At 39.9% G+C, this 288,358-nt stretch overlaps 14 protein-coding genes, 2 long non-coding RNA genes and 1 other non-coding gene across 36 annotated transcripts; 9 read left to right on the top strand and 8 right to left on the bottom strand.

The window, feature by feature from the left end:
• Nucleotides 1–7,862: 7,862 nt before the first annotated feature.
• Nucleotides 7,863–59,807, top strand: pde8a (phosphodiesterase 8A). Of its 3 annotated transcripts, XM_074619897.1 has the most exons (23): nt 19,936–19,954; nt 20,211–20,243; nt 33,901–33,957; nt 38,349–38,539; nt 39,875–39,931; nt 40,143–40,197; nt 40,484–40,572; nt 41,432–41,510; nt 41,959–42,099; nt 42,741–42,829; nt 42,981–43,032; nt 43,127–43,169; nt 45,822–45,899; nt 46,083–46,153; nt 47,886–48,050; nt 51,479–51,527; nt 51,639–51,774; nt 51,857–52,055; nt 53,816–54,033; nt 54,894–55,026; nt 55,948–56,112; nt 56,255–56,384; nt 57,632–59,807. In XM_074619897.1, the coding sequence occupies exons 2-23, from the start codon at nt 20,229–20,231 to the stop codon at nt 57,736–57,738; spliced, it is 2,319 nt and encodes a 772-aa protein (XP_074475998.1). In that variant the 5' UTR covers nt 19,936–19,954; nt 20,211–20,228; the 3' UTR covers nt 57,739–59,807. The 3 variants fall into 3 exon arrangements, with proteins under 3 accessions (XP_074475979.1, XP_074475987.1, XP_074475998.1); XM_074619878.1 differs by lacking the exons at nt 19,936–19,954; nt 20,211–20,243 and adding an exon at nt 7,863–9,430; XM_074619886.1 differs by having other exon boundaries at nt 19,829–20,243.
• Nucleotides 59,808–63,900: 4,093 nt separating this feature from the next.
• LOC141758476 (KH homology domain-containing protein 4-like) lies at nt 63,901–71,485 on the top strand. Of its 2 annotated transcripts, XM_074619957.1 has the most exons (14): nt 63,901–64,076; nt 64,886–65,153; nt 65,252–65,371; nt 65,510–65,583; nt 66,093–66,145; nt 66,294–66,490; nt 66,949–67,157; nt 67,577–67,637; nt 67,918–67,975; nt 68,188–68,423; nt 68,819–68,923; nt 69,540–69,622; nt 69,707–69,825; nt 70,233–71,485. In XM_074619957.1, the coding sequence occupies exons 1-14, from the start codon at nt 64,048–64,050 to the stop codon at nt 70,361–70,363; spliced, it is 1,743 nt and encodes a 580-aa protein (XP_074476058.1). In that variant the 5' UTR covers nt 63,901–64,047; the 3' UTR covers nt 70,364–71,485. The 2 variants fall into 2 exon arrangements, with proteins under 2 accessions (XP_074476058.1, XP_074476050.1); XM_074619949.1 differs by lacking the exon at nt 70,233–71,485 and having other exon boundaries at nt 69,707–70,226.
• Nucleotides 66,729–66,860, top strand: LOC141762284 (small nucleolar RNA SNORA47). Its single transcript, XR_012592778.1, has one exon. It is a non-coding gene; the product is annotated as a small nucleolar RNA SNORA47 (small nucleolar RNA).
• Nucleotides 71,486–71,640: 155 nt separating the features above from the next.
• fsd2 (fibronectin type III and SPRY domain containing 2) lies at nt 71,641–79,366 on the bottom strand. The gene is made up of 13 exons (XM_074619927.1): nt 79,109–79,366; nt 78,562–78,824; nt 78,045–78,140; nt 77,467–77,700; nt 77,273–77,295; nt 76,675–76,796; nt 75,514–75,678; nt 75,239–75,373; nt 74,879–75,032; nt 74,064–74,197; nt 73,432–73,567; nt 73,166–73,342; nt 71,641–71,938 (listed from the first exon to the last, which is right to left on the bottom strand). The coding sequence occupies exons 2-13, from the start codon at nt 78,811–78,813 to the stop codon at nt 71,689–71,691; spliced, it is 1,878 nt and encodes a 625-aa protein (XP_074476028.1). The 5' UTR covers nt 78,814–78,824; nt 79,109–79,366; the 3' UTR covers nt 71,641–71,688.
• A 1,278-nt stretch (nt 79,367–80,644) lies between these two features.
• whamm (WASP homolog associated with actin, golgi membranes and microtubules) lies at nt 80,645–97,558 on the top strand. The gene is made up of 11 exons (XM_074619914.1): nt 80,645–81,365; nt 84,434–84,607; nt 84,993–85,143; nt 86,244–86,413; nt 88,194–88,401; nt 91,264–91,448; nt 91,982–92,068; nt 92,193–92,288; nt 94,119–94,515; nt 95,102–95,244; nt 96,193–97,558. Exons 1-11 carry the CDS (start codon nt 80,733–80,735, stop codon nt 96,346–96,348), a joined length of 2,400 nt encoding a protein of 799 aa, XP_074476015.1. The 5' UTR covers nt 80,645–80,732; the 3' UTR covers nt 96,349–97,558.
• A 3,327-nt stretch (nt 97,559–100,885) lies between these two features.
• homer2 (homer scaffold protein 2) lies at nt 100,886–134,921 on the bottom strand. 2 transcript variants are annotated; one of them, XM_074619845.1, is made up of 9 exons: nt 134,782–134,921; nt 122,858–123,014; nt 111,988–112,119; nt 111,616–111,708; nt 110,070–110,209; nt 107,881–108,037; nt 107,201–107,311; nt 104,291–104,371; nt 100,886–102,647 (listed from the first exon to the last, which is right to left on the bottom strand). In XM_074619845.1, coding segments are annotated over exons 1-9 (1,062 nt in total). In that variant the 5' UTR covers nt 134,784–134,921; the 3' UTR covers nt 100,886–102,458. The 2 variants fall into 2 exon arrangements, with proteins under 2 accessions (XP_074475946.1, XP_074475937.1); XM_074619836.1 differs by lacking the exon at nt 134,782–134,921 and adding an exon at nt 133,506–133,957.
• Nucleotides 134,922–147,175: 12,254 nt separating this feature from the next.
• Nucleotides 147,176–156,691, bottom strand: LOC141758416 (BTB/POZ domain-containing protein 1-like). 2 transcript variants are annotated; one of them, XM_074619822.1, is made up of 8 exons: nt 156,025–156,691; nt 152,210–152,366; nt 151,017–151,122; nt 150,731–150,928; nt 150,376–150,505; nt 150,184–150,271; nt 148,153–148,299; nt 147,176–148,041 (listed from the first exon to the last, which is right to left on the bottom strand). In XM_074619822.1, the coding sequence occupies exons 1-8, from the start codon at nt 156,480–156,482 to the stop codon at nt 147,883–147,885; spliced, it is 1,443 nt and encodes a 480-aa protein (XP_074475923.1). In that variant the 5' UTR covers nt 156,483–156,691; the 3' UTR covers nt 147,176–147,882. The 2 variants fall into 2 exon arrangements, with proteins under 2 accessions (XP_074475923.1, XP_074475914.1); XM_074619813.1 differs by having other exon boundaries at nt 150,376–150,568; nt 156,025–156,682.
• Nucleotides 156,692–160,536: 3,845 nt separating this feature from the next.
• Nucleotides 160,537–165,713, top strand: LOC141758415 (transmembrane 6 superfamily member 1-like). Its single transcript, XM_074619797.1, has 10 exons — nt 160,537–160,941; nt 161,083–161,183; nt 161,822–161,923; nt 162,012–162,111; nt 162,284–162,366; nt 162,565–162,683; nt 162,796–162,900; nt 163,018–163,110; nt 163,203–163,322; nt 165,445–165,713. The coding sequence occupies exons 1-10, from the start codon at nt 160,850–160,852 to the stop codon at nt 165,634–165,636; spliced, it is 1,107 nt and encodes a 368-aa protein (XP_074475898.1). The 5' UTR covers nt 160,537–160,849; the 3' UTR covers nt 165,637–165,713.
• Nucleotides 165,714–171,688: 5,975 nt separating this feature from the next.
• zrsr2 (zinc finger (CCCH type), RNA-binding motif and serine/arginine rich 2) lies at nt 171,689–177,390 on the top strand. The gene is made up of 11 exons (XM_074619761.1): nt 171,689–171,940; nt 173,160–173,239; nt 173,325–173,415; nt 173,552–173,660; nt 173,820–173,906; nt 174,342–174,380; nt 174,539–174,669; nt 174,810–175,023; nt 175,857–175,912; nt 176,010–176,119; nt 176,217–177,390. The coding sequence occupies exons 1-11, from the start codon at nt 171,900–171,902 to the stop codon at nt 177,134–177,136; spliced, it is 1,878 nt and encodes a 625-aa protein (XP_074475862.1). The 5' UTR covers nt 171,689–171,899; the 3' UTR covers nt 177,137–177,390.
• A 775-nt stretch (nt 177,391–178,165) lies between these two features.
• Nucleotides 178,166–184,017, bottom strand: LOC141758406 (AP-1 complex subunit sigma-2-like). Of its 2 annotated transcripts, none has more exons than XM_074619773.1 (5): nt 183,837–184,017; nt 183,383–183,561; nt 180,564–180,672; nt 180,319–180,456; nt 178,166–179,284 (listed from the first exon to the last, which is right to left on the bottom strand). In XM_074619773.1, the coding sequence occupies exons 2-5, from the start codon at nt 183,559–183,561 to the stop codon at nt 179,237–179,239; spliced, it is 474 nt and encodes a 157-aa protein (XP_074475874.1). In that variant the 5' UTR covers nt 183,837–184,017; the 3' UTR covers nt 178,166–179,236. The 2 variants fall into 2 exon arrangements, with proteins under 2 accessions (XP_074475874.1, XP_074475883.1); XM_074619782.1 differs by having other exon boundaries at nt 179,143–179,284; nt 180,265–180,456; nt 183,837–183,995.
• Nucleotides 184,018–186,733: 2,716 nt separating this feature from the next.
• On the top strand, nt 186,734–204,894 carry phka2 (phosphorylase kinase, alpha 2 (liver)). Of its 5 annotated transcripts, none has more exons than XM_074619667.1 (33): nt 186,734–187,081; nt 187,200–187,303; nt 188,980–189,138; nt 189,957–190,004; nt 190,864–191,032; nt 191,272–191,354; nt 191,978–192,058; nt 192,158–192,256; nt 192,344–192,490; nt 192,592–192,645; nt 192,897–193,019; nt 193,130–193,225; nt 194,449–194,556; nt 194,763–194,841; nt 195,156–195,290; nt 195,383–195,492; nt 195,573–195,717; nt 195,991–196,069; nt 196,151–196,305; nt 196,396–196,566; nt 197,795–197,907; nt 197,991–198,127; nt 198,243–198,405; nt 198,822–198,901; nt 198,986–199,064; nt 199,141–199,270; nt 199,362–199,463; nt 200,407–200,525; nt 200,753–200,776; nt 201,316–201,369; nt 202,726–202,959; nt 203,036–203,236; nt 203,317–204,894. In XM_074619667.1, the coding sequence occupies exons 2-33, from the start codon at nt 187,226–187,228 to the stop codon at nt 203,488–203,490; spliced, it is 3,729 nt and encodes a 1,242-aa protein (XP_074475768.1). In that variant the 5' UTR covers nt 186,734–187,081; nt 187,200–187,225; the 3' UTR covers nt 203,491–204,894. The 5 variants fall into 5 exon arrangements, with proteins under 5 accessions (XP_074475768.1, XP_074475759.1, XP_074475777.1 ...); XM_074619658.1 differs by having other exon boundaries at nt 186,747–187,081; nt 187,207–187,303; XM_074619676.1 differs by lacking the exon at nt 200,753–200,776 and having other exon boundaries at nt 186,747–187,081; nt 187,207–187,303.
• Nucleotides 204,895–205,186: 292 nt separating this feature from the next.
• On the bottom strand, nt 205,187–212,618 carry LOC141758366 (uncharacterized). 2 transcript variants are annotated; one of them, XM_074619712.1, is made up of 10 exons: nt 212,022–212,539; nt 211,776–211,949; nt 211,381–211,545; nt 209,320–210,495; nt 208,853–208,993; nt 207,223–207,345; nt 206,999–207,127; nt 206,587–206,802; nt 206,374–206,490; nt 205,187–206,285 (listed from the first exon to the last, which is right to left on the bottom strand). In XM_074619712.1, the coding sequence occupies exons 1-10, from the start codon at nt 212,068–212,070 to the stop codon at nt 206,131–206,133; spliced, it is 2,445 nt and encodes an 814-aa protein (XP_074475813.1). In that variant the 5' UTR covers nt 212,071–212,539; the 3' UTR covers nt 205,187–206,130. The 2 variants fall into 2 exon arrangements, with proteins under 2 accessions (XP_074475813.1, XP_074475820.1); XM_074619719.1 differs by lacking the exons at nt 206,999–207,127; nt 207,223–207,345 and having other exon boundaries at nt 212,022–212,618.
• A 97-nt stretch (nt 212,619–212,715) lies between these two features.
• On the bottom strand, nt 212,716–225,889 carry ppef1 (protein phosphatase, EF-hand calcium binding domain 1). Of its 2 annotated transcripts, none has more exons than XM_074619730.1 (19): nt 225,410–225,889; nt 224,210–224,361; nt 222,476–222,508; nt 222,107–222,234; nt 221,963–222,023; nt 220,338–220,501; nt 220,149–220,263; nt 219,249–219,295; nt 218,429–218,595; nt 218,296–218,332; nt 218,024–218,173; nt 216,625–216,776; nt 216,302–216,536; nt 216,044–216,229; nt 215,831–215,973; nt 215,395–215,501; nt 215,135–215,307; nt 214,106–214,190; nt 212,716–213,983 (listed from the first exon to the last, which is right to left on the bottom strand). In XM_074619730.1, the coding sequence occupies exons 2-19, from the start codon at nt 224,340–224,342 to the stop codon at nt 213,781–213,783; spliced, it is 2,319 nt and encodes a 772-aa protein (XP_074475831.1). In that variant the 5' UTR covers nt 224,343–224,361; nt 225,410–225,889; the 3' UTR covers nt 212,716–213,780. The 2 variants fall into 2 exon arrangements, with proteins under 2 accessions (XP_074475831.1, XP_074475840.1); XM_074619739.1 differs by having other exon boundaries at nt 215,144–215,307; nt 225,410–225,887.
• Nucleotides 215,820–218,112, top strand: LOC141758389 (uncharacterized). Of its 2 annotated transcripts, none has more exons than XR_012591868.1 (3): nt 215,820–215,913; nt 216,718–216,821; nt 217,974–218,112. It is a non-coding gene; the product is annotated as an uncharacterized LOC141758389 (long non-coding RNA). The 2 variants fall into 2 exon arrangements; XR_012591870.1 differs by having other exon boundaries at nt 216,718–216,827; nt 217,979–218,089.
• A 990-nt stretch (nt 225,890–226,879) lies between the features above and the next one.
• LOC141758348 (uncharacterized) lies at nt 226,880–227,945 on the bottom strand. The gene is made up of 2 exons (XR_012591862.1): nt 227,264–227,945; nt 226,880–227,133 (listed from the first exon to the last, which is right to left on the bottom strand). It is a non-coding gene; the product is annotated as an uncharacterized LOC141758348 (long non-coding RNA).
• rs1a (retinoschisin 1a) lies at nt 227,018–240,458 on the top strand. 3 transcript variants are annotated; one of them, XM_074619620.1, is made up of 8 exons: nt 227,018–227,155; nt 229,346–229,444; nt 229,545–229,610; nt 229,961–229,986; nt 230,370–230,496; nt 232,676–232,817; nt 233,945–234,140; nt 235,322–240,458. In XM_074619620.1, exons 2-8 carry the CDS (start codon nt 229,435–229,437, stop codon nt 235,472–235,474), a joined length of 720 nt encoding a protein of 239 aa, XP_074475721.1. In that variant the 5' UTR covers nt 227,018–227,155; nt 229,346–229,434; the 3' UTR covers nt 235,475–240,458. The 3 variants fall into 3 exon arrangements, with proteins under 3 accessions (XP_074475721.1, XP_074475730.1, XP_074475738.1); XM_074619629.1 differs by lacking the exon at nt 229,346–229,444 and having other exon boundaries at nt 227,023–227,155; nt 229,521–229,610; XM_074619637.1 differs by lacking the exon at nt 229,346–229,444 and having other exon boundaries at nt 227,025–227,155.
• cdkl5 (cyclin dependent kinase like 5) lies at nt 240,000–284,682 on the bottom strand. Of its 5 annotated transcripts, none has more exons than XM_074619556.1 (21): nt 284,138–284,682; nt 280,516–280,873; nt 277,625–277,659; nt 266,054–266,099; nt 265,839–265,975; nt 264,178–264,298; nt 263,962–264,021; nt 262,966–263,056; nt 258,948–259,050; nt 257,117–257,203; nt 256,358–256,438; nt 256,064–256,239; nt 253,440–254,302; nt 251,433–251,773; nt 249,554–249,655; nt 249,164–249,269; nt 247,933–248,068; nt 247,316–247,421; nt 244,645–244,767; nt 242,760–243,026; nt 240,000–241,258 (listed from the first exon to the last, which is right to left on the bottom strand). In XM_074619556.1, exons 2-21 carry the CDS (start codon nt 280,550–280,552, stop codon nt 240,854–240,856), a joined length of 3,423 nt encoding a protein of 1,140 aa, XP_074475657.1. In that variant the 5' UTR covers nt 280,553–280,873; nt 284,138–284,682; the 3' UTR covers nt 240,000–240,853. The 5 variants fall into 5 exon arrangements, with proteins under 5 accessions (XP_074475657.1, XP_074475641.1, XP_074475649.1 ...); XM_074619540.1 differs by having other exon boundaries at nt 244,606–244,767; nt 284,138–284,679; XM_074619548.1 differs by having other exon boundaries at nt 244,606–244,767; nt 284,326–284,679.
• Between the last annotated feature and the right edge of the window lie 3,676 nt (nt 284,683–288,358).

The following is a 288,358-nucleotide window of genomic DNA, read 5'->3' as shown; positions in this document are numbered from 1 at the left end:
AGCCACTATTTGTAGAATAGGGACATTAGGTCCTTTGGCGCCCCCTAGTGGAAGTATCAGATAATACACTGTAGTACACTTAAATGCACACTACTTGGACAGATGTAAGGCACTTTCAATAAGTGATGAAGAGTACAATTTTGATTAAAATCTGTTGCACAACAAATATGACCAAACATATTTTTATTTCTGTTGTGGAGTTGAAGGCTAAAGACTACACTCCCGCTCTCACTCAACAACATTGTAACATCTGAAGTAGGGGCGTTGCGATAAACTGGTATTGATGATAACCGTGAAATTTAAAAAATAAATATTGATATAATGTTAATAATACACATGTGATAATATTTTGTAAAAAATAGCGCCTCTTAAATCATTTAATATGATGCAGACTCTCTCTCCACATTTGCCAAAAAAGTGACGAAACACAATAAACAAAGTTAAAGATGAATTTGACTGATAGCAGTATTATTATTATTTTTCTCAAGTTTTCTCTATTTTTATATTTCTATAGCCTATTTTATCGGGATAATATCGTTATCGTGAATTCTTTTGGCAACGATAATCGTGTAATGAATCTCTGATATCGTGACAGCTCTAATCTGAATCATTTGATATAATGTTTTGAAGCATCCAGTTTTGGAGTATGTGTAAAAATAGTTTGTCCATGACCTTCTTTCTGCATGGCCATGTAGCCTCCTATGAACATTTTGGACAGGAAGAAGATATGATCCCATCATCGCCATGTTCCTAAGTAATGAAATATGTTAAGTTTTGATCATTTTATTAAATAAGCTTTGGGCTCAGTAACATGTGGAGCATCCAACAGGAATAGTAAGGTGCCCTTACATAAATCCTCATTTGGACAAACAGCTTTTTTCTGTTCAAGCATCATCAAATGTGGAATTTTTTAATACAGAACTCAAACTGGATCCTGACCGGTGATCATTTAAAACTCAAACTGTTTTTGAAGAGGGATCAGTCATGAATGATCTGGTACTTCTTCTTTTATGGTGCGTTATTGTGTTAGTTAGTGTCTTCTTGTCTGTATTTTCTTGTTGAGTTCTGAGTTCTGTGTTTTCAATGTACGTACCTATTGCTGAGTTTGTGTTTTGTTCTGTCTCTTGTGTATTTATTGTTGAGTTTTATGTATTTTAAAGGCCCATCTAGGAACGGGCATTGCACATTAGCTTAGGTTAGGGCTGGGCGATATGGAGAAAATCTAATATTTTTGACCAAATACCTATGTTATATTGCAACAGTATTGTAGGGTTGACTAGTTGTGCTTTCACAAAATATTTACAAATGAGTTTTTTGATATATGATCATCATTAATGTGGATATAATGACTAACCCAGCTACAGTCTGATGAGATATTGAAAATGATGAAAATTATATCACCTCACTGTAATGTAGCCTATAAAAACAGGAAAAGTTACTATACGACACCTTAAAATCTAAGACAATATCTAGTCTCATATCACAATATGGATATATAATATTGATAGGCCTATATTGCCCAGCCCTAGCTTAGGCTATACATGCTGTGCTGTGTGGAATTGGTTTATTCTACATATTTGTCCCTATTTAAACAAACATTGAATAAATAAATAAATGTTTTCTCTGACTATGATGGTGAATCTTTTGCCATAAAAACCGTTAGGACTTCAGGAATGTCTGTAGAGCAGTTTTCTTACTGTATTTAACCAGATCTACTGTAAGCCCACCGGGTGCTCCCTAACTAAAGAAGACAACCTTGAACGCTAGAAGAAACACAGTGGTGCACACCAACCGTTTTATTGTGCTGCTCCATTCAAGATTTTACTTTGAGAGCTTCTTGATTTCCTGTTAGAGTGACAGACAGAAAGGTTGGGGTCTCAAACGGTGAATTAGGACGAGAGATTAACTAGGGCTGAACTCCTTTCAGTGAATGGTAATGGAGCACTTAAGCTTTATGATCACAGGCTCCTTCAGCTGCCTAAACATACAGTATATGCCCAGGATACATCAGTTATCTTTTTTACTACAAATCAAATCCATTCACCACTATTGTATTACGGAGTGAGAGGAGTCTCAAAATCCCTCAAAATAATACCTGAAAATAACGCGAAAACTATCTGCAATATCTGGAAAAATGTGTCTTTTTTTTCTCCATAATTTGGGTGAACTGACTCTTAAAAGAAAACTGTGTTCTGTCTGCTAATGTGAAAATGTTGCAAGGAAATGCTGATGTATACAGCTTCTGTATATTGTTGCATCCACCTTTTGCTTTACTCCATGCAGAAATGATGATGAAACTAAATTAATTTCACCCAACAAATCAGCTAATTCTGATGAAAGTGGATAATCACAGTTTATGGGTAGTTCAACTTCAACTTTTATTATTATTATTATTATTATTATTATTATTATTATTATTATTAGTTAGAGGGAAATGAAATGAAATAACTTGTGTTATTGGAGGCTGATTAATAATGATATTGAAAGTCTAATATCAGAAATGTAGGCGTTTTTGTTCTGCTCCGAAAAGCTATTTTTATAACGGAAGACATTTCAAATATACTGTACAAGCTTCAGTTAATATCAGGCTAATTTTCACATCACTGCTGTGATCTTTATTTGGGAAAGTATGCACATTTGTGTATTTTAAACTACAGAGCATAAACCCTCAAACTTGACATATTTACTTTAAACCAATTATAATTTGTGCAAAAGCAATTTTATAGGAGTAGTTGGAAATTACACAACTGACACAACAAAAATGAACGTATAGTGAACACAAAACCTGCTATTTGACAGCAAACCAACTACATTATAAGTTGATTTTCCTACAGCGGCCCAACTAAAGAAACAAGCACAAAGTACAATGATGATAACTGATAACCAAACACACATAAATGACAGAAGTGCAAATAAAGCAACAGTAAACATGTCATCCCCTCATAAATAATGCAGCAGAAAGCTTATAAAGAATTGAACATGATCTGTCAGTGGATTTATTTATGTGCTGTCATCTATCATATCTCTAACAGAGATGTATTTAACACTTACATTCTCTGCATTAAACTGGTGTGTTTTTGTTTTATAAAAGCAATACATCATTTGAGGTTATGATTTGTTGTTGGTTGGTTGGTTTGGTTTATTTTTTTCATGCCCTGTCTAAAGCAATTTAACAACACCCTCATATGATTTGTTGCTTAAAGCTCCAAAAAACAATTATTATTGATAGTATCATTGAATTAATAAAGATCGGTAAAGTGGATGGGTTGCTCGTATTTTTCCATATGCAGGTTTTAGCCTGTTGAAGCTCATTGTTCTTAAAGGCAACACACACTGGAGCCATTTGACATGTGTTAAAGGGGAATTCCATTTTACCAGGCTGTTCTTATACACCGTTTGTAGCTATACCTATGAAAAATGTACTATAATTCATATATTCCACAAAATCGATTTGTATGTAATCCACGTAATCGTGAACCAGGAAGTATAAAGAGGCTGTTCATATCCCGCGTGAAACCAGAAGTCAGGTCGTGTCTAGAAGGTAACACGCAAATTGCGAAACTCTTGCGAAATGGTAGAGATTAGGCATTGACCTCGAATGTTAGGATTGGTAGTCGGGCAGCGAGTCTCGTGAGAATTTTTGCAAGTTTTTGCTAGATTTAGAAATATGAGCGTTACCTTCTAGACACAACCCAGAAGTCAACGTTGATGTATTTGTCATGCAACTTCCGTACGGCACTTCTGGAGTTATTTGTCTCATAAGGTCTGGCGGTTAGGATTCCTGGTTTGCACCCCGACGGCCCGGGTTCGACTCCCAGTATGGCAACTGACTTTGGGGCAGCTGTAGCTCAGAGTGGATCATCTTTTAACTACAACGTTGGTGGTTCGATCCTCGGTTCCTTCAGTCTGCATGTCCAAGTGTCCCTGAGCGACACATTGAACCCCAAGTTGCTCCCTGAACAGCCCACCCCACTAATGATATAGCCCATCATTTGAGGTCATGCAGAGGTCAAATTTCATGTACCTGTATGTATATGACAAATCAAATAAAGTTTAAGGTTTTTATCCCGAACCACAATCTTTTCCTAAACCTAACTAAGTAGTTTTAAACCTAACCAAGCCCCAATCTTGTTTTCTGTGAAGACGGAAGTTTATTTTGAAAAGATTGGAGTGGAAATTGACACATGCGAGCGACACATGTTGCTGGATATTTGTATGAAAATGATGATTTTACACATAAAGGTCAGTTTACTTGTCAATGGTACAGTAGCACTACTTTAAGTCTAAGAAACACTAATGATCAGGTTATCAGGGGTATCTTAACTTGCCCTTGAAGACTACATATTTATATTAGAAAGTCTGTGTTACAATAAAGACATAGAGAGAGAGGGTCTAATGAAAGCATGCTATTGGTTGCATTGTGGGAAATACAGTCAAGATATCAAAATTAAATTGTTGGAGTACTCCTTTAAAAGCATCCTTTTATTTTACCTTGACTACTATGTATATTGCACACCTTCTTTCTGTATTGCCCACACAGTGTCTATGTGCTCTGGGCCAAAGGACGCACATCATGTTGCTATGTTGGTGTGTTTCGCACTCCTGCCACACAGACTGTAAGGTAAATCAGCCAGGCCCGCGTCATAGGCCGATAATAGCTTCAAAGAAATGCTGTTGGTGGTATTTTCAAAACAGTGTTGCCATTACATAGTTTGTCCACCAGAGGGCAATGACAAGTTTATTTTGTAACTATAAAATGTTCTGCTCAGTATATATCTTAGTCACAATAACCAAAATAACAGATCTTATCAAAAAAGTTATGTTATCCATTCCTGTTAACAAAAAGGGATGTTGGCCTGTATGTTGTTATCTAATGTTTATACTCTTACATATCAACACATCACCCTTTAAAATCAAGTGTCGGTCAGGCTCTGATCATCACTGTTTGTTACTACAGGACCGCAAAACGCCTGATGTTTGTAGGGAGCGGAATAGATGACTTCTGAGGCAAGTTATTTGTTGTTTTGTTTGATTGAGAAACTGTGAACAAATGAAAATTGGAGTGGAGGAAACTCAAAGTGAATTTTAAAACAGGAAATCTCATTATTCGACAGAGTTCATGTGAATCCCCACAAGCGACAAATGTCTGTGACAGACTCAGGACTCTTTCTAGTCAAAACAAAACTGATAAGGGACACAAATAAATACTGTGAAAGGGGGTGGGGATGAGTTCATAGTGGTTTTTAGTATCCACTTGAATTATTTTACTTGACAGTATTTTTTGGTAAACAGTGTGTTAAATTCAGTTAATTAAAATATCTATAAAAGCATAGTGTTTGCACTGAAGATCATGGCGTCTAAAGTGAATATGGCGTAGCCTAAATGAGGACAACGTGGTGGAAGTTTATAGCTTTTTTATTTGTCTTTATGACACAAGACAAGGTGAGCCACAAGCTGGAAAATTGAGGTTGTGTTTTATTGTACTGGATTATACTCATATACAGTGATATTATGCTTCTTTTTTATTTAATTTGTTTCCTGGGGGAAAGTACACTTGACAATATAACACACTCCAATAAAGTAAAACTATACACTACTGCCTCATAATTACTACAGATTTCAGACAATATCTCTCTCGCACAAACTAAATAGATATTGAGTATTATGAGATCAATAAAGGAATATTTTTGGGGATTTTATATTGTGTTGTATTAAGGAGTTGTGTGTCACTCTTCTTGTATTATTAGAGTAGTTTGCTATAAGATATATAAAGTGACAGAAGCTGCACTAACCTGCTAAGAGGCTGTGGGTGAACATGAACACTGACAGGCATTTTAAAATACAATTGCTATAAAGAAGTAAAAATATAGAGATGAAACAAGCAGTCAATAATCAGAATTCATCAGAAACTATTGTGACATTCGACGAATCATTTCAGTAATGTTTCAAGCATCACCTAACATTTTTTTTGCCCAGTTGGTATTCCACAGATTTGAGATTCGACCAAAAATGTTTTACTGGGTTTTCAAAAATGTTTAACTGTAAAACTGACTCCGACTCTTTATCACATTAATGTAAAACCTCCACCTCTGACTCAATGCGTTACATTAACGCACATCTTTTGAATTACTATCTCTGTACATTGCACATATTCTCTATACAGTGAACTTTTGCATATTTGATCGTTTGTTTCAAACACTGTACAGCTCTGTTCATTTAAAATTATATATTTAGTATTTTTTTCTATTTTATAATTTATGTTTCTTGTCTTTTGTAGTAGGCCTACTTGTTTTTTTTCCTTTTCTCTGTCTATAGGCTATTATTATGTACCAAGATATCAAGGCAAATTCCTTATATGTGAAAAGTAAACCTACTTGGCAATAAACCTGATTCTGAATTAACTAACTAACATTTCATGATAAATATTTTAATAATTTCTCATCACACATTTTACTAGGCTTAATTCATTTCTGTATGTTTTATTATTTTTTAAATAATGTGCCATCAAATGTAATTATTTTGGCCCAGCTGAGGTTCCACAGCTTTTGGGATTCGACCAAAAAATGTTTTACTGGGTGTTGAAAAACATTAAACTCCTGCTGTAAAACTGTATTCTTTTGCAGTAGTCTATATATAACAGGGAAATCCCCACCAAGAACAGCTTTCACCCGGTTTGCATGTGTGCAATCTACAGAAAATATATATATAGTATTTTTTTTCTATTTTATAATTTATGTTTCTTGTCTTTTGTAGTAGGGCTACTTGTTTTAGTTTTTTTCCTTTTCTCTGTCTATAGGCTATTATTATGCACCAAGATATCAAGGCAAATGCCTTATATGTGAAAAGTAAACCTACTTGGCAATAAACCTGATTCTGAATTAACTCCAGTAATTTGGTCCCTGATGAACTAAAATTTCATAATAAACATTTTAATAAGTTCTCATTACACAGTTTATTAGTTAATTTATATATGTTCTCTGTATGTTTTAAAACAAATTTAAATAATGTGCTATTAAATCTGATTCATTTTGGCCTAGTTGGTATTCCATAGCTTTAGGGATTCGACCAAAAATGAAAAACATTAAACTCCTGCTGTAAAACTGTATTCTTCTGCAGCAGTCTAGATGTAACCGTGAAAAACCCCACCAACAAACAGCTTTCACCCGGTTTGCATGTGTGCAATCTGCAGAATATATATATATATATATATATATATATATATATATATATATAGTATTTTTTTCTATTTTATAATTTATGTTTCTTGTCTTTTGTAGTAGACCTACTTGTTTTAGTTTTTTTCCTTTTCTCTATCTATAGGCTATTATTATGCACCTAGATATCAACGCAAATTCCTTATATACTGTATAGCAATAAACCTGATTCTGAATTAACTCCAATAATTTGGTCACTGACGAACTAACATTTCATAATAAATATTGTAATAATTTCTCATTACACATTGTACTAGGCATACTTCATTTCAATATTTTTCTGTATGTTTTACATATTGCCATTAAATGTAATTCATATTGGCCCAGCTGAGCTTCCATAGCTTTGGGATTCGACCAAAAAATGTTTTACGGTGTATTCAAAAACATTAAACTCCTGCTGTAAACTGTATTCTTCTGCAGTAGTCTAGATATAACCGTGAAAACCCTCACCACGAACAGCTTTCTCCCGGTTTGCATGTGTGCAATGTGCAGAAACCGTGGAGCCAGCCTACCTGCAGCCAGCAGCTCCGTGTGTTAGTCTGTATGCGAGCTGAGCTCTTTTTGCTGCGTTCAAAGTTCCCTCGGAAAGCGGAGGACCACCCAGCGGCGCCGAGCACGACGCCGATTAGCTGCGCGGAGCTCATTTGCATTAACGTCAGTAAAGGCTGTAGGTCAATCCTTGCGGGTGCTTTTATTGGATGTGCCGCTGTCAAGCAGTGCTGAAGAATTGGAAGGGCAAACGCCAGAAAAAAGGCAGAGAAAAAGACAAACATAAAATCAGCATTATGTAGCTCGGTGCTGCCTTAAATAAACCTCCGCTCGTTCACCGACAACAATCCGGCCGGTCCACCGGTTTCACATCCGAAACTTGTGGACACGGAGCGGTCCTTTTTTTCTGTTGTTTTTTTTTTTTTTTTTTTTAAGATTTTTTTTTCTCTCAAGCGATTGCATTCTCCAGAGGTGGCACCTCCACGTTATTAACTACAATATGACATGTCTACATCTTTTTTCTCCTCCACAATGAGAGCAAACCGTGGAGCCTGCTGGTGACACACGAGCCAAACTGCGCCCGGGTTTGGACCTCTATCAGGCGGATCATCCTCAGCCAGCAGCCGGCCAGCAGCGGATGTCTGAATGGGGATTTGCGAGCACATCCAGAGAGATTTCAACGCTCTTCCTCTAAATTGGTGAATTTTCTGGGCTGATAAATGGAGAGGAGTTGTGTCGGACTACATCATGGCATTATGTTGTACGGAGGGTGTTTGACATCGGAGGAGCGCCTGGCCAGAATAATAACAACACCCTGCAGTGTGAATATTTCAGCCTGTTGATGATGAACCGCTCAGGACTAAAGGAGCAAAGTGTCGTGAGAACCGCTTTATGGCCCGTGTCTTGAGCTGAAGTGGCCAAGCAGATTGTTTAAGAGAGAGACAGTAGAGAGAAAGAGAGAGAGAAAGCATCATCTTTGATGGCTCCAGGGTGGGGGAGGACGACTACACATGAAACCTTGGACACTAAAAATGGATAAAACTATTGCATGAAGCTGGCTGCATGGTGTGCTTTCTTTAAGGCCCAGACTATACTTGATGAACAGTGAAGTTGAGGCAAAAAATGAGAAAATGGTGATGTGGTACGAAGAATAGGAGCCAGAGTGAGGGATAAAACAAAAATCCATCCATGGGGATCTGAGCAGCCCAGCTGAAGAATAACGGAATCCAAGTTTTCTGGAGGATAAGACAGCTGCTTTGATTAAAGACCTCCAATTAAGTTCATGTGAAAAAAAAGAGCGAGAGAGAGGGAGGAAATCAGCTTCCTGGTCAGGGGGGGTGGGGGATACATAGATATATTATTCATGCCTTGTGTTAGAGCAATTGGAGAACTGGCTTTGCTGTGGCCTAGATGATACATAGCCTATATATGTATTTATATATATATATATATTAAACCTTAGGATAAAGTGTGGACCTTAAAAACACAAAAAAAAGAAGGCGAATGACACTCTGGGTTGCCTCAAAGTAAAGCACTTGCAGCAAAAAGAAAAAAAGGCTGAAGTGGGCTGAAGCATGGGCTGTGCTTCAAGTATTCATATCTCTGATAGGGTGGTCTACCACAGTGGAAAAGAGTCCGAGGATTCCCACTCACCCCAGCAGACTAATACCACTCAGCATCAAGGAAATCCTGCCTCGGGACTACCCCTAAAACCCCCGAGCTGCAAGGTGAGGGCACCTACATTCATTACATTCACACAGAACAACATGTGTGTGAGTTACATGCTGTTTTAAAGTTGTCTTCTCTTCCATTATAGAAAAGAAATAACATTATAATGATGTTTAGGACACCAAACAACCAGATTTCCAAAACTTATATAATTTCAATATTATATAAAAAGCATACAGTAGATATCCCAGGTGACTAAAAAAAAGCTGGAAAAACCATAAAGCCACTATACATTAGACTATTCAGTTCAACAGGCACAGCCTACCTGCATTACTTTCATGTTAAATCACTTCAGACTTGACATTAAAACTTTGCTTAATTTAGATGCACACTCAGTTAAAGGTCATGGGGTCACAGGCCTTCATACTAACTTATTGTTCTCTTTGTAGTTTTTATGTAAGAGTCACGATAAAGCAACATATCGCTTCAGATGTACATGATCTGCATGATTTTACTGATGAAGTAATGCACTTTTATGGAACCAAAATCTCAGCATGAAGCACTGACATCATGGACGTGGTTCAGTTGACACAGTTTGGCCTCTGCTTCACCTTTCTACCAGTTATGCTTTTCAAGAGGATGTCCCCTCATATCGAGGCCTAAACTTTGTGTTTCACGCACAAAATCAAACAAGTTGTTTACAGAAATATTGAACTGGAAGTGTTTGTAAAGTGGACAGGCTTTTCTGAATGGAAAGTAGGAGCAGGTATTGAAAAGGATCGAGTGACATAATAGCAAAAAAGTTTGATATCGGTGAGTTTCATCATCGCAAGAAATAGCAGAGCCATTTGTGTAATGGGCCACAAATAATTACACTAACAGAGGATAACCAAATGTGCTACGCCTGCTTTTATGCAGGGACCAAATAGGTGTTTCTAATCAAGATGATGATGATTTTTTGTGATTATTTGGCATTTGTGTATTGTGTAAGAGGTCACATAAGAATAGCCTATCACTATTATTCAGATTAACAGGCAGATTTGAGTTTGGAGGTGAGAAAGATGTCCTTTTTTTGCAGTAAACTAAGAAGTGAAGATCCTGGTTTTCAAAAGGCCTCATCCTGTTTGTAGAAAACGGAGTAATTAAGCAATATTGAGTTGAGAACAGTTATTCTATCTCTAAATGAAAAATAAAAGCACTGGCACATTGATAATAAAATCAAAGGAAGCAGGTACTGTATTGTTTACATGTACATCTGCAGGCGCCTGCAAACACAAAACGTCCGTAAGAAAAAGTGTGATCTTGTGAATTTAGTAGTGCGTCTGTGTGTTGGTTGTTGTCATGTGCGCGCTTGTCTGACAGACTGCAGGCTATTTGAGGGCCTCTGTCAAACTGAATTTTGTGGCCAAATGTCACTGCAGGATGCAGTGAGAAGTCAGTGTGACAGATGCCCTCATGTCAAGACGCCCACTGTGCCTTTGATTGAATTAGTCCCCTGATTGAGTTAGACTAATGGTATACAAATCTCCTTCAGCTGGAAATGGTTAATTCCTGTTCTTTAAGGTGTCATCTTTAACGTCCTCTGTGGTCGCCCCCCCAGTTGAGGGGCTGGGTTCATTTTTTTCCATAATTTATAGAAAAAGTAAGCTGCTTTCATCAAAAATCATACCCACGTCAGCTTGCCGGGATGCGTTCAAGGCCCAGTGAAACATGCTGTTGCTGCTTGTTGTAGCTCTTTTGATTTCTTCTCCCTATAAGAGATCAATAACGGCCATTGATTGTTCTTGAGTTGTGTGCGTGCATGCACCACCTAGATTTATAAAAACCATTTGCAACACATTGTCATAAAAAAACACAAATTTCTTGCATTTAATTTTGAATATATTCGGAATAGAATCTTCGAGAGATGTCACCTTTTTATTTGAAATAGTGGAGCTGCACCAGGTCCCCAACCTGAAACGATTAGTTGGTTAATCCATTAGTTAATCGACAAACTATTTTGATTCAAGTCATTTTTCAAGCAATAAGGCCGACCGTTCTCTGGTTCAAGTGTCTGTGATCGTAAGCTGAATATTTTTTGATTGTTGGTCGGACGAAACACACAGTTTGAAGACTTGATATTTCACTATTTATAGACCAAGCAACAGGGAAATGATCGGCAGACTAATCAATAATGAAAATAATCATTAGTTGCAGCCTTAGCTGAAAGTATATTAGATCCACATCATCTCATATAGTTTGTGTGTCTAACTATTGTGTGTCTGTGTTGTTTTTAGTCTCTGTGTACATGTTTGTGCCCTGGCCTGTGTCACTGTGATTCTGACTGGAGCACACACATTCATCCCCAATAATCATCCATATCTACACACGCACACAGTAGCTACAGTAAAGTGCACACGTTTAACATATTGCAAAACTCAATTAAGTAAATGTTAAAACTGTCCTGTATCTTTGCTTACATTAATACATGAGAGAGAGAGAGAACATGTGCAGGCGTCTGCAGTGTGAGAAAGATTCAATAGAAGTTTGGGAGTGTGATGTGAGTCTTTGTCAAGGGTACGTTACCATCTGGGCTGCTCTGGCAATGATAAGGCTCAAGTACAAGGTCCTGTGATAGTGGGCATTTTTTTGGTGTGTGTTTGTGTGTGTGTGTATGGCCAAACAGACAGAGAAAGACCTCAGCCAAACACAACACCATTTATCTGGCCTTGACTTTTCCCGTCTGATTGCCCCCACTCAAGGAAATCAAGTAGCCCCCCCTCCCCGAACAGCTAATGTAGAATCAGTTTTACCGTTACCTCTTACTATAAATGGAAAAGGGCAATAAAAGGTGCTAAGCTTATAAGTATCTGGAGAGTAATACCATCTCGCTTGCTGCCTGATTCCAGCCTCTGCATGCATTAACATAAGTGGTGGAATCACTCAGCCATACCTCAGACTTCCCCCATTAAACCCTCCCATCCCCAGAAGTGACAAGGCACACAAGGTTGCTTTTCTAAACTAAAGCCTCGGTTGGGGAAACACTTAACTGTTGCTAACTCGCAGCGCAGAACTTTAAAAAAGAAGCAAACGCCTCATGCGATACGTCTTAACTTTTAAAGGGTGTGTAGTAGAGATATGATACACCGCTGACCTGGGCAGCCTCTCTGCATTTGTCAGTTTTCTCTCCCGCTGTTTTTGTATGTGCTCTCTGGTCAGTAGTGTGTGTGTGTGTGTGTGTGTGTGTGTGTGTGTGTGTGCGTGTGTGTTTGTGTGTGTTTAGTCTAAGTTGAGAGTCATTGGGTAATTTATTCCAGAGGAGGGCAAAGGCTCAGCATGGTGATGAATTAATCCACTGTGCTTTTTCTGCTGGCTGAGAGGAGGGAGACTGATATTGGCTCTTTTTCTTTCTCTCTCTCTATTTCACTTTCTTTCATTTGGCTATCAAACTTTCTGAGCGTCTTCCCCCTGTCTGTTGCTCCCGCTCTATAAAAACATTTGCTCTTAGATATTACTCTTTAAATGTCCAAAGTTAATGCGTTTATCTCCATCTAATGGACAGCTGTTTTTTTTATTATCACAATCACATATATATGATTTAATACACAATAGGAGCAGTCTCTCTGTGCACTCATAGAATTGCAAACGTTCAATGGCCCTGCTGTTGTCTTTGTCTGTACAGCTGCTGATTGGATCAAGTGATGGACTATGCTTATCTATGTCTATCAAGGATGTCATGCGTATATGTACAATGGTCTTTTATAGCTCAGAGCATGGCACAAACCCCTGGCACACTGCCATAGTTAGTGGTTTGATTTCCACTGGGACACAGTTTTGGTGCTGTAAGGCACTGTGAACAAAAACATCCACCCAAACGGCACATGTGTATGTTAAAGGAATAGTTTGACATTTCTGCTTATATGCTTATCTTTCCTGCTGAGATAAGAAGATTGATACCACTCCTCTCGCGTCTGTACAGATCCAGCAGCCAATTAGCTTAGCTTAGCGTAAAGACTGGAAATAGGTCCAAAGTAGCGGCGAAGTGCGGCCTGCGGCGAGCTGCCGTGCAATGTTTATGGAAAGCTGCGGCGACCCCTTCCGAGCTCAGTGAGCTGCGGCCGCCTGATTCCGCGGCGAAGTGTGGCCAAACTACAAGTTGGGGAAAAGGCTAGAAAGTGCTCGCAGCCAATCAGTAAACAGATCCTGTGACTACTGTGACATGTTGACCTATTTTACAAATCATTTCTTCCCGTCCGAAACACATGAATACGCCCACTGACCACAGAACAATTTAATTATTGCGGCAAACCGCACTGTGCCGATGCCTATTGTGAATTTGGCGTTAGAGTTGCTGGTAGGCTGATTTTGTTACCATTTGGACAGAGTCCAGCTAGCCGTCTCCAAGGCCTATGGAAAGGAGGCTGAGTCACGGGCAGACATGGGTCTTGGGGTATGGGGTATGACACATACTCAATTTCGGCGAGTGCAGACCAGATTTTACTGCGCATGTTTTGTACCCCCCAAGATATATGACGCGTGACCCAGCCTCCTTTCCATAGGCTGTAGCCTCATATTTATGGACGGACATGAGAGTGGTGTCTATCTTCTAATCGGACTCTTGGCAAGAAAGTGCATTATGCATATTTCCCAAAACATCCCCAAACTATTCTTTTAAGACTGAAACATTTTTCTTTTTCTGCAGTAATTGTAGGATTTTCCCTACTTTTAAATTCACTGACATCAAAAGAAACATCACAAAATACTTGAATACAGCCTTTTAAATATGACTTTAACTGTTCATTATGTTTTATTTGAACAATTCGTCAGCTGCAGTGTGACCCTGTGTTTCCCTTCCTGTCTGGAGTGTCTGCAGGGGGAGTAAGGGGGGGATTTTTTTTGTTGCCATGTCATTTATCTCCACTGGGCCATGAGCAGAAGGAGTTGAGAGGAAGCGAGATGGGGCCCATGGAGCACCCACAGTCCTCTGATTGATGTATTGGCAGCTCTAGAGCTTATGTTTGTATATGGAGATGTCCAAGAGTTCAGGGTGAAACATGACGTTAGTACAGTATTTATATTTTATTTCCTAGAACCAGTCTATTCTTGAGCATTAAGCAGCTCCAGCACTTGATGTAATGACACCAACGTTTCCCACTGCTGACTGCGTGAACGTTGATCCTCTGTAGAAATCAAATTAGGATAATATAATAAATCCCTTTGTCACCTTATAGTGGGTCTCTTCATCTCTGAGCGCTTGCTCTCTTATGAGGTGTCAGTTGGGTGCATGTGCTTATGAAACAGAACCTCCCATTGTTTTTGAAATAGTCTTAACAAATAAGGCCCCATTCAAAGCTAGTACTGCTCCCCCTCCAGGTTAAGACTTTAGTATCATAAGGTCAGCATGTGATAGTTTCATGAGATTATGGAAATGGTATTCTTCCAAAACGAGGCGCTACAAGTGTTTACTCCGTAGCAGCGCTCTCTGTTCTCTTTCAGAAGCTCACAGGAATGTAGATGTGAGTGGGCCCAGGTCCACTGGTGGCCTTTTAAGCTCCTCCTGGACTGGCCTTTGTAAACTGTGAACATCTGTGAGGGTCGCGGTGTCATGCTACCGATGTGTATTTCAAATGTGTCAGTTGAGAGTTGGCGGAGGGAATTAAAGAGTCTTTGTATCTGTTAGTTTTGGCTGTAAATTTCTCACTTGTAACTTTTTATATAACTTTTTCATGTGATACAGCGCCCATCAAAAATCTTCTATAGCTACAAGAAATGGGGAGAGCTCCAATCCCGGCCGAAAACAAATGAATATCTTGAAGTAAAGACCATCTGAATCAGAAATGATCCACACAACATACCAGCATTTTTGACGTTGGCTTTCAAATTTGGCCAAAAATTGAATTTCCCGGCATACTGTATAGCCTTCTTTATTTGGACACTCTCCAGAAGTAGACTAAATAATCATAGACTGTATATAAGAAGTAGACGTAGTCACCGTTACGTCAGCAATTGGTTTGTGGATTGCTGATCTGAAGCCTCGAGTTCAGTATTTTGGCTGTTTTTTTTCATGTGAAGGCACCCTTCAGATACCACAGAGATGTCATGTGCATCCCCTCTATACTAAGATCTTTCGAGGTCTTAATCCCACCCTTAGAAGTGGTTTTGAAAAGTGCACCATGTACAGAACACACCATCATTGTTCCTCCAAATGAAGAGTTCATCTGAGAGTCATCTCTCTTGCGTAGTGTCACAGTGTCAGTGTCCATAGGCAAGTTTTTAATCTCTCCTGGAGGAGAGCCTTATGTGGCGATTGTGGACTGCTGCGACCGTGCAGAACACACCGTGTTAACAATGCTAACAGTCATGTTAACAGCATCTGGTTACTGGAGTACTTTGGCCATTTTCACGCTCCGTCACACCACTGTACTTGCAGCCAGAATAAACTGAAGCAAGGTTGTGTACAGTACAGTATGTCGAGCCTTCCTGGGGCAAGATTTACAAAGCACTAAAAATTGGTAGATTTAGTATGAAATTATAAACCTGATGGGTATTTCACTGCAACGTTTGGCAGCTGATCTGAAACTATTTTAGAATCAAAATGCTCCTGAGGCTTTGACTTAATTTTCACTAAAGAAGCGCTGAGCAGACAAGAGCCTCACTGGATTTAAGTGAACAGGCCTGCAGCTTATTGGCTGTAGTAAACACGCAAGACACTCATTCACCTGCTGAACACCGCATTAAGCCAGCAGTGCTTGTCTCCTTCCTTGTTTTAATGGACACAGCTATGACGCAAAACTCTCTGGAGTGTGCGTCCGGCCTTTTGCTCTGAAGATATACTGTACCCTCAGTTGATATATCCCTTACAATGTTTTACGGGGCAGAGCACAGATGGTGGGCATTGTTCTTGTAGTGTGAGGTGTGTGTTTGCAAGAACACATTTTGGGGTCATTATAACAAAGCCCAACTCACGTTTTAACAATATAGTCTGGTCAGTCCCACCCTCTTGGTCACTTTTTGATTTTTGCTCCTGTAAAGATTAGGCTTTATATGCAAAAGAAAATATTGTCGAGATAACTGTACCAGAATTGTGGTACTCAAAACCATTAGGCTGTGACATGCAAATGCATTTTGCAGCTAAGATGCAGACACAGGAAGTGAGCCTGTCTGCATTGCTTAGCTCAATCATCATCAGAAAATTCTCTGCAGAAATTCAAGGAAAACTGTATACATGTATGTATGCATGTATGAATGTACTGTATGTATTAGGGCTGTCAATCGATTCAAATATTTAATCGTGACTAATCGCATGATTGTCCATCGTTAATCGCGAATTATCCCAATTAATCACAGTTTTTTTTATGTGTTCAAAATGTACTTTAAAGGGAGATTTGTCAAGTATTTAATACTCTTATCAACATGGGAGTGGGCTAATATGCCTGATTTATGCAAACGTATGTATATATTTATTATTGGAAACCAATTAACACAAAACAATGACAAATATTGTCCAGAAACCCTCACAGGGAATACATTTAGCATTAAAGGTCCCATATCTTGCTCATTTTCAGGTTCATACTTGTATTATGTGTTTCTACTAGAACATGTTAACATGCTGTAATGTTCAAAAAACACATTGTTTTCCCTCGTACTGTCTGCCTGAATATACCTGTATTCACCCTCTGTCTTTGGGTCCATGTTTACTTCCTGTCAGCTGATGTCATTTACATACACAGATACAGGAAATAAACTGGGACACATTTAGAATGTTTATGTTTAAAACCGTGTAATGGTCTAAATATTGTATATTTGTGACATCACAAATGGACAGAAATCCTAACGGCTTGTTTCAAACGCACAATTTCTGAATACGGGCTGTGTGTATTTCTCCGTATATTGAGCGTTTTGATAGTTTAAGAGTATTTATATAGCACTTAAACCTGCTTTATAATATAAAAGACCTGAAAATCTCACTTTTTACAATATGGGACCTTTAAAATATGCTCAAATCATAACACAGCATCAACAGCTGTCAGTGTGTCAGTGTGCTGTCTTGACTATGACTTGCCCCAAACTGCATGTGATTATCATAAAGCGGGCGTGTCTGTAAAGGGGAGACTCGTGGGTACCCATAGAAACCATTTTCATTCACATGACTTGAGGTCAGAGGTCAAGGGACCCATTTGAAAATGGCCATGACAGTTTTTCCTCGCTAAAATGTTCTGTAAATTTGGAGCATTATTTAGCCTCCTTCACGACAAGCTAGTGTGACATGGTTGGTATTTTCAATCTAGCTTTAAAAGGAGCCCGTTAAAGAAATTAGTGGCGTTAACATGAATTTGCGTTAACTTAACAGCACTAGGATGTATATACGTATATGTAACATTTGGGCCTTCAACATATCAAAACCACCTTTACCTTACTGAGATCTATAGGTCAAGATTATTATAAAGAACCATCTTTGACATACCTTTTATTATCATTATTCAGGAGGATTTTACCACTCTATACATGGCTTTGACTTTATGAAGTTGACTTGAAGATAGATGATACTACTCTACTCAAAGTCCAGCCTTTTGTTTTGAAAAGGGTAACACCTATTCCCACTCCTACAGTATTCCACTGTACAAAGTTTCACAACAGTTTATGTTGGATATCTCTTTCTCTTTTTGGACCAGTGGCAGTCATTGCATGGGGTGTGATATGTGAAGTAGCAGCTCTATAATCTAGTTGGCATTTAATAAGCCATAGGACAATGGGAAATGTCTCAATGGAAACTAGAGTAAATGCCACATTAAAAAATAATTGACATGCCCAAGAGAAACAACAAAAGACAATTGGACACACTTGACTTCCTAGTAGTGAGTGAATCAATAGTTTAAACATTCCTGCACGCCTGTCAAACGTACATGCGTCATTTATTGTACTTGCACCTGCCCGATTACATTCCTCACAGGTCGTCTGTTTTGACTGTGTGTAACCAGAATAACTGCTTGTAGCTATATGACATGATATTCTGTATTATACATAATACAAATAATGTATTTATGTATTTGTTTTGCTGATTTGCTCCTTCACATTATTCCTGCTAATGTCAGCATAGTTAAAAATATCAGCTCCCCTTTTCCTATCTTCATTAGGTAGATTTTGCACCACAATAATTTCTGTACAAAAATAGCTTCCAAACAATCTCTCTGGGCCAAATAATCCATGAACGTGAAGCCTTCAATTAGTTTTTGTTTTTGTTGTATCCACATTGAGTGTTTTCATATCAGTGCTACATCACATCACTCTCTACTTACTGTCAATCACAGGAAAACTGGAAGCCTCTGCCAGAAAATAATCCCTCGAAGACATGAGTCCTCACATCAACTGTCTTTATGCATTCATGTCCTCTTATTCAGTATTTAATTAAAAGTTAAGTTTTAAAAAAAAAAAAAAAAAGTTACGTTTGAGATCATACAGTTTGTATTTTAAAATTTACAAAAAAATACTGGGAAAGGCAAGATCCTGTAGGTGCAATACAGATAATTAGGATGAGGTACATTTAAAATACATAAAACCAAGAAGCTTTGCTGTTGAGTTGTCAGTTGATTCGTAAACATCAAAGAAGTTAAATATGGAATTACAATTGTTCTACTTCCGTATTTTCTAATGCTCAGTTTACATCAGCATTGCGTCTGTGTGATTGTACTGTATTTTATAGCAATAAAGGTGCACATTTTAAAATAGGAAAGAAAGAAGAAGAAGTCAGGGTTAGAAGCAGAAAGACGTTGGGAAAGATTTTAATCTTACAAGCAGCTGAATACCTAATTGCGAAATGTAGTAAGTACTGAATACTTCATGTTGAAATTCAAATAGCACTGAATTTACAGCATAGCAAATAAAAATATTTTACTTTGAAAACCATCTGTCTGAATCCATGTGGTTTGAATTCTTGATTTTGAGTTTTTGATTTTAACAAAAAATGTTTAGGGTTCACTAATTCAGAAAATTTGAAATCACTTATTCAAAATGTAAAAGAGGGATGTTCAGTGGCATTTAAATAGTATTCAGTACAGATGTTCAGTTGCTTGTAAAATGTAAACTATTCCGACCTCTCTTTGCTTGCATAGTAAGTGCTAGCTATTTTAATAGGAGTAGATTGGGTGCAGTAACAAAGAGAAAGTTAATTTATAATATTTAATGGCATTATTAGACTTATTCTATCCATGGTTGAACCTTTTTGTTTTTTCAATACTATTTTTTTTGTTTAAGCATTTAATTTCCACCCATAATCTGTTTATTTTGATAATGCAGCAGGATATATTTTGCAAAGAATATCTGGGCTTTATTTGTATGTGTGCTTACAAACTTCCATGAATGTGTGTGTTGGCATGCAGTCATTCCTCGTTCAGTGTGTGTGTCTGTGTGTGTGTTTAAATCAAGTGTAGTTTGTGTGCCAAACCCCGGCGCTCCAGCTCGTGTCACTCACTGATCCCTCATGCAACGGTGACATCAGTGCTCCTGTTTTAGCAGGTGAAGAGGAGGGGGAGTCCGGTGATTATCTAATGCTCTCGCAGCCATCTGAAGAGCTCCGGAGAACCGCTTCTGATATTTTCAAAAAACATGTAAGCTGTTGTGTAGAGGTGGAGTCACACAGAGTTGCGGATAGAGCTGGGGTTGCCGCCGTGGGCGTATTGCTAATTCTAATCCTCTCTTTAGGCCACAGGGTTGGAGAGGTAATTAAGATTGTACAGTTGGGTATGGCTCTGGCAACAAAGTTATTGTAAGCTAATGTTCTCTTTTTCAGGCCCGACAGATGTCTTATTCAGTTTGTTGCTTGTCTTGTTGTCTTGTTGTCATGTATTTGGCTGGACTGAGAAGGAGGAGTGGCTGACTGCAATGGAAAGGTTCCCGGTAAGATTACAGCACACTGTAGTGTCACTGGACCAGGCAGTGTCCCAGTTAGACTTTCCGAGCTCCTTTAGCTTGTCCTTCTCGCTTTATTGGCCTTTGACCTTACCTGGAAAGAGCTAAGAGAGGAAAGACAATCAGACTACACACCACCTGATCAACAGTTGGTTCACAGTGCAGGAGAAAAAGCTTTAGGTTTTATAGTTGATAAAGCCAGGGACACGGTGAAAGAAAAATATAAAGATTAGTATTGTTTGGTGTGTTTATGTACAGTAAAATTGGGGTATTATTTGGGAGAGAATAAAAGGGAAAGTGAAACAGCCCGGTACGTAGTCCTACAGTGGTGTTGAAGGAGGCTGCTGGGGCCAGAGGAGGAGGTTTTAGTGAGGGGCTGCCCCAGAGCCCTGGATGGCTTAGGATTGTCCAGGTCTTATGAGGATTTCAGGGTAATCTGGATAAGGACAGAAATACCTTGAAGGTGAACATTGGAGAGAAAGTACTCAGCTTCTTGTGGATCTGTCTTTAATTAATTTACTCACACTGGTTGTGTAGGGCAGAGGACATCATGGATATTTTTCCTTTCATTGATTGTTTTCAACTTGGTCTTGAGACTTTGAATTTAACCAAAGGGGTTAAATTTGATATCCGGAACATTATTATAGCAGCAAACAACTATTTGCTAAAAATATAGAGAAGTAATGTCTACCTGAGCAGAGAATGAAGTCGCTCTCCCTCTGTGTGTGTTTTAATTCGAGCTTCTCCGCGCTTTGTTGACATAGCCGGGTCGGCCGCAAGTGCTTGTTAGTGCATGTTCATGCATGTGAGCATGCCCCACTGGCTAGCTCATGGCTGTCGCTCCGCATTGCGCTCATATGGCAGTTACAGCTGATAACGCCATCCCGACCGACGGCGTCGTCACGGAAGCGTAGCACCCACCCTTTGGTTCCCCCTCAGGTAAACACTGTTATCTCTGTTAGCACCGTTAGCTGTGAGCCACGGCTTGTCGTCACCGCGATGTTGAGAACCGTTGAGCGGCAATAGAAATGCTTCCAATCCAATGCAAGCACCTTTAATTGAATAATAATTAAATAACAGAAAGCCTGCGTTACAAATTAGAGGTGTGCGAGTTGAAAGAAGTTGCATTTAGGAGACAGGGAAAGTCTAATGAAAGATGCAATTGCATCATGGGAAATGTAGGATGCCGTGTTTTTGGCGCTTGAACAATACTAGGGACCAAAACTAAGATATCTTGGCCTCTGCTGCTTTGATTTTGACCATTCATTTTTTTTTTTTTTTCTGTCTCTTAAAAGTCCCCGAACTTTATGGAAGTGCAATAATAAATGGTTGCATTGCCCCTTTAACCACGTATGCTTACTGCTGCATAGTTTCCAGAGGCTGCCTTTCATCACCACACAGGCTCAGGAGATCTCGTGATAAGATTCAGAAGTTGGATTTTGCTCATATTGCTTGTTGGATCCTCAAAATCAGATGATAAAAGTGGTCGGGGTCAGATTGGACACACTCCGCCTACAACGTTCATGCAAGTAATTTGAAAAGATGAAGAGGGAATTTGGGAAAAGTAAGACATATTTAGATAAATACAGCCACGAGAGACGCATAAAAGTTCGAGGACATCTCATTAAAATCTCATCTGTCTTTTGAATTGAAACCACAGAAATCCCAGCCTCAGATTCATCATCATAGTTTGGCATCTAGCTTATATGCAGCGATGCAGCGAACAGTATGTGTTTCTCTCCGTGTTTAATGAGTGCGTCTCTCCCCTGCTCCTGCTCCTCTTCACATATCCCTGTAGGCCAGCGTGTGAGGGCTCCGAGCACAGTCTCTTACCCTCGTCACTTGGCCTGTCGGCAGGAGCTGCTCCACTGCCAGGCCTCAGTTACTCTCCTTGGCACAGTGACGCACAGATCACATACACACTCGCGCCACTATGGACACAGGGTATGCACGCAGGCCCAGGCAGGGAATGCAGCATGTACTCTGATGTCACACACATATACATAATATAAATACACATTTTATTTTAGTGGAAACTATAAGCACACCATACAGACTTTCTCTGTAGGAGCGGAATAACATGTCGTATGCTGTACTCGGGTTTATCTGTGTGTTCATGTGTAGGCTTAAATATCTTAATTTTTCCTTTGTTGAGCTGTATAGACAGAGATTGACAAGGTTTGATGTCGACAGAGTGACTGTACCACAGCAGCAGTTCACATCTGATGGGTTTTTGTGTGATATCTGAGGCGATGCTTGCAAGGTGTGGAACACCAGTGAGAAACAGGGACAGGTCACCAAGGATGAAGTAACCTATCCATTTTCTGCAAACTCTGTATTTTTAAACCACGGACGTCATTCAAGGGCGTTTGGGACTGAATTCCAGGACAAGTTCAGTCTCCTGTGAGTTACACGGTGTCTTCCCTCTGTGTGTGTGTGTGTGTGTGTGTGTGTGTGCATTCCCGTATGCTTGAATTTCCGCACTATCTGGTGAGGTAGGAGCGATGTCACTGCAGACAGAATAAAGGTCAGGGCGTACTCTGGAAGCACTGCACGAAAAACAATGTGTATGTGTGTGCACTTTTATGCGTGACTGATTAGAGATGGCTGTATTTGGGACAGCGTGTGATCGGTAGCTTATAATACTTACTTCGGCTCGCTGTGTTTCTCTCATCATTGTGTATTCTTTCTATGGGTGTGTTCTACAGTAGCTACAAAAAGTGACAGCAGCATGTATATAGCCAGCATATAGCATTGCAAACTAATATTACTCAAATCATTACCTTACCTTGACTTGCCGCTAGTTAACATACCAGAGCTTCTTGAGGTAACACACCAGGAACAAAATTCACTTTCCTCAGTGCAATATTAATTTGGAGAGATGTAAATAATTCTGGAAATCGTATCGCAGCCGTAATGATTGTCTCGTGCACCTCAAAGGAAAAGTGGAACATAAATGTGAAGATTGGGGACATAAAGCCGTTCAGTTTTTTACATTGCAGGCCATATTGTCACCTGATAGGTGCATTCGAGATGTGATGTCATGACAGATTGTATGTTTGGGTTTACATAGCGTGACAGGGTGTCAGTCTTGTGATATGATATGAAGCCGCAGGCTGCAGATTGTTGGTCTGTGTCTCTGTTTAGGCTTGGTGGAGATTTCCTTATGGGCTTTAGATAGCTATAGGTATATAAATTAACAATAGCCTTACTATCTACATAGTGGACTCATGTACCCACTGAGGTCCACATACTGGGACCCCAGTGGGTTCATGTACCTCAGTGTTAAGTTACCTTTAGGGATTTGGGGTCATGGCTTGATGATATTATGTATTATTATTGCACATTTTTCTATCTGCTCTTTGTCATGGTGCCCAGGATGTTTTTCCCTGTGAAAGATTCTATTTTTTTGTTAAATTGCTCCGCAGGGTTGTCCTCCTCATCAGCAGCGGTTTATGTGATCTGATCTTTTTATATAAAGCACTTTGCAAACTTCGATTAAAAAAAAAAAAAAAAAAGTGTTAAAGAGGACCTATTTTTAAAGAGGACCTATTATGGTAATTTTAGGTGCATACCTGTATTTTGGGTTTCTACTCTACCCAGTCTGCTCTGATTGGTCTTCTGGCCCACTCTCTTGGGATTGGTCAAAAACCGACCCAAACTCTTCAGACTCCGCTCCAGCAACGCGCCAACTATCTTTGTTTGAGAGCATGCCAGACTAGCCGTTATATGCAAACGTGTTACTTGGTGACATCACTGCGTTACGGAAGAAAAGGCAGGACTTAAAGCGAGGTGTTTCAGGCAGTTCAGAAGCGGTGTTTCTGTGGGGGAGAATAACTCCCTTTACCGTGGACTTGGGATTTTATAACTTTGCAGAACTTTTACGTGCACAAAAAACTGTATAACGCACTAAAGGAAAGACAAAAAGCACGAAAACATAATAGGTCCTCTTTAACATACATATGTGCCTATAGTTAAATAGGTTAAAAATGAATCAGTAATTTCAAATGAAAAATGAAATGCAGCTCAAAGTGGGGGTGAAAGGAACTACTTGAACAATTGATTGACTGGAAATAAGTCAACAGTTTTGGCAATCGATTAATTGTTAAACTCGTTCTTTCAAGGAAAATAGATAAACGTTATGTTCCCTGCCTCTCAAAATATGAGCATTTCGCTGCCACACTTTGGTTTATATAATTGTAAACAAGTTAAACTGTTTGGTCTCTAAACTATAGAGTACGGTCTAAGACCTGCTCTATATATAAAGCGTCTTGAGATAACGTCTGTTATGATTTGATGCTGTATAAAAATAAATTGAAATTGAATTGAATTGAATATACTCTGGTAAATTATGATGGCCATTTTCCACTATTTTCTGATATTATATAGACGAAATTATGAATATTAATCATAAAGAAAACAGACAAATTGACAACAGCCCTAGCTTAAATCCCATTCCATTCAAAAGTAAGCAGACCACTAAAAACAATTACAGATGTTATTTGTTTTTTTACAGTAAGAAAGATTACAAACATTAAAGGAGAATAAATGAAGATGAATCTATAAAAAATGTATACTCCTTTACTGTAGCCAGTTATTCTGTCCCGTCATGTGCACACAGTCGCAGAATTGTCATAGAAAGTGAAAGGAGGCACGTTGTTCATCTCATGACTTTACATCTGACACACATTGAATAACAAGAAAAAACGCTGGGAGGTATTAGATGAATAAAATAAGATCATTTAGTTGAATGTAATGTTTCACATTAAAAACATAGTATGTTCTTTACAGGATATTGTAGTTTCTGTTCCAGGAGGTTGGTCTTTCCTCTGTAGTGCGTTCCACCAGACAGACAGAGAGAGAGGAAGAGAGAGAGAGAGAGAGAGAAATACAGAGAAAGCGAGGATGTTCTGGGACAAACCGATCCACAGTGGCCTAGTTTCCCTCAGCCATGCCAGTGACTCAACTAAAGTCTTCTGCCTGGCTGCCTGTGGGCTTGGTCACCATGGATAAGACATGTGGACAGAGCCAGAATACACACGGTTGCAGATATTTCTCTAAACGGATGAACTGCAATTACATTAACACGTTAGATTAATTTATATTTGGATAGGGGGAGGATGTTTTTACCCCTCTTTGTCTACAGTATCAAAGCAATGCAGAATAATGAGTCCAGGTAGAAATAATGGATGATCGGATATTCATATTACATGTTCTATTCAACATTTTGTAATGTCATCTGTGCATTCCTACGCTGTTAAATCATTACAGGAAGACACAGGTGCATGTGCTGTATGTTGGGAAACAAAAGAATATGATGAGGAAGCGATAAAACATGTACATAAACTTGTTAGTGTTTTTGTGTGTGAGCTTCTGCATATAGATGGATGTGTGGTTCTGAGAGCAATGGAAAGCAGTGAGCAGGAAAATAAAGGGAAGATATTGAAGGAAAGGAAGTGCTGCTAACGTGGGAAGTTGTATTAGTGTCTTGACTTCTGCAGTCTGGGCTTAATCACTGACCATGTGTGTGATTCCTACAGCAGCTGTGAACTGATCTAATGGTTTTACTATACGGTGTATATTCATTTATACAAGGGGGTAAATAAATTCCATCGCTGGCTCTGAATGAGAAATACTTTTGATTATTTCAAAAAATAAGTGGTAATATGAAATCCCTTCTGGGAGATTACTAAAAAAATACCGACACATTCAGCTCTGAATTCTAGCACATAATCATCACTTTGCCACTTTATCATCATTTGCTTCACACTGGGCCCAGAACCAAAGGGGGTTTGCAGATTACAAAATAATGTTGCATCTGATTTAGTTCAGCCTAAAAAAAAAAACCCAAAAACTAAATGTTGTAGTTTTTTTTAAGGTTTGTATTGCAGAGGCAGGTATCACCATCCGATATTGCTCACTATTCACTATATGGGCCACTATATTGTGTGTTTGTTATTTTGTTGTGTTGTCCAGACGTCTGGTGAGAAATATTGTACCCTATGTACTGAACTAAAAATATACCACAATGTAATGTAGCCTATACACCGACTGACAGCTACTGTAACTAGCACCATGCTGGATAAAAGGCATGACTTGAATAGTGGCCAAAAGTCTTCATTGATTTTGCTATATAGTCCTCTACATAAGTAGTGAATGATTTCACTGCTTGATAGAGGTCTAGGCTAACCCAGCATGCATTGCAGGCCTTATAGAAGTCACATTTTGTAAAATATACATGTGATATACACATTTACATAAAATCCATGTGGCAGACACTTTTGTCCACAAGGACTTACAATAAGTGAGTCAACAGTTTATAGTTTATTTTACTTTAGCTATCTTTTTCATCTTCAAGGTGTGTCCCGTGCAGTTGGCCTATTGGTTATTGTGACAATAGATATATTAAACTTCAACCTTACATACATTTATAATCTTATATGTGTGTTTGTTTTGGTCCTAAACACAAATATGTGCATATCTATTTTGTCATATCAAAATTTCTATAATATAATCGTCACTGTGAAAACCATGTGTCTCCAAAATGTCAACTTTTCAAGAGCCAAGAAAAGCAGCCTCGTTTTCAGCTTTGATGAGGATTTCTTTTCCAATAATCCAGTGTTTTTCTGCCTCCGCGCCGGCGAAAACCCGTGTTTTCGGGTTGTCCGTCCGTCCGTCCGTCTGCGTGCGTCCCATTCTTTTGAACACATCTGAACACATCTTTGCACATATCTCAGGAACGCCAGGATTGAATTTCTTCAAATTTGGCACAAACGTCCACTTGGACAAAAGGATGACCTGATTAGATTTTGGTTTTCAAAGGTCACTGTCACCTCACAAAACACGTTTTTGGGCATAACTCAAAAATTCATATGCTAATTATGACAATTTCACAAAAATGTCTTACAGGATAAAATGATAAAATGATGACATTTTGGACAGACATAGATGTAAACTACAACTTAACTCGTTGGTGGAGGCATACAACTGCGAGGCGGTGATTCTAGTCTCCATTAATCCAGTGGTTGTTTTTTTTTGAGTTGTTTTTTTCAACCAATAACAAAACACTTCAGTTTATCTAAAAAATTCAGAATCACCAAATTTGGAGATACATGGGTTTAATTGTACAGTATAAAGTATAGTATATAAGATTCTTGCATATTTGTTTTTGCCATTTTTGCTTTCAAAAAGTAATCCAAAACGTGGTGATAATTTAAAGTTAGCTGAAATGGATGTAACTGAATTTGGTGAGGTGTTTGCCCGGCTGGTCATTGATCGGTCACAGTTTTGAAACCCCATTGTTATCGATGGCTTCAGCGCAGATCTATGGGCAGCAAATGTAAGTGGCCACACATGAAAGTGAATTATTCTCTTTGATGTAACACACACAGCATGGGCAGCTTGCACCACTATCTGAGTGGCTCGGCATGTGGTGAGGCTGATGTGTCACTCAGTGCCATTTAGTCCATCACTTAGCTCAGTGTGTGTGAGAGTCTGTCTGTCTGTCTGTCTGTCTGTCTGGTACATAGTGTGCGTGGTCCACACCTGTGGCTGGGGCTGCTCCCCTCTAATCAGACCTAATGAAGAACATTGATTCATCTCCATTTGATTCACACTTTTAGACAGGAACACATAGACACGTCCACAAACACACAACTTCTTCTGATGTTGCTGTAGTGTCATCAGCTCTGCATATAATACTCTACTTAACCACATGTGGAGAAGTTTTTAAGGGACAAACTGAAGAAGAATCAGAGAGTGGGAGGTGGAGAGAGAACATGTTAGCCGGAGAGAGCCGTTTCAAAGCGAGGGAGGGATCTGGAGATTGTTAGTGAACAGCCATGCGCGTTTTCCTAAGACGGGGCGGGCATCCCAAGATTCCCTGCATCCTGGTCCCAGCTCTGGGGTGGAGGAAGCTGTTTACTCTTTCTATCTCTCACTGCTGACGTCGGCGCACCGAACAATGTCATCCAATTTCCTGTTTTTCACTTTAGTGGAAAGCCACTCTCCCAGTGTGTATGGTTTAGTGTGTGCGTGTGCGTGTATGTGTGTGTGTGAGACAGAAAAGCTGGTGGGCTGGAGGGCTGGAGGAGAGGAGGAGGAGGAGGAGGAGGAGGAGGAGATCTATAGGGCCGGATACACTGGGAGCAGGATATAGGGTCAGAGGCAACTTGGCTATGTAAATACATTAGGTGTATTGAATGAGAGTTGCAGGAGACTGCAGACTGTCCTAAGAGACACCTAGCAGCTCTGATGTGGTCACGCTGGGCCTGAACGGTGTGATATCACATGACATCAGACTGTTTGAAGCTGTCAGCTTGGAAACTGTCACCTCACAGCGAGAGAGTGACTTTTTAGAGCGGACCCTCAGAGGGCCCAAACATCTCCAGGTTCACTGCATGGAAAGTGGTTTGTTGTAATTAGGTTTAGGGATTTAGTCGTTCGCCGGATCGGTATCAGCACAAATCCTGACCTTATTAGACGAATCACATTTTGGCAATGATGTGACCGATCCAGCTTATAGGTGCAGTTTTTTTCTGTCAATATCATTATGAAATTCAAGATGTCTGCTATCAGCTACATATATTTAATCACTGTGGGCCATTGACTCAGTGTTTAGTAGCACAGCATCCCTATATATGACCTCCTCACAGATTGGCAAACATGTTTCAGGGAAAATGAGAGTACTGACATCGGCTCAGTACTCTGTATTGTTGACGTATTGGATTTAGGAGAGAAAAGGTTTGATTGTTTCACCCTAAACTAGATTAGCTGTACATTTGTTTGGTAATACTGTATACTCCACACCAAGAAAAATAAAGTATAAATTGTATTTATGGACATAAATGTCAAGCTACCCTTTAAGATGACACCTGCAGTATTATCTAATAGAGAATCTAGTTGAGAGATTTCATTATGTGGTTTGGCTCAGTCAAGTTACCACAAACTAATTACTAGGTACAAACTACATATAAACTCAGTTGCCAGTTTATCAGGTACATCTAGGTAAAACTAATGCACAACAGTGCTGCAATAAATCCTCCCTTCATGACGGGTATAATGTTCAGTGTTTGTTGAAACAGTTTAAGAGAGCCGTTAATTTTGTGGTGCTGTTGAATTGTATTTCATTATACTGACAGGTGTTTCTATTATTTTACTCTCTCGATATGGGTTGGACATAATATTAAAAACATATCTGAGTATGATGCAACATAATTTAACAGCACCTCCAAAATGACCAGGAAGTTGAATCAACATCGCTCTAAAAACGGGTCTATACAAAAACTGAACATTATAAACTGTTGAATTAGACTGCGTTACTTTCAGCTAGATGTACCTAATAAACTGGCAACTGAATGTATGCACACAATGCACAGAGGGTGAGAGCTCATTTTTGTCCGTAGGGGTCTGTGAGGGGGAATTTGACCCAGGAAACTAGGATTTTTAGATACTACAGATGCTGTAGGTTCGGACAATATGGTTGAAATAATTTCAATTAATAAGGACGTTTTCTGATTTCTATATATATATATCACGATATGGCAAAAAAATATGTTCTAAGCAATAAACTATTAGCTCCACTGTTATGAATTACTGTAGACAAAACTTCAATAATTCACTATGTTGTTTTTTTAATTACATCTTGCTCTGAATCATTAACTGGACAAACGATAACATGATAAAAAAACAAATGAACCAAATCACGATGCTGTATGATTGTATGAAAGTTAACAGTGATGTCGATTTATCGCACGGCTTAACTAGAAATCTATGCGTCAAGACACACTACAAGGACCAGAATGCATTGCATTCAACTCAGACCTGCACAACTACATCTGCACAGTGCCCCTGCTGCTCAGCAATTAACAAGTGGCTCTGTGCACACAGAGAGAGAGAGAGAGAGAGAGAGAAAGAGAGAGATCCCAGTGTGACTGGTACAACACGGCGGCATATAGCAAGAGGGCGGGACTAGGATGACGTAGGCATACACACCACGTCGGTACTCCTCGCCCGCCTGGCCTACATGCTCACTCACTTCCCCTGCTTTGTTTGCCTCTGGTTGAGTGCCAGCATGATGTTTGCGGGATGCAAATGCTTGGCTGAGTGATTCATTGCAGTGTGTGTGTGTGTGTGTGTGTGTGTGTGTCTGTGTGTGTGTACTGTACAAGAGGAGCATGTTGCCTGAAGAGGCTGGCAGACTGGTTCAGCTCTGTGTGTGTGTGTGTGTGTGTGGCAAGCAGGCTATTCTAGTTACACAACCTCAGCTGCAGTTGCATTGGTTGTGTCAGTGTCAGTTAGAGAGGGAAGTCTCCCTGGATGGAGACAGACCGCTGCTATAGCGAGGCCTCAGCTAGCTGGAGGCTCTGTGGCCAAACTCCATACGTCAAGACCCCGACCTCAACTAGCTCACCGACAAACGGCATCGCAGTGGAAACATCATCTCTATGTGTGGCATGTTTTTTTGCGCGGCCACTATCTGTGACATTTACCCAGCAGTAGTCCATAGAGGAGTTTTGTTTTCGTCTCCACGGGGAAATGAATGGGAGGTTTGAATCTCTAATCAAAATTAATAAAGCTGAGGACTGAGTTATTTGTTCTGACACACGTGGTAAGAGTCATTGAAATCACATCTGACAACAGGAATACTGGGTCTTGTTTGGTCAAAGCCTCTTGGAAAAGCATGTGGCATTTCCATATGTTAGTCCCTATTATATAGCCACACACATGCACACTGTGTCTCCAGTGCACATGAGCGTATCATGCGACCACGTCCTCGTGTCTGTAAAAGATCAGATGATCACAGAGCATCAGCTTGTAGCCATCCTGATGCCATGCTCCTTGTTTGCGGACAGCTACAACAAGCGGCCCAGTGTCATGATGACGTCAATTTGGCTACAACCGAGGGCTAATCAGCTTTTTTTCTTTGTTGTTTCAATGGAGCTTTCAAAAAGGCTTACAATTTAGCAAGAAGTGATTTACTGCTGGCCGGCACGCTCTAAAATTCCTCTCTGTATTCCTCCTCACATGTGTAGATTGTTTACGGAGAAGAGGAATTCTAGAGGGATGGCGGTCCGCGAGGGGCTTGGTTGCTATGGTTACTAACCCCTGAGCTGGGTTCCATTTAGCAGGAAGGAAGCTAAATTATTTGCAGACAGAAAAGAGTAAGCTCATGTAAGGAAAGTGTAATGAGTTGAAAAGCTGTCTGTGTGGAATTTAAAATTATATATATATTTTTTTATTATTTTCTGCTGTATAGATGAATTAGAAATCAGGAGATTTAATTACAAGCATTGATTTTTGCTGATTCAGTCAGTGGTGGCAGAAGCATACGGATCGTTTTAAAGTACCCATCAAATCAATTAAAGTTGTTTTACCACATATGTATTGCGCTGGTCGTCACCTATACATGAGTATCTGGCCCAACAATGACACTAGGTAGTAGTTGTTTTCTTAATGGTATTTTAGAGTTTGTCATTTCCTAGAAAATTATGAAAAATGTTGATGACTCATCCTGCCCTCGGGGGCGTATACTAATTTTGTATCCAATTAAATGCTTTTAATATAGACATGTCTACCATTGGGATGCATCAACTCCATCACGGGGATGAGCCTGCATCTCTCCTTCCAACCCGTCCTCACTACCAACTCGTCAAATACTGCCGATTGGGCAGCGCCCCTCTTTATCGGAAACCGATGCATGGAGATATCCTTTACCGACAGTATGTGAGGAACCGGGCTTTGAACTAACTCCAATGTAAACCCACCCGCGGCGTTACTCGGCGGTCGGAGCAAGTGACGGGGAAGGAAGAAGGGGTGGTGGATGGGTAAAACAAACACAGGACTTTCAACCAGGAGACCGGTGTTTGTGTCCCATATGTGAAACTAAAAGTAACGTTGACTTATTTTGTCATGTCAGTCTTTAGTCACGTGACTCGTCGGTATCGTCAGTCGTTAATATTGTCAGTCCCATGAGTTAGTCAGTAAAGTTAACGTCAACCACGACCGTTTCCTAACCCTAATAAAGTGGTCGTGTTGCCTAAAGTTTAAAAGTTGTTTATTTTGAAAGGACACTATGCATGTAATGATCGTATGTTGACACGCCGTCCCCGGTCCGTCCAAAAGTATTGTAAGAGGGGTACCTCTGTCTGTTCTCTGTCTCCGATGCCGAGGGGCACAGACCAAGTGGTGGTATTTAATGAGTTGGGAGTGAGAATGTGTTGCTCCTTCGGATCTCAGCTCGTACGTGTAGGTCCTCACTCCAAAAATGAGTTCTTTATGGTCGTCCTCGATTTCATCCCTGTCCCATTCGTCGGTAAATCCGTCGGAGTAGGCGATGGTGGTGGCGAAAAGTCCTCAACAACAGAGAGCAGGCTGTCCTCCATCTTGAGCTAGTAGCTACTGTCAATCTGAAATTTGTATGCGTAACTCACATTCAGTGCTATTGGCTACTTTAAACACCAATCAATATTCACAACAGGTCCCTCCCTAGTTTACTGATTTTACAAGAAACATGTAAACATGCAGAATCAAATAGCACTCTGCTAGCCGTTTCTTGGGAACTTTGAGCAAAAGTAATAATACAACATTGTAAAAATACTCCGTTACAGTCCTGCATTGAAAATCTTACTGAAAATGTACTGAAAGTATCAAAAGCAAAAGCACCGTAGAATGTGGTGTTATGTATAGATTATATTATTGTATTATTGTAACAGGTTAAGGAGGTGCTAATTTCAACGACTTTATGTACTGTGCAAAAGCCCCAATCTGATAAATACATTTGTGGTTATAATTGAGTATTCAGATCCTGTACTAAAAGTAGAAGTAGCAATAATGTAATATAGAAATACTCTGTTACAAGTAAAAGTCCTGCATTGAAAATGTCACTGAAGTGAAAGTGCAAAAGTACTTAAAGTATAAAAGTAAAAGTACTTCTGATGCAGAAACGTGATCCTTTTGAGTGTTACACTATAATCATCTTTTTTTTATGTAATAATTTTACTGTTGTAGTTGGCTGAGGTATAGTTCATTTCAACTATTTTATTTTGGGTAATTTAATCTATAACAACATTTTATAAAATGATCATGTTTTGTAGGAAAAATCTTAATTTGTAAAGTAACTAAAGCTGTCAGATAAAATAAGCAGTGGAGTAAAAAGTCTGAAATGAAGTGGCGTAGAAGTATAAAATAGAATGAAATGGAAATACTCAACTGCCTGAAAACTGAAAAATAAGTAATTTACACATAAGTTAGCACCATGTAGGATAACATACTGAACATTTATTTTGTCTGTGAATTAATAGATATGTGTTCATGATAAACCATATAACATATGAAACAAGATATTTCCTTATTAGGTGATTTACCATTGCTTTATGATTATTTCTGTGTATTGTTACCTTCATCAAAGCTCATTTAGTTGCAAAGAGCAGAGTTATTTCAATGCTTTGCTACATATTGGGTTTTATTAAGGTCAGAAACTAGTTGATTTTGCTATTATTATTACTATTACACATACAGCAGTGGGGTCTGTGGGACAAAACAATAATGAGAAAAGCCAATGTCAACAAAACACAAATATGAAATACTGAAACATTTCTGAAATGATTGTTTTCCTAATGCTTGTGTTTTTCTTGTTATCTTTCAGACCACATTAACAGAGGTGCAATTTGGACCAATGAAGTTATTTAAAGACCCACTTCAGGTATCGTAAAACAATGGCAAACATCTGAATGATTGATGCTTAATGTGCTTGAATGCATTAAGGCTTTCCACGGAACAACAGAAGTGCTCCGGTGAAATGTTTATGTCCATATCATTTAAGGGCTTTTAGCTGAGCCGGGAGCTAAACTTGGTGTGACTGTCAATATTTGGTGGCATTTTTCTTGGATTAGCATTTCAAAACGTCACCTACTTTTGTTTGCATGTCGAACTAATCTTGAATTTCTCAAAGATACCACACTACGCTAAGAGATTAAAGAAAAAAAAAAAGTCCCCATGCAAACATTCAAAGAAGAGGAAGAAAAAAACTGTTAATGGACGTATTGTGTGCCATGCAGCCTTGGGTTGTCAAGGCAACAAGGCCAAACATTTATGACCAAGAACATACCATAATGAACAATGCACGTTATGGAAGAACTGCACAGAGGATCCATGGACCAGTTTCGTCACAGCAAACAGGGCATTCTCTGACGTTCAATGGTTCATTATACAGTTTGGTTCTGTGCTTGTTCCTCTGGCATGTGTTGCTGCTTGTTGTGTGAGCCTTCGAAACAGTTTCTAGGAATTTTAAATGTGTTTTGAGAGCGTACAAAATTTTGTTTCAAGGGCGCATTGCAGAGCTGAAAATGAATCGTCAGCTATTTTGATAATTGATTAATCGCTTTAATTAATTGCAGCTGCCCAGATGTGAGGATTTGCTGCTTTTCTTTGTCCGATATTGTAGTTAACTGAACTCTTGGACTGTTGGTGAGACTAAACAAGACATTTGAAGATGTCACATTGGGCTCTGAGAAATACTGTTGGCGTTTTATCACATTAATTTGAGACAATCAATCATGAAAATTGATATTAGTTGCAGTCCTAGTGCATTGCTCCTTCAAGTAAATTGCAAATATTTATTCAAAGGAGACATATCATGAAAAACGTTAAACTTTTTCAGTGCTTGTGCTCATACATTTGGGTATCTGGAGTGTCTACCAACCCACGAACTGCGAAATAAGACAACCCAGATTTGGTTCCCCCACTCTGCGGATTATTATTTCTTTTTTTTTAAGTAAATCAACTCCCCAGTACGAACACTTGAATAGCCGTTATTTAAATCATTAGGTCCAAAAGTTGTAAAATGCACTAATAGCCGAATCCAGAGTTCCTCCGTTCACGTGAATGAGGCCCAGACCGAGGCTAGATCGAGGGATGGGAGGCGGAGTTGAAGGAAAACGCTACTGCGCCTGCTCTATGGGCCAAATGGATGCGGAAGATCGCCGGATGATCCGGGCAGTCGAGCTATTTTGGCTTCATGCGCCACTGAGCAACTTTCATACGAATGAATGGGAGCTCCTCCAACGCTGTATCCAGTTCTCTTTATACAGCCATGAATATATCGCCCACAGCTCGAGAACTACCTTTGCAAAGTTGAACCATATTTTTCTTGCAAGCCAATCAGAGCAGACTGGGCTTTTTCTTCATAACGAGACAGGCGCTAAAACGGAGTGTTTCAGACAGAGGGTGAATATTCAGACAGACAATATGAGAAAAATGATGTGTTTTTTGAAGATTAAAACACGTAAACATGTTCTAGTAGAAACCCAAAATACAAGTATGAACCTGAAATTGAGCATGTCCTCTTTAAATAAACGGCTAAACTTAGTATAACAATGATGATATGAAGTCAGTGAGAGCCAAAGAAAAGCAATACATCAGACGTCCTGTAATTTAATGCTCTGCTTTATTGTCTGATGCGCTCCAATGTGACCACGGTAGGAAAACGAGGTAGAGAGATATCCCCTTCCTGTTTTTGTCACTCACAGCTGATCCTGTCATGCCCTCCTCCTCTCTACTCCTCCTCTTTTCTCGCGGCTCACAGGATCTGGCCTGGCCCTCTCTGTTCTCAACAATGATGTTTTCTAGACAGAGCGATCAGACCTGCCAAAATGCTCACAACCCCCTTCGAACTAGTTTTTTTTTTTTTTTTCCCTCTTTCTGTCTTTGTCTCTCTGCTACTTTCTCTGCCTTTTCCATCTGTTTCTTTGGAGCATAAACAGTGTGTCCTCACTTAAAAGAACATTTGTGCTTGAAGGTACTTTTTTTTTTGGTCTGTTGCGACTGGGTGTGTTAATACAGCGCGAGGCCTATCTGTCTAGTCGGAGCACAGGCATCTGAAGAGACCTTATCTCAGCCTGTGTTACCCCGGTCCTCCACCTCTGCGGGAATGTTGACTTTTCTACCAACATCCCAATGTGGAATTCTGATCTAATTCCCTGTGCGTACCGAACATAGCTGCAGGACTCAGTGGTGATGTATTTATGACCCGGACACTTATTGCAGCTCGTAGGGGAAAATGTTCTTATGTGGAATATGGTTTGCATTAGCAACACCCCCGACAGGCGTAAGGGCTCTCTCTGCTTCAGGCCTGAAGCTGCATGCGTACTTAAATAAAGCTCCATCAGAATGAAGCAAAAAGGACAAACTGCCAAAACAACCAATCCTCTGTCCCCTCATTGTGTGGAGGACAGTAGCTCTAGTTGTCCCAACAAAGTCAGGTCTTTGTGCCTTAACTCAATTTTGCAGGTGTGATGCAAACTTCAAAACTGCAGAACAAACTTTCCCTTCTTTACGTCCATCCTGCTCCCTGCCAACAGTTGGAGATGACGTCTGTTTGAGAGAGTGACTCATGAATCTACTCTTAGTGCAGCACTGCTCTTGGAGGCGGGCCTAAATCTCTGGTCCAGTATTTACGCAAGTAAGGGGTTATATGAAAGTATGCTGGCAGAGGGAGAGCGTGCTCTCAATGGCTGGTTTGACGGTAGCAGCAGCACTTTCTGCCACAGCCTTGGCAGGCGGGTGGGAGGGGCCGCGGCCAGTCAAGGCTACCTCGACTAATTGTGTCATAGATCATGGCAGCGGACAATAAAATCTGTGACGCACCCGAGTACGAGCTGAGCCTGATCAATCAGGACCTGTCGGCCGGAGGCCTGAGGTCACAGTCAAGCCCACACTGCAGGCTGATTAGGACGACAGGCGCAAATGAGCATGAATGCACCGATGATGACTTGACAACTCGGAGCTGTTGATACACTGAGGCATCAAAAGCACATTTGACTGTAGCTCTCTCTTCTCTTGTTTCTAATCCTATAGCGCAGGGCGGAGGCAGATCTTCTGTGATTAGTTAATGTCAGTTTTTCTAATTAGATCACCGCCACATCTCAATTAGCCCTGCAGCTCTCTAATGAATTATAATAAATAATATTTCCATCTCATTTTAAATACTGTAGCATCTTTGTAATTGTGACAAACCAAACAAGGTTTGTGTGCATAAATTTAGATGTTAGATGTACGTAGGGCGATATGACCGAAATATTCTGTCATGATATAGGTCATTTTATATCTCGATAACGATATATATCACAATATGGCAAGTTTCCTGGTAAGAAGAAGATTCATTTTACACACATCACGGAGGTGCGCAGCTATCAGAACTGACTTGACGAAGATCCAAGTAGGAGCGAAACGTGGTCATTAAAAATATTGTGGCATGGAATAATGTGCAGGCGTTATGTTTTCTGGTAAGTCAATAAATATATAGCCTATATGAAATAACCACATGGTAAAGACAATTTTTTTTATAATCCTGTGTGAATTAAATACTTGACAAATGAAAAGTACTTAGTATTTTCTAATTTTATTGAGAACTTGAGTGCAAAATGAACGTAACATTTTCAAGTGAATTTATAGAGAAAAAAATTATTAATTAATTACTAGCCTATATCGCGATAGAAACGATATAGAAAAATATATATAATAGACATTTTTATATTGTTTTGACGATATATATCATCATATCGCCCAGCTCTAGATGTACACAATATTTAAAAATATTTTTGATAATGATCTTATTGTTTAAGTTGTTTACTAAACAAAAATATGAAAAAGTGGGTACTATTTTCTCAAATGTGGTGATTTGCCGGTTTTCTCTGTTTTGTATCGGTGTAAATTGAATATCTATAAAAATTGGACTGTTGGACAAAACAAGCAAAAGGAAATGTTGATGGGTGTTTTTTTTTTACATTTTATTAACTAAATGATTGATCCTTGAATCATGAATGAACACAGTGAATTGATCAAAATGAAAATAATCGTTAGTTGCAGCACTCTCTTCACACGGTTCAAGCCATCCTTGTCCATTTTTTATTACACCTTATTCTCTTTGAATATTTACTCTCACTATGTATTCTAACTCTTTGCAAAGCCCTCCTTGACAGGACTTTTATATAAGTTTCATATTTTTTGCAGAAGTAGGATGACCTTGCAAGAGGTCACTTAAAAATACAAATCCCTCAGTTGGATACCTGTGCTTAGTCATCTCTCTTTTTGCAGGTACTTTTAGTTTTTGCCAAAGAGGACAGTCAGAGTAATGGCTTCTGCTGGGCATGTGAGAAGGCCAACTTCAGGTGCAGCATGGCACGAACACCCGAGTCGGCTCTTGAATGCTTCTTGGAGAAGCATCATGACCTCGTCATCATTGACCACAGACATTCCAGACACTTTGATGCTGAAGCACTATGCCGGTAGGCCACTTCACTACTCTTCATCCATGTATCTGTAACCACTTCATGTTGTATTTCTATAATGAGAGTTTTCTGTCTCGTGTCCCCCCACAGCCCTCTTTACCAACACGTTCTGTTCCACATGTGTGCATTCAAACTGATTTTAAGTCGTTTTTTTGCTTAAGACTATTTATTATATACAAGTGAATATTTTTTAAATTATTTTTAGTTCGGTATGGTCAGGTTTGCAGAACATTTTCAACCATTTATTCACTACTTTTAGCTAACTATTTTATCCATTTAGCTCATGATTTCAAACAATTTCGCCTGTTTAGACTTGTCCGCTCGCTTGGTATCTAGTTTTCACACACTCTAAATCACATCAACTTGTGTTCAGGATTTACCGCTGACTAGTGCTTTAATAGTTAATTGATTAGTTGTCAGCTATCAAATTACTATTTTGATAATTGATTAATTGGTTTGAGTAATTTTTTAAGAAATAAAAAGTCAAAATTCTCTGATTCCAGCTTCTTAAATGTGAATATTTTCTGGTTTCTTTACTCCTCTATTACAGTAAACTGAATATCTTTGAGTTGTGGACAAAACAAGACGTTTGAGGACGTCATCTTGGGCTTGGGGAAACACCGATCACATTTTCTGACATTTTATAGACCAAACAACTAATTGATTAATCAAGAAAATAATCAACAGATTAATGAAAATAATTGTTAGTCACTGTTTTGCACCCTTGGTAACTGAAGAAGTGTTGTAGTGGACACAGAATTCGAATTTAAATACAACTGTTAGTGACAGTCATCCATGACATAATCCAGACCAGGTGGTCCTGATAGGACCAATTACAGCTCTCATGTGTTACAGTACATGTGTGGTTATGACTGTCTGTGCGAGGGTAAATGGCCAGCTCACCAGCTTCCATCGCATGCTACCTCATGGAGTCATGTCGATGAGAAATGAGCGGTGCCTGCCCATACCACCCTCTATCTTTAGCCTCTGCCCAAACCAAAAACACATTTACAAACATTCATTTGCCCTGCCCAGCGTGTATGTTAACCCCATTCATTTTGGCCAATCCATATGTTCAGTGTACACGCACAGGCTCCGATGGGGAACTAAAGGGCCTTTATGACCGCTGGCTGGGGGAAACCACAGGCGGATGAGTGGCCCTGTACACTGCATTCTTTCAGAGGCCTAGGCCTGCTCACAGAGCTCCACCACTGGGCTCAGCCTGCCTGGGAGAATCGGAGCGTGAAAAAGTGAAAAATACATTGATTTGATGCCATGGGCTTTTCCACCAGCCTGCTCACTGGCTAAAAGGCTCCCTCTGTTTACATGCAGGTCAATTAGAGCGGTCAACTCCTCAGAAAACACTGTGATAGTCGCCGTTGTGAAAAGGTACGTACAACTCGCTGACTTCACCCCCCCTCTCCCTTTCTGCCCTTTCTTGTCCTTTTCCCTCACTCTTTTTAAGTAGGAGTATTGTCAGAATGAAAACGCCTCACTCAGCGGATGTCTGTAGGCCATATGGAGCAAACCTCAGATGTTCTCTAAAACAAGCATTTGTCATAGTGATGTGTTGGCTGCTAACACGTGTTCTCTTTTAAAGGCCAGACAGAGAGGAAGCCTCTGTGATGCCCCTGATCAACGCCGGCTTTAATAGGGTGAGCGACATTGTGTGTGTGAACGTCTGTGCGTCTGTATTTGTATTATTCTTTCGATATGCTTTTTTTATATCCCTACTGTCAACATTCACTGTAAGGCAGGAATACAGATTGTAAATCCTCTTTGTTTGCTCAGGAGACATGTGCATCGAGTTCTCTGCACCTGAATTATTGTTACTCAGGGCATCAGCAGCACTATAACATATCCTGTAATGGATACGTTGACATGAAGATGGTTTCATTTGAGTTGTCTTTGATTGATCCGTGTTGCCCTCTGACCCTATAGAGATATGTGGAGAATGCCAATATGATGGCTTGCTATAATGAGCTGCTACAGTTGGAGCATGGAGAGGTGCGGGCGCAGTTCAAACTGAGGTAAGTCGTGTACTTTGTCCTGTACAGTGTTGTAGTTACCAGAGGTGGGACCAAGTCATTGTTTTGCAAATCACAAGTACAAGTCTTTGCACTCAAGTCCCAAGTCAAGTCCAAGTCCTAAACAAGTCCCAATGCACCCTTAACCAAATGTACATGTAATTGGCACCAGCTGCTGCTCAGTAACGTAACGTTAGTTCATCATGGTTTTCTCCTGCAACTTGATTGGATGCTGTCAGATTGGTTCAAACAAAGTGGATCTTTGGGAGTTAAGTGTAAGATAATGAAATGCAAGTCCCAATAATATTCACTAAAAATAAAGAGTCCAGAGTTCAACAAAAACACAACTTTTCGTGGATTCAGCAATAAATGACAAAAGATAAAAAACTCAGTTAATTTTTTCCCCGCACGAGTAAATCATCAAACAAATCATCATTAAAGGATCTCTCAAAACGTAACCCAACATCCCCCGACGCTGTCGGAGTTACCTCCGGTACTGCGCAAGTGATCGTCTTCGTGCACACAATTGGTAAAGGTATGAAGTATTTTCAAGTCAAACGTTTTTGTTTTTTTATTTTGTCAAGTCAAGTCTAAATTCATCAAATTTGTCTCTGGAGTCCAAGTCATGTGACTCGAGTCCACACCTCTGGTAGTTACATTTTAGATTAGTTGCATACAGTACTACTCTTATTCAAAGATGTAACGCTGAGAGCAAGACATCAGAGAGATTATCTGCTTTTAACAATTCTCCTTTTTTATGCCAATTTAATGCTTTCATTAAAAAGTATAAATGTATATAAATAGATGCTTGTTGCGTATGTTAACAACGACTCTTCTCCTGTTGTCTCTCTGCCTGTACTAGGGCTGGGAATGCTATTTTCACAGCTCTAGAACAAAGCCAAGAGGCCATAGAGATCACTTCTGAAGATCAAGTAATTCAGGTGGGTTTCGAATAAACTTTAATACTTTTAGTTGCTTCAATGTGATGAACAGTTTATCTCTCTCTCTCTCTCTCTCTCTCTCTCTCTCTTTCTCTCTCTCTCTCTCTCTCTCTCTCTCTCTCTCTCTCTCTCTCTCTCTCTCTCTCTGTCCTCCTTCTCTGCTATTTTAGTGCCTGTTCATGTCTTATGATCCCAGATCTCAGCAGTGATAGTCGCGGTCTCTGTCTTTCTGAATGACTCCTTTTGTTAACGTCAAAGCTCTGTAGCCTGTTGTCACATTCACAGAAAATATATGTTTTTGAGCTCAATGAAATAAGCAACGAATGTGTCAGCTTCTCTGAATTGTTTTGGTCGACAAGGTTCATAATATGTCATCATCTTAACCGTGTCTGAACTCAATGTGGATCTCAGATGAACACTGAACACTCTTGTTGCTTCTCCTTCGCAGTACGTGAACCCTGCCTATGAGTCCATTATGGGCTACCAACAAGGCGAGCTAATAGGGAAGGAAATAATAGAAGTGCCTAAAAGTGAGAAGAATAAGCCTGATCTCCTTGAAACAATAAATTCCTGCATACGGAAAGGAAAGGTAAGATGCATTCATTAAATCATCTACACTATACACACAATTTTCAGAGTGGTTTACTTGATCTGGAACTTGATTTTATCGGGAAATCACCTTCTTGTTATTGCTGATACTCTCACATACAGTACATGTCGCTTCACAATCAGATCACTGTTGTGAGTGCTGCAGATATCTGCTGCTGCCTTTGTGTCTGTGCATGCATGCGTGCCCGTGCATCCATGTGTGCTGTACGTCTGCACCACTGGCCATCCAGCAGCTCTGTTTCATGTGCATAAGAACAGCGGTTGATGGCTGTGCTGTAATCTTACTACACAGAGAGCGAAGGTCAGTCTCAGACAGGCGAACAGCAGGAAGGGTCTTTTTAAGCTGCCACAGCAGTCTGTAGGTGGGGTGACATGAAAGAAGCGCGCCGAACTCCAGGAGCGCTCCCCCTGCCCATTAAAGCAACTTGCTGCTCTCTGATATACTCTGACCCACCTCACCTCTGCACCACAAACACCGCCATGCTACACCCAGTCCACACCGACCTTTAGGACATTTATTATACTTATTATATGTTGTCATTTGTTATGATGAATGATTCCTTTGTCTGTACATTTTGTGTCTGTCTGTATGTTTAATTCCCTCTGTCCGTTATGTTCCAGGAGTGGCAGGGGATTTATTATGCCAAAAAGAAGAATGGAGACAGCATTCAGCAAAATGTGAAGATCACACCTGTAATTGGACAGGGAGGGTGAGTGACAGGATGTTGAGGCCTGGCTCATTCAGTCTTGCTAAATGTAAATTACCTTTCCAGTACCTGAATAATTATACTGGATGATGAATGATTGTGTTGTATCCCTTTGTTTTTTCCTGGTGTACTAATTAGCTTTTGTCATTCACAGAAAAATCAGACACTATGTGTCTATCAACTGGCCTTTAAATGATAATAATAAGGTGAGATGTGTTCCCAGTTTTGCTAATTAATAATGAATGAAAGGAGCTTTCTGGCCGGCGTGCATTAATGTGCTTTTCTATTCTGTCCATGCAGAGTGATAAATCCACTGAACGTGTGCAGGCAGAGTCTCAAACAGGTAAGATCCATCCTGAAAATGCCCACTGTAGGCACTCGGTCTTAAAGGGATAGTTCGGGTGTTTTGAAGTGGGGTTGTATGAGGTACTTATCCATAGTAGGTGTATTACTTACAGTAGATAACGGTCGGCGTGTCCCCAGCTTGGAGAAACAGACAGGAGTACTGACACAGAAGCAAAGCAATACAGTGCTGTGGACGGGGACAGAAGAAACATTTTAAAATTGAAGTTTAAGTGTACACTATATTTAGAATATTTTCACCACTTTATGTTGCCGTCAGACAGCCCTTTCCTTCCCCTTTCCAAGGGGAACTGAACTGAAAGTGAAACTTATCTATGCTCTCTCCAACGCCAGCAGGCTCAGATGACAAACACAGTATAGATACGTTTCACCTTCAGTTCAGTTCGCCGTCAGAAAATATTCTCATTTTACCCATCTTCTTATTAGGTGGCTAAAATAAATTTTTCTGTCGTCCCCGTCCACTGCACTGTATTGCTTTGCTTCGGTGCCGGTGCTCCTGTCTGTTTCTCCAAGCTGGGGACACGCTGAACGTCATCTACCTCATCATGCCCACTTCAAAACACCCAAACTATCCCTTCAACTCTGTATTTGAATGACATTAAAGGTGATTTATTATGCTGAATCCTTTGAGTAGTTCAGGTTCTCTCTGCGGTGCAGTTATCAGCATTAGTGATGGAAGTTCTTTCCATGACGGTGTCGCTTGTGATCTGTCACAAGCTTCGAGGATCTGAGGGGCAACTGTGTGTTTGTCATTAGGAAGCACAACATTAGTTCCAGTTTTACACCGATGATACACTCATTTTGACTGACTCACCAAATATCTGTTAGATGTTCATGATAAATTGGAGACACATTTGGGAACCTGAGCTTTGTAAACTCTTTGGAAATATGTCAGCAAATGTATTGCACCATGCCAGAAACCCATTGTTCACGACCCAAATTTCCAACTGTAGACTAACAGAGTGTCCAGTCCTGTTTTATCTAGCTGAGAAATACCTCCAAAGAAATGAATTCTGTCTTTTGTTGACCTTGAAAAAGTTATCCACGCTTTTATTTACCTCTAAACTGGACTATTGTTCCTTGCTGTATTGTGGTATCAACTGTAGAGCCAATTCACAGCTGCAACTGATTTCAAAATGCAGCAGCTACGCTCCTGACAGGCCAACAAAACAGGGATATCTCATATCTCTCCTGTGTTGGCGTCCTTTCACCAGCTCACTGAAAAGAAGGGACTTTAAAATCTTGCTGTTTGTTTATGAATCTTTGCATGGTCTTACAGCACAGTATATTTCACAGTAACTCTTATGCAACACCCCTACGTCCCCGAGGTCTTCTGATTAGGGGCTCTGAAGGTTAACTATGCCTCTAATGTTATGCTGCAACTATACCAAAAGTGCTTAGTCAGCATGGTCATTTGCCATTTTAAAAAAAAAGAATTATCTTTTTCTTCTCTTTGGCCTTTAAAAGTGACTGGTGTTTTTCATTTCTTTTGTTTCTTAATTTACTTTTACTTTTGTTTGTGTTTTAAGTGTGTTTTATTACATTTATAAAGTGCATTTAGAAATTGCAAAAATTTCCATTTTTCTGTAATTTTTAATTGAAATACACAGAATGTGTCCAAGGTAGAACCGTCTGCCAACTCAGACAAAGAAACAAAGAAAAGTTTCCCGCCCACTTCTGTGGCTTTCTAGCGCTTTTTTTACTTTGTCCCCGCAAAACCTTGATAACAGTAAAAATCCCTTTGAATGGAATCAAAGCCAAAAGATTATTTAAAACACATTATTGAACCACATTGTTACACTGGACATGTTCATTCATTACAATGAACACACACAATGTAGTTTATTTTAAGTCAATCCCACATACACTCTCCTGCTACCAAATAAACTCACTATAGCAGAAAATGTGTATTAATCCACACCATGAGAATCCTTTGCTAAAAACTACAGTACCCAGCTGTTTGAGAACATTTCTGAGCCCCTTTTAAAAATGAAACTATTTATTTTTTACCTTTTTTTTTTTTTTTTTTTTTTAGATCTACATCCTCAGTAGGAACTAATAGACTTGAAGCTGAGTGCCATGTGGAAGTCAGAAAGTATTGAGAGATGGACTAACACATTGTTAGTTTTCATCTTTTTATGGGATTTGTTGACAATAAAAAAAATATAGAATAATACCAACCTTATCCTTTAAATGCCTAGGACAGATCTGACAATATAAATATAATAGATTATAATATATACTATTTTATACCTATGGATTTGACCTGTGGGGATGGCTTGATAATCCCAATTTTCTGGAGTATTTCCAGTAGCTTCTTTGATACGGAGAATGTTTAATATGTAAAATTATTACATTTCACTTTGTTGGGTAAGTTTAGACTCACTTTTGCACCTTTTGTTCCCAACTTTGACCAATTATTACAATTTTACTGGATTAAAACTTTAAAACTAAACTTGTGAGTGACCACAGAATCAGTAAGTAGAGTTAAAGTAATCAAAAACAGACTGGTTGCACTGATTCAGACATTGCCTCCTCTTGCCAAGGATATTGTGATGGAGGCCAAAGTCGGCCTTGTCACGAAACTTGAACTGTGTGTGTGTGTTAATGTAAGGTGTTTTCTTCTCCCCAGACATCCAATCCAGTAAGCACAAAGACCGGAGGAAAGGCTCTCTGGACGTGAGATCCACAACATCTCGGGGGAGCGATGGTGAGAGTGAAGGGAGCTAGATGATGGAAACTCTGGGTGTTACTTGTCAGCCTATGAAACCTTCCCAGTTGTCTGTTTGCATCAAGTGTTGATTGGACATGCACACAAACACACTCATTAGATGGAAAACTTGCAGCTTAACTTGTTGTTGAATGTGTTTGTCTTTTTTTTTCATCCTGCCAGGGAGCTCACAGCGAAGGCACTCCTCAATGGCTCGAATCCACTCCATGACTATAGAAGCTCCCATCACCAAGGTGGGTTCATCTCCCTCCCCATCATCCCTTCCAGCCTCCATCATATAATTAGCGCTTTGTACTGATGTTTTGTGTCTCATGACTGAACTCTTGGGTTATAAAACTGCCACTACCGCCATGAGCACTTCTTGTACAGCTACTAGCATCGAGGCCAGAGGCCTCGAAGCCATGTCAAGAGCAGATAGGGTGATAAATTGTCTAATTTCATGCATAAGACAGGGAAGCATGTTAGACCAGAATGACCTGCTGTTTCAGTGGTTTATGTATTCTGCAGCCTGGATAGTCGGAAACAGAGAAAGTCCCCAGGGATGGGTCATATGACACACTGCAGTTCCACTGCTGTATCATTTGACTGTGTAGTCAGTCCCTTTAGGCGTCATCCTCTCCAGAATAAAGCACTGATAGAGCTGCTGATACACTGTGTATGTGTGTGTGTGTGTGTGTGTGTGTGAGTTAGTTAGTAACTTGTGTTCTTGCACCTGCTTGCTGACCTCGCCATAGGTGCCCTTTGTTAGAACCTCCTTCAGATTTTTGAAGAAAACATTCATACATCATACTACTGGGCTTGTTTTATTAATCATTTTTTTATATTCTAGAAATAAGATCTTTTTATTAATGCTAGAGGCAAAGAGATCTCATGCTTAGATTATTGCAACTGCCTCTTTATTTAAAAAAAAGTTTGATATTGTGGGATGTAGGCTACTGTTATTTCTTGTTGAGAGTTCAATAAGAAGATTGATACCGCTCTCACATCTGTCCATTAAATCAAAGGCTACAACCAGCAGCTGTTTGGCTTAGCTTAGCACAAAGACGGGAACTGTCTAAAGTTAAAATCATAGACTGTATATAAGAAGTGGACGTAGTCACTGTGACGTGACCCATTGGTTTGTGGACTGCAATTTTAAAGCCTTGAGTTCGGCATTTTGGCCATCGCCATCTTGGGTTTTGCAACCAGAAGTGACACGAGAGGGTGGAGCTAAGTACAACCAAACGCTGAAGAAGACATTTTTAGGCAACCAAAAATGTTACAATTAACTTTCATAAACTGAAAACACACTGTGAAAGGGTTAAAGTTGTAAAACATAAACACGGACAACTCCCAGACCGGACAACGCCGTGGTAGCGACCTGTCAATCACAAGGTAGCCACGCCCTAAAGCATACCCTGCTTTATGGTCTGTTTGACTCTAAATGGGACCATAATTTACTAAATGAACATCATGCTGTATTGAAGAAAACTTGAAACTAGCGACTGAGACCATAAACTCAAGCTACTCAACCTTTTATGCTAAGCTACGCTAACCGTCTCCCCACTGTAGCTTCATATTTAATGGACAGATGTGAGTGGTGTTGATCTTCTCATATAACCCCCGGCAAGAAAGTGAATGAGCAGAATTAAATAGTTATTTAAATCTCTTTATACTGGCTCCCAGTATGTTTCAGGATTGGTTTTAACATCTTACTGGTTCATTTTAGGGCCGTTCATGGTGTATTTGTGACCTTTTAGTTCTTATAAGTGTGTACACTCACAGGGGATGGAGGCTTTTTACTCAGGGCCCAGAGGCTTTGGTATGACCTGAATAAAGAGGCTGAATCCATATCTATTTGAAACACACCCTGATTTTACTCACTGAATACAGAATTGTCTTTATTTCTTTCATTGTCTTTTATTAAATATTGTATGTTTGCTTTTATCATTGTTGTACGAATAAATATAACCTTCCGTGATCCAGGTAATCAACATCATCAACGCAGCGCAGGAAAGCAGTCCTATGCCCGTGGCCGAGGCCTTGGATCGGGTACTGGAGATCCTGAGAACGACTGAGCTCTATTCCCCACAGTTTGGCACCAAGGATGAAGACCCCCATACGAATGACCTCGTGGGGGGGCTGATGACGGTAAGCAGCCGTCCCCGTAGAGCACGAGGGTCCTTCGAGAAGTCTGAAACACCCAAACAGCTTCCTTCCGCTACGAATGGATTGACTCCCATATGATAACACACGTCAGAGCGTTTGCTGAATTCCAGAGCGATAACACGCATGAATGTCCATTCACCATGAAAGCCCGTGATAATGACACACAGAGAGTCAGGAGTGTCTGTGGACTTTTGTTTTTTTGTGAGGATTTCTGTTCATATTTGGGGGAGGGAGAGAGACACAGACAGAGAGATTAACAGACAGCAACGGTGAAGTACAGAAGTAGAAAGAGTGCCAAGTTGGCAGTCTTGGCAACAACCCCAGAGGAAGTGTTAGATTGTCCTTTGTGCTCCTGTAGGCTGGAGAGGAAAGCCCACCCCACCCTCTCCACCCCCCTGCCTCTCTCTCTCTCTCTCTCTCTCTGCACACATGCACACAGTCACACTCACATGAACCTCTTCCTCTCGACTCCGCAGGCCTGGAAACATCCTGTTCTTTGGATCAGATGAATAAGCATGGCTTTACTTATACATGTACACTCTGGATACGCAGAGGCAGAGAGGCATTACACATAGTCCTTCCCTAGAAAGATTTGTTCTGCATAAGTGATAAAGGCTGATGAAACCAGAAAAGCATGAGGCGTGAGTTCAGGTTTAGTTATTTATGTATGGTCATATTGGTTTATGAGGTGTCTGCCTGGTTGCATATGTATTTGTGTGTGTTTGTTACGGCGAGGTCTGAACTCAGAAGACGCGGCGAACATTAAGAGAAGAGCTGTCATCTTTCTGGGGAGAAAGTCTTAAAATAACCAGTGTGTACAGAGGCAGCGCCACCATGAGACAATGCTCAGGTCAAAGATGAGCCAGTGTCCTCTTCCTTTTTCACTTGTGAAGTAAACATTTCACTCTGCGACACACACCCATGTACTTACTAACGCCCATTATACTGTATATATATCTTACACCAGAATGACTGGGTGATATAGGCCTGTCATCTTCATAGCTGACATGTGGCAACACATTTTATGTGAGAGAAGTGAAAGCCTTAATGTCCCCAATGTTTTATTTGAATGTTTTTTTAATCTTTTAACATTTTCATGACATGCAATAGCCTGAGGGTATAGTTTTATACTACATAACATTACATTTTAGTTCATGATTTCATTGTAGCATCTTGTCACAGTTATTCTTTGAGAGACACATTTAAACAATATCTATTTATTTGATAAACTGTAATGCAGTGGTTGTTGCTAACATTAAACAAGAAGAGTCTACAGCACGGGTAGGCAACGTTAGGCACGGTCGCCACAATTGGCACGTGGTAGATTAACCAATGGCACACTAGCAATAAGTGTGATAAGAGTGTTTTTTGGAAATGTTGATGTGCCCTCTCATTGGCATGTCAAATTACCTCTTTCATAGCCATTGGCAGCTGCGCGGCCTGTTATTTCCGATAGTTTGATTCTTTTTTTTCCCCCACCCGCATTCTGCGAAAGTCCCCCCCTACTCTCTCTCTCACTCTTCACAAAATTTGTTAAGTTTATTGCTGATGAACAAGATTGGTGGAAGGTCGTTGAGTGAATGATTTAAACTCAGATGTGGATGTTATCATAAGGATGGCAGCTTTCGTGTATAGAGCTGTCATATAGAATTACAATGTCCTGATTATGGGAGCATGCTAACATGTGCCAATTGGCACTAAACACAAAGGCCAATGCCAATCTTGTTAGCTTTGCTGGTATTTGGTCATTAGCCAAAGTATTGGACAATTAATTAGACCTGATATGATGGCACTAGAGGAAGGAGTTAAGGGGTCAACAAAGGTATTTCTATTCACCCTGCGAGGAACATGAATGAACCGGATTTCATTCCATGTTGAGATATTTCACTCAAAACCACAAATGTCAACTTCTTGGTGGCGCTAGAGGAAAAATCAGGTGATCTTTATTGCAAAAACTTGCACAAATTCTCGCGAGACTAGCTGCCCGACGACCTATCCTAACCTTAACTATTCAAGGTCAATGCTTAGCCTTAACCATTTAAGGTCAATGCCTAACCTTAACCATCTCGCAAGAGTTTCACAATTTGCGGGTTACCTTCTAGACACGACCGGTTTCATCCTCTGAGGACGAGGAATGCCTGCAAGAACTTTCATCCATTTGATAGTTCTTTTATCTGGGAAGTCGATTGGTCAACCGACTGACTGTTTTTAGCCGCACCGCTAGTCTGGCTAAAAATAGCTTGATCAATCTTTCCTTTCCCAATTCTTAACACGTAGTGTATTATCCACAGCCGATAGTCCCAGAAGAGCCGGATCATTATACTTGTAACCACTGAGAAGCAGCGTTTGATTATTCGGGTGATGAAGTGTTACCCCACTGATGAGCCCCATTTGCTGTCCCAGCATGCAGCGCTGCCCAGAGGAAGACAAATGTCATAATGGAATAATTTACTGTAGATTATCTGACATGTGTACATAAATTATCACGGTGTCATTTCTGACACAACTATTACAGTTCATAAATATGGTAATGATTTCCTAAACTGCATATTGGTTTCATTAATAAGCTCGGCTTGGCTACCTCATCCCTCCGCTCCCTCTGTGTGTGCTCGTGGGAGGGGACGCTATGAGGTGTCAACATAACATAGCCTCCAAAACATTGTGTCATAGAACAGATGAAAAGCTCATAGTTAGTATACTTAAAGTGTTAATATGGAAAATCTGTGTCTTTGTTTCCTCTTATTTGTGTTACTGTTGTAATCTGTTATGCTCTCGCTTCAGTGAAAACATTGTAAAAATGTAGCAACAAGACATTCAGTCACTTTGACATATGATAAATACAGATATTAATTGTTCCATTTGCTGGGAAAATCATTTGAAAAGAGATTCTAGTCATGGTTCAAGGATTTTTGGCTACTTAGAAATGTTAAAAACAAACAAAAATGACAACTTAGTTGTATGTAAATCTTAATCTGTCCAGATACTCCTGGTGCTCTTGAGGTTTTCAAAAAGGGATAATGTTTCCTTATCTAGTTTTATAGATAGGAATTCCCCTGACTTGTGGCTTAATCTGGGCATCATTCATCTTGTTTTGTGGGTCAATGAAACATCTTTGATGGTTGATACCCATGTGCAAGTCACAGTAACGTGACTGGTCTCACCCAGCTTGCTTTCGGTGCTCCTAGCAGCTTAATTTAGCACAGATGACTTTTATATCAGATCTGATGTCAGAGTAAATGTCTCATAGCATCCAAACAATTTCACTGTCCAAATTTATTTTGAAGGCCCATGCAGTTCTTTTGATGCTGGTGCTCCAAACACTGAGCTGCTGTTCAAATAGGATGATTGATGCAGTCGTTTTTTTTTACACTTACAACCTCCCTGACACTTTCTTACTTTCTTCTTCTCAGGATGGTTTACGCAGATTGTCAGGAAATGAATACATCTTGGCCACAAACAGTAAGTTTACATAAAGCATACAGGAGGGACGATGCTGCGTTTTAGATCTTTATTTTTTCCAGCTCTCTTTATCTGAATACTTCCTTTCTTGTGCCTTCCTTTTTATCACAGAGCCCCACCATATGCCCAGCCACCTGGCAACTCCTCTGTCTTTAAATGACATCCCCCCTCGTATCGCCCAGACCATGGAGAACGAGGACTCCTGGGAATTTGACATCGTCAACTTGGAGGCTGCAACCATGAAACGGTGAGGCAACAACAGAGTTAAGGGCTATCAAAGGAACCTGAGATGAGTTTATGTTAAACTACCATGCCGAATCCTCCCGCAGGCCTTTGACCTACTTGGGCATGAAGATCTTTTCCCGATTTGGGGTCTGCGAGTACCTGAACTGCCCCGAGGCCACTTTGCGCTCCTGGCTACAAGTGATTGAAGCTAACTACCACTCCAGTAACTCCTACCACAACTCTTCTCATGCAGCTGATGTCCTGCACGCAACGGCCTATTTTCTCGGCAAGGAGAGGGTCAAGGTAAATTAAGAAATAATAATAAAGAACAATGTTTTAAAACTACATGCCAAACTTGCAAAACATACCACAAGCTTTGCTTTCAGAATGTTGCAGCTGGTACATAGTTTAGGTTTAATATGTGGTTTGTCTATTTGTCTTTTTAGTTTTATGTGATATTGAACTAAATATCTTTGGTTTTGGAACTTTTTTTTGGACTAAACAAGCAATTTAAAGAGGTCACCTTGGTTTCTAGGATGTTGTGATTGCCATTCCCCAATATGTATTACTATTAATAGATACTTTGTGAATCAAACGGTTTAAGCAATTAATTGAAATTATTGACAAATGAATTGATAATGAAAATAATCATTAGTTGCAGCTTTATTACCCATTATTAGCTTTTCTCAGGGAAGCTCTTGAAATAAGTCTCAGATCACTTAGCTGTTATTTAATGAAATATATGAATTAAGTTGCAGTGTTAACTCTGTTGTTACAGTTTCTATAGTGGGATCGGTGTGATACCAATCCCATTAATTCCCAATTAATGCATTTTTCCTGCTTTTTCCTCTGTGTTTGGTCAGTATGCTGCACAAATGCTCACTTCTTTACATGCCTTTTTATTTTATCCTTGCAATATGTTGAAGCCACTCTGCCCATGGAGCACTGTTAACAACTGCTATTTCAAAGTAAACGCTGCAAACAAAAGACGCCTCCTAAATACTTGAATTTTCTGGATAAGTTTGATTTTGAGAGAAAACAAGATGACAGAACTGGTAGTTCATGAGAAGATCTGAAACTACATGGCAGTTACTGATTTTAGCATTAGCGTGTGTTCGAGGCTGCCATTCTTTTGTTTACAAGTGTTCACTACTGCTTTGGTTGTGGGCCCAAAGACCTACGGTATGTAGATGTTGGGATGTTTTACTATCAGGCGCAGCTCTCGACTCAGTCTTGAGCGTCGGGTGTCCCGTCTGTGCCGACGTTATTCAAGAGAGTCGTGGTTTCGGCCCAAGTGTGTCAGTGGCTCAGTAACCGGTTGAGGCCGTGCACCGGCTAAGCTGATTACCAAACTGTCTATTTCTGATCTCACCGGAGTGATCTTTCATTGGCTTAGCCAGTGAGCTGTGAAGTTACATCACCCAAATGAATCCCTGGAAATCTACAGACAGGTTAGCAGGTCTGTTCTGTTGCAAATTAATTTAGAAATGAGGAATTATTTTGAAGATCTCTTTTTCTATACTTATACTTTTTAATCAATTTTATTATCAACTATTTCTGTTAAATTAATATTTTAAAAGGATTGCTTCAAAATTAGGTTGAAAATTTGATTAGAAAAACTACAATGTTCTATACACATTCAACAGAATGAGGGATTCTCTGTATTTGCTTGATCTAGTGCTTCATTATAGCTGTATAATGCTGTATATAAATATAGTATATTGACATTTTACGATCAGCCAGATGTGTTTGGTATCTTGGGAAAGCTTGGGATCCCCTGTAGATGCAGCAAAATGAAGTGAACATTAAATATTTTTGTCCTAATAATAAATCACGACTGCTTTTCACAATGTAGAGCTACTTCTTGGTTCAACCTGCAGGCTAAACTGGATGCACGTCACAGTTGTGTTGATAGCGGGATGTGACATGTCTAGTGAATGTAGTAGAAGGTTATAGTGTGCCAACTTCTGGCCTATAGTTTATCATTCAGAACTATTGACCAAGGTGGTAATATGATAAAGTTAATTTTAATGCCCCAGAATCTGTTCAATCTGCCCCAACAGCAAAGTTTGGATCCCATCGACGAGGTGGCTGCCCTGATTGCTGCTACTGTGCACGACGTGGACCACCCCGGCCGCACCAACAGCTTCCTGTGCAACGCAGGAAGCGAGCTGGCCATCCTCTACAATGACACCGCTGTGCTAGAGAGCCACCATGCAGCACTGGCCTTCCAGATCACTACAAGAGATGATAAGTGCAACATCTTTAAAAACATCGAAAGGTAGGAGATTCATCACACGAGAAATAGGTCACCCCAAAAAATGGAAGTTTTCATTATCTGTTGATGTCTTGACTGCTCACAGGATCACCAAACACAAAACTAAACTTAGTCATTCTCCTAAACTATTGAAGTTAAGTGGATGTAGAAGTCTGTAGCTACAAGTCTTAAAATACCTGTCAATACAAAGACCTCAAGTAGTCTAATTCAACCGTGAATCAAATAAGTGCATTAACCTCAGTGTCTCCAAAAGAGCTAAACTAACTTAAGATTTTACTCACACAGGCTAGATAATTACTATATTTTTTATTTTGGGCTGAACTATTCCTTTAATTTACCCCAAATGAGATGAATTTGCTGACTTTTGTGCCTAAATTTGATTTAAGCGATTGCACTTGAAACCCAGTTGTATGAACATGTTTTGCAAACTCTGCTTTACTAGATAAACAATATACAGAATATTTGTATATGTCAATTACGAAAAATTACGAAAATTCAAATTGTATGTATTGTAAAAAAAATGGCTTGTGATGCAGACATCACCTGAAGCATCATAAGGGGATAAGCTAAGTCTGCATCATGTGCCAATGAAAGCAATACTGTGTGTGTGTTGACAGCGGCGGGGTAGTAATGTGATTTGAGTCCCAAAGCAGAATAGCTCACATGTGCTGGTCCCCTCAGAGGGGGAAGGTGAACAAAGCATCCATTCATCGCCACTGTCACTGCAGTCAGAAGGGGAAAACTGTTCACACGGGTTTCCATGCTATTTACCACACTGTCATCTCACTCGCTCTGTTTTCTCTTCTTCTTCTTCTCTCTCTCTCTCTCTCTCTCTCTCTCTCTCTCTCTCTCTCTCTCTCTAGGAACGAATATCGAACATTACGACAGGCCATCATTGATATGGTGCTCGCAACTGAGATGACCAAACACTTTGAACATGTCAACAAATTTGTCAACAGCATCAACAAGCCACTGGCTGCTCTGGAGGAGAATGGGGTGAGATTAAAAACACTTTTAAGTGTTTTTTTTCTATTTCGTACCTGTATAGAAATAGTGGTTCTAATTTTAGCTTCTTTTTTTTTTTAATAGATCAGCGTTGTGTGTCAGAGCAGGAGATACACACAGGAGCATTCACACACTAGATAAACACAACTATTGTAATCTCATTCTGTTGCAGGATCACACTCAGTCCAACAGCAACAATAGTTTTAAGAGCTTGAGAGATGATGATACTGGTTCAGGGGACGTGTGGCCTGTTGTTGCCTGTATGGGCACAGATATCTTTGTGGGGAGAGAATTTTACAACTTGGTACCATCTTTCTCGTCTGTGTGTGGAATGCTCAACACAGACATTTAAAAGTCGTCTTGCCCTTTAAAGGCAGAAAAGAGTTGATTCGTCCCTGAATTCTGATACTGAATATAGCCACTTTCAGAACATTTAAGTGTTTGATGTAAATTGTAATGGAGTTGAAGTTTAGTTGATTAAAAAAAAGAATAAGCTATTTGTGTCACATATGCTTTCATTCAGTTGACCTCGAGACTTAAATAAAACAGAGACCTCATTCATCTCCTCTTAACAAAATAGACCTTCTGTACTTTGCTTAACATAATTGTCATTGAATTGAATCTTGAAACGTACAGTGGGCTGCAAATCATGTGACTGCACGAACCATGCTGCGCTCTTTTACATGCAAGTGTTGCAGGAGCCCGTAATGAACACGCGCTGAATACAGGCTCTCCTTCTCCATAAAGAAAACCTTTATCTTGTGCACAGACACAGTCAGTTATTTTTGAAGTTGTTGAGCTGCTGTGTGTGTGTGTGTGTGCGCTGTAATGGGCTTTCTTTTTTTCCACTAATAAGTAGAAATTGAGTTGTCTCCGTGCTAATGGTCTGCTTCTGCTTTTTTTGTTTTTTAGGGAAACAATGATGAGGAATCTGCCAAAAGCATTCTGACATCCCCTGAGAATCGCATCCTCGTCAAGCGGATGCTGATTAAGTGTGCAGACATCTCCAATCCATGCCGGCCTCTGGAGCTCTGTATAGAATGGGCCGGGCGCATCTCAGAGGAGTATTTTGCACAGGTAATTAGAAAAAATATAACGTGGTGTTGATGGTATGGGGAGATGGATCCAGCAGGCAGCAGCTGCACTGTGTTTTTTTTTTTTTTATAATTCATGTATTTATTGTATGTGATGATCACGTGTGCTGTCGTCTCTGGTGCAGACGGACGAGGAGAAGAGGCAAGGTCTACCGGTGGTCATGCCTGTGTTTGACAGAAACACGTGTAGCATCCCAAAGTCCCAGATTTCCTTCATAGACTACTTCATTACGGACATGTTTGATGCATGGGATGGTAAGACTGCACAGCATGATGCAAACACTAGAGACACATACCACTGTAAATCTGCATAATTAGATGTATTTGTTGTCAACAGGGAGTCTTATTGAGATCAACTCTTTTTAAGAGAGACTTGTGTACAATAGTGGCATAGACAAACACAATTCAAGCTGTCAAATTAGCAACTGAATTTAAGTATCATTATCCTTTCACAAAAATACTTTTATACCTACATGTGTGCTAAATCTGAGGGATGCACTGATTTCATACACCGGACCAGTATCAATACAGATACTGACAGGGGCACACTTCATTTCCTGCATTCTGGGGAATTTTATGCACCTATTTCTGCCAAGTTATGGTGGAAAAGTCTTTAGTTATGGGGGACAATTCAAAAATATTAACAAAAATATATGGTGCTGTAAGGCTCTGTCATTCTGTATTGCTTCAAATATTTATTCTCCTGGAGATAAACTTTTCTCATTTATTGTTATCCCGTCTTATATTATACTGCATGCAAATAACTGCATGATTTTTGCCCAAAACTGCATGTGATTATCATAAAGTGGGCATGTCTGTAAAGGGGAGACTCGTGGGTACCCATAGAACCCATTTTCACTCACATATCTTGAGGTCAGAGGTCAAGGGACCCCTTTGAAAATCGCCATGCATTATTTAGCCTCCTTTCGACAAGCTAGCATGACATAATTGTTACCAATAGATTTCTTAGGTTTTCTAGTTTCATATGATGCCAATATCTTCACCAGCATTGAGATTGTGCCCGCTAAAGCCTCGTAAGGACAGTAATGTTGGCCTCAGAGGGTTAGATAATTATTTTTTTGTGGTGCTAAGATGATATTTAGGTGTGCTTGAGCACCCCTAAAAAGAGTCTAAAATCGCCCCTTGGATACTGACCTTTTCAAGCATACTGGGAAATTGAAACTCAAAATTATCAAGTCACTGTGGGCCACCAACTCTGTTGCAGCCATAGCAATGTGTGTTACCTTAAGATGAATCCAACACACAGGATACATACAGGTTATACATGTTTTAATTTGGGAAAAGAGACCCGCTGGTATCAGATCGGTACTCGGTATCGGCAGATATCCTGAGTTTAGGTAAAAGAGAGAAAAAGTTGGATTTGTGCATTCCTACTAAGTCTTTCACAAAAAATATATAAGTGAAACAGTGGTGTTGATTTGAAAAACACACCACACCGTCTTTAAAAACAAAAGGTTCAACTTCTTTTGTTGTCTCTCCAGCTTTTGCAGACCTCCCCAATCTTATGCAGCACTTGGACAACAACTTCAAGTACTGGAAAGGCCTGGATGAGAGGAAGCTGCACAGCCTGCGACCGCCTCCGGAGTAGGCGCTGCCGTGTTCAGCCCTGGGACTCTGCGGTCCGGGGCAGCCCTCCTCTCTCCTGCTGGGGCGTCTTTCTCCCTGCCAGCCCAGCCAGCCAAAGGGCCTCCTCGCCTTCACTCTCCTGCTTCTGTAGCACGCCGAGCGTCCACATGTCCGTCCATACAGAAACCACAGAAGGACTTCCTGACGGGCAGTTGCAGCAGTAACATTGCTGGCTTTAGAGAACTGTGACAAACAGACACGGACACACAGCATCCTTATGAACTTCTCGTGCCTCAGGCATTCGCAGTGTAGCTGGTCAAGTGACATGACTGAGAGAGGGTCCTTACAGGCCTCCTGGCAAAGCATCCGTCCCCTAATTACCACGTGGGCCCTCCTGTCTGCCTGTGAAGTTGCTGTTTGAGTAAAAACTGCCTGTTTACTGAAGGAGCGAGCAACACTTGAGGAGTGGCCTGGATATGAAGGTGCCCAATCCACGACAGGCCATATAATCACCTTTGACCTCCATCCCTGTGCTCGCAGCAAGGCAGGACTGCTCCTTCTGCCCCTGGAGGCCACACCATGAAAGAACACTCCACTGCTTTTTTTTTTTTTTTTGTTGGTAATATTTTCATGTGTCCTTCAGAAACACATCCGAGTTGACACGTAGCTGTCATATCAGACATGCGGGAGGGGATGCTTTCGTTTTGGGTCAGGGAGTGGATCTTTAGGCCACTGCTGAGAGACAAAAACCTCAACATCATGATCATAGGTAACTAATTACAGATGATTTGGTATGTTCATTTTTCCTAGCTGTTCCATATTTTCTATATTCAAATTCATAAATGAATTAGTTGATGAATAAGAACAAAATGAATTTCAAAAAGAGAGAGAAAAGCCAAAGCTGATGAAGACAAATACTACTATAACTCTCAAAAATTCACAATTATTATTCATATGAAGCATTACCATATTAAACATTTTTATTTTCTTATCAAAAGTACAGTACCAGTTTGAATGAACACTTTTGTATTGCACTGTAAACAATATTAGAAATGTCTACGTCTCAGTGATTTGTCCAGGGATGGGATGTTGCATTGTAGAATAAGCTGTTATTGTTGATCATCAGGAGTGTGCGTGCGTGCGTGTGTATGTGTGTGTGTGTGTGTGTGTGTGTGTGTGTGTGTGTGTGTGTGTGTGTGTGTGTGTGTGTGTGTGTGTACGTATGGGTGCGTGTGTGTGTGTGTACGTGTGGGTGCGTTTGGGTTGTAGGTGTGGGTGCGTGGGTGTATTCATTGTTGCAACAATCCCTTACTCTTGGTTTAATGCTGTAAACCGCTTGACATTTGACAACAGCAGAAATATGTGAAAACATTTTGGACTTGAAAATTTTTTCTCCCAGAAATTTTTGTATCTGGTTTATCCTACTGAAAAGACTGCCTTATTTTATACAATATTTATACAGTACATCCCACTGTGCAACTGCAACGGACATCTGGAGTTTTTATTATAACATGGTCAGAAGGTTATGTTCAAGTAAATCTCAATATTTTTATAGACAATGAATTTTACACTGGATTTGCAGCATATGAGATCAACCATTATAGCTATCTGAATACCTGTGAATTGGATGGTCACACTTGGCGTGTATACAGAGAACTAAATGGTTAAGAAGGATGTGGATCGCAGAGTTGTCTATCACTGTCTTTAAGCAGCAGTCTCCTAGAGGCCAGCTTGCATTGATTTTTGATCAAACATCATTCTATTTTGGCCACTTGTCCAACATCCTTATGCACAGACCCAGGGAACGGCTTTGTGTTCAAGGCTAGTTTCAGATTAGGATACTAATATATGTTAAAGATTGTTGCTTATTAAGAATATTTCCTCTTTAAACAGTATATAAATGCCATAACAGCTAAGCAAATGATGGTTAATAAGATGTATTGACCACAGTTATCTTTGTTTCTCTCTTATGACAGAATTGTACACTCAATCAGGGGATTTGTTTGTTCCTTCTGATTCACATCTTGGTCTGAAGGCACGGAAAAAAATTTAGAAACTATTCAATGAAAAATAAAATAATGTCAATTATAAGTTTGCAGTCTATTTCCTGCAATGATTCAACATCTGTCCTCTTACTTGTGTCATCTTTCTCTGTCTTCTCATTCTTTATTAGACAACAATATGCCTTATAAATGTATCTAATATTTGAGTCTGTCCGTCTAGCTATCTAACTACCTATTTTAATAGAAAGTTTGCAGTTTAAAGGAGGCAGAAGCTGCATCTCAAACTACATGGTAGCTGGCTCAGACATCTACTGTACCTAACATAAAAAGGACAATATAAAACAAAATTAAACTCATTTCCTTTTGCTGAGCTGGTACATCGAACGAATCCGCTTTTCTTCTTTCAGAATACCAGATTTCTACCGGAACAGGAACAAGCAGTAAGAACAGTCTTCTTCATCTCTTCGGGATCACTCCTCATTTATCATTTAAAAAAAGTTATTTTTAAAGAACACAGTAAAGCATAACAGACTGCTTAGTGTAATGAATTGATCAACGGTTGCCTATGAATTCAACTTTTCATTTATAAGAAGAAAAATATGTTATTTCTTCTTTCAAAAGATAGATATTCTCACTTTAAGGTTAAGTTAAGGGAAAGATCAGGGTTTGGTTTAAATGACAAATTCTTCATTAAGGTCAGGAAATGATTGTTAAATGAAGACAATGTTGGCTGTTAGTAGGAAATGGGAAATAAACAATGGTCTCCCATGTCTAAATCACTTTGTTGCTTTCGATCTACCATAACCTCCTCCCTTCAAGGTTTTGCGTTACTAAAGATGTCATTCAACTTCCAAATTCATTCCTGGCAAACGAGTCAATTGACACTGCTGCAACATAGGTTGTTTTAAGCATTTGAACGAACAAATACTTTAATTTTTCATTAATTTATAGTCCGGTTTGATGGGTGTTGTTGTGTATTTTCTGCTCCACGTAACATTATTTGCCAAAGCGGAAAATCAAGAAATTAATGAGTGGGCTGCATTTTTTTCATGCAGCACTAAATATGTTTGAACGTAGTCATACTGGCTTTCCATTCAACGAAATTGCCCCACATTCAGCTCTGAAAAAAAGGACGTGATGTAACGGTTCTGATGTAGGTAATGAATAGCCTAAATATTGAGCTGAGCGATCAATCACAATCTGTGAGAGTGATGCTACGGTTTATAGTCTGGTAGTGTAATGTACTAATAATACTAAAGATTTTTCTATTTCTAAAGACAGTACATTGGTAGTTTTGGCTGCGGGTCCTATTTTCTAATATTTCGCAATGCCATCGAATGCCTGTCTTGATAAAGCTTGATGGACTGAAAAAAAACAGGGACAAGATTGGATCGTGGCTAGAAGGTAAGACGTAAATTGCAAAACTTTCATGAGATAGTTAAGGTTAGGGATTGACCTTGAATAGTTAAGGTTAGGCATTGACCTTGAATAGTTAAAGGGACTGTTTGTAAGAATCAGACATGCTTGTTAACAGCGACACCTGTGGCCGTTAAGTCAACGAAAGTCAGCGTCGGGCTCGCGCTTGCTCGCTCTAAATAGACATGAACGAGCATCTCTCAAACCAGTGAGGCGACACACGTCAGCTAAAACCACAATATCACTCTATATTTCACCTGCTTGGCAGTAATGTTAGCTGACCAGACGGAGGTCTCTCCATGAATCAATGCTGATCCTAGTGTTGGCTTTTCCTGCTTCAGCCTCCCAACCGCGGCCGGATGGAACAGGGGAAACGCCGGCACCCGGTCGGAGACAATAAAGTAACTCGCGGCGGAGCCCCGTCACTTCACAAGACACGGAAAACCTCTGTTGGTCTGGAGGAGCTGCAGCAGTTATTTCTGCACAAACGTCCACTGTACATTCACTAGATATTCTCAGAGCTACGAAGTCTTCTGCAGTGTGTAGTGTGCGCGCATGCACGTGAGGTGGAGCGAGCTGAGACAAGTAGGCAGAGGAGCAGAGTACAGCAGAGACTCCGGCCCTGGAGACCAAAGCTATGGTCTCCTCCGCGTCCTCCGACAGCGGCCAACACTGTTTTGCAAGACAGGCTTCACTAGATATAACTTTGTGGTTTTGGTGTTCCGTGTAGTTTGTGTTGAAGTCTGAGTCTGAACAGCGTAGCCACACGTGAGTGCGCATATGCGAGTGCGCATGGGACACCGACCCGGATGATTTATACGTGTAAGAAGTTACAAACAGTCCCTTTAAGGCTAGGCATTGACTTTGAATAGTTAAAGGGACTATTTGTAACTTTGTACGCGCATAACTGTAGCGGGTCGTCACACATGCGCGCCCACATATGCGCGTTCGCGTGTGGCCGCTGCCTCTCCAACTCTGCCTGCCTGCCTTCGCTCAGAGAGCGCGCGCGTTCTCAGCTCACTCCACCTCTAGACGTGAACGCGCGCTCACTCCACACTGCAGAAGAGTTAGTTTAGCTCTGAGAATATCTAGTGAATGCACAGTGGACGTTTGTGCAGAAAAAAAATGCTGCAGCTCCTCCAGACCAACAGAGGTTTCCCGTGTCTTGTGAAGTGACGGAGCTCCTTAGCTAGTAACGTTACCCTCTCGTTACCGACCGGGTGCCGGTGTCTCCTCTGCTCTCTCCGGCTGCGGGCAGAGAGAGCAGGGAGACACGCTGCAGAGCGCCGCTGCTTCAGCCTGCACTTAGGCAGGAAAAGCCAACACTAGGATCAGATCTAAATCATGTTCATGGAGAGACCTTCGTCTGGTCAGCTAACATTACTGCCAAGCAGCTGAAATATAGAGTGATATTGTGGTTTTAGCTGACGTGTGTCGCCTCACTGTTTTGAGCGACGCTCGTTCAGGTATATTGATTTCACGGCCACATGTGTCGCTGTTAAGAAGCATTTCTGAAAGTTACAAATAGTCCCTTTAAGGTTAGGCATTGACTTTGAATAGTTAAGGTTAGGCATTGACCTTGAAAGGTTAAGGTTAGGCATTGACCTTGAAATGTTAAGGTTAGGCATTGACTTTGAATAGTTAAGGTTAGGCATTGACCTTGAAAGGTTAAGGTTAGGCATTGACCTTGAAATGTTCAGGTTAGGCATTGACTTTGAATGGTTAAGGTTAGGCATTGACTTTGAATGGTTAAGGTTAGGCATTGACCTTGAAAGGTTAAGGTTAGGCATTGACCTTGAAAGGTTAAGGTTAGGCATTGACCTTGAAATGTTCAGGTTAGGCATTGACTTTGAATGGTTAAGGTTAGTATAGGTTGTCGGGCAGCGGGTTTCGTGAGAGATTTTGCACCTTTTTGCAATTTACGTGTTACCTTCTAAACATGACCACAAGATTAAAACAAGTCCCCGAAGTTGTCGTACTATCCAGGACAAAGTTTAATATAATGTAGGCTATTATATAAATATATAAGAATGTTGTCAATAAACCAATCAAACCAAATAGTTGAATAAAGGTGAACTCTGAACTGCGAGTCGGCTGGAGTCGGCACAAAAACAGGAAACTGTAATCCTGTATACTGGTGAGTGGAAGTGTTATGTCACTGTACCTTTAATGGGGGGCCCAGCTGCTCTTTATTGCCCCAGGTAGCTTCATCCGACCATGACCAGGAACGCATGAACATGGGGGCCTAATCATTTTTGGATTTTCAAGTTTAAATTTACCAAAAAAAGCCTAATTTCTTTGTATTTATGAAAGAAATGGAATTATATCTGTCAACAATTTCTTCCTCATAAAACAAAGAAGCAATGAAAACAATGAATGTATGCAATATCTTTAAAGTCTTTAAGTGAAATTATTGTCATACTTTTTTTTTTAATTTTATGTTGGTTTTGTTTCATTTCTGTTGTCCTTTTATGTTTGTCACAGCTCTTTGTTTATGTTTTCGCTATGCTTCTTTTGTATTTAAATGGATTCATGTTTTCTGATGTTACTGTGGATACTGTCATTTTGAAACAAAAAAACAAAAACATTTTGGATTTTTTTTTTTACACTTTATCATACATTTTAAAGCAATTTTATAATAATCCTGAGCCAAATTATTTTCTAATTATGTACAATTATAATGTGGATAAATTACCTGACTCTGCTATCATACTTCGCCATGGTTACATAACATGACAACAGCTCAACTTCCGGCAAGTCAGATTTTGCGACACGTCGTCGGACTTTGCGACAGCTCGTCAGCAGAAGTGGCCGGCGTCAGAGCAGAGCAGCAGACTGATGGCTCCCGTCGACCAGCAACAACTACACGACACACTGTTCTAATCTTACTGCAGCGTTAGTGGAGTGGTGCTATGTCTTCAGGAATGACTGGACACACACCGTAAGTGTACCTGTAGTTAGTTTAGTGTTAGTTAGTTAGCTAACAGCGCACTGCATACCTGCACCTAGCATGCTAAGCTAACGCTAGCTAGCAGACGTTGTTGCGGCCTGCTAACAGGTGTTAGCTCGCGGGGTATCACCTGTGCTGACTACTCGAACACTTTATTCCTTCAAGTCGTAAATAGATGTATTGGTAATGTAATCGTCCATAAACAGGATCCTAGCTTGTGAAGGTAGCTAGCTCAGCCTGAACTACAACTAGTATCTAGTAGCTAACTGGCTGTTTGTTAGCTTAGCTCACAAACAGTTCACGCATGTTTATTTGGCGCAAAATGCACACAGTGTTGTTAGCTTCATTAAAACAGACACATAGTTTATCAATGAAAGACATTTTAAACTCCATTTAACTTTGAATGTGTTACACTGTTATTGAATGTCTGTATCCTGATGTTCTGGAGGGTTTCACGTGTGTAAGTAGGTTTAAACAAAACAGTTTAAGAACAGAGAAATCAGTGTGCAGGGTGTTAAAACATGCCACCCAGACACCTTCATTTAGTCCTCATCACAGTGACCAACCATCCCTGTTTTTGCTTTGATGAGTCAATCATCTAACTCATTACTACTAAGTTGCCATTTTAATCTTGAAGATGTTTCGCCACTCATCTATTCAACAGATCTTCAAAAATGAAATGGCCATTATAGTAATTGTACTTTTATGGAGTTTTTCTTGTTGTTAAAAGGGTGTAGTAAACATGATTTTAAGTACACCTATTTATTTGTCTGTTTGTTGTTTTTCTCTTTTGTTTTCAGGTGCCTAACCAGCCGATGGGACAAGACAACCCTACCTAAACAGAGTGTAGATGTGAGGCAACAGAGGAGTAGTGAAAATGCAGCCCACTCACTATCAGGAGTCGTCAGTACTGCTGGTTCAGACGGCACAGTTTCCCAGCCGGCACAGACAGGAGAGAAGCCAGCGCCTCAGGGAGGAGTTGAAATGGCTGCGGCCATGGCTGCTAAAATAAATGCCATGTTAATGGCAAAAGGAAAGCTGTTGACTCCTCCACCATTACTTGCAAAGGTGAATAATACTTGAACAGCTGTAGCAAATAACTGTATAATACATCTGGTTTATGGCTTCATTAGAGGGCTTACAGTTTTCCTTGTCATGTCTTTTAGACCCCTCCAAGTGTGCCTGTGTCAAACACTACAGAAGAAATGGTGATCACAGAGGTTGACATAAACGATGTACCGATAAATTGCAGGGACCTTCTTACTAAAGGCAAAACACAGGAGGAGGTAAGTGGAAAGAGGCTATGGTAGTGTTGCATTTGACACGTGACATTAGGTTAAGAAAGGTCTTAAACAGCTTTAAATAAACACATTCTCCGTGAATCCCTCTTATGTCTTAATCAAATTTTCTATTACCTTTTTCAGATCCGACAGTTTAGTGGAGCAGTCGTCTCAACGAAAGGTCATTACATGGCTGAAGCCGAAAAGGGAAAAGCAGGGTATGTACTCCAATGTACCGATCCCAATCTGAGTACTTTAATACTGGGTATCTACTGATACAGTGTCCAACCCAATGCTTATGTTTACCTCAATGTTGATTAAATATGTATCTGCTGTAGCTTACTATTTAGCTCTGTACATTTCAATTTAAGACATGATCTTGTTCCTGCCAAAGCAATATTCCATATATTAAAGTTTCACATCACTCTTAGAAGAATGGCTAACTTGATACCAGATGATAGACTAGATAATGTTATATATTTGTTTCAATGAAAAAGAAAAAGAATCGCTGTACTACAAATCTTTGCAGTTATAGTGATAAACTGTCTTGTTTACTTGCTCATTGTTCGCCAAGAACATCTCAACAGATTTACCAGGAGTGCAATGTCCATCTTATAAAAATAAATCAATCACTTGCCATATAAAATTAATTATTGATTAAATAAATGTTTGTAGGAGTGCAGAAGTTATGCGTTGTCCATGACATTTCTGATTTGCTTTCTTTTAGACAAAGACCTTTGTATTTGCATGTCCAGGGAAAGAACCAAGAGCAGGTCAATAGTAAGTAGCACCTTTTAAAAATCTGCTCAATCTGCAGTCAGGTATTATCTTCATCGAGTCTAATTCACAAATGTTGTCATCAGTCTGAAATCTGTTCTTTATGGCTGATGTGGCTAGTGGCTGATTGTTGACTTTTCTGCAACATCAGAGGCTGTGCTGAGAATAAAGGAGATCATCTCTGAGGACCTGTTGAGGGCCTCAGCAGCATCAGGAGGAAAGCTGCCTGTAATGCCTCCACTCACAATCTACCCTCAGCCTCCTCGCCCCGTCAATACTACACCCCAGCCACGGATGTCCAACACCAACTCAGTGCCAGGACATCGGCCTGCAGCTCCTCATTCAGGGGTAGGCAAGACATGACGTCTATATTGAAGTTCACCCCTCTGCAAGTTGTGGTGAAACCTCTTTAGTTCCTTGGGGATTCATTACTAAAATGTTACCATGTCAAATATTTCTGCAATGCGCCTGGTAGGAGGGATTTACACCTCTATCAGCAGATCTTTGTATACAATTCATTATGCAGCTCAGTCTTTTGTGTTGAATATTGTGACTTCTAATTGTGTCAGAGTTAGGATTTTACAAATGGAGGTTAAGAAAGTGAGGCAAATGAAGACCATGTTGCCTTCACTGATACCCACCTCCCAAATTAAGTAGCAGAGAGAACGTCCCTGGTCTAAAGGGAAAAGCCTTGGATTTCTGCACCTGCTTACAAAGCCGTTTTACTTCTAGTCAAACTTAATACAGATAAACAACCTAAATATGCAGGGTATAATAATGAATCACATTTTTCCCCATATCCTCAGAGTTTTGTGCACACAAAGATTTTTGTGGGTCTGGATCAGTCGTTGCCCTCGTTCAACGTGAATGAAAAGGTCGAGGGTCCGGGAGGTTCGTACCTGAGTCACATCCAGACAGAGACGGGGGCTCGAGTCTTTCTCAGGGGAAAAGGGTCTGGCTACATCGAACAAGCATCAAAACGAGAGTCTTTTGAGCCTCTTTATGTCTACATCAGGTATGTTCATTCCAAATGCTCACCTTTTGGCAAACTTTTCAAGTTTTCTTTTGGGATTAGTTCACCAGAGAAGGAGATCCACAGGCACACAGCGGGGGTTAAAGCCCATTATATACAAATATGAGCTCAGGGTCGAACAAGACCCATGTTTATTTTAAAAGGAAACCACAAGAAAGGGATTTGATTTTAGTTATTAACAGAACATCACTTGACCTGCTTGGTGTAAATAGGTTATTAGTCTGAATTAATGAAGTCAACTCAAATTTAAATACATGTTGCCAGGTTTCAGTTTTGGTTCATTTGCGACTTAAATAGCTATCTAAGAACCTGCTTGCATATAAATCCTAAAATCTCTTTCTGTTAGTCATGTCTTGAGTCTGTTTCAGCATATTTAACATATGGACCTTTGTGTGTTACAGCCACCCAAATTCAACTGGATTGGAGTCAGCAAAGAAACTCACAGAGAGTCTGCTGGAAACTGTAAGTTCATGATAATAAATAAAGTTGTGAGTTTAACTGAATTACACGAGAGCCTAATGGGAGGTTAAAGAAGGTGAAACTATTAAAGCATATGGTTTTCACTGATACCCACCTCCTAAAGTGAAAGTGGTAGTGTGAACCACCTGATCTCCAGAGATAGGTTTGAGTGCTCTGCACCTACCCACAATGCAACTCAGCTGTCAAAAAAATAAATCAACACAGCCTTTGTGGATTTGTTATCTAGCTCCTTACAAAGTTTTTGTTTTCGTTCGTTCTCCAGGTGAGAGAGGAAAGTGCCCGTATGGTGACGATGTACACAGCCACCGGCTCAACACAACGTGAGTATTCTTTTATGCCTTGTAACTAATTCCAACAAGGTGACCAATTATCAGGTACTAGCTGACTGCATTCTTCTTGTGGTGATTAATCATCCCATGACGTCTTTAGTGGCTCAACAATAGGTTGAAATAGTACGTCACAGTTGTCAAAACACCGTTATTGATTCATGTAATATATGCTATTAACTCCACGTTCTATACTTTCATTTCAGCATACGCAGCACATGGATTTCCACCTAATAGCAATTACTCTAGCCAGGGGTCCTGGTATAACTACCCAGCAAATGGGTATGCTGGCGGCTATTCAGCGTACTCAGGAGCCAGTGGTTATTGGAGTAATGCAAATGGTCCCTCAAGTCATTCTAACATGTCGACAAACCCTCCATCTTCTCAGGCAATGGTTCAGTATCCGGTGTGTCCTAGGAAACCGCATCCCTATCTCGTCGAGGTAATTTCCAAAGATTGAGGCTGCCACCAATTATTGTTTTCAGCATTCACGTATTAGTTATTTTGTTGATTGATTTAACCTGTAAAATGCTAAAATATATATTTATTTTATGATATGAAGCAAGACATGCTGGTAAAATATTTTAGACAATACCATATTTAATTGGCATTATTTAGTCAATTACCAATAGGTTCACCAGTTAGTAATTTCAGCACAAGTTTATATCTACACACACAATTCATAAAACTTCATGTTAAATGAGCTCATCATCTATGTAATAATCTATATCATAATGTTATCAGGACACTTGACACCTTTTGAGAAATTGAGGAGTTTTAGCTTTTTAAATCCTGCTGCTGCATCAGTGTGTCTGTGTTGGTTTTGCTCTACTGAAGGATCCTGGCAGCAGTGAGACAGTGGAGCCCGAAGGATCTTTAAACAGCCCCCCTGACTCAGGAAGTCCCAGACGTCATTTCCAGGAAGGGGTTAAGGAAGAACAGGTTAGCTACTCAATGATTTACCTTCAATGAGTTACTGCTGGCAGTTTAACTGAATCGTCACTGCTAAACTACAAAAATCATAGAATGACACACAATTATATTCCATGAAATGATGGTTTGAAAAGTATCAAAGTCAGTTTGTTTATCCTGCATGCACGCTATCTCTGTAGCTCTCTTGCCCATTTTTTACACTAGTTGAGTAGTGAGTCACACAAATGTTGTTTAAACATTAAATTACCATCCCTAATACAAATGGCCGTCATACAAAGCTCAGCAGTGTTTTTTGACCACAGGCATGGGTTTTAACTGCGTCACTGTGTTGGTCTGAAAACGGATACAACACTGGCCATATGGAAATCCCCGACATTAACTATCGACCCGAAAAGCACTTCAGGCTCCGTCAAATTCATATCCGTGTCTGTTATGAGACATTTATATGTGACTTCTCACCCATTCAAATAATTATTAAAAAGGTTTATTTTGAAAATAAAACCTAAAGCCCTAAGCATTTGGAAAGGTTTTCACATGATAAAGAATGTTTCCTATGTATCAAACCATTTTTCTTTACATGTTACATTTTTAAATTGTATTAAATGTTTTGTACTTTTCTGTTTAGCCTCCCAGCAGATCTCCAGAGGCTGCTCACCAAGAGCCTGCACTTCCTGCCCCCAGTGCTGGAGAGGAGAAAGGAGTAGAAAGGTCTGTTAATGGATCTAATTTCCCTTGTATATTATTCTCCATGAACCTTGTGTGGTGTAGATATTGATGTTTTTCTCGCTTCAGGATTCTGATGCCTCCACCGCCACCCTTCTTTGTGGCTCCTGCCCCTGTTGCACGTAAAAGGCCGAGAGACGCAGTGACAGAAGAGCCCGTATGTCTGCCCGGCAACGCCGCGTCAATGGGTATGCATTTCTTTATCTCCAAATATTCTGAGAGCCTGAGTACTCAGGCATGTCTGTTGCATGAAATGGCATCTCCCCCATGGGGGAAACGGGGGAGAAGTGGAGACCTATGTGACTCTCCACTGGTAGAACCCACTAACATGCTCTTCTTGTATATGTTTTTTGTCTTTCCCCTGTTTTCTCTCTCAACATGTGTTCCTGGACCTGCCTGTAATGGATGTGTGCTCTGCTGCCGTTTCATTTGATATCTTCCCTCCCCTGGCTGCGGATCAAACAAACTCCAAACCCACCGCTAACATGGGGCTCCTCAATGGGTTTCCTTTTTTGGTTTCTCTCCCCCTCTCTCTCATGTCTCCCTCCTTCTCTCTACTTCTCTCTCTCTCTCCATTTTTATTGTGCCCTTACAGGTGTTCAAGAGGAGGTGTACGAGAAGAAGTCTAAAGTGGATGAAGATGCATCAGGCCTGGTGCCCTACGGAGGAGACTCCTCCGATGAAGAGGAGGAGAGGACACGCAGCAGTAAGACAGATTACTCATAACCCCTGCCCCATCCCCACAGTCCAGGATACCCACAGACCCAAAGTCTACTTTCAGTATATCAACACAGTTCTCAAACCCCATAAAAGGAAAAATCCACCCTCACATTCTCATAGACTGTTTTAGAACTATACCAGTGTTTTACCCCATTTACTACAGAGAAAGAAGACATTATCGCTGCCCACTTTCCAAGCAAAATTTGAAATGTTTCCTTTATGTACTGACATCCATTTTAGGACAAAGCTTCATACACTGTCAGATTGACAATCGTTATATAGCATTAATGTAAAGTACAGATGATTAGTAGAAGTAAGCAGGCTGAAGATGCAAAAAACACTGGTATGGTCTTTGAATTATCACCCATTTCTGATGTTTGGTGCTTTCCTGGACTCTTGAGGAAGAAAGGTTTTTAATTTCTTGTCCTTTGCATTGTGTTCTTCTGTTTTAGTTATTTTTTGTTTAAAGTTTTCTCCCAGAATGCCTTTCTGTGACCCCTCACACAGTGGGTGTGAACCTGATGATTGGTAGTCAAAGGTGCCCACCTATATAGCAACTGTAAATATTGATAGCCCGGCTAGTTCTTTGTCATTATGTTTGTTGCCACATGACTTAAAATGCAGCACATCTTGTGGCTTCATGCTCATTAGGGAATTTCGAGGTTATAGTTTTAGAAAATACAAATCTTTTTTCCCTTTTTATTGCTGTTTTGATGGAAGCCTTTCTTTTTTACTATTAAGGGTCTGACTCTAAAAACATGCACTTACGAATCTCTTAAATACAGAGATATTTTTCTGTTGACAAATATGATATTAAACAAAATATTTACTTTTAACAGTGGAAGTATTCAGGGTGGATTCTTCCTTTTTTTTAAGATGTGAATGCAATTGTATAATAACTACAAATGGATTTTTATTTCTTAAAACAATTTTGTTTAATTTTTTTCAAAGCATCTTTTTGTTAATCGAATACAAGCCCCTTATTTCCTTTTTTGAATTTAAATACTTGGTCGGCTGCAGTTACTGATGCTATAAATACATATTGTAAAATTCAGTGAAACTTTTTTCTTATATTGGAAAATGGTGTATGCCTGTTCCCATGGAATACTATAATAAAAACCTGAAAAACATTATCGTCTTCCCACACTTTTTATACTGCCCAAGAAGATCGGCAGATGTCTTTTTAATGTGTATGAATTTGGGTGATCACAATTTTTAGCGTTTTTCTTTATTGGGTCTGTAACAAAGAACTTTGGTAAGTAATAAAAACAAAGTTATCTCACTTACTTCCAGCCCTGGCTTTTATTCCATGTTAATACGGACTGTTGGTGTCAGATGAACGCGTACTCAGGAGCTTCTATACCGTTGTGTACAATAAGAAATCCTGGGTTGTCCAGGCCAAAGCAGGGGTGGACATCATTTCGGAGGTGACAGTGGAAGGTGTGTAGGTGTTGTTCCAGATCCACATTAAAAAAGGACAGAGTGCCCCTCTCGTAGTCCAAAGCCACTCCTATCCGCACTGGGTTCACTGTAATCCTCAGGTCAGGACTCAAACCGCTGTGCAGAAACTCATATTTATGTCTAAAAGGGGGGAAAAGGACAACATTATGATTGTGTAAAGCAAAGAAGTTCTAAAGCTGTTGTGATCAATATCCCACTCTGTCAGCCATTAGTAAAGCAGATGCTGTATCATGAGCCAACAGCAGGATTTCAAATAGCTGCGGATTAAAGAAAATGAGAAATGTGATTGTTAAATTGCGTGTAGGCAGAATCACCAGGAAGATGCCCACAATGGGGACCACATCCAGGGCTTGTGTGATATGTCGCTCTGAATGACTTGCTAAAATGTGACAGTTCAACTGTCTTGCTTTGTTCCAAAAATAGTTGCCATAGCAACACTTATAAAGTAACAGATATTCGACTGTGGGCTTTTCTACCTTCAATGGGCTTAGCTTTGCACGGAGCGGATGCACAATTTTTTTTGCTTAGGAAAGGAAAATTTCTGGTGGCTAAAAATAAAGTCTTGGCCCAGTTTCCGTGTACTACAATAGTAGTCCCTCGGAGGATCAGCTTGCTAATTCTGGTATAAAAAATCTGCATCTACTTGGTCTGTGTAGTCCAGTGAACATTGTCCCCAGCTTGTACAACAAATAGGAATAACAAGTAGGCTGTAGTTCATCAAGAGACTGAGCAGAAAACCACGGCTGCTTTGAACCTTGGGTTTGTTTACAAGTCATTATTTGGTTTCCCACAGACCCCACTGCTGTCTGTCTAAAATTAATAATATAATTCAAAATCGAGGTCTTTCCTTGAAGTACTTTTTCTTTTCTTCTGACCCTATTAAAAACCCAACATGTAGAAAAGTATTAAAGTGGTAACCCTTCCCTCTGCCACAAACTGACGCTGATGAAGACGAAAAAATATATGGAAATGACCATAAAGCATTATTACTACAGCAAACAAGGAATATTTCACGATTTAGAAGTTAAGGGCTATGCAAAAACAAATATTTATTACTTTTGTTTGCTGAAAAGTCACTTACAAACAAAGAGATGTACAGTATCTTATCCTGTGGGATGATGTTACTTACGTTTGGGGTCAGTTAGACTGTTATAAAACTTCAGTAACTGAGATCCTAAAAGATTTATTTGGATTTTGGGAGTAGTTCCGTAAAAAGTAGTGTCGACACCAATCAGATAGAGAGCATATGAAAATCTATTGTTTTACAGCTGGGGTATCCAGGACCCCAAACGGAAAGTTAATAGTGTCCACAGTTATGCTATTTGAGCAGAGATGGTGCAATGTTACCTGGTTGGAGTGAGAATGTGTCTCATACACCAGGAGGTGTTGTTGGCTCCGAGGTACGTGTTCCTCTCCGTGTCCTCGGATGCAACTCCGATCCTAAATTCTGTCCCATCGTCCACCTCAACTTCCCAGTAGTGCCGGCCTCGCACTGGGATCAGATCCCCCAGGACAGCTACACATCTGTACACACACACACAGTCTTATTTTACACTATTTTTAAAAGTTCTCATTATCTTTTGTCGCACAAGCAGCCATTGTATATACTTTACCTGGTAAAGGTGTTGTTATTATCTAAGCCCATAGCGCTGATTGGCAGCTCCTCGTCTCCATAAAAGATGGTGAAGCCGTCTTCAGAGATGGACAGGCAAGGATGGGCAGTGTCCTCCAGGAGGTGGAATAATGTTCCTGCACAGGTAAACAAGCGTTAGTCATCATATGAATGTGGAAAAAGCAGTGATGCAAAGTAAGTACATTTACTGAAGTACAATTTTGAGGCACTTGTACTTGAGGATTTCCATTTGATGCTACTTTACACTTCCACTCCACTATAATTATTTAACAGTTTAGTTATTAGCTACTTTAAAGATTTAGATTTTTTTTTTAATAAAAAAAAAAAGACATCAGTACTTAAAATATGATGCTTTTTTTTTTTAATTGAACTACCCAACACTATATGAAGAACTAACACATCACTTTGTTAATGCAGTGGTTCCCAACCTGGGAATCAGGATCCACAAAGAGGTTGTTAGATGAATCTAAGCGGTCGCCTAAGGCTATTTTGAGTACTTTTACTTTGGTGCTTTAAGTACATTTTGTTGCTAATACTTGTGTACTTCTACTTAAGTAAAACTTTGAATGCAGGACTTTTACAAAAAGTCCCATGAACCCATGTGTTTCTCACCTGTTGTGGAGACAGTAATCACTTCACTCCGGTCGCTGGGCCCGCCGATGTTGACTGCTCTCACAGAGATGAGGTAACGGCGTCCTGTCTGCAGCTGGATCAGACACTGACAGGTGGGCACGGCTACTACAGACCTGGAGGATTAACCAATAGGACAGAAGGCTGATATCACTTCCTGTTTAAATATACTAAATGATGACAACTGTTTTTTGGATTGGTTTTATTTCCATGCTTCTACCAGAGTTGAAAGCCTTGAAATAACATACTTCTGAAATACTAAGTGGATTAATGGGGTGTTTAACTAAGAACTTTGTCATATTTGGACCACAGTCCTGTTTCAGTTAATACAATTTAGGCTCCTCTGTGCAAAAAAAAAAGACAGACTGTTCAAATAAAAGGTTTGACTAGATGAAAAATGAAAATGACCCCAAATGCGAGGACTGTATTCTAGCTGAGTCTAACAGTGCTGCAGGAGCTGAAGCTAAGAATAGATTTTCTAGGACAGTGTGTCTTGATTCAGCAGCTCTATAACCATGGGACCTCAAAAATCCCAGGCAAGCACTAACACAGGCTTGTTTATGGATGTATTGAAGCAAAAGCCTTATTAAAAGGGCCGGCCGGTGCAGATAAACATCATGGGGCTGCTGCATCTTTGAAGCTCTGCAAATCCAGTGGAGCATTTTTTTTTTTTTTAAACAGAGCTATTTTTAGTTTACCTTTGTGTGCAAACTCTATAAAAAAAAACATTAAATCTTGAGCTTGTTTCTATGTTGAATGCGTCAACTGCTGGTGTAAGTTAATAAGACAGTTCTTACTCAGTAATGCCGCTCTCTGTGCCATTAGTACCCATCTCACTGAGCTCCACAGTGTAGGAGTCTACAGGGTTGGTGTTCCCGGACTCCCAGCGGATCAGAGCAGCCTCTGGGCAGCTAGTACACTCCCTCTGCTTGATCACTGGAGGCGACGGCACTAGAGAGAGAGAGAGAGAGAGAGAGAGAGAGAGAAATCAACCTTTTAGACTTTGTTCTCTCTAACATCAATCATGTAAGGTTGTAGTGATTACAAAATAGAGAACAAAAGTGATTTTAGGAGACATCCTCAGACAACAGCAGTTATTTCAACTGTCACAAGTTTAATGACTCCTCATGTCGTTGGAGGAGTGCGACATTTATTACCTGTCATGTATAAGGCCTTCTCGCTCGCCGGGCTGATGCCTGTGGTGTTGGTAGCAGTCACCCAGAGTTCATACTGAGCGTTGGGCAGCAGGTCTGTCACAGTGCAGTGGGTCTCCTTCACTTTCACATTGCTCACTGAAAAAAGCCAGCACAGATTTAAAAATGTGTACCACCACCACCAGTATCCTTCAGAGAAATCAGAGACATCAACAGATACTATTTCAACAGTAGATGGTGTTATCATGCAATGTGAATGTGCAGTCTCTGTGTTATACCATGTGGTGCACAGGTGCTGTCTGCCGGCGTGTCCTCCAGCACTGGTCTGTAGTAAAGCTCGTAGTACTCCACCGTGTCGTCGGAGAACAAGCTCCAGCACACACGCAGGGACGTCTGGGTGCCAGAGTTGGGCATCTGGGGGTTGATTACCGGGGCAGATGGAGCTGTTTATACATCGGAGAGACATAATCGACACAGTTTTGTTATCAAGTTATACCATCAAAAGCATTAAGACAACGGCACTAGGGCAGTTTTGAATAAAAAGTGATACGAAAGCTTGTTCTAGTTTAAGCTCAACACTGACACCTTTGGGCTTTTATTTATTATTATTCTTACCCGCAAAACAGTGACTTTAAATATTCCTACCTTGCTAAACACAAACAGGACAGTTAACCAGAGATTCAGACATGAACGTGTAGTGTATAATACACTGATATAAGCTTTGGTATAAGCTCAAAAAGGAGTTTTTCTCCCTCACGTTTTGCCTTTATGCCTCTACGGGTGAATTTCTGCTATTTCTTCTTGCTCAAATCTTCACTTCCCATGCAAGTCCCTACATTCACAATTCTGATTTCACCACATCCGACAAATGCTCTTTATGCTCATGTCCCTCAGGTCAAATCAGCCCTTAGATGCTGTTATTTAAATATCATTGTAATCCTATCGTTTTGTGTTTCAGGCCTACTAACCTCCCCATCACCACAATTACCTCCACAATGTTCAGAGAGATTCAACTGAGAGTTCCCATCATCCACCTGATGGCTTTACACCACCAGCAGCATCTAGACTCCCATCTTCTATCTTCACGTGGGCCTTTGCTTAATGAATCAATGGGGTCTAATCACCACAGTCTCTTGTAATAAATATTGTTATAGACTTACAAATGTTCTCTCCTTCTTGAACAGTCTTTAAAACACTAAATGGGTGGTAACAGTGCTGTGTGTCTGTTCTCTCACTGAGAATATCACTTGATTATTGACACAGTGGCGGTCACTCTGTGTAAAACAACACAAAGCTAGCTGGTCTAAGGTGTCCAAGAGCACAATGTGTCGAAGACAACTTTTCAGATATTGACAAGAACCTTCACCTCTGTGCTGTAATGACACAGTCATTGATCGATGGGTAGTAGGTAACCTGGGAGAACTATGTGTAAATCAAACCTGGAACAACATTGATGGAGTCCATCATGGTTTTGACATCCGACATGTCAGCGAGTGGTGTGTTGAACTCCAGACGTGTAGTCAACGTGAGGTCAACATCCTCTTTTGCAAACTCCTCGATTCTAGTGTAGAACAAAAAGTAAAAACAAGCTCTAAATAATAAGATTCAACATTTAGGGTAAAGCAGCTTGGGTCATGCTGTTCCTTTTCGATCAATCAAAATGTAGTCAGTTTGACAAAAAGATCTTCAAAAGCTTAAGGTCCACTTACTAGCTTTTACTGGAGCATTTTTGTGGTCTTCTGCAGAGACTGAGCAAACTAAAAGTGCTGCAAAAAGCTAGTAGGTGGACCTGTAGTACAGACTTTTATGTCAAAGTATTTTTTTCAAGGCCAAGAATTTACTTTCATGCTCAAAATGTGAGCTTAATATTACCTAATAATAATAATAATAATATTAGTCTGAAACTAAAGGCAAAACATCTGGAAACACAGTATTAGCCCAGTGCCATTCATTGTTAGTCTTTTGAAATCACACTGCAGTCACGGCCAGTGCAGGGTCACACTATGTGGCATACTCACTGAGCAGCTTCATAATTACCTTTTAATGGTGGGCATAACTGCCTGTCAATAATGGTAAATTGAACAAAGTAAATACATGTAGAAATACTAATCAATCCTTCATATCCATAATCACATTGATCAGGGCTATGACAGTTACTGGAACCATTTATTATCATGTGTACAGCTGTAACCTGCATCTAAAAACACACAAGAACACAAGCTATAGGACACCTTGAGGAACAGCCTCTTGTCTTGGCTGCGGTAGACCTCCTGGGCCGACTCAATGAGCTCCTTGGAGGCGTCCATCGCCTGACCACACACCAGCAGCTGCTTGTACAGGCCCTCCAGCTTGCCCTTCTTCTCCTCCTCCAGTCCAGCCGCCCTCTCGTCGTATCGCTGAGACAACGTCTGTAGCACATCGTTGTAGTGCTGCTCCAGGTGCTGCTCCTGACGGCCAAAATTCTCCTGTAGAGTACATACATTTATACGATCATAGTTAGAGGTTTACACATGTGTTATGCATTAAACTAAATATGGAAAGAAAAGAAAAACGAGGAGAGGATGACAGATCAAGGGAGGCAATGAATGAAATGGATGTGTTTGACTCGAGTTCAGGCCTTCCAGGAGACACACATGGACTTACAAAACTGGAATCTGACATCTTGAACTTTATTTCTGTCTTTGAGTTTAATAAAACAAAAATAGTAATAAAAGAAGTATTCCCAAAACGCCCACAGAGACATAAAAATAATAAATCAAATGTCAAAACACATTCACTAAACTGAAAGTCTTTTGAGAACGACATTTACCTCCACAGTGAGAAAGATTTCCTCCAGATGACTTGCAAAGTTTTCCATCTCAGCAACCTTCCCTTGCAACTTATCCCTTATGGTGACCATCTCACCCTGAAAACAATTGAAAGTCATACGTCTTTCTCTTTGTAATTCAAACCAGTAACAAACTTTTTTTCAGCCTGTGCTTTCAAGACTTTTCTGCTTATGTGGCTTAGTAGAAAACTTCCATGTGGACAGCTCCATCTTCTGGGAGTAAAGCTACAAAGAAATCTGAAATTATATATGTTACACAGTCCTTAAGTGACATGAAATGGCCATTTTGGGGGGAAATAATAGGATTTACAGTTGTCAAGAATAATGGCGTGTGTTTTTCCACTAATTTCTAGGGGTGCTGGTTCTGTATTTATGCTGCCATTTTCACCAAGTCCCTCTAGAAAAGTGATTAAATCCCAAGAAACCATTGTGGTCAAATAAAATAAGAATTTTTTTTTCATTTATACATCACGGGCCAAATCTGTGTTAGTGTCCTCACCTCAGTTTCTCCTTCTTTGAACACATTGTCATCATCAAGTCCATCTTCTGCCCCAGTGAGAGATGGGAGGCTGTCCTCACAGGGCTCAAAATGAAGGGACTCGTTGGTGTCAACAGAAAACCTCTGGAAGGTGGAAACTCCTTGGGTCGCCCTCCCTCCTCTGTCTGCCATGGTGGCTCTGCTTAACTCCTGGTGCTCAGCTTCCTCTGCAATCACATCCAGTCTGCCTCCTCTGATCTCACACAAGTCCATGAGGACAGGGACTGTGGGAGGACAGAAGGTTTACGATCCATTTATGATTCAAGCTTCTGACAAAAGATCAATTTACTTCAGCCCTTTTCTGTTCTTAACTATATCAATCTGTATATCAACAACATTTCAGAATAGTATTCTAAAAAGTCTGCATCCAATAATAAGTGAACAGAATGAACACAAGAGAATATGAGCTCTCAAAACTACACTCTTCATACAAACAACTTGCCTGTGCAGAACTATCTGTTTGTAATTAGATAATCAATAGTGAATGAGCAGCTAACTGCATATTTACCTGGATAATTCAGCAAACCAGTCTGTTCTAAACAGACATTTCAGGCCAAGAGTGGTGTCCGACAAGCCAGCTCTGTAAGCAACCCAACCCCTCACCCTGAAACAGGGACAGAAATAGATGGGACTGGGATTGCTCAAATGTCATAGGCATGCCAAACAAACACCCATACAGGAACTTAGCTATTTATTGAATAAAATATACAATTTAGACTGATTATAGGCCTCAGTTTGGTTAACACTGTAAACTTGTAAAACTTAAAACCAATTTTATGCTATGATTAGGAGATGGAATTCCCCTACCATGTGACTCAAATGTTAAAGTTAAACGCAATACAAGGGACATCATGGTGCCTTCAGGACTCCTCGTAAAATCCAATAGAAACTCTTTTGATCATGCAGAAATATCTAAATTATGACCTCGCCTGCTCTTTCATTGAAATAAGAAGCTGCATGGCATTTGTTTCTCTAACTGTTGCTTTGACGTTAGAAATCAAGCAAGACTTGTTGTGCACGAAAAGGAAGATAACTGGGGAGAAATTGCTGTGCGATCAATAAAAGAATTAGATTTTTTTTGGCTAAATAAAACTACAAGGTTTGCATTGTGTCCTCTATCTCAACATTTATTATCAGCTTATGTGATAAAAAACGGTAGATTTTTAGTGCAACTACCTTTGTTTACATTTTATTTATTACATCTACCCTACCTATTTTTACAAGTGCAATTACCTCTGTTTACTTTTCATCTATTTTTATATTTTATACTTCTAGTGTAACACTTCTGTTTATATTTATTTATTACATCTACTTTACCTGTTTTATTTGCTTTATAACTGTGTGTGTTTTACCTGTTATATGTTTTATCTGCCTCTTTTAGTCTTGTCAAGTATTTGTTTTAAAGCACTGACCAGAAGTGGCAAACTGTGAATATCGTTGTATTTAATACAAAAACAATAACGGTTTCTATTCTCTATTCTATTTATCACTTAGTGAAACCTCTTCCTTTCGGTATATGGATGAGGAAGAGTTGTGATAAGGGTTGTGTTGGTTTATATCTACTTTTTAACTCCAGATGGATATGTGGGTTGTAAATAAACTTGGGATGCTGTTCATATATTTCATTTGGGATGTAAATAAATCTGGGATAGTTTATATATTATATTATAATATATTATATTATATTATATTATCATTCTATGATATATGAGTTATTAGAGGAGAAGTGAGAAAGGGTTAGGGAAATATAAGTTTTACTTCTACCTACTCCTTTTTGGACACTATTACTCTTGTTTTGTTTGTTATTATTTTGTATGTTTTTATTTATTTTTATGTTCTATAACTGTGTGTTTTACCTGTTATATGTTTTATCTGCCTCGTTTAGTCTTGTCAAGTATTTGTTTTAAAGCACTGACCAGAAGAAATGGCAAACTGTGAATCTCGTTGTATTTAATACAACAACAATAAAGCTTTCTATTCATCACTTAGTGAAACCGAAAACGTTCAGGGTTCTCTGTAGTTCCCGATATTGTCTGAGGTCCTTGAAGGAGGCTTACGTCACGGCAAATGGCGGACGTTGTAAACAGAGCCAGCAGCTTGTCGCAGGCCGAAGTGAAACAGCTCTTTTTAACATGAATAACATCGAGACGGAGCGAATGGACAGTCTGGAGGGCTGGGTGGCCGTGAAGAGCAACATCTTTGAGGAGGCGGAGGCCTTTAAGCTGGGCTTCATCGTCCAGTGGAACGTCATCGAGTGTAAGTTCGCCGTCACCTGTCACAACCGGACGTTACAGCGGCAGCGACGCAAAGCCGAGGTGACCGTCTCCGAGGTTACGGTCTCCGGGGTTACCGGGGTTACCGGGGAAACTCAGGTGAGCTGGGCTGGACTCTTCTCCGTCAGCGACCTGAAACACGTCCACCAGCAGTTCACCTGCGTGGCGGACATCCTGCTGACGTGCTTCCCGGACCTGTCAGAGTTCGAGGAGGGCAACATCTGGGACCTGCTCTTCCTGACTCGGAGGTCAGGTCACCATGGTGATGATGGTGATGATGATGATGATGATGAGAGGGACTTTGACGCGTCGTGTAGGAGACTGGAGAAATACTTAAGCACAGCCATCGACGTCTGCGGGAGAAAGATAGTGCTGGATACGTTGTTCACGCAGGACGAGAGGGATGTGGAGGAGTACTTTGAGAACCTGCAGGAGTTCAAGAGGAAGACCATGCAGGAGGAGATGTCCAGGGCCAAGGGTCAAGTGCGACAGGTGAGGAGGGGTTGTGACAGCTCAGCCGATTAGACTGTTATCAGGCTATTAAATAGGCGTTATCAGTCGCTATAAGCCCCATAGATGTGGGTCAGTAGGGGCCTACTACGTCTACTAGTAGGTTTTATCATCCATTCACATGGTAGATCACTGAAAGAAGGTGATCACGACAACCGTAGTAATTATGACAGGAGCAGAAGTGGAAGTCAGGTGCTGTAGTATAGACGATGTGAAACTCCTTAAGGGGTGGAGGTTGGGGGTGATGGATAGGAAACAAAACACAGGGTTTTTCACCCAGGAGACCGGAGTTTGCATCCCGTGTGAAACCAACCAGAAGGAAGGAGATGGAAGAGACAACTAGCAGGGTGGGAGGGGTCAGCAATCACCTTCTGCGCCCTGTGGCTGATCCGTGTGGCGTAGATGGAGGCCACAGATGGGACGTCACATCCTATGATTTTAGAGGCAGTTCGCACCACTCTCTCTAACTGTCTCCTCTCCAAGGCGGTTGTGCTGCCGTACCAGACTGGGACAGAGAAGACCAGGACACTTGTTACTGTGGCTCTATAAAATTGTAGCATTGCCTCTCTAGCCACACCAAACTTTCTAAGCTGACGCAGGAAGTGAAGCCTCCGGTGGGCAGGAAGTGAAGCAGGAAGTAACGCCTCTAGTGGGCGTTGCTTTTATAGTCATGTTGGAGTGGTGATGATGCTGAGAGGAGTTTCTAATGTTTTGTCAATCCGATATTTCAGACTAAATATTAGAGACACATCTCAGTATAACACAACACAATGTTGACATTTAGTGTACTTTTACATTCATATCAGTGAGGATAGACTTCAACAGTTTAGACTGGCGACTGTTGTATTAGACTCCAATAGTTTTATATGAGTATTTATGACAGATACTGTACTGTCATTTTCAAAGTGGGGTCCTTGAAGGGGTTTCAAGGGGTCCCCAGGAAAAAGAGGAATATCATTTATTTTCAGTATAATTCCATCCATAAGTAACACAATGACAGAATCTATGACTATTTTGGTCATGTGTTTAACACACTTTCTGTAATAAAACATCAAAAAGCAAAAAGCAAAACAGATGAGGGGGGCAAAATCTTATCAAGCGGGGGTCTGTTGTCTACTTTGTGTTAGTTTAGGGGTCTTTGCAGTGAAACAGTTCAGGGATCCAGTGCTGTAGAGCACTGAAAATGCCGTGAAACCAAAGATAATGCTAATGTTTTGTTTTGCTCATAGAATATAAATAGACTTATGCTCTGTTTTGGATAGTCCATGTTATCGTGTACGCTTCTGTGTGCAAAACTCATAGAAGAAGTCTTAGAAGCTAACTTTGATGCACTCAAAATACATGTGGGCAAACCAGACTTGTATTTTCAGGAGGAATGTTTGACTTAAATACAACAAAGGGGATTGGGGATTTAGTAAAGCTCGGGGAACCTCTGTCAGCTCTATATTTCCCCTTAATATCTTTTTGAATGTTACCCTGCAGGAGTAGCACCACACAGTGGTGTTACAAGTCTACTATGACACAGCAAACCTTTTGGTGTTTGTGTAATTACAATCAAAGCTGTAGATGTTGCAACACCAGCAGCACTCGTGTTTGTTTTCCAGCCTGTGATTTTTACCCTTTGACACAGATTTGTCCAAAGAAATGTAACTTGACCTACTTTTTGCTTGTTAATCAAGTAAATATCATGGTGAGGGTTGTATGACAGTATAATGACAACCAACAACTCTACGTTTAAAGCCCAGAGATATGAGATACTGGAGAAAAGGCAGTCAGTGTAAACAGCATCAGTACATCTCTACAATCTGATGCAATCTGATATAATAGTAATGCAGTAAATGACACCTTTTAGATCACATGATGCTCTGTTGACTCTGTGTCAGAGAGCAGATCTGAGGCTGTAGTTTGTGGCGTTATTGTGTTTGATTTGCATTATATCTGTAGCACCGCAGACTGAATGATGGTGATGGTTCACAAAAGCTTTATTATTTGTCATAATGTAACGTTAGTTCCAAAGAGTATGCTGTGACTTCACCGTAAGAGCTACGGAGAAAACCAAACCAAACCAAAATATCACAATTTTTAACTTTACAAAATGACAAGCTCTGACAAGGTGCTACAGATAAGCATATTTAACTTAAAATTAAAGTATTGATCCCCCTTTAAACAGTTGAAGCATGCCTTGCACATACTGCAGCTAAGTTACTGCATTAACGCTACAGCATCTAGCTTACACACACATACGCACACACACACACTCACACTCTCTAACTAAGCAAAACTACAAAAATACATTATAAAGTCACTTATTATCAACTCTAGTAGGAAACGAAAATTTTACAAACCTTATGCCCTTATCAGTCTGGTGCTAAACAAACCAAAAAATACGACACACTCCTTTTGGAAGACACACCTGTTGCTCGTCTTTTTCCTTATTACAGGTATTACCCTTTCAAAATAAAAGCACCCACTTTCATAATATAACAGGATAAATTAAGCACAACTTTAAGAAAAACCTAGAAAATGAACAAACAGAAAAAGAAGACATTATACAAAGCTAATTTACAATGTCTCATGGCTAAACCTTATATTGTTCCCAAGAGACCAAGGATTCATATTGTACAGGCTTGTGTGTCTTCGATTTAGATATGATGAAATTTAATGACATAAAAAGTAACTTTTCTTAACCAATCCCTTATGTCGCTTTCTCTGTGTCCATTCACACCTACATCAATTTACCTCATTCTCCCCAATACCTATATACAGCATTTCATTGCATTCCCTTGATAGGAAATGTTGATATCAGATTTGACTTGACTTCAATGGTGAGTGTCGGAGAAACAACTCCAGGAATCCAGTGGTATTGAACCACTAACCTCTGGCTTCACCGGTCAACCTTCAGCCCACCTGGTTTATGAAAGTTGTATTCTTAAAGGACTAATATCAGCTGTTATATTAGTGCGTATGAAAAGTTCTGCAGAGCAAAGACTACCAGGCTGTGGGCTCAAAATAAACCTAACTAATGGTGTTTATATCTTCTATGTTTACAGCACCTGCAGAGGCATGGCAGCGCAGACCGAATGGTCGCGCTGCTCGACATCTACGAGGAAGAGGACGAGGCCTACCAGGACCTGGTCACCGTGGCTACCACCTTCTTCCAGTATCTGCTCCAGCCCTTCAGGGACATGAGAGAGCTGGCCTGCCTCTACAAGATGGAGATCCTGGTAAATACAGACATTTAGCAGCTGTGGGCTTTTATTTAGGATGTGGTGAATTATTATATAGAGAGAGGATGCTGTTTACAATTTGTTCTGGTATCTAATTGAAAATATTTAAAATGAAGAATTTAAATGTTTCACAAAAAGTAAAAGCCGCTCAAAGCAAAGATCTGCGTACAGATTTTTTCAAATTTAATGCAAATGGTGGAGTGATTGACACAATTTGATATTTTTATGTCTCATTTGACAAAAATGTCAGGTCAGATTTGATATCCTCACTAAACAAACTTTGACTGAAAGCTGAATTTATAATATATGTGGGTTAAGAGGTCTGCATTAAATCACAGAGTGTGAAGTTGTCCACTGTTTTTCTTACCGCGGTTCTCTGCAGAAGTCTTTGGAGTTTGAGGAGTTGGGTCCCAAGAGAATTGCAGCTCTGGAGAAGGAGGCGGAAGAGTGGAGAACGAAAGCAGACGACGCCGTCGCCTCAATTCAGGACATCACTGTCACCTACTTTGCACAGACTTCAAAGGCTCTGGCTGGTATAAGTCACTGTGTTTATTTCTCTTATTTGTGTACGGATGAATTAATTAATGATGCTTTATGTGTCGTTCCTCAGCACACAGGAAATGAAGAGCAGCAGAGTCGCAGGTTGCACTGCAACTGCAGACAAACAGCACATTTATGATATATGTTATCAAATCATTGAAAGGCCACACAAAATACACATTGTCATATTAATCTAAAAGAAAATAGCACTTCAAATAATGACGTAAAAAAATAAATAATAAACCAGATAATTTTGCTGTGTGATAAACATGCTCAAATTAAAGGTGCTAGATGTCGCATTCTCCCTCCCCCGTTCCATTGCATTTACTTCACAACAAGTCGTTGCCAGTGACTTACTCTCAATTTCAGTCATTTATCCGTTTTTTCCACACTAACTGACGAGACAGAGATACCACGTGATACCAGCATCGTTTTACTATTTGCTCAAAAGCCTTTTTAGAAGTGGGAAGTAAACGTCAGATATTTTCCAGAGGGATAAACAAAACATTCATTTTGGACGTGCCAGCATTTCTATTATGAGTAATTCACAATCATAATCATTTTCCTCAGAAAAAGCCATACTTGTCTTTTTTTAATATTTGTCTACATAAAATGTTATCAGTAAGATCTTTCAGTGTTTTAAAGTTTTGAGTATTAGAAAGGATATTGCTTCCGTTACTTGATTTGAATTGGATAAGAATTTCACTTTGTGTGGCAGCCGTCTTTTATATTGGCGTCCCCACCTTGATCTGAGGGGAAGACGACATCCAGAAACGAAACATTTGATTCGGATAAACTTGTTCGTTTAAGTTTGTTTAAGTTTAAATTCCACAATCTGTATGGCTGGCATATCCAGCTATGTTTATGTGCCTGTAAATCCACCATTTATTTAAAGTAACACATGTATGGCTGTCTGCATGCGATGTAGATCACAAAACTCACAACAGTATTTTATGATCAAAGAATGTCTTTGAACACCTCAAACTGATTACCTCCAACTTTGTAAAAAAGTATCCATGGGTCATTTTTCCCTGTTAATATATAATGAGCTTTGTGTGATGCGGACATAACGGACCCTTGTGTGCCTGTTCAGGTATGTCGAAGCAGATGGAGGAGGATAAGTCTCGTTTTGGAGCTGCTGCCTGGGCGTCTGCAGCCCCCCGACTGGAGAAACTGCGCTTCCTTTTGGCCAAAGAAACACTGCAGCATATGAGAGCTACGGAGATGTGCCTTAACCGCAAGAAAGACGGCATCAGAGAAAGGGTGTGTGTCTTTTTGATTAGCATAAACCACAGCTTTTCTAGCGGTTCTGTCATTAGTCAGCACATTTTATACTGGTGTATTTGACTCTGACACAGTTGTGAAACTTTAGTTTAGTGACTCTTTATCTCCAGTGCCAAGGCCGACGCTGCCTCTGTAGTGGTTGTAAGTCTGTAGAGATATGACACAGTGAATCTTTCACTTGGTATTCCAGTCTGATGTGAATATCTGGCTGCTATGGTCCTTTGATCTATTTATAAAGCCTGTGTAAAAACAGAGAATCCCCTCGATGCACCCCCAAAACCTGCATGCATGTATAAGTGAGTGTGTCTATTAAACATACTCTAAACGTGCCAGCTACTGTATCTACATATCTGTGAGTACAGGATGGGGGGTGGTGTGCTTCTGATGTCAGGATTACAGTATTTTGGGTAAACTGCAGCGAATAACTTGCTTCTGTAGGATGTCGTGCTGCGCGTTTGAGCTTTTTGGGAAAGAACAGAGAGCACCTTCAGCACCTTCCCCTTCATCTGGCTGCATTATTCATCCCATTAGGCTTTTTGAAAATCAGGATGCTGGCGGTATCTGCCACTGTGAAATCAACATGAGCCCGTACAGAGACAGCTGTGTGTGAGCATTTAAAATGAGATCAGTAAGCTACACCGACGCAAAATCTTGCCCTGGCGGCAACGAAACTCTGTGGCTCTTTTGAGTGCGCCGACGCGCCTGCAGATGTCACAGCGTGACGCCTTTACATATAGTGTGTGTGTGTGTGTTTGGGGTGAGCTGTGTATTATCTAAAATCAGTTCACTCTGTACAGCTCTGGTGTCATATCCAGACAGTGTGTGTGTGTGTGTTTATATTTGACATAATTCAAAGCGTTTAAGGACATACATATGCTTTGAATGTGTCGACTCATTAACTACACATCAGGCATACCTAATGTTACTGTTCTACCTCGCAGGTAGCTGTTAGTTTCAGCGCATTTCATCACAGTCTGAAAACAAACTTGCAGAGATCAAACCTGGCTTGAGATAGGTTATCCAGCACAAAAAATCAAACCCAGAAGGCAGGCAATAAGAAACGTAGATGTCATGAAAAGGATAATGTGAAGGATATTCTTTCACTAAACAGATTCAGTTTGACAGCTGACTTTAAGTGTAGCTCATTCAAGGTGTCTTTGAACACAGTTTCTTTGAACATATTTTTTTTTTTTAAATAGTCCCTGCTTGCAACTCTCTCACCGTCTCTCTGTGAGAGGTTAGTGTACCAAGTTTCAAGACTCTGCTACTGAAATGAATGGAAACCAGCAGCTGAATCAATGAAAATGTATGATATGTTTTAGGGCTGGGCAATATATCGATATTATATCGATATCGTGATATGAGACTAGATAACGTCTTAGATTTTGGATATCGTACTAAGGCCTAGTGTTGTCTTTTCCTGGTTTATGTAATTTTCTGAACTTTCCAGTGTGTTCTAACTGTTCTATTATTTGCCTTTTACACTTAGTCATTATGTCCTCATTACTGATGATTATTTATCAAAAATATCATTGTATAAATATTTTACTAAATCACCAATAGTCAACCCTACAATGTTGTTGCAATATCGATATCGCGGTATTTGGTCAAAAATATTGTGATATTTGATTTTCTCCATATCGTCCTGCCCTAGTATGCTTTAGAAGATGGTCAGCAGTAAGTATGCACAGCATATTAGGCTGTAATATGCAAAGCCACAAGTGTGATCCTTTGACTTGTTTCTGTTGTTGTGATGCAGTTTGGCTGCCTGTCTGGCAGAGTCAAGAGCCACAGAACTGATCCCAGGTCAGCGTCTGAGGACGACCAGCAGCAAGACACAGTGGACCAGCTGGAGATGAAATTCTACGAAACCCAACTGGAGCTGTACGACACCAAGTTTGATATCCTGAAGAACGAGGAGCAGCTGCTGGTGGCTCAGATAGACACGCTGCGACGGCAGATTAGAGGTAGACTACACACGACAAGACTACAAGACAACAGTTGATCTGTAGGCTACTTCGTTTTGAGAAATAACGAATCGCTGTGAAAGACAGTGATGTCCTTGTGCAGTCCACTTTAAAACACTCTAGCAACATTTATTTATTTAAGCACTCTGTATTTAATAACACTTCCCTTTTTAAATAAAGCATAATACCAGAAGCTTTAAATACAAGTAGCGAAGCAGAGAGAAAAGGCTCAAGGTTGCCTCACACCGTGAAACTGTAATTGGAATGTAAAGGTCCTCACACAAATTGCCGTCTGTGCCTGAACACTGTGTTTAAATGAATGCAGTAACACAGTGAATGGCTGCAAAGTATTAACACTTGAACAAGGTAATGCTCTGCAGTATAAAAGCCCTGCAATAAATACTAGATTACCTAAAGGGTCAGGTCACCTAAGACACAACAGCTCCTGTTTTCACTGTAAGACAACTATCACTGGAGTACTTTAACACTAAAGAAAACTACTCTCAGGCAAGGTCTGGAGTTATAAGTGTTTTTTTTCTGATTTCTCAGTGGATTTATGGATGTTTATTCACCTTGGACATTATGATAGTGTAAAAATATATGTGTATGATGTGTGTGTGTTCATATTTGACTAAGAAGGAGTACAGTTTTGATGCAAATTGTGTTATCCCTTCCAGTTTTGATTTGGTGAACTGGCCCTTTTAAAATGGTTGCGTGTGTTTTGATGTCGACTCAGTGAAATGGCACATTTTAGGCTATGTGTTTGTGGTAGTGTTTTTTTGGACTGCATTACGTTGTGTGCTGTCTCTTATATTTAGTCCACACACTTTATGATATAATATTACACTACACTACACTCTCCATACAGCTGAATCAACACCCTGCTGACACAGTGTCAATTTTAGAGGACCTATTATGTTTATTTTCAGATGCATACTTGTATTTTGGGTTTCTACTAGAACATGTTTACATGCTTCAAAGGGACTATTTGTAATTTTCAGAATTGCTTGTTAACAGCGACACCTGTGGCCGTTAAGTCAACGAAAGTCAGCGTCGGGCTTGTGCTTGCTCGCTCTAAATAGACATGAACGAGCATCGCTCAACACAGTGAGGCGACACACGTCAGCTAAAACCACAATATCACTCTATATTTCACCTGCTTGGCAGTAATGTTAGCTGACCAGACGAAGGTGTCTCCATGAATCAATACTGATCCTAGTGTCGGCTTTTCCTGCCCCAGCGCAGGCTTCAGCAGCGGGGCTCCGCAGCGATTAACGTTGTCGTCTCCACCCGCGGCACAACGTTTCACTCTGCGGAGCCCCGTCACTTCACAAGACACGGAAAACCTCTGTTGGTCTGGAGGAGCTGCAGCATTTATTTGAACTTTATTAGAGGTGGAGCGAGTAAGCGAGTAAGCGAGTAAGCGAGAACGCGAGAACGCGAGAACGCGAGAACGCGCGCGCTGTCTGAGTGAAGGCGAGCAGCAGAGGAGGAGAGGCTCCAGCCACACGCGAGCGCGCATATGCGAGCGCATGTGTCCCGACCCGGTACATTTATACGCTTAAAAAGTTACAAACAGTCCCTTTAATGTTAAAAAGAAAAAAAAACGCTTTATTTTTCTCATACCGGCTGTGCTGCAGCACCTCTTTTCACCCTCTGTCTGACGGAGTCACACTGTTGTGATTGGTCACCCGAACCAAACTCTTTGGACTCCGCTCCAGCTCTTCTAGCCATTATGCAAATGTCTTACGAGGTGACATCACCACACTACGTAAGAAAAGGCGGGACTTCAAGCAAGGCATTTCAGACATTTCAGCAGTGTTTCTGTGGGAGAGAGTAACTCCCTTTGGTGTGGACTTTAGGCTTTGTAACTTTTACATTCACAAAAAACTATATAACACACTAAAGGAAAGGGAAAAAAGCACAAAAGCATAATAGGTCCCCTTTAAAAATTACACAGTTGCAGGGTTGATGTATTGAATTACATTATGATGTGCAGGGGTTTCTGTTTTTCTGGTCACTCGGTGTCGTGTGCTCAGGGTTTACTTTGGGGAAATATTTTGTGCATGTAAATATTTCCCTAATTGCGCCTCCTGGGACGTGTGATGTTTGCTTCCATATGGTGTCTATGTACAGGCTGCCTGTCTGTGTCTGTGTCTGTTACCTTGGCTGGTTTCAGGTTTATTTTTCCCAACTCAAAAGCATGAAGGTGTCCTCTACCAGTTGCTGTGCAGTAAAGAAAGCAAGAGGACAGAGAAAAATATGAGCAAATCAAAGGAGGCTGCTGAGTTTATGAGGCTTTTCAAAAGAGTTCAAATACTCATCAGTGAGCAAGGACTTTCCCAATGCCCTTGTTGGAATACATGAATTATTTTTTCAGAAATCTTTTTCCTTTCTCACTGACAACTGACACAGCATAATATGCATCACCTGGTTTCTTGTATGCATGTAAACATATTCACAAAAATGATCTGCACTAGACAGATTGCTCCAAAGAATACAATTTAGATGCAGCTGGTCAGTAATGAAATTTCTCCCTTAATACCTACCATACTGCGGCATCAATACTTTCTCTAAAATGTGTCTTTGTCATGCAAAAAGCCTTTATAATCTGTATGAATCATCCTTCTCTAACCCCTTAGCCTGATAAAGGAAACTAGGTGTACAAGGGAATACATACATAGTACATGTTTACATCCTCGAGACGAGTTTATTTCCAATTTTCTTCATGCCGTCTGTGTTGAATACAGAATGGGAAAGCAACTGTGATGATGTAAGAATTACACTTTTATGAGTTCAAAGAGCACCTTCTGATCAGGTAACCGGGGAGTTTTGAGTGATTGGACTGCGTTTGTGTTGCAGAGCTGAAGGAGGAGGTGGTGTACTACGATGTGTGTGAGGATCAAGAGGAGCTGCAGAGCATGGTCCACACAGGTATCCAACACACCGACCCTCCGGCTGTCACTCAGCTCAAAAGACGCCTACAGACCTTGGAGACCAAGAGAGGCAACATCTGTGCCCGGCGAGCTTATCTCCGGAACAAAAAGGTGTGGGCGAGTGTCATTGACGCTCATTCATTTTCAGAGGACATTCTCTGTCCCATCAAAAAGGATTTTTAGTGTCGCTTTGGTCCTTTTCGAGGGTGTTGATCTGTGAATAATAGATTGGATTCCTCACTCTCTATCCCCTTCATGCCCCAAATTGCTGAGTTTCTAAAAAATGTTTTTACTATACTGTTTTATTTTTAGCTGACAGAGGAATTGAAGCACAGTTGGTGCAGTTGGCATTTTCTCCTGTTACTGGCTGCATCCTCATTCGTCTGATTAAAAAGCATTTTATTGCTCAGAACAAAGTGGAAACAATCCCCTGGTTAGAGGCTCCCACCAATCACCTGCTACAGTAATCTACAGACATGAATATTTAACAATGCGGTAGAAAAGAGGAAGATAGTGAAATTTAAAAAATGCTCTACTAATCAACTGAGGTGTCATTTGCCCCTCGTTATTATGGCATTTTCTGACATGACATATTTGCCCAAGTACTATAGTGTTTGTATGTATTAATGTGTGTGTGTGTTTAGGATCAGTGCATGGAGGCCAACGAGCAGAAGCAGCTGCCCGCCAAGCAGAGCTCCATACTCTTCAATCAGCATCATCAGGTCCACCTGGTACGTCACCACGGCAACGAGACAACCCACAGACACGCTCCCAACACTGACAGAAGCCGCAAATGAAACCGGATCCAATTCTTTGTCTCTAATACCTCTCGCTGTCTCCCTCTGTTGTCTGCAGAAACGAGAGAAGAGGAAAGAGGAGGAGCAGACGAGGAAGCTGTGGGTGGACCAGGAGCGAGAGAAGACTCTGAGCAGATTACGATCCTTCAGAGAGGTCAGGCGCTCTCATTGTCTCCGCTCCGCCTCCCCCTGCTGCTGCAGCTTCTTCTTCTTCTGTTAATAAAACCCCAGAGGCTCCTGTTTCACACACACTTAATTCAATAGTTCACCTCAAAATCTAAATTCAGTTAATAACTACTCGACCCAGCAGTGATTTGGTAGGTGAGTGGTTACAGCACATGCCACGTAACCACCAGTGGTGGAAAGTAACTAAGTACATTTAAGGACTGTACTTAAGTACAATTTTTAAGTGCTTGTACTTTACTTGAATATTTCCATTTCATGCTACTTTATACTTCTACTCCTACATTTTGTAGGAAAATATTGTACTTTTTACTGCACTACATTTGATTGACAGCTGTAGTTACTTTGCAGATTCAGGTTATCAATACAAAATATAAATCATAACGGACAAATAAATGATGATATAATATATGGATTAAGGTACCCAGAAGTATATAAAGTAGTTAAAATCAGCCCCACCTTTACCAGTTAAGGTGATGTACACATTTAATGCAACACTAGTTAAAATCCAGTAATATGATTCTGAACTGAATCTGTATAATGAGTTTTACTTGTAACAGAGTATTTGTTACACTGTGGTATTACTACTTCTACTCAAGTAAAAGATCTGAATACTTCTTCCACCACTGATAACCGCAACATCACTGGTATGACATTTGTTGCACGTCACACTCCTCTCTCTCCTCCCCTGTTTCCTGTCTATCTTTTAACTATCAAACTGTCTATCAAGGGGAAAATGCCAAAAATGCTGACTAACGGCTGTGGTCGTAGTAGTGAGCTATCTTACACGTTGCATGGAGGACTAGAGAGAACGTAAGAAATGAGGGAGTACATTTTGTACCTTTGCTTGGCAACAGGACTGTTGTGGTTCGGTGTACAAGCTCTTTGGAGCAGAGACCATTATATTAAAGGACCAGTGATCTTTTAGCAGAAATGTAATATAATAATAATAACTATGTCTTCTTTAGTGTATAATCACCTGAAAATAAGAATTGTGTTTTCGTTACCTTAGAATGAGGCGTTTATATCTATATAGGGAGCTGGTCCTCTCCACGGAATACGCCATGTTGCACCACCATGTTTCTACAGTAGCCCAGAACAGCTTGGGCCGGAGTCGATAACGTTACTCGCTCCCGTCGCCGCCGCTCTCTCTCTCTTTCTTGCTTCACCACTCACTTCCCATGTACACACACTCTCTACGCACTGGCTCTCTGCTCCAAATGACCTATGCTACTCTTCAAACAATTGGCTCTAGAGAGGGCCATTTATGTTTTTGCGTCGGCCACCGTAGTTGTCATACACGCTTGGTACACAGGAGAGGCTTCGGTTGGTTTCAATCTCCTCACCTCACCTCTAGATACCACCACATCCTACATACCTTTCCTTTAAACACAACATTTCTAGCAATGATCCCTCAAATTGTCAAAGTCTGTCATTCCAGTCGACTGGTCAGTCCACCACTTTGGTCCTGACCGAAATATCCCAAAACTATTTGGTGGACATTCACGGCCCCCTCAGCATGAATTGTAATGACTTTGATGACTTTTCATCTAGCGTCATCATTGCTTAAAATTTTCAATTTTAGAGTTTTAAAAGATCGTCCAACTTGAGCAGATTGGGAAGATTTATTTATTATCCGCAGCATAGTTTGAAATCAAGTCACTGTGAGACCTATTTAAAACATCGGATCATTAGACTGTGTGGCTGTCGTCTTGTGTCTTAGCCGTCTTTGTGAACATTAGACAAGATGATGCCCTTATTTCTAACACCATTTCCTCCCTCTTCTACCATCTTTTTCTAGAGGCGACCGGGCCAGTACATCCTGAAGACTCCTCATTCCAGGATGTCTCCTCCAGAAGGGTCGTGTCCCTCCCAGCCGCTGTCTATCATCAGCCTCGGCCCCTCTGAGGGACCCCCCTCCATCCGTCCTGCACCCAGACGCAATAAAACACCCAAGAAACAGCAGCCTAAAGACATCCCTGTCCAGATCTACTCTGCACCGCCACCTCCAACGAGAACCTGCCCTACTGAACCTCCTCCCCCACCACCACCACCACCTCCACCTCCTCCACCACTGCCCCCTGCCTTACCTCCTCCACCTTTCCAAGCTTCACCTTCCTCTGAAGACACACCGATGCCTCTCAGTGAGAAAGAGGCCCCTCCTTTTCCAGCCAAGAACATGCTCAAACAAAACCTAGGTGAATTCATACAGTATAATTCAGCTTTTTATGTATCTGTAATGAATAGACATCTACATGTTTTTACCAAATCCTCCTGCTGGATGTAGAAAAAAACATTTTGATGTCCATTTATTTGAAAAAATCTGTTGAATGTGTGAATCTGTCAGACTGCAGGGAAGGTTGTGTGTTTGTTCCAGTGTGCATGGAGTGTGTGTGTGTGTGTGTGTGCGTGTGCGTGTGCATGTGCGTGTGCGTGCGCGCGTGCGTGCCTGTACATGGTGTTCTGTCCTAAATTCCCAGCATCCCCCATGAGGCCAGAGGAGGCATTTTACCTCAGTTGTGGTCCTGCTGATGCACACTCTGAGCTCCAGGGAGACTGGAACGTCCAACTTCATATTTTCTGAGCTTCTATGAAATGCAGGTCATTCAAGAGGAAGCTGTTTTTTAAAAAATGTTTTGAGGAAGCTTTGTATCGTGAAAATGTTTAGATGCTTCATCCGCAGTGAAACTGCAAAATTACCGATAATGCTTTCTTTATTTTCTAGTGCAGCTTCTCTCATCATTGTAAAAGTGTCTGTTTTCCTGTATTGTTGTATTACTGTAGGAACAATGGACGAAGTGTTGGCCTCATTGCAACGCGGACTGATTCAGCTTCGAAAGGTCCCCGTCCCCAAGACAGCGTCCACTGCTGGGGACCCGAGGACCGGTCTGATGTCTGCCATCCGACACGGAGTTACGCTGAAGAAGGTGAGATGTTCTACAAGAACAGAGAACATGCCAAAGCCTAGAGCTAGACTCATATATCGGCCAGACCAATATATTGACTAGCTTATGGCAGATACAGTATATTGTATCTGTATGTCAGCCGATAAGTAAATTTCAGTACCATAGACTGTATATAAGAAGTGGACGTAGTCACTGTGACGTCAGTCAATGCTATGTGGACTGCCACTTTGAAGCCTTGAGATCGTCATTTTAGCCGTCGCCATCTTGGTTTTTTGCAACCCGAAGTGACCCCAGAGGATGGAGCTCAGTACAACCGAACACTAAATAAGACATTTTTTAGGCGACCAAAATGTTAGTATGAACTTTCATGAACTGAAAACACACTGTGAAAGGATTAAAGTTTTAGACGAAAACACGGACAACTCCCAGACCGGACAACGCCGTTTTAGCGACCTGTCAATCACAAGGTAGACTCGCCCTAAAGCATCCCCTGCTTTATGGTCTATTTGACTCTAAATGGGACCATAATTTACTAAATGAACATCATGCTGAAGAAGACTTGAAACTAGTGACTGAGACCATAAACTCATGTTTACAATGTTTACTGAGGTAATAAATCAAGTGAGAAGTAGGCTCATTTTCTCATAGACTTCTATACAAACAGACTTCTTTTTGCAACCAGAGGAGTCGCCCCCTGCTGGCTATTAGAAAGAATGCAAGTTTAAGGCATTTCTGCATTGGCTTCACTTTTCAGACCACGGAGTTGCCCACTGGTCTGTACAGAAATGCCAACTTAGTTGCTTCAGTTTCAGGGTCCTTGTATTGTGAATGCTGCTCAGACTGGAACACCTACATGAACCAGAGCCATTGTTAATGTCATTAGTCAAAATATCTGCTGTGTAAAAAGGCAGGAGGTAATATTGAACATGAATGAAAAGTGGTATTAAAGTGACTCTTGTCGTGCTGTAGGTGGTTGCTTCTCGTGCAGAAGTCCAGGGCGGCAGCGACAACGACCTGGAGCGCAGCATCAAAGCCGCCATGATGAGGATGAAGAAGGTGGCATCCGACTCTGATGAGGACGACAGAGGAGACGACGAGACACACAGTGCAGACTGGGACAGCTGAGAACACACACACACACACATATATACAGACGAAGCTGTTCTCTTACATTTACCCCGCTCTGTTCTCTTCACGGTTGTGAGCTACAGCTTACTTTGCTGCCAAAAAGTCACGGATGGGATTACGCCTCGTCTGACTTAAACATTGCCGTTTTCAAAATAGCCCTGAGATGTTGTAATACATCCAGAACCGCTCAAATCCAACCGACCAGCTAGTGGCAGAATCAGGATTTAGTCTCCTTTAAAGCAGCTGTTTCTTGCAGAAATCCCAAACTGAGCGATTGACGCTTCAGCGCTCATTAAGGAGAAAAGCCAAGCAGTAGTGCTGTAGTACAATGTGTACATGATTGAATTTCTCCCAACTCGCCGTCTGAAGGCCTTTTGTGAGGCTGTCACACAGCAGGGGAAGCCTGTGCTGCAGGCAGAGACCACTACACAACTCCACTGTCACAAATTCACATTTTCCCACATTACTGAGTCTAAACTTTCTTATTTTGAATGTAATTAAATCTGAACAATTGTTTATTTTTTACTTGATTTTACCCCAATAAGGGCTACAGAGCAAACTGTGTTCAGTAGTTTTTGCATTTTATTACTAAACAAAGGAAGAATTATGTCCTAAAGTGCAGCAGTGTTAATTATTTACAGCTTACATGTCTAAAGTCTATGGCACTGTTTGTATTACAGGCTGTTTGATGCACTGTCCCCCTGTCGCTGTTTTTCTTTTTGTGTCGGAAATGTGTGAATGTGTTTTAATTTAGGTGCAATTTTTACATGATCTGTTATTTCTTCCTCCACGATGCCATAACAAATGAAGTGACAAGTAAAGAACACTAGATACATTTTTTTTTAAATAACCAAAACTTCCGTTTAATCATGGAATTGCTCTTTAGTATACACAGCTCTGTCTCTCGTTGTGGTTGAATGCTCTGAAAAGTTTGCAGATTGTTGTTGATGTTTAGGGGCGAACTTTGTACTCATGACCTTTGAACCTGTGACACTTACCTGAAAAGACACGGCTATAATGTATTATGCACAAAAATACAATACTGTATGGCAAGCATTATTAGATGGTTTTGCAGACGAAATGATTCGTTGATGCAAAGATATGAAACTTGTCCCGGTGTGTTGCAGACGAGCTGATGGTGGCTGCGGCTGAAACACACTTGTACTGCTGTGGTTTAATAATAAATGAAGACATGTTAGATCATAAACACAGATTGTTGGCGATTTCTTTCTGTTGGTATGAGATCTTTTCTTGCAGATTGCTCACGGTGTTCCCTGATCTCCACAGGTTAGCTGTAACCCCCCGTTCTTTAAATCACTCATAATCTACAGAGGTGTCTTATCAAACCTGTGCCGGCGAACCTCGCGGTGAGAGTGCTTTGACAGATTTGTCGCCCACCTGATGATGATGATGATGATGATGATGACATATATTGTTATACTCTCTCACATATCTCTCCTGCAGTGACGGCTCAGACATCCCCAGCCAGTTGTGATTGGGTTTATTCAGCTCTGTGTACTTTAGAGAGCGGCTTTAGTTATGGCTGCTCTACAACATCATCTTGTTTGCAGGGCTGCTGCTGCTGTACCTTGCATGTGTGTGTGTGGGTGTAATTTATCAGTATCATCCAGGTGATTCAGGTGGAAGACAGGTCATGCACTTTGGGGAAGACACACAAATGGCGGGTGTTTAGACGAAACCCGCCTATCTAGCGTCACCATGAAATTCCGCAGCCTGTTACTATGGCAACAGGAAGTCTCAGTGGTAGTGGCCTGCAGTGCCATCTCTCTCTCTCTCTTTCTCTCTCTCTCTCTCTGACACATGCACAGAGAAGCATAGTCTCTTAATGATGTTTCACCCACTCGCCCACTCATCACCAGTCACACAATGAGCCTCGCAGCCGTGAACAGCAGAGACGCTGCTTTTGCTGCATCACTGCTTCTGTATCGATTTGAGTGTGTTTTGTAACTGATAGAAGGCAACAAGTAAAGGTTCTTTTAGTTACTTATTCATGTTTCACTTCTTTTTCATTTAATGAATTCATAATTTAGTCTATGAAAAGTCAGAAAAGTGACAAGACCCAGAGCCCACAGTAAGATTTTTCTTTTGTTTTGTCCAAACAAGAGTCTAACGAGACACACCATCTAGTAAAGGCAAACAAATGCCCAGAAATACAGCCACATCCAATTTACCTGCTCAGAGAATTCACCACTGTTTTTGTTGCTGTTTACATTCCTCCTGATGCAACTTGAAAAAATGTACCACAGGGATGCACCAGTTTTTTTTTTGTGTATCATAAAGACACTAGAACTGCATTTTGATGTGCAACCGTGTTGTACAATGACAATAAATGAACCTTGAAAGCGGGGCTTTAAGCTAAATGCTAAAGTCAGCTTGCTATCATGTTTAGCAGGTATGTTTACCATATTAACTATCTTAGTTTAGCATGTGCTTATCACCTTTATATACTTTACATACTGTTTTACTGTTACATCCGTGTATATATATTACTTCTCTAGAAATACTACATTCCTGTCTACACCTCTGTATATATATTTTTAGTACTTCTCATTATTACATACTACACTCCTGTTTACATTTAGTTTTCCCATCTGAAATACTGTCAACTAAATTACAAATTTACATTACTATTTTATATTTACTTATGTTTATATTCAAGCTCTATATTTTAACTGCACTTTTTTTATGCCAGATTATCATTTTGCTTCTACATGTACTTGTGTGATTACCCTTTTTATATAGACATATTTTATGAGCGCTGTTGAAGGAACCTGAGACCAAAGCTTTTCATTCTCAACGACTGCTTTGCTGGAACTAGCAAATGATAAATAACCTTGAAACTAATTAGCACTAAACACAAAGTACAGCTGATACTAATAGGAGTGTTGCAGATATTTGGTCATATTTGATTTACTAAAAGGATAGGACAGATTTGAAAAGTTTGACCTGCTGCTGGCTCTAGAGGAAAAGTCAGGGGATCATCAAGGACATTAGGATTCATCTTCTGGGGGGGATTTAATGGCAATCCATCAAGATATTGAAGTCAACCGACATACCATCCTTGGAGCTAAAAGTGACAAGATCCAGAGTCTAGAGTAACATATTTGTTTTGTTTTGTCCAAACAATTAAAAAATTCCCAAAAGGTATTCACAGATATATTACTGGTAGTAGGTTAGTGAAAAATGCTGACCGCAATTTCCCAGAGCCCAAAGTGATGTCTTCACATTGCTTTTTATGTTGTTCAACCAACACCCTAAAACCCAAAGATATTCAGTTTACTATCATTTGAGACATCTCCACATTGGAGAAGCTGGAAACAGAAAATGTTTGGCATTTTTGGCTTGAAAAGTGACTCAAAATGATTAATTCAATCATCAGAATAGTTGATTCATGGATTAGTTAATTAATCTACATTAAGTGTTTCAGCTCTAGTATTCAGTTTAGAGTATGAAATGGTGAGAAGCTTCTCAGATTGACGCTGGAACCAGAAAATGTTCTCAAAATGAATCGTCAGTTGTGAAAATCTGTTGTTTTATATCATTGTAAATTAAAGATCTTTGGATTCTGCTCTGTTGGTCGGACAAAAGAAGTAATTTCAATACTCCACATTATGTTCAGGGGCATTTTTTTATACATTTGTTTTAAATTTAATAGACAAAAAAATCAAGATGAATTAGTGAAAATATTTAGCTGTAGTCCTACGACACTAAATTTCCCATCAACTAACTTAATTGGTTAATTAACTAATCGTTTCAGCCCTAAATTGGTGCTTATTCTGCATATTGATGAATCTTCCACTCTGATGCACCGGTGCCAACCAGCTGATCTCCGAAAGACTCTCAGAGAGATCAACATCCCTGCTGAGAGAGATGACTGACTCTTGTGTAATTAAACCATTAATTGTTGGAAGGTTGCACTGGTTCTATACTTCTCATTGTCAATCATTCACACTGTTATTCACAAAAAAACAGGATAGAGTGGGATTAAGTTGCCAAGGCAACATGTCCCCTGATCCACCCCTGCAGTTATTTCCTCAGTGCTGCGGTGACGTTGGGAGTTTGAGGGTTTTTCCATCCCTCAAACAAGCTCATGTCTGTCTGTGTTTGCTTTATTTATCCTGATCTAAAAAAAAAATGATACATGTCACTGACTGATTAAATCCCACTTTTTGGTTTTGGTTACGTGTGTCTATGTTAGGATTACAGCTATATTTAGTGCTATGTAAATCAACATCAGACAAAAAGACGTGCGGTGGCGGAGCTTCTGTACTCGAGCTTCGACGTGATGCAGCTCTGGCGCTGTAGGTTCATTCCACCTCCTTCTCTGAGCTTCTCATCCAGGAAGAAATGCCTCAAGACTTTAATAATGCCAGCAGATTTGTAAGCTTTAACAGTATCTCCGTTTCCTACACAATAGTGATCTGTGGCTAAGTGGGGATTAGGGAAACCTCCCCTCTCCTCTCCAAAATGTGGCCCACTACTTGGACTTAAAAAGAAGACACTGAACTCAGCGTTGTAATTAAACTAAATTTTAACAATTGTCAGTTCTATTGTACAATATTGAACAGGAGTCACAAAAGTGCACAAGAGGCATTGGTTCAAAAGGAAGGATCATACTTTGTGTTCCAGGTTGACTTATGAACAGTAGAGTTAAACAGAGAGAAGCAAAATGTCCCTTCATAGATCAAAACAGTGATGAAAAAATATAGACTTATAACATCATAGTATTACCCAGTAAATATGCCACTACAACATATGCCTTTGATTTCAAATGTACCATGTTTCAAGATGAACTTCCCCAAAAAGCAAACAAATCCTCAAGAATTATAAAACCTGTGAATCCTGACAGTTTGGTATATTTTATATATTATCGCACATCTATAGAGACATTAGGTTAAGGTTGATTTACTTGGTATGTTCTAGAAACACTAGTTGCAGAGAGGCACCAAAATAAATAAATATGTAAAACAAAAACCAAGAAGTTTGTAGTGAAAAGGCCTATGCTATCTAAATGTCATCAGTGAAGTACACTTTCACATTATTCACCCATCGAGCAGCACCAAGTCCCCTCACCCGAAAATAACCACCACCATAACAAAAACTAATGTGTAGAAAGCACATCAACAGCCTCGGAGACGCCATTGCTCTGCATACGGACAACAATACGATTGCACACACAAAGTCCTCTGAACACTGCACTACACTCATGGGAAAACGGGGTTCCTATTATTATTTTTGGATGATTGTGAAGGAAAGCTCCTGAGACAAGAGAGCGTTCCTTCTTTATGCAAATAGAATCAAAAGGAGCGTTTACTCAAAAAGAGAGCTGATGACTTCCTGCTGTGATCCCTCCTCAGACTAGTTTTTGTGCAAACACCTGTTTGTCCTTTGAGTTTATCACCACTTTAACATCCTCAGGATTGGCGCTTTCCATCAGTTATTATTATGGTGATGGTCATCACTTGGCCAGTTCTCCTTGCCAGGTAGATTTAGACTCACCTGGAGGCACTTTGTGTCACGGCCGTTTGTCATGTATGTGCATATAATCTAATGAGTACTTCTAACACACCTGAGATAGACGAGAGGCAACAGCAAGGACAGTCTGTAGAAAGATCTCTAATTCTCCGAGGGGGCCACAAGGATTCACACCAATTATTACTTGAGTGATGCTGAACAGCATTGTGTTATTCATTTTAGCCCTTTTAAGTCCCCTCTTCTACTCTGAGCTCAGACTGCCTTCGAACAAGTGCCTTCAGAAAAAAAAGACAGATGGACAGAATCCAAAAACCCACCACCAGCTTTTAAAAGCCATTTCCCCCCACAGAAACGGATAAGTAAGCTCAAAGTGTGATTTAGTTTCAGAAAATGGAGCCATTTGGTGGAGCGTGCTGGCCTTCCTCCTGCCAGTCTCTCTCTCTCTCTCCCTCTCTTTCCACATGGTAGTGTTTATTAGAAGCCAAAGCTGATAGTGTCTGAGTGGACTTCACCTTGGGGGAGTAGGTGCCACATAGTTTCTGCCCTGAAGACATACTGTAGTGAATCCTTCGTACCTGACCTCTGACCCTTTCAGCTCAGTGCCACTCTCCTCAGTTATCAACACCTAGCTTGGAGAGGCCCTGCCTGAACTCGTGCAGCTCGTCTATCTTTCCATCCAGCAGATCCATGAACTTCTTCAGCTCGTCCTTCATGTTGCCCTGCTTTTGCTGACTGTCGTCTATGTCCAGCTGAAGACCCTCTAATCTCCCCTCCAGCTCCTTGTTCTTCACCTCGGCAGTCTGAGGACAGATATTAGGAAAAATATATAAATAGTTACATTACAGCAGATGGTGAATACAGGATAATCAAATGAAATTCTCAAGAGGGATGTCAGAGCATTTGATGTAGCAGTGCAGGTATGTTCTTTTTTGTCTTTATCTTAACAGACGCCAAATCAAAGCTTCTTACATCTACTATCAGAAATGAGATAAAAGCAGTTCAACTCAGCATTTCACTCCTTTGCACTGATCTCTGGGAAACGTTTGACAAACTGCAGTAAGAAAAAAAATCCCTATTTACATCATCAAGACTGAACACCAAGCTTTACATTTAGGAAAGGTAAATTTTTGCGTGAGGATGGGAGGGTAAAGCGATCCTTTCAGACTAGCAGGCGACACAAATTGACACATTAATGCCGAAGATACCATTGAAGGGAGGGGTTTAAAATAGGAGTGCTAAATGGGTGTTGCGCCTGCATGACTGTATCCTCCAGTTGCCTCCTGAAACCTGATCCCCACGTGGGGTGTCGTCTTTAAATAGAGAGGAGCTATGACCACAAACATAGAGGTGGAGTAAGTGGATTCATTTTGTTTCGAGCCACAGAAAATAAACACACACATTATCAACAGTTTTACTTCACCCATTAACTTTTATCTGAGTGGACTGCGGCTGTGAGTTTTCATTTTGGGCCTCGTGGATAAACGCAGGAATTTGAGAAATCCCATTGTCTATGCTTTTCCTCAGTTTGGGCGGCTGGTTAGATAAAACTCCTGCTTCAGCCGGTTCTGTTGTCACTGTCATTCATCCAGCTGGCTGTTGCAGAAACAAACCGGGCGGTTGAGCTTTGTGAGGCACAAGAACTTCAGGCATGCCACTGTTGGTTTTATCCTCCTCCCTGCCCCGGCCTGAAAGGCAGCACATGCATGACAGCTTGGATGAAATCCTGAGTCAGTCAGAGCAGGGCGAGATGAGCGTCACTATCAATGCAGCTCATGTCAGACTTGGTGCTAACACGGCGTACAGTCACTCACTAAGCCTGGCACTTCTGGTTTTACAGAAAGTCTGATACTGCTCAATGAGAGATCAGACTGGACAAACAGGTGCGCTTTGTTACAAGGAAGACGGGAGGTGATGGGCGTGAATCTGTGTTGTTTCTGGCAACAGCAGCTTCTCACACCCAACAACCCACACACACATACAAAGATGTTCATTCGTCATTAAAGCTCTCAAACACCTTCAGCTGTTTTTGTAGTCAGTAGAATAGATCAAATCTGCGCCGCTAGGAAACTAATAAGCCGTGACAGAGATGTAGTATCTCGGTTTCACAGACGAGGAAGAGGAAACCTTTTCAAAAGAGGCAATAATCCACTCTCACTGTGCTGGGATGGACCTTTATTAATAGATACAGTAACCACAATGTGCGTTAGTGAGACACGTGATAGGAATGTTGTGTCACCAGCCCTCAGGCAGAGTGATGAAGAGGAACTGTCATTCTCAACCTCCGTCTGAAAGCGCTGCTTACGCCTCAGAGCCTGTGTGTTACCTCGCTGTGACACACATCACGTACTCACGTGTGCTGTAAACTCAAGCTTATACACTCTGCTGTAAATCACACCTGAGAGAAATGTGGGGTTTGTGGGATTCCTGGGTGCTTTGAACGTACCTGCAGTTTTGCGGTGATGCTCTCGCACTCCGCCATGAGCTGAGGGATTATCTCTGCCTGCTTCCTCAGGTTCTCCAGCTCCTGGGACAAATAGACACAGAAACCAGTTCATCAAAAGCCAACAAAACACATCAGGTTGATTTCTTTCTATAGTTTTCTTAAGAACATTATAGCTCATTTAAAAGAAGCCACATTTTTCAAATATTAAAGGAACAGTGTGTAGGATTTGGCGGTACCTAGCGGTGAGGTTGCACATTACAACTTCTCCCATGTGTCAAGCGTGTAGGATTGGTACGGTAGCCGACGCGAATGGCCCTCTCTAGAGCCAGTTGTTGTAAGAGTAGAGTGCTTAGAGTGTGTGTTTGTGTACGTGAGAAGTGAATGATGAAGCAAAAGAGAGAGAGCGGCGGCGACAGGAGTGAGCAACGTTATCGACTCTGGCCCAAGCAGGAAAAGTTAACAGTGTTTGGTTTGTCCGTTCTGGGTTACTGTAGAAACATGGCAGAGCAACACGGTGGACTCCGTGGAATAGCTTGATGAGGCCAGCTTTTCAATACTTGGTGCTACAGACACATTTCAGGCAGTACCAAACAAAGTTGGCAGCAATACAAAGCAGGTAAGGAACAATGAACAGCAAGGTAAAAGGGTAAAAAAAAGAAAAACAGACTAGAATGAATACTGAAGCCTCGATTCTGTTTTTGTGCTTACATGTTTGTTTTCTTCTCAATCAAACATCTATTATCTGAAAGTTTCAACCCTTTGCTGCTTTCAGCCACACACTCCACATACAGTGTTTGTAATCACCTGCTGCAGCTTTGTTCTATTAGTTCACGTCTGGCCATCGCTGGGGTCAACACCACGGTGAATGCTTAATAATTCATAGGCACGTTTTTAATTGAAGGAGTTGAGCGTGTGCGTTTCTAGACGGCGGTGAGTCACTCGGCAGACGAGCCTCTGTGGGCCGTCTGCCGTATCAGTGCTCTGCAAACAATGAGCCCCTCGGTCACTGTTGGAGCATTATGGCAGGACTGTGGAAACACTGGAGCCCCCGAAGGACACGATGCTTTGCTTATAATCTTTTCAAATTCAGCTCCAGCTCTTTGAACTACCTCCTTCCTGTTGTTGTGTAACATATACCGCCCTCCAAGGAAAGATTTATATGTTCTATTAATACTCAGGCTGCCAGGTGCTAAACTAGAATATCCCAGACACACCTTGGGGAGTTCAAAAGGGTCTTTACGCAGCAGAGCCATAAACGTCATCATTTTGCAACACTATTAAATTCAAACCAAACAATCAACAGATAATGAATCAACAACATATCTGAGGACTGATTAATCATTTAAGTCATTTATTAATCAAGAGGATCAAACATTTGCTAGTTCCTGCTTCTGAAATGTGTGGATGTACAGCTCGTCTCTGTTTCAACGTGACTGTAAATGTCTGATTTGTTGATCAGACTTAACAAGCAATATGAAGACTAGAGCTTCAATGATTAGTCAATCAACAGAAAATTTATCTGCAACTGTTATTGATTCATCAATTAACCCTTTAAGTCATTTTTTCGCACAAAAATGCTTCAAGGGAATGTGATAATTTGCTGCTTTTCTTTGTCTTGCAATATAGTAAAGTTGTAGCAACTGGAATAAAACAGGATATTTGATGACATCACATTGAGCTCTAGGAAATTGTAAATTATTTTTTTTCTCTTGTTTTATATCCAAAACGTATAATCAAGAAAATATTCTGCAGATGAACTGATAATGACAATAATCGATGAAGATGTCAGCTTGGACTTTGGGAAATTGTGACACTCTTTTTCCATCTATTTTTTTTTTCTTTTTTAAATTTGATTGACTCAACCATCATATACATTTTAGAGACAGTGTCCAGGTTTATAACCTGCTGGTCTCTGTGTCACTTTTTAGGGATCAAACTAGAAACTATCTAAAAGAACTTGGCCAGATATCCACTATATACTTCAAAAGCTACTGTGAACAGAGAAAAAATAATTAAATACTGTCTTTTGCTGTGAAGCAGAAACATATACTGACTTATCAACTCTTTCCTCTTATGGTAACTCAATTTGCTTTGTTCATCAGCTTCACACGTGGCTGATTGTGTTTCACTTTCATGACGTTGATGGGGAGACACAGTCACTATAGAAAAAAGGCGTTGACACTGTCAGTGATTGCCTCAAGTCGGTCCTAATCATTTGTCTGCAGACAGAAACAGTATTTAACCAGCAACGAGCAAAGGTCAAAAGAGTGTGTGGCCGCACGGGGCTCATCCTCATTAGAAATAACAGCACCATTAGGCTCCGCTGAGCTGACAGTCAGCTAGTTTGGATTATAAATGACTGATGCAGTAGACATAAGGCGATGCCGCTGATGGTATTTGTGCCAAAATTCCCTGCTGCTCTGACTACAGACAAAGTCTGTGGATGAATTTACATCCCCCCAGTTCGACTATTTTCACAGTGGAGTTTAATCGTACCAAAACAGGACAGATATCAAGTAAATTGCTGAAAAAAGTGAGCAGCACAGAAAGTAAGATAAAAGGAAATAGTAGCAGTAGAAGGGTCTGGGTTTAGCAACAAGACCGATCCATACAAAACCCAAGATCCCACTACAAAACCTGATTATAGGAGGTATAATCACCTCCTGAGGGAGAGGAGTGGTACTGAGTCAGAACAAGAGGCAAAGAGCTGGTGTACAGTGAAGAGACACACTGAAAAGTGTAACTTCGGGAGATGAAGGGGGGTGTGTTAACATGAAAACTGTGATTTCTTCTGTGAATCATAAACTACCTAGGAAAAATACCACTTCTGTTACAAAAAAACATTGTTTTACAAACTCTTACAGACAACCTTGCTCTCAACAGTGGCCCTGTTGTTTCAAGACGTCTCACCTGCTCTTTGTCGTGCAGCTCAGTCTCCAGCTCCTGCACTCGTACAGACAGTTGGGCGTTTTTCTGCTTCTCCTGATTGGCTTCGTTACACTGAGCTTCTAGTTCTGCAATCTGCACACAGAACGAAAAACAAAAGAAGTCAAGTTTGTTTTGTGAAAAGTGGTGGATGTGGACAACAGGTCTTCAGAACATATTCCCATTTTGTTTACCCATCATATTTGTTCATTTGTATTTGTGGAATCCTAAATATGCCATGTACTAATATAGGTAATGCCATCTTTAAAACTGACACTAGCAATTAGACAAAAATAATAGCAGCATGTTACAAAATGTATCATTGCAACACCAGCCCAGCTGCAGTAACAGCCCACATTGATTATGAAACTAAAATGATTCTATTTATAGTGGACTCTGGTGCAGGGAACACAGAAACTAATAAAATCTACAGTACTTTGCTCGCTCAGAGAGAAGAAACTGGAGATTTATCAAAATTGGGTGAGGGATTCTCTCATCTCACTATACAGATTTTACAAGTGCTAGATCAACATAACTAGGACAGATAATCTACTCATTTTGTGAGACTTTGTAGTGCAGTTTTGTTCCTTTTATAAAAGAGGCAACAGCGTTACTGCGTCACTTTTCCTGCCAGCAGTATTATTTAACTTCCCTGACTGTGTTACCTTTTCCCTGAGTGTGTCACTCTCTTCCTTGCAGGCACCAAGTTGTTTCTTCCAGCTCTCTACATTAGCGGAGGACTCCTGCAGTGCGTCCACCAGCCTGGCATTATTTTCTCTCAAAGTCTGCAGCTCCGTTTCCCACTTCTTGGCATTGGTGTTGCTGTCAGACAGGAGAGACAGATCCAGGAGGAGAGTTATTAATGGAGGAAAAATGTAGACAGGTTAGTGCTGAAATGCCTGAAATGCCTGGAGCTTGTGCCCACTGACATGCCACATAATGCTACAAAATCCTTCCAGTCATGACTATTTAATTAGATGTGATGTACATCGCACTGTCAAGAGACATTTAGATCATCAAAAAAGAGAGAAGTGGGAAAAGTGTCAAAGGTCTAATGAGCTGCGGCCCTGATTTGTACCAAGTTAGTTATCTTTTCATACCAGAGAGTGCGTGTTTAAGTCTTATCAATAAGGTCGGAGAGGTTGTGATGTATATTTAGTATGCATCGCTGTTCCCTTCCTCATGCATGGCTGGTTTGAAGTGTGCTGCTCTCCATCAAATGTGGACAGACTTGCACTGCAGCATTCTGCAGTCCTCGGCTGGTTCACGGCTGTGACACACTTCCACTAAACAAAATCTCAAGGCCATGTGAAGGCACAACAAAGACTGGGAGCAATGGTGGACCAAACTGTGTTTTACAACCGCAAGCTGGAGAAGTTTAACGATACATGTGAGCTGAGTTGAAACAGGTGTTTCTCCTTTAACAACGTTTTGTTTAGAAATTGTGTTTTAAACACAATGATCTAAAATTTCCAAGTTATTTCCTACAATGTTTCCTGGAAAGAACTTTGCAATTTGGTACAAATTATAAGAGACAGTTGCTTGAGTTGAGTTTATTTGTGGGGAACTGAAGTAAATACTTGTTAGGTAAAAAATAAAGAAGGGAGGAGAGCTTTAGATTTATATAACTGACTTTTCTGCAACAATGTGCCTTCCTCTGAGCTTAGAGGGAAAAGTTTCACATCTTGTGTATATCACCCGGGGCAACCGGATGTGAAGTGAAGAGGCCTCTGATTTAAAATAATTCATACTATCAAGTTAGCAGGCATCATTTTTATAAGGTAAACTTCAACCAATAAAGTAAGAAAGGCCACATAATAATAGAGCCATTAGTGACCATTAGACACTAGACAGATAAAAAAAAGGTAATTGAATCAGACTAGAAATAGAACATGGAAGTTAAATCAGGAGAAAAGTAACTAGATCAAATAGTAAGTAATTCAGTACCGTATTATGAAAATACAAAACAAGAATAAAGATAAAAAGCATATCAGAAATCAACCAAGTAAATATTCTTTCACAAGTTATTTAACATTCAAAACTTAAGTCTCCATATTAGCTGAATTGTGTACTTCCCTGTAGACAAATGCACATTTTACATGCCGTGTACTGACTAAAAGCCTCTACAGGTTGCAGTAATTACTACCAAATGACATTGTCCTATCCAGGAACCTTCTTATATGATTATGTATAATTCCTTTCTAGGAAAATGATTGAGAGCTACTGGAAAATAACATGTTTTCCACACCACTCCTGCAGATGTTCATTTAATTCTTATATCCTTGTGTATGTGTGAAGTCTGAAGTATTGCCAGGGAAGGTCTGCTAATTGGTCTTTTTTTCCTTTTACCTCAGAGCCTTTTATCCCATCTGGATCAAATATGTCAGCGATTTCTGTTGTTGCTACCCAGTACTAATTCTGTCTGAATTTACTCTATGTAGTTTTAGTTGACTCTGACGCCCTTGGGTCATTTTAATCCCATCTGGAACCACATCTGGTGTTTCATGCAATTACCGATTTATACACTCAGCAGCATCTGGATTATAAAGGCCATATAACCAAATGGTGGAGTAGAGCAGCGTCACTCTTTAGATTGGATCAGATGATTTCTGAGCCCTTAGGGGACATGATATCATCCCAGCAGCAATAAAATGAAGAGGGAGCGCAGTTTGGTGCAGAGACAATTAGACGACAAGAAAAAAAAATCAGGAGCTGCTGTGAGTTAATATGATGTGATGCCTCTTGAAGTGAGTTTTGCTGTATTGTGAGATTATGTAGCATGCGATTGTGACACATTTAGATGCATTTCGCATTAAAGTGGTTCTCCTGAGGTTTCCATGAAAGGAAGCCTTACCTCTGTTCTACTGCACTCTTGAGACGGTCATTCTCGGTCTTCAGCACAGCAGCCTCCGGACCGACATGAGAGATTTTCTCATCATCTGTCCCATTAAGGCTGGACGCCTGGTTAATTGAGGGCGTCTCATGTCCAGACTCCTGGTAGGGGAGACAGAGGGAGATGTGTTATGGTTCAGGGCAGATTTTGACTCAGTTTACCTGCAGCTTTCTAAAGATCTGATGAGTTAAAATCCATAAACGTATCTCATAAATCTTGCTCTTTCGGTGAAACACTGTAAACACCCTCGACACGTCAGCTATGACAGCAGAGAGGTGGAGAAAAACTGATGCCAGTATTTATCATGTCATATGGCCCAGCAGCTTTGTGTGCCTCAGAGCTGAGTCTGATTCCTGCCATCTGGAGTCAGAGAGCAGGCCAGACTGCTGGATCGACCTCAATCGATGCCGTTTACTTACCGACAGAATATCAATTTGAGATAATTTGTGTTGAACTGAGAAACTTTTATCATTTTATTACTCTCACTGGCTTCTTTGTTCTCTTCATTGCTGTGGTGCCTGCCAGGTAGTAAGTAGCTTAAGTTGACCTTTGACCTCTCATGACAATTCACACTGTTATATGAATGATGTCTGTTGTGTCAACACAAGCTTCATAGGCCTCTGTTCAAAGAAATAGTGGAAACTAACTATTTGAATACTTGCCAGAAGCTATTTCTAAACAGAATCTGTACCCATTGGTGTTTGTGAAGGAAAGTGAGCTAAACTGAAATGTTTAAATCACTTATTTTCTCCACAGTGTTATAATAATAATAATAATGATAATAATAATAATAATAAGTATTATTATTATAAGTTTATTTGGTATAGCACCTTTCATAGAACACAATTCACAAATTGATTTACGAGAATAAAAATTAATTAAAACAATAAAAACAATTAAAACAGCTGTTAAATACACACATTTACAACACTAGACAGCGCAAGATTACACAAAGGCCAATTTAAATAAGCTGTTTAAAATAGCTGGGTTTTTTTTGTTTGTTTTTTTAAAAGGTGCCAACAGAGACCACAGATCTAATTCCTACAGGAAGAGCATTCGACAGTGTCGGAGCCACCACTTCAAAAGGTCATCTTTAGTTTTCAGTCGAGTTCGACTTGGACAACCAGTAAGTCCTGGTCAGAAGACCTAAGTGACCTACTGGTGATGCAAGGATGGAGCAGGTCAGAGATGTACTCCAGTGCCTGACCATGGAGGGCTCTATATGTGAAAATTAAAACCTTAAAGTGATATAAAAGCGGGAATGTTCATCTCTAGCTAAGGACGTTATAAAACAGACCTAAATTTAGCAATGTTTCTTAGATGGAAGAAACATATATGGGTCAAAGATTTGATATGCTGATCAAAGTACATAGACAGGTCAAATATAAAACCTAGATTTCAAATTTCTGTTGCTAATTTTCTCTCTGTAGAGGCCAACAGTGACTGTAGATGAGACAGTAGAGGTGTACCGAACCAGAATTTCAGACATCAGAGAATTATAATTTACCTGGGAGTGATTACTCAGTGTCTCCGCCTTGTCTTGAGATTTGTCCCTTGCTAGCTTGGCTGCTTCTTTTACCTCCTGGAACTTCTCAGAAAACTGAAAATATGAGAGAGACATGAAAGAGCTCTGATGATTAGTGGCAATACAAGCTGAAATGTCAAACGTTTGGGGAGATCATGGAGCCAATTATCTGGTCACAGTGAGGATTTAAGAATCAGATATACCCTTAAATCCTTTTCTGATTGCTTCATTTCCCCATCTGGTGTTCAGTTAATAACAAATTGTGCACCATCACTCTCCAGTTTTAGGACAAATACATAAATCAATTGTCTCTAAGCTTTACGGATGCTTTTGTGATTTCATGTTTCCTCTCACCTTGGCCAGTTGCTGCTCCGAAGCGAAGCCCAGTCCAAACACAGTGTTGGCCCTGCTGTCCGCCCACTGGCCAAACTTCTGCGATGTCTTGGTGAACGTCATGTTGGGTGTGATGGTGCTGTTGATGATCACCTGTTAGGACATAACAACTTAGTATTAACTTCCTAGCCCTCATACTGGTAATTAACACAGACATATAGAGTTCCAGCATGGTTCTCAGGTCCATCTGACTTCCTCAGAAAGATGCCTGCTGCTGGGTTTATGAAAATTGCTCTTTCAGCCAAGACATATTGAAGAAGCAGCTCCAGCAGCTGAATTCACAAGATGAGTAGTCCTATTGATTTAACAAAGGACAATCCCCTATTGTAGCTCCATTCATACAGAGTAAATCTCTAATACCCTGCCGAAGTCTTTCACCATGCATATTTATTATTTTCTTTCTTAGGATGATCCACTTCATCTGATTCATATGCATGTTTGAGAGCCTCTCTACAATGCAAAGCTATTTTGTATACAAAGCGACCTCTGGAAGCACTCAAATATCCTCTCTATAGAAGGAAACACATTTTATACATTAAAAGCAAAGAAATGAAAGAAATTCATGACGCTGGATGGCAAATGGTGAGAGAGTCTCAGTGTTTCACAATGTCCTGTAAATCAAAGAATCCATCCTCAATCCACAAACACTGACACACACAAGAAGCTGAACCATCTACTTATTACTTGTATGCTCCATTAGAGAGTTTAACCACCAGGTTTCACATGAAACGAGCACAGTCAGACTTGTAACTTGTAATCGTTCCAGCCTCATTTACTGGGAAGCTGTTAACACATGCGTGTCTCTCTGTTAAAGACTTTTGGGGTTGACGAGTATCCAAAGTTTTGTGTGAATTGACAGGTGAGGCCATATCACTCAAACATACTTTGCTACAACTTAATGATGACTCAAAGTCAAATGAAAGACAAATTGTTACTGGAGGATTTACAGCTACCAATAAACCTTTAGGCCAAAGACGGCTGCTGCCTCACAATCTCAGCACAAGAAAATGGCGTATATATTTTCATGACATTGTATGACTTGAGCTGTCAACTGAGAAGGAGAGAAACACCATATATTATAGGGATGCAAGAGTATATTGATACACATGAGTATCACAATATTATGTTGTGCGATACTTTATCGATCCTCCAAAGCGCTGTATCGATTTTTAATTAACCTCTTAAAAATCCGACGGCCCGCTGGCGGACGCGGTCGCTATTCTGTCTTTTGGAGGTTGCAGCGGGCTAAGGAATCCACTGGTACCAACCATGTCATACTTGCATGTCGTGAAGGAGGCTAAATAATGCTTCGAAGTTACGCTAAATTTTCGCGAGGAAAAACTGTCATGGCCATTTTCAAAGGGGTTCCTTGACCTCTGACCTCAAGATATGTGAATGAAAATGGGTTCTATGGGTACCCACGTGTACATGCCCACTTTTTGACAATCACATGCAGTTTGGGGCAAAAACCAAGCAGTATTTGCATGCAGTAGAAATGTGTCATTTTCGCCTGTTCTAAAATGGTGTATTTGAATATTTCTGCATACTGGGGTTCCTCAACAGTCTTGGAATTACATGAATTGGGTATCACTGGAAAGCTGAGACTCTTGTGAATCCGATGTGTCCAGTTGTCCTCATGTGTGATGATGTTACTTCCCAGAGAAGCCATTTAACATCGTGACTTTTTTACTCAGATTTTATACATATGGTGGTGTGTCTTTATACAATGACAGTTTTCTTAAAAATAGATTTTTTTTAAATCGCAATATATCGCAACCCTGTATCTTGATACATATTGTATTGTCAGATTCTTGCCAATACACAGCCCTAATACATTACACCCCACTCAATGTATTATTAGTATGGTCAAGCAGTCCAGGAGGGTGGTGTATGTGGGTGGGGGCAGGTATATACTGTATCTGTACACAACATTTGAATTATTTGTAGCGGTCATTTTGTTCCACAATTGCAAATAAAGATTTGTTCATAAAAACTTAGTAAATAAATAAAAGACTGAGACATAAACAGACACACTAGTATGCAGTGGTGACTGCTGACCCACTGACCTCTAAGTAGTCAAATTACAGTCTCCATATCTGTTACAGTACACGTTCACCTGTTGTTGTAGTTATGCAGTAAATCAGCTGCTAGAAAGCATCTGCTACAGTCTAAAATTGTAACTAGTGCACAAGGCAGCAACAGTAAAAACCAATAGATGCTTAAAACACTATTTCAGCCTGACCAGACTGCACTGATTTGTGTGTTTACTGCATCACTGTAGATATAAACATGCCTAATCATATATGAACACTGAACATGTAAACACTAGCAGCTTTAATTTACTACTGTGTGTGCATGTACACAAACCCAATCTCACTACCAAGACATAAGAGAACTTAAAAACACATGCAAATTACCCCAACAATTAAGAAACAATAGAAGACAGTTTAATCACAGTGCAGCCCTTGTTTCATAGCAACATGGCTCTGATCACAGGATTGGAGAATACAAATTGCTGACAGACTCGTGTCCTTTTCTACGCCCCCATCGTCTCTCTCTCCATCTTTTCTGTGGCCGATGTGTTAACACACTTTGCACTGCATCATTACTGGACACGGAGACCCAAAAAGCAGAGACTGAGCCCACAGAATGAGGACATTAGAACGCAATCAATACCCTCTTAGGCATTTCTGTCCCATTCAGAACAATGCTAATGGAGATCACTGCACATATAGACAGAGAAAGACCTTTATCAGTGTCATATACGGTTGCAACCTCTGATTCAGGCTGCATTCCCGCATCCAGGGTTTATAAGGAGAGTGGCAATTTACCCAGGCGCCGGTAATCTAATTTTAAAAGCAACACTCTTTCAGAGGCTTTATGAAAACAAAGGTTACCTAATTTCCCCTGAAGAGGAACCTGAGGAAAGCCTGAACAATGTGACTTTTTAACAGAGCTGATAGTGAAGTGTTAAGATAAGATGAAACTTTAATGATCATTGTGAAGGAACTGGGCCGCTGCTGCAGAACGAAGCCAAACAGTGAAAGAATGAGGGAACCGGACGGTAAACCAACCTTTTAAACATGCAAAGAAGAAATATATGAATCAGAATAGATTGTTTCCTTTTGACTGACACAGATAACCCTCAAATATATCAGATTTATTATGTTGTTAATCAGCCAATTAGAGTCTAAATTTCTTCTCAGTTTCATCTCCTGTGTTTGCTAGAAAACCCATCAGAGCGTCGTCTACGTATCATGTTCAGAACTTCAACCTGAAGCCGTACCTCTTCAAACTGACAACTGACTTGTCAAATTCAACTTAACATTGAACTGAGGTAGTGAAGCGGTCTCTAGTTGGGCTGATGTGCCTGAGCTGTTCGATTTTATGAGAGAAAACTGATGTAACAGACTCTTGATTTAAAAAAATAAAATGGCCATTTAAAAATGAGAGAAATTAGTCAAATGCTTTTTTAAATAACTTATAGGTGGAAAAGTACAGTGAGTCACTGAACCTGCCTCTGTCTGCGCTGTGTAACAGGATAACAAGCTGCATGTGCCTGAAACCACACACACACACACACACACACACACACACACCTAAAGCTTGCACCAGTGTCCTGCTCTGAACTCCTACTAGGGCTGGACCATAATCCAATATTAACAATGACTGACTTAACTTTTCATTACAATTAAATTGAAATAATTAACAAAATGGTTGATGAAGACTTTGTTTTACACATATGGAGCATGTTGATTGATGTAGAGCTAAATCAACTACTTGATTGACAGAAATCTAGAGCCACTTTGATGAGTCATTTTAAGTCATTTTTCGAGCACAAATACCAAACATCCCCTCGTTCAGGCTTCTTAATTGTTGGGATACTTTGTCTTTTAGGATCATAAACTGAATATCTTTGGGTTTTGGACTACTGGTCGAACAAAACAAGCCTATTTAATGCATCACCGCGGCTTTCAGGAAATTGTGCCATTTTGGAAAATTTTTTTTACATTTTGTTGACCAAACCACTATTTCATTATTTTATGTAATTTTTTGAAATGTTTGCCATATTATGATTCAACAGAATCAACAGAAAAAGGCATATACAAATGCTGTGGAAACCCAACTATTGATCTGTAAGTTAACATACAGGAATACCTGGTTGACCCCATCTTCGTGGGCCGTACGTGACTGTATGCCGTCATGTATGAGTGTACGGCTGAGTGAGCAAGCGAGTGAGAGTGGGAGGGTGAGACAGAGGGAGGGAGAGCCGAGTGACGCTGGCAGCTGTGCCGGTGGTGAGCCGGGCTGCGGATCAAGTGGCACAGGAGGCGCAGAGCGATGCTGGGCTGGCCAACGGCCTGAGGGTCAGTTAGAAACTCAGAGACAGCCAGGAGGTTATAGGAGATATCTTCCTTGGCCGATTAGGTGTCTGCAGAGTGCACAGAATCTGCAGAGTCAGTAGGAAAGGTGGGAGATGTAGAACATTGGAGTCTTTGGGAGGGAAAGAGCTGTGATCACATGTCACGCACCAAATGACTTCGTCATAGCTGAAAAAAGGACACCCTCTACACAGAACGGTCGCTTTTTTAAGATGACACAAACTTAAATGTCTTGGTTATCTAAAGAGCCAACTTGTGCCTCCATTCCACATATTATAAAAGGTTTTTGTCTAAAAAACCTAAAACCTGATATTCAAAAGCATGTTACTTGAATATTGTGTTAATTTATAATGAAGTAAATGGGGTCAATATTACGGTGCTTGCTCATAACGTCTGAGTACCTCAGTATTTTACTCACTAATTGGTTAACAACTGCAGACTTCAGTGAGTTCCAGGTTAATGTACGGCACAGCCCAGTTTTTGAAGGACATATATCAAAATAATGGTGACAAATGGTCGGCGAGGATGGTCATGATGATGAACAGGCAGAACTGGCAGCGGTGTTAGAAATTAAACGCAGCCAAAGAAAGACGAGATGATGGTCGCCATGTCCTCTCGCCGCCGTGTCCTCTCGTCGAAGCAGACAGCAAAATGGAAAATTATGATTGCTCATGAAGCAGAGGTGTGATGTAGATGAAGTGAAATGTTGAATATGTTTTGTATGTCTGCCAATTGCTTTAATGACCCGATGCATTTCATCCCACCTTATATTAAGGACTGCAAAAACACGCTGTTCCCTGGTGGCAATGACGCAGGTTTGGTTTCAGAAGGGAGGAGTGGAGGAAACTTAGTTGGAGTCAGGAGTGCACCGCCACATTCAGATCTTAAAGTGAGGGCTGTTTTCTGTATTTATGCATAAACGTAAGAAGATCTACCAACTCACTATGACTGAGTCCTCGGGCTTTCCATAATCATAATAGTGTAATCCTAATTTAAAAGTTAGAATATCATAAAATTTAGCTTCATAACTAAGGGCTGGAAACATGCTGCTCCAGGCTGCACATAAGCGAACATGCATGGGTAATGCGAATATGAAGGTATTTAAGAAGTTGTCCTGACAGCAAGTTGGATCAAACTGTTGACATTTGGAGAGTGTGAATGTCGGCTCTTCTGTGATCTATCATCACCCCTAACACCCTTCCCTTCATAGATCCACAGAGACCTTCACGTGGGTCTTCGCAACTATAATTCAAGCTTGAGACTTGACATGTGTGAGCAATTTTAGTCACAATAAACACAGCTTTACAGCATACAGGAAATTCAGCTTCTAAGGCTCGAATTATGATTCTACTTTGAGTCTTGACAGTCGGCTGATGCACAGCAGCCTTTTCATTGGAAGAAGTTAATAAATACATGCGTGCTTTAGATGACATTCATGTTTTTTATTGTTGTTCCAGTTTGTTTTTCTGACAAAACAGTCAGTGATAAGCAATGTTGTTAACAATACTGAACTCCCTGATGTTGGATATTCACATTAGCTCATAGCAGCTTTGGTGTGAGTGCACTATAATCTTAATGGATGATTGTTTTGGGACTTGTATCAACCCAGTGCATTCTCTCATCATGATGGCTGGAAATACAGTAAAGTACCCAATCTGGCTCGATTTTAATGAGTCATCTAAACTCCAACTTAAAATACTGGAGTCAGAAGCACAAGGCAGACATGTCCCTTTTCACTCAGTGGTAATAATGCTTTTTCTTGGTAGAAACCAACCTTTAGGATTAGGGCTGAGTGATTTTGAAAAAATAAAAAATATCTAATTCCATTTATTTTGACTGATATTGTAATTGCGATATGATTTGTGATATTAGAGGGAATTACCATTTTTACACCATTATTCCATTTTCACTGAAAATGTTTTAAAATGATTATGGTATTTCTTAAGTCTGTAGAGTATGATGTCTGACATCTCTGCAGCACCAAAATATTTTATTTAAAATGGTAACTTTACACACAATTCGCCTTAAACAAATATTGCACCTCTTGCGATTTGATAATTGCAGTAGGCCGTAATGCGATTTCGAAAAAAAATATTTTAATTGTGCAGCCCTATTTATGACACACAGATAGAGAAGCTTTATGGTGTACTTGGGGTGCAGCCACAGTGTTCTGAGGGAGCAAGGTGATAAAACATTGAACTTGGCTGTAAGTTGTAATATTGGTGAATACATTAAACTAGTTAAAAACTGACATCTGGCAAACCTAACAGCCATAAACACATTTAACAAGCTCACTTTGAGGAATTTAAATTCTAATTCTTGGCAGAAACGTGTCTTTTAGCTCACCAAGCCTCGGCACATGAGCCAAAATGTTAATTTTGGACACTGGCTGTGAGTAGTAGTAAGAAATAAAGAAAAAAATAGCTAGTCAAAGAGAGAGTGGGATGTCAGAGGGAAAAAACATGAGGCAAAGAGCACAGAAAATATTCACAAGAGAAGAGCTGAAAGTTTTTTACGTTAGCTCGGAAAGTAATCACTCTCGGAATTATTCATAAAGTACAGCAAGAAGAGCCCTTCACTGAGATGTCATGGTGGTACAACGCTGTTTGAGAAGTGCGATTCAGGATAAGCGAGAGTCAAAAGTGCTGATATGCTCCTCTACTTGCCATATCATCATCAGCGAGTCGCCCGGCCATCACGGATGGACGAATAGAAGCTGACGGTCTGTCATAGTTAGTGTGTACAGCAGCACAGACTATTCTTCTGGACAGACCTGTCTCCCTCGCAGCGAGTGTACATAACACTAACTATATCTAACATTTATTTGATATGACTCAACATTTCCTCACTTTCGGTATCACTTTGACTTACTTAAATTAACTGGAAACTGGATTTAACTTGAAATCAGTAGGAGTCATCTCTCTATTTAAATGTATGTAACATTTTATTTAATAAATGTTCATCTTCATAGCTCACATATATAGCAGCTGCCTGCAGACATTATATGACACATACTGCTCTGTTACTCAAGGTCGCAGGTGAGTATGTGTCATCAACACACACACACAAGCCAACAACATCAACCCACTTACACTAACACAGTCTTTCACAAACACACACAGCAGGAGTTCATTGTTTTCTGATATTTTCTTGATTTTTGGATTGTACCTTTTTCTTTATAATCTCATTATTACATAATGCTTTGGCAATATTGTCTTTGTTACACTCATGCCAATAAAGTATATTATTGAACCGAATTGTGTAAAGAGACAAGAGGACAGGGAGGATGACAGGAGTGGGAGAGCAGTGAGAGGACTCCTGGCTTTGAGGATATAGAGGACATAAAAACATATAGATGCACCTACCGAGAAATAAAGTCAATTTCAGATATCTTTCTTACAAAGAAAACAGATTTTTATATATAACAAGCAAGTAGTATTGTTGGTGCTGTAGCTGCATAAGTGCTGCTTGATGACATAACAGATTAGAGTCTTGCCTCTGGTTTCTAGCTGTGGGAAGAGAGCTATTTTGAAGCTAATATATTTTGACTCAACAATGTTATGCAGGAATAGAGAAATAATGCATTTTAATTTATTTTAAAGATTCATTTAGGAAATAGGAAAATGTGTCCCTAAACTAAAAATCATGGCAGAACTAAAATCTCTTGCCGTTTGCATTTATTTGTCACTGTTAAGAAGTAAGTCCTATGCGCTAGCAGAAAATGCTTGCCATGCAAATACTCCACATACACATATATCTACGTTGAGTTCCTGTGAGGCCCACCCTTCAGCTGTTGGGTTGGTAATCCTGAAACTGAACTCACACAGGGGTGCACGGTAAAAAGACCAACTATGAGGACACAAACAGATCAAAACAGCTGTCAACCCGTTCGGTCTCTGCAGGTAATCTGTATGATTTAAGATTGTGTGAAAGGTGATTGCCGGACAATGTCTGCAGAGGGATACCGCTATCATAACTCTCCTCCAGCTTTCACACAGAGAGAAGACTCTGATCGCCATGGAAACACATAATCTACTCTTTCAGTTAGCGGAGGAAGAAGGTGTGAATATGGTATATAGGCACACTCTTATGATGTCTATTATCACATGCATTATTTAATCTCAGCATCATTCTCTTGAGATGACAAATGGAAAATGAGCTGAATGGTAACACACATGCATGTATGTCATATAACCAAGCGATTCCTGGTTTTTCAACACACACGGGTGAAAACAGAATTCAAAAGAAAATCAGGTTAAAAATCCGTGCAAAGGATCTGACCATAAAAAAGAAGAGCTGATTCAGTGGGACCATTATTTAAAAGCTTTGCGGTCCTTAAAGGATGAGTACCGTTTGTTGATGACAGTAAATTATAGATAATTGAGTTTAATTGCAACTCAACAGGTGTGCAGCTCCTGCCTGCTCTTGGTAATTTGCGAAAGGGGATGTTTGCTGCTGTTCACACTTTGATTTCAACCTACATGTTACTTTTCTGTGCTGAACTATTAACACATTTGTAAGCCTCACATAAACACATATCTATCTTAACAGAGACCAATTTAGCAAGGCAGCAGACTCAATCACATTTAAAAGGGATGCTGTGTGAGCCTAGACATGAATATGTGTAAGTTGTGTACAAATTCTGATATTACAAATTTGATATTATGTATGGTGAATATGCTCAAGTAACTATTATTATCTATTATTACAAATTTATGTAGTGCTGAAAAGATTAGTAGATGAATCAATTAGTTTACTAAAAATGAATCTACAACAATTTTGATCATTGATTAAGCATTAGTTATTTATCAAGAAATAATGAGCTTACACTATTTTCAGTTGTTCAACCATGAAAATGCTGCTTTCCTCTGCTTTGTATTTGTAGATCATTATTTTCTGACATTTTATAGAACACACAATTATTTGGTTCATTGAAGAAATTATCACCAGATTAATCAACAGTGAGTGCATGCAATTAAAAACTAAAAAATTTATTTGTTAAAAGGGAAACTTTGCAGATTTTCAACTGACTTTGTATCGTTGCAATGTGGGTGATATGTGTAAAAGAACGATGTTTGGCCTCTCTCTGTGATACCAGCGCTCAGAGCTCCCCACTCATTTAACGGCGAGGGTTCGCCAGATGATGCAAAACATGGCAGTTTGCCAATATCGTTCATTTGAACTGGTGCAGCAAATAATTATTGTTTTCACTGTTGATTAATATGAAGAGCTTGGTCTCATGTAATGCATGATGGTGGAACACAGTGCATTGCTCTGACTAACAGTTTCATTATTTTATTGTTGATTTTGCATGTATTTGCCATATCCTGATATATTTTTTAGGGCTGTCAAAGTTAACGCGTTATAACGCGTTAACGCAAATTCGTTTTAATGACACTAATTTCTTTAACGCATTAACAGAGGTTGTAGCGGGCTCCGTTTTAAATGTAGAGTGAAGATACTGGCATCATATGAAACTAGAAAACCTAAGGAATCTATTTGTACCAACCATGTCATACTAGTTTGTCGTGAAGGAGGTTAAATAACGCTCCAAACTTACGCTAAATTTTGGTGAGGAAAAACTGGCATGGCCATTTTCAAAGGGTCCCTTGACCTCTGACCTCAAGATATGTGAATGAAAATGGGTTCTATGGGTACCCACGAGTCTCCCCTTTACAGACATGCCCACTTTATGATAATCACATGCAGTTTGGGGCAAGTCATAGTCAAGTCAGCACACTGACACACTGACAGCTGTTGTTGTCTGTTAGTCTTGAGTTTGCCATGTTATGATTTGAGCATATTGTTTATGCTAAATGCAGTACCTGTGAGGGTTTCTGGACAATATTTGTCATTGTTGTATGTTGTTCATTGATTTCCAATAATAAATCTATACATACATTTGCATAAAGCAGCATATCTGTCCACTCCCATGTTGATACGAGTATTAAATACTTGACAAATCCCCCTTTAAGGTACATTTTGAACAGATAAAAAATGTGCGATTAATTTGAGATTAATCATGATTAACTATGGACAATCCTGCGATTAATCACGATTAAATATTTTAATCGATTGACAGCTATAGTATTTATAGAAGATGGAAAATATCCTTACTGATATCATGATACTGATATAATTTAATTTCTTCTCCAATGTTCTAATGAGTCAGATGTTTAGAAGGAAAACGGGCAGCCATAGATGACTTTCCTCACATCAGCAGCAGGAGAGCGCAGAAATATTAAACGGTCCACAGTTAAGTTGTTGCTGATCAATGGGAGCTGCAGATGTAACATTAATATGCTTCACAATTCCTTTTGTTCAATTTTGAAGCGCTCTCCCTCAGCCTCAACTGTCTCTCCTGAGAGCAGTTAAACGTTTCCCATCATCTCCCTCTCATATGGTTACACACACACACACACACACACCCTGGATGCACCCACACATACCTTGGATCCATCCACGCTGATGATGCGGTAGCTGTTGCGTGTGCTGTCGTAGAAATACGAGACGGTGACGGCCTGCTTGCTGGCAGGGACCCAGTTCTTCTTGGTGGTTGGGTCGATTTGGAAGACATGGGCCCTGGTGGTGTAGATCGGCTGCTCCCTGGAGAGAGGAAGACGATATGAGGTAAGGACCACTGCAGATAAGATACACAACATGAAACTACAGGGACAGGGACACTGTGCTGTGTCTCCAGACATGCAGAGGTGATAATATAAAAAAACACTAAATCTTTACAGCAAACCAAAGCCAGCTGCACATCAACACCCCCTCCACTCTCATAGTCGACAGTAACACATACCTAGGTGTTTTGTGAGGCTGTGCACTTGTATGTTTGTGTATGCACTCGCGTCAGTTGTCTGATGGAAGATTTCCCCCGTGCACCAAATACATTCAAGACAATTATCTACTTGTGGTAACACAGTCAAATGAGATAAGACTCACTGTTATCTTGTAAAAAAAAAAAAGGAAAACAAACAAATATCTTGAGGTAAAGTCTGTCAGAATCTGCCCTACTAGAAATAATTACCTCACATTGCTTCTCTTCTCTTTCGCCTTTAGCAGTCTGTAAAAACGTTTGCTCAATTTCTAAAAAATCTTTTTGCACAGCTGATTGCACAACTGCTCTTAACCGCTTTAGCAATGATTTTTTTCTTTGTTTGATTCTGATTGTTTTGTGTTTGTATTTCAACTGAAATTAAACCACGACAATTATAGCCAGCAGATATGAAGTCTTTCCAACACCAACATAGTAATGAGTGATGTAAGGATGAGCAAAGCTATTAACACCAATGGTAAAATAATGTTTTTTTAATGATTTCTTTATAGAGGAAACTACAGATGTATTGGGAAAATTGTTAACATGACTTCCACCCATCATGAGAATAATAGGTAAATTAAAACTGCGCTGAACTTCTGAGTCTTCTCAGTGAACAACTGTAGCCAGTATTCACATTGTTGTCCTTCCTAGTGGTACTGCTATGTCTGATCATTTTATCAGATTCAAATGCAGAATTGAATCCTAATCCAGGTCCTTTATACAATCTATTTAGGTTGAACTTACAAACATTTTTAACTTTAAAAAAAGCTTAAAATCTGGGTATTTTGCACACAACTTTACCAAACCCTAAATGGAATTAGCTATGAAAGCCCAACTCAACAGTGATCGTGATGAGGAAAAGTTCAAAATCATGTCATCTATCTTTGAGAGGGTGAAGCAATCTGCCTCCCAGCAGTAAGCAGCTCGCTGCCCGTGTGATTCAGAAGAGCATCCACATGGCGATGGAGGAGCAGGATCAGACCGCCTGTTAAACTTGAATGACTGCAGACTGAAAAAATACAGTGGAAATGTTTCTCCTCTTTATGGCATCCACAAACACATATCTTTCTCTCTAGATACTGCGATTATCCTCTCTCTTTCTTTCTGGGACTCAACCCAGCAGGTTTAAATTACCCACTGGAAGTTCTCATTTTAAAAAGGTGAGTGCAGGCGGACGGTTGTGATCTATAAAATTCCGTGAGCGAGGAATAATTAGATGGAGTGGCTGCTGGATGAGAGGGATCAGAGGACACCTCAAGAACTCAATAATGGATGCAGATGAGAATATGGGGGAGACAGATGGGAAGTACTTATCCGGCTAGAAGTCAAAATGTGAAGTGAATGCGTCTTTCAGACAGGGCAAAGTTTACTGGGCACTCACTGCTTCAGACTTATCTTTATAGCCTAGCCTTGGTATATCGCCTCTGCATTTCTGTCTCAGTGTTTCTCTTTTGTCTCCTTATCTTGTTATCATTTATTTTATTGGTTTGTCCTGGCATCTTCTGCATGTCCAGTCGCCCTGATATCTTCTTCTTCTTGGAAATGTGTGCTTGAATGTTCTTCCTCGTCTTCTTCATGGGTCTAAGTGCACGGTCACACCAAAAACTGTCACTGTGAAATTAATCCATTCGTGCAATACGCAAGTCGTTCTGGAAGCCTCATGATGTACTGACTACATGCACTCTTGATGGCTAACTGAACAATAAGTTAAAGCAGCAGCAGGCGAGATTGGAGCATATATGATTCAAAAAGGTTATTTTTATATAAAGGTCACTATATCCTGACAGTCGTGCATGAGACAGGTAATCTGAAAAAAATCATGTGCCTTTATGTCCTCTGGTGCTTTTAATGGCATCTGCAAGATTTAACAGACCGGAGGAAAAAAAACAGTCAGAGCTGATCTGGAGTCTGCCGTCCAGAGAGTCTATGAGAGCCGGTTGTCAATCATTCGTGAACTCCGATCAAACGGTCAAACTAGGCAGCGCTAATCAAATATGAATCAATATTCTGTTACTGTAATGACTATTTCTCTCCTCAAAAGTTTTCAGAATCATCTTGAAGTGTACTGTTTAGCTGTAAAATGAGAAAGTTTGTGACCCGGCAGTCATGTTGAGATCAGTTGAGGAAATACCAAGCACCGCCCACCAGCCGGAGCACAGCCATGAAATCTCTCTGAAATGACCTGTGATTGGTCAAAGTCTCCCGTCACGGGCTAGATTTTTTTAAAGCCTGAAAACAGCCATGAGGAGGTGCAGAAGTCTAGTTATCTCTCAGAGCACTTGAATTACAATATGCTGAAAGGTTATCATAGAAATTTTGCTCAATGATGCCAAAAAATGTCTGCCTACTGAAGCTTTAAGGTGCCCTGTGGTGTTTTCTTGTAAACAAACCAGTATTTCAAATATAGTACAGTATAGTATAGTATTTAAAACACATTGTGTGCATCTTTGAGGTCTAAAACAAGTGTTTCCTTGTTGTTTACATCCATGTTTGCTTGCTAGCAGTCTTCATCTGCGTTTCTTGGTTCTTTACCACCATCATCTATTGAATAGCAGGACAATGACTGCAGGAATGTGCATGGTGACGTGCATGTGAATTTATATAAAATTAGAAGGTGTAGCACAGCTAAAATGGTATCTTCCTTTGTTTTGTACTCTTTGAAGAGTCCAGCTTTAATTTGCCTTAGTGATAAATCCACAGATCGCAGTGATTCTGATGGAATTTACTGATTTTGGTCTGAAATGTTTTATATGAACAGCCCTTAAGGCTGGTGGTCTTGGTTACAGTGTGCTAGGTAGGCCTGTTTGTCTTCTTAACAAGCTGTTTGGTGTCTTGTACTTTTTTGTTTGTATGCATAATTCTTCACATCCAATTGGTGATTATTTAGATTTTGGTAGGCACATCCTCTGTAAAGTCCCTTATATGCTTCAGATCAGGGGCTACTGAAAAATATTTGACATGTTAACAGATCACTAATCTCCACTGCATGTGGTCTTCCCACTTAGTTACAAACATGGTCCCAGGAGAGAGCTGTGTGTTGTAAACCTTATGAAATCCTGATCCATCCTCTAGTTGCTTTCCCTTCTTGGCCTGCCATTTACTTTAATGATGTGAAGGATTTCAACTAAAGTGGGCACAAGGGTGCTGAACTGGACAGAGTGTCACAGCCACACTTTGCTTGGTGCAGTAAAAAAAATCATTCTCGCTCAACATAAACCATTACAAAAATTGAATTTTTTTTTAGAGCACATGGTGTGATTAGAAAAATAAGCCTAAATCCAAATCATCTGAAAGCATGTTCTTAAAAAGCCACTAAAATTATTCCAAACACACAGCTGCTAAAGCTAGCAGAAACATAAGCACATCTCCTGTATGGCAAGACTAGAGGTTTCATTAACAGGGTCCAGATGGTGCCATTGTTGTTGTAATGCCATACACCAACTGGCAAAAACAGGTTGTCAAGAGGACATGCAGTTCAGTATTACTTTAATGCACTTCTACTATCAGGTCCCTGTGAAAATGATGTCAGACAGACGGGCAGGCGGCGATAATTCATGAGCTAATAAAGCTTTTACTTCCATTGGGATTATGGTTCTCACAGAAATGAAAACCTAATAAATTCACTGTCCTTTTTAAGCCTAATCTCAGTTTTCATCTGCTTTGGGAACAACAAAACCCATTATACAGATCACTGTTGTCGCTTAACATACACACGCACACAGACACACACACACGCTGACCTTTGCAGCAGCAGTGTCTGGAGCCAGCTCACACTGGCAGGGGAAAAGAAGTGAAAGGCCACAGCTGAACACATGGATGCACTCAAACAACTGTTGGTGGAATCCAGTGATCTGCTTTTCCCAGATAAAAAGCATTAGGTTGATTGATTTTACTGGATAAAAAAAGAAGACGACATTTGGGACTTTATGACCGCTGAAATTTTTTCCCGCTGACTGTCGAGTGCTCTGTCCCCATCTGGTGCTTTAAATAATTTACAGGTGTGTGTGTGTGTGTGTGTGTGTGTGTGTGTGTTTCTGTGTGGGGGGAACAGGTTTAGTAAGTACTGCACTGTCAATGCCTACATACACCTACACACCCACCTCAGGCTCATCCACACTGATGATGCAGCAATCGTGTTGTTTAAAGAATAAATTAAAAACGAAGGAATGCGCTGACAGCCAGATACCTGAGTGAGTACTATGTCAAACTGTACCTATAATTATGAGCATTTCTTCTTACATTTAATGAATCTACAGTATATCACAAAAAGTTATGATGACAGCACTTTGGTTTCAATTCTGAAGAGGAAATATTGTGCTAAATAACTACACACCTCTTTGCAGCAATATTGTGAGTGACGCACGACTAAGCCTGCCTGCCCCTTGTTCTCTTAAATCCTTTAAATTGTTAGCTTGATCACTACCTGAGATTTACCCAAACACGGCAGAGTTCAAGTGAAGTTTCCTGAGAGAGGGATAATCCTGCTGCTTAAAAGACGTCATTTTAAGATGATGCAGGATGACACTGTGCCCTGAGAGGAAGTGTGAATAACAGCAGGCGGCTTCTATCTTTGACTAAGAGTTTGGATGGTGATTTTAATGCGAGGGGTTTGGGTCACGTAGCATTTGTGTTCTGCTAGAATTCAAGTAGGTTTTTTTATTCCAGCGAGTGAGAAAACGGCCTCGTCTAGATGCCTGAGTTTAACAATTCACTCCAGGCTTATTCCCCTAACAAACTTACCCCATCAATTACAGTCATCTACCTCTCTGTCCGAATGAAAGGGACACGTCAGCTGGTTTAGCTTATGATGAGGAAATCTGTGAATCTATTGGGAATCTGACGTCAACCACTGAACAGGCTTTGTAGCTTGTTTGACTGTAATCAGCCCTCTCAGCAGCTTCAGATACGTGCATTACAACATTCTTCACGTTCCTACAGAGTGAACATAATGTTACTGTACCAGCTCCAGAAATCACTCAACACACATGAGGCAGCACATATAATTACACAAAATGAGTGTAAGGGTTGAGGCAAACTGATAATTATTTGTTCTTTTTACTTGACGACTTTCGCCTGCGCAGTGAAACTTTAGCAAAATAAGTGTCGTACTTTTTAAACTGGCAGTATTGTTACGGAGGTGTCACGTCTCTCTCTCTGAATGGGTCAGCAGAGCGATAGCATCAACACACAATGTCTGGGTTTTACACCATGTTTGGAGTGTGAAATGGGCTGAGGTGGAAAATAAACTAACTGTACATCCAGGTACTATTGGGTGCAGACCCACAGGCACAATGATATGAATGAGCCTGTAACGCTTCAATAGGATCTCTTCATTAGCGAGACAACATCTCTCTGCCAGTGGGACTTCATGAGGTCATTGGCCTGTTCATAAGTATGTTTTCCCCCTTTGAATCCTCCAGAGGCAAAACGCAAACCTGGACAGACATTTTCAGTGAAATGCGCAATCAGTGGCCTGATGAAAAAACACTCTGTATAGCTTATTAACAAAGGACACAACTTTGGGAGCATTACAAGTTTTTTAAGCATGCTGATGTGCATAATGTACGGGCAGTAAACACATTACATCACACCACCAACTCAGGTGCTTAAGTGCCTAACTAACAACGGCCAAGCTGCCTCGATAAGACGGGCACTAAAGCAGGAAAATCATCAGGTTATATCAAATACTTAAGATCATTATATTACAAACAATACGTATAATGGCTGTCCCTGTAACTAAGTGGTCTGACTAATACAAGGAATTTGCATTTCATTCTGTTCATAGAACTTAGGTGACAAATGCTGCATTACTCACTTGTCAGATATCTACAGTACAGTAGAGGTAGGAACACTGAGTTAGAGCACTTATTCTTTCTCACTTTCTCTGCTGGTGCTGACAGTAAACTAAGTTACAATTGGCTTTTCTGTGGCACCAAGTAATAAAAGAACATCTTCTCCCAAATCTCTCAGAGAGGGAAAATGAGAAATATCTGGGTCACAAGGTGCACAGATCTGGTGACTATGTGAAAATGGCAAATTAGAGGAAAAAATATGTGCAGCATTAATTTGTGAACATAGAAAAACAAATGTAATCACTTGGATTCTCATTAGCTGGTGTAATCCTGCTCATATATCAGATGAACAGGGCCATTTTTACCTGCGAGGTCTGTTGGTGAGCAGAGCTGCCTTATTAGTGCGAGCGGCGTTTTGTCTGAGTGAATGAGCAACGTAGGCAGCAGAGGAAAGCTCTGTGGGATCATCACTACAACACCACCTGGGCTTTTATCGCAATAAACACGGAGCTCTACTAATGATGTCTGGAAGGTCAAAGAAGAACAGGTTTTCTCGCAGATACTGTAGTGTGCAATAACCTGGACTCTGAGATCCCTGCTGAGTGAGAAATATTTACTACTGAAATAGCAGAAATTAATGCATTTATCAGTTAAAAAGATTACAATGACAGCTCTACATAATGCTGTTATCTTCTCCTCCTGAGGTTTAAAAAAGGAGCATATTGTTTTAACAGCAACTGAATGTTTTTATTGTGAGCATTATTCTTCCATTAAAAGGTTAGTTTAAGGCATTATTACTTTATTAGATGGTGTAGTACAGAGAGCAACAAATGTTGGAGGGAGGGACAAAATAAAAAGGTTAATAAAGTGAGCACAAGTGATCGACAGCAGCTGGAATTTTTCATTTTGTTCAACTTCATTCGGGTACTAGATTACAACACTTTGGCTATTTAATGAGTTTTATTACATGTCATTTAGTGCTTAAACAATTACTCAATGAATCAAGTAATTGACTAACAATCAACAACCATTTTGATCACTGATTAGTCACTTAAGCAATTAGTCAAGCAAACATATCAAACATGTTTTCTCTGTTTTATATACCTATACCCATATCTTTGGGTTTTGAATTGCTAATTTGACAAAAACAGGCAATTTCAAAGGTGTCGCTTTGGGCTCACAGAACTTGCGATGGGATATTTCACAGATTAAACCAGTGCTTTTAGCTTGCAGACTTTTAATATGTTGAGAGTTGTTAGCAGCAGAAAAAGTGTTGTTTTTCTTCTCAGATTGTTTTATTTGAAGGATTTTCAGAGCCCTGAAGAGGTGGCGAGTATGCAGTATTTCACAGGAGAAGGCTAAGAAAATAAAGATACTTCTGGTCTACCAAATTATGTTATTTTTTTCTCTAAAATATTTTATTCCTACCATCATCTTTGCCCTTTTGAGGACCCAATCCCCTGGCTGGTTAATCAAAAAAGTAATTGCTAGATTTGTCTGACATTTTTAATCTTACTGTCCGTTTCAAATGATTGTATTTTGTCACTGTTTTTAATGCTTAAAGGTGACCTTCATTATTACTACCCATGTTTTGGCATCATACAGCATATTGAACTGTACCTCATGCCAGAAGTACAGCTCATTTAACTGGTGAGAGAGACAGAGTCCCATGCAACAAAGGCAGCAGGCCAGATTCAAACCAGCAACCCCAGCAGTCCTCCTCCACCACACTGAGCCTATAGGACGTAGAGCCCAACTTAATCTGAGAGCTCAGAGAAAGAGGAAGTGAGGAAGTCTCTACAGAAGCACAGCATGGCAGCAGATGGCCTCCTAGGCCTCAACCATCTGGTGAGGAGACGTCCAATCCGCCGTCAGTATGTCCCCTTTCATTTACCCATGATTCTTAAACAGCGAGACCTGCTTCTACTCCCCTAGTGCACCTCTACAACCTTCCCCTGCGGCCTTCAACCACCGACAGAGAACACACGCTCTGATTAGGTTTACAGTCCGCTGTTCTGGCCGGGCAGCCAAGAGACCCACTACCACGTCACATGTCACACAGCCTAATCAATGAGTGTTAATCCTTTAGCTGTCACTCTCTGGCCAGCCAGGAGATTATCATCTATCCCTGTGTTAGGGCTGCTCCCAGCATGGCTTATTTTAAATAGCAATATGCTGAATGCATTGCTGTCTGTGCGACCGCTTATTCCGGGGCAATCTGAGATGTAGCGCTTAAGCTGCGAAACTGTACTTAAAAATACAATTACCATCACTTTCTTTGCCACTGTTATTATCAACATTTCCATTTCCTTGAATTACATATATTTGATTTATTGGGCACACTGCACACATCCGATATCATAATTTGGACAAATACATACAGTATTGTGCCAATCACATCATGTGGAAATGATGTGATCAATAACAAATGTGTCACAGTCAAGGGGGTACTGATGGATCACATGACCAAAGACCAATGGTAGGATGGGGACAAAGGAAGACAGATACTGAGAGTGATAATATGTGTGTTGTGCGAGTTAATCTTTAATCTTTAACTCCATTTAGGAGCAAAGAGCAAGGACAAAAGGAAATCCTGCAAAAAAAAAAGCCATAACAAACAATGTATAGTTCCCACCGCCTTTTATCTATATTGACTTGTCACTTAGGACAGGACACATTGCATCATTACCGTTAAGTGTAATCAGGATCTAATATATTACACAATTAAACACGCATGTGAACTCAATCTTTATTTTCACTTCTGTTTGAGATAAACTGTTTTCTTTAAACAAATTTAGAGCTGAAATGATTAGAGATGAAACTTTTAACTGATTAGTCGATTGACAGAAAAGTAATCAGCGAATATTTTAGGTCGTTTTAAAACAAATGCAATTCTTCTCAATTTGGAGGATATCTTGTCTTAGTCAATAAGAAATATAGAATAAATCTAAATATATATAATAAATTTGAAGTGCTGGAGCAATTTAATGGCATCACCTTGGGCTTCAGGACACTACGCTGAGCTTTTTGACTTTTTCCTGATATTTAAAAGACTTAAGAGACTGAAAACAAAAACGATTAACCGCAGCTTGACCTATAATTAAAATGATTGTTATTGCAGCCATAAAAATGATTGGTTGATTAATTAGTCAATTGACAGAAAAGTAATTGGCGACAATTTATAAATCATGTAAGTAATTTCTTATTAAATGACTAGATGTCAAACATCTGCTGGTTCCAACTTCAAATCCTACCAGTTTATAACCCTGAACAGCACTTGCTTTAGAGAATGGCTGGCCAGATTAAATTTCCCTGGGACCCGCTTGTCTCCGCTTTCATAAAAAGTATTCAGCTGTCAAGTGATACTACTGTCCTACTACTGGTGGGTACTGACTGAAACCACAGAACCGGACAAAGGACACTTGTTGCCATGTCTCTGTCAGGTGTGACCTCCTGTCTTGGACAGCCTTGCTGCTGCCCGTCCACTGGGCCAGTTTCATAACACAACACATCTCACTATGAAACCTGCTGGGCAAGAATGCCAAACTCCTGTGAGGGAGTCAAGACTGATGAACTGGTTTCTTACACATAAAAAAAACCCATGTCTGCTTAGGTGAAACAAGCTCTGTGGCACTGAGTGGCACTTTTTACTTAATGACTGACCATTAATGCTGCTTATTATTATTATTATTCAGGGACAGATTTGAGTCTGTAACAAATTAAAAATTACACTGAGCTGTTATTATTCTGATTTCTAAGTAAAATAAAAGCCATGCAAACAGGAGTAGGTAGCCTATTCCAGAAAGAAAAATCAGTATGTAGATGTGAATCCCAGCTAGGGATTGCATAACTATGACATTGAGCCACAGAGTCAACATTCACACACACACCACAGCAGACTATGAAGGCAAAATAATGTAGTGTTGTAAACAACTGTGGGAGGGCACCAATACCCGCAGCCCTGTGGACAACACACACACACACACACACACACTTCCAGAAGTACCATCCCTCCTTATTAGTGGGCAGTGTTGCCTCTGCCACCTCCACATCATAAAACCATATTCCTACAGACAGATATGGGGGAGCTCAAATATTCAAAGATCTAGAAAATTAGAAAATAATAAATAATTTGAAATATGGCAACAAGCTGTTTCACAAAATAAATCTGAATATCTCACAGACAGCGAAAACCATTGATGAAATCACCCCTTAAATTACCCACATTGCCAAATAATCTGTCTAATGGCTATAATAAAAGAGTAAATTGGGGTCTTCCTCTGCTCCCAACACGCACAGACAAGCTTTGGGAAACAATGATAATCACATGTATTGATTGACAGGTAAACTGGACAGTTGTACAGGTATTCAGTCGTTTTTTCACAGCACACACACACACATAACATTAACACATAACATGACAGTCAGTGCAGGCAGGTGTCATGAGCGTCTCTCTGAAGAGCAGCTCTCTGGATTACTCACCCCATCGCCAAGGACTTGAGGAACAACTCCTTTCTGTATATATAGAGGCTCTATTGAATGCGGGTTGAGAGGAAAAATATGTTTTAAAGCTCAGTCAAAGGTCCGAAGTGTCCGCACAGCTTCGAACAAGTCCTCTTGCTGCTGAGAGACAAGTGAAATATGAGATCACTTCTTCAGTAAACTCGCTTCACCGGGTTGTCAAGCTCTCTCTCTCGCTCTCTCTCTCTCTCTAACAGAACCTCGGTTCATTTCACCAAGTTTCTTCTCTTTCCTTGTTTTTTCTCCTCTTCAGATACGCGATAAAATAATCCCCTCTTCAGAAAGGCTTCTTCCTCGCCGTCTTCACTCAATCGGCGCTGATGAATTAAGTTATAAATGTTTGTTATTTGGCTGCTTTGCGGCTCCGCAGCGCAGAGTTTCTTCCTCCCAGCGGGACTGAGTGTGTTTCATATGAAGAGAAGAGCAGCAGCAGCAGCGACACGGAGCGGAGCGGACTACACCTGCTCACACACACACACGCACACGCACACGCACACGCACACGCACACGCACACGCACACACACACACACACACACACACACACACACTGTTTAACACACTGAACATAAACCTGTGGTATATGAGGTGTGTGTCTGCGGTAACAGTCAGGAGTTTAGCCCAAACTATGGTCCGAAACTACCAAATCACTATCACGAGAATAAATGAATAAAACATGCGGTTAAAAGACGACCAACAACTGTGGTAGGTTGTCTGAATTAAGGTTAACTTACATGTAATTATCTCTCTCTTTATTTGTTTTTACTTATATTTATATATATATATATATATATATATATATATATATATATATATATGTTCTTTCTTCCTTTTAAATAATGTTTTACTTTCTCCTTTTTTTATTTTTTTATTTTCTTCACTTGTATTTATCACAATTGTGACTACTGTTATTTTGTTACTGTTATTTTGTTATATGTTTATGTATGTATATATGTATATATATTAATATATAGGAATATATATGTTCTTTCTTCCTTTTCTATTATTTTTTTACTTTCTCCTTTTTTATTTTTTATTTTTTTTATTTATTTTTAATTTTCTTCACTTGTATCTATCACAATTGCGACTACTGTTATTTTGTTATCATATATGCTAAGTTTATTCATGCAATTATCTTACATCAATGTGTATTGCTATCTGTATTGATTTTCTTCTATCATTTGTGGGGGGGGAAAACTCAATAAATATATTGTTTATAAAAAAAAAAGGTTCACTTACATGTTGTTCAGCAGCTGGCACTTTCTCCTAAACGAAGTAACGGTGAAAAAAGCTGATTTAAATTAGTTATCTTGCGTTACTTATTAGCATCTTCGTCTCAACATATATCTTTATAACTCGGGTTTAAAGTCGACTCGATGGCTGGTATAAAATACCAGACTTTAACCGGTTTAATGTTGGTCCTGTTTCTACCTGGCAGGTTAACAGCTATCAATCAATCACTGGCAGGTGCGCTCCCGGAACCTTTAACATATGTTCACTATGTTCCGGGGGGGGGAAGTATTTCAGCGACGTACTGGTGCTGCATTAAAAAACACGTTTCCTGTCGCATCGGTTTGTAGAGAAAGCAAACAACATTCACGTCGCTTAAAGGTGTGTTTTCTTTCTCTTTAGCGCTGAAATGGTTTTATTTTACCTGTGGTGTTGCATGTGTGTTTAGATCGGATCAGGCTGGTTGTTATTGGGAGGTCTGGTTTGCAGCAGCATGCGGACTAACACAACACACATCAACATGCTCGCCGTGTTATCAGCTGTGATGTTTATATCATGTTGCTTCTCATCTTGTCATCTGCAGTGATGGCCGAGACCACCACGGAGGACCAGCAGAGCTACGAGGAGATGTTTGCTGACAGATTCACATCGGATGATAAAGAGTACCAGCAGTATGTGGACCGTCCAGCGGACCCCCCACCCATCGTAGAGGACTGGAGGAGCCGTGGAGGAGGAAACCACAGAGGCAGGGACAGGTGATGTACCTTATTCATTCATTTTCATTTCTAAATGTATTTCCAACATGTAGAATAAGAATAAAGAAAAATAATGATCACACTAACTAGTGTACAGTCAGAAACGAGTAGTATTCACATTCAATGAACAGCATAAGAAAACTAAATTGTCAACACTTGATGCCTTGATTTACATATCCGAAAAGGAGTGAGAAGAAGTATAAACTTATTTAATCCCGCCCCTTTTCCATAAGTCAATTATTAATTATTAACCAGCTTCCTTATTGAGCCATACATACACTCACCGGACACTTTATTAGGTACACCTTGCTAGTACCGGCTGGTCTTCTGCTGCTGTAGCCCATCTGCTTCAAGGTTGGACGTGTTGTGCGTTCAGAGATGGTATTCTGCATACCTTGGTTGTAACGAGTGGTTATTTGAGTTACTGTTGCCTTTCTATCATCTCCAACCACTCTGCCCATTCTCCTCTGACCTCTGACATCAACAAGGCATTTCCTTCCACACAACTGCCGCTCATTGGATATTTTTAATTTTTTTTTTGGACCATTCTCTGTAAACCATAGAGATGGTTGTGCGTGAAAATCCCAGTAGATAAGCAGTTTTTGAAATACTCAGACCAGCCCGTCTGGCACCAACAACTATGCCACGTTCAAAGTCACTTAAATCCCCTTTCTTCCCCATTCTGATGCTCGGTTTGAACTTCAGCAAGTCGTCTACACCACGTCTAGATGCCTACATGCATTGAGTTGCTGCCATTGGATTGGCTGATTAGCTATTTGTGTTATCAAGCAATTGAACAGGTGTGCCTAATAAAGTGTCCGGTGAGTGTATACTCTAATTACATTTTCCTAAATTTGTCTAACTATAATTATTATTATTTATAATTATTCTAACTATAATTATTACCTTTAATCTGTGTCATACAGAAATATAAATTAATTACTGATATAATTATCAAAATATAAATTTGTTATCAATCCAGAATACCAATTCATTACTTATAATATAACTTAATCACAATACCAATTCATTACTTACATATTTAGCTTATGACCTTGTTATGACAATGGTAATTAAGACTGACAGTCTAATAACTAAATGTGCAGAATCTAGGTGATATAGTGATATGATTGGATAACAGCAACACTTAAAAGATAAATCAAAGTTAAAGTCTTACTCTAGTGATTTAGTATTGTACCATGAAGGTGGGGGATCTGTGAGAGACGAGACATGCTGTTTAGCCACTCTTTAGCCATTTTGCTGTTTGCTTTTTTTTCTATTCCAAATAAATCTGACTAACCTGTGGGTTCGTTTACCACCTGTAAGGTTTTCTGACTGCTTGTGCTTTCACAGATATATATATTCACATAATTCATAGCTTTAACAAAAGCTCCACCAGAACCACAGGAGCCAGTATGCAGCTGTTTTCACAGGCTAAGAACACAGGTTTAACTATTATAGCATCACATTAACTTTTAAGAGTTTTAATTTAAATGTAGCCACAAGAAACATTTCTTTATCAATTCGTAGGTCTTTCCTTTCTAAACACGCCCCCACATTAACGACGGTCACTTATTGATTTTGTCCACTAACCTGATTTCTTAATCATCATGTAAAGGTGAAATCTGGTGTCTTTAAATCTGGGTAAGAGATTAGAGAAACTCTGTGAACACAGCTAGATTTACTCTGCAGATTTCTTGGCCATTTAAATGTTGAGTTGAGTTTCCTACTGTCTTGTTACATGTTGCATGTAATGCAGGCACTAGTACCTGTTGCAGAAGGTTGATTGTTCATTTCTATCTGTCTTCATCTAGATACCAGGACCGTCGAGGAGGTCGTGGGTGGGGAGGAGGAGGAGGAGGAGGCCGAGGTTGGGGAAGAGACCGAGATAGGAGAGGAGACCAGGGTTGGGGAGGAGACAGAGGTTGGAGAGGGGATCAGCGTGGGCAGCAAAACTGGCATGACCGAGACAGAGACCGAAGCCGATCAAGAGACAGAGACCGAGACCGAGACCGAGACCGAGACAGGCACTCAGGACATGGAAGTGGGAATCAACCAGGCCATCCAAGCTCCAACCAGGGATACAACTCCCATCATCAGAGACCACATTATGACCGCTACTGATCTCTGCTCTAATCTCTCAGGTGTTGTCAGTATTTCTAGTATTCAGTCTTACGACTTGCATTGCAATACCATATGTGGCAATGTGCAACTGTTGATTTTTTTTGTGTGACTCTCATTGTCCCAGTCTCATAAGCAAGGGCTGAGCAATATATCAATATTAATAATTTACCATTGTAATTGTGGAATTTTGTGTGTTATTGTGACACAGTTTTGTCTGAATCAAAAAACAAAGCAAATACGTAGTCAGATTATCCCCAAAATAACTTCTGAAATTTGACGGCAGAAAATTACCAATCCTATTTGACTTCCACTTCCCTTTTCCATACCTAAACAGTTATTTTTTTTCCCATATTGCTTCATATTGCTCAGCCCTGTAATCACATTACATTTTCTTATTACATTTTTGGTAATGATAATAAGGACTTACTTACAGTTTTCTATGCTACAACTCTCGTTGAAAATGACACTGAAAATAACATGTAATTCTCTTTTAATATTTCAGATATGCAGGCTGTCTTTAACAATATTTGATTGTTACATTATAAGTGGCTGTTGTTTTATGTTCAGATAGTTTTGCAGCTACATCTTTACATGCTTTGGTCTCAGATGGTTAAAATTATACAGTGCAGTATTGTTGCAAACAGTGAATCAGAATTTCAGAGAAAATCTGTTTGCAGCTTTATTTTTCTTTGTCACATTATGTAAGGATACTGATGAACTGAACTGTTTTCAATAAACATGTATTTTCTTAGTTCGTGGTTTGTATTTTGTGAGGCCATGGGGCTCAACATTTAACAAAATTGAACAGTTTCAGTCCTGGTTGGTACAATAATATTAAGTATCACAGTATTAAGTATTGTAGGGATGCACCAATATAAGACACAGGAGCGATATCGCTGTTAATACAGATTCCCCAGGTAGATTTATTCAATCATGATAGGCGGCTGACTCAGGTTTAAGTGCCACAGCAATCCCAGTCTTCATGTTACAGTCAATGCATCCATATCTTTTTGATTCACCTTTACTTGATGTAATATTTGATCCTCTTCAGGCCACTAAAAATCCGTCAATCGAAACGGAAGGAATAATCACCCTTCGGTTGAATTCCCCACAACTAATGTTGACAGTAAGACCTAACTAATCACAAGTGGTTGCAAGGAGAAATTGATTTGTTTTAAAAGTTTATAAACCAAAAAGGTTCGGAAATACTGACTCAGGTAAATTAGAGTAAGGGTCTCAAACTACCCGCCCAGAGCCCAGATCTGATAGGCTTCAAATCATATTTTGATTAATCATTTTTGTCTTACAAGTGATTGTCTTTAGATGCCCTTGCCAAGTATCCAAGTGGCTCCCATCAAAGAGAATAACCTGACCAGTGTTATCCACAGGGTTCATACGCAGTATGGAATTTACTTTTGTAATTTCCAGGTCTGGATAAGTATGGAAAAAAAAAAAGAGTTGAAAAATATTTGTGTTTTCCAGACTGTTGCTACTATTCTGTTTTCTAAAATATAACATGCAGAATTTCTAAAAAATCATTTGATCAAGTGGAGTGTTTTTCATGGCATTTGGAGCAGCGAGCTAAGCCAACATGTTTACACTGTGTGAGAGAGAGCGTGCCGGAGCGAGCTTGATGTCGTACCTAATACAAGTGTAGGTAGCACCGGTTAGTTTACGTCCTCTTTGGGCAGAGATATTGGACAGTGGAACTTCTTCCAGCTCTCTGCGTAGGTGTGTGGACTGAACGGCCATAATGGGTAAAAGCAAGTTTTCTGAGGGCTGGCATGATAATCCCAAATATAAAGACCGGTTGGCTAAGGATTATAAATGGGAAAAGAAAGCTGGATGCAAACGTGTAAAATTGTTTGACATCTCCAACATGAGGGAGGTGGCGATTGTAAGCCATATGCAAGGGCAAAAGCACTCGTCACAGCAGATGTCAAATAAAGTCTGAAAAATCTACAGAGAAGCCTGGAAAGTATGGCATTTTTAAATGGATAATGTGTAGGAAGTTTGGAACCCACATACCACGGTTTAAATGGCATGATACACGCATTTAAATCAAGTCACTTTTTATATTTACACTATTTATAAAGCACATTTAGACCATCAGCAGCTGTGACAAATCAAATCTGCTCTGATAAAAGCTGTGATGGCCTCACTGCCCCCTCTCTGAATCTTAAACTCTCATTTAAATATATCAAATTTAATTATGCTTGTTTAAAATCTCTCCCTACAGGCTCAGTAATGAAGAACTTACTGAGGCCACATTTCACCATTCTAATGGATGGCACATTAAACCAGATGTCCTGAACAACTGTACTGTGTTTGTGGAATGAAAGCAGCATTCACAGTAAATGGCTCAGTAGAAGCCCAAGTCCAATATTTCACACTGTGAAAAGCAGCTGAAATATTAATGTGCATCATTAATACATTATTGCTACATGCATCATGCCTAAAGATGTCAGCGCTCTCAGTCCTTTCACAGCACATCTCCATTAAGAGACAAATGGTGACTTTGACACATCGGTCCACTCCACTGATCCACAAAACAAGCAGACACACTCTGCATTGTTTTATCGCTGCCTGAATGCCATTCTGGGGTTTCTATTTATGTCTGTGGTGAAGACTGGGTTAACAGTTCATTTGGACTTCAGCAGTGCAATCAGCTGTGATGATAAGGGAGGGAGGTTAGGGAGAAAGTGTGTGGGGGATGTGCTGCAACTGGCACGCAGCGAGGAAGGCTGCCATCACCACTGTAATCAGTTTAGATTAGAGAAACTTCACCCCATTGCTGCGTCTTCACAGAACAGAGACGGAGACAGAGAAACAGATTTATTGGCAAAGAAATATCAAAATGTAACTGTTCTACTTTGGTGACATGGAAAATAAAGTAGATTAGTGTCTAGGAACAAACATGACTTAAATAAAAAAGAAAAGGGTTGGACATCTGTCCATCTGGTCTGGCTCTGTCCAAAGGTAACAAAATAACCATATCGTCACCTCTACAGCTCAATAATTAACATGTTGTATCTTGTTTCGTTAATAAATAATAATAAAAGAAATATAAATAAACTGAAGTGTATAAACAACATGTGGTTTTATGGTGCCAGATTATTTCTTGCCTGGGCACAGTAACTTCCTGGAGCGAATAAACTTATTTCCCAAAATGACAAACTATTCCTTTAAGGGTAAGTTAAAGTCATATTTCTCATAGAGATGTTTTTAGCCATTGGTCTATGGATGGTCCATCCCTTTGGTCCAGAATGAAATATCTCAACAACTGCTGAATGGATTGCCAGACATTCGTTCCCCAGAGGATGAATCCTACTGACTTTGGTGTTCCCCTGACTTTTCCTCTGGCACCACCTTCACATTAGGGTTTTTGAGTGAAAAGTCTTGACAAATATTTGATGTATTGTCATAAAATGCGGTACAGACATACAAGTCGCCCACAGGATGAATTGTAATCATTTTGGTGATCCCTTAACTTTTCATCTATAGCGCTATTCATCAAGTCAAACTTTTGATTTTTCCACTTTGTTTTATGTCCAAATATCTGCAAAAACTAATACCATTTCCCATCAGCCTCAGCTGTACTTTGTGCTTATTGACAATCCTCAGAATCTGGATCCTGTGTAAAATTCACTGTAACTAATCCAGGGGTCAGTGTGTTAATTAGGTCCTTTGGGTGCCACAAAGCATCAAGTATACTCATCCATTGCACTCATCTTGTTAATAGAGCATACAGCATTTGGATTTGAGGGTGAGTAAATTTTTTTATTATATTATTGCAACATTAAGAGAAAAATCCGCACTACAACATTTTTTTTTAACGTTTAAGGATTCACTCAACTACTTGCTGGAAAGGAGCTCAGTGCCCCCTATAATAAAATCCATCGCCTATTACATTTGAATTAATAAGCTGTTAATGCAAAGGGAGGCTTGGAGAGTGTAAGAGAAGGAAAACAATAGAGAGAGCCACAGTGAGGGACCAGTGAGAGTCCCCTCGGTCTGCTCTGCCGGCCTGTCAGGCTTCATGTGGCCTGTTTGTGACGATGCAATGTGACAGCAATGGAGACAGTGTGCTGGGGGCCATGTCCTTGATGATGAACTCATCCACTACAATCATCACTCTACCCCCCCTTTCTAAGTGCATACAGACATACACGTGTGCGCACAAAACACCACAACCTCCCCACCAACACACACACACACACACACACACACACACACACTAGACACCACACACGTCCCCCCCCCCAGCCCCTGCAGCACTTGGCGACCTACATCTGGTGTTGCAGAGTGCTGGGGCTAAGGTTGGCCCAGGCTAGCCAGCCCCCAGCAGACAGTGGGGAGTGTTCATGTAGCGTGTGACGTGTGTGAATGGCAGACCACTCTTCCTGTTGAAATAAACGCCCCCAGCTTTGTATGAAACAAAATCTGTACGCAACCGTCACATGAACACACACGTGCAGATAGTAAGCAGGCACTCATACATGCACTTAGACTCAAGAATAGACCCTGATGACATCTTGTACGCTGCTCATCCAACTGCGTGCTCTATAAGTTAATCATGCAGCCGCTCAGGTCATCCATGTAAAGACAGAGGACTCTCTCTGCTGCCGAGGGAAGCTTGTTAGTCTGATTGTATCTTGTGGTATCTTCACATTGAGACACAGGCCGGCTTTAGGACTCAGTGATGGAAGAAGGACTCAGATCCTTTACTCAAGGACAAGTACCAATACAAGAATGTCTCTTATTGCAAGTAAAAGTGTATTCAAAATCATACTTATGTAAAAGTGTTAGCAGTCTCCTGTGACTGATATATTATTATATGACATTATTAGATTAGTGATGCATCAATGCGCATGTAGCATTTTACTGTTGTAGCTGCTCAAGGTGGAGCTAGGTTTAACTAATTTATCTGTAATGACGTGGGTATTATAAGTTCTGTTGTTTTTAACTTTAACTTTAACTGCATTTAACTTATGCAAAGTGTCTTTGAGTTTTATGAAAAGCACTCTATAACTAAATAAAAAGAAAAAATATAACTAAAATACCAATAATAATAATAATAATAATAATAATAATAAATATTATTCTTATTCTTATTCTTATTCTTATTCTTATTCTTATTCTATAGTAAGATAGTTTTCTTCCACTGGTTCCCAAACTGGGGGTCAAAGGTCACAAGGTAACTGAGGGGTCGTTAGATGATTCATGGGAGAGGAAATAAGGAAAAACAAACACATTTGTATTAATCTTTTGGAACATTGTCTAATTTTACTTTTTGTGAAATATTGTACAGTTCTACTGTAACTCGTTTGGCCTCAAACAGTTATTTAAATGAAACCATGTGAGAAGTTGAGCAGAGAAATCTCTTTTGGTAAAACTGCTAACAACTCATAGATACCTGAAATGTGACAGGGGGCCACAATTAGACACTGCTTTTTGTAAGAGGTCAAAAGTCAAAAAGTTTGGGAACCACTGGTTTATTAATATGTTGTATTTTATAAGATGATCATATTTTGTAGGTACAATTTTAGTATGGAAAGTAAAAATGTGTAGTAGAGTAAAAAGTAAAATATTTCCCTCTGAAATTGAAAAGTATAAATTAGCAGAAAATGGAAATACTCAAGTAAAGTACAAGTACGTCAAAATTGTACTTAAGTGCAGTACTTGAGTAAAAGTACTTTACTTTTACTTTCCACCACTGTGAATACTGCCACATACAGTATGGTAAGAAATACTTTTTCACGTTATCAAAGCGTCCTTGATGATCTCCCAAACTAAGAACTTGATGGGTAGCGAGACGTTCAGTCTGTCTCCATCATCCAAACCAGTGCTCTGCCCCGGCAGGGACAGGCTGACATGTCATCTGAATCACACACAACACTGAGAACCTTTTCAGAGCAGAAATGATGCTAGTGTGTGAGTGGTGTTTGACTGTCAAACATGCAACGTCTCTCAGACATCTTTTTTTTTTTTCTTTGAGGGAGGGACATTAGTGTATTACATTGAAATGTAGTTTCCATTCTTCCACCTGCTCTGTGCTACTGCCAACAATTAGACTTCAGGATGACGAGCATCAACAGCCTGCATCAGAGCACCTCATCAATCCACCGCTGGAGATTTACTTTGTTGAATATTAATGAAAGTCACACTCAAAGGGCACAGGCATGAATTATATTTGAATAGAACAAATGTTCCTTTTTTTTAAACTATTGGCTCAAAATACTGTAGTCAAGGAATTTGGCTCATGTTACTTGCCATGGTGTCTCCAGGTACTAAACCATCTGATGATCCGATGCACGGGTCGTACTGTAAAGGACAGAGGGTGCTGTGTGCTGTACAGATTGTAAAGCCCCCTGAGGCAAATTTGTGATTTGTGATATTGGGCTATACAAATAAAATTGACTTGACTTGAGTTTACAAATGGCCTAATGTGGTTTAAATGAACCAAACTGCATGAATGAATATTGGAGCTAGAATAGATCACTTTAATTTAATATCTTAAAAGGGAGCTTCACTCATTTTAAACATCAAAGTCTGTTTACAGGTCTTGAGGAGTACTACTGCATGTGTAAATGTACTGGATGGATGGCTGGATGGAGTATAAGTATATGTATATATGAATATGTTGTTTATATGCATAACTACCTTCTTATTCATCGTCTGGACTGTGTAGGTTGTCCATAAATGTTGTTTGAATTGTGAGAAAGGTGGGCGTAATGAGCTCTGGCATCACATCTGTTCAATCAATCTGTTTTCTGATATTTACTCATTCGTTTTGTGGCTGTTTAAGCACTGGATCCGTCAAATGATATATATATGTATATATAGATATATGTACTGTATATATATATATATATATATATATTATCCCATTGTGGTTTTCCAACATACAAACAACATTATACAACATAAAACCAAAGCCTACAGTATATGTTGTCTCTTCATGATATAAATCCGGCCACAAATTACTGAGAAACCTTCTTTTCACGGCCACTTTGAATATGATGTGTTTGATAAAAGACTGTACCTTCGTGAGGAATCACATTTGTGCTACAGATGCAAAATGGGATGAAAAAAAGCCTTTTTCTGTTTTGCTTAAAATGACAATGTGAGTCTGACTCTGCACCACTTCAGTCCTGTACAGTCATGTGTCATAAATCCTCTCCCCTGCTGTCAGTGTTCAAGTATTCAAACCGAGAGAGACAGTCTGCTGCTATCTACCCACACACACACACACACACAAATCACTGTCATGGATTTGTAATCTAATAGCTATAAGAAAACGCTCGAGTTCTACCCCATAAGCTTCACATTTGCCTCTTTAATGTATCAGTGGAAACTTCCCTCTGAATACATCAGGAGCTCTCATGAAACTTGTTTTTTTTAGTCCCTTCAGACCTTCAAACATTTCTTTTACATGACACAGGTGTGAGCAGAGGACTGTATTTGTCCTCCAGGTTTTCTCAGCCGTTTTCTGTCTGGTGGGTGGTGAAAACCTGTCTCCAACTGATTTTCTTGTTATTTTTTCCTCTGTTATAAAGGCTGTCTAAGTGGGCAGTCAGCTGGGAAAAGCTCTCAGGTCCCGGTGACTCACCTGACAGCCTCCATGGATCGCTCTCCTCATCAAAGCCCACTCACAGCCGTCTAAAGTGGACTTGCTTCCACCTCCGTTCTCATATGAATGTAGAAGTTCATCTCTGTGCTGTAGACGCAGCTTTCAGCACACAGTGACAGCACTGCTTTATTTTTATTTTCACTGGCAGAATAAAAACATCCAACAAGAAATAATCTGGCATTATTGAGATTTGCAACAGGATTTAGGAGAACACTGAGGCTAAAATGACAATGCTGATTACAGTACTACGGTATACAATACTTTGCTCCATTTTTGGCATCTTAAACTCTTAAGATATACAAATAGTTATTTCACTACTGCCTATTTCTACCTGCAATCCCTCATCACATGTTGCATTTCCAGCAGTGGAAAGTCTCTAAGTACATTTACTCAAGCATTGTACTTAAATACAATTTTGAGGTACTTGTAGTTGAGTACAAACAAGAGTTTCTTCTATTTTTTGCTCCTTTGTGTTTCTAATTCACTACATTTTAGTGCAAAATATTATACTTTTTACTCCACTACATGTATTTTACAGCTATAGTTACCTTTCAGATTAATATTTGACATAAAACAGTTTATAACAAAGATTAAACCAGTGGTTCACAGCATTTTTGGCTTGTGACCTCTTAGAATAAAACAGTCTAGTTGGGGCCTCTTGTCACGTTTCAGATGTCTCTGTAGTTGTTAAAGAGCCATTTCCCCTCTAAACTTCTCAGATGCTTTCATTTAAATAACTTTCATTTCATTTAAATAACAGTTTGAGAGGAGAAATTATGCAATATTACACAAAAAAAAAAGCAAAGTCTTGTGGCAGAATTGAGTTTTTTCTTCTTTCCAAACCCATTAATCATCTCACAACTCCTCAGATTTATCTTGTGATCATTTGGACTATATATACTGTATACTTTACCGTTACAGGTGTACATACCTAACTGTACATAAAGTAGCTAAAACTAACTCCACCTTTGGTTAATACAGCAGTTGCAGGGGTTAATTCATTGGTTGTACGAGAGGTGATATATTTGATGTGTGCTGCTCATGTTTATTTAATATGAACATTAATATTACCAATGAAGGCATATCTCTTTACAATGATTAGAACAGACATGAGAAAACACGTTAAAACAAGTGTAATTGTATGTGCATCTCCTTGACGTATGTTTTCTGTATTTAGTGTGATGAATAAATAAAAATTGTGCAAAAAAAAAACTAACTCGACCTCAATCAGCTACAACAGTAAAATACTTCCACATATATCCACAGTCCATTTTAACACTATTATGTAATATAATAAACAATTTTTCTGTAGAACCAGTGCTTTTACTTTTGATATTAAAGTGCATTTTGCTGATGATACTTCTGTACTTTTAATTAAGTACAATTTTAAATGCAGGACTCTACTTGTAACAGAGTATTTTTTACATTGGTACTTTTACTTAAGTAAAACATCTAAATACTTCCTATTGTGTGTTTATCTGTGACTCCTGTACTTCAACCAAATTTAACCTTCTCCCTCAGATTGCTACATTTGAATAATTAAAGGCCTGAAGAGGCAAATTAAATGTTTGTGTATCATAAGTTTTGTCCTTTCTATCCCCTTGATCATCTCACAACACGTCAGATTTCACCGCCACGGACATGTCGCCAGACTATCATAGGGCTGACACATAGAGACAGACAACCATTCACGCTCACATTCACACCTACGGGGTAATTTAGAGTTAACAATGAACCTGCATGTCTTTGGACTGTGGGAGGTTTGAACCTACGACCCTCTTGCTGTGAGGCACCACTGATCTAACCAGTTAATCTGTTTAGTGGCTGTGTGGAATATCTGGCATCACCTAGTGACAGAAAGAGGAATGATACATAAATGATTTACCCAAGACCAACTTCATCTGGAGTTTATTAAAGGAAACAATCTTACCACATTTTATTGCCAAAAAGCCAAAAAAATAGACCTTTTTTTCCATATACATAAGTCCTGGAGCGCTCTTCTAGTGTTTTTTTCTCATTTTAATGAAGTGCTAAGCAAACATGAAGTCATAAATTACAGCATGTACCACTGGCGAAGTTACATAACACACATGGATCCTTCATACAATGCAAAAACAAAGTACTTGAAGACACCTGTTGAATAAATGAGAACAGTGCACAATAAAAAATATGCAAATATTATACTTCCGGTAAATGCATCAGCAAAAACTGAGAGAATAAAATGAAATGGTGCCGACCAACAAATGGTAGCTGTCTCTCTAGTTTCACTGGTGCAGGATGAACTCCTGCACTGGCAGCTGACTGATAACAACACACAGACAGGACATCAGTATTCACATCATTTACAACTGATGATACAGTTTATACCCAAAAAGCTGTTCTTCACACTTGTTTCCACATTCTTGATCATGTCTGTACACCACTATTGTATAGACAGATAACGCACATACAGCATATATACACACACTCTCTCTCAAACACACACACATTCGTTATTCCAAGGGGTCATGAGGCACTACATTTATGTCCAGCAGTCCAGTCTTCGTGGCAGTCTGAGGTCTCTCTGGTTCAGTGTACCTGCATGACACCGTGTTCAGTCTAGTTGTAGTAGATGATCTCTGGTATCTGCCCGTCCTCCACTGATGTACCGTTGTTATTTCCTGGTGAGCTAAAAAACAAAAATGTCGTCTTGGACCCCGTAACTGTTTCCTGGGTCACTTTCTTCAACCCTTTTGTGCCATAATGGGAGTCTGGGCCCTGAGGTGTCAAATGAAAAAAAATCAGGTAATAGAGTAATCCTAATCCGTGAGTTAAAACAGATTATTTATGCAATTATACATATTTTAAATACTGCAAGTTCAGACTGACCTTTAAGGTGGCACATGCAGTGTAGCTGACATTGGGGAGGATTTCCACAGGCTCTTTGAACATCACTCTGAACGTGTTTGCTGTGCCGTCACAGTTGAAGCCCGTGTCGTTCGACCCCAGTGTAATGCGTTTGTCGCTCTCTAAGATCTACAGAACAGAACAGGATGATGTCTTTAGTGAATGAACAACAAGGTGCAAAGGAGAAAAAAATCTACTTTAAAAACACAGCTGGCAGAGTACTCTGTGTTTCACAGTTCATCTGTTTGGTGGTGTATTTTACAGTTTGGTAACCGGAAGTATTGGCTTTGCCCAAAATCATTTACTATCCACTATATATTGCGATATGTCCCTTTATAGTGTGACTAAATTATACCCGCTTTAGTTGGCTCAAATTGTAACATAATGCAATGCAAAAAGTATTGAACATGAGATGTGGCGCATCCAAAATCATTCCCTCATTCAAGTATTTGTTTGGACATTTTGACCTGTAATGTAATGTTATAGTGACCGTAGGGATGTTGTGATCTTACACAGTTGGTGCTTCAGTCCCATAGATCTCCAGGATGCCCCATACATCATCAAATATTAACTTTCACATCTATCGAGTACTGTGACATCTTAGGCTTTCGATTTAAGAGTTTTTTCTGTAAGTTAGTTTACAATGAAATTGAACAATCACACAGGAAAAAAATCCCCTGTTAAAAAGGCTGAGATACTGATACTGTAATGTCTTGTTGGCTATGCATTGTTTTAAGCTGACTGCAGCTGCGTGCAGCACTATTGCCCAAGTACAATTTCCCCTTGGGGCAATATAGTATATCTTAATTTATCTCTCCATCAGCAGTGGTCTCTACAGATCATAATGCAACACTGATACAAGACAATGGTGTCTTGCTTTGTCTCAACTGGACACACACACACACACACACACACACACACACACACACACACACTTGTTCCCTGGGGTAATACAGATTAGTTGTGGGAAATGCAGGAAACCTCTAACTGAAGAGGAATTACAAAACATACAGGATGAGGGGAAAGTAGGTTCACCACAGAGTAGGGCTGGGTATCAACCCTTGAAGGGTTTCTGAACAAAATGTATCAAAAACGGTCACGTATCAGCACTGATATGGAATGTATGCTCAGATTTGTACTTCTTTTCAAGACAGTTTCTGATTTAAAAAGGTGCTAAATTTGATATTCAGAGCATTAATATAGCAGTAAACAATTATTTGCTGTGTAAAGATACAGAGGAGTAATGTCTACCCGAGCAGGGAATGAAGTCACTCTCCCTCTGTGTGTTGTAATCTGAGCTTCATCGCTGGGCCGGCCGTGCATGCTTTTAGTGCATGTTCCTGCATGTGAGCGTGCCCTACTGGCTAGCTCACGACCGCTGCTCTGCTCTGCTCTCATACGGCGGTTACAGCTGATAACGCTGTCCCAACCGACGGCAACGTCATGAAAGTGTAGCACCCCCCCTCCGGTAAACACTATTAGTTCTGTCAGCACTTCCGCCGTTGTTTGAACTGTTAGCCCTGTTAGCCCTGTTAGCACCATTAGCTGCAAGCCACCAGCTCACCGTCGCCATGTTGAGAGCCGTTGAGAGGTAATAGAAATGCTCCTAGTCCTGTATTTAGCACCTTTAAAACATCATTTTGCTGATTTTATACTTTTAAAAAAAACATTTAGTTGTTTAACCCTTTACATTTGCAATGCTGCTTGTGTTAAGAAAACATTGGATTTTTGAGAAGATTGGCTTTTTTGTGAAATAAAAAAAATTATGTTTATATTCCTTAAAGATATTAATATATATATATATATATATATATATATATATATATATATATATATATATATATATATATATATATATATATATAGGAACTGGTGTATTGTATTGGTACTAATATAACAACAAACACGTAATGATACACAGCCCTTCCAAAAAGTCAGATAAATTACAACTCCATCACAAACACACTGATGATGTTAGCAGTGTAAGGGTTTTCCTTTAACATCATTATGTACCTGTATGTTGACCTGATAGTCAGTCGGTCCATGTATTGAACCATACAAGCCAAAACCCACTATGGATATTCTTTTGTTAACATTGAATCTGCAGAGGGAGAAAGACAGACAGAGAGAGAAAATTAGACAAAAACGTAACTTCAATTCAGTTTGTTGAGATTAACAAGTGACCACCGATGTTCGCCATCTCACCTGATTCTGTCGCTGGTACCACTGTACCCCCATCGACTCTCAACCTGCTGGAATCTATTAATGCTGCACTCCTCCCCCCTGAGGCAGCAGCGCGGCCTGTCGATGTAGTCGACCCGTGGTTTGGGGTTTACTGTAAAGTGTAAAAACAGATTTACCACCTCCCGATCGAACAATATTCCAGACTGGGCAGGCCCTGTTGCACAAGAAAGAATATCAAGCTGGTTTTCTGTGGTTTGAGTTGTATGGACACATCAGGAACATGACCAATATGTTTGGCTGAAATAGTCAGTGTTGGGAAAAAAAAAAGTACCAATGTAGAAAGAGAAAAAAAGTCATATTTTTGTGGTGCGCCTACCTGCAGCAAACTCCTCAACAGTCATGAGCGGGAAGCGGATGAGCGGGAGCGCTTTCCCCAGAACCTTCTGTTTGTTCTCCGAGGTCGGGGGAAGCTGTTGTCTGTAACACTCGGCCTCTGCCCAGCGTACCACCGCCCCAAATAAGCGGTTCTCCCTGATGCTGAGTGTGTCTCTTTGTAGCACTGCACATAAGGTGTCTACACATACAGATACACAGAGTATTCATCAGTTCACATCCAAACAAGCTGCAGAAAAGGAAATATCTGGTCAAGAATAGTCACATACCGAGGTCAATATCTGTGAAGCCCTCAGCGTTTATTGCGTCTGCAGTGCTTTTGTCTATGGTGTCTAGGCAGAGACTGGCAAGTTGAGGCTCATCAAATAACCTTGCCTGTAATGAAAGCACAAAAGAGGCCACATAAGAATCTATTAGTTGATACCTGTCATTTACTTTACATGCATCAAATGAGTTTTAAAAAGCTGTGGGAAAAAAGTAAATCTCTTAATATTGTGTAAGATTAACCAAAAAGATGTTGGGGGAAAGAATATGTTAAAACAGTCAGTAGATTTTTCCATATCTTGTATTCTAACACCTGATTTGGGAAATCCAATATTTAAGTCTGATAAATTCGGCTTTTTCAGAAAAATATCATTCAAACTTCATAAATTGTTAATGAAATTAAAATAAGTAACCAAGCAATGACACTAATAATTAAGAGTACACTGCTGAGAATGTGTCTCTTTTTGCTTTAGGTGATTTACGGACGACTATTCTTCCTGTCGCTGTGTTGGAAAAGCAAAAAGGAGCGTTGTTTTTTTTTATCAGAAAGCAGCGGAGCATGCAGCCTGAAGGCGTAGCAGCCAGCATCAGAGCAGACTGCTGAACCCAGACAAACGGCAGCACAAACCAAAAATAGAACAGCTAATGTCATAAAAACTCAACCATCGATGGCTGGATGATGGTCTGGTGGGGATACAAAGAAAGAAAAACGGATTCATCCTCCACTGTAAGGGCTGCTGTCAGACATTTTCCAGCAGATGGAACGAACAAGGCAAAATTGTTATTACATTATTTCATATATTGCCCCAGGAAACACCCTTAAAAATCACACCAAGCTGTCATTGAAACCTTCTGTTCCTGCTCTACTTTAAAAATCTATTATTTTGGTGCCATATGTGAACATATATTTCAGTTTCTCCTGGTGGTGTCTGGCCAAGCAGTTTCTGAAGCCACTCCCATACTATAGGGGTTAAACTTAAATTCAAGAATCTCAGAGACTGATAACTCAAAACCTCAGCACATGAAAACCGTAAAAATATCTGAATGTGTCTGTATATAATAATTGATATCTCTGGTGCTAACGAGATAAATATGGATTTTATAATTTGGATAAATGAAATTTAAGGTGGAAAACCAAAAGTCAATGCCAGAGAGTTTAAGGGTCAAGTGTCAACTGTACAATAGATAAGACAATAACCTGAGTGAGGAGCATGAACGCGTTGTCGGCTCGGAGGTGCTTGGTGAGGAACTCCACACAGTGACTCTCCAGAGCGGGGACCGCGTACTTCTTAGCCGTGTACAGAGTCGTCATCACAGTCTCCGGACCAATGTGGACCTCGTCAGAATACAAGAACCTGCACAGAGGAAAGAAAACGATGTGTACGGTCAGGTATTCATGTTGTTATCCACAGTATAATCAGGGTTCCTACACATTTTCTATTTCGAAATTCCAAACTTTTCCAGACTCAAATTCCAGATTTCTCGGAAGATATTTCAGACCATTTGACTTTGTGACTCGGGGTGCAGAACATGCTGGGACAAGACCACAGTGCTCTTGCTCTTGCATAAGGCTTAGAATTGTCCACTTCTCCATAGTGGAGATGTTGAACGATTTTACACAAAGTTAGCATCCAGCATTCTTTTCCCATTTGGAATTGTTAACCAACCAGGCTTTGCATTTGGGATTGTCATGCCAGCCCTCGGAAAACTTGCATTTCCCCATTGTGGCCATTCAATCCACAGCCCTACGCAGAAAGTTGAATGGCGTGCCACTATCAAACATCTTGCACTTGAGGCAGAGCTGTTTTTCCGGCTGTGACGTACAGGCGTAGAGGCAGCTCTGAGTAGGAATGTGCATTCAGTCGCACGCCTTAGCCTACTTCTTGCCTTGCTTTCAACGACATCTAGCTCACTCTGGCACGTGCTCTCTCTCACAGTGTTAAATATTTTGGTTACACTAGCTGCTCCAAACGCCGTGAAAAACACTGCTTTATGATCAATATATTTTTAGAAATTCTGAATTTTATATTTTAGAAAATGTATGTATATACACAGTATATAGCTATAGAAATAGCTGTATAATTCAGAAAAGTTATTCATCAAATTTTAGCCTGACAAATCTTGAACAGAAATTAATTTGTGGTATGAAGATGGTGTCAAAATAGATATTTCCCTTTAAAAGCACTACGACTGGGTATCAAGCATCAGTATTTCTTTACTACCAACAGAAATCTGTCCGTTGCATGGAGAATCGAAAACTGTCAAAAAGAGATGTCATCAAATGTCTGGTCAGATTTATGTTTATTTATTATCTTATCTTACTTTACCTGATTTACATCATCATTTTTGCCAATTTTAGACTGCATTTATTTGGGAAATACTCTTGTACAGCTGCTCGTCTTCAAAACATTTAACTTTTGAGATGTTTTACTTCTTTTGTTCAAAAGGAAAAAAGGGGTTAGTATAAAAACACATTTTTTATATCTTAAAGTAAGGTATTGGTATTGTATCTGAAACCAGGCACTTATATCTGCACTAATATCAAAACCTTTCAAAGGATAGCCAGCTCCAAAAAGCATATGTGAATACTATTTTGAAATACAGTGAACTAGGGCTGAAAATTAGTCATGCCCTGCCCACATGGATTTATAAGATACCAGAAAATAAGAAATAAATTCAAAATACCGCAGTGGCGATACATTTGTCAGACACGAAAAACACTATGTTGCAAACAAAGAGCTTTGTCTCCTGTATCATTCATCTACAAATACAATCCAGCTGCCACACAAATGGTTCCTTTATTAAAAATTTAATAATTCATCCAGAGGAACTCGTCACAAATTACCTGTCACATAGCTAACATAGTCATAGTCTTTTCTCTTCAGGGAGACCGGTAAACCTGTTTCTATAGCTGATGCAAATGTTCCTGAGCACACAGAGATCTTTGACTTCTGGCCAATGTCTGCTTCACATAAGGCTCTATACACTGTAGTTGTTTTTCCTCAGACAGTATGTTTGTAATTTAATAGACCGTCTGTCTTTGTACATCAGGAACTATTTGTGCAGAGTAGGGCTCGGCAATATATCAATATTATATTGATATTGTGATACGAGACTAGATATCATCTTAGATTTTGGATAGCATGGGGTTCCTGGTTTTAAAGGCTGCATTACAGTAAAGTGATGTAATTTTCTGAACTTAACAGACTGTTCTATTATTTTCCTTTACCCACTTAGTCATTATATCCACATTACTTATGATTATTTATCAAAAATCTCATTGTGTAAATATTTTGTAAAAGCACCAATAGTCAACCTACAACATTGTTGCAATATCGATATATTTGGTCAAAAATATTGTGATATTTGATTTTCTCGATTTCGCCCAGCCATAGTGTCGAGTATCATGAATATTACACTGTAATCTGTTTTGAAAAAAATACAAAATAAATCAATAATACAAAATAAAGATTTTGCCTCACTAATGCAGGAGTGTCCATGCAAAATGTCCCAATTAAAAATCAATCTAGTGAGTCGCTGTTCAGGCATATTCACATGTCTGTTCCACAAAACGATCATCAGATCATTCACTATTGATTTATCTGCTGATTCTTCCATGATTCAACTATTAATTATTCTGATTAATTGATCTGGTGAATTGTCAGAAAATAGTGGAAAATGCCCATCATAGAGCCCGAGGTGACGTGTGCTTGTTTTGTCCCATCACATTAGACACAATCACCATCACAAGAAAAGTAGCAAAAATCCTCACAATTTAGAGGCAGGAATAGAGAATATGTGTCATTTTAGCTTGCAAAATGCCATTAATCAACTAATTGATTCAGCTTCACAGTACTTGGCTAATGCTTTTAAATCTGGGTTAATGATCTGAGGGTTATCAGGTCCTTCCTTCCTGCAGCTGTCAGACTCCACAACCAGCACAGCTCCCAGTAGACCACTTACACACCAAAAAACTGACAATAACCTGATATTTTCATGTGGAATTTCATTTCATTCTCACTGTGCAATATCATTTCCCACTTGTGCAATTTTGTTAACAGTCTGTTTATTGTAAATACTATATTTACTGCTCCTATTTCTATACTTCCTTCTATTTAAATGGTTCATATTTTGTTACACTTTGTTTAGCTCTTTTTTTTTTTTACTGTGTTAGCTGATGCATCTTGTTTTTTGCACTATCCCCTTTGCTGCTGTACACTGCACATCTCCCCACTGCGGGACTAATAAAGGAATATCTTATCTTATCTTATACTATTAAATATACCCACTGTTACTGTCTGATGTTCCCATTTAGCCCATATCCCAGTGTGCAGTGCAATCACTAAATGAAATCCTCCTTCAAATGTAACTGAATCAATCAGATAAACTAGTAACTTAAGTGGGCTTGAATTTTGACCATCATAATGCCGAGAGCCCGAGGTGACGTGTGCTAGTTTTGCCCAATCACATCAGACACAATCACCATCACAAGAAAAGTGTGAAATCCTCACAATTTAGAAGCTGAAATTAGAGAATATGTGTCATTTTAGCTTGCAAAATGCCATTAATCAACTAATTGATTCAGCTTCACAGTACTTGGCTAATGCTTTTAAATCTGGGTTAATGATCTGAGGGTTATCAGGTCCTTCCTTCCTTCCTGCAGCTGTCAGACTCCACAACCAGCACAGCTCCCAGTAGACCACTTACACACCAAAAACTGACAATAACCTGATATTTTCATGTGGAATTTCATTTCATTCATTCATTCTCACTGTGCAATATAATTTTCCACTTGTGCAATTTTGTTAATAGTCTGTTTATTGTATATGTATCTTATCTTCTCTTATACTATTAAATGTACCCACTGTTACTGTCTGATGTTCCCATTCAGCTCTCCCCAGTGTGCAGTGCAATCACTAAATGAAATGTAACTGCATCAATCAGATAAACTAGTAACTTAAAGGTGGGCTTGCATTAGACCATATAGTGCAGCATGGTGGTCACCTGTCCTACCTGAGCAGTGCGAGGAAGGCTGCAGGCTCCACATCGGGCAGCTCTATCTCCGCCGAGGTCGTGGCCATGCCTCCGTTGAACATGGCATCAAACACGGCGCTGCCGGCCGCCAGGACGAACCGGTGGGCCGGTATCCTCTGGGCCTGCCTGCCCTTCCCCACGATGAACCTGACGTCGCTGAGCAGCTCGTTGTTGAAGAGGAAAGCGAAGCGCTCCTTCAGGGAGCTCTTCGTCGCCTGCCAGTTGTACATGGGCTCCCGGTGCAGGCCGAGGACCGGCGGCGGGGAGGCGGACCGGGGACCGGAGGGACCGGAGGGACCAGAGCCGGAGGCTGGCACGTTGGAGAGCAGCACCGCTATCGCTGCAGCGCCAGACTGAACCGACTGAACCGGCTGGTTGGAGGCTGCCTCCTGCCCGTCATGGTTTGACGCTAAACTGCCGCCGCTCCCGGTCGCCATAACGACACGCTGCTGCTGTTGTTGTTGTTCTGCACTCTACTCCTTCAAAGCACCGTTAACGACACACGAGGACACACCGACCGTACCGTCTGAGTCGCTGTGTATCTACGTGGTGTCCATCGCGAGGGACGCCATCGCTCTCTGATGTTTAGCTAGCTAACGTGACCTGCTAGCCAGCTAGCTTCAGCTAGCGTCTCTCCACAGATGACGCACTTCCGACGCACTTTTTTTTTACTTAACTTTATTGAGATCAAGAACAACAAACAAACATAAGACAAGAAAAGAAGCAAACACGCGACATTTAGACTCAAAACAAAGGACGAATAAATTTAAAAAAAGAAAAAGACAATAATCCAGCTAGGCAGATGTGATATATATTTATTTATTATATATTTTTTCTTTCTTTCTGAAAAGCACATTGTAGCCTTGTTTAGAAAAGTGCTATATAAATAAAGTTTATTATTATTATTATTATTATTATTATTATTATTATTATTATTATATTAGAAATACAGTATTAAAATGTTTATTTAAGGAGGGTGAGACAGTGGCAATATAATGTCCCATTTCCTACATTATGTGCAGCAAAGTTTGTTTATTAGTAAATCAGCATTTGTTAATGACTCAAAACAAAGGACGAATACATTTAAAAAAAGTAAAACAAAATAATCCATCTAGGCAGATGAGATATATATTTATTTATTATATATGTATTTTTTTTCTTCTGAAAAGCACATTGTAGCCTTGTTTAGAAAAGTGCTATATAAATAAAGTTTATTATTATTATTATTATTATTATTATTATTATTATAATATTAGAAATACAGTATAAAAATGTTTAGCCTTTTTATTTAAGGAGGGTGAGACAGTGGCAATATAATGTCCCATTTCCTACATTATGTGCAGCAAAGCAAAGTTTGTTTATTAGTAAATCAGCATTTGTTAATGACTCAAAACAAAGGACGAATACATTTAAAAAAAGTAAAACAAAATAATCCATCTAGGCAGATGAGATATATATTTATTTATTATATATATATTTTTTTCTTTCTGAAAAGCACATTGTAGCCTTGTTTAGAAAAGTGCTATATAAATAAAGTTTATTATTATTATTATTATTATATTAGAAATACAGTATAAAAATGTTTAGCCTTTTTATTTAAGGAGGGTGAGACAGTGGCAATATAATGTCCCATTTCCTACATTATGTGCAGCAAAGCAAAGTTTGTTTATTAGTAAATCAGCATTTGTTAATGACTCAAAACAAAGGACGAATACATTTAAAAAAAGTAAAACCAAATAATCCATCTAGGCAGATGAGATATATATTTATTTATTATATATATATATTTTTCTTTCCGAAAAGCACATTGTAGCCTTGTTTAGAAAAGTGCTATATAAATAAAGTTTATTATTATTATTATTATTATTATTATTATTATATTAGAAATACAGTATTAAAATGTTTATTTAAGGAGGGTGAGACAGTGGCAATATAATGTCCCATTTCCTACATTATGTGCAGCAAAGCAAAGTTTGTTTATTGGTAAATCAGCATTTGTTAATGACTCAAAACAAAGGACGAATACATTTTAAAAAAGTAAAACAAAATAATCCATCTAGGCAGATGTGATATATATTTATTTATTATATATTTTTTTCTTTCTTTCTGAAAAGCACATTGTAGCCTTGTTTAGAAAAGTGCTATATAAATAAAGTTTATTATTATTATTATTATTATTATTATTATTATTATTATTATATTAGAAATACAGTATAAAAATGTTTAGCCTTTTTATTTAAGGAGGGTGAGACAGTGGCAATATAATGTCCCATTTCCTACATTATGTGCAGCAAAGCAAAGTTTGTTTATTAGTAAATCAGCATTTGTTAATGACTCAAAACAAAGGACGAATACATTTAAAAAAAGTAAAACAAAATAATCCGTCTAGGCAGATGAGATATATATTTATTTATTAACTTGTTCCAACTATGGAACAAGTTACCCCCTGATATACGCACTGTTACTGACCTAGTACTTTTAAAATCCAAGCTCAAGACTTTTTTATTTAGATTGGCTTTTAATACCTAGTAGCGCTGTGACATTTTCTCGTGCTTCTTATGTACCTTTTTATGATTTTATGACATGTTTTGTTTTTATTCCTGTTATTTCTTAATGTTAATGTAAAGCACTTTGGGTACCTTTTGGTTATTGTAAAGGGCTATACAAATAAATGTTTATTGATTGATTGATTGTATATTTTTATTTTATTTTTTCTGAAAAGCACTTTGTGACCTTGTTTAGAAAAGTGCTATATAAATATTTATTATTATTATTATTATATTAGAAATGCAGTATAAAAATGTTTAGACTTTTTATTAAAGGAGGGTGAGACAGTGGCAATATAATGTCCAATTTCCTACAAAGCAAAGATTGTTTTTATTAGTAAATCAGCATTTGTTAATGAATCATTTTGCCATAATAAACATTTTATTTATGGAGGAAGAAGCAGGAGGATAACAGTAGTAATATCTTTATGATTACAGCGAGAACAGAGAGGAAAACTTTACATAATATATTATTATAAGTGACGTTTAACTTTGTTGTTGCCTACAAATAAGTTATATATTTTAACCATCCAACAAACACTTCAACAAAAATATGCATTCTTCTTCTTCTTTGGTGTTTATTGGCGATTGGCAAACCAGCTTATAGGTGCATTACCGCCACCTACTGGACTGGAGTGTGGAGCAGTAGATTGGCAGGAAAAATAACAATAAAATAAAAATTATTAATAATAATAATAATAACAATAATACTACTACTAATAATAATCACATTTTCTCCATTATTCCTGTTGCCCTTAAGTAATTAATTAGAAGATTGTGCAATTTCTTAGATGTCTTTCCTAGCAGATTCCCCATTGTAATATTTCCATCATTTACTCCTGATAGCAATTCACCTTCTTTCTTTGTCATATTTGTTGCACTCTATAAGAACATGCTTAATAGTTTCCGGTTTATTACAGAGCATGCATAGTCCAGTTGGGGTCTTGCCTATTCTATGGAGTGTTTGGTTTAATCCTGTATGTCCTATTTTCAGACGGGTAATGACCATCTCTTCCCTTGGGCTCCTGCTTTTATTGAGATCAAGAACAACAAACAAACACAAAGTGACAAGAAAAGGAGCAAACACGCGACATTGAGACTCAAAACGAAGGACGAATAAATAAAAAAAAGAAAAATAAAATAATCCAGCTAGGCAGATGTGATATATATTAGAAATATAGTATACAAATGTTTTGACTTTTTATTTAAGGAGGGTGAGACAGTGGCAATATAATGTCCCATTTCCTACATTATGTGCAGCAAAGCAAAGTTTGTTTTTATTAGTAAATCAGCATTTGTTAATGTATCATTTTGCCATAATAAACATTTTATTTATGGAGGAGGAAGCAGGAGGATAACAGTAGTAATATCTTTGATTACAGCAAGAACAGAGAGGAACATTTTACATAATATATATTAAAAATTGAATTAACTAACGTTTAACTTTGTTGTTGCCTAAAAATATGTTATATATGTTAACCATCCAACAAACACTTCAACAAAAATATGCATTGCATCTGTATTAAGGAACAATCCAAATAGTAACCTTTTAAAATGGGTAATTACATTTTTGGGGACCACTATATAAATCCTGTTTTTTATTCACTGACTTATTTACATTATATTTATATATAAATCACATAATACACATATAAGCATATTTACACACATATATAGTTTATCAATTATATCTACATATATACATTTATAAACATAAACACATTTATTTGTATGATTAATTTATTTAATGTTTCATATTGCCTGATGCAGTGTATAATGCATATTATTTATTTGTTATTAAATTTAAAAAATATATATCTTGCTGCCTGCTTAAGTTTCCCACTAGATGTCAGAGTCTGCACTTTCTCCAAAAGGACATAAACAATCCTTCATTACCGACTATTTATAGAAGATAGTTATCTAGTTAATCTGCTAATCAGTGTGTGTGTGTGTGTGTGTGTGTGTGTGTGTGTGTGTGTGTGTGTGTGTGTGTGTGTGTGTGTGTGTCTGTGTCTGTGAGAGAGAGAGAGAGAGAGAGAGAGAGAGAGAGAGAGAGAGAGAGAGAGGGAATGAAATCGAGAAAGACCAGAAGAACAAGACACAGCATGTCTGCCTGCCGGAGCTGGACTGGAAGTTATTGCCTTGTTTACACCATCGTGACTTTTCCCCATTCCTTCACATATGACTCTCAGACTAAACAGAACAGTCTTTAGTTGCTGATTTTAAATTCAAGATAAGTCGCTCCAACCTGGTCCACAATGAGCGCGTCAGCAGGGACTGGAGTGTTTATTCTCTCCCTGATGTCCATCCCCATCTGCTTTCTATTTAATTCACTCATTTACAGCAACAGGTGAGTGACAATGGGCCTGTTCATTCTTGTTTCCTCTATTTTCTCTGCTGATGAATCCACTAATTGGAGCAGTGATATCATTTGAAAATGATTTGTCATATTTGTTTAATAATAATATACCTGTTTCTACATTACATTTAGCTTTGAAGCTTTCTTCTTTGCTGGGTGTTCTGCAGTCCTCATCCTGGCAATTGCTGCCCGTTTTATGCTCAAGAGGAAGGCAGTAGATCCTCTTTTCTATGGTATGAAGTCACAAATCCATGTTTCTTGTTGGGACTCAGGACATTTAAACATGTGTGTAGTCTGCTTAGTGTCCCCAGAGTCAGAACTAAACAAGCAGAAGCAGCGTTCAGTTTTTATGCACCAAATATCTGGAACAAGCTCCCAGAAACCTGCAGGACCAACTCCAACTCTGAGTTCTTTTAAATCAAAGCTTAAAACGTTCCTGTTTGCTGCTGCCTTTTATTAAACCAGATAATGATCTTATACTGCACAAGAGCTTTTACTCTTGTGTGTTATATTCTATTTCAGCTTCTATCTTAGCTTTTACTTTTAGCTTGTTTTTATTTTCTAATCTTTAATGTTTTTATGTTTTTATAACTGTTTTAATTATGTCTTAATGTTCTTTTGCACTTTGTCGCAATGTTCTTGAATGTTTATGTAGAGCACTTTGAATTGCCCTGTTGCTGAAATGTGCTATACAAAGAAAGCTGCCTTGCCTAGTCTTTGGAGAGAAATAATGATTTAACACCAAGTCATATGAGGTTCTGTTTGGCTTTTAAACCAAAATAGAGTGAGTTACTGGGGCTTATGGATCCAGTAACTGTAGTTTTGTCACTCTATTGCAGTAAATAAAGAGTATATGCATCTATGTGTCCAGTGTTTGCAGTGCATGCATTCCTCAGTGTGGTGAATCTGATCATCGGGCTGGAGCAGGACAACATCATTGATGGATTTGTCACATTTTACCTCAGAGAGGCAAGTGTTGTGTTGTGTGAGTCCTGTTTGTGAGTTTGTGAGTTGTCTGCACACATTTCTTACCGATAAATCTACTCCTGTGTTTCAGGCAGATCCACATATTAACACAGCACATGGGCACATGATCTCCTTTTGGGATGGCTGTGTGCACTATCTCATGTATCTGCTCATGATCGCTGCGATTACTTGGGGGTAAGATCTATCTATCTATCTATCTATCCATCCATCTATCCATCTATCTATCTATCTATCTATCTATCTATCTATCTATCTATCTATCTATCTATCTATCTATCTATCTATCTATCTATCTATCTATCTATCTATCTATCTTGACAATGGCAGTGTTTTATGATTTGCACAGGGACAGTTACCGAGCCATTGGACTGTACTGGGTGGGATCTTTTCTCATGAGTGCCATAGTCTACATTCTTGGGAATGCTGTGGGTAAGTACACTAAAAATAATGTCATGCTTTTAGATGGCTAGTGTAGGGTAGCCCTTGTAACCCCCTGTTCATATCTCCCATGAGAATACTATAATGTAGTCTAGAATTGAAAATTATGTTCAGAAATGCTGCTACTTTAAGTGTTTTGGTCTGTGTCTTTCCCACAGTGTGATACCATCTTGTTCTGTCCTTTCTCAGGGAAATATGGGACCCAAGTTAGTCCTCTCTTCCTCCTCCACATGTTGTATATCTCAGTGACTGTCTGGGCCTGCTTCCGCGTCTTCAGCCAGCCCTCCACTCAGGACGTTCAGTGGACAGTAAGTCAGGATCAAAACTGGCAGTTCTTACAATAAAGAATATTATTGGAAGATTCCCATACATAGCTTGTATGTGTGACAGTTTGAATACCGTGTTGTTGCTTTCTGTCAGAGCATCCAGGAGGCTGAAAGAAAAGGTTTACTCCACAGACCACTTGACTTACTGTTCATCATCTACCTCATCCCTGCTTTTGCTTTCTGTGTCTTCAGAGGCCTGGTAAGAAACCTGAAGATTTGCAAACTGCTCAATGCAAACACACAGTGGTAGAATGATCATTTATTTGCAGTATGTATGTTCTTCATGTGTCTGTATTTCAAATTGTTTGTGTTTCAGGTGGTTCTGGACTGTTCCAGCAAATGGTGTCAAAGCTATTCTCAACACTATGAGCCTTACCTGAAAGACCCTTCAGCCTATCCTAAAGTCCAGGTAACTCAGTGAAGCTAGAAACACCACACGTTCATCCTAACTCTGTCATTGCACAAATCTCTGAAGCACTAAACAGTAGCCATGTTTGTCAGATGCTGGTGGGCATGCTGTACTCTGGACCGTACTACATAATTACTCTCTATGGGCTGATGGTCCCAGGATGTGAATGGATGCCAGACCTGACTCTGCTACACTCTGGAGCACTGGCACAGGTACGTACTGCTGGTTATTCCTCGCTCCCGGCTGGTGACCAAGGATAACTTTGCAGTTAAAGATCCTGCACAACCACACATGTGTTTTCACTTAATCTGGCTATTTAGTCTGCACCTTAACAAGTGCAATAAAACTGGGGCACCCCAATAGCTCACCTGGTAGAGCAGGCCCCCCTTGTACTAATGCTGAGTCCTTACCGCAGTGGCTTTGGGTTTGAATCCACTTCTTCACTCCTTCTCCCTCCCCCTTTCATAACTATCAGTATCTGTCAAAATAAAGGCATTAAAGGCCACAAAATCTTTTAAAAAACAAGTGCAACACAACAATAATACCAAAGAGATGTCAATCAAGTCCAAAGAAGAGGTCTAATGCTGCGTTCATGTCATAGCAGAGTTATCGTAACTTAGAGTTTCCAACTTGTAAATAGTGTCCACATCAACATCCAAGTCGTAATTATGACCAGGAAAGTCTGACTTTTCTGAAAGCTCCGATAGATCCGACTTCATAACCACTTCTACATGAACTAAGGTCTACCACAGTGTCTTCTTTTAAAAACAGACTTAAAAACACACCTCTTTTGCAAGCTTTTAGTGGTGTTTAGAGTGTGATTAATGGGTAAAACTTTTATTTTAGAATCAGTGTTATTATTGATATTATTCCCTTTTTAATAATAATGATGATAATACCTTCTAATCGTATTCCATTTTTATAGTAATACCTTCTTATCTTATATGTTTTTGTCATGTAGGATCTTTTGCCTGTTTTTTGTTTTTATTTTGAAGCACACTGAGTCTACGCAAGTCTTGTGAAATGTGCTATACAAATAAAACTTGATTGATTGATAATGCAGAAGTGCCTGAAAATCAAGCAAACATGGACACCTCTCATCGCTCAATGTAATCAAACACAAATTTAATGAATATAGTGCTATAATGTCAATTTTAATTAATAATAATAATTTCCAGGGTCAATTATCCAGACCTTGTAGTGGTTTTCATCATTCACAGTCACACAAAGGTCTTCTATATGAATCTTTTCCCACATGACATCATCATTCCAGGTAGATGAGGTAATGCTAGATCGAGAGTGGGCATCTTTCCCAGTTCCCTAACTTTCTCCCCTATTTAGTGGTTGGTGTCTGTTTAGGTTACTCTTCAGTGCAGTCAAACACCAGTGGCTCTGGATGAACAGATATGGTCTGCTTCAGCACCGTATACACTCTCTGTTTACATCTAAAGATGAAAAAATCTGTTGAGTGGTGGGAGCAGCTATTGTGTTTGAGCTGCAGGCTGGCGCATCACTCATCGGCGGGATAAGGGCAGAAGCTGACTTCAGACCAGGAGGAATGGTGGTATTGGTGGTATTCACTTAATGTCAGCTGTTTGACTCGGCTATAAATAGGAGAGCTCATGATCCGACAGCCGTGGTTGCTATGAGACGAGTCGTGTGTCTTTTTTTCAGTGACTTTCTATGAAAAGGTAACTGGCAGGAGTCTGTAAAGTAGTTGAGGATGAGTGGCAGGACCAGGATGTGGCCATCAGTCCATTTAAATGAATAATCCCCCATAAAACAATTGTTCCCTGAGCTTATCTTGTTGTTCACTTGTGTTTTCTTTGAATTATTCTTATAATTATTGTAGACAATGTGCTATATTGTCAAGATATATCAAACATTGCTACAAAGGAATTTGATAGCACACTTTTAAATAATGGAAACAATAATTCTGGGAAACAAGTAAATGTTTCACTGAAGAGGACTCAAACAGAAAAAAACTTCAAAATGCCTCTGCACTAAACATGAAAGTGTGATGACATTTAAGGATGTATCAGAGAGTGGGTTTTTCCTTCATGAAAAAGATATCCTCATCGGAAATTCCAGTAAGATTTTTTTTAAATACTTGGAATCAATTTAAACTTTTGTACATAAAAAGAGGAGTTTTTTTTTTTTCCAGATATCAGTAAGATATCTTCATGCAGTCGTTAAATCATGAGCACAAAGTCTAATATGTGAAGTGAACTCTTTATAAGCAAGTGATATAAGAAAACAATGTTCCTGTTAGTGTGAATCTACTAACTGTGAAGCTTTTAGTCATCATTTCTCCCTCTCTGCTTCACTCCACAGGCCCAGTTCACTCATATCGGTGCGTCACTTCACACACGGACGCCGTTCTCCTACAGAGTGCCTGCTGGCGGCCAGCCTCTCTTCTTGCTGGTCAATATCTTGTACACTGTGGTGCCTCAGGCTCTGTGCTACCGCTGCTGCACCAGGCCGGCCTTCTTCCTCAGGCCAATGGCAGATAAGAAGACTGAATGACAGGAAGTGTCATAGAGAGAGAGAGAGAGAGAGAGAGAGAGAGAGAGAGAGAGAGAGAGAGAGAGAGAGAGAGAGAGAGGAGAGAGAGAGAGAGAGAGAGAGAGAGAGAGAGAGAGAGAGAGAGAGAGAGAGAGAGAGAGAGAGAGAGAGAGAGAGAGAGAGAGAGAGAGAGAGAGAGAGAGAGAGAGAGAGAGAGAGAGAGAGAGAGAGAGAGAGAGAGAGAGAGAGAGAGAGAGAGAGAGAGAGAGAGAGAGAGAGAGAGAGAGAGAGAGAGAGAGAGAGAGAGAGAGAGAGAGAGAGAGAGAGAGAGAGAGAGAGAGAGAGAGAGAGATGCCTGAATGAAAGGCTGAAGTACTTGCAAAGCTCTGTGTTTGCGGTTATCAGCTGTTGCTATTTTTGGAGAGGGAGCTTCCACCTTTAACCTTAATTGAGGGCTGAGTGGAGTATTGGAAACGTGACAAAATACTGCAGTGTCAAACAGAGTTTGTGCCATCTAGCGTTTATGTTCTGCTGCTTATTTTGAAAATGTGAACATATCAAAGTGTGTTTGTGTGTGTAAAGGGAGGTACACAGGGTCACAGTTTAGTGCTTTTATACTTGTGTATGGGATTCAAACTACTTGACAATACTTATTAGGGCCCGAGCACGAAGTGCAAGGAACCTATTGTTTTTCTGCAGATTATTATTATTTTTCTGCCACTAGATCGCGTTTTTGACGACCTTAGCCATCCCCAAAACTGTATGCGTCAGAACTGGTGGGAAATTCAATGTTCTGGAGTGACTGGGCTCGGGTGTCTCCAGGGGGCTCCATAGCGCCCCCTAACGTACGCAGTTTTTCCGAGAAAGTTTCTTCGATCTTCACGAAATTCAAGTATGTCATTGCTCACGCCCTCATACCTGGATTAAATGATTTTGAGATTTCTCCGGCAAACAGGAAGTCAGCCATGTTGGACTTCCTGCGTGATTTTAGAATTTACGAACGCATATTTGAAGACTTTAGGATGCACAAAAATTCATGAAACTTTACACACACATCCAAACTAGTAATTACTTAATTTTAGTGGTGAAATTTTGCTTGGGCGTGGCATGTTGGCTCTCTAGCGCCCCCTTATGTCTTTCAGATTTTGAACATACCTTTAGGTGCTCGGAATCTCATAAAATTTGGCAAAATGATAGACACCTGTGAACTTTATGTAACTGCATAGCCATTAGGCTCAGTGTGTTTTTATTCGGCTCTATAGCGCCCCCTAACGCGTTGAAATTTTAACTTTGTCAAAGTTGATCCGATATTCATGAAATTTGGTATGCATATCCCACTCATCATTTGAAACATATTCCTCATTGGGTTTCATTAGCCCCGCCCACCCAGAAGTCGGCCATATTGGATTTTTATGTAATTTTTGCGTTTTATTGGCCGCGTACTTTAACGAACTCCTCCTACAGATTTGATCATATCGAGTTGATATTTGGTCAGGACCATCTCAAGACCTTGAGGATGAAAAGTTATTAAAATGGTGAGCGTTCACTTAACGAGCGGACCGTGGCGTGGCGGCCATTTTGAGCCATTCGCCAGTTATTGTAACTCAACTGTACATAGTCCGATCTGCCCCAAATCTCTCAGGTATGATGTTGCTCCAGTACTGATGACATGTATATGAAAAAATATACTCATACTCAATGAGCTCCGCCCACCCAGAAGTCGGCCATATTGGATTTTATGTACGATTTTCCCAATTTTTGCGTTTTATTGGCCGCGTACTCTAACGAACTCCTCCTACAGATTTGATCATATCGATTTGAAATTTGGTCAGGACCATCTCAAGACCTTGAGGATGAAAAGTTATTAAAATGGTGAGTGTTCACTTAACGAGCGGACCGTGGCGTGGCGGCCATTTTGAGCCATTCGCCATGAAACAGGGAGTTATTGTAACTCAACTGTACATAGTCCGATCTGCCCCAGATTTCTCAGGTATGATGGTGGTACAGTCTTGAGGACATGTATATGAAAAATTATACTCATAGCCCCGCCCTAAGACGTTAGCCCCGCCCCCTTTCATATCTCATGAACCGTTTGTCGTACAGGCTTATGGGAGGTGTCATATCACTCAGCAGAGAGTTCCTGTTTTATTCGTTAAGGGTAGCCCCGCCCCCTACACATTAGCCCCGCCCCCTTTCATAACTCATGAACCGTTTGTCGTAGAGTCTTGCGGGAGGTGTCATATCACTCAGCAGAGAGTGCCTGTTTCATTGGTAAATGTTATGCCCGCCCCCTACACATTAGCCCCGCCCCCTTTCATATCTCATGAACCGTTTGTAGTAGAGTCTTGTGGGATGTGTCATATCACTCAGCAGAGAGTGCCTGTTTCATTGGTAAATGTTATGCCCGCCCCCTACACACTAGCCCCGCCCCCTTTCATATCTCATGAACCGTTTGTCGTAGAGTCTTGCGGGAGGTGTCATATCACTCAGCAGAGAGTGCCTGTTTCATTGGTAAATGTTATGCCCGCCCCCTACACATTAGCCCCGCCCCCTTTCATATCTCATGAACCGTTTGTCGTAGAGTCTTGCGGGAGGTGTCATATCACTCAGCAGAGAGTGCCTGTTTCATTGGTAAATGTTATGCCCGCCCCCTACACATTAGCCACGCCCCCCTTCATAACTCATGAACCGTTTATAGTAGAGTCTTGTGGGAAGTGTCATATCACTCAGCAGAGAGTGCCTGTTTCATTGGTAAATGTTATGCCCGCCCCCTACACATTAGCCACGCCCCCCTTCATAACTCGTGAACCGTCATTTACAGCGCCACACGCTCCAAGCAGAAAATTCACTCTAACTGTTGCGTGCAGTTTCCGACTTTCACGGGAATGCACGACAGCGGGTTCTCGGACGTGCGCGTTCCCCCGACATGCACGCAGGGGCGAGGGCCCTTTCATAGCTGCGTGCAGCTCTCGTTGTTATTATATTTTTGTAAGTTTTTTGGTTACAAAATCTGCTTTCTCGTTGACACTGAGGTTTCTGTGCTGTGCCTTTTTGCTAATGGGTTGTGAAATTTAAGAAATCATTCACATGTATCTATGTGTTTACTAATATACAGTATTATTTATACAATAGATGTGCACATAGATATTCAACCATTTAAGGGCATTTAATAAAGAAAAATTGTTTGTTATTGTCATATTTAGAATTATACAATGAAAAAGGTACTAATCACACTAGACGAATATGCAGCTATTTTTCACAATTTTTGTTGTTTTGTTTCATTGAGACTAATATTGTTAGCTCTACAGGCAATATATATTGGAGATGTTCATATTAAGAATAAACGATAATTTCCTATAGCAAAACACGGAAAAGGGTTTGCTGGATTTATTATAAATACTGTATTTATAATAAAGTGAAAAATGAATTTATCCTATAAAACAAAGGTTGGAAAGATTTAGGAAATATATAAGCTATGCTTGGAATTTTTGTAATTCAGGAGAATAAATACTTCTTTATTTACTGTTTCAGTGAACACTGTATTATTCAGTAGGAATTTACAGACGTAGGCAAAATCGTTGGTACCCTTCCGTTAAAGAAAGAAAAACCCACAATGGTCACTGAAATAACTTGAAACTGACAAAAGTAATAATAAATAACAATTCACTGAAAATTAACTAATGAAAATCAGATATTGTTTTTGAATTATGGTTCAGCAGAATCATTTAAAAAAACAAACTAATGAAACTGGCCTGGACAAAAATGATGGTACCCTTAACTTAATATTTAGTTGTACAACCTTTTGAGGCAATCACTGCAATCAAGCGATTTCTGTAACTCTCAATGAGACTTCTGCACCTGTCGACAGGTATGTTGGCCCACTCCTCGTGAGCAAACTGCTCCAGCTGTCTCAGGTTTGAAGGGTGCCTTCTCCAGACAGCATGTTTCAGCTCCTTCCACAGATGTTCAATAGGATTTAGATCCGGGCTCATAGAAGGCCACTTCAGAACAGTCCAATGTTTTGTTCTTATCCATTCTTGGGTGTTTTTAGCTGTGTTTTGGGTCATTATCCTGTTTGAGGACCCATGACCTGCGACTGAGACCAAGCTTTCTGACACTGGGCAGCACATTTCGCTCCAGAATGCCTTGATAGTCTTGAGATTTCATTGCACCCTGCACAGATTCAAGACACCCTGTGCCAGATGCAACAAAGCAGCCCCATAACATAACCGAGCCTCCTCCATGTTTCACATTAGGTACAGTGTTCTTTTCTTTGGATGCTTCATCTCTTCGTCTGTGAACATAGAGCTGATGGGACTTGCCAAAAAGCTCCAGTTTTGTCTCATCTGTCCAAAGGACATTCTCCCAGAAGCTTTGTGGCTTGTCAATATGCATTTTGGAAAATTCCAGTCTCGCTTTTTTATGATTTGGTGTCCACCTGGGTCGTCTTCCATTAAGTCCACTTTGGCTCAAACAGTGACGGATGGTGCGATCTGACACTGATGTACCTTGACCTTGGAGTTCACCTCTAATCTCTTTGGAAGTTGTTCTGGGCTCTTTGGTTACCATTCGTATTATCCGTCTCTTCAATATGTCATAAATTTTCCTCTTGCGGCCACGTCCAGGGAGGTTGGCTACAGTCCCATGGACCTTAAACTTCTGAATAATATGTGCAGCTGTAGTCACAGGAACATCAAGCTGCTTGGAGATGGTCTTATAGCCTTTACCTTTAACATGAAGGTCTATAATGTTCTTTCTGATCTCCTGAGACAACTCTCTCCTTAGCTTTCTGTGGTCCATGTTCAGTGTGGTACACACCATGATGCCAAACAGCACAGTGACTACTTTTCACCCTTTAAATAGGCAGACTGACTGATTACAAGTTTGAAGATACCTGTGATGCTATTTACAGGACACACCTTAGTTTAATATGTCCCTATGGTCACATTATTTTACATCTTTTCTAGGGGTACCATCATTTTTGTCCTGGCCAGTTTCATTAGTTTGTTTTTTAAAATGATTCTGTTGAACCATAATTCAAAAACAATGTCTGATTTTCATTAGTTCATTTTCAGTAAATTTTTATTTATTATTACTTTTGTCAGTTTCAAGTTATTTCAGTGACCATTGTGGGTTTTTCTCTCTTTAACGGAAGGGTACCAACAACTTTGCCTACGTCTGTAGGTGTTCCTGAGGGGGCTATAATTGGAAACACTATTCGTCGGGGAAACAGACTTGTGCCCTCTGTCACACGTTAGCAAAACAACTCTGCATGTAGCTAACTAACTGTTAGTTAAAGTTTACAACAAACATAAATTATTCAATTATATCTTTTCTCTGACCAACCAAATCCACAAATACCTCGTCCAGTCAGAGAACATGTAGTGTCTCGTATATAAAATATTACATTGAATGTCATAAAACAAAGTTAGGAAAGATTTAGTAAATATATAAGCTATGCTTGGTACTTTTGTAATTCAGGAAAAGAAACATTTATTTATTATTTCACTGAACACTGTATTATTCAGTAGAGATTTAGGCGTTCTTGAACCCAACAGGTGTTGTGTCTAGTACGGTTTCCGTCAATGTGTTTCCCCCTTCCTAAACCTGAACTTTTTTTTTATTTTTGTTTTATTGAAGTTAATTCATTTACAAACATTAAGGCATTCTAATTTAAACTCAATACTTCTAACATACAAGGCACAATTGGATAGGAAAGATAACTTAAATGATAAAAACTAATATAATAACAAAAGTAAAAGAGGGTAGAAAATAATTAAAGGAACAAAAAAAGAAATGCATAAATAAATAATAAGACTGCACTCTTCCATAGTAGCTCTAGGGGTCATCATTATATATGTTCAGTTCTTCATAAGCTCTGAGGAGACACTTTGCATGTTGTCCATTCACTAGTCTTAAAGCACTGAGATGATTGTCCACAAGGTCCCTTCCTAAACCGGAACTACCGAGGGGGGCGCTATCATTCTAACAGGAGGGGAACACTATTTGAGGGGGAACCAGACTTCAACATAGCACCGGAAGTACTATGTGTTCGCACTATCTCTTCCGCCGCCTGCCATTCAGTAGCAAAACAACTCCGCATGTAGCTAACTAGCTGAAGTTGACAACAAACAGAGATTATTCAGTTATATCACTTCTCTGACGAACCAGATCTACTGAGGAAATACCACGTCCGGTCAGAGAACATGTAGTCTAGTGTTTGTTTGGAGTAAAAGCGGATAATAAGGAATAACTAAGACTACTGTTAGCTACTGTTAGCTGTGATGGCAGCACCGACTCCACTGATCTCTGCTGCTGTGTTGAGGTCTGTGTCTCTCTTTACAGCATGTTGACACAACTTGTTCATCTGATGATGTCTGGGTGGTGGTGCACAATAACACAAGAGAGTATAACACGTTATTACAATGTTGTAATGTCAATGCATTAGTCCTGCAGTCAGTCTCAGCACATATACTGTGAGTTAAATGCTTCTTAATGGTAAAGTGCTCCTGTTTGATTACATCAGACCAGTGGTTCTCAAAGTGTGTCTGTCATACTCTTTAGATTGCATTTTTAGAGATAACTTGATAATCTAATAAAGTCTGGGTGGTGGATTACAATGTTGTAAAGTCAATGTCAATGCATTAGTCCTGCCTTCACTACTTTCTGGTCATTTTGACACCATGTTATTGTTTGTATATATATATCTTGCATTATTCCCTGAGTAATACTACCCAATTACACGTTTAAAGCACTAACTAATAACACATATGACTGTGTCAAGTTGCTGTGATGACGTAGAGCTGAATCAACACCTCTGTAATACAGTCTGAGCATATACTGGGGATTATAGGCTTCTTAATGGTACAGTGCTCCTATTGCAGGTCTGTGTTTGATTACATTAGACCAGTGGTTCTCAAAGTTTGTCTGTCATATATATTTTTGTATTTATTAGTTTATTTGACAGGGACAATACATAGGCATTGTTACACTTGATTAAAGTGCAACCGATGCAAGGTATATAGGACTAATTTGCAGACCGTGTCCCTGGTTAGGCTTTTAAGATAAAGAAAATAAATTTAAAAAAAAAATACAGAATAGCACATCTTACATAAAATCACATAATACAACATCGTACATTACAATCAATTTACATATGTACTGTATGTTCCCAATCAATAATCAGTGATCACAGGTTTGGTTTAGTTTCAGCCAGTGTTTCACCTTTTCATTCAACGTTTTCAGGTCAGGTTGTATTTTTATTTCCGTTGGTAGAAATGTGTTCCTTTTACTGAAAAAGATGACAGACTGAAGGTAGTTTTGTGCTGTGCCACTCTGCAGTTGCCATTTGTTGATCCCCATGTGGCTATTCTATTGGTATTCATTTTGGTGGTCATACTCTTTGCATTTTTATCCACAACAGGCACACTTTTTGCACAAGACCCCCATTGTAAAGTATTTAGTTTGCACCCACCAGAAGCACATGATTTAGCTTTTCTAGTCCCCTGATCTGATGATTGTTTCACATGTCATCTTCTCTTTAGTCAAAAGCAACGCAAGGCAGCTCTGAGGAAAGAGAGAAGAAAACGGAAACGCCAAGCTCTCGCCCAAGCCAGAGAAAGTGGTATGAATATAGCTGATATGTTGGTTGTTTTGTCATTTCTACACCTGTAGCTGCACTATTAGGGACAACATTTACTCTCTTGTAGGTTTCAAAAATGGAGCAAGCTGTTCACCTGCACAAGATGTAGACATAAATGATGAAGATGATGAGGACATTGATGTTGCAGAGGAGGAAAGGTAGGCCAATACTAACGTCACTCTGCTGTCGTGCAGCTGCACGTTCAGTGACAGACAAGATGCAAACTTTGATATACAGTTTTTTTTTTTTTTAAATCTTCCCTGTGTTTTATTTGTGTCTGACTTGTTTTCTCAGACTGCAGCTGCATGAAGCGTGGTTGGAAAGAGAGAGACTCGCCCAGGAGGAGTTCAGGCTGATAGCTGAGAGGGAGGAGGCTGTAAAAAAAAGAAAAGAGGAAGAGGAGGTAATCTGCTGTTTGTATTCATCAGATTACTGCCATCAGTTGGGGCTGGTTGCTGTTTTGATGAATTAGCTAACTGATGAGCGCACCTGAGCCCGTTCGACCGATTATTCTAAACAAAATGTAAATATTTAGTGGCTTTATGTCTTTTTGTGTTCCCAGCGGATGATAAAGTTGGAATGGGAGGCCCAGCAGAAGAAAGAACAAGAAGAAAAAGAACAGAGGCAACAGGACAAGCGAGACAGAGAGGTGAAACAGGCCCCAGGAGGATAGAAACAAAAAGAAATATATCCTCTTCTACTTAATCAGGAGTGTTTATAGTATCCGTTCATAAGGGATGATTCAGACAATCATATAGTAATCATGTTTCTTTTGTAAAATGTGTTTTTGCTTTGTACATGGTTCTTTTTTTAAAAATTCCTTGACTAAGTGGCACAAGCAACCGTCCAACACCTCAACTAAGATACACACAAAGAGAAAAAGCCTAACAGCACCTTCAGCTCTCACAACAAGGACGTATCTTTTACTTTGTGTGAAAACAGTCTGTGAAATTGCTTTTCCAAAAATTCAGGAATGTTGAAATGCCAGTCCTTGTGAGTGTGGTCTTAACACACAGTAACAGATCTGCTGCAGTATGTTGACCTCTACACATATTCACCAGCCGTGTCTTTACACCATTTGTAGGAGGCCGTTCAGAAAATGTTGGATGAAGCTGAAAATCAGGTATAATCACATGAATATAAATATATCGTTTATCATGTTTCTAAAAAAAATGTTAGACTAAAAGCGATACATGAAATGTATAGCTTGCACAACATCTCACTCTAGTTTAAAGTCAAACTATACAGCATATACATTTTTGTTCATGTTCTCACTTCCAGCTAGAAAATGGAGGACCGTGGATGAATCCTGAGGCTCCTGTGGCGAAGAACTCTGAGAACTTTGGGACCGAGCGCGACGTCGCCAACTGTCCGTTCTTCCTGAAGACAGGGGCGTGTCGATTTGGAGACAGGTACTATTTGTATTTTCTCTTGACGTGTCATGAAGCTGCTGTACTATTTGAGTGCTGATTGAATGGATGTACAGGCGCTTTAAAGTAGTCTTTCCTCATATTTTTGTATATTCTCTTCTCTTCCGTCTTTGTGAGTCCAGATGTTCTCGGAAGCACGTTTATCCCGAAGCCAGCCCGACTCTGATGATCCGCGGTATGTTTACGACGTTTGGCATGCAGCAGTCACGCCGCGATGATTACGACATCGATGCTTGTTTGGAACACAGCGAGGAGGAGCTGCAGGAGTCTTTCCTCGAGTTCTACCACGACGTCCTGCCAGAGTTAAAGAGTGTCGGCAAGGTGGTTCAGTTCAAGGTGAGATGACATCAGGATAGTCAGTGAAGTACCCCGAATTACAGTCAGCTTTCTGAAGTAATCAATCTTTATATCACTAATATACTTAAAATAAGTAAGACATGATTTCAGAATAAGGTCAGGGTTGGGGAGAAATCTGATTGCTGACCTGTTGCATGTATTTGCAGAGAAACCGTAGTCTACAGTCACCACTTTATTACACTTTATGACAGTTCATGTAAATGCTTTGTCTGATTTCTTGTGGATTCTGATTTGTCCTAATGTGTGTAAATATACTCGATGTCAAATGTGTCTCGAAGTACCAAGTCAGGTATAGGGGAAAAAGTGCTCTGGCTTGTTTGTATTTCTTTAAACCAATCACAATCGTCCTGGGCGGCGCTAAGCACAGGATGCAGCCCTTGCAAAATAGATAAAACAGATAGTGGAAGGGGACGAGAATGATATACGTGGCCAACGGCAGGGTTATCTCCACAGTCTACATCTGGTGAGTCAGACTAAAGGGAACTGGACTCACTGTATATATCTGAAAGGTGTTTCACCACTCATTTAAGATGCTTTATCAGTTCAATGAAGTCAATATACATTTCTTTTACCTGGGAATTGAAGTAAAATGATTTACCATTAAGGTGTCCTACAAAATCCAAACTGTATTAAATAAGAAATGGTCTACATAATGTGTCATTAGATCTCTAACTGATGTCTGAAAGAATTAAAGATATAATTCTTTAAATTTTTCCAAACAAGCCTCAAACTTCACTGTTCAGAATAACATGATCAAACTATTACAACTAAAAATACATATTCACTTTCATTGATAACTTTCCTTTTTTTAGGTCAGCTGCAATTACGAACCACACCTGAGAGGAAATGTTTACATTCAGTTTGACACGTAAGTCATCCCACAACCACTCCACTACTTTTTCCCAAATAAATAAACTGTACACAGTGTTTGAATTTTTGGATAAAACTCTTCACTCTTTGTCCAGAGAGGAGCAGTGTAAAGAGGCCATCATCAAGTTCAATGGGAGGTGGTACGCAGGCCGGCAGCTTACCTGTGAGATGTGTCCTGTTACACGCTGGAAGAATGCTATATGTGGTGAGTTATTCATACTGACATGAGAGTGGCATTTTTTACCTGGTGATATTACTGCAGAGATACAAGATTCAGTTGTGTTTATATTTCCTCTTCTCAGGATTGTTTGACAGGCAGAAGTGCCCCAAAGGGAAGCACTGTAACTTCCTGCACGTATTTCGAAACCCTGGCAATGAATTCTGGGAGGCCGACAGGGACCTGCACTTGTCACCAGACCGCAGCGTGAGGGGGAGTCGCAGAGAAGGGTGGCATTCAGAGCGATACGGTGACCGATCGTGGAGGCAACGTCAGCGCAGCAGAAGCCCGCCGAGATCCGAGAGATCCCACAGCAGACGAGAGAGCGACAGGCGGAGGAGCAGGAGCAGGAGCAGAGAGAGGAGCAGAGAGAGCAGGTCCTCCCACCAGCACAGAGAGGACAGACGCTCAGTCAGACACAGTGACAGGAGGAAAGATTGGTATCTGAGCAGAAGTAGAGACAGGTCGAGGAGTAGAAGCAGAGACAGAGAGCAAGACAGGCCGAGAAACGGGAGTAGAGATAAAGACAGGGAGCACAACTATAGGAACAGAAGTGAAGAGAGAGACAAAGATACAGACGCTTTGGAAAAAGTGAGAGAAAGGTCAAAAAGCACAAGCAGAGAAAGAAAGAAACAAAGTAGAGAAAGGAGTCCCAAGAAACCAGATAAAAATGAGAAACCCTCTAACGAGGACACCAACAAGCGCCGCCGCCATAAACAATCCAAAAAGAGCAAGAAGAAGAGCAAGAAGCACAAGAAGAAAAGCCATTTGCCTGAAGGGATAACGTCATCTGGAGAGTCAGAGAGGGAGAAAGAGTCAGAGGAACAGACTGCAACGAGTCCCGGTCAGGAGATAAATGAAACTGAGATAATTCAGAAGAACAATGACGTGGATGAGAGTCCACGTGTTGACAGTGAGAAGTTCAGTCCTGAGGTGAAAAGTGAACAGTCTAAAACAGAAATACCAAGTGAGCCTGCTGGAAACGCTGACACGAGCACCTCTTAGTGGCTCCTACATTTCATAATCTGTGAATTTTTTTCTGGCTTTTCTCCTTATAACTATGTGAATGTATAGGGAGGAATAAGTGAAATGTTTTGAGCAGTGATACAGTAAGTTAGCACCCGTCACCGATGTGTACATATGTGAATATTTTTGCTTTTGGAAGACGGTTAATGTTGCTTTAATTATTGAACACTGGATCGCTGGAGCTGCGGCACTACACGGTTAATGTTGCTGAGTAAAAACAATATAAAACAAAAGATCAACAGATGGGGTGTCTTTTTTTTTTTAATACATTTATTGTTAATAACTTTCAAATATAAGAAAAAAAAGTTGGCAAATGTGTTGGCAGTGTTCAATACAAAAAGTGATATTTTTTTTGCACAAATCAAAGATGAACTTGTTAAATAATGACTTCAACAGAAACACTTTGTGGTTTTAAGAATGCAGATAAAAAGTTTGGATGAGCATCTATTCATTACGTGTTGGCTTGTTTTCCTGCTGACAAGAGAACAAGCTGACGGTGCTGAATATTAATGCCGTACCCTGATATGTGCAGATCATCTTACGTTCTGACTCCATAAAGAAACTCAGAATAAACCTGTCCCTAAACAGACTGGAATAATTACATAATACTTGTATATTGTGGCCGAATAATCCCCACATACATTTTTTGTCAAACATCCTGCAGTTGTAAATCCCTTTTCTGTCATGTTAGCTTTCCATAGACACCATTGAGAAGGTAAAACACAGTGTTCTTTGGTCATATGTTAGTCTTTAAGCCAAAGTATCATAATACATAAAATAGCGTATCTTTTATTTGGGTCACTATCCTTTCCTGAACTAAGACTATGGGAGAGGGACTCACCTAAGATTTACCTCTAGAGGTCATTACAAATTTCAATGTTAAACAAATGTTTTTGTCTGGAAAATAAAGACAATTTAAACCAACGTGACACTAATTACACACAAACAGCTACCAGAAAGTAAACAATTAAGTCTTGAAAAGGAAATATGAAATGGTTCATTTCTGGAGAGGGAATCACCAAAACACAAACTTGTACAAACTTACGTAACATATACACCGATATTGATCATGGGTTAATTGTTTAATTTCACTTAATTGATGGGTTGGATTGATTCGTGTGATTGTAAACGTGTCAGTAATTCCCACAGCAGCACTAGACCCCGTCGGTGCCTCATGTATTACCGTTAAGTCTGAGTCACAGAGCTGAGCATCAGATCTTTGGGAGAAAAATAAATATCCAATGATATGTTTTAAAAAACAGATCATTTAGCAACACGTACTGCTCTCCTGAAGGTATTTATTGAGTCCTCAAAAGACTCTTCTAACCATCTGGATAAAAATATTCCATCCACTGCACTTAAAAGAATATATTTTAACTCATTTCCCAAGTTGTGCCTCTTTCCTAATCCAAAATTGATAGTACAAAATGACACATCTCCTAGCTCAATTTATACATGAACCAAAGTTATACTGTTACATATTGATGGTTCTTTGCAGTATTTTATATTAAACAAAATAATGCATTCATATTTTGCTCTTGAAAAACAAGTTAAATCCCTTTTTTATTGTGCAGCAGACAGAATATTAGTTTAGAATAATAGTTTTATTAAACCACAGATCGTTGAGTATTTATTTTCATGAATTGGGATGCTCAGCTCTGTGACTCCAATGTGAAGGTGATACATGAGAAGCACCGACTGCGGCTACAACAGCACCTTAAGAAGTCCTTTTAAGCCAAACAGCGCATATAGCTCTGCAATCGGTGATGATGGATGATCTTAGTATGATGCTGGAGTTTTCATGTCGTCGCTACATTGTACTGTATAAGTTCGGGGTGTTGAGTATGCCAGTAGTACTGCAGAATACAGTGAGGGAGATTGTACACAGGAGACACATTAAAACCACAGTTGGCACCACATTAAAAGGACATTACTGGATAGTTCGGTACAGAGTAATACGGTACGCAGATGGTGATTATATACATACAACACTGACATAGGAGACAACAGGAGAAGACAGGATAGAGACGTGGAGGTTGCCAGATCTGCATCTGGGAGAAGGAGCTGCAGCATGATGGTTTATGTCAGCCCGATTTCTTCTAAAACGCTCCGTGGTGCCTCGGCCTCCTGCACACGAAGAACAGAGAGAGAATTGTTCCTTGCTGTCGTACATTTTGTAACGCAAAGTACCCCTCCACATTATAACTCACAGTACGTGAGTCATAATTGCACGTTACTAAAAGTGTGCCGTGAACTGGAGGGCTTTAAACCTTCTACGGGCATGCACAGTCAGCCGTGCTGTTAGAACAAAAGTACTGCATGCTTTGCTAAAAATAAATCACTGATTCTGTTGACTGCAAACGACTACAGCTGGACAGAAATGCAAACATGCAGGACAGAATTTTCTTTAGCGCACTGGCACAAGGGAGAGAGAGCAATTAATCAAGTGCTGCAGGCTTAAAATAAACAGGTGACGTCAGGTGGAGAGGGCCTGCAAGGTGAAAAAAGCAATACACCAATATCTCAGATCTCCCCTTCTATCTGGTTTAACATTAGCATCGCTGAGTGAAATTAATTCTACATTTACACCAAGTTAGAGCTGCAACCATTACTTAATTTACTGAAAATTAATCTGTCACAATTTTGCTAAACGATGAGTCGTTTAGATCAGGGATTCTCAAACTTTTTGGGGCCAGGGACCCCTTATAGGGGAGAACATTTTTCCAAGGACCCTGTCTTAATCATAACACCGATTAAGCGCTTAGGCCACTAGCATTTATAGGCTACTCTTAGATGCCATTGGAACTATTTCTATTCCAAAACTCAGAAACACATTTCAATTTGAATTATGTTAAGATAAGATAAGACAAAATTATATAATCCTTTATTAAATTTGTTATTGAATGTTCATACCACTTATAAACCTTTAAAACAGCGGGTAATTTTATTCAAATTGCATTTGGATTCAGCTTGACAACATTTATAGCCTACACTTCAAGTAATTGATCTTAAAAGCTTTCATAAAATGAGAAGTAGCAAGGAATAGTCTAATAAATCCAGATGTTTAAACTTACTTAAGTGCTTCAACTTAAAAATAATGAACTTACATAGTTGGTCCGTCCAATGGGTTTAACTATCTGTTAATAAAGAGCAGTGTGTACCTCCTGCAGCAGGTCGGCCTGCTCGATGGCCTTCAGCACGTTCTTCTTGGACGTCTCCTGGGCCTCTCCGCCCAGCAGGAACTCATCCAGGATAAAGTAGGCCTTCTCAAAGTTGAAGATAATATCCAACTCGCACACCTGTGAGGCCAAAACACAAACGGCAGCAGATAAGAGGAAATGTTTTATTGGTTTCCCCTCCCCATATTATCAATCAGTATGTTACATGTAATGTTTAAGAGACTCACGCTGCCGAAATATTTGTCCAGCAGCTCCACGTATCTGTGGATAATCTCCAGCGTGATCAGCTCATTATCCTGATCCTCAACTGCGCAGCAGAAATACAGACTGGCGTATCTACAACATAAAGTAAGGAAATAAAAGATTAACAAGGCAGTGATGTGTACAAATATGAGTTATTTTACACTCTCAGCAGAAATGCAACTTATCAGTGTTTTCAATTTAATTAGTGGTAATTTAGCTGCGATCACTGTCCAGACTCAGGTCTGCAAATGTATACTGAAAGAAAGCACAGGGACTCAGCAGCAGTCACACAACAGCTGGTCTTTAAAGGAAAAATGTTACTGCATGCAAGTATTTGGTGCTCTTCTGTATCACTGAAAGGCACATTAAAACAAAAATGCTTTTTCATATTGTTAATTTTCCATGTGAGACACCTGTAAATACCAAAAATAAATGCAAAAAAACTTTAAAATCAAAATGCCTTTATATTTGCTTCCTGAATATCAAGTGTATCTTTAGGGTTTTATGGCTTTATCATTGTGTACTTTGACATAAATAAACCAATAAAACCATCCAGGCAATTGTAACTGTAAAATACTGTAAATCATCATGAAAACAGCTCTTCCAGTACTGCAGCATTGAGCCACTGTCTCCTGGCTGTTTTGTTGTTTGTCTTTGTTTATTAGTTTTTTGTTTATCATATTGAACACATGACGATTTGTCTCTGTGTTTTTATGACTCAGTGGTCATATGTCCGGGACAAATCAGGCCCTCCTTATATATTTGAATCAGTCCTCCATTGTTTGGCAGTTGTTATTAGAGAGGGGGTGTTTCTGGCTTTCATCACACACCAGAAGGTGAGATCTAAATGCCAGAAATCTCAGCGCTTGACAACATAATCACTGAAACGTTGGTTTTCATAAACAACCCCAACAAGCCACCGCAGATACAAAAGTGATGTAGCAAACCAAACATTAACACATCCTATTACTAAGATCGTTCTCTGTGCATGGCATAAGCAGCCTATTTAGACCATTGTCAAATGTTTAAAGGTTTAGAAAAATCCTTTAAGAACTCAAGGTCCACCTGCTTTCTTTTTGCCAGGGATTTCAACCACATCTCACAGTCTTCATCAACTCCATCTACACAGTATCTCCCCCATGTACCACCAAATGTTATCATGTCCCTGAAGATCTATACTTGGGTCACATTCTAACAACTAAACCATCTCCATGACAACTGAGCAAACTCTATCTGCTGATAAAGACCGTGAGATGCAGATGAAAGCTCTGGTAAAGGGTAGTAATGGTATGAGATAACCGTCTCAGAAAGTATCACGATTTCACGGTATATTGTATTACATTATTATTTCTAGTAGAAGTAGTAGCAGTAGTACTAGTAATAGTATTAGTATTATCAGTTAAAATGACCCATAAAGGAATGAGAACATAATTATAGTAAACAGAATTATAAACCTGATAAAATAATAGCATGTAACTATAATACGTAATATAACTAGAGCATGTTAGTTTACATGTTAGCAGCACAACAGCATGTAATTAACTACTAAATGAAAAATAACATCAGCTGTGAGTTTTTATCATAGCCTTGGATAATCAAATGTACACGGTATGATAATCATCAACTTTCATACCACGGTATACCTTGATACCGATATACCATTACAACCCAAAGTAAGTGGACCTATAGTTAAGATTATTATGTTAACCTACTATTTCAATAGTCAGGAATGAACTTTTGACGTTGCAATATCTCATGATGAGCAAATAGCTTTTGCAGGATTGGTTTGGTTTGAATATATTTATTTAAATGACCTAAATTAAGCCTGCTGCTGTTAAGAAGTAAGTTTCATAAAATGTCACAGATGAGAGGAGTAACACTGAAAACAAACAGAAAGATTCAAGCTTGTATTGACAGCGTCATTTAGATGATCTCTGCCACATGTTAGTCCGTGTGTTTTCTGTCTGTATGTACAGCCAGTAAGAACACGTTAGTCCATGTGTTTACTGTATGTACAGCCAGTAAACGCACGTTTGTCCATGTGTTTTCTGTCTGTATGTACAGCCAGTATATGCATGTTAGTCCATATGTTTACTATCTGTATGTACAGCCAGTATATGCATGTTAGTCCATATGTTTACTATCTGTATGTACAGTCAGTAAACACACGTTAGTCCATGTGTTTTCTGTATGTACAGCCAGTATATGCATCTTAATCCATGTGTTTTCTGTCTGTATGTACAGCCAGTAAGAACACGTTAGTCCATGTGTTTACTGTATGTACAGCCAGTAAACGCACGTTTGTCCATGTGTTTTCTGTCTGTATGTACAGTCAGTAAACACACGTTTGTCCATGTGTTTTCTGTCTGTATGTACAGTCAGTAAACACACGTTAGTCCATGTGTTTTCTGTATGTACAGCCAGTATATGCATCTTAATCCATGTGTTTTCTGTCTGTATGTACAGCCAGTATATGCATGTTAGTCTGTGTGTTTTCTGTATGTACAGCCAGTAAACACACATTAGTCCATGTGTTTTTCTGTATGTACAGCCAGTATATGCCTGTTAGTCCATGTGTTTTCTATCTGTATGTACATTCAGTAAACATACGTTAGTCCATGTGTTCTCTGTATGTACAGCCAGTAAACACATGTTAGTCCATGTGTTTTCTGTCTGTATGTACAGTCAGTAAACACACATTAGTCCATGTGTTTTCTGTATGTATGTACATTCAGTAAACACATGTTAGTCCATGTGTTTACTGTCTGTACAGCCAGTATTTAAACTACTCTTCTTCACTTACCTCTTGTACACAATCTTGAGGTCCCTCCACTCCAAGAAGCTGCACATCTTGGGCTTCCTGGCCAGGATGGTCTGGACTAGGTCTCTGGAGATCTTCTTCCTCTCCTTGTCAGACAGAGGCACATACCACTTCTGCAACCGCAGCTTCCCCTGCCGGCTGAACAACAGCATGAACTGCATCTGAGAGAGGAAGTTCAGTTATGAGTTATACATGGTTGAGATGAGATAGACTTAGACCTAGAAGGAGGAGAACCAATACAGAGGTAAAGGGACGGATGGGTCGGTGGAAAGTTATCAGCAATCGTCCACAATCGTGCACAAACTTCCCCTACTTGATGTTAGCTAACCTGACGTTGCTAAATGTCCACATATTAACATCAACAACACGTTTATGTGTCATTATGTGACGCCCAGCTCGCTACAACAGAACACGACAAGTAAACACCACTCTTTACCTTCGGTTTAGTCTCTTAGACGACTGTTAACTTCAGTGAATTCAAGCGGAATACATAACCAGAGACGGCAGAGTGAACAGTTATGTCTGTGTGTGTGTAGGTTAGCCTCTCATCCAGCCTGATGCTAAACCAGCTAACGGATGGCTGCTGCCGCTGCTGCTGAGACGACGAGCGGCGCTGTGATTGGCCGAAAATGCCACAGCTCTGGAATCTGATTGGCTTAAAGATTCCGTTATTCGTGACGTCATTCCTTGCCACACAGCCATGGCTTCCTGTGGCTGAAAGTTGACCAGTTTCATGGATGTATTATTAAGAGAACAGTTTTTATTTCTCTGTTTTGTTTGGTAATAATCTGAAGAAAAAAAAACAACACAAGTAAATTTTTTTTTCTTTTTGTTTTTCCTTTATTTGGTTTTACTCAGACATTTATATAAACATCAGAATCAGAATCAGAATCAGAATTGTGTTTATTGCCAGGTGTAAGAGATTTACACTAGGAATTTGCTTTGGTGATGTTGGTGCAAGTCAAACAGTATAATAACAAAATAATAGATAAAAACGTTAGAATAAAATAGAATTTAAAAAAATTGAAAAATTGAAATTTTAAGAATATACAATACACAAAAGTAGACATATATATAAACATACTTAAGTAGATACAATCAAGATAAGATAAGATAAGATATTCCTTTATTGGTCCCGTAGTGGGGAGATTTGCAGTGCACAGCAGCAAAGGGGATAGTGCAAAAAACAAGATGCATCAGCTAACACAGTAAAAAAGAGCTAAACACAGTGTAACAAAATATGAACCATTTAAATAGAAGGAAGTATAAAAATAGGAGCAGTATATACAGTATTGACAATAAACAGACTGTTAACAAAATTGCACAGGTGGAAAATGATATTGCCCAGTGAGAATGAAATGAAATTCCACCTGAAAATATCAGGTTACTGTCAGTTTTTTGGTGTATAATTGTAAGTGGTCTACTGGGAGCAGTGCTGGTTGTGGAGTCTGACAGCTGCAGGAAGGAAGGACCTGCGATAGCGCTCCTTCACACACTTTGGGTGGAGCAGCCTGTTGCTGAAGGAAATATGAAGTGAACCAACTTTTCCACTTTTTTACCAACTTTTCCACTTTTTACAATGAAATTACAGAACACACAAATAGAACATGGGGTGCTTTTCATGTGAAATAAGATAAAATAAATAATAATAATAATAAAAAAATTACATTTAGAAGAAAAATAAAAATTAAACAAAAGAAGGGCGTTTGGGGGAAATAAACTTATTCCACTCCTTCCAAATGTCCTCAAATCGAGTTTCTTGAAGCTTCATTGAGATAGTAATTCTTTCCATTACAAATATGTCATAAATTACATCATGCCAGTTCTCTAATGATGGGGTATCTGGTTTAAGCCATTTCGTAGTAATTGCTTTTCTAGCAGCTACACTCAATATTCCAAATAAGTATTTTGTTTTAATATTTGTAGATGTTGAAAGTAGAAGACCAAACAGGAGTTTGTCCCACTTAAAAGCTATGTTAGTCCCAAATATAGTAACTAATTCTGTGTAAATCTTACGCCAAAAAGAATTTACTTTTGGACAGGCCCAAAACAGGTGATAGTGGTTGGCTACCTGGGAGCCACAGTTCCTCCAGCAGCTGGAAGAGCCTGAATGATGAGACTTCTGAGCAGGTGTAATAAAAAACTCACTAACAGTCTTCCAGCCAAACGCTCTCAATAAGGTTGAGCTTGATATCTTCCATTGAAATTCACAATATAACTAAGTACATTTACTAAATTTTACTTGTACTTTACTTAAGTATTTCTATTTTCTGTTCCACTCCACTGCATTTCAGAGACAAATATTGCAGGTTACATTTCACTCTACTACATTTATTTGATAACCTAAATTACTAGTTACTTTGCAGATTAAGATTAATAATGGAAAAAGATAATCAATAGATACATTCTAATGTATTATTGTAGGTTAAGATAAGGTGAAACTCCCATTCACAAGCTACCTGGCAGTACATAAAATTAGGCCCACCTTTACCAGCAGTAACATTAAAGTGATGTACACTATTAAGATATAAAACAGATTAAGATAAGAGATTAACATTAAGATAAAATGAGATTAGATGACATGAGATGAGATGAGATGAGATAAGACAACCCTTTATTGATTCCCAAAGGGGAAATGTGGGTGTTGCAGCAGCACAAAGACAGAAATAGATACAGATAAATAGAGAAGTAAAGATAAATAAATAATAATAAGATTTCAATGTCCTGAAATAAGCCCCCCTCTGCACAACAAAGGGATTAAGATTACATTATATATTTCATATGTTTACTGTCTGGTACCGCTGACTCAGTGTTTAACATAATAAAGCCTTCTAGATAGATTTCAGAAGTGGCAGACAAAAAAAAGGAGTGTCCGGTGGAAATGTTCAGTGACCTGCCACAGTGGCATGTGAGGAAAAAACTTAATTTCAGACTCTGTTTACATGTCAACGACAAGATGAGGGAATGAACCATTGAATATGTCATAGCAATAAGAACACTTTTTAGAGACATGGAAATCTATATCCTTCCATGTTTTATGTTTTGTTTGTTTTGTTTTATGTTTTGTTTTATTGTTCTATGTGTATGTTGTCTTTCTGTGATGGAAAAACAATCAAAATAAGGTATTAAAAAATGCCATCCTAAAAGAAGTAAATATATTTTAAATAAATTAAATTGTTTTTCCTGAAGCACTTCATTTGTATGAAAAGGTGCGATACAAATCAGCCTTTTGGCGAAGTTTCTTCCTGTTTACATATCTGAGTTGTGCCCTGAAACCTTGGATAGAGAAAGAGAGTTAATGAGGTCATGTGGCGCCCTCTGTCGACAAACAATCACACAGCAAGAACATAATGTATTTTCGTTTTCCAGGATGGATGTACAGTAGCTCTCACACGCACTCTTGTTTCTGTGTAACCTCACCTATTGCACCTGTCAGACCTGACTCTACACATCCAGCAGTCTGACCGGAACACCTGGCTGTGTGTGTGAGTGAGTGTGAATACAGGTACGTGAGTTTAATGTAAGTGTCGTCAAAAACAGCTGGATGCTACCGGAAGCTCCTCGGCTAGCAGGCTGTATCTGTAGCCGAGCAGCAGCCTCTGCAGAGCGGTGAAGCTGTCAGATCAGACCCGGCGCTGCAGGACTGGAGGACTGGAGGGATGGATCACTAACTCCTGCTGGGTAAGTTACCTCCGACATTAAGCTACATTCAGTCGTTGTATTTACCATGAAGTCATCTTTACACATCCGCCTTTAGTGCTATACTTGTTCAGACATAACTTGTGTTGTTTGTGTGCAGTGATCAGTGATCAGTGATCAGTGAGGATGAGGAGCCGCAGTAACTCAGGAGTGAGGCTGGATGGCTACGCCAGGCTGGTCCAAGAGACCATCCTGAGACACCAGGTGAGTCCAGATGTGTGTGGCAGGATAACAGGAGAGAAGCAGCAATAATATTACCACAGTGTCGAAATATTCTGCTACAAGTAAAAGTCCTGCATTTACTTACAAAAATGTGCATGTACACAAATATACTTTAAGTACTTATTATGCAGCATGGCCCATTTCAAAATAATATATATGATATCATTAGTGATGCATTACCATGTAAGCATCACTCTAATGTTGCAGCTAGTAAAGGTAGGGCTAATTTGAACTAGATTCAAGATTCAAGATTCAAGCTCTTTATTGTCATTGTGTACAACGAAATTAGATTGTGACAATCCCATAGGTGCTAATGAAAAGATAATACAATAAAAAAAGAGATAGTGCAATATAAATATAAAAAATATAAAAGATAATACAATATAAAATATAAAAATACAATATGTATATTGATGAGATGACAGTTTTGCCAGATTATTGCACAAAGTGTTCGTCAGATAATTATATAATTATTGCACAGCATCATATACTTATTGCACAGAGTGATCAGCATATGTTATTGCACATATCCGTAACAGTAGATTTACAGTATATACATTGCAAAAGTGTCACAAAAGTACTACTTTACATACTAATTGGTAGCTTAATCTATAGTAATACATCATAATTTATTATGATGTATTTTTGTATTAATAGTTTATGACATAGAGGGAAAAATACATTAATGCATTGTTACATTGTGATTCTGGATGAGGTTCATTGAGTGGTCAAGCTATGTTAACTGGTAAAGTAGTTCCTCTTCCAGCCAAGCTCTGTGTACTTGCCTGGAGTTTTTCCCAGAAGAATATGTTGGTACTGTGCAGCACATAGTGCTTATTGACTCTGGACTTGTTTATAGAGCACTCTCACTCTTTCGAAGGATTTATACCACAAGTATATAATCTGAATGTGCAAAGCAACTAAAGCTGTGAAATAAATGTTGTGGAGTAAAATGTTATCCTTCAAAATGTCGTGGAGTTGAAGTATAAAGCAACATAAAATGGAAATAAGCAAGTTGAAGTACAAGTACCTCAAATTTGAACCTTCCACCACTGCATTATCATCATTATGGAAAATGTCTAGTTTTGTTACTCAAATCCTCCCTTTTCTCCTGCAGAAGTATGCCAGGCATGCAGCTGTTATGTAGCCTGTATAGGTTGAGCCTCAACCGGATTGAGCTGCATAGAAATAAACAAGACGTGAGCAAAGTTCAGCCTCTGGAATAGGCTGAGGACCGGGCAACTATGCACCTTTATCTATCAGCACGTCAACAGTCAGTAGCCGTCTGCTGCGACCCAGAGGGGTCACAGCTGATAGAAAACACAGCCAACTCTCCTTAACACAGCATGAATATGCAAGGGGGGAGGTTTGGTTTCTCTTTAACCAAAAACTGAAACAACTACAGTATATTATAGTATCAGTAGCAGTATATTATACTGTAAATATCTGTATTATTAAATACACTTTAAAGTGAAGCCCCTGTGTGTGTGTGTGTGTGTGTGTGTGTGTGTGTGTGTGTGTGTGTGTGTGTGTGTGTGTGTGTGTGTGTGTGTGTGTGTGTGTGTGTGTGTGTGTGTGTGTGTGTGTGTGTGTGTGTGTGTGTGTGTGTGTGTGTGTGTGTGTGTGTGTGTGTGTGTGTGTGTGTGTGTGTGTTTCAGAACCCAGTGACGGGACTTCTACCCGCCAGCGCCCAGAAGAAGGATGCCTGGGTGAGGGACAATGTGTACAGCGTCCTGTCCGTGTGGGCGCTGGGCATGGCATACCGCAAGAACGCAGACCGCGATGAAGACAAGGCCAAGGCCTACGAACTGGAGCAGGTGTGTTTGTGACAGAGAGAGGGTTAATGTTCACACCCGGGTCTGTTTGTTCTACCTGTTATATGGTGGGTTAAATGTTTTACAGTAGCAAGCTTTTCACATTCTCATTTGATTAGTTTACTCAACTGTAGTTTTATATCACATGTCTAATTTTCAAATTGTTGTTTAAAACACTGAACAGTATGTTAACTGTTACAGATCTAACTTGGTAAAACAATATCGTCAGAGCTAAAATAAGTTCATTAATCAGCCAGTTGATTGAAAGAATTTAAAGAGAACCAATTTATTGTGTATGAAATGAAAAATAAGATATGCTGGTTACAACTTCACAAAATTGGACATTTTTATTCATATATATTGTATTATTCCAAACTATGTAATTTGGTTTTCTGGCTGTTAGTCAGAGGAAGTAAGCAAATTATAAACATCACTTTTAGCTCTTGTGAGTTTGAGTTGTTTTCTAGATTTAATGATTACCAATAAATCAATACATTTAATGCAATGTTTGATTACTCAGTAATAAAAAATGATTAATTAAAGTTCTTATTTTAATAATTTAACCATCACTTATTGTTGCATGTACTAAGGTGATGCATTGATTTTCTGACATGTTATGTGACCGCTTAGTTCAGGACAAACAGTGATCGAACCACATAGTCAGTGACTACGAATCTTTGAACTGAACTGAATGGAGCGGTTAGAATCAGCAGAGTGATTTGTGATTTCTGCTACCCTTTACTAAAAATAGAAAATAATTTGTATTGCAGTGACGTTTTGTTTGATTTTTGTAGCTTACTGATGTTCTTGTTTGTTGGCAGAGTGTAGTGAAACTGATGCAGGGACTTCTGCAGTGCATGATGAGACAGGTAAGACGCAGCTGTTATGTATGTGTATATGTAAACATCATAATCTGATAATCGTAATATGTGTGTGTTTCTGAGAAACCACAATATGTTATCTGCGGCACTGTGGTGTTTAAACAGTCTGTTTTATGTAAACAGCTTCTCCAGGTTACTGACCACAGTCTGCTACTATCTGCTAATAATTAACAATATGTTGGTGATCTGCATGTTGAAGTGAAAGTGATAGTGAAAGCCCGGCTCCATTAACATTGTGTGTTGTTTGTTACTCTCATCTTCCATTACTGGAAATACGACGAAGATGCCAAATTCACAGCAGAGTGCTAAAATGCCGCAGTGCTCGGGAGCCATAAAGCAAAGAGAAATCTTCATCAGTAGGCCTAGATACATTACTCTGGAGACTCACTGGGATGTTGAGGAGTCAGAAACAGCAATCAGAAACCCTTATTATGATCTAATCATGTAAACAGAGACAAGAATAACCGGCTTATTCTTTTCTATGTCAGCATTTTGTCCCGCGTGTGATCAACATTAGGATGTGGGGCATAAGTGGGATTCACACTCCCTGGGATTTATCCAACAGTGAATTAACGTTTCATTTTCATTTTTGAAATAATTTTTAAGCAGATATCTGTATTTTGGGAGCTTTTTGTTGCATGTCATCCCCCATCTCTCTCTTCTGAAAAAAAACACAACAAAAAACAACAAAAAAGAAAAACTTCAACCATTTAGGAGTCTGACTTTTTATGCTAATATCCCTATTTGGTCCCTTCTGGCCCAGACAAAAGGCCACGGACTGATATGAGTGTGTGCATATTTGCATATTTACATATTTGCATATTTGCATATTTGCATGTGTCATCAGGTGGCCAAGGTGGAGAAGTTCAAACACACCCAGAGCCCAACGGATTGCTTGCATGCCAAATACGATACTCCTACCTGTGCCACGGTTGTCGGGGACGACCAGTGGGGCCATCTCCAGGTAGACGCCACCTCCATCTACCTGCTGATGCTGGCTCAGATGACTGCCTCAGGTACCGTTTCCCATTACCCATTAAAGATGACCTTTGGTTTAAAGACGCCGCACATTTCTGACACTGGATTTGAAAATGTCTGACTTTGCTATAGTATCAAAACAAGACACTGTAGCAACAGTAATGCACCCTCCCTGCTTGGTCAGTTTCCCTTCTGGCGAGCGCTGCAGGTCCTCGAGAGGGACAGTAAACGTACCTAGCCATGAATTGGTCGCTGAGTGTGTCACGTTGTCACGCAGGTCTTCGCATCATCTCAAACCTGGATGAGGTGGCCTTCATCCAAAACTTGGTCTTCTACATAGAAGCTGCTTACAAAGTGGCGGTGAGTAACATTTTCAGAGGTTTGGGAGTTTGATTTCAAGTAAGACCGCCCCCTCTTAATTGATTAGTCGACTAATCAGTCATTTTGGTTTTAGTCGATTAAGATTTCTTTCGTCGATTAGTCGTTTATTATGCTTTTTTTCATGCTGAATGACTTATTTCTAAGAAACTTATGAGCACATCTCTGGTAAACACTTTTGTGTGATTCTTTGTGGAGAAACTCAGTTTTACAGATCTGTTGATTAAATCAACTAATCGATTAGTCGACAAAATCGTAAGAGTGTTAGTCGACTAAGAATATCTTTGGTTGAAGACTACAAGTTTTCAAATGAAAAAAATCTGTTGGTGTAGAGTTAGAAGGAAGTGAGCTTACTGCAGCCTGCTCCTCATCTCTGCTTGAGGCTACATTAATGAATCTCTGACTGAACTGCTGGTGGTTGAGTTGAATTCTGGGTAATGTAGGCGCCAGGTTTATGACAAGGAAGAAGAATGTGTGGAATACAAAAAAGTCAAAAACTTTTGTTCTCCTGCATCGACCATCGATCGATCCATCGTGAATCTGATCTGTTATAGTCGCGCAATTTGGAAAGACATGATGTCACTACCTTTTATCCCCCCCTGTAGGATTATGGGATGTGGGAGCGAGGTGACAAGACCAACCAGGGCATCCCCGAGCTCAATGGCAGCTCTGTAGGAATTGCTAAGGTACAGGTTGTTATTGTCAGTATTTATGATATACTATACAGTATATAAAGATCAAAGTGTATAAAGTGTGTATTGGTGCATGGATGTGTGGGTTTGCAGGCAGCTCTGGAGGCCATAGATGAGCTGGATCTTTTTGGTGCCCATGGAGGGCCGAAGTCAGTCATCCATGTTTTGCCTGATGAAGTGGAACATTGTCAGGTATCTCTGGCTTTACTTCAGCCATCTCAGCATCACTTCTGCTCCTCATCTTTCCTCTGCTGAGCATGTCTGTGTGTTTCCCCTCAGTCCATCCTGTGCTCCATGCTGCCCAGAGCTTCAACCTCAAAGGAGATAGATGCCGGCCTTCTCTCTGTCATTTCCTTCCCTGCTTTTGCTGTTGAGGATGCGGAGCTGGTGGCAATCACTAAGTCCGAAATCATAAGCAAACTGCAGGTACAGTCAACACACTCTGAAACACAATTCAGTGTTTTACCCTTGACTCTTTTTCCGTGTACATGTAAGTCAGTCAGCATGCTAATATCTCCACCCTTCAGGGTCGCTATGGCTGCTGCCGCTTCATCAGAGATGGATATCGTTGTCCTAAAGAGGTAAGATAATCTAAGATATTATTCTCTAAATGCTGGGATTTATAATGTATTTAATTACTGTAAAAATCATGCAGCAGGGACAGAATAAATGTTAGTGTTAGAGATAAACACTCAACACCTAAAGTATGAAATGAGACATGAAGTGCACACTTGGCGTGGATGTCATACTGTAGGTAGTTTAGTATGATTTCTTTCCTGTTGTGAGATAATTGTGTATTATTATGTATATATCATGGCTGTTTTCTGACTAGGACCCGTCTCGGCTGCACTACGATCCTGCAGAGCTCAAGCTGTTTGAGAACATCGAATGTGAATGGCCCGTGTTCTGGACATACCTCATCCTGGACGGTATCTTTGCTGGAGATCAAGTGCAGGTAATAAGACCAAACACACTGTTCCAGTCTCTATTGTATTCACACAGTCATGGAGTCGCTTTGCGCTGCAGATGTAATAATGAACAAATGACTGTGTGCTTTTTGCTCAGGTGCAGGAGTACCGTGAGGCGCTGGAGGGCATCTTGATCAGAGGGAAGAATGGCATCAAGCTGCTGCCTGAACTTTATGCTGTACCTCGTGACAAGGTATCCCACTTCCATGGGACAAATATGGCAGATGCATCTTTATTCTAGTCACATTGTAGTTAGTAGTTACAGTAAACCTACAAACCAGTCTGAAGAAACTGCTTGACAGATATGAGATCAGCTGTTTCATGAAGATGACAGGACTGGTCTTTATCTTTAAAAGGTTTGGTTTTCATGGATAGAAGATGGATATAAGATATTGAGTTGTATTGTATGGCATTGCTTTAAATCTGTTTTTGTTAGAGTTAAAAAAGCTTTGCAAGAATATTGACAGTGAAATAAGCAGACCAGGTTACAGGCTCTCCTCCGAACCTGCTGTAGATAAAATGACAAAAACAAAAATAACGTAAATGAATCTGTTATATTATGCTTATATAGATTAGGACTGCACAATTAATCAAATTGTTATAAAAATCGCAATATGGCCTACTGCAATTTTCAAATGGCAGGATGTGCAATATTTGTTTTAGGTGAAATGTGTGTCAAAATACCATTTTAAATTAAATAGTGTCATGCTGCAGAGATGTCCTGGTCTACACATCATATTCTACAGATTTAAGAAAACATCTTTGTTTGCTACAGATCCCTGCAAAAATCACACCATATCATTTTGATATGTTTTTCAATGAAAATTAGAATAATGATGCAAAAAATGACCACACCCTGTAATATTGCACATCATATCGCAATTGCAATATCAGTAAAAATAATTGCAATTAGATATTTTTTTCAAAATCATTCAGCCCTAATATAAATTACCTGTAGGGGTGATCTACTATGAATCTTGATTTCTTTTATTTTTGTTGGACAAAATAGCTTTTACATATTCTTGATTGTTGGTACTTTTGTTTTCAGCCATGCTAACAGCATGCTAGCGCCATCATCAGGTCAAAATTTCAATATGTCCAATGGTCTATTTTTTTGTCTATTTCATCTATTTATAATAGTAATATAATATATAATATAATAATATAAAGATTATTTTGTACACATTACCAGTATACATACTGTACTGTGGTATTTGAAGGGTAATCTGAGAGCCTGTCAGCTCTCCTCTGTCCTGTTTACTTCCTTAACACTTTAAATGCAGCCATCACTACAGATATGCTTTGCAAATGGCAATAAAACAGTGTCAAGGAAATAAGGCTAAACTGCATATTGACCTCTGTACCTGTATATCAGGCGACCAAATAAGAATGAGCACATGTTTTTTCCTCTAACAGGTGGAGGAGGAGTACGGCAATCCTCACTCAGTGGACAGAGTGGCCATGGGGCAGCTGCCGCACATGTGGGGACAGTCGCTTTACATCGTGAGCTGTCTTCTGGCCGAGGTATTCACAGAACACCACCTCTAATGTTGGCTTGCAACACTGGAATCTGGAGTAATGTAGATTTTTATTGTACATGAGGAAAAAGGGCACTTTTAATAGATGTACACAGGAGCCATACAAACTACATCTCTTTAGTTAACATAAACATACACTAAAACCACTGCCATTGTTTGTCTCTCTGTCTCTCTTTTTCTTTCTGTTTTAAGGGTTTTTTAGCACCAGGAGAGATCGATCCCCTCAACAGGAGATTCTCTACAAACTTCAAGCCAGATGTTGTGGTACAAGGTTGGTGATCGATCATTAGTTTTAGGGAAATGTCAGACCAGAAGTTGGATTAAAAGATAGGTTGAATCTCAGAAAAAGTGGGAAAATAAGGTACAAGAAGTTAGAAAGAAGAAGAACTCAATGTTCAATTGAAACAAGTTTGTTGCATGGATAAAAAAAATGGAGAGGGAAGTTTACTTTTTTCATAGATCTTTATCACAACTTCAAAAATATCAAGAATGCCCAAGACTTCTTTCTAATGTTGTTCTGATGTTGGTTTATATACAGATTTCCTGATAGAGGCAGAATATAATGTATTTCTTTTTGTGTGTCAGTATGTGTGGTAGCAGAGTCGGAGGAGATCCAGGAGTTGTTAAGTGATCAGGGGATCGGGGTCCAGACGATGTCAGATGTTATGCCTATCAGGGTCATGCCTGCTCGCATCCTGAGCCATGTCTATGTCCGACTGGGTAAACGAGCACCAAGCGCTCTTTCCTTTTAGTGTGCATGTGTGTGTACTTTTGTGTGATAATAAGAGCGACATCTTGCGTCATTACCACAGGGAACTGCAAGAAACTGAATTTGAGCGGGAGGCCCTACAGACACATCGGAGTTCTGGGAACGTCCAAATTCTACGAGATCAGGAATCGCTCTTATATATTCACCCCCCAGGTATAAACTGGCTTCATAATCACAACAACGAGGTGGTAGTAATGAATACTGCTGACTTTAGTTTCTTTTCTGTGCTCCAGTTTCTGGATCAGCACCACTTCTACCTGGCACTGGACAACCAGATGATTGTGGAGATGTTACGAACTGAGCTGGCCTACCTCTCCTCTTGCTGGAGGATGACAGGACGGCCCACACTCACTTTCCCCATCACCCGCACCATGCTGGGTAATAAAACCAAAGCAAATCAGTCTCACAGATTTAGTTTTCAGTGTTTATGGAAGTTTTGACATGTGAAACCTTCTCACATTTAATTTTAACCAGCATTTTACATTCCAGCAGCTTGTAGAAATAGATAACTTAGACATGATAAAGGTGGAACAATGAATACTGTGTGTAACAAAAAGGTCTAAAAAGGTTACATTTAATATGTTGTTTCTACGCATGTAGCTGTGATCTTGAATTTGCGCTTCACAACATTTATTCTCTTTTTATGTCCAGTTGAAGATGGAGATGGGATTGACCCGTGTATCGTAGCAACCCTCAGGAAACTACAGGATGGCTATTTTGCTGGAGCGAGGTCTGTTTCCATCTGTAACACAGGACATCGTGCTGTTAGTGTGTTGAAATGTCTGTAACATGACGGTATATGTTATCACAGGGTGCAGATGTCAGACCTCTCCAGTGTCCTGACCACATCGTTCCACACTCACCTCAGCTTCCTGGATGAAGAGAACGATGACAGCTTACTCGAGGGCGAGGATGAGGAGGATGGTGATGAATATGGAGAGGAGTATAACAACTGTGGGCCCTCAGGTAGTTACTGATGTGTGTGAGTGTGTGAGTGTTCCTTTCAGTCATATTTGATTGAACTGTAGGTAATGAATTGTGTGTTTTGAACTCCAGCTGGCTCTAAAGACATGTTTGACCAGTACCTCACCCAGCTCCTCCACAGCACCACCACCAAGTGCCATCTTCCTCCCATCCAGAGTGGGCAGCACCACGTCTTCAGTGCTGAACACACCACCAGAGACATCCTATCTTTTATGGCCCAGGTCCAGGGCCTGAGCATGCCCAGTGAGTTATCAGGAATCTAATGATTAGGTCAAAGTGTGTTTCCCATGGATGTATAATAAGACCTGGATATGGTGCCGCCGCTCAGCCTTGCTTCCAGTTTTTTTTCCAGTGGCCACTCGTGATATTGCAGTGCAAAAATCCCTTTGCGGCCCGAAAAGCATTTTCCCCATGAACCACCATTGTAAACGAGACATCTGTAAAACCTGTTGAGAGTACACAGATCGATTATGACTCTTCCTATTATGAACTTTTGATACATGGAGGTTTTATATTTGTAAAACTTTCCTCAAGCCAAGAAAATCGGTGACGTCAACATAATGTAAAGTCTATGGGCTGAACGTGAACTTGTGGGAGAAACACTACTGCGCCTTATCAGTGGGCCGCCTACCCAAGGAGGGTGAAAAGAGAAGATGTCACATGTCATCAACGCATCATATCATTGGAGTACAACACAAGCGCAGTAAAATCTGATCTGCTCTCGCTGAAATTGAGCCAATAGCAACACACGACCTCAGCTCCAGTTACGCTGCGCCTGTGTCATACCCCCCTAGCTCAAGACCGTTTCCCAGCCTCTTTCAATAAGCCTACATACCCTGGAAGTAAATCCAGAAGCTAGAAAACTTTTTTGGCGTAAGTGCCAGGCGAGCAATTCTCATTGGAGGGAATAGGTGCCGTCTTGGGGTCCAGTATCCAGTTCTTACTATACATCCATGGTGTTTCCTCTTTGAACAGTGTTTCCTGTAATGCTGCTGTCCATGGTTGGGGCTTAATATAGGTTGACGTTAAGCTATAGTGAGGTATTGCAGAAATGACTCATTTGGCTTATGGCTATGGCTGAGTTTGGGTTATGGTAAGGAGAAACACAAATCGATGGGGAAAAGAAAGAGAAAAAGTCTGTTTGTTATGCAATGTTTATTCTCTTGCCACCTGTAGAAGAAAATATAAATATATGCTACTGTTGCGGGCACAATTCGATTTTTTTCCTCAAATGTTAAACCTCTTACTCAACTTGCTCTTTCACTTCTTCCAACTCTAAATCTAATGTGATGCTGAAAACAACAAAGTAGAAGCCCATTGTGTTGTTAACTGGGAAATGTAGGAAATGTCTTACTGGGGTAAAAAAAAGTACAATATAAATCACGTTAAACTAAGTACACCAGAAATGAAAAGGAATTGGCAGCATCTCAAAAATTGAAAACTGAAAACGGATTTAATTTGTGTATTTCAGAGTCTTCCATGTATCTTCCTGTGACTCCTGTTAAGGGCAAACGGCGCAAAACTCTCAACCTACTTGAAGTTCCTCCTCAACCTCAGCACGGCCCACATGTAAAGCAGCACACGGTAGGCACAGCAGAACCTTGTTTCTCTCGTGACTCCAGTATTACTCTGAAGTGTATTTGTCTTACGCTAACATCCCTCGTTAGTCCCACAGTGCTGCTGACCTGCACCTGCCTCGAGACTCTCAGGGCAACACAGACTTTGCGGCGTTGGTGAGGCAGCTGAAAGAGTGTCCGACTCTGCAGGACCAGGCTGACATCCTCTACATCCTTTACATAATGAAGTACGGACTCAGAGACACACACACACACACACACAGCTTATTGTCAGCTTTGGCACACTAATAAGTGAACGATTCCTTTGTAATGACCCGTCCTGTGTTTTTCCTTGATGAACAGAGGAGCTGATTGGCTGGTGGAGTTGTCAGGTCCCGGGCAGGGCGGGGTCAGCGTGCGTTCCCTGCTGGAGGAGCTGTATGTACAAGCTGGAGCCTGCAGAGAGTGGGGACTCATTAGATACATCTCTGGGATACTACGCAAGAGAGTGGAGGTCCTCGCTGAGGTCAGTGAGATGTCATTTTCTATCACAGCATCTGGATCCCAGCTGGATCCCATCTGGATTAGGCTCTACCTCCATCTATTGGCCATTAGAAAAACTGCATCACAACTTATTGAATCAGAATCAGGTTTATTGCCGAGTAGGTTTTTACATACAAGGAATTTGCCTTGGTATTTTGGTGCACGGCATGAAAAATAAATTTAAAATATTCAAAATATATGTTTTTAAAGTGAAAAGAGCTGTACAGATCTGTTTAGAATAAAGATTGACTTCAAACCTCAGCCATGATGAAGTGTCTCTGAGCAACACTTTGAATACCTGCTGAATAACTTGTGTATATAAGTTCTGCAAAGAGAGTCTCCTCTACAGAATAATTTAAATAATTTCATGATGAAAATGTGTATTTGTATGTTCCTCAGGCCTGCACGGATCTGATTTCCCATCATAAGCAGCTGACTGTAGGTCTACCTCCTGAACCCAGGGAGAGAGTCATCACAATGTAAGAGATTTTTTGCTCACATTAAGGGTTTATTGAATTAGTTACCACATAAACCAACTCTTCCTCCTCACTGTTTCCTTTCAGTCCACTTCCTCCCGAGGAGTTGAACACTCTCATCTATGAGGCCAGCGGTCAGGACATCAGCATAGCTGTACTCACACAGGTAACTCTTGAACCTTTTTCGTAACGCCACAGGACTTCTTTTTCAGACACTAACCTTCCATCTGTTTGTCATATAGGAAATCATGGTGTATCTAGCCATGTACGTGCGCTCCCAGCCTGCTCTGTTTGGGGACATGCTCCGGCTCAGGATCGGACTCATCATGCAGGTGATGGCCACTGAGCTGGCTCGCAGTCTGCACTGCTCTGGTAGGAAAACCAAGCATGCTTACACACAACTGTGAACATACACGAGCTACCCTGCACAATGAAATAATAAAACTGTGTGTCATGTTTGTAGGGGAGGAGGCGTCTGAGAGTTTGATGAGCCTGAGTCCTTTTGGAATGAAAAGCCTACTGCATCACATCCTCAGTGGCAAAGAGTTTGGGGTGGAGAGGAGCAGTGAGTCTGTTTTTGTCTTTACAGTAAATGTGTGTGTGTTAATTTATGGGAGAGTAGTTAGAGATCATTTTAGAGAAGAAATGAACTCAATGAAAAAAAAGTCAGAATGAACCAAAATCGAGGAGAGCTGAGAAAAAAACTGTAAGAGAAGGAAAAAAAACGGGTAAATTCATGAACTAGGAATTGATGAATTTTCTGTCGACACTGTAGCTGCAGTAGCTGTTTTTAAAGGTACAGTGTGTAGGATTTGGTGGCATCTAGTGGTGTGGTGGCAGATTGCAACTAACTGAGTTCCCGTCCACTCACTCCTCCCTTTCCAAGACTGCGGTAACGTGAGCCGCCGAGTGCAAAACTGTGGTAACGCCGTTCTCCTCACTCAGAGGCCATCCTTATCATAATAACACTACTTTAGGAGCAACGGAAGTCAGATGGTGGCTGGCGGTAACACAGTTTTGCACTCTGCGCAAGCGTGTCAGAGAACTACGGTGGCCTTCAGGTAACGTAAAAACATAAAAAAGGCTCTCTCTAGAGCCGGTGTTTGGTTTGTCCGTTCTGGGCTGCTGTAGAAACATGGCGGAGCTACATGGCGGACTCTGTAAAGAGGACCTGCTCCCTGTGTAGATATGAAGGACTCATTCTAACCTAACAAAAACACAACAATTTTTAGTTTCAGGTGATTATACACTAATGAAAACAGATTGAAATATCTTGACAACTGACATTTGGTACATATATTTATGGTCCCCAGTGGTTGAATCCTGCTAACTTTGGTGATCCTCTAACTTTTACTCTAGCGCCACCAGCAGGTCAAAATGTCACTTTGTCCCGTACTTTGGTTCATGACCAAATACCTGCAAAACCAGCAATTCAGAGAACTGGAATCAGGCTATAGAATAAGTGTTCAACAGCCTTTTTTGCTTTGTTTTTGTCTATTGTTCACCAGTGCGCCCGATCCAGTCAACAGCCACGAGTCCTGCCATCTCGATTCATGAACTCGGCCACACTGGAGCCACCAAGAATGAACGCACAGGGATACACAAGCTGAAGAGTGAGATCAAACAGGTGGGCAGCACAAATTAAAAAATAACAACAACTGGATAATAAGCAGGGTGTATCTTTGTAAATATGCTGTGACATGAGCTTCATGTGCTTTAATCTATCTACCTATCTATCTATCTATCTATCTATCTATCTATCTATCTATCTATCTATCTATCTATCTATCTATCTATCTATCTATCTATCTATCTATCTGAATAGAATAACAGTGTTCTTGCTTTTGGTTGCAGCTGGATGACTCTCGGCCTCTCAGTGTGGGTTGGGTTTGATAATATACAGCATGTTTCTAACGTCAGCCTAAACAACCGAACCGTCGGCTAAACTCTGCTCATACATCTCGCTGGCTCTTAACATTTTGTGAGCCACAGCGCCCTCCATAGCTGGAACGACTCTCACTTCATCGCATATCAGTAGGAGATCATGCTTTGCTACTCTTATCACGCAGTAATTGTCTCTGTCAATAAGGTTTTACATTTTAAATAATGTTCCTACAAATTCAGGAGCTCCTGAACCAATCCGGACCTTGATTAAAGCTGCTGTTAAGTAGCCCGCCCTCATAACTCATTTCATGATAGCATTTTGACTCTAAGTGGCATTATTTGTTTGTCGAATTGTCTTTCTTGTGATCAGTTACGTAGAGAAGTAAGTTTGTTGAATTAGACGTTTCACTCTACAAACATCTCCAGCAACATTGTGCTCCATGTGTCTGCAGAATCATCCTGACTGTAGTGTGAGAACCGTGTGAACCATCTCAAACTTTCCTCTGTCATCTGTCATCCATACCCATGTGTAGATCGTCAGCGGTGGCCTTTCCTTGAGTAGCAATGTCACTTCTCCTCGCTCCACGGTAAACCATTTCACCTCATCTGCTTCCAATTAACTTGGTTTGTCCTCCTTTAGGGTTGCTGTAGTTATGTGCACACCGATCTTTTTTCATTCAGATTTCATATTTTCTGTCGACGCTAAAAGATTCCACGTGTCTCACTACATTTAAGGATAAGACTGGCGTTGTTTCTTGTTTATTAGAGTAATTATTAATAACAATAAAACATGCAACAACACCAGCCTTGTCCTTTCATATGTCTGCTGAAGTGTGATAGAGCATGATATCAATATGCATGAATGATTGCATGGACTGTGTAACTATAGATAAGTGCTAAAAGTATAATTTTGTGTGTGTGGTGTGACAAACCTGCATATGCTATTACGCTTGTCAGTACGCTGTATCTTTTAAAAAGGCTCTCCACCATATACCAGTTGATGCATTCAGGGGCAGAGCAGTCGGAGGACTGATTCCTTTCAGACATATCACTGCTAATCATTTTCTTAAAGGGGAACTCCACCGACTTTAAGTCTGTTTACAGGTCTTGGGGAGTATGACTGCATATGTGGAAAAAGTTGTTCAAAGGTTCTTGTGGCATAATGACAGAGGAGAAAGTTGGGAATATCAACATTTCCCTCAGACATATTATAAAATTACAAAGAAAAACTCTATACGACTAAAATTACAATATATTAACTTATAATGCACCGAAAATTAACTTCCAAGGCCTCCGCCATTTCTGACGTCAACAAACACGTCCCAACTCGTGAACTCAGAGCTTTCTGAAAATTTCCACTTACGAGGTCGTGAATACCACAAGAGGGGAGCGTTCATATGGACTCTTCTCGTGAACACGGTAAACACGACCCCACTTGAAGGCAGCATAAGACCCAACTGTTGTTGGTCGTGTTGTATTGTGGGTAATGTAGGCGCTAGGTGTTTATGTGTGGAGTAAAAGAGAAGGTATCTCTGATTCTGCTGCATCGATTTTGAGCCTTTCTTTTAACTGTTATAGGAATACTAAGCTAAATTGGTGGAGTACTCTCTTTTTAAGCTCTGAAACCAGGATGACTCCATTATATTTTACATTAAATATATATGATAACAGTGCATTCAAACTCAAAATAGGAACAGGAGCTAAATGTCATCAACAATTGGAAATGAAGAAATAAACAAACAACTGAAAGTGTTTCCAGTGGTTATTTTTTAAGAAATTATATGCAAATAAGTGATAGTGTTGAAAAGTCTGCGTGGTACAGACACTACTGACAAGTGTAATGGTGTATATAAGGAATATGTTTAAACATACATGGAGGTTTAAAATCAGTAAAGTGGTCCGTCAAATATGTGCAACAGTATCTTCCTGTTCTCTCACCACAGCGCTGCAGCAGCCCCTCCACCCCCAGTGGGATCCTGTCCCCAGTGGGCCCCGGTCCAGGAGACGGACAGCTGCACTGGGAGGAGAGGCAAGGCCAGTGGCTGAGGAGACGCAGGCTGGATGGAGCTATAAACAGAGTACCAGTGGGTTTCTATCAAAAGGTCTGGAAGATCCTGCAGAAGTGCCACGGCCTGTCCATCGATGGATACGTGTTGCCGTCGTCTACCACGAGAGAGGTAGCATCTCACAGACTAAAGCTGGATTCAGGACTTCCAGTGTGTGTGTGTGTTTAACTCTGTGTTTTCTGTGTAGATGACAGAGGGAGAGATCAAGTTTGCGGTGCAGGTGGAGTCTGTCCTGAACCACGTCCCCCAACCAGAGTACCGGCAGCTGCTGGTGGAGACTGTGATGGTTCTAGGCCTGGTAGCTGACGTGGACGTGGACAGCATCGGTGGCATTATCCACGTGGACCGCATCCTGCATCTGGCCAATGACCTCTTCCTCAGTGACCAGGTACTGAGATAACAAGGGGTACATTTTATTTTGAAAGGATGTTCATGCATGTTGACTCTGTTCTACCTCTGCATCCTCAGAAATCCCACAGTGCCAGTGATTATTTCCTTGAGAAGGACCCAGCGACCGGAATCTGCAACTTTTTCTATGACAGCGCCCCCAGTGGCGGCTATGGCACCATGACCTACCTGTCCAAGGCGACGATCACTTATGTCCAGGACTTCCTGCCGAGCTCCAGCTGCCTGATGCAGTGAAAAAGCAGACTGAACACCTGAAGAGACATGTTTTATAAGTCAAGGTTCATCGGGCCAAAGGCAGCAAAGCTTCTCATTATCAGCTCATACTATTCATGTGGTGCTTGTGAGTATTTACTCTTCAATAAACTCTGTAGCTCTCATACTCTGGTGTAACATCATAGCCTTGGCAGCTGGTTTCAAACCACTATATAAGAATTTATTTTTTTTCTGTCAAGTCTGAACTGTGAACTTATTTATTACTGAAACATGCTGCTCAAATGTGTGTTTACAGGACTGAATAACACACATTTATATAAATTAAAATGAGCACATCTCTGTGCTCTTGGTGTTGTGTGTGAGAATATTATATAAACAGTTAACTGTCTTATAGTTGAATATGTCATAGTTTATAATTCTACAGAGCTTGGCAGTTATCAGAGTAAACATTTTGATAATTTGTCCACAAATTATTTCCCTCAAATCAAATAATTTGTACTTTTATTTTCTGCCTCTGGTTTTTTATTGTTTTATCTGCATTTAGTAATATAATAATTTATTGTTCTATTGTAATAGATTACGTTAAATATGCAGGAAAAATAATAAAATCATATACCAATCATGAAAACAATTTGTACCCTCAAATTACTTAATTTCTTACCCCACAAATGAATAATTTCACCTCGGATATCTTTCAGGCTCTTTATAATTCAGTGTTGATGATACTGAAACTTGCATTAGCTGTAGTCTTGTGTCAATATTAACCTGTATGGGAACAATAATCATAGTTGTGTGTTTTGTACAATTAATGAAAATTAATCCATCCGTCTGCATATGAATGTCACCCCAACGTTTTCCTACTGATATGGCCAGTCAACATTTTGCATGTACCTCAACGTACAGTGATTATAAGTTTATTTTTGGTATGTTGGTGTAGAAGTCTGCTTTAATGCCGGCACTTAGTAATGTTTTATACGGTATACACTACAGTATGTATATATACGGTATATGCATGATGTATACGTAAAGAATGAAATGTCAGTGCAGCCAGACATTGGTTAAGTACCAGAGAGGTCCGGAGTATGTTGAATAGAGTCTTTGTATGTCTGATGAGTACAGAAAGGAAAAAAAAGTTTTAAATAACTTTCATCCCAGTGCTTTTATTTTGAAAGCGAAACGGCAGGAAACAGTAAAATGTTGATATATTTTAATGCTAATCCAAACCCTGAAATATTTCCATTTACCTAAATTGTAACAAAAATAGAGAGAATTAATATGTATAGAGTATATACTATTATAACATATTATACAGGTCTCCTATTTAACATAAAATATCTGTTCAGTTATTTTAACATTTCCATTAGAAAAATATTTATTATGAAATTTTTAAAGTATGTTCATGCAATAATAAAATCATTTGACTAATGATGGTGACCTCTCATGAATTTATTTAGTGTTTGCCACATATCATTTTGTATATCAGCAGTAGGAGGAGCTCTGATTGGCCAGAATGCTACCATCACTCAGCAGCTACCCAATCAGAGCTCCAGATGTTGCTCTATGGGCGGGACTTCATTTAACTTTGTTTTGCTTACACATATTTAAAGTTGCTATAATCAATATTATATAAAAATTGTGGCCTCTCTCTCCCCCTCCCCACTAATAATCTTTAAAAAAAACAAAAACTTTGGAAGACATAGATATAGAACAGAAGATGCAACCCGTTGCTTGATAATAGGTAAAACAAACTTTTGTGTTTTCATGTAATTAATTATGTCAATGACTAAAAACAGTAATTATCAATACATTTATATGTTTATTGGTTCACAAAATGTATACACAATAGAAAACAAATGTTTAAATACAACAATTAAAATGGATCAATTAATAACAAATTTTTTAAATTGTCATTTCTGAATCAATCGGAAAATACAGTTTTAAAGAAGAAACATCTATTTAAAGGGGACAAATCGTGCTCATTTCCAGGTTCATACTGGTATTTTGGATTTCAACTAGAACACTTTTACATGCCTAAATGTTCAAAAACACAATATTTTCTCATACTGTCTGTCTGAAATGCTCTGTTTTAGCGCCTGTCTCTTTAAGACCCTCTCCTGAAAAAGCCCAGTCTGCTCTGATTGGCTTGTGAGAAAAAACATGTTGCACCTTTGCAAAGTTAGTTCGCAATCTGCGGGCGGTATATTCTAATGAGCCTGCATGTGATATAGGAAAGGGAGACAAATCTGAATGGCTTGTTGAATCACGTTTTCTGATCTAGACAGCCCACAAAAAACTGACTGGGTCGTCTTGTTTCACAGTTTGTGGGTTGGTAGGCACTCCAGATACACAAATGTATGAGCCAAGCATTGGAAAAGTTAATTTTTCACGATATGTCCCCTTTAACAAGTTGGACAGCCAGCTCATATGTTTATTATGTAACCATTCACTGGGAGTTCTTATCTACAGCCATGTGTTGTTAGCCAGTTTCATGGGTTCTTTGGGTTGTGAAGACCACAGTTTGAGGATGATGTCAAAATGGTTGATACTTGCTTATATGTTACTTCTTGTGTCTTCACATGGAAAAGACATGAAGAAGGACAACAAACAGTACAGACTCACAACCAGTATGTATGTATTGACCTCACTGAGGTGTCTTCCAGCTCAGCCAGCAGTGTTGGCTGTTGTCCTTGGCACACATTTCTTCCAGCTGTAAGGGGAGAGACGATGGGAGGCCGGGCAGGCACATTTATTGCCACCTTTCTGGTTCACACACAGGTGGGAACACCCTCCATTCTTCCGGCTGCACTCATTAATGTCTGGAGGAGAGGGAAAGAAAAACTCAGTCAGAATACATAGTTCCACATACACTTTCCCATCATTATGAGTATGCATGACCCCACTGACCTTTGCAGCGTCGTCCATCTGTTTGCAGTGTGTATCCTCTGGGGCAGATGCAGCGGTGAGAGCCTGGCAGGTTGACGCACTGCCACTCACACGTTTCCTCCTGGCACTCATTTATATCTGTGTGGACACACAGAAATCTCTTGATGATTTCTCTGGAGAAATACAGGGACACACATGGTATACACCTTCTGCTTTTATGTTATTACTTCCTACCAACACACTCCTCCCTGAGAGCTTGTGCAGTTGAATTCTCAGGTGTTGTTGTTGTTGGTTGCTTCCTATACCCAGGTGGACACTCTGCGATGCAGCTGTGCCCGTTTCCGGCTAAGATACGGCCGTACGAGCAGGAGCATCGGTAGGATCCTGGGGAGTTGTGGCACTGCTCGGTACACGGCCCGAGCCCCTGATTAACGGCACACTCATCTATATCTGAATAAGAAAATGAAAAAAAAAATGAAAGAAAAGTTGAAACCTTTTCTATTTTATTTTATTGTCACATTATCAAAAGTGTAAAGGCTCATGGACAAAGTTGGACTGACAGAAAACAATTTTTTTTTAGAGCTGCTAGCATGGCTAAAAAGAGCCCGGCATGGTTCACACTAATGTTCAGCGAGCGTCCCCTAACCATCGCAGTGGCTGTCTGCAGTCTGAAGGCTGTAGCCAGCAGGACACTGGCAGTGGAAGCTCCCGGGAGTGTTAACGCAGCCAAACACACAGGCGGTTACAGCTGTAGGCAGCAGGCACTCATCCACATCTGGGAAGATGGAGAATACACTTTGTTCATAGATGTAAACGACATAAAGAGACACAAATGTATAAATGGACGCAGCCACACAGCCATACACACACCTGTGCAGGAGGTCTGGTCATGAGCTGGCTGATAGCCGTCATCACAGCTGCACTTATAGGAACCAAATGTGTTGATGCACCTCTGCTGACACTGGTGCTGCCCCTCCACACACTCATCTAAATCTACACACGTGCAAACAATCATTATTACATACATAAAGAACACATATCTTTCACTGGTTTGAATGGACACAGATTTAATAAAGCACACACTCTCGTTATAAAACACACAGTCCAGCTGCAGTGAGATGAAAGAGACGGGCAGCAGATGAAAGGTGTTCATCTCCGCCGCCGCTCTGAATCAAGCTGGAATCTGAAACCTCATTGATGTGTCTCCATGTTTGCTTGCTGTTTTGTCCTGTAATGAGCAAACCATAACGCAGATGTTTTCTGACTTCCTGTTGTTCAGAGACAGGAAACAAGGAGGTGCAGAAAGGACTCAGCCAGCTTGTATATCAGCGCTGCCCCGAGGAAGTAGCACCATTTCCCCCAACCTGACGTTTCTCCACATACCTGCCTTTTCTGCAGCAGTGGATCAAGTACTCAGAACTTTTACTTAAGTAAAATTAACCATACTGCTCTATAAAAACATTCGGTGACAAGTTAAAGTCTTACATTCAAGATTAAGCAAAGTATTAAAGTAAAAGCACTCGTTGGGTCCCTTCAAGAGAGTTATATTATTATATACAGCATATTATTGGAATAGTATCACTGATGCATTAACACATAAGCAACATTTAAATGTAAAAGCTGGTGGAGGAGCACATTTTAATTACTTTATATACTAATTTAATCTGTAGCACAGTATCATATTTTATAAATGTATTACAAGTTGTATTTATAAAATCTTAATCTGTAAAGTAACTCGTAGTAATAGTTATAGGGGAGTAAAAAGTACAATATTTCAATTTATTCTATTGATCCCCAAGGGGAAATTCAGATGTTATAGTTCTTATATTAAAGCATAAATAAAAATAATAAAAATAAAAATAAATGAGTAAATTGAGTAAATGATGTACACAATGCTACAATATATAACCCAATATTTGTACATAAATATAAATAAATAAAAAGAAATGAGAAATATGTAGACTCATAGTAGTGAAGTAATAAATAAGCATAAAATTAAAATAATCAAGTAAAGTAAAAGTACCTCAAAATTGTACTTAAGTACAGTACTGGTATCCAAAATGACATCTTTTGAGATGAGGACCAAAGGAATGATGAGGTGAGGTCAGACAGGAATGATTACAAGCCTTACCTCATTGCAGTGGAATTTTCAGGCTGAAACTAACCTATAATCAGTCAAACCACAATGTCTGGACAGGACTATCTGTCAAAGTGCACACTGATAATAACACTGTTCAGAAATAATATCAACACAAATGACAGGCACGTGTAACCTTGAGACAATATATAAAGTAAATGTCAGCCTTCAGGGTGCTACAAGGTGATCGTGTTGCCATAAATTTCACAGCTCTCTTGTAACACATAAAACATGTGAAGGAGCTCCCGTGTTGTGCTGTAACACGCCTCAGTGCACGCTGTGTTGTTATCAGGAGGAGCCCAGGGCGTCCGCAGAGGATTTAGGAAGAATGTTACAAGAAGAAAAATACCTTAATACACTCACCTCGACACGTCCGCCCGTCATCCAGCAGAGTGAATCCAGCTCTGCAGTGGCACTGAGTTCTGGTCTGGGTCTGGTTGGGGTGCTGGGAGTGAGAGCACAGCTGGGAACAGCCTCCGTTGTTCACTGAGCAAGGTGTCAACTCTGGAGACAAACAGGAAGGAAGGAGGACGGATCAATTAACAAGTTCAAGGGTCATTACAACAGTTACAATAAGAGAAATAAATATGAGCAGACATTCAGGGTCCTTTTAGATGGTGGAACATTATCAGAGAGAGGTGAAGGACTGGAGACGACCCAGTTTGAATCTGCAACAACAGCAGAGGATGTAACTCAGGCTCTATTAATGATTGGGCAGTATATTGGCAAATCAATATATTACACCTTCCCCTCTCTTTACCCATCAGCACATCTTTCCTTTTCCTTGTCAGCATTTTCAAATGAATCAAAGACAGTTATGAAGCACCTACCCAGACACACAGGTGTGACTCCGCTCCAGGTGTCCCCCTGCTGGCAGTAGCTGTGTACGTCTCCATGAGCCAGCGTATAACCAGGGTAGCAGGCATACTGGATGTAATGTCTGTACTCTCTTGGACCTGGATTCTCCACATTACGAAAGTAGAATGTCCCGTGAGCGGGCACAGGCGGGTATGTGCACACGGGTCGCCTGCTGAGGTTCAGCGACAGCGGAGGTGGTTTGGAGGTGGCGTTGTGGTGTTCTGTCCGGTGAGATCTTGGCTCAGTGGTGGTGGAGGTGGAGGTGTTTGAAGGAACATTAGGCAGCTGTGTTTTCATATTGGACTGTGTGGAGCTGGGACTTGAGGCAGAAGTGGATGGAAGGGGGGCTGATAAGGAGGAAGCAGGTGATGAAGTGGAGGAAGAACTGATAGAAGAAGCAGATAAAGTGTATGTTGAGGTCTCTGTGGGATCCTCTTTCTCTACAAACTCTACAGGCTGAGACAAAGGAGGATACCGGAAGCCAGTTTCAGCCTGTTGATCTTCATCGGTAGTTTGTGAAAAGCCTGTTACTGCTTCATCATCCTGGGATGTGACAGGTTCTCCAAACTTGAGCACGTTTTCACTGCCGGGCACAGGAAGAGCAGATTTTGTGTGTTGGAGTTGTAAAGTTGGTGCAAACAGCTCAGTATATGTGACAGCAGTGATAGCTGGTGGATGGGCTGTTGGTGTTGATGGTTCTGTTCCTGACACTAATGATAAGGTAGATGAGACGGTAGTAGACAGATGTGATTTAGAGCCAAATCCGTCCACCTTCTTTGCTTCCTCCTGTGAGGCTTTTGCCTCCGAGCCGTGCCTCCCACTTCCTGTTTCTGCTCCTTGTTGGGCTTCATCTGCCTTCTGAAGTTGAGTTGTCTGGACTTCATCTTTGACTTTAAAACTGGGAAACTGAACATGCTGCTGCAGGTGGACCTTTGGGTTGGTCACTTTAATCCTCTCGCTGTTGGACATCTGGGATGGAGTGTGAGACGACGAGCCAAATTTGAGGTTGGCTTCTTTGGAGGCGGTGTTCGCGAGGGAGTCGTAGTGGGATTGTTGCTGGGTCTTCAGAACTACAGAAGTCTGCAGGTTCTGGTGCATGTTTGGCTTTTGCACACTGACGCCTGAGACCGAGCTCATCATGTCGGACTCTAACAAGAAGAAAAAAGGAAAAAATATAAAATGGTAAAGAGTTAAAGAAACAGTGTGTAAGATTTTGGGGTATCTATTAGCAGAATATAATATTCATAACTCTGTTTTCATTAGTGTATAATCACCTGAAACTAGGAATCGTTGTGTTTTCATTAGCTTAGAATGAGCCCTTCATATCTACATAGGGAGCAGGTCCTCTTCATGGAGTTCACCATGTTTCTACAGTAGCCCAGAACAGACAAACCAAACACTGGCTCTAGAGAGAGCCTTTCAGTTTTTTACATAACCTGAAGGGCACCATAGTTCTACGACACGCTTGTTAAATCGTGGTACCACGAGCGACCGTCTGATTTCCGTTGCTCAGTAATGTTATTATGGTAAGGATGGCCTGTGAGCGAGGCGAACAGCGTTCCCACGGTTTTGCACTCGGCGGCTCACATTACCATGATCTTGGAAAGGGAAGAGTGAGTGGAGGGGTACTCAGTTGGTTGCAATCTGCAGCCACACCACTACATGCCACCAAATCCTACACACTGTTCCTTTAAGGAGGCAAGGGCAGTCTATTTGTAGAGCAACTTTCAAACATGACTAAAAAATAGTTACAATGCAGTGATGAACTTCTACCTACTGCTGTTTGGAATCAATGAATAAAGGATAGTTAATGCAATGTGATGAAGAAGACAGCCACTATTACAAATCATATTTAAAGGAATAGTTCGACATTTTGGGAAATACACTCATTCACTTTCTAGTCAAGAGTTAGATGAGAAGATTGAGGAGAGTGTTATCAATCTTCTCATCCAACTCTCTGCAAGTAAGCAAATAAGCGTATTTTCTTAAATGTCAAACTATTGCTTTAATAGCTGAGAGTTTTTTAAGCTGACCTTTGCATGCAGGCTTTGTGCTATTCCAGGTGGGGCCCTTACAGTATAACATTGAGGGCCCATGAAGCCGAAAGCCACTGTTACAGGTGAACACTGCCCAGGAGCCGTCCTCATTCATGCTGCTCGTCCCGTGAATGAGCGGCCCCGGATCGGAGCAGCCGGAGCCTGAAAGAGGGGAGAATATCATGGAAAGTGATTAAAAGGTTGAGTCTGACCACCTTTGTTGTTGTCTCCTCTCAACTCTCTACTGTGCTCTGTAACAGAAGCAAAAAAAAGCTTCAATACTTGAACAAAAGTTGATACAAACAAGTTCATATTATCCTCTAAATGCATCTATTGTAATTGAAATCCTAAAAAAAGGTTTGCAGTATATGCTCATGAATGAAGCTCCTCACCGACACAGACTGGGGTGTCCCGGGACCAGTGTCCAGACACACAGCTGTTGGTTTTGTATCCATGGAGATTGTAGCCGGGACGACAGCGGAAGATCACCAGCAGTCCACCGTAACGGAAAAACGTCTGTCCGTTCTCCAGGTGTCTGAAACCGCTGCACTCCTCAGCTCCACGCGCTGTAGGACAGATTCACAGTGAATGTCTGAAAACAACAACACACAAGTATGAAAATCAACTTTAAGGAGTACCTGGAGCGAAGATGCAGAGCAGAGCAACCAGAGCTGCCAGGAGCTCCATCTGAACTCCCAGATGTGATGGGAGGCTGAAGAGAAGTACTTGGAGAGTGAAAGTGGGAGAGAGGTTGAAGACGGAGGGGAGGGAAGATGTAGTCTGGGATTACTATAGGATGGGCAGATGGGAGGAAGGAAGGAAGGGAGGAAGGAGGGGTAAGATGGTGCAAAACACTCTGACAGATGGATGAGGAGGTATCAGGGGAGATGCCGTTTTTACCTGCTTTATAGTAATGTAACTTGTTGCTTTAATATATACTCTCAGACATGAGCAGTTTGACAAAAAAAGAGGGAAACATCCAAGAACCCTGCCACCAAAACAATCACTTCAAAAATGATTAGTCTCCACAACCCCCCCGTTTGTCTCTCACCCTTCACTTCTGTAGCCTCTTGCAACTAGAGAGTGTGTGTTTAAAGTATGTGTGTGTGCGTTGTGCTGCACAAGTTGTTCAATAAAATCTGAACCCATCATTTACTCAGGCTGACAGGATGCCTGGGCCTGTTTTACTGCTCTCACCGTTTGGTAATTATAGTGGGCAGGATGCCAGAGTTAATACGAACACACACACACACACACACACACACACACACACACACACACACACTGAAACACCCCGTCTAAAAACATACACGAAATACAGCAATTAGTTTAAAAAAAGCCATTTTATTTCTTTTTGGTAAACAGCTGAACACACACTGGCTGAAACTAATATTAGTAGCAGCGTGTTTCTGTTGTCTCTAATGCTGAGGCCTTCAGGCATCAATATATGATGTAATACTACAGTATGTGGCCTCACACTGGTACTCCTGTTGTATATTGGTTGTACACTATAATGTTTCTCACAAGTCTGCAACTGCTGTCAGAGGTGACATCTAAATCAAACTGTACCTATTATATGTCGCCTCAGAACCTGCTTCAGACTTTTTCAAGCATCTTTTTTTACTAGGTCAAAGTTTGTGTGGGTTCTGAGTGACTTTACAGTATCATTGAACCCTAAATTGCTCAGAAAGTCAGGTCAGCACCTTGCACGGTAGCTCGCTGCTATCAGTGTGTGTGTGTGTGTGTGAGTGTGAATGGGTGAATGAGAGGCAAATTGTAAAGCTCTTTGGATATAAGCGCTATATAAATGCAGCCATTTACCATTATCATTCTAAATGCTGCCAAATTTCACGACAATCCAACCAACGTTTGTCGAGCCATTTCACGCCAAAACTGCTCAAAACTGTCAGCCTGCTGGTGGCAATAGATGGAAAGACACAATCACAAAAGTCATTAGGATTCATCACCAGGGAACCACGATTGTCAGTATCAAAACTGATGCCAATCCATCTGGTTGATGTGGAGATATTTCACTGTATTGAAATCTTTGGCCTGCTGGTGGTTCTAGATGAAAAGTCAGTGGATCACCAAAGTCTTAAGTCTTTTATCCTCAGGGGAACATGAATGTCTGTCCAAAGTTTCAAAGCAATCCATCAAATATTTGTTGAAATATTTCATTTTGAAACCAAAGTGCTGGATGAAAGCAACCTACAGACTGACAATGCCATCCGTAGATCCACCGCTACAGTGGCTAAAAACACTTATCGCTGCTAGTCTTTAGTGTTCAGAGGGATATTTTTCCTTTAACAAATTAATACTAAATTATTTCCTCCCTACTTTCCTTGCATACTGCTGATCCTGCAGGACTTCCACGCTGTCATATTCAGATTCTCCCCTTCACGAATACTTGTGCTGATCCTTGTTGTCCAGTTTGTGCACGACCCTGAAGGCCTCCAGGAACTCAGTGAAGTCTATACTGCCGTCCTTGTTGAAGTCGATACTCCGGGCCAGGTCGTCGATGGCTCTGTCGTCGATGTCGACCCCCAGGTGGGCGCTGAAGAGACGCCAGGTGTGACGAAACTCCTCGACGGAGATCAGGCCTGAACAACACACACACACACACACACACACACACACACACACACACACATATACTGAACTAAAGGGAATACATTTTGAAATATCGACACATTGTCTTCAAAGAGATTCAATATTTTATTACCTGAGTGGTCTTTGTCTATAATGTTGAATATTATCTCAATGTCTGTCCTGTATCTGAACAGAGTTTCAGCCAAGTTTGGAGTCACCTAACAGGAGAAAAAAAAAGAGGAAAAGAAAACAGTAGACAACTAAACGACCTCTAGCTGTGTTTAATAGCAGCACTAGTAGAATAAGTAATATAATCCTAATAGTATCAGTACCACTAAGGAAAAACTCTCCTTTCCAAGTAAAAATACTCAGCAGTAAAATGTACTCAATTCAAAAGTACACATTATGAAGAATTGACTTCAAGATGTAAGTAGTATCTCATTGATGTAGACAGTCTGGATGTAACTGAGTCTGTAGTTTAAACTATATAAAATAATAATAAAATCAAACAGGAGAGCCGTTGAATACAGAAAAGTGAGAATGTAATATGGTCGATACAGCGTGTGCATGAATAAAAGGCATAAATAATACAAAAACGCTTGGACTCTGGATTGTACTGTGTTTCAAGCTTGGTGCCGTTCCTCAGGCAGAGTAAATTAATTGTCATTAGGTGCATGTATTTGTGCACATATTGCACATTAACCTCGCTCTCTTTTCTGCAATCAAATGCCCCCTTCCATTGTTAGTAATGACTGACCTGTTTAGGAAGCCTTTGTTTTTTTGTGTGTGTTTAAACTACAGCAATGCATCATATTGGTTCTGTCAGGTGAAAAACCTTGAGTGTACCTTTTTAAAAATATTCATTTTGTATGCATGATTATATACTTCAGAAAATGATCAGCCTCTTTCACTTTCTAAGACTTGAACTTAGATCAAACCAAACAAATGCACATCATGTCATCAATAGAGTTTAAAAGTCCCTGAGAAACTGAAAAACTATCTACAGGCATCAAATAAATGTAGTGAAGTAAAAGGTACAACACTTCAACCAGAAATGTAAATAAGTAAAGATAAAATACTAAAGTAAAATACGAGGATAAATAAAAGATAGCCAGTATTTGAGTAAATGTACTTTGTTGCTCTGATAAGGTTATTCCCTCACCTCTCTTACCTGAGGCAGAGGAATCCCTGGCTCCATATCCTCGAAGCAGGACTGATAGTCCACACTGCCATCTGGTGCCAGGCGGGCTAAGTGTGGACGAAGAGTCCTCCAGGGCAGATCCAGTCTCAGCACAGACTCCAACACCTGAGCCCATTCACTGACTGACACATTACCTGAAAAACAGATATGCTTGCATATAACAAATATACATGTAAACCTGGTTAAACATAAGTGAGGCAAACGGAGTGAGCAAAGCGCACCGGTGTTATTCTGGTCGTACTGCTGGAGGCCCGACAGCAGCTCAGAGCGATGGGAGAACAGCTTCTCCTTCAGGGCCTTGAGAGCGGAGCCTTCAGCAGCTCGTACTCTGCAGACACACAACTAAGACTGAGCTTTCTTACATAAATGCTCAAATACAAAATGCTTGCAAATGTTTTGTCCACTCAGCAGTCCAAAACCCAAATATATCCAACATATAACTAATTAACACATTAAAACAGACACATTCAGAAAATCCTCACATAGGAGAGACAGAACCAGCTGATAAATGACCTAAACTATTAATCAATTTGGTACTTATTTTTCTTTGAATGAACTAATCCATTAATCCACTAATTGTTGCAGTACTGCTACACCCAGCTGTGGGTAATCTGCCTGATTTTACATAAACAGAAACACACTGGACGCCTGTTGTACCTCTGTGTCAGGGTGAGTTTGCGTGTTGTGCGGCTGACTTGGTACTGGTAGAAGCGGGGAACCAGTTCTCGGCCCACTTTGATGTAGGCACCGCGGTTGCTTCCCTCCTCGTAATAGTTTGACGCTGAGAAAATGGTGATCACCTGTAGAACAAACACATTTATTTCTCCAGACTCAGACATTTTTGTACAATCTGAATTAATTTATTGCTACCTGTCCACCGTGACAGAGCTCATATCCCTCCTGTTTGCACTCGTGGGATCTGATGAGTAGTTGGAGTCCGTGCTGGAGCAGCAGTCTCTTGGTGACGTCAGGGCCGAAGTAGCAGCCTCCTCCTCTGAATGTGTTGGGACTGCAGCCCTCTTGGGTTCTAGGGTCACTCCACAATATGTCCACTATCTGCAGCAGAGAGGAAAGCAGATTAAAGTGCTGAATGAGACACACAGAATACACTGAGTCCACTCCTCTGACCTGTTTCCATTCCCGATCATGTTGTGGAGGTGAAGGAGGGGGGACAGAGGACAGAGAGTCCAAGAAAGGCACTTGGGGGCCGTTGATAGTGTAAGGCATGCTGGGAAAAGACGGGCATGGACGAGGCGAGAGGCACGATGGAGTTCGAGGAGAGCAGAGTGAAGAGGAGGACGAGGACGATGATGAGGAGGAGGAAGAAGTGGAGACGGCGCTGTCTTGACGGCATTGCCTCTTTCTACAGAAAAAAAAGGAGAGAAAAGAGTCACTTTAAACAAGAAGTTTAATTGTAGACTTTAAAAAACATCTGTGGGCTGCTGTCAGACCTCTGGTTGGGGGTTCTTTGGTTCTTGTTGTGGCTGCGACTGCTGCCGGGATGAGAGCTGGCGGTAGATCTCATTCTTTTCATCTGTCTGCAGGACTGACCGATGTCCAGCTGCTCCAAACTACGTCTGGGAAACCTCAGGGCAGATTTCACCTGGACGAGCAGCGATGGGAAGACAGAAATAAAGGGAGGACATAGGTATTTGTTTTCTAAATTGAAGTTCAAACTGACGCATGTCCAGTGTCAGAGGATAAGTGGGTAACGTACAGCATGTTGTTCGGATTGTAAAGCCCATTGAGGCAATAAAACTGACTTAAAGGGACAGGGTGTAGGGTTTTGCAGCATCTAGTGGTGTGGTTGCAGATTGCAACCAACTGAGTACCCCTCCGCTCACTCCTTCCTTTCAAGACTGCAGTAACGTGAGCCGCCAAGTGCAAACCTCTGCTCGCCTCGCTCAGAGGCCATCCTTACCATAATAACACTACTTTAGTAGAAACGGAAGTGAGACGGCGGCTGGCGGTACCACGGTTTTGTACTCTGCGGCTCGCGTTACCGTAGTTTCACAAGCGTGTCGGAGAACTACGGTGGCCTTCAGGTAATGTAAAAACGCGAAAGGCTCTCTCTAGAGCCATAGTTTGGTTTGTCAATTCTGGGCTACTGTAGAAACATGGCGGACTCTGTGAAGAGGACCCGCTCTCATGTAGATATGAAGGGCTCATTCTAAGCTAACGAAAACACAATGATTCTTAGTTTCAGGTGATTATACACTAATGAAAACATAGTTATGAATATTATATTCCATTTCTGCTAATAGATCTCCTGAAATGTTACACACTGGCCCTTTAACAAGTTTATAAATACCCTTAGTTTGTACAGAACTAATTCTTAGCAAGTACCTTAATAGGAAGGTAAAAATCCAACATAAAGTTACACAAATTATTGTACATTTTGTTGCACGCATGTCATCCTCTACTTCATAAGTAATTTGTTCATTTGCCAGAATTACTTTTAATAACTTTATGAGAACACATGCATTCAATTATAATCCATTGAGTCTGCTGTTCCATGAAATCCATGATTATTTTTCATTTGTGTGATTGATGAATAATCATTTTCTGTGTGCCATTCATTCAAAAGAATAAAGAAAACTACATAAACAATAAAAAAGGTATGTGATGTACAGCACTGAAAGTTGTTTAAAATCACTCTAATATTTAGCATGGAGCTTGTCTGCTGGATATGAACAAATCCTCCTGCTGGCTGACATGTTAGATATGTGGTGGCTGTGAATTTGTCAATGTTTTTAGAAATGTTTTTCTGACCTCTAGTGGCCAACATTGATTTCTGCAGTTAAGAGAGTACAGATGGAGTATGAAGGTTGGCTGCTTGTTTCCACTGACCCTGTGCCTCTCTATGGAACTGAGGAAGTCCAGGTCGGTCTGGTCTGATATCCCTCCGTGAACGATCAGGATCTTTCCGTCAATCACCGTCGCCACGGGCAGAAGGCTGAAAACGTCCTGAAACAGCTGAAGGATCTCACGGCCGTGAGTCTGCACACAGTCAGAGAGATTATTAAACCACACAGCTCACATGTTACAACCTTCAGAACATGCAACTGAGTTCTGTACATAACAAAAGCAGAATAATGACATGTGTCTGGACTTTACTGTACCTTGTACTTCTGCATGACTTCTTTTGTGAACCCATATCTGGAACATCAATGTAAAAAACATCACACTGAGATATTGTTAATCTCATGTTTGTGGTAAACCTAGATGGATAAATGTTTTCATCTTCCTACCAACCTGAGGTTCATTATGTGGTCTTCATGGTTTCCTCGGTTCAGGTGCATGTAGTCGGGGTAAAGCAGCATGTAGGCGAACAGGAGGATAACCACTTCCACTGACTTTTTCCCACGGTCCACAAAGTCCCCGTTGAACACGTATGGCGTCTCCGCAGAGGGAAGGCCATTCTGAACAGCAATGTGCCGTAAAATCAGAAAACTTAAAATCAGATCTTAGAGCTTCAGCCATGTTTGATGTGGCTTCAACTGTCACGCACATTTGCTTGTTTAAAGGGACTATTTGTAACTTTCAGAATTGCTTGTTAACAGCGACACCTGTGGCCGTTAAGTCAACGAAAGTCAGCATCAGGCTCGCGCTTGCTCGCTCTAAATAGACATGAACGAGCATCGCTCAAAACAGTGAGGTGACACACGTCATCTAAAACCACAATATCACTCTATATTTCACCTGCTTGGCAGTAATGTTAGCTGACCAGACGAAGGTCTCTCCATGAATCAATGCTGATCCTAGTGTTGGCTTTTCCTGCTTCAGCCCCACTGCTTCAGCCTCCTGGGCGAGAACGAGCGCGTTGTGTGAGTGAAGGCAAGCAGGCAGAGGAGCGGTCTGAACAGCGTAGCCACACGCGAGCGCACATATGCAAGCGCGCATGGGAAACCGACCCGGTAGATTTACACGTGTAAAAAGTTACAAACAGTCCCTTTAAATAATTTGTGTATTTATATAAAATCAGATGTATCTGCATTAAAAAAGACTTCCCTGTAAAATACATAGTGAATGATTCTAAAGAAATTTGTTGTATAGTAAAAAGAAATAGCTTTACCTTATAAAATATGAGAAGTAAGTCATCAAGCCGCCCGTGCAGATCACCTGTACCAAGAAGGAAAAATCACAGCAATGCAGAGATTGGAATCTTATTTCTGTCTTAATTGATCCCTGACATACAGAAGATGTCTAAAATATTCCTCAATGGTATGAAAACACCTCAACCCCTAAACGGTGTGTGTTTTCTGTTTTTAGTCACAAGTATTCTTGAGTTTAATGAGATGCGACTCTGCCGGAGGAGGCAGCCGTGGAAGAGGAGTCAAGTGCCTGATCAGTGTGCAAATAAACAAGACCTCTATTCTTGGAACGCTGCCATTAAGATACAGTCAGCTGTATTTAAAACACATTTACAGACATCAGCGATCATTTACCCGGTAAGCAGGTTATTCATGTATTCAGCAGCCCACTGTATGGTGCGACGTAGCAGGTGCACAAGCAGCGGCAACACACAAGCAAAGCAATGAGACGGTGTACTTAAATACAGCTGCAACGATTATTCGATTAGTTGTCAGCTATTAAATTAATCGCCGACTATTTTGATAATCGATTAATCGGTTTAACAAATTTTTTAAAGAAAAAAAAAGAGTAAAGATTCTCTGATTCCAGCTTCTTAAATGTGAATATTTGCAGGTTTCTTTACTCCTCTATGACAGTAAACTGAATATCTTTGAGTTGTTGACAAAACAAGAACATTTGAGGACGTCATCTTGGGCTTTGGGAAACACGGATCGACATTTCTCCCCATTTTCTATAATTTTATAGACCAAACAACTAATTGAGACAATAATCAACAGATTAATCAACGATGAAAATAATCGTTAGTTGCAGCCCTATACTTAAATATGACAAACAATTTTGAATCTTGAATTAACAAGAAACTGAGGTCATGGTCACCCACCACATATAGTGATCTCATTGGTGTAGGATGTCGATAAGTGGCTGATGTTGGGCATCTGTTTGAGGAGCTTCTTGGTCTCGTACAGCAGCTGCAGAACATATCTGGCATGTAGAGTCTGCATGGAAGAAAAGTGATAAGTCCCTAAAATCTACCCAAAAGCAAGAAGGAGAAAGATCCGTATTACTGTACCTGCTGCTCTTTGAATGCACCGAGGAGAGCATTGGTATCAGAGACGGAGAGAGGAAACGAGAGTCTGGGTCCGGCGTACGACTCTGGAACGGGGATCAAGTTGTAGCAGGTCTCTTTGTCTAACCAGGGGTCCACCACCGGGTCCAACAGCTGGGAGATCAAGTCTGGAGGACACAGTGGAAGACAAGAAGTGAGCATACTGAGCTCATTCTTAGTGATGTCTTTTGACTGAAAGGAAAAGTAGAGGTCCATCAAAGTACAATGTGAGAATGATGTACAGCAAACTTTCTGAGGATAACTGTAGAAAATGCTAAATACTAAAAGTATTTATTTTTTTTTTTTCTAGATTTGTTGGGTGTCCTTTTATCCTTTTTTTAAATTATTTTCTTTCCTTCCTGTCTACCTTGGTTATATGTCACGATGGTGGCTCACATCTTGAAAAATAAAAAACCCCCACTAAAAGTAGGCAATATCAATAAAATCTTCTACTAAGTAGAAATCTTCTTTTGGGGGGAAAAAATGACAGTTTTACCCACTGATGTAGTCTACAGATTATCCAGATTTTAATTTGTAGTTCCCTGTAATACACAGCTTGACACAACAGCACATCCAGCTCTGTGTGACCTCCCTGTTGTATTAAAAGACCACTCCAGTATGTTAATGAAAACCTCTAATTTATGCAAACAAACAAGGCCTGAACATTCATCTACCTCCAGGCCTATTTCTCTTTTGTAAGTCTTTTGTCTATTTCCCCCTCAGTGTCTATTAAATGTCCTCTATTCTGTCACAAACACACAAACACAGATGCTGTGTATAGTCAACACAGACAACAACAGTCTGGCCTCTTTGCATCACTCATGTTGACTCAATGTAAAAAACCCACGTGGCGGACGTACTACAGATGTTTGGCAATAAGGGCTGACCTGAGGATTAGCTTGTCAATGGAGCATTATGTTTTTTAGCTGGATGAGAGGGTCAATACATACTTCATCCACAGCTGTGCCAGCGCAACACACCAACACACTGGCCTCCACATCCACAGTAGTTGCTAAGCAACAGGGTATATGCAATGAATGTTCTAATGTAGACCAAAATACAGCGGCGTAACGGGTGTTAATGTGATGCAAGTAAAAAATACATAACCTTCCTGTGTTACAACACCTATATATATAACTATAACTTATAAACTAATACTGTATTATTAAAATTTCAAGCCTCATGATTTGTATTTACCTACAAAAAATAGCTGCAAACATCATTCGGTTTCACATAATAGTACACCAGCATCAAATGGACCTAAACAAAGATGTTAAAAGCTATAAACAATACATGAATAAAAGGAAAAATGACTGAAAATAACCTCAGACATTGAACTGTCAGTATGTCTGAGATCTGAAGGTGCTATTAGCAGTGAATGCTTTACATGCACAGTGCAAAAATAATAAAGTAGAGTACATTAGTCCTGCATTCATATCCATATGAGCACTGTTTGAAAATGTTGTTTTACTCCAAAATAAAACCTCCATCACTACCTCCAACATTTCCAAATAACATGGGTGAAGTCAGAGTTTTCAATACGCATAATAGTATCTAATCTTAATATTCTGTATTGTTTGGTTTCTAACCTGGTCCATTTCCATTCAGCTGGGTGAAGTTGTCGAGCATGAAACTGAAGAAACTGGAGAGCTGAAGAAAGAAAAAACAAAACATGTCGAAGCTTTCTGATGCTTCTGTAAAAATGTGTACATGTATCCTGAGCTGAGAGTCACCTGTAGCTGGTCCTGTTCCCCAGCATACTCAATGGACTGAAAGATGTTCCAGGTGTACCTGCGCCTCATCTCCAGACGGGCCATGTAGCGCCGGTACCACCGCTGGATCAAAACTGCTGCCTTCATAGCTACGACACAAACACCAGCTGTTACGTTTCATTTAGACATGTTTAAATATCTGGAGTCACATACAGTACAGTACAGTACAGTACATGAATATGACATGTGAGGCTCCTCAGGTCTTATTTTGTATTCTAGCACAGCATTTTGAATTCTACTGCATCTTTTGTAAATTAGCACTCTGAAAAGCCCACATGGATGCATGCACACGTCACGTATATGTCACAGACTGATCGTGCAGGGTCTTACTCAGAGCCGGGCTGGGAGTCTTAACTGTGTCATCTGTGAGAAGAAAAAAAGTTAAATTCAGCATAAGAAACTGGTAATTGAATAAAATCATGTGCAAGACAACACACACACACACACACACACACACACACACACACACACACACACACACACACACACACACACACACACACACACGCAGTGAGAGAGATAACAAGACACAGGGGAGGTGATGAGCAACAGTGGGACTGGAAAAACTGAGCAAATTAAAAGAGCTTTCAGGGGAAACAGCACTCATTAAAGAGAGAAGACAGACTGTGAAGAAAGAAAAGCACCATCTGTCAAACATCTGGTGTGTGTGTGCAACAAGTCGTAGGAAAATTTACTACAGCAAAAATGAATTATCTTCAGATTCATACTACAAAGCGTGACTTTGAGAGGCGTAAAATACTAAAAATACTACTGCCATAACTACTGCTAATAATACACAATTTAAAGAGCACAAATAATGTTTTTAACATGTTTTCTTTGATGCCTTTTCCTTATTCTTCTCTCCTATTTGGCCCGTGAGGAAGTTTGTTTTTATTATGAAGCAGAATACGGGGAACTATTATGATGACACACGTTATAACCCCTCCTTCTAGTACTGTCTCGCAATCAGCCTTCATCTACCTATTAATTTATTATACATTTTATTATAATACAATGCATTTCCTTTTTTATGATCATGATTATCATTATTTTAACAAACTTCAATTTATTTTCCACTCACTACCTTACTTACCACCATTATTATTATTATTATTATTATTATTATTATTATTATTATCATTATCATTATCATTATTATTATTATTATTATTATTATTAATTGTCTGTTTGTTTGGCTGTTTCTCCTTGTTTTTATTTTATTTTACTTTATGTATATATATTTTTTCTTTGATTAATTAATTAATTAATTAATTAATTTTTTCTTTCTTTACCCCACATAAAAATATTGCTTTTGGATTTATGATTATGTTATGGCATGTTCTCTGGCTTATTCATTGATACTGTATGATGAAACAATTGTGTATCTTGGAGAACAGAGTACATTTTTGGTCTAAGTGAGTCAATAAATAAAAAGTTAAAAAAAAGTTTCATTAGTTTATGAAATGTAAAAAGAACTGTGACAAAGTGCCCATCACAGAGTCCAATATGACATATTCAAATGTGTTATTTTGTCCAAAACCCAAGAAAAGAAATAAAATAGAGAAAGGTAGATGTTTTTTTACATTTGAGAAGCTGCAAACAGAGAATTTTTGGCATTAATGTTTTTAGAAAATGACTAAAATGATTAATCGATTATCAAAAGAGTTGTGGATTAATTGTATCGATACATTAATTGACTATTTGTTTCAGCTCTAGTTTTTAATCTGGACGGAAGAGAGGACAATAGATATTTGATGATCTATACTGGGATTTTTTTACATGTGAAATCTTAAAATAAAAGCAATTGAAAGTCTGTGTAAGGACATAGAAACATGACTTACTATGTTCTTTCATCAAAGATGTCTGAGCTTGTATAGTATCCAACACTTATGGAATATTTGTGCTCACATGGTCTGTTCACAGCTGTCGGCTCTAATTTAACTCCAATTATAAACCAATTCATTAGAGGCAACACGTCCAAATGTCAAAATTTTCCAGCTGACAGGAAGGAAAACGTGAGTAAGTCCTGCACCATAATAGCATCTACCTGCTACTCATCTTTACCTGTCTCCACTCTTTTCCCTTGTGTCTCCGTAGCAACGGAGGTGCCACATCCCATGATGATGAGCAAAGAGGAGGTCCCGGGAGTCACATCAGTCAGTTTTTCCAAAGCTGGGACAGATCTGAAAGGTGGCATGTAACTGCTGCCATGAGACCTGGAAAGAGAGAGAACATTCCTGTTGTCACGCTGCAATAGTCAGTGGTTTCACTCTTTGTTTAGCTCATCAGATGTCAGAGTTTTCTAAGAAGACTTCATCTAGTCTCACATCTCAGCGGCAGGGTTCATGTCAGTGAGGATTTCTCCAGTAAGTCAGAGCACTCATGGAAAATAGTCTGTTGTGTGTGCAATGTGCTGTGGGGGTCCCAATTGAATCAAATATGAACAAACATCTGTATTACAGATGTCATCCATGATTACACATGTCATCCATGATGGAGAATGACTCCCACCCCATGCAGGACACCATCTCAGCACTGGAGAGGCTCCTTCAGCGACAGGCTGCTCCACCCAAAGTGTGTGAAGGAGCAGCTTCCTGCAGCTGTCAGACTCCACAACCAGCACTGCTCCCAGTAGACCAATTACACACCAAAAAACTGACAAGAACTGCACTTTACTGTACAACAACTGTCTATCACTACTACTCAGGTGTAATTCTCACTGTGCAATATCATTTCCCACTTGTGCAATTTTGTTAATAGTCTGTTTATTGTCAATACTGTATATACTGCTCCTATTTTTATACTTCCTTCTATTTAAATGGTTCATATTTTGTTACACTTTGTTTAGCTCTTTTTTTTACTGTGTTAGCTGATGCATCTTGTTTTCTGCACTATCCTCTTTGCTGCTGTACACTGCAAATGTCCCCACTGCGGGACTAATAACGGAATATCTTATCTTATCTTATCTTAAAGTCTAAATGTATCTAATTAGTGAAAGGGGTTAAGGCTCAATGGTTTTCCTTCCATCTTATTCCAAAAGATGATCTGCAAATATGCATGAAAATTAGGCTTCAATATAAAAACACAAAACCTATGCCACAATAACAATAAGCCTTGGTAATAAAATGAAGCTTGCCCAATGGCTGCTAATCACTCAGAACAGAATCACTTTCCTACATCTTCACACAGCATCATATTCCATCGACGTGCTTCTTTTACGCATCAGTGTTTATTGTTGTTCCTGTCGGTCTATATGGTTCCTACCTGCAGCTGGTATTCCTGCGATCCGGAAATCATCAATGGGACACACAATCCATGTGACGCAAAAAAAAAAACTTCTATTGAAACTGCAGACAAAATGTTGTCCTCTAAATGACGTTTAAGAGAAGGTTTGTGTTCAAAAAGGTACGCTTAGTTTGCAGAGAGGCGGTGGAGGCTGCTGGAGCTGCTGCTGCTGCTGGAGGAGGAGACGAGAGCACAGAGGAGGAGGAGGAGGCATCAGGTGGATTTAAAGCACAAGAGAGGACCAGCTGTTCCACCTTCTCCACTGTTCATCCTTAAAATAGCCTGAAATATCCCCCAGGTAATTTACACCGTGACTCATTTCACTCCTGCAAATCACTCCTGTGCCCCATGAAGTTATAGTGGCATTGTGATTTTTATTTAAAGGTTATTTGGTCTTCAGAGCAGCAAACAACTATTGTCTATGTACAAATAAAGAGGAGTAATGTCTACCTGAGCAGAGAGAGAAGTTGCTCTCCCTCTGTGTGTGTGTTGTAATCTCCTGTTTCAGCCGTCACCATGTTGAGAGCTGTGTGGAAGCAATATAGTAGCACACACCCAAATCCGATTTTTAAAGTCAAACATCCACCCATGTGTGGAAAAACATATTAAAGTAGAGTAATGACTATATACATTTATAACACTATTGGAAAACAAATCAAATGAGAAGTTTAGATTTGAGAGTTACAGATTGGTTAACAGAACTACTTGTCAGCAAGCAAGGATATGAGTAACTGACATTTTGAATCTAAATTTAAAGCAAGCAGTAGGTCCATCTTTGCTCATATTAAAATCTGGTCTATCCGATTTTTTTTATTGCAGTTGTACGTTTTGAATGGAGAGCATACATTAGGGCTATGTTCCAAATCACATACTTTTATTTTAGCACATACTGCAGCTGCCCTTACAAAGTATGTACTGTTGCATGCAATATGCACACAATTAGGACATACTTCATAATATTGTGCCTTGACCTTTTGACACTTTGACAGGATTGTGGGTCAGAATAGCCAGAAAGTCATATTGGTTTACATACTGCAAAATGCATACTATGTATTCGGACATAGCCTACTAAATCTTTTTTTCTTGCATACTAAATTGTGTGGTGGTACGGGTTGTTTGAACGCACAATACTGGATCTGACCTGGAAGTGAGAGCTCACTTTCTACTTAAATTTTGTATTTGTCTAAAAGACTTAAAATAGCCAGATTTGGTGTGTCCCACTGAAGCATGTTAACCAAAAAATAAAAAATGCATCCAGAGAAATTATTCCAGATTGTCCCTACACCCTGTTAAAATCATGACATCTCAATTGTACAACTTTAATTGTTGAACATAAATAATCAACTGTAACTTACTGCTATATGGGGTGAGTACTTAATGTTATTTTACTTACTAACTTGTCATCAGCCTTCAAAACTTGCATCTCGCATAAAGGCAACAGATTCATGATTAAAAATGTAAAACTCTTTAATGATAAAGTTAATAAAACAATGACATTTTCCAACTCTTCATGCAGCAGCTCTCGTACGAATCCTCTGTTGAACCAGTGTGGCAGCAGCACTGATCTCCTGCAGAGTGATCACTTTTAGTCTATTGGTTCTCGACAGCCGGGCAGCCTCAGAGCTCACCAGTCTGAGCAGGACTGGTTTGGGAAGACTGTGCCGACCGGCCAGGAAGTCTGGTCTCATCCCGGCTGGACTGACCTGAAGAGATGAAAAGTCACAGGTGAGTTGCACTTAAAGCCTTGTTTCATGTCTCAATCCAAAGCACTGTAACTAAAACTTTCAAACACCACATGTCTGTGTAAGTTACTACTTTAGCTGTAGTTCTAACCTCTTTATGAGCTCTGTAGATGAGAGTGGAGTGAGCTCGATTCCTCTTCTTTGTCTGAGGAGGAATCCTACGCGTTGTTCGAACAGGAGCCTTCATTTTGCCTCTTCAGTTTTGTCAAAAACACACTCGCAAAAAGAAAATCAACTGATGAGATTTAACAGCAGCTTTTTCAAAAGGCCGTCAGGAATCAGAGCAGGACAGGAAAGAGTGAGTGAGGAATGAAAAGGAGGTTTTAATGAACACAAATTGAAGACAGCTTTGGTTAATTAGGCTTAATTACTTTCAGCCAGCAGGCCTTGAAACCCTCAGTGTGAGTTCACACGTCTTTGGCCTGAGTTTCTACTGTAGACACAAAAGTCATCATCATTTATAACCTTTTAAACCTAAAACAGTTTTGCCTACTATCACGATTCTTATCACCAGAGAAATAAATTCCATAATTATACAGCTGCATGTATTTGTTTTCTCTCTAGCAGTGAATGCTGAGATTGCCAAAAACTGTATTTGTTTAAGTTTTAACTCGCAACATGTTTTTACCAGAGATGGTGGACTGTTCTAACCCTAATAAACAAATGTCTGGGCGCTTGCCATCTGTGAGGAACAGCATTAGGAAAAATGCAGTCAAAGAGAGAGATGCATTTCTCATTATGTAAGATGTTGACATGCCAATATGCTCCTGCTCAAAAACATTGAGATATAAATATGACAGGCAATGCAAGAATAGATACGTTAAATGAAACTGATGACTCTGAGGAGCTGTTTTGCTCATTATCACAGTTCTTATTACTAGAGAAATAAACTCATAGAGAAGCAAATTTGTGGATATGTTTTTGAAGATTTTGGGGCTTTTCTCCCATTTCACAGTATATTTAGAAACTTTCAGCTCTGATAACTTGTAACTCGAGTTCAGATGGGATGTTGAAATGTAAGTAGATTTTATTCCAGGGTACACGTTTTATTTGATTTAATGGTGTTTAATTTTCATGTGACGATCCAATAATTCAGTTCTTTCTTTCAACAAAACTGAATTACTAAACACCATGATAAAAACGGCTTCATATGAATGTGTGCTTTAACAGGATGAATAACAGAAACAAGAGTTAGTCACCAATTTGGCATCATTTTTGGACTTGTATCACACTGATTTATAAGCCTACATAATATGTTGTTTCCTGATAGTATTCAATATTATCACATATTTTTCCTAGTCATGTTGTTATCAATATGACCCTTATAATTTTTGTTTGTATTATTTTTATAAATCCTTTTTTATTTGTACTTTTCGTTGTGGCTTCTGATATCACTGATATTACAGGTATTGTAAGCAATAAGAAATGTCTCACAATATGATACACTGTGCTGTAATATACCAAAGATAAAAGCAATAGAAATTTGAATTACAAAAAAAAAAATAAAAAATACTGGATTACTGAGCCTGATACTGATATTGATATTTAAGAGTTAAAAAAAAATCTGTTAACAATGTATCATAATTTTTTTTTTTACTTAAACAAATAACACAAACAAGCATTTCGGAATAGTTTAGATTTAAGACGTTTACAGTTTAAAAATAAACTCACCGGTGTTTCTGAATTACCTCAAACATTCTGTATCTTGGGCAGAAATGTCTTGTTACTGTACATATCGGCCAGCATACACCAATATATTTATGAAAGCTAATATTAGCCGCTTTACCAGTTGGGCTCTACTCTGAACATTTTCTGTCCTTCATTTTATCATTATTTTAAAAATGAATTCAAATGGTATACATTAAATAACATAAATGTAATTATGTTATTTTACCCTCTTGTATTTTCTTTCTTATATATTAAAATTAACATGATAATGCAAATGGCAATTGCAGCAAACATACGAGGAGGAGAGCCAAACATTCACACAAAAGTCAACCTTCTGGTCAATCATATGGATCACAAGGCCCAGCATAAGCCACCGCCACCCTCCAGGACACACACACACACACACACACACACACACACACACACACATACACATACATACGCATGCAACCCAAATCTGCCACATATCTGATTCATCACTCTGGTTTTTGTTGTTTTTCTGCAGGATTTTTGACTTGACCTCTGTGTGTGAATGTGTGGTGGTCGTTGGTGGCGGTGGGTGAACAGCTGTAGGAGGGGCTTTGTCAGATAAAGATGGCATTAGGTGAGGCCATTAGTGTCCTGTGGATTATTGTAATCCAGCCTCTCTATCACTGCTGGCTCGGTTGCTCGGTCTACAGTCGGTGTCCTCTGGTTTGGAGCAGGTTGGAAGATGGCTCTCTACGTGCAGCGTTTCCTGCTGGCCCTGCTTCTTCTTCTGGGAGTTAACGGTACGATTTGACACTTTACTCTCTTTTCACCTGGTGCTGCTGTTGACTTGTGAACCCATAAATAGAAGTGTAACATCAGGAATCTCTGAAGGAGTTAAATCACCTCACACTGGACAATATGCTGAAGAAAAACCTGGGAACCTCAAAGGATGAACTAATTCCTAACTGAGACTCTTTCACGCAGGTTTTTCTTTGGTGACACTATACTTGATTCTCTGTGTGTGTGTGTTGTGTTTACAGCTTTTCTTATTTAAATTGACAGATTAATGCACAGATTTTGTTTGCTAATGTGGGTGACTAATGTGTCCTAACAGTCTTTTTTCCCTCTTTCTGTCCATCTGCCTGAACAGTGTTCATCAGCATTCACGCTCAAGAGGTACGAAGAAACCTCAGAAAAATGTCAGAGATGATTGAACTCCTAGAGCAATAAAATCAGCAGTTTGCATAAAATGCAGCTCAGAGTTTAAAAACAAAACACTTTTAGATCAGCCACACCAGAGACATTTCATCTTGGAGTTTTGCAGTCTCTCTCCAGTTGACATTGGTCAATGTCAAATGATTTTCATTAAAAAAAAAAAAAATGGAAATCTGCTGAGATGAAATATTAGAAGTTTCAGTCTCTTTCTTGCATCATTATTTCAGTCATCCGTGACATTATTCTTTTTTTCATTAAAGTAATGGTATTTATATTTTTGGTATTTCTGATGACACTGCTTTGGATTGCATCTATTAAATGTTGTCTGTGTGTGTTTCTATGAGGTGGGAGTGTCTGAGGCGTGGACCAGCAGGTCTTGCAAATGTGACTGTGAAGGAGGTGAATCCCCGACTGAGTCTTCCTCCATCGTGACCGGCCCCTCCATGGTGCGAGGAGTGGACTGCATGCCAGGTAACATCCATCAAATACGACCTTCTGTCTGAAGAAAAAACACACAGCTTTTGTGCCAGTATGATAAATGTATGGTTTTCATTTAGTGCACTTAAATCTCCACCTTTTGTCCATTCATGATGAATTTCACATCACATGTGCACTTCAGCACACGCTGAGCATGGATTTTCTCATTTCTAATGAGGCCACTCTTTGATCTAGTTAAGTGACTTTTGTTGATCAAATTGAATCATTAAACTAATCATAGTACTTGTAATGAGGACTTAATTGTGATGGCAGTGTTAGATTCAGATAATGAACACACAAAGCTGTGAGCTGACGGAGAGAGTGGACGAGGATCAGATGCTGTCTGTCCGACTGTTTAACCTGCTTTGAGTCTAGTGTACAATGCAGTAGGTCTGCAACTGATGATGATAAAGAAAAGTAGTCCATTTACTATAATATAAAACATAGTAAACCTGCAACTATTCATATTTGAGAGGCGGAAAATGTTTCTTGAAAAATGATTTGAACAAATAATTGACTATCAGAACAACAGGTTAAATTTCTGTCTATTGACTAATCGATTAATCGACGAATCATTTAAGCTCTACAATGCAGATGGATTGAGCGTTTTAATGTGTGTGTGGTAGAGATAGAGAGAAGGGGGATCTCTATATGTACGTGTGTACATGCATGAGTGCATTAGGCTCATGATTTGTCGCCACAGGGTAGACATGCTCCACTGGACATCCTCAGAGAAGATAATGCAGATGGAGCCTTGAAAAGAAACAGAAACACCTCCACCGAGGCTGTGCCGTCCTCTAAATTTACGGTTTCAGTAATAAAAAATGTGGCCTGCTGGATCTTAATCTGCATCAAAATACACACAATATTTGGCAAATTATTTTCGATTCACTCTTGAGCTTGGAAACAGCAGATGACAAAATAATCCATTAGTAGCTTTTCGATCATATCACATCATCCATTCTTCAAATGGCCTGGGGTTTAACTTTCCACTAAATCTCTGCGAAATCTGCATAAATTGTTTTGGAGATCTCCTGCAAAGCAACAAAACAAACCAAAAGCACTGATGGCATCCTCACTGGGCCTGAGATATGAATCATGTCAGGCTTGAAGGGAAGAGAAGAGAAAGGCAGAGCTGAAGTACAGTGAAAGGGTTTTCCTCAGTGAATCAGTGTGTCAACTGAGCCACAAATCACATGGCAACGGGTGACGGAGAGGAGAGAGAAGTTCAGCAGATATTCATTATCTCAGAACACGACGCTCAGATTACGGGGCTTGTAATAGACTGTGCCGATCGCACAATCACAGAAACCGGCAATTACCACGACATGGACCTGGTGATGAGAAATGATGAGTGAGACAGACTTTCCTGCACGACCTCAGACTTTATTCCTCAGTTTCCCCTGTTAATTCAGCCATCTGAATAGGTTTTATTCTACTCTTGAAATACATAAGGGAGGACTATAGAGTCACCCGCATTACTGTTATGTAAACACTTATCTCCTGACTCACACAGGCGCTGCTGCTGCTGTATGCATTGTAATACTGGGATTAGACAGGATGTGACCCTGAGCCAGATAGGATTAAACCAGTAGTAAACAAAAGCACAGCAGGTTTCCACAACTGATGTTACTTCTGAAACTTTAGGGAAAAAAAAAAATCATCTCTCTCATCTCTCCCATTCATAATGTGTATTTACTAAGTCAACAGAGTACTTGCTCTCGTGTGTTTTTAGTGGAAGTGAGAGGGCAGATTGTCAGATCAAAACATGGGCGCAACACGGAGCTAAAGCTGTGGAGAGTAGAACACGGCCATCTGTCCGCCTGCCGCCCTAATGGACATGACTGATCTCTCACTGTGGAGAATTAAACTGCAGGCTTTTAGGATGAGATATGGGTCACACTGGGTCTGCTAACGGCGAGGGCTTTGGAAGCGTGTGAGGATGGAGAGAGAGGAAAGGATGGAGAGACGGAGAATTAAGGCTTATAGTGATGATCATTTGCTGGTCACATCTCTGTGTTTACTGCTTAGCTGTTACTGTTTGTGTTTTCCTCAGTCTGGGTGGTGACCTTGAAATCTACGTAGCCAGGAGGTCTTTAAAAACGTTATTAACTGAAATAACAAAAGGGATTTGAATTAAGACCTCTGTTTTATAACGTTGAACGTCCTGCAGAGTGTCCGTACCACAAGCCTCTGGGCTTCGAGGCCGGATCGGTGAATCCAGAGCAGATCACCTGCTCCAACGAGGACCAGTACACCGGCTGGTTCTCCTCATGGCTCCCCAGCAAGGCCCGGCTCAACAGCCAGGGCTTCGGGTAGGTACACGCCAACATGTACACTTTTCTGTTCACAAATCAAAATGCACTATTCCCAGATTCTAAACAAATTGCATAACTACATAGCTGCATGTATTTTTAATGAATGCTGAGATTGCCAAAAAGCTGTATTTGTTTGAGTTTTAACTCACAAAATGTTTTTACCAGAGATGGTTGACTGTTCTCACCCTAATAAACAAATGTTTGGGCGCTTGCCATCTGTGAGGAACAGTAGAAAGAATGCAGTCAAAGAGAGAGATGTAACCCATCTCTCATTATGTAAGATGTTTGGTTGACATGCCAATATGCTCCTGCTCAAAAACATTGGGATATAAATAAGATGGGCAATGCAAGAATAGATATGTTAAATGACACTGCCGACTGCCGAGGAGCTGTTGTGCTCAGTGTTGAGAGCTTTCTGTTCTTTCATTGTTTTTTCCCCTTCAATATTAAAGAATATCATAGCAACCCCTGAACACCATGTGTTTGCTGACCACAAGTACTTCAAGACCCCATGACATCACTACTGGGTGTGGTTACAGGTGAAACCTAGCAGACTTCTGGCCACACCCAACCACACCTCTCCAGACCGTTCTCACACCCAGGGGGTCAAATATTGACGCTTTGTCATTTGTTGCATAAAACCTGAAGTGACGCCAAGGGGCATGACAGAGCGGCAGTATGTGACCAGTTGGGATGAGAACGTGTTGTGTGGTCAGAGGTGAAACAGGCGTGAAACTTTCAACTAGAGAGGGCAGAGAAAACACTGTTTTTTTTTAGCCTTATGTTAAGTTACTCTTTAAGGGAAGAAATGCATGAAGATAAACTTAAAGCCTGTATATTTCTGTCCACAAAGATGGAAAAAAGTGATAATGATGGTAAGAATTAAAGCCTCCTCAAAACATAAATGAAATTAATGGATATACTAAATAAATAAATATGCTCTATAATGTTTAAGTCCAATTTCTTTCAATTTCATTCTTTACGAAATACTTAAACCTTCCGATATCAAGCTTCATGGGGAGAGCTGGGTGAGGAAAACTAAACAAAAACAACTTTAAGTCCATGTATTTTTAAATTTGTCAATATATACTACAATGTTTTTTGAGTACAGTCTTGTCCTCCAGGTGTGCCTGGCTGTCTAAGTTCCAGGACAGCAGTCAGTGGGTGCAGATCGACCTCAGGGAGGTGATGGTGGTGTCTGGGATCCTCACTCAGGGCCGCTGTGACGCTGAGGAGTGGATCACCAAGTACAGCGTTCAGTACCGCATCGACGAAACACTCAACTGGATCTATTACAAAGACCAGACTGGAAACAACAGGGTGAGTTTGACAAAACTTGAAAGGACAATTCTGCCATTTAACTGCCAGTTCACCTTTTAAACCTTTTAAACTTTTACAGGTTATTTATTTTTTGTATCTTTTGTTACAAAAATATGATAAAATCTGATCTGAAATGTGATGAAGATATGTTATCTTGTTAATGAGGGCTTGAACAGTGAACACATTCATATATTGCTATTATAGTAGATTTTTTAAATTTAGATTTTGAATATCTGTTACCGGACAATGTATTTTATTTTTTATGTTTCACCTACAGTACACTCTTGTACAGATTAATGTGTTCATTGATAATTTAATTTAAATTGAATAATTGTTGAAATAATTTATCAAACAAGAAAGCCAAATATTTGCTGGTTGCAGCTTTTAAAAAGTGAGAATAAACTTTTCTTTTACTTCATATCATCGTAAATCAAATACATTTTTGGTTTTGGCCTCTTGTTCTCAAAAAACAAACAATTTGAAGATGTTACCTTGACATTGAAATTGTGACTTTTCTTTATTTTCTGATGTGTTATAGATTCAACAACTAATTGATAAATCAATAATGAAAATAATGGTTTGCTGCAGCTCTACATAATAATCATTGTTGATATTATTAGTAGTAACGTAATGTAAAAATCTGTATATTCAGTCAGTATTAATTTTATTTATTGTCCTTAATTTAACCAGGTTAGTCCCATTGAGATCAAAGATCTCTTTTACAAGGGAGACCTGGCCAAGATAGTAGCAAGACAGTTATAGTGAAAGTAACAGACAGCACATAAATTAACAACATTATAAAACTTGCTCATACAAAACACTTGCACACAGACAACCTGGACTGCAGCGATTTCACCAGAGCCTTAAACTCATTCAAGGTAACTAAGTTTTGAAGTTGAAGATCAGATTGTACATTATTCCAAGCAGAAGGTGCCGAAAACCCAAAAGCTTTCTTTCCCAATTCAGTCCGTACTTTGGGAACAACAAATTGCAAAATGTCCATAGAACGAAGATTATGACTTCCAGTTTTTCTTTTTAAAAGAGAAGACAAGTAAGAAGGAACTAAACCAGAATGCTTTTGTAGATAAACACATACCAATGACTGAGGCGACGAGCACATAAGGATGACCAATGTCAGTCTAAATGAATCCATCTTGACCTTTCACCTCTCTCTCTCTCAGGTGTTTTACGGAAACTCTGACCGCTCCTCGTCGGTGCAGAACCTCCTGCGGCCGCCCATCGTGGCGCGCTACATCCGCATCCTCCCCCTCGGATGGCACACACGCATCGCTCTGCGTCTGGAGCTGCTGCTCTGCATGAACAAATGCATGTGAACCTTTTCCTCCCCCGTCGAGACTTTCTCCCAAAACTTCATCTATACCTACATCGCCCCGTCGTCAGAGTGTGTGTGGTCTGTTATTATATCCACAGATTTGACCTCCTCTAGAATACATTTATAACATTACAAGTTGAAGACAAAAACATTCTGTTGTTAAAAACACCGTTTTCATTTCATTGAAATGTTTGTTCGACATGCTCGATGAGCTTTGATTCACTCCACTCTTTATCATATCTGTCTAACCAGTCTCACACTGGGGGCTTTTTAATTTGGTGAGTTCTGTTCCATTTGCAATGAAATTGGCATAAATTCAAAGCAATAATTAGACACAGAAAGGGAGAGGAAGCGTTGCTATGGAGGTCGTATCCAACGGTCTGAGACGAGCTCCTCCAAAAACATTTGTGTCCTCCTGTGAAATTCTGTCTGCTTCTCCTGATATTTAACGGTAAACACAGACCTCTCAGTCCTCCTTATTTTCCTTAAAGGATAAGGCTGGTGATGTTCTACATGTTTCTTACTGTCAACAAATCCCATCAAAAGACCAAAACCAACAATGAATTGATTCTACCAAGTATTGTTTGTGTGACCAAAGCCATATCTATTATTTTTAATATATTTATTTTTTATTATTCCCCAAAACTATTAAAAACACATCAGCCACACTGTTGCATATATGTGACATGCTTATAAAGAACACTGTAGTTTATTTTGAGTCAATAACATACACCGTTCTGCTACAAAAAGAATGAACACATTGTTGAATTTGGTCTTTTAAAGGGATTTGTTGGTAATGCCAGACTATTCTTTAAACATGCCTGTATTTCACTTCCTGTTTTCTTTTTTATTTGCTCTCAATTGTTACCTCAGGAACATTTTTACAGATATCACTCGTGAGTGCTGTATAAAAATTGAAGGATGGAAATTTCACCAATGTTCAGATGTGGTTTTGTATTGTGGTTTACTCCTGATTTTAACATACCAATTCAGTTTCCCATGGTGCTTTGGGAATACACTGCAGAGTTGTATTTACTCTGAAGACGTGTTCTTTATTGTATCTTTTTCCTTGATTAAATCAATACTTGTATCACATCTCGTGTCGCATCCCTCTGTCCTACAAAACAAACATGTGAGCCATTCAAAATTGTACAGTTGGCTTTTATTATGAGACCCTATCATTTTTAAAGTAGAATGGTCAGTATAGATACACTCTATTATTTCTATTTACACCCTGTAAGAAGTGGGAAAAACAGCTTAATGACAAAAAAAAAGAACTGATGTTTTAGGAAACACATTCATATTTTGTGAACAAAAAGTCTTCTCATCTCATCTCAAGTTGTCAGTGAATGTGACTTGCTGGGGGTTGAAGCCTCCATCTCCATCTGAAGTGTTGAGTCAGTAAGCTAATATAAGGCTTCGGGTCACTGGCAAGGCAAGCTTAGTCATCACTCTGTCCCGTTAATGATACAGACGAACCCACTTCAGCAGTCATTTACAATCATTAGCAATCAGGACTGTCAATAACACACAACATGGGGCGGTTTTACCAGCCCTGGGTCATGTTCAAGGACAAATTGGAAATAAAAAAATGTATTGCAGAGCGATGTCTTGATGTTATATGTGGACACTTCTCCTGCTTTAATCACAGTCTCCTAATGGAAATCCTTCTCTGTGCTATATTTGGCTCCAACTCAACTAGCCACTGATTTGACCAGTATACAATCTGCATCAGTCCGAGTCTCTTTCTGAATGTTATTGCTTTCAATCAGCCGTGTGGTCAATTTGTGTTTTTCTTTTTTTTGCTTGTGTATTGTCATCCTTTTGACAGATGAGAAATAAAACAGGAATTCTCTCTTTAGTTCACAGATGTCTTGAATTTTGCACAAATGCATCCGTCATCTGCTTTCCTTAGTTCCCTCCTTTTGTGATATAAAAGCTTTTCTTCTTCACTTTAAGCTTTAAAACCACAGAGGAAAAGGAAGGAACGAAGGATAAAGGTAAGACTGGAGGGACAACTATGCTGTATTTTTTTTTGCCTAGGCCACTCAGTGTTTTTTTTTTTTTATCATCCACAGGTCAGTAGACAACAAGTAAATGCTTTTATGAATTAAGTAAAATCATCCCTGATCATGACTATATATACTAAAATCAAAAGTTGTAATGCGAGTACAGTCGGAAAACCAAATTCAGATCTACAAAAGGCATTTACAAAAACGTTGATTAACACAAGCTTTTAAAATGCACATAGAAAAATGTAAACACACATTAAAGGATAAGTCTGGTGTTATTTCATATCTTTCTTATTGTCAACATATCTCATGAGAAAAAGCAACCAACGTGTCTGCGGGCCCAAAACAGACCTGCGTTAAAACAACATAAGGGGGGGCTGCAGGAGTGTTTGTTTCAGGTACAGTGAGACAAGAAATACGATCCAGGAAGTCCAGTTGGATTAATGTGTTTAAAGGCTTATTAGATGCCAAAACACTAAACAGCTGTTAATACAACTCTGAGTTAGGATTTTACAACACTGGAAAGTTATCACTGCTGTGATTATTTTATCTATCGTCACAACAGTTGTGAGACAAACAGGACGAATACAGCGTACACAGCTACAAGTAATATAAGTTGTTTTTTTTGGCAAAATACTCAAACAGGAGTAAATAGTGCATTCGTTGGGGACTATTTTCAGCTGTGGATTAATACACATTTGGTTCTGCATTTACAGCAACAGAACCGTGAATGTGGGATTGATTCAAAATAATCTACAGTGCCCATGTTCATGGTAATGAAGGTAACATGTCACCTGGTGCAACAGAGTGGCTCACTGATGTGTTTTTAATAGTTTTTGGACAACAATAACTGGAATATATACTGGCAATTTGCCAGAGATGATCTTATAGACTAAAATGTACCAACGTTGTAACCTACGCAAGGCCATCCCTCACTCTGCGTAGGCTACAACACTGGTACATTTTGGTCAATAAGATAATTTCTGGCAAATTTCCTACTTACTTAAAGGGACTGTTTGTAACTTTTTAAGCGTATAAATGTACCGGGTCGGGACACATACGTGCTCGCCTATGCGCGCTCGCGTGTGGCTGAAGTCTCGTCTCCTCTGCCTGCATGCCTTCACTCACACCGTGCGCGTTCTCGCGTACTCGCTCCACCTCTAGATGTGAACGCACGCTCACTACACACTGCAGAAGAGTTAGTTTAGCTCTGAGCATATCTAGTGAATGTACACTGGACGTTTGTGCAGAAACAAATGCTGCAGCTCCTCCAGACCAACAGAGGTTTTCCGTGTCTTGTGAAGTGACGGGGCTCCGCAGAGAGAAACGTTGTCGTCTCGTTACCGACCGGGTGCCGGTGTCTTCCTGCTCACTCCGGCTGCGGGCGGAGACGACAACGTTACTCGCTGCGGAGCCCCGCTGCCTAAGCCTGCGCTGAAGCAGGAAAAGCCAACACTAGGATCAGCAGTGATTCATGGAGAGACCTTCGTCTGGTCAGCTAACATTACTGCCAAGCAGCTGAAATATAGAGTGATATTGTGGTTTTAGCTGACGTGTGTCGCCTCACTGTTTTGAGCGATGCTCGTTCATGTCTATTTAGAGCGAGCAAGCGCGAGCCCGACGCTGACTTTCGTTGATTTAACGGCCACAGGTGTCGCTGTTAACAAGCATTTCTGAAAGTTACAAATAGTCCCTTTAAGTCGGAGGTTTGTATTTCTGCAAAACAGTTCTAATCTTAGGTCACATAAAAGGCTTCAGTTTAAAGTGCCTTCTATCAGTACAGGAGCTAGCAAAACAAGCCCGTTCCACTATGGTCCTTGATCCTGGAACGATCTCCAGACTAAGCTTATCTCTTTAAATGATTTAAACTTAGAGTAAAGGAAGTGGTCACTGTTGCTTCAATTAAATAACAAACACATGCACCATATTGTTGCTGCCTTGATTCAATGTTGTCTTGTTATGTGTTTGATGCTGCTATTTGACCCTGTTTTGACAAGGTCTCACTTGTAAAAGAGGTTTTAATCTCAATGTGACTTCCTAGTTAAATAAAGGTTATGTGCTATATCTGGTTTTGAATACACAGACAAAACTTGTTCATGAGATTTGTCGACATGAAGAAAATATAAAATTGCACCAGACTTAACCTTTCAGATCTTAAAGGTTGTAGGTGAGGTATGCCTTTTTGCAGAATGCTCTCTGACAATCTTGCACACTTAGATGTTGTATTTGAGTTAGTCAAACCTCATTTCAAGAGGCTAACTTTTCACCAGCACAGTCCATGTCCGTTACTTGCTGTTAAGGCTGAAGACAAAAGCAACATGGCAGCACGGAGCTGGAAAACTGATAAATGAACTGAGAGACTGAAAATGGGGCTGATTTTCAAAATAAGAGCGGGACATAAAGTGAACTGACTGTATGTAAAGCACAGAGCCGAAACAGTCTCACTGTAGCTGTTCTGCTACCAAACCCTGTTGACAAAATAGCCCGACTTGTCACAAAACCTTCAAACTGATGTCATGAGGGTGATGCGCAGATTTATAAGTAATGTCCGAGATTTTTTTTTCCCACTTTGGGCAACAAGTATTCATCAATATTTCTTTACATTTTGATGAAACAAACAGAGAAAAAAAGGTAAAAAATAACATGATATAACATGATAAAATCTGTTAATAACATATCAAATTGAACAAAAAAGGACATTCACCATTATTAAATATTCTTTTTGACATACTGTATTATCAACACATAAATATCTATGCATTTCTTTGTGTCGAAACTAAAGCTCTTGCAATTACACATTTAATTCTATATTACCTTATAATATTCCCATATAGCCTACATACTGTGTCATTTATAGCTTATATCCTTGAATTTAAAACAAATAAATATTTAATAAATAATGTTGATATAAATCTTTTTTTTCTTTTTTCTTCTTATCAAATATCAGAGCTTGAAAAAACATTTGAGTTTATTGGCCACCGGTGTGACATGTTGCTTTGCTGTAGTGTCCTGCGAGCAGAAGATGGCAGCAAAGAGGCCACGTGGGCAGTGTCTCCTTGACAGGAAAGATCAGCTTATTCTGATGTTCAGTAGAGAGAGAATAACATACAACTGATACAGTACTGGCATCCCGAGAGGGACTGGGCCATTTCCTGTCTCTGATTCCCTAAACACCAGCTGTTACTGGTGTTTGGCCTTTCCACGTCTAGTCAGAGACACGAGCATCGACAAACGTTTCTGAATGAGGACTCGATTCAGCGAAACAGGCTTTCATGTAAACTTTTACTACAGTACCATGATGTCTGGCAGATGCTTCCAGGATGGAGACATATTGGAGGTGGCGTGGTTTGGAGGCGGGGAGGAGGGGTTTACAGCGCTGTCTCCTTCAGGTCGTTGAGGTTTGGCATCCTGGTGCGGGAGGCTCTGGTGAAGGTGGGTCCGTTCTGCCCCGGTTTGATGCCCAGCTGTTCGGGAGTGAACTGAGCGCCCTCCGCCCGCTGTAAAGCAGACACATGCCAGCTGGACTCGATCTGTCCAGGGAGGGGGTAGCTGGGCTTGCGGCTCTTGGCCTGGGCGGAGCTGCTCACCCCAGGGTGGCCCCTGCTATCGGCGTGCCCGCGAACCTCGGAGTAGCCCACTTTGGAGGGGGGCTGAGGGGGGTTGGGGAGGGGGGCTTGGAAGCGCAGGTCTGGAGGAGGAGGAGGAGGCTGGCCTTGATTTGAGGAGGAAGGGGAGAGGTGAAGGAGCCTGCGGAGTGACTTGAGTGGTTGACTCTGTTAGGAGAGAAAGAGATGCAGTTGATGAATGATCTTAAAGGAGAAGGCTTCGATATTTTTATTATTGTCCACAAATCCCACGAAAAACACCAAACTCAACAGTGTGTTAGTCCGTTTCTCAAAACTCAACCCTGTCTGTGTTCTCTCCTACTGAAAGACATGAATCTTAAAAGTAAATGTAGGAATAATTGTTGCAGGAATTGTGGATAAAATGAAGACTTGGTGTTTCTACAAGGCCAAGGACGGGACTTAATGGGTAACTTTGGTATTTTTCAGCCCCTATTTTGTTGTGTTTTTGTGTCTAACTGACTAATAGCGACAACAATTTCTGGAATTGGTCCAGTATTGATAGAGAGCGCTGTAACCGGCAGCTGCTCACAGACAGCTGCTCACAGGCTACAATATGGTGCTATTGGGGCAAGCTGGCGTCGTCATTTACGTCCACTAAAAGTGCTTGTTTTTGCCATGACAGGTTCAGATTGTTATTATAAGTGTCTGACAACATTATGGAAAGAGTTTCGCTCAAGGAGAAGTCTCATTCTGAAATCTGGCGTATCTGGAATAGAGGAATACATCCAAGGTGGAAATGCGAGTGCCAGCCGGGCAGAGTCTGTTGTGTTGGAGCACAGAAAGCGTAGCTGAGTGTTATCTAAAACATTTTCAATGTCATGGCTGATTAGATGATTTAAACAATGTGGATAGGGTCTTTGAATTCGATAGCCGCCCGTATTTATTGGAGCCAGAGTATACTGATATTCAGATTTCCCAACGAGACTTCTCCTTGAGCGGGACTTGGACACAATAACAAACAGACTGGATCAAGCAAAAGGAAAAAAAAAAAAGGTTTCCTTTCTCTGTTGGGTCCTTTCCATAATGTTGTCAGACACTTATAATAACAATCTGAGTCCGTCAGTGGTAAAAACAAGCACTTTTAGTGGACGTAATTTGACGCTGCTCACTTGCCCTTGCAGCGTTTTCCCTCTATACTGGACCAATTTTATTTTTTGTCCCTATTAGTCAGTTAGACACAAAAACCTGGGAAAATAAGGTCCAGGTTGAAAATACCGAAGTTACCCTTTAACCCTGTATTATTATTTATTTTATTCTATTTCATTTTACTCTATTGAATCAGACTGATGAAAACCTGGTAGGTTAAAAATCTTAAAATCTGTTACCATGCAATAAATGTATGTAAAGCACACCACTGTCTCTCTACAAGTAATATATTTGCGACAAGATACCTGGAAAAAGGACGATATTCACGGAGGCTGGCATGGAACTTTATATTATAAATATTTTCATTGAAATAACTAAATGAGATCAGGCTCAACAGCTTCTTAGCCACACTTCCCGGTGGTAACACCTGTATTTCTGAAAAATCTGTTTTTCATATTTCATATATTATATGCAGAATTATGTGTTACTAAGGGGCTGTTTTGGTTAGAAGACAACGTGGTATTATGATAATGCTCCAGTCTCCAGTATGTCGGCTACTTACCTGAGAGTGTGAGTCCACTGGTTTTTCTTGTGGCCAGTCATTGACTCTCTCTCTCTCCCTCCCTCTTTCCCTCTCTCTCTCCCTTTCTCTCTCTCTTTCTCTCTCCCGTTCTCTCTCCCTCTCTCGGTCCCGGTCTCGGTCCCGGCTCTGTTCCCGCTCCCGGTCTCTGTCTCGGGATCGCTCACGGTTTTTCCGCCGGCTGCCGTGGTGAGAGGACGACTTGGAGCTCCTCTGCAGGGACAGGTGTTCTTGTCCGTTACCAGGAACCTGACGTTTCAGAAACAAAAACACAGGGATATTACTATGAGTTATCCAAAATGCTGACTGTGGTGACCTCTACGGCGAGGTCCCCACACTCATCTTCATCACACAACACATCTCACTCAGATACCGGCGAGGTTCTTCATGCACCTCTGGCAGCACCAGACGAAACACAAGGAGCTGGTGATGTTGATGGTGATTAGTGATGACGTTATACAGAAAGAAATGCACAAGTTCTCAAACAGTTTTGTGTATGTTTACACTGTTATATACAGTTGGGCTGCAACAATTAATTTCATTATCAATTAATCAGTTCATTATTGTTTTTTGATTAATAGATTAATTGTTAAATTCATAAAAACATTAGAAAAAAAGTGAAAAATGTCTTTAAATCTCTTGTTTTGTCTGATCAGCAATTCAACTATTTTTTTTTTACAATAATATAAAACAATGAAAAACAGCAAATTACCATATATTATTATATAGAGGTGGGAATCACCAGTGAACCCACAATACAATATTATCACAATACTTAAGTCACTATACGATCTTATTGCGATTTTAAACATTTTGCGATATGCTGAGTATTGCAATAAGATTTATTGCAATATAATGCAATTTTATATGTTTTATATAATAAGATAGTTTTCACTCTGTTCATCTCAGAGTTTTCATTCACGTATCTTAAGGTCAAAGGTCAAGGATTCCTTAGGTGTTTCTAGTTTCATATGATGCCAGTATCTTCACTCTAGCTTTAAAACTGAGCCCGCTACAACCTCTGAAAGACAGAACAGCTGCCGGGCCGTCTGATTGTTGAGAGGTTAATAGTTTATATAGTAAAAGATCGATACTACATACATCCGTGTATTGATATAATATTGCCACGCAAAATATCGCGATATTATTCTGTATTGATTTTCCCCCCACCCCTATTATTATATTAGTCACAATATTTGGCTTTTTTTACTTGATAATTGACTTAAACAAATATTTAATTATCAATTAGTTAGATGAGAAGTGGAGCTTTAGAGGTGCTGCTAAGTGGATTTTGTGACCTTTGGACAGAGGATAGCTGTTTCCCCCTGTTTCCAGTCTTTGTGCTAAGCTAAGCTAACTGGCTGCTGTCTGTAGCGTCATATTTAATGGACAGACATGAGAGAAAATGAAAAAACACATTTCCCAAAATGTCGAACTATTCCTTCCTACAGCACAGCACAGAGTCCATACATGTGTGCAGTATGAGTTTGGATACATACGTGCTTACAAATGTGTTGAATATGTTCATGAGCCTCATATGATACAATCATGTTTTATGTGAAATGGACGAATCCCGACGTGCAGAAGTGTTGGCCTCACAAACATGTCTCACAATGCAATGTGAATACGAGGTGACCTGAATGTGACACACATGATCGCAAAGACATGATGGATGCACAGACACCGTGCATTATTAGACTCATTTGAAATCCTTTCAATTTGGAATATTTCTCAATAAATCAGTCATTGAGAGGATTTCAAATGTTCAGCTCATTCAGGTGAGTGCAGTGTGAGTTGACATGCAGCCGTAGTGTTGAGGTTAGATTACTGGAGAGGCAGGGTAGGGCGCGGGAGGCTGGTGTTGTACCATAGGCGAGGCGACTACAGGAAGGACTTTGACAGCTGAGTTGTGCTTTAAGCTATTCTTAGAGCTAAAGAGGGGGAAAAGGCTTTTCTTGATGCTGGGGTTCCTCCCGTCCTCCATGTCCGTCTGTGGAGCAGAAGACGCACAGCCACAACTCTCAACACAAATAGTCGGACAGCAAACAGAAAATCAGCTGCAGCAGCAGATCCTGAACCAGCTAGAGAAACACCACTTAACAATAGATACAGAGAGAACGAATCAATAACAGCATGAACATTTGATTAAGATAAATAGAGAGGGTGGAAATTCAGACCAGCATTAAAGGATAATTGTGTCTGATTTTCATCATTGTGGCCATCATTTCTATCTGTTATAATAACATCGTGCTATCCAAAGTAACTGACATGGTGACATCACTACAATGAAGTCCAACTGGGCAAGAAATAAGCGGTTTATATCTATACCAGTGGATCTCAACCTTTTTGAGTCGCGACCCCCCCAGAATAATCAGGTTGGTGGTCCATGCACACTTTGACTCACACAAACACTCAATAAAATCTATTCTGAGGCAAATTATATCACTGGTACAGGCGATGTAATGTAAAAAAACCATTCCCCAGTTTGAAATATGTTATTATATTTTTGATATGTTATTTTATTTCCATCTGGCGACCCCCCTGGGGGCCCGACCCCCAGGTTTCCAACCTGTTGGTAATAATCAAAAGTGTGTTTCCATCTTTTTTTTGTTGCACATTTTCAGTTTTTAAAAAAACTGAGGGGAAATGCTGAAAACAAAGAAAATAGGAATAAGTAGTTTGTTGTCATAATCTGCCCTGCTCCATGTTTTTCCATTCATATTATACTAGTTTAGTGTTTCCTGTTTTATTTTGTTACTCTCTTCTCATTTCAGATCACTTCACTTCCTGCCTTTGTGTGATTTCCCGCCTGTTTGGGGTTTCTTGGGGCCTTCAAATGACACTCGTGAGCTCGTGTTTACAACGTGGGAAGTCGTGTACACGATATGCTCGGCGTTCAAGTGGTTAAGTTGTGAGAACATTAACGTTACTGACGGCGTCTAGATGCGACAGAGGCTAACAATTTAGCAAGTGGGTAACATAATGCAGGAAATGCAAAGACATAACGACAGAGGAAAAAGATGAGGCCGTTGGGAATATCAACATTTTCCTCAGACTTATAAGATTATGAAGAAAAACAACACACGACTAAAATTACAATATATTCACTTATTATACACCGAAAAATGAATTTCCATGGGCACCGCCATTTCTGGCAACATCAACAAACACGTCACAACTCGTGAACTCTGAGCTTTCAGAAACTTTACACTTATGAGGTTGTGAATACGACAACAGGGGGGCATTCATATGGACTCATCTGGTAAACACGGTAAACACGACCCCACTTGAAGGCACCATCTGTCCCGTCCTGATTAGTTTCACCTGTCCCTCGTTAGCCCTGCACTCAGCAGACCTCCTGCTCACCTGTTCCCACTTCCCCTATCAGTCATCCAGACATATATTAGCCCAGGTCCTTTGTTCTTTGTCAGCTTGTCGCCGTAGTTATATGGCGTTTTGTTGCCTGGTTTCCTGTCATCTGCTTTTCTGTAACTTGCCTGCTGGACCTTCTGCCGATTTGGACTCTTTCACCTACTGAAACGTCAATAAATCCCTTCAGTAATCCTGCAGCCTCCTCTACTCTCTGCATTTGGGTCCAATCCCTGTTTTAGTATTCGCTGCACTGTGACAGTTTTTACAATGGCTGAGATGGAAAAGTTGGTGTATCGATAAAAAGAAAATGCAACCAAGTGCAGTGTAAAAACAGACTCAGCGAATCAATTATGATGTACATAAAACATGTGACCGTTCCACTGGAGAGATGAAAATGAGAACGTATCCTTCCTTTATATAATAGATAAAACGAATATTAATATATAATGCAATATTTCCATCACGTTTTTCATTGTTTGATGCATTCTTTTAATCACATCATCTCTTTGCAGCCCCTTCTTCTGCAGTGGTTTGACGGAAAATCACCACCGCCCACTGTTCATCTCAAACTCTTAATATTCACATAACAGTAGTAACTGAAAACATGCATTGATTCACATTTTCTTTTGCTAATTCTTCAGGAAATTTTGTTAAAATGTTTGCTCCATTTGAATGAAAACTTGACTTGTGAAGGTGCACAACTTTGAGTACAGCAGGTCAATGTTGAGGAAGGAAGCTGGTAAGTTTGGGTCATAATTTTACAGATCATGTTCGTTGTCTCTTCCAGATAAATTTGATAAATTGGGGATTTTTTTTTACAATCTGTCTGTTCACTTCTTGGTCTGTTGCACTTCATTGTAGCCATGTCGCCGTATTCCCAGATTTTAGCAGTTAACTTGGTGAGTCCAATGTTATTATTACCAATAGGAATGATGGCAGAAGATATTAAAATAAGACCATAAACCACAATTACCCTTTAACACTCTTGGTGGTTAATATCAGTGTTCATTCACACAATAAGTTAGTTTTCACAGTGTTAAGCACAAAGCACTACTGATCAGCACTTTCTACACACTGAAATAAACTTTATAAACATGGGAAACATCACATTGAACCAGAGGAAATATTTCTAAGTGTGCTGGATGAAATGACTTAAATGCTCTTACTATTTGTGTCTTCTTCTTCTTCTTTTTAATGGCTCTGAAGAAGCCTTGTTTCTCCTTCTCTTTGACGGGCTCCGGAGGATTCATGACCATCACTTCTGCAGCGGTCCTACGAGGTAAAGGTGGAAAAATTGTGCACAACCTGAATAGATAATGTCATGAATAGAATACATATCAGTATGAAAATGCAGTATGAAAATAACACCAGTCATTAACTTTTAAAACAGAAAATTGAAAAAAACAACAGGTAATTAGAAAAACAGAAAATAGTATAAAAAAAGCACAAAATTAATTGTTATTTGTTCACTTAATATCAGATGTGCTATCTTATGGTTCATCATGACAATAAATACAGTAAATACTGCTTGTTTTTCAACTGTCAACACAAAGAAGAAAATATTTTTTTCAATTCAATGACAATGTTACAACGTGTTTTCATTCATTTCATTTAGAGACTGTGATAGTAACCTTGTAAAATCGGATGGAACTTAATCAGTGTTGTGACAGACTTCATGTGACAGTGAGGAAAATGTGTGAAGTAGTTTTACTGCTGTATCGTAGCACCGACTGTAGTCACAGTCAATAAGAATACCATACCAGTTCAAAAGATAAATTCTCACCAGTCGAAAGCCGTCTGGCGCTTGGAGTGGTTGGCCATGGCGACAGGGTCTCCGGGTACGACGGGTACGACCGGCCCTCGACCCTGCCCGACGCCGTCATGGAAAGAGGAGGAGTTGTCTGGTCTGGGGGAGGGGACTGAGGAAACACAAAGAGGAGAGGGTATTATTAAAAATGTATAACTCTGCAGATTTATACTGAGGAGCGCCTTCGATGTTATTAATGTGATGACCCCTGTGGTTTTATCTCCACTGCTCAAAAAAATGAAGGGAATACTTAATCATCACAGTATAACACCAAGTCAGTTAAACTTCAGGGATATCAATCTGTCCATTTAGGAAGCAGAAGTGATCACTTTCACCTGCTTTGGTGCAAATGAAAGTGACAACAGGTGCAATGGAGAGGCAACAGCAAGCCAACCCCCAAAAAGGGAACAGTTTTGCATGTGGTGGCCACAGACAATTGCTCTCTCCTTATCCTTCCTGACTGATTCTTCTCTAGTTTTGTGTTCTGCTAGTGTCATTGTCACTACTTGTAGCATGAGGCGGTACCTGCAGCCCAATCAGGTTGCACAGGTAGTCCAGCTCCTCCGGGATGGCACATCCATACGTGCGGTCGCAAGAAGGTTTGCTCAAGAGCATGGAGGAGATACCAGGAGACCGGCCGTTACACGAGGAAGGCTGGACGGGGCCGTAGAAGGGCATCAACCCAGCAGCAGGACCGGTATCTGCTCCTTTGTGTGAGGAGGAACAGGAGGAGCACTGGCAGAGCCCTACAAAAATGACCTCCAGCAGGCTACTGTTGTGCATGTTTCTGACCAAACTGTCAGAAACAGACTCCATGAGGGTGGCATGAGGGCCCGACGTCCTCTAGTGGGACCTGTGCTCACAGCCCAGCACCGTGCAGCTCGATTGGCATTTGCCAGAGAACACCAGAATTGGCAGGTCCACCATTCTCTTCACCGATGTGACATGCGTGATATTACGCTGGTGCAGTGATCCCTGGGTTCCTCTCGGTGCAGGACAATGCCCGGATGTGGCAAGAGTTGTAGGCAGTTTCTGGATGACGAAGACATTGATGACATTGACTGGCCCTCACGTTCCCCTGACCTAAATTCAATTGAGCACCTACAGTACGGGACGTTAAGTATCGGTGCAGCCGACGCCGCCAAGTACCGCCACAGACTGTCCAGGAGCTCACACAGTCTGTCGCTGGGAGATTCCTGTTCCTTACCTCGGTAGAAGCTGCCGACTCTCCGAGGCATCGACTCAGTGAAGATCATCCGGTTCTCCTTGGAGGAACCTCCGTCCTCGCCATGAGGGTCGTGATACATGCCGACCTGAGAAACGCACACATCGTGCGGACAAACACGGACACAGGAGCACACAGATTTCCTCAGTATCTTCATATTTTTGACTGATCATCTCATTTAATCTCACTTCATTTCTTATCGTTAGCTGACACACTCTTTGCTGGCTCACATCACAAGACAACCGGGACAATCTTAGAGCTTTTCAGCGGGTTACATTTATACCAGCGACAACGTGCAGTGAAGCTGTTGACCTGAGTAGAAACAGAAAAAGCTATGGAAATCAGCGGAAGGGAGGAGTCGGGGGGTCGGACCTCGTTTTTAGAGCGCTGTGTATGAAAAGCAGCAGTGTTGTCCCTCGTAGAGTCTTTGATGGGGGCACAAGGGTGGCTCATGTCTTTAGGGGGCTGCTCACTCTGTTGGGAAGACGGACAGGCGCTGGTCAAAGCAGACTGGAAAAGCAGCATGAAGCAGTGATAATGTGAGACAGTGATAGTCCCTGCACACACACACACACACACACACATATATCAATATTTACAATACGTGTGTTAAAGAAAAGAGTCACCCTCATGCATATCAGGAAATGTGGTATTTTTTCTATGTATGTACCCATTTTTTCTCCCGCTTCAGTAATTTCAACATTTCTCAGATTCACTTTCAACATTTCCTATTAAACTGCATTAACCATGGAGTTTAGATGTGAGCTTTAGCTGCAGGACGAGAGCTTCAGTGATGGTGGAGCAGCAGTAGGTTTTCCAATACTTCCAATACTCAACATCTTGTGGCTGCATTGCATTATTGCATATTTGACTCAACTTCTTATGTGTTGTATTTAATATGTAGGTATTAATTGCTGAGCTGAACTTGCCTGTATTCATGAAAAAAATATATATAATATTATTTATATTATATTATTGTTGTTAATATATTATTGGGCCAATAATATATTAAAATATATTTATATTTTTTTCTACTTTTTCTATATAGTAGTTTATAGGAAACTAATTGTTTTTTCCAGATGAATTATGAAATATATTTGACTCATTTTGTGATGTTATATTTAATATATGCTTGTTTAATATTGATCTTGATGTTTCTAGTTAATTTTTCATGCTCTGTCCCCCACGTGGGAGTATCAGACAGCATCCTTCAGCTCTGCTCTGATTGGTCAACTTGAGAGTAGATTGACCCTCAATCATGCAGATCACAATCACCTGAGTGATGAATGTGTTTGTGTCTATATTTTGCTTGTTCTGCTCCGTGATGGTGATTTGATAATGACTGACAAAGATCTCCGTGAGATCGAAATGTCAGGTTACAGTGAAAATACGTAATAATTGGCCACACTGTCATCTGTTTATTTATTGCCTCCTTCATTGTTCTTAGATCCATTACTTATGATTAGCATTTTATTAATTGATCAGTTATATAAATATAGATTTCCTTTTTAACTTTGTGCCCTCATGGAATGTGTTAGTGTTAATATTGTAGTGGTTTGTCTTTTTTATATGTCATGTGTATCTCTGCTGTTTTATTGTGCATGGGCGACTAAACCAATTAATAAAGTTATCTAGTTAAGAAGACTAATAATTAAAATTTGAAAATAAACACAAGAATTAGTAGAGGTGTAACAATTGATTCAACGATCAACGATCCAATATCATTGATGCAAAGTGAAAACATCGATGCATATCATCTTTAACATACGCCTTAATTTGAAATTCCCACGGAACGTCTGTGTCACCTTTTCTGTCCAAGCCTATTTGTGAGTATAAATGTAACTTTCTTTTTTTATTTATTTAAAACATCTAAAAACGTTTATTATATCTCCTGTACATTTAGGACTAAATGTTGTTTAAAACCCTCTCTACAATGACAGAAATGTCATTCTGGTGGAGAACACTAAATCCCCTTTACTTTATTTCAATTTATCTATGTTTGCTTAAAAACAGTTATTAAAAAATATATATTTAGTCTAAAAACTCAGAGTGGGCTCAGAGTTTACTGTTTCAGACATCATGTGTTATTTTTAATTAAAAAGGATCCTGCACTGCGTGTTTATGTTTCCTGACCGGCTGTAGCTGTGGTAGAACATGTAGTGTCTGCATTAGAAAATAAGTTATTGTCAGTATTTTAAGGTGAATGTTTCCTTTAACTAGCGCCACGCTCTCAGGACTGTCTGCCACTAACCCTCGTCATGTCCTCGTTGCAGTCCTCTCTCGAAGAGCTCACTGAGTGTCCGGTCAGGTTGGTCCGGTGCTGCAGCTGGGGGGAGAGGAGCTGCAGGCTACTGGCCCGCGTCGGTATCGCCTGCCCCGGTGGAGGCAAGCCCGCCATCGTACTCTCCACCCCGTGTGGTCGGTGGCGCTCCCTCCTCACGTACATGGAGTGGCGTTGAGGCCGTTGCTGAGAGGAGAAGGGGGAGGTGTAGCCCAGGCCGTAGTGATAAGATTCATGAGGGGAAGGCAGAGTGTGAGTGGAGGGCATCCCTGCTCCTCCTGGATCCAAGAGCTCCGGCGCACCGGCCTCCTCTGGAGAAGAGCGAAGACATCAAAGTCATGATTCTTTCCATTATTGATTATTCTGTTTGACCAATCGTTCAACCTATAAACTGTGTGAAAAATCCCCATGACCAGTGTGACATCTTCAAATATCTTCTTTTGTTCAACCGAAAATAAAAAAATCTTCAGTATTTAATTTACAGAGACATTTGAGAAGCTGGAATGTTTGACATTTTGTCTGATGAACTTACTTAAACGATCAAAATTGTTGTCAAATATTTTTCTGTATTTTGCCTCATCGACTTTTCAACACTACACGTCAAAGTTGTCATTTGTTTCACGTCAGCCACTATAATTACTGCACCAATTACACAAACAGATAATATATGGGGAACCAGTCATAACGCTATTCATGACAATGAAATTTACAGGTAGATTATGGACTAGTTGTATCCTGAAGATGCTTTATATGTACAGAAAACTCTTATGTTTTGGTTCCCAGCAAAAAGACTTATCTTGAAATATTGGACATGTGCTTGTCCGTCCTGCTTTTAAACTAACTTAAATTTGATATGACAGAAGTGCATCTGGTAAAAAGTTCAACAAGGTTTGGTGGCCATTTTAAAAGGTCTGGATGAAGACATGGGCTCTCTGGGCAATGTGACAGAACAATGACTTACAGCATCTTAGACCCCCTTTACACCTGGCATTAAAATGTGTTTTGGGTGATCGGATCGCAATCGGATAGTGCTTGAACATGTGAAAGTAAATGCACACAAAACACACTGAGGACTGATTGTGATCCGATCGGTCAAACCACTTTTGGAGGTGGTCGGGGACGCATTGTGACCACGTTGAACACAAGTGTAAATGCGAATGGGTTTTAAATCCACATCCAACAACTATGTGGAACGAAGACTACCGAGTGACATATTTTGGACTCAGTAGTAATTAACAGCGGGCATCATCATCAAATACTCAAAGCTTCGGCCGTGTCTGCAGCGTGCTCCAAGCGCTCCTCCAGTCACTGGACTGTCGTGATATACCTAAACTTTATTATATTCATCATATACATACAGGTACATACATGGAATTTTACCTTGGGGTGACGAAATGGCGAAATGCCGGGGAGCAACTTGGGGTTCAATGTCTCAATCAAGGACACTTCCATATGCAGACAGTAGGAACCGGGGATCAAACCAGGACGACCACTCTACCCACTGAGCTACAGCTGCCTTGGCCTCTCCGGCAGCGCCCGGCTGCAAGCCTGTGCGTATGCCGCCTCCGGAGGCTTCCTCTCAGTCCTTACGGACGGAGCAATTGGATCTCAATCTGATCTCAATGTAGACACTGGAGACTAATACTAGGTGTAAAAGTAATCAGGTTAAATCATATCTAGATACAATCTGGACACGAGACGCGTTTTAATGCCAGGTGTAAAGGGGGTCTTGGTGTTTTCTGTAGGGACTGTGAATGACGGTGATATGTTAATAATTTGACTGCTTTCTGTTTTTGTTGGGTGAGGGTGGCTGCGAAGATCTAGTGTTTGATGCACTGGATATAAGTACTTTGAAAAACCTTGAATAATATCGAAATAAAAGGCTGGTTGAAGCCTGAAGCCAAAGGCACATTTCCATCCTTAATTTAGTGGACAATGAAGTCGACTCTTGAATGCAGATGTGACTCTCAAACTCACCCGGCGCCAGAGGTTTATGTCTGGATTTGTGTCTGGACGAGGAGTCCAGTGTGCTGCTCTCCATGCGGACATTGCCGCTGCTACGAGAGGCGGGGCTGTGCCCGGATCGATCGCTGTGGCGAGCAGAGGGGCTGCCGGGTGGCCCCTGGGGAACTGAAGGGGCGTTGAGGTCTAAACAGCTGGCGGGGAAGAAGCGGGCGCCGGGTCCCACCCCTGCTGTCGTGTTGGCGTTCGGGTCGTCTAGGTGGAGTCGACCGTCGCTGAGGTTCCCTACAGATTTGGCGTCACTCAGCGCGCTGTGGCTCTTGGACAGGCTGAGATAAGAGGCTGAACTCTTAGAAGAGGACGACATGGATCCGTGGGCAGAGTCGGCCATACTGTGGGTGTGTCGGCCATGTTGCTTCTCTGCTCCAGACTGCAGCGTGTTGGTCTTGCCTTCCAGGAAGGTGTGGCGGCCGGCCTGCTGCTGCTGCTGCTGCTGCTGGTGCTGCTGCTGCTGCTGCTGCTGCTGAGAGCGAGAGGAGCTGGGTTTGCTGTGGCCGTACTTCGCCCCATGTCCCTGGTCCGGCAGCTTTGGAGAGGGCCCCATGCTGAAATCAAACTCCGTCTTGCCTTTAGCTTCTTTGGGACTGAGGAGGGGCGGCAGGTTGTTGTTAGCCAGATCTTTGTTGGATGAGGCAGAGCGATTGAGGGTCTGGGACATGTACTGGGCCTTAGGGTGAAGCGTAGGGCTTAAACTGGACGGGGCCGGTTTGTTACCGTTGAGGAAACTCTTGTTGCCGAGGTGATGGAGGTCGCCATGGCGAGGGAGGCTGGAACATTCTTTAGTGTTGGAGCGACGGCTCGTGCTCTTAGTGTGACTCCTGGAGGGGCAGAGGGACGGACGGATAACACTTGCATTATATTAGGCTTCATCTTAAAGTTCTAATCTTTGTGAATGTTGCACAAACCTGCACTAAAGATTATATTCCCTTAACTCTTATTCCAACAATACCTCTACTGCTTGAACTGTTCAGTCTCTCAAAAACAACAACATTCACTTAAAGGGCCTGTTTGTAACTTTTTACACGTATAAATCTACCGGGTCGGTTTCCCATGCGCGCTCGCGTGTGGCTACGCTGTTCAGACTCCTTGTGGACACTAACACAAACTACACGGAAACACCACACCACATCTAGTGAAGCCCGTCTGTTAAACAGTGTTGGCGGCGGTCGGAGAACGCGGGGGAGACCGTAGCTTTGGTCTCCAGGGCCAGAGTCTCTGCTCCTCTGCCTGCTTGCCTTCACTCACACACCACGCTCGTTCTCGCTCCACCTCTAGACGTGCATGCGCGCACACTACACACTGCAGAAGACTTCGTTGCTCTGAGAATATCTATCGAATGTACAGTGGACGTTTGTGCAGAAATAAATGCTGCAGCTCCTCCAGACCAACAGAGGTTTCCCGTGTCTTGTGAAGTGACAGGGCTCTGCAACGAGTAACGTTATCATCTCCAACCGGGTGCCGGTGTCTTCCTCCGGCTTCAGTCGGAGACGATAACGTTTCTCTTCCTGCTTCAGCCCCGGAGGCTGAGGCAGGAAAAGCCAACACTAGGATCAGCAGTGATTCATGGAGAAACCTTCGTCTGGTCAGCTAACATTACTGCCAAGCAGCTGAAATATAGTGATATTGTGCTTTTAGCTGACGTGTGTCGCCTCACTGTTTTGAGCGATGCTCGTTCATGTCTATTTAGAGCGAGCAAGCGCGAGCCCGACGCTGACTTTCGTTGACTTAGCGGCCACAGGTGTCGCTGTTAACAAGCATTTCTGATTCTTACAAACAGTTCCTTTAAGTTGGAATAAATCTTTCTTTGGATGGGACATCCTCTCAGGACACAATGCTTCAAAACCATTTTCAAAACCAAAGCGGGGGGTCGCGAGATCCTCCCCCAGAAAAATTGAGTTTCAGAGACTTTGTTTCCTGCATCCTGGTGACTATTAAAGAATGAAAATAGCTAAAATAATAAGTAACAGCATTTGTATTGTAATTGGCCTACTTTTAATTTTACTTTCAATTCTCAGGAAAGAAAACTGAATAATTTGCCCGTCTGGTGTTGCTGTTGTCACCCCAACATGACAAGGGCAACACTGCGCTCTGAAACCCCTTATTTCCAATGGCTTGCGCCACGCTGTAAAAGAAAAAGGTTGAGAAAAAGAAGAAAAGCTGTGAAAATTGAAAAGGAAATAGAAAAGAAATACAGGTGAATTGTGGCCTCAGGAGCAAACCGGGAAAGGGCAATGAATAACGGGAGATTTCTGGGAAAATCGGGAGGCTTGGCAAGTTTGGCCATTGCACTGTAGCAAATTGCTATGCTTTATTCAATTTAAGTAATAAAAAACAACAACAGAAATTTCTAAAAGAAAGTCTGCAAACTGCTTTGAAGCAAGTGCCACTTAAAAGTCATATATATATATATTTTTTTGGTGAATTAGGGTCCCAGCTTATATAACATACTGTTTACTATATACCATCCATATCATCCAGAACCTAGTGCCCATGTTTACTAAGTGGAATTAAAAAATGTCGTAACATGACTGCATGTACAATAGAAGCTGTGACAGAAAGTAGAAATAAAGGAGTCTGACCTTGTGGGAACTGTGTTCTCTCCATGATGGTGTGTTTTCCTCTTGGAGGAGCGCGGTGGGTTGGGAGACGTAGGAGGAGGCCTCTCTCTCTCGGCCTGCCTCAGAGGCTGGAAGGCCGGATGGTTCAAACTCTGCTCGGTCAGAAAACGCTCAGTCGGGTTCAGCAGCAACAGGCTCTGATGGGAAAATGTTTATCCATACAAATGTTAATTATTGACCAATATAAGTGGATAGATTAAAGATGGATATCACAACATATTCCATTATATAGATCTAGAGTTTGAGTAGTTTCACCTTCATCAGATCCAACATCAAAACACTCAAGATGCCTTGGTACCGTCTCTCCAAAGTCTGAGGATGAGTAACTGAGGGAAACTGGCACACACACAAACACGTGCACGCGCACGCACGCACGCACGCACGCACGCACGCACGCACGCACGCACGCACGCACGCACACACACACACACACACACACACACACACACACACACACACACACACACACACACACACACACACACACACACACACACACACACACACACACACACACACACACACACACACACACACACACACACACACACACACACTGGATCAAATTCGTATCGAAACTTTTGTGTATTGAAAATAACTGTTAGGATTTCCAACATGCAGTAGATGTTCCTGCCAGTAAAAACTAGCTCTCAGTTGAAATCACACAGAAACCTATCACTAAATAAACTACCAAATCACACACACTCACACACAAAGTCTTGCTCGTCCTTCTGGGACATTTTCTCTTGCTGCTAAACTGAACACCAACCACCTATCTCATGAGTCATAGCAATCCACTCAGTCATGGTGCTGGGAACACTGCCACAAGAGAGAGAGACAGAGAGAGAGAGAGAGAGAGAGAGAGAGAGAAGGAGACAGAGCTGCAGAGAGAAGTAAAGGAGGTAAAATCAAGGAGGAGGAGGAGGAGGAGGAGGAGGAGGAGGAGGAGGAGGAGGATGAGGAGGAGGAGAAAGAAGAAGACTATAGAAAGGATAAGAGAGAAACGTTTCCTACCCTGATTCCATGAAAGCGAGGGTTGTTGTAGAAGAGTTTCATCTGCTCTGCAGGAAGTGGCCCCAAAACCTTCTGAATGGTGAAGAGCTGGAGGTAAACATAACATGATGCAGCATCACAGTTATCACTCCTGCAATATGTCAGTTGTTTTTACTATATGAATATTGAGCATCAAAGTTCATTCTTGACGTTGGAAACAGCAGCTGACTAAACACTCTCACCTCAGGGTCCATTTAATTCAATTCAATTTCGATTTTGATGTTGATTTCGGGTTCGATCCCCGGCTTGTCGAAGTGTCTTTGAGCAAGACACTTAACCCCAAATTTCTCCCGAAGGCTGTACCATCGGTGTGTGAATGAGTTCTTAGACTAGATCCTGATGGGCAGGTTGGCAGGTTGTCTCTGCCATCAGTGTATGGATGTGTGTGTGAATGAGTGAATGCTGACATGTAGTGTAAAGCGCTTTGAGAGGTCGGAAGACTACAACAGCGCAATATAAATGCAAGTCCATTTACCATTTATCTCGAGATGCTTTTCATATAGAGCAGGTCGAGACCGTACTCTATAATTTAGAGACCCAACAAAAGAACCCCCATGAGCATGCACTGTTATGCACACATTTAGAGGTGAGGACTGCTGTTTCCATCGTCAAGAATAAACCTTTAGTCACAACTTTTAAAGGAACAGTGTGTTACATTTTCAGGGATCTATTAGCAGAAATGGAATATAATATTAATAAGCATGTTTTCATGAGTGTATAATCACCTGAAACTAAGAACTGTTGCGTCTTCGTTAGCTTAGAATGAGCCCTTCATGTCTACATAGGGAGCGGGTCCTCTTCACGGAGTCCGCCATGTTGCTCCGCCATATTTCTACAGTAGCCCAGAACGGACAAACCAAACACTGACTCTAGAGAGGGCCTTTCACGTTTTTACATTACCTGAAGACCACTGTAGTTCTCCGACACGCTTGTGAAACTGAGCCGCGGAGTGCAAAACCGTGGTACCGCCAGCCGCCGTCTGATTTTTGTTGCTCTTAAAGTGGTGTTATTATGGCAAAGATGTCCTCTGAGCGACGCGAACCGTGTTACCACTGTTTTGCACTTGGGGGCTCACGTTAGAGCAGTCTTGGAAAGGGAGGAGTGAGCGGAGGGGAACTCAGTTGGTTGCAATCTGCAACCACACCACTAGATGCAAATCCTACACACTACACCTTTAAGTCAACATGGACAACAAGTCCTTAAAGTGTTCAAAAAAGGACATTTTAACATCTACGGTGCATTTCCATGACAACTAGCCAAACTCTACCTGATGATGTAGATCATGTGAGACAATCAAACATCTACTGAATTGACCTTGAGGTGATTTTTTTGTCAACTATGTGGATATTGCTTATTTAAACACCCAGCAGTTACAGAGCAACATCAGCATTCATTTGTAGTGTTTGTGTCCACCTGAAGTCCAATATTCACTCTCCTTTTGGCTCGGCTTTGCTCTCCACCAACTCCTATAGGACGTGTAACTGTCCCTTTAAGCTGCTAAATGCTCCACTATGTTCACCAGCTGCTAAAAACAGCTGCAAAAGTAAACCAAAACAGTCTTTCTAGTCAAGATGTTGGGTCCAAAGACCTGTGATTTTCATCTCACACGGATTCACAACACTGTTAAATGCTCCCTTTAAAATTAGTATTTTATTAAATTAGAAAAATAATATTCCAAGCCCAAATTCGCCAGGTACAGAGGAGCCATTTATTTTGTCTGAACAACTCCATACTAAAGATATGAGATAAAGAGGGGTAAGTCTACAAACGGCGGACTGACTTCATCACCAACCTGATCTATCTCACTCTCCCCTGGAAACAAGGGCTGTCCGTCACTCAGCTCCCCGAGGATACACCCCACCGACCACATGTCCACCGCCTTTCCATAGGGAGCCCTGAGACGGAGAGAGAAAACATTATTTAGAGATGATTATGAGTATGGTGGTTTATGGTGATGATGTTATCAGTGGTGGGGATATTGCAGTAAAACAAAAGGACGGATGCTGTGTTTCTGATGGAGACGCTCATAAAGAAGATGGTCATTTCTGAGGGAACGGAGCTGAGGAGTCTGGTGAGAAATGGCGAGAGATCTGGCAGCAGAGAAGCAGAGGAGCGGTGGTGTTGGAGGGAGAGAGTATTTGAGTGGGCGGCATTCAAACGCTGTCTCAATAAATGTTCCAGGGCATTTACTAAATCAGGCTACAGCAGAGAGGCTAGATGACGTTCAGCCGTCTCAGAGCTAGAACGGACATTCAATGCAGCAAAAGGCATCAAAAACAACATAAGAAGCAAAAAGAACTGCGAAACAGAGATTTGGTCTCAGGGTAAACGGTGTGTGCACGATGGTTTATGTCATAATGTTGAAGCAGGTGAATCATCGCCTCTTTTAACCCAAAAAGAAACACCCAACAAAGGTGAACACAGAAATGACACAAAATGGTTTATGGGACCTTGTGCACAAGAACACACACACACACACAAATAATATAGCTCTTAAATAATCATAATAAATAAAACAAAATTAATAAAATAAAATACTTAAAAGCTTACCAGATGGGTGATTTTTTTTTTTTTTTTTTAAACATCAACTTCCACAAACTCTGTGAACCTTTTCATATATATGAAATATCCAAATTTGGTGAAATTTTTCAGATAAACTGAAGTATTACGTGTTCCTCTATAGCTTGAGATAACCTCTTAATATATATAAACAAATGAAAAACAAACAAACACTGGATTTATCTAAAAATCTAAAATTTAGCTCATGAAACTTGATGATTTGGAGACATGTGATTACACTGACAGTGACATTATGTTAGATGTGAATGGACACATAACTGTAAAGCTGTACTGCAAGTAAGGTGATGCATTAGGAATGACAACCAAGAGCAGAGTATTCTTATTGGAGTAACTTCCTGTAACTCTCTCATGGAGCCCTGGAGGTTTGTTGAACCCAGCTGCTAAAACTATTATGTGGCATATTTTAGTGTGTCAAACAACTTATGACACTTTCTCATACTAGAGATGCACTAATCTAAAATGTCAGATCATTCTAGACGAGAGTTGCAAAATTCCACGAATATCCAAAGTGGAAACTTTCCAGTGGAATGTACATTTGTCTTTAAAAGGTGAGATATAAGGATGCAGATTTACCTCATTGTTTTACATACATCTTTTGTTAACAACTCTCAATTCCCTAATTATCCAACTAGACAGGCTGAGAATCTTCATCTTCCTGTATAAAACATCCCGTGGTCAGTTTTCTATCACATTTCGTGGAGTTATCTTATGGAATGAAAATGTGCATTTAATGGATTCCTCTGCGTCATTGTCTTTGTATAAAAAGAGATTTAGAAATGCTTTGCTGACAAAAACATCTGATTTGGAAAAAAATGATCACTCTTAGAAATTGTAAATATGGCAATTACTCCTGCTTCTTTGTATTTGTTTGTTTGAACTTTACACCTATTACCTATTGTATGTCTTTTGGGTGTGTTTTTTATATAAGTCATTATAGGTCTCTACCACACCCTCACATTCATTTTTACATTCCTTTCATGTGAATTGTATTTTATTGTAACTAGCAAGTTAACTGATGGGGAAAGGCAGGCTACTTTGAACATTTTAGCTGACAATGTGGGCTGTGTGCAAACTTAGGGTTTAAATTTAGCAACTCATTTATAAAAGAAATGTTTTACAATAAAGAATGAATGGAAATAATGTAGATTAATTAAAAATCCCCAATTAGCTGCAGCTCAATCAAGCTATGTCCCACATGCTAACAGCTATCTAGCAAACTAGCAGAAGGTGTTCACAAGTTATAACATGTGTACTTTGCTTTAGGTTACTATCTACTCATAAAACATATCAAATATATTCACTCCAGTAATATAATCCATCTCACATGAAAGCAGTAGCAGTGCAGTAGTGTTGGCAGCAGTGTGGGCTGCACATGTGATGGGAGGATGCACTGTGCATGCAGAGGGTTGTAACTTTACTGAATTCCTATTTAACTATTTAAATTCAATTCAATTAAATGGGCATACTTTTAACCAAAACATGACATGAGACCTAGTTTTGCTTTTTTTACTGTGTATTTTCCCCCTAACAAGTTCACTACTAGAAGGTACGATTTTTAAATTGAAACTAGAATTGAAATTACAGAAACACTTCTGTCAGATCTATTACCATTGTAACTTTAATGAAACGGCACACATCAGAGTGAAGAGTTTTCTACAAAATGTACATTTATTCTTCTTTCATACATTTTGCAACCTCATCAACATGTATGTATTTCAATGTAACAACACAAGTGCAAGGTATGGGGCAAAACAAGTCTTAAAGTCGCATCTTAATGAACTTGGGTCAGTTGGGTCATGTAAAAAGAAAAGAAAATGTATTACCACTTTTCTGAATTTTTAAATATGCAATTTGTGTCATCTCATGCTAATTTTGTGCAAAACTAAAAGCTTTCTACAGCAAGACAGGAGTGACAGGAGCAAGTGGGTATTTCTTTAATCTTCTTTTTATTTTGCTTAGTAGATTTTGAATATTTGCTGCATACACAAGGCCTTTAAAACATCTTACTTTGTAAATAAATATACATTTCCCAAATTATATAAGTTTCATATTACACAAAATGACTAAGGATCTTGTATCTGGTTGGACTGTCACATACAGTATATTACTTACATGTTTCATTTAGTCAAATTTATATATATATTTTTTCCATATGGATAAACACATTAGCTGTAAAATTCAGCCTGACCCATTTGGGATCAGTTTATAATGACTGGCACACTGGTGGGTCGCTTTATTTACAGTTCCTTTGGTATCACTTACTCTCATTCAGTCGTGGCAGGCCGTTGATTCAACTCAAGTTTTTAGTGCCACAGAAATCCTTGGCCTCATGTTACCTTACATAAAATTATCTTAATGACTTCTTGATCACAGTGACTTTGCTAGATTTTGAATTTGGGAAAATGAGAGCACTGGCACTGGATGATATTAGAAACACTATTGTGTCCCTGTTTGATACAATCTTATACAAAAGTACTGGGTAACACTTCATTTTACAGGTCCCCAAATTTCATGGTAATTAGGTGATAATTAGCAAGTAACCTATTTGAAATTTCTTTGGAATTACTGCCAAATTACCCCAATATTTACTTCAATATTTATAAAAAATTACTTTATTATGAACATTATTTAATAATTATATGCTAGAATAGCATACAATGGTTAAAATAAGGCCCTTGCGCTGCTCGTCATCGGAGGTGGAAAACCAAAACTAATAGAAGACACTTCTGATCAGGCACAAATCTCCCCATTGTGTGACTTATTGTTACACAAATGTAACCCGGTAGCTAATGTAACGATTCAGGGAGTTTTTTAAGAAATTTCAAAATAAGTTATTTGCTAATTATTATCTATTTATCAGCAGACATGGAAATAAAGCATATCAATTAACTTTGTATTCTTTTCCTGGAAATGTATTAAATAAAGTACCAGCTATTGGGAAATAGTGGAAAATAATCATTAAATAATGTTTCTAATAAAGTAATTTTCAATACATTTTGAGGTAAATATTGGGGTAATTTGGCAGTAATTCCAAAGAAATTTCAAATAGGTTACTTGCTATTTATCAGCTAATTACCATGAAATTTGCAGACCTGTAAAATGAAGTGTTACCAAATACTGGTGCTCTGAGAAGATCAAAAACTAAATGCTGGGAATAATTTGTGACAGCCAACAGAGGTCCCTTTCTCTTTCTCATGTAGTCTCCTACACACGCACAGAGAGCGACTCACCCCAGCAGCAGCTCAGGCGAGCGGTACCACCTTGTAGCCACATACTCAGTGTAATTGGCATCTGTTCCTTCAGACAGGTTACGAGCGAAACCTGGAAATGAATCCATCACACAGACACTGATACTGTACTTTAGACATCCAGCACTCTGTGATAAATATAAATGGCTCATTAGTAAGAATAAAGTGCAATCAACACTCGAACCGTTTGGACGGCTACAGTAACAACATGGCCATCGTCCCATGTGACCAGACTCTAATGAGTTATGTCACTGCAGGCGGGCTGAGATCGCTCTTTAGATAACTGGTGTACAGAGAGTCCATTTTAAGCATGAAAAATCACAATAAACACAACGCCAGCTCCAACAGTGAATAACAAACAAATCTCGCCCCAGCTGACTCAGAGGGATTGCATTAGAAAAGATTATGCAAAGCTAACTGACCGTGGGATTTTGCAAATACTCAAACAAATAATATACCTGGGAGACTGTAAAATTAAAGAAACTATGCAGTATCAATTTAATTTATTAGTATTTTAAAGGGGAAAAAGGTGCCTGACTTTCTTCAAATATAACTTTGGCAGATTAATTGTGCTAACAACCACGGGAGGACGTTTTATAGAGCTGGTTGGCTGCTTCCCAGTGGCAGAATTGATCCTCACAACTTACAAGGTGACAAATTAACGGTGGGATTTTTCACAGAGGACTGAGCCCAAGAAACTAAAACTGGCAAATTGAAATCGCAGATATAACTGCAAAGAAAAGAAATCACAGATAATTTGACAGCATTGTGATGATTCTGCACATACAGCAGAATGTCTAATAAATCACCAGGTAAAGCTGATTCACTCTGCTGAATAAATACCGTGATTTTACAAGTAATTATTTTTATTTGACAAGGCAAACATGCAAGAGAGTGCACGGTTTTACGGCATTGCACCTCTCAACAACTCATCGTGACAATATGGCTGCCGTAAAGAAACAGAGGGAGAAGACTCACCAAAGTCACAGAGTTTGAGAACATCCTCGGAGCTGATGAGGAGGTTCTCCGGCTTGATATCTGCAAGAGAGATGCAGACATATGCGGAAATTTACTGTTATGAAACATAAAAACATGACCCTTGTTTGACATGAAAAAAATCTGATTTTGAGACTCAACACCGGGAAACATGACATTGATATTGTTACAGTAGAGACATAAAGATGAACTCCTCACCTCTGTGTACTATATCATTGGTGTGACACCAGTTGATGGCTTTGATGAGCTGGTAGATGTAGCTGCGGACTTTATCAGGCGGTGCACCGTTTGGCAGCTCCTCTAGTAGCTCTAGCATGTTCTGCAAACCACAAGAAAGAGCTACATGTAGGACGTGTGTCTGTGAGTTTAAAGAGGACATATTATGCTTTTGTCCATTTCCCCTTTCCTTTAGTGTGTTTTACAGTTTTTTGTGAATGTGAAATGTCTGCAAAGTTACACAGCCCAAAGGGAGTTCCTGTCCCCCACAGAAACACTGCTCCTGAACTGCCTGAAACGCCCTGAAGTCCTGCCTTTTCTTCCGTAACGTGGTGATGTCACCAAGTAACACATTTGCAAAATACCTGCCTAGCCAACACATTCTCACTCCCAACTCGTCAAATACCGCCGCTTGGACAGTGCCCCTCGGCAGCAGAGACCGACCCACAGGGTACTCCTCTTGCGTTACTTTTGGACGGACCGGGGACGTGTCAATATACGCTTGCTCCATGCATAGTGTCCTTTCAAAATAAACTCCCGTTTTCACAGGAAGTTAGGTTTAGAGAACACGATTACTTAGGTAGGGTTAGGAAACGGTCATGGTTGATGTAAACTTCACTGACTAGCGACTTACGTGACTCACGGCACTGACAATACCAACGAGTCACATGACTAGACTGACTTGACAAAATAAGTCAAAGTTACTTTTAGTTTCACACGGGACACGAACAGCGGTGTCCGGGTTGAAAGTCTTGTCTGTTTGACTCATCCACCTCCCCTCCCTCCCTCTCGCCCATCCGGAATGGACTCTCACGCTATTAATACTACGTCGCTTTCTCCAACCGTCGAATAACGCCGCAGCTGGGTTTACATTGGAGTTAGTTAAAAGCCTGGTTTGTCACATACTGTTGCTAAAGGGTGCCTCTGTGCGTTGGTTTCCAATGCCGAGGGGTACTTGCCAAACGGCAGTACTCGACGAGTTGGGAGTGAAAACGGGTTGACCTAGCGGCTAGTTTGGCCCTCAGACAAAGCTAGTTAGAGCGGAGCTGGAGCAGAGTCCGAAGAGTTTGGTTTGGTTGACCAATCAGAGCAGACTGGGCTTTTAAAAGTGAGCTTTTCAGACAGAGGATGAAAAGAGTTGCTGCAGCACAGCCAGCATGAGAAAAATTAAGTATTTTTTGAACATGAAAGCATGAAAAATGTTCTAGTAGAAACCCTAAATACAAGTATGCACCTGAAAATGAGCATAGTAGGTCCTCTTTAACTGTTTGGCTTGGTGAAAACATGCTTTAAAATATGAATGTTGTTGACCTTTGTCCTAGATATTTCTTACAGTGGGGATTCATCTCTTTAAACCCTGACCCAGGAGAGCGAGAGGGGACACCATGCTAAAATGACTAGAGTACAGTATGAAAATAAAACCTGTCATGAAATAAACACTTGGCTGGATACCCTGGCAACACAGTGGGGAATACCATTATTCACCAACAGCATAGTTCATATGTTGCCATGGTGATGCTTTTTTATGTTTAACTGAGCAGTCTCAACATCCTGAAACTTGGAGCCTAGATACAGCAGAGAGTGGAGATGTGTAGTGTAAGAATGAATGTGTGCATAGCATGAAATAATAATGTTGAGCTGACCCTCTCGACGTATTCAAAGACGAGGTAGAGTTTCCCCCTCCTGCGAAAAGCCTCCTTCAGCTCCACGATGTTGTCCTGCTTCAACGTCCGAAGCATCTTCAGCTCCCGAAGCGTCGTCTCCTTGACCTCCTCATTTTCTGAAATTAAAGAGAAAGAAATGATACCGCCATCCCTTTTTCTCTCCCCCCTTTTTTCTACCTCCCTCCCTAACTCACCCTCGCTGTCTTTGAACTTCTTAATGGCCACCAGCTCATTGGTTTCCTGTGAACATACGAGGACGTGAATTGTGTTAAGACGAAAGAAAACAACTTATTGAGTTTACACAACTGAAATTTGAAATTTCCTGGAACAAATATGAAGAAATGTTCAAAATAGGTCAAGTCGTTTGGCTGAAAAGTGAGTTTTTCTTATCATACTATATCTAGTCTTTGGGCACATGATGGGACGACTGTTTCTGCCATAGACTCCTTTATATTTTAGGAAAAAACAGTATAGTCCCATGTGCTCAAATACTAGATATAATATGATAAGAAAATGTCTGTATCTCAGAAACAACACGGAGCACAATCAAGTATTTGGTATCTACGAACTCATAACAAGTTGAATATCAAATATATGCACACATATACATATGGAAAACATTTGATAAACACAATGTTTCATTTTTCAAAAATCCTGACTTTGACTATTAATAAAAGTGTGTTTTTTTTTATGTGATCTAAACATTTCAAAGTTGTACTGTTACTGTAGATACTTGCCCAACGTATGGCCGTAACAAATTCAATTCAAGACTTTTGACCAACAAATGTGGCAATTTTCTTTATCATACTAAATACAGTCTTTGGGCACAAACAAAGGCCTCAGTGACTTCCTGCGATAGACAGAAACAAAGATGCATCGAACATTAAAATGGTGGAAAAGACAAATGAGAGAAACGGTGAAGGTATTTAAATTAATTTCCTGCCCACTCTTAACATGAAAAAAAAAATATGTGTGCCCAAGTTGCCGGCAGTGCCAACACATGCTGTGTGCTCTCATTTCCATTATTTTACCACAGGGCATTCACACATACAAAGGAAACCCAGCTCAACCTTGGCATAGTTAATATGCATCGTAGGTCTCCTTCAGCTTCTTGCAGGTTGCTTGATTGACCTTGCTGGATTTTACAAGCTGGTGTGGTTGCAGAGATTTATCGCTTTGATTCAAAGGCTTAGCTGCGGCTTCAGACATCAAGTACGTATGTACAGCTTTACTGGCAAACAATTAAAGGGTAGGTTTTGTTGCAGCTTTTCACAGGTCAAGATGATCATTTCTGGGCTTCAAAAAACATCAGATATGTTTCTGCAAACAGGACACTCATAATAATAATCGCACATGTCTTCGTATACTCTTTATCAGGTTTTATTGGATTTATTTCTACTCGCTACATCCATGCTGGAATCGGGAAATTGGGCAAAATACAGTGAACACAACCAGATAGAAATCATGCGTTCACCACCTTTTTTTCAGTGGATTATATAAAGAAATACCAGGCTTTATCGTGAGCTCCTTATTACTATAAATAAGATTTATAACAGGTGATGAAGGCCAAAAAGATTACCCCACTGGACTGTGTTTAAACCCAGTGAGAAAATGCAACAAAAAGGGAAATGTTCTCAGAACTAAAGCAACTGAAGGGATTGAGCTACACATGTTTATAACAGATGATGGGAGTCAACACTTTAATGCCATGTCTCAGAGTACATACAGTAACTAGCAGTCTGCTCAGAGCCCTGGACTGTGATGGGTTTTGCCAAGAAACTGGTGAGGAAGAAACATCTGGTTTAAGGTCAGATTATTCTGTGTTTGTGGGAATTTTTTGATGAAAAGTGTATAAAGCTATTAACCTCAACAAATGAAGAGGGAGTCTGAAGGCTTTGGATGGATAATGCATCATACACATTGCACTGCAGGCATGTAACATTGTGAGCTTTGTCATCTAATATCTGGCAGCAGCTATTTTATACATGCTTCTAATACTGAGATACTGAGTGGGGTCTTTGGGTGGACCAATCATTGCTTTACACCTATGCAACATTCCTGTTTCTCTGTGCATAGTATCGCTTGTTTTATTTTGAAAGACCAACTTGTCCTGACGTTTCAGTTCCTGTCCTCCTTGATTAGTTCCACCTGTCCCTCGTTAGCCCTGCTGCTGCTCACCTGTTCCCACTTCCCCATTAGTCACATTGTTTTCCAGCAAGTTGTGTTAAAGGGACTATATGTAAGTTTTTACACGTATAAAGGTGTTTTCATTGTTTTTTATTGCCAATGTGTGAACAGGTTGTAACCTAACCTAAAGAAATTAGACCTTCCGCGACTTTCTGGGTTTCCTTTATCAGCCTGTAGACTGCTTTTAATGCCAAGAATGCGGGCCGGTTTGTCTGGGAGAATCTAACGGGTGTGATGTCATGCACGCTAGCGAGTGCCTTTAGTTTCAGCTCCGCTTCAGGAGAGAGTTAGTTTAGCTTTGAAAATATCAAGGGAATATACAGTGGAAGTTGCAGTTAGTCCAAAAATGCGTCTTGTTGCGCTGCTGCTGAGTGAAGTGACGGAGGTTAACTGTGGAGCGAGTAACGGTATAGACTCCGGCCCAGGAGACCAAAATTACGGTGTCTCCCCTGTGCCTTCTGACCACGGTCGGGAGGCTGAAACAGGAAAAGTTAACACTTAGGATTGACATCCGCCGGGCCTTCGATTCATGGAGGGACCTTCATTTTGGTAAGCTAACATTAAAGCCAAGCAGGTGAAATATATAGTGATATTGTGCTTTTAGCTGTCAATCACGCTCAGTCTTGTGTGTGTCGCCTCACTGTTTTGACCGATGCTCACTCGTGTCTACATAGTGCGAGCACAAGCGCGAGCAACAGGACGCTGACTATCGTTGACTTAACGGCCACAGGTGTCGCTATTAACAAGCAATTTCTGATTCTTACAGAGTCCCTTTAAATTCTCAATTATGTGAAATGGGAACATATTTGCCCACATCATGATTAAATGAGGAAACCCGTCTATTAGGTGTTAATTTTGGACCCTGATGAGGCTGGAGTGGGTGACGACAGCGGTCCAGAGAGAATCACACCCTCTGTCTCTACTCTCATGTTCCTCTATTGTCCTTTTGTTTACGGAGGGTCAGACACCAGGCGGCCTCAGTGTCACGCGGTGAAGAGCCGCTAACAGCGCTCCGCTCACACATAGCCAATTGTTTAGCTAAACACACTTTTTTTTATTCAACGTTGTCTCAACATGAGAGACGAATGAAATGAAACAACATGGATTTACAGCTCTGACTTACACTTAATCCTCAGAGTAAAGTTACAGTTTTCAGTGAAGGGAAGTACATCTGAATAGATTTACTGTGTTTACCAGGCAAAATCAAAAACACACATACAGCACATGTGACATTTCAAGCTCCGTGACAGAACGTTGCAATGTGCTGATGATGCTTGTGCTCATGTGTGGCTTCTCTGACCTCCTGATTTACCTTTTTGAGCCACTGTTAAGTCAGCACACCTAAAAATAGCCTCAGCCTTGCTAATTTTCTGCTGATGACATGAGCAGTCCCAGATTATCATAAAAGAGTAAAACTGGAACGTTTCACATCAGCCATGAATGGTTTACCGTATACCAAGGCATAATAAATGCAAAAAAAAAAAAGGCCACCATAGACTGAACTGTAGATGTGGTGTTGTTGCTGCACCTATAAATTATTTATAAATTATAAATTGCAAATACCCGCCCGTTCTGGTACACTCAAACGCAAACATGCATACACAGTGTGGTTTTTACTTGAATAACCAGTACCTTTTTGTTGTTTCGTTAAATTCAAGAAAAGAAATGGAAATCAAATCGTGACATGATATATCTTCACTAATTAATTTGGAAGTGATTATCGAGGGGTGGGCGATATATACAGAGAGACGATATGCATTTGTCAATGTTGGATTTAAGTATTTTGCATCAATGTGGTGAAGTTTCTTGTTTTGTCAGGTATTTAATTTACTGGATTAGACGAAAACAGACATTTCCATCTGGTTATTTTTTCCATTAACAGTTTCTCAATTTGGCAAAAAAAATTGAACTCAAGGTCCACTTACTAACTTTTCCAGAAAATTCTCGATACTTCAATGTTTGATATACAAAATGACCACACCACTGACCCTATGCTCTTCAAAGAGATAGTCAAGATCAAACTGTGACAAAACAGAAGCAACTAACAATTACTTTCATCACTAACATCTTATATCAGTATTTGTTTCTGATAATAATCCAGAATATTTTTTTTAATGACTATAGTAACTATAGAGCCCACGTTGATGTCCTCAGACTGTGTACATTATTTTATCAACAGTCAAAAACCACAAAAGATATACAACTTTAAAAGAAAATCAAGCAAACCCCATGTTTTTACTTGACAAACTGCTTAAACAATTAATCAATAAATATCAAAGAGTCAGTTATTAATTTCCTGTTGTTCAACTACCGGTCGGGTAATTAATTAACATCAATAGAGCGTAGAGATAATGTAAAGGGGCAGCAGGAAACACTGGCTAGCGTGTAGGTTGAGCTATTGTCGCTCCCAACACACAAATTCAAGATAACACATAAGCCTCCACATACACACACCCACATACGCTAATAAAACACTTCCATAAAGTGGCAGAACATTGCACACAAACGCGAGCACATATTTGCTCGGCTAATTAAATGTTCCATCAAAAGCATACTGTACTGTAAAGTATACATAATTTATACAGGGACACCCATTTATAATGCATTTCATTTCTTGGTAGTACAGTTAGTCTCTTCTGAGTCACCTGGTGCCGATGACTCCCTCAGACACTTATATGCAGGTCTGCTGTCGACTCCTAACAGGGTGACCCATTTACCGTCGGCATAGTCTCCACGTTCAATACCTCCCCCTGCATTTCCTCCTCTCCATCACACTCTGCCACCCTTTTCTCTTTTGCCCTGCTTCCAGCTGAGAAAAGCAAAAATAACTGCTCTCTCACAGCAACGCTAAAACGCTTTTATTGCCATGGTCTGAGTCTCTACATGTGAAAATGAATCCCTGACTTCTGTTATATAAGTGTTAAAACATGTCACTTCTTAGTAACTTGGTGCAACAGAAAGGATTTAACATGACAACACTTTGACAGCTGGCATCTAAATTTTTATGAAATGGAGATTCACTGGGAACCAAATTCATGGTCCAATGAAGTCAAAAGGAGATTGAGACGGAAAAATTAACAATTAATGTCATTGGCTTTGGGTTATCTATGCTATGCAAGAACATATTGCGGTTCAGCCACATTATACACACAGTTTGTCATTTCTTTAATGACTGAGTCGCCCTACTTGTTGGTTCTTTCTCCCAGACTCTCTGCTTTCATTTTTCACGCAGTAGTTGAATGAAAGTAGAAGCTGCTGTCTCTTCCGCTCTTATCAAAATAACCTGTTAGCTATTGCTTACAAATAACAATCAGCAAGGTCATTAAATGGGGCGTTATCACTGGTTATAAGCCCTATGAAGGTCAGTAGGGCCCTGCTACAACCAGTAGTCCATTTTGTCATCTATTCATATCAGATTCACATGGTCGATCAGTGAAAGAAGGACTAAAAGAAGACGACAGCGCCCTCTAGATCCGATGGTAATTATGCAACCCGATATCACGTCAAAGCGTGTGATCGACCCGCCTGTCCACCAGAAGATAGCGGGTCAGTGTCACGTTTTGCCTCGCTGAGACATGAATATTACACACCTGCATTAACGTGCAGTACCAGCAGGGGGCAACAAAGCCACTGATTTAGGCTCAGGCAAGAAAACCACAGTTAAGTTAAAGAAATACGTCAGGGTTGGGCTTGAAATAAGTACGTGAACTAAGTAAAACATGTACGGAAACAACGTAATGTCAGTGCGGAAAATGTGTTACAAAACATGTGACAAACGTCACTAATGTAACTTACAAAAAAAAACACCGGTCTCGCAAAATAAAACTGCACCTTAATGCAGACGTGTAATATTCACGCCTCAGCGAGGCAAAACGTGATACTGACACGCTTTCATCCAGTGGACAGGCAGGTCTATTACACGCTTTGCGGTGAGACTTGGCTGCATTATGAAAGGAACAAAAGCGTGAAACCAACGTGTAGGTGCACTTTGTGTTCACAAGCATTAAGTTTTCATTCAGTTTTAAAACCTAGTTATTTTAAGCCAAAACACGATGTTTTTCCCTAAACTGAACTAAGTGGTTTTGTTGCGTAAACCTAATGAAGTTGTAGTTTTGTTGCCTAAACATAAAGAAGTTGTTTGTGTTCAAAACGTAACATTTCATTCAGTTTTACAACATTTTAAAACATGTTGCTTTTAAGTTTCGCTTTCACTTTTACAACGTAGTAGGCCCCTACTGACCTACATCTATGGTGCTTATAGCGAGCAATAACGCCCATTTAATGGCCTGATGAGTCAAATCGGTTCATATATTTGTTCCTTTCTAAACTAGTGTTGATAGAGAGAACATTTGTCTCACAAATTCTGCTTTTAACTTTAAACAAAGACCTTAATCAGAGCACAAATACTTCAGCGTTCCCTACAAAACAGACAGAGACAACAGAAATGCGACTTTCACAGTCAGTTGCATTTTAACACGTCCGATAATGCGGATTGTCCTTTATAGTTTATCTTTTATCTGCCTCTGCTGGTGTTGCAACTTCCTCTCTAACCATCATGTTCGGTCATTTTGTTCATGCCTCCAGAATGCAGGCGTTTGCATATTTAGAGTCTCACTCAATGTAGATAATTTATGGCTCATTTAAAATTTTCATGAAGCGTATAGCCTTAAAACGAAAGAAACATGCACAAATGGCACGAGGGACCACAGGGCAAACACCAACAGTACTCCATAATGAATCAGCCCAGTTTAGTTTCATTCGTCTGTCATACAATGTATGCAGTAACAACCGAGATTTGTTTGCTATCAGGTACATCTTTGAGCTTCTACACTAAGGCTGTCCTCGACCAAAGACATTCTTAGTCGACAAACACTCAACACTAACAATTAGTTGATTTAATCGACAGATCTTTCCCACAAAGAATCACACAAAAGCGGCACTTTAAATTTTGTGTTTACCAGAGATGTGCTCATAAATTTCTTGGAAATGATTGACTAAAGGAATCTGAGTCGACTAAGACCAAAACCATTAGTCGACTAATAGACTAAGAGGGAGCAGCCCTATTCACGCTACTTCATTTTCACTTAAAATTGACCAAAACTGAAATACTCTAAATCCTCTCTGAGAAACACGTTAGGATAGCAGCAGCATTGAACATGTAAAAAAGGCCTTTCTCCTCTCTTGTTGACTCGGCTGCGACTGTCTCTCCTCCCACAGTCATCCTCTCTCGCTCTGCGTGTGCAGTGAGGTGTTTTTCACAAATATATTATGTTCATAAATGTGCTGACAGAAGGAATGATACAAGATGAGACTAAAAATATGTAATTCTATGCAGTCAAAGCACAACGTGTTGCTTTATCCACTGAGATGAATCTTCACTACAAGACAGTTTTGATAAATGCAGCTCAATGTGGCTTAGTTTGATTCAGTTTAGAAGAGTATTTCCACAAGTGAGAAATCTAGTTTTAGCTATATAGGTAAAAAGCGATACAGCGTGGGTCTATGACACTCAATGCTTTGCAAGAAACATAAGTTTCAGGTTGAGTGAGTAGTTCAAGTTTAACTAAATTATTCTGAGAATATGTAGGTATGCTCATGAATTGTCACATAGACTCTATAATCTGTTAAACATCTATAGACAAAGCTAAACAGTCGAATTGTTGAATCTCAACCTATAAACTGTTGCAATGTTACAAATACTCTATAAACTATTTGTAGGCGGACTACTTAAGTTTCTATCTTACATTTTCTTTAATCGACATAGTGAGGACATTTTGTTAATTATCTGCCAAGTCATAAAATGTTGATATTGAATGTGTCAACAAAATCTTCACTGGCAACATATTTCATTTGTTTTCCCTACAGTATCTAATCTTGCAATACAATATCCACTCGTAGCAACTAGGGGCGTAGATGCGTGGGGATGGGGGACATACGTCTCCCTCACTTTTATAGTTTCAGGTTGATTTTCTCACTGAAGTCTCTCTGAATATTCTTCTCTTACTATTCAGCCTCCACAATTCACATGAGCGAACATCTGAGTTGATCAAAATGTTGACACCAATTTGAGCAAAACGAGCAGCAGCGTGTGGTGCAGGGTGCTTTGTCGGGTGTTTGTTTCTGCCTCTCAGGCTACAAAAAGCTGCCCAGCTTTATTGCTGGAGATTATTGGGCCTGTATGTGGTCATGTCTAGAAGGTAGCCCACAATTTAGGAAACTTGCGCGAAATGGTTAAGGTTAGGCATTGACCTTGAATAGTTATGGTTAGGATAGGTCGTCGGGCAGCGAGTCTCGCTAGAGTTTTCGCAATTTGTCGGTTACCTTCTGGACACGACCGCTGTATGCAGCCTGAGAGGAATACCTGCAGACATAACTCAGGGCTCCAAAAGTCCTGTAAACTACATTTAATCTACTTTTAAATTTACAGTTAATATTATCCTAAAAAGATGCCAGAACTGAACTAGTTGTAAAGATGCAAATACAACAATTATCTATCTAAGAAAGAAAACTCTAACTATTAAGTAGGGTTACAATGCAGGGGTTTACACAGCATTTCTAGTTTTTGTTTTACTATCATTATTATTGGAAAACATAATAACCAACTTACCAACATGATTGATTTAAATGTTTATCTTAATTTTATAAATTTCACTTCTGAACTAAGCCGTCGGTAGCAACTAAAGATTTATTTTATTTTATTTTTAGATAATTCAAAGCACTTGGTTAAAGGTTAGGGAAGGATTGTGGTTAAATATGGAAAAAGTCAAAAGTGACTTAAAAAATGAAACAGGAAGTTTTAACTTTACTACAATTCAACCAAAATCACAACGTTTCCTGAATCTTCGACAGGATTTTGACACAGGAAACCCCTAAAGTCATCCATCCACCCAGAAACACCAACAACATTAATGCAGGCTGTGACTATGTTTCCCTTCAAATTGGAAACAAATGAGTAAATAAGCATAATTTCTATAAGACAAGGTTGTCCAAAGACCAAACACTTTTGCAACAATTCTTAATGTAGGTTAATGTCACATTTGATTTGACACAATTTCTAAAGATGTCTGTTATAAGAAAATAGTGCTGCATGTGATGAGATGAGATAATAGCTGTTCTGCTGATATGAGATAAATGATCCCCTCACAGTTTTGTTTCAGCAGTATTTAATATACAGTGTATATATATATATATTTGTAGCTGTGGTGACTCCTTTCCACCCAGTAAAGGGCACCTAAAAGTATCTTTAATTACAATTTCCAAGTATTAAATGAATGTTTGAGTCTTCTCTTTCTGTCTTACATTTAGACAGAGAGCTGCAAAATACCATCTTAAAACGGTACATTTCTGGTGTGGTTCTTCAGTATCTATTTACAATACACAACGGTGTGATTATTTAAAATGTGTATATGTGGGATTACTTTCACCAACTTTATATGGGAGTTTGAGGCAAAAAGGCACCTGATGTCTTCACTATTATTTATGTGCTGTGTTTATACTGTATGTGTATGTGATGTAGCATTAAGCTCACCATCGTTTGCGGCACTGGTGGAGAAGTAAACTAAACCATTTCATTAACATTAGAAAGTACAAACAGTTCCTAAATTGACCATGACCATTTCTCAACCATGATGTCTGTTCTAATCTATTTATTATATTTTATCAGGCACAATGTGGATCATGTGTAAAATGTGTCATGCGTTAATATCACCTTTACAGTAACTTCTTCTTTCATTCAGATTAAACTCAACATCACTTTAATAACGAGGCCTTAAATGCAGTAGATGCTTATAATAGTTGCAGTAATCTGCCATTAACCCTGTTACTGTCTGATCAAGCCAGGTCAACAGTCTGGTGTTTCATTCATAACAATGGTGATGGATTTAAACTAGGGCCGTCAATCAATTAAAATATTTAGTCAAGATTAATCGTATGATTGTCTATAGTTAATTGTGATTAATCGCAAATCAATCGTACATTTGTTATGTGTTCAAAATGTACCTTAAAAGGGAGATTTGTCAAGTATTTAATACTCTTATCAACATGGGAGTGGTCAAATATGCTGCTTTATGCAAATGTATGTATATATTTATTATTGGAAATCAGTTAACAACACAAAATAATGACAAATATTGTCCAGAAACCCTCACAGGTACTGCATTTAGCATAAACAATATGCTCAAATCATAACATGGCAAACTGCAGCCCAACAGGCAACAACAGCTGTCAGTGTGTCAGTGTGCTGACTTGACTATGACTTGCCTCAAACTGCATGTGATTATCATAAAGTGGGCATGTCTGTAAAGGGGAGACTCGTGGGTACCCATAGAACCCATTTACATTCACATATCTTGAGGTCAGAGGTCAAGGGACCCCTTTGGAAATGGCCATGCCAGTTTTTCCTCAGCAAAATTTAGGGTAAGTTTGGAGCGTTACTTAACCTCCTTCATAACAAGTTAGTATGACATGGTTGGTACCAATGAATTCCTTAGATTTATTGTAGTTTTAAAACCGAGTCCACTACAACGTGCGAAAGGTCAATTGCGTTAAAGAAATGATTGATGTTAAAATTAATTTGTGTTAATGCATTTTTTACTTTGTGTAGCTTTCTAAACATTATTGTTCCTGCTCTTTCTACAACATCATACAAGATGGACAACATGCTTTAGACTGTGTCAAAATGCCTCCATGGGTCAATTTCATTGTGTGCAAAAATCTGAATGAAACAAGGAATGGAAACTGGTGTGTTCATTTATTCAACTAGTTCCAGTATACTCTACTGGTGGAGAGGTGGCATAGTTTGATTACCAGCCGTGACATTGTGTGGCTGGTATCGTTTTAGCCTGGTGAGTCAGTTTGTGTGTCATCATGGCAAAATGTGGTACTGGAGACACTTACTGTAGCGGAAACTACCACAGAAGAGGTTTTGAGTACTTTGCCAGGTGTTTATATGTCTGTCTGTGGACAGATTTTGTCAACGCCATAGCATCACAACCGTGCAAGATGCAGTCACGAAACTTTACAGATGTGTAGATGAGATCAAAATTAAAAGAGTTCGAAGATGGGTGTGGTCCGAGCAAGGGTGCTGGAGGTAGGGGGTAGGAAGTTGGGAAGGGGCCACTTTACGCCCCTTCAATTAGGGTTGCAACTATCATATTTTTATTACTGATTATTCTCCCGATTATTTTCTCAATTAATCGTTTATGTAACGAAAAGTAGTGGAAAAAAGCCCTATGCCCTTAAATTGCTTGATTTATCCAACCTGCAGTCCAAAAAACAAAACACGCAGCACATCCTTGTATTTGAGAAGCTGGTACTGGCACATATTTGGCTTTTTTTGCTTGAAAAATTACTCAAACGATTAATCAATGTCGCCAAACAATTTTCTTCCAATCAACTTGCATCGTTGCAGCTCTAGTTTCACTGGTTACATATACACATTTGATTCTTCATCATCGTCTGATTTTAACAGCTCAAAATGCACCGCAGCACATACCGTAGGCTTCATATCACAATGATGCAAAACCATGAATATTTCCATACAGTTAGACCTACAGAAATGAGAAATCTCAGTGTCTTACCTTATGCCTGCACTTGAGCACCACTCCATACGCCCCTGGACAAAGAAACAGAGAGAAAGACGACATCTTAATTAATGTTTCGGCCTCAAACAAACCAGTGCATTAGGTGAGAACCACCAGAGAAACAACAGTTAATAGGTGAGGCGGAGGCATACGTACTCTCCCACACACTCCACACACACGTACGCCTTTGACAACTAACACACTCACACACACACAGTGTTCCTGTCTGTCTTTGCTAAGCACGCCATGTTCTCCATTGGTCATCCATATTTCAGATGTCAGGTCTACGACTGTAAGTCTGTTTGTTGGTCATGTCAACCAGACCTGCATTGGTTAAAGTGAATTATTTTCCTTACAAACTGCTTTTGTTGCCATTCAAATGAGACGTGCAACATAATAAGGCTCAGTTTAAATGTTTAATTCAACTGGGGAACGAGGCGAGAACAAACAAAACATCCCACATGAATAAAACTAACAGCGATAACATCAGTCAAATTATCCAGGAGACGGCATTGTTTGTATGTTGAGAAACATCATTAAAAGAAAACATTCAAATGTGAATTTACAATGATAAAATGATCCCCTTTAACTTGTGCCATCAGAATTATTCAATAGTGGCTTTACGACAAGTAAAAAACAAAGGAAAAGTGTTGTTGCTGTGGCTTTAAATCTCTCATCATTTAGTTCTCATGTGTCTAACTTTCTGATGAATGGATCCTGACAAGCACTGATGTAGATCACAGTTAGTGAGAATTATCAACAGAACAATAAACACTCCGTTACTCTGTCTTCTCACATTAGAGTGAAGCCGAGGACGCATGTCAGTTCAACTCACTGGAATGAGCCGCAAATGACGCTGCTGTCGGAAAGAAATCACTACGGCTCGGTTTGATGTGTGGAATACTCGAGAGTCATTTGAAGCTAGACTTAAAATTGTATCCTCATTTATTTCATTTTCTGACCGGCCATCAATGTTGTCACTGGAGCAAAGCACTCAAACATATTGATGCATACAGTCAAGACGTACAGTATAACCGACCTCGACATTTTAGATATTTTCTGAAAGCGAAAAAGTTTCACTGTGAGAGGAATAAAATTCTAGTTAGGAAATATTCAATCCCTTATTATATTTTAAACTTGTCCATGGCTTAAAGGTACAGTGTGTAGGATTTAGTGGCACCTAGTGTTGTGATCAATTACGTACTTTGTCATTGCCTATCAAAACAACCCGTAGACTGCCACCACTATGGGTTATTGTTTAGTTTAGGCAGAAATATTTGGTTATGGTTACAGAAAGATTGTTGTCAGGATTAAAATAAAACAGCGTTGGCTGTTTGACTGAAATGTGAAATGAACAGCGGTCAGCTTGTGCTAAAGTCACATGATTTTTTTAGCTCCTCCCTATGAGGTCTTGCAGTGAACGTCAAGGTAGGTTCACCTGCCCCGACAGAAAAGAGTCATAATTCACACAACCACTGGATGTCTTTGTCAGGCAAACATACTGTAAAAATAGCTTGTTTCTATCTTTTACCGTAAATTCTCAAACAAAAGCCGGTAAGACTCTTAAATAATACCCAGGGGTGAAGCCGGCATGCCCAAATAAGTCTGGGTAAAAAACATTTAGGGGGTGTGAAATTATCTGTACTGATATCTCACATGGTAAATTCACCATATTGTACATTTCCACCGCACTAATTCCATCAGGACTCCAGAGTCACGACAAACTCACCACTCTGAGGTGCTTCTACTCTGTAGAAAAAACAACCAGGATGGGGATGGATCGCGCCCTTTGAGGGTTGTGTCTAGAAGGTATCCCCCAAATTACGATAACATGAAAAAACTCTTGCAAGACTCGCTGCCCGATGACCTATCCTAACCTTAACCATCTCGTGAGAGTTTCCCAAAGTGTGGGTTACCTTCTAGACCCGACCCTGCTGGAAGGCTTTTAATGTGAAACAACAATCTAGGAAGTGTTGAATTTCACTGATGTTTGCATTTAGAGGGATCTATTGGCAGAAATGGAATATACTATTAATAACTATGTTTTCTTTTGTGTATAACCACCTGATAATAATAATACTTGTATTTTCATTACTTTAGAATGAGCCGTTTATAGCTACATACGTATCTACAGTAGCCCAGAACGGACAAACCAAACACTGGCTCTATATAGGGTCATTCATTATTTCACGTCAGCCACCGAAGTTCTGCTACACACTTTGCACGCGGGAGAAGTTTCAGTTGGTTGCAATCTGCAACCTCACCACTAGATGCAGCCAAATCCTACACACTGCCCCTGTAAACATGCTACTGTTTTTATGAGAATAAAAAACAGTATTTCTGTTAGAGAAGCGAAACTCAGATCAGCAGAGGGGTGAGTATGACATGACTCTGATGAAACTAGTGCTGTGGAAACGTACACTATCAAGACAGCAAGGTAAACATAGAGGATGTTTTGAGTTTAGCAGCAAATTAATCAGGAAACAGGGAGGCTTCTTACTAAAATCTGCTAAAATATAAAACAGGGAAATATAGGAATAAAGACCTGTATAAACCTGGTTCTCTCGGCAGTCAAGGTAAATAAAGGCTCTGGAAACTATTTGAGAATATACGGTAAACAAATGACTAATGCTTTCGTTTTCCTTGTGAGGACAGTCTCAAAGGATTACATGCTACTCTATGAATAACCTGCAACCGCTCAGGCTCACAAACCCCTTTAAAATCTCTCTGTATTGGGTAAAAATGGAGATACAAGATCTGACAACTGTGATGTGCAGGCTAAAACTCCCATGAAAACACACAGTGGATGACCTCCTGTGATCACCAGGATCAGAGTTCCTCACGTTCTACAAACACACAGTAAAACCTGCTGTGTAAAAACCACTCACCTTCTCCCACAATGCCAAGGACTTCAAACTTATTCATCACATCACCGAGGGCGGGGGCTCCTCCAGCAGGTGAAATGATCTGCTCGGGGGTTTTAGCGAGGAGACTCCTGCTTTGACCGGCGGCTGACGGAGTGAGCTGTAGAGTCCAGGAGAAACGTCGTCTGACTGCACCCCATCTTCACAACCTCTTCCTCTTCTCTCTTCCTCCCTCTACAGCTCTGTTCCAGCCTTCAAAATGTCAGTTTTCTTTTATTTATGGATCTGACTCGAGCGGTTTCAGTTGTCTCCGAGCTCCCTTTATTCCATGTCTTGAGGTTGTCCGTCTCACGCTTATATCCAAACCTCCACACGGTCGTACCTGCAGGAAGAAATAGAGAAGCAAGGTGTTAAAACTGTCAGAGGGTCACTCCAAGGTCCAACTTCCCATCATGCCTTGCACAGGCGGTAGCATGCTGGTGGTATTCCTGGCACAGATGGTGGCTAACTAGGGCATGTGCATGTACTGAAAGGCAGCATTTCCTCGAGGACACATTTAAATCATGGATGACTTAAGCATGTCTTCCACACATTCATCCTTTCCCATCAGCCACACATTCAATCTGCAGGATGCTGCAATGATGACAGTTTGGAGTGGAAGTGGATGTATAATGCAGCACTATTAAGACATGCCTCCTTTGCTTTTCTAACTTTGTAGTTTGCTGTCTGTCAGTTGGTCCACCACTTTGGTGCAGACTGAAATATCTCAACAACAATTGGATGGATTGCCATAAAATTTGGTTCAGATATCCAAGGTTCCAAGATGATGAATCCTAAAGACTTTGGTGATCTAGTTTTCACATATCAAGTAAAATATCTCAACATCTACAAGACAGAATGGCACAACTTTTGGTGCAAACATTCATGGTTCCCACATGATGATCCTCTGACTTTTCCTCTTGCACCACCAGCAGCTTGACGTTTGTGTTTTTTAGAGACATGTCTCAACAACTACTGGATGGATATTTGCCATTACATTTGGTAGAGACATTCATGTTTCCCTCACAACGAGTTTCAATAACTTAGGTGATCCAATACTTTAGTTTATGACCAAAATGAATGACACTCCCATCAGCCTCAGCTGTTTTGTGTTTTGTGCTTATTAGCAAATGTTAGCATGCAAAAACACTAAACTAAAATGGTTAACATGGTAACATTACACCTGCTTATCATCAGCATGTTAGCATTATCATTGACAACAGGGCTACATTCGAAATCACATACTTTTTCTTTTTACTTTTAGTACAGCTGCCCTTACAAGGTATGTGCTGTTGCATGCAGTATGCATACAATCGGGAAATACTACTTCGTCATAATATTGCACCCTGAACGTTGACCCTTGTGCTCATATATCCACTGCACAGAGGATTGTGGGTCAGAATAGACAGAAAAGCATGCTGGCTTGCATACTGCAAAATACGACCGGATGTAGTAGGACATCCTGGTATTTCTGGCATACTGCATTTGACATACTATGTGTTGGGACATACAAAATATTTTTCTGGCATACTACTAAGATGTTTGTATGCTCAAAGTATAGCCTCACAGAGCTGCTAGCATGGCAACAACTATTGGATGGATTGCTATGAAATTTGGTGCACAAATTCATGTTCCCCTCGGGATGATATGTAATAACTTTGGTGATCCTCTGACTAATCTAGAGATATCATCAGGTCAAAATTGTTTGGTTGGTGCCCATATAGAGTGCTACAGGAATGAGCCCAGAAAGTAGTTAGCATTGTAGCACTTGCGGTTTCCTCGTCTAGAAGTCAATGTTTTTTTTTTAATGGGTTTTTAGTTGGATGCCTGAAATAAGGTCTGTGGTTAACACAAGCTGAAGAGATTTTAACATTTTGTTCCACGACATAAATAAATCAATAAATACCCCACTTGTGTATTTTGAAGCCTTTATGAGGTGGTTGCTAACAAGTGGCTAAATGAGACTACTAAACGTTATCACGCCGACTCATCAGCCTTTCCAGCCTCGTTGTTTATACACGCGCTCATGTGACCGTGGTGTAGTTGGTTTATAGCCTAACGTTAGCTTTTTACTTCTGGCGATTGCATTCACACCTCAAAAGTCATAAAAGTGGTGTTCATTTGTGGAGATTATCTTGCTGATTAAAACCTGCAAGTATCATAAACTTGTGTTTGCCACAGAGCTTATTTCTGCAATAATCCAAATCCCATTGACTTTTTGTTGAGCGAACCAGGGCGATTCTAACTTCCTGGTTGGCCTACAAAAATACGTCATCCCTGGTTCACTCTATACTTGCAAAACTATAAGGACATTCCCATCAGCCTCAGCTGCATTTTGTGTACAGCCCACTGTATAATTACCTGCCACATTCAACATGTTGAACCGAATGCGTTGAAATGTGTGATGATTTAACATTCTCACAACTTAGATTCTTCCTGTGCCCTAATACTTAGCCCATACTTTGCTTTCCACACCATTTTCCAAGAGCATGTTCTACATTTATACACACTCAATGATAAAGTGTTTTGAAAAAAAACATAAAAATGATATCCAAAGGCTTAAATCTCCTCCTGTCACACATCCAAAAACTGACCACGATTATTAAATGCCTCTTTTGTAATGCTGTTGGACTGGAACCATCAAATCTTCTCACAGTATCAGTCCAAATTCGTTTGTTTTAACACTTGATTTATTCAGCAGTGCAAAAAAAAACAAAAAACACTTTAATGTTGATTTGGCTCATGTGCCCAGTGTGGGCGTTTTCCTATGCAGTGTACACTCCACACAGCCAAGTCTTTCCAGGGGAAGTGATAAGGTGGATGTTGAGGCCATACCATGGCTAGTCATTTAAGGATATGGTGCTGACACTGAGGACTGATCACATCCATATACTGTATCGTGTCTGAATAAGACAAATATACCCTAAAAAAGCCTGCAACTGGAGCAGCCTATAGGATGCATTATTATCCTGTACTCGAGGAAAAAATGTTCCTCGGTTTATTGATAAAGCTGCTGCTCCTTCTTGCAGCCATCAGGCAGACAGCTGCTAAATGGAATATTAAGGTGGAAAACGTCAGGAAAATCCAGCAAATATTGACAGAATGGACTGAAGCATTAATCATGCAACCAAACGCCTGTTGGGTGTCTTGCATGTATACATGCACGGGGGAAAAAATAAAAAAAAACAGGGGAATGAGTGAGTTTGGGATTTTAATAGGCTGGTGCGTGCGTCCGCGTGCACGAGGGTATGTGTGTGCGCGTGTGTATGAGGTGAGAGAGAGAGAGAGTGGATAGTAATGCTGCTGCTCTCTCTGCATCCAAACTGCGTCTCTCTCATCGCTGCGTTGCGGAGCGCACCAACCAACACCACCACCACATCCACCACCATCATTCCGTCGCTGTCCACGCGTTTCTCAGCCTACACAGTAACCAGTGCATACATTATAACGTAGTTCACGCACCGTGTTCACGACAGTGTTGCACAACAGCACCCGCAAATAGCATTTACCCATAAACCCCCATAATTAGACAGCATTTCATGCGCGCAAAAACATATAACACACAATCCACCGCAGCCCACGTCCATAATGAAACATCTGTTTTTACCTGCAGATGTGATGTGTGAGGTGAATCTGTGAAGCACTCAGCATCATGCCCGTGAAAATGATGATGTGGGAAGACGAAGAAACATCATGTGGAGCGACAGAGACAGAGAGGGGGTGAAAAAGCCCCAGGCCTGATGCCTGCCTGCCTGTCTGCGCGTCGTGACACGATCCTAAATGTCCTCTACTCACTCAATCTGTGGATGGAGACCAGACCGAATCTGCAGGCTTACAGCCGGATGACGGGCTCTCCATGTACCGTCAACAGTCCTTCAGAGGCTCCTCCGTGTTCACATCCTCAGCATCAGCTGGTTTATAGCAGCAAAGTCGTCATTCCTCTGAGCGACGCTGCGCGCAGCCAATAGGAGCACGGACGTGTGCGCGTTCCAGCAGTCGTTTCAACATCCACACAGCTGCGATAAAATAAAACTTTAGGATGGAAAATGCGACCCAGCTCATCATTTGTTCAATTTTTAAACATGCCTGATATTAATCTCCCTCTAATAATACACATATAGCTCTTGATAGTGCTGTTGCATCCCCCCTTTTGGTCAATCCATGCTGATTACAAATCTCCCTGCAGCAGCAGCAGCTCGTCTCCCACCTACACCTCCCCTTCATGACTGCACTAATTGGCCAAATCAGTGAGAATCCACTGGATTCACAGACTGTTTCATATTTTGTACATGAAATGTTTTTAAAAAAAACAGCTTCTTCTTCTTCTTCTTCCCAAAGACCTTCTGTGTTTGACCTCCACACAATCCTCTTGGCTCATTGTTCTCACTGCAACAACTTTAGTTGTAAAAACTGAGTGTCATATAGCCTATAATGGTTATGTTTTTAAGCAGATGTAGGAGCAGCTTTATTCTATGACAAGTACATTTGTTTGTTTGTTTGTTTGTTTATTAAGATCCCCATTAGCTTTTGCATAGCAGCAGCTATTTTTCCTGGGGTCCACATAGTTTACATGGTGACAATACAAAAATACACATTCACACTACTCATCATACACTGACATAACACATCGTAATACACACAAAGAAAACAGAAAGGCTCCGACTGAATCTATCATGATCTAACAGATAAATATCGTCATTTAACATGGAATGCCCATAATACCCTTACACACTCAAGAATACTTATCAATTACGAAAGTTTATTCTTAAGTAATGCTCTTTTAGTGTTTTTTTAAAACCACATATAATATTTTGTTGAGTAATATAATTTAATGCATTCAGAAGAACTTATATTTAGTTTTCCCTGCCCAACAGCAAGAGGTGGAGGACCATTTAATGTGGTCTTGTATCATTATAACAACACATGAAATGAAAGTACATAATTATGAGAAACCTTCTTTTCACGAATAAAAGCCTTCTCATTATAATGACCCTTTTCATAATGTTATTTAATGATTCTATTAGTGATGCATTAAGCAGCTTTTAAATGCTGCAGTTGGTTGAGATGGAGCTAAAATAAACACTTTATATAGCTAGGATAAAGCTTTATTAATGCATCATAATCTAATTATAAGTTATTGTGTATAGCCGTCAGAGAAGAGGTTATTTAGGAATTATAGCATACAATATTCAAGTTAAGGTGCAAGTACATATGTCTGCAGTACAGTGCTAAAGTGTTCACAGTGGCCTATATGATGGGACAGTGACTCATCACTAATGTGTTGTGTTTTTGTCAGATATGAAGTGACATTTTAGTGCAGAGCTGTAAATAAAACATGGAACATTTGGTCCGAGTCCTCGCCAAAGAAAAACTTTCGCACTTACATTTGTGCCACATTTGTTATTTGAGAGAAAAGTATTTGAATATTTAAAGATCGAGATTCGAAAGAAAGTCTTTCCCATTTTGTCAGTGACACTTTCACTAATGTTTGGAAGAGGTTAAGTCTTAGAGCATGACATGTTTTTCCTGTCACAACATTTCCCAACTATTCCATGCATGTGTCAAGTAATAAAGTACATACAGTATACCCAAGTACTATACTTAAGACAACTTTACTGGAGTATTTCTACTATCCTACTTTATACTACATTTTAGAGAAGATAGAAATAGAAATACTGCATTCTTTCAACTATATCACACAGTAAACCGGTTAGATTAAGACACATATTATCAGTTCAACATAAAATAAGATCAACTTTACTGATCCTAGAGAAATTAGCTATATATTTATTATTATCATTATTATTATTATTTATTATTATTATTATTATTATTATTATTATTAATAATAATAATAATAATTGATAGGGACAATGCTCACTGATTAACTGAGAAAAAAATGCAAATGAGCCAGAGTTAGCCTAAAAGCCAAGTTTTTATCTGATGTTGAAAGTTGTAAAAAAACAACAAAAAAATAACAAAACCTGCCTAAAAATAGATGAAAAATCCGATGAGATTATAAATATGCACAAATTAGTTTACATCCACCATTAAATAACAGTATGACAGGTGGTAGTAAGTCAGCTACAATCCAAACATAATACAATTAATTAAAAATGACACTTTGTCACAGATCAAACTATGCAACAGATTATAAAGTAGTTAAAAGGATGCATACATGTATCAATATTAATAATTTAATAAAGTTATATATAATCAGAATACTTTTGATACTTAAGTAGCCTATTTTTGCTGATAATACTTGTATACTATTACTCAAGTTGAATCCAGGACTTTTGTAACTGTGGTGTTAGTACTTTTAAAAGGATAATTTGGGTTCTTTCAACATTAATAATCAACAAATCCAACAATAAACCTCTCTTATAGGGCTGGTTCATTTATTACAAAGATTTAATCCACTAATGTCTTTTGGATTTTTTATTTTTTTTAGTTCTTTTATTTAGTGACCATCTATTTCCTTCATTATCAGTAACTCTCATCAATGTGACCCTCCAGTGTCTGCAGCATCATCTAAAACAATGAAATGAAAAAACAAAATTGGAGAGGCTAGAACCAGCAAATATGTGGCACTTGTGAATATCTTTGGGTACAAAATAAGCTATTTGGAGACATCTCAACAAAGTAAACTTTATTTGAGTTATTTTACCATAAATGTATACTGTCAATAATAATTCTTTACATTTTTTACATTTTGGGGCTGTTGGTTGTACGAGACAATGAATTTGAACCTGTCACCTTGGGCTCTGTGATCTGCCTTTTTCACAAATGTCTGACATTTCATAGACATGAATAATTATTCACTGTAAAAGTAATCAACTGGTTATTGATTTGGTAATGCAACTAATCATTAGTTACAGCCCTGGTGCTGTATTATACTTTGACATTATGTCTTTTATGTAACTTCAGGGGAAATATATAATTAGACTTTTGTTTTGTTTGTGTGAGCATCAAATATAAGTAAAATGCCAAATCTAAATATCTGCATTACATTATTGTTTTCACATTTGGCATCATTATAACAAGAACATTCCTTCATTATCAGTAACTCACATCAATGTGACCCTCCAGTGTGTCTGCAGTGTCTCATCTCATCCTCATCACCTCATCAAGGTTGATCTCATCGTTGTAAAATAAAACACACCTAGACTCACATTATCAATCACTTTATGATGATTTAAATCAATTGCAAATGTAATGTAGTAAGCTATCAAATAGAGCTGATTGGTTGATTAATCAACCAGCAACTATTTTGACAATCATTTAAGTTATTTTACCAAGCACAAATGCTGCTCAAATGTCAAAATGTTTGTCAATGGTTTTTTTCTGCTTTCCTCTGTTTTATCTCATTGTAAATTTGATAATCGATCAATCTTTTTTAAAGCAAGAATGTCAAATATTACCTATTAGTTCCAGGTTCTCAGTTATTATTCATTAATCAAAATTATTTTCTCAATTAATCGATTAATATTTTGGCCTATAAAATGTCTTCACAAATTCCTAAAGCCAAAAGTGACATTTTCAAAACCTAAAGATCACATAAAACAATGAAATGCAAAAACAAATTGGAGAGGCTAGAACCAGCATATATGTGGCACTTTGGTGATTAATTATGAATTGATTAGCAACTGGTTATTGATTTGGTAATGAAATAAATTAATCATTAGTTACAACCCTGGTGCTGTATTATACTGTGACATTATGTCTTTCATGTAACTTCAGGGGAAATTTATAATTAGACTTTTGTTTTGTTTGTGTGAGCATCAAATATAAGTAAAATGCCAGTCTTAATATCTGCATTACATTATTG

Source organism: Sebastes fasciatus, chromosome 2 (assembly GCF_043250625.1).
Source record: "Sebastes fasciatus isolate fSebFas1 chromosome 2, fSebFas1.pri, whole genome shotgun sequence".
NCBI classification, from domain to species: domain Eukaryota; kingdom Metazoa; phylum Chordata; class Actinopteri; order Perciformes; family Sebastidae; genus Sebastes; species Sebastes fasciatus.
The sequence above is the reverse complement of the archived record's forward strand: the minus strand, read 5'-3'. Positions and strand labels throughout refer to the sequence as shown.

Excerpts from the sequence above, each read along its gene's own strand:
- pde8a (XM_074619878.1), top strand. The coding sequence starts at position 9,278 with ATGGGCTGTGCTTCAAGTATTCATATCTCTGATAGGGTGGTCTACCAC. Across the intron at positions 48,051-51,478 it reads TCGTGGGGGGGCTGATGACG|GATGGTTTACGCAGATTGTC; the intron begins GTAAGCAGCCGT and ends TCTTCTTCTCAG. Across the intron at positions 51,775-51,856 it reads GAGGCTGCAACCATGAAACG|GCCTTTGACCTACTTGGGCA; the intron begins GTGAGGCAACAA and ends ATCCTCCCGCAG.
- LOC141758476 (XM_074619949.1), top strand. The coding sequence starts at position 64,048 with ATGTCTTCAGGAATGACTGGACACACACC. Across the intron at positions 66,146-66,293 it reads GAACCAAGAGCAGGTCAATA|AGGCTGTGCTGAGAATAAAG; the intron begins GTAAGTAGCACC and ends CTGCAACATCAG. Across the intron at positions 68,924-69,539 it reads AAGGGGTTAAGGAAGAACAG|CCTCCCAGCAGATCTCCAGA; the intron begins GTTAGCTACTCA and ends TTTTCTGTTTAG.
- fsd2 (XM_074619927.1), bottom strand. The coding sequence starts at position 78,813 with ATGGACTTGTGTGAGATCAGAGGAGGCAGACTGGATGTGATTGCAGAG. Across the intron at positions 74,198-74,878 it reads ACAGAGAGCGGCATTACTGA|GTCTGTAGTAGCCGTGCCCA; the intron begins GTAAGAACTGTC and ends TTAATCCTCCAG. Across the intron at positions 71,939-73,165 it reads CACATTCTCACTCCAACCAG|ACATAAATATGAGTTTCTGC; the intron begins GTAACATTGCAC and ends CCCCCCTTTTAG.
- whamm (XM_074619914.1), top strand. The coding sequence starts at position 80,733 with ATGAATAACATCGAGACGGAGCGAATGGACAGTCTGGAGGGCTGGGTG. Across the intron at positions 81,366-84,433 it reads CCAAGGGTCAAGTGCGACAG|CACCTGCAGAGGCATGGCAG; the intron begins GTGAGGAGGGGT and ends CTATGTTTACAG. Across the intron at positions 94,516-95,101 it reads CATGCTCAAACAAAACCTAG|GAACAATGGACGAAGTGTTG; the intron begins GTGAATTCATAC and ends GTATTACTGTAG.
- homer2 (XM_074619836.1), bottom strand. Across the intron at positions 112,120-122,857 it reads TCAGCGTGGATGGATCCAAG|GTGATCATCAACAGCACCAT; the intron begins GTATGTGTGGGT and ends ATGTCCTAACAG. Across the intron at positions 104,372-107,200 it reads AGCTGCACGACAAAGAGCAG|GAGCTGGAGAACCTGAGGAA; the intron begins GTGAGACGTCTT and ends TATTTGTCCCAG.
- LOC141758416 (XM_074619813.1), bottom strand. The coding sequence starts at position 156,482 with ATGGCGACCGGGAGCGGCGGCAGTTTAGCGTCAAACCATGACGGGCAG. Across the intron at positions 150,569-150,730 it reads TGTTGAGGAGTTTGCTGCAG|GGCCTGCCCAGTCTGGAATA; the intron begins GTAGGCGCACCA and ends CTTGTGCAACAG. Across the intron at positions 148,300-150,183 it reads ACTATCAGGTCAACATACAG|ATCTTAGAGAGCGACAAACG; the intron begins GTACATAATGAT and ends TCTGTTCTGTAG.
- LOC141758415 (XM_074619797.1), top strand. The coding sequence starts at position 160,850 with ATGAGCGCGTCAGCAGGGACTGGAGTGTTTATTCTCTCCCTGATGTCC. Across the intron at positions 161,184-161,821 it reads AGTAGATCCTCTTTTCTATG|TGTTTGCAGTGCATGCATTC; the intron begins GTATGAAGTCAC and ends CTATGTGTCCAG. Across the intron at positions 162,367-162,564 it reads CATTCTTGGGAATGCTGTGG|GGAAATATGGGACCCAAGTT; the intron begins GTAAGTACACTA and ends GTCCTTTCTCAG.
- zrsr2 (XM_074619761.1), top strand. The coding sequence starts at position 171,900 with ATGGCAGCACCGACTCCACTGATCTCTGCTGCTGTGTTGAG. Across the intron at positions 173,416-173,551 it reads GATGTTGCAGAGGAGGAAAG|ACTGCAGCTGCATGAAGCGT; the intron begins GTAGGCCAATAC and ends TTGTTTTCTCAG. Across the intron at positions 176,120-176,216 it reads CTGGAAGAATGCTATATGTG|GATTGTTTGACAGGCAGAAG; the intron begins GTGAGTTATTCA and ends TCCTCTTCTCAG.
- LOC141758406 (XM_074619773.1), bottom strand. The coding sequence starts at position 183,561 with ATGCAGTTCATGCTGTTGTTCAGCCGGCAGGGGAAGCTGCGGTTGCAG. Across the intron at positions 180,673-183,382 it reads CTCAAGATTGTGTACAAGAG|ATACGCCAGTCTGTATTTCT; the intron begins GTAAGTGAAGAA and ends TTTATGTTGTAG. Across the intron at positions 180,457-180,563 it reads TGGACAAATATTTCGGCAGC|GTGTGCGAGTTGGATATTAT; the intron begins GTGAGTCTCTTA and ends TTGGCCTCACAG.
- phka2 (XM_074619667.1), top strand. The coding sequence starts at position 187,226 with ATGAGGAGCCGCAGTAACTCAGGAGTGAGGCTGGATGGCTACGCCAGG. Across the intron at positions 194,557-194,762 it reads TGAGCTGTCTTCTGGCCGAG|GGTTTTTTAGCACCAGGAGA; the intron begins GTATTCACAGAA and ends TTCTGTTTTAAG. Across the intron at positions 200,777-201,315 it reads ATGACTCTCGGCCTCTCAGT|ATCGTCAGCGGTGGCCTTTC; the intron begins GTGGGTTGGGTT and ends ACCCATGTGTAG.
- LOC141758366 (XM_074619712.1), bottom strand. The coding sequence starts at position 212,070 with ATGGAGCTCCTGGCAGCTCTGGTTGCTCTGCTCTGCATCTTCGCTCCA. Across the intron at positions 211,950-212,021 it reads GCTCTGCATCTTCGCTCCAG|CGCGTGGAGCTGAGGAGTGC; the intron begins GTACTCCTTAAA and ends TCTGTCCTACAG. Across the intron at positions 206,491-206,586 it reads TCTCAGGGAGGAGTGTGTTG|ATATAAATGAGTGCCAGGAG; the intron begins GTAGGAAGTAAT and ends GTGTCCACACAG.
- ppef1 (XM_074619730.1), bottom strand. The coding sequence starts at position 224,342 with ATGCCACCTTTCAGATCTGTCCCAGCTTTGGAAAAACTGACTGATGTG. Across the intron at positions 219,296-220,148 it reads CAATGAGATCACTATATGTG|GTGATCTGCACGGGCGGCTT; the intron begins GTGGGTGACCAT and ends TTCTTGGTACAG. Across the intron at positions 213,984-214,105 it reads TATAGACAAAGACCACTCAG|GCCTGATCTCCGTCGAGGAG; the intron begins GTAATAAAATAT and ends TGTGTTGTTCAG.
- rs1a (XM_074619620.1), top strand. Across the intron at positions 229,611-229,960 it reads TCTTCTTCTGGGAGTTAACG|TGTTCATCAGCATTCACGCT; the intron begins GTACGATTTGAC and ends CTGCCTGAACAG. Across the intron at positions 229,987-230,369 it reads TCAGCATTCACGCTCAAGAG|GTGGGAGTGTCTGAGGCGTG; the intron begins GTACGAAGAAAC and ends TGTTTCTATGAG.
- cdkl5 (XM_074619540.1), bottom strand. The coding sequence starts at position 280,552 with ATGAATAAGTTTGAAGTCCTTGGCATTGTGGGAGAAG. Across the intron at positions 264,299-265,838 it reads TCTTTGAATACGTCGAGAGG|AACATGCTAGAGCTACTAGA; the intron begins GTCAGCTCAACA and ends TGTGGTTTGCAG. Across the intron at positions 249,270-249,553 it reads CACAGCGCTCTAAAAACGAG|GTCGGCATGTATCACGACCC; the intron begins GTCCGACCCCCC and ends TGCGTTTCTCAG.